General features: G+C 37.8%; 11 protein-coding genes and 3 long non-coding RNA genes across 15 annotated transcripts in view; 9 read left to right on the top strand and 5 right to left on the bottom strand.

The window, feature by feature from the left end:
* Positions 1 to 24235, bottom strand: part of LOC139137906 (uncharacterized) — a 25797-nt gene extending 1562 nt beyond the window's left edge. The window contains exons 1-14 of the mRNA XM_070706161.1: positions 24167 to 24235; positions 21186 to 21368; positions 20463 to 20576; positions 20021 to 20134; positions 19684 to 19800; positions 18919 to 19011; positions 16905 to 17135; positions 16387 to 16599; positions 14663 to 14698; positions 12989 to 13214; positions 12272 to 12464; positions 8890 to 9108; positions 5817 to 6025; positions 567 to 731 (exon numbers count right to left, since the gene is read on the bottom strand). Coding sequence (XP_070562262.1) covers positions 13048 to 13214; positions 14663 to 14698; positions 16387 to 16599; positions 16905 to 17135; positions 18919 to 19011; positions 19684 to 19800; positions 20021 to 20134; positions 20463 to 20478 — 987 coding nt within the window. The 5' untranslated portion in view covers positions 20479 to 20576; positions 21186 to 21368; positions 24167 to 24235 and the 3' untranslated portion in view covers positions 567 to 731; positions 5817 to 6025; positions 8890 to 9108; positions 12272 to 12464; positions 12989 to 13047. The remainder of the gene's footprint in view (positions 1 to 566; positions 732 to 5816; positions 6026 to 8889; positions 9109 to 12271; positions 12465 to 12988; positions 13215 to 14662; positions 14699 to 16386; positions 16600 to 16904; positions 17136 to 18918; positions 19012 to 19683; positions 19801 to 20020; positions 20135 to 20462; positions 20577 to 21185; positions 21369 to 24166) is intronic.
* A 31745-nt stretch (positions 24236 to 55980) lies between these two features.
* Positions 55981 to 65937, top strand: LOC139138734 (uncharacterized). Its single transcript, XM_070707247.1, has 6 exons — positions 55981 to 56128; positions 60719 to 61785; positions 62284 to 62393; positions 63624 to 63977; positions 64404 to 64620; positions 65344 to 65937. The coding sequence occupies exons 1-6, from the start codon at positions 56053 to 56055 to the stop codon at positions 65368 to 65370; spliced, it is 1851 nt and encodes a 616-aa protein (XP_070563348.1). The 5' UTR covers positions 55981 to 56052; the 3' UTR covers positions 65371 to 65937.
* Positions 65938 to 67013: 1076 nt separating this feature from the next.
* LOC139138738 (uncharacterized) lies at positions 67014 to 70904 on the bottom strand. The gene is made up of 3 exons (XR_011553664.1): positions 70737 to 70904; positions 69935 to 70135; positions 67014 to 69596 (listed from the first exon to the last, which is right to left on the bottom strand). It is a non-coding gene; the product is annotated as an uncharacterized lncRNA (long non-coding RNA).
* Positions 70905 to 73050: 2146 nt separating this feature from the next.
* Positions 73051 to 76750, bottom strand: LOC139137905 (uncharacterized). Its single transcript, XR_011553490.1, has 4 exons — positions 76667 to 76750; positions 76359 to 76515; positions 75441 to 75624; positions 73051 to 75191 (listed from the first exon to the last, which is right to left on the bottom strand). It is a non-coding gene; the product is annotated as an uncharacterized lncRNA (long non-coding RNA).
* Positions 76751 to 79346: 2596 nt separating this feature from the next.
* On the bottom strand, positions 79347 to 83104 carry LOC139138726 (uncharacterized). The gene is made up of 3 exons (XM_070707237.1): positions 82910 to 83104; positions 81944 to 82172; positions 79347 to 81659 (listed from the first exon to the last, which is right to left on the bottom strand). Exons 1-3 carry the CDS (start codon positions 83072 to 83074, stop codon positions 81397 to 81399), a joined length of 657 nt encoding a protein of 218 aa, XP_070563338.1. The 5' UTR covers positions 83075 to 83104; the 3' UTR covers positions 79347 to 81396.
* A 3589-nt stretch (positions 83105 to 86693) lies between these two features.
* Positions 86694 to 106585, bottom strand: LOC139138725 (dolichyl pyrophosphate Man9GlcNAc2 alpha-1,3-glucosyltransferase-like). Its single transcript, XM_070707236.1, has 12 exons — positions 106360 to 106585; positions 105312 to 105396; positions 104959 to 105048; positions 104003 to 104091; positions 103303 to 103453; positions 102701 to 102883; positions 100969 to 101104; positions 99964 to 100134; positions 98502 to 98572; positions 96053 to 96121; positions 95023 to 95212; positions 86694 to 87911 (listed from the first exon to the last, which is right to left on the bottom strand). Exons 1-12 carry the CDS (start codon positions 106442 to 106444, stop codon positions 87708 to 87710), a joined length of 1524 nt encoding a protein of 507 aa, XP_070563337.1. The 5' UTR covers positions 106445 to 106585; the 3' UTR covers positions 86694 to 87707.
* A 1507-nt stretch (positions 106586 to 108092) lies between these two features.
* LOC139137992 (NADPH oxidase 5-like) lies at positions 108093 to 119269 on the top strand. Its single transcript, XM_070706212.1, has 16 exons — positions 108093 to 108856; positions 109798 to 109892; positions 110646 to 110769; positions 111109 to 111200; positions 111645 to 111759; positions 112236 to 112444; positions 113002 to 113280; positions 113490 to 113704; positions 114114 to 114302; positions 114843 to 114955; positions 115306 to 115497; positions 115938 to 116070; positions 116612 to 117066; positions 117478 to 117687; positions 118147 to 118413; positions 118737 to 119269. The coding sequence occupies exons 1-16, from the start codon at positions 108635 to 108637 to the stop codon at positions 118866 to 118868; spliced, it is 3042 nt and encodes a 1013-aa protein (XP_070562313.1). The 5' UTR covers positions 108093 to 108634; the 3' UTR covers positions 118869 to 119269.
* A 3975-nt stretch (positions 119270 to 123244) lies between these two features.
* Positions 123245 to 137701, top strand: LOC139138724 (aldo-keto reductase family 1 member A1-like). Of its 2 annotated transcripts, none has more exons than XR_011553662.1 (7): positions 123245 to 123571; positions 124286 to 124437; positions 131545 to 131740; positions 132262 to 133484; positions 135898 to 136185; positions 136604 to 136687; positions 136980 to 137701. XR_011553662.1 is itself a non-coding variant. In XM_070707235.1 (7 exons), exons 1-7 carry the CDS (start codon positions 123368 to 123370, stop codon positions 137046 to 137048), a joined length of 978 nt encoding a protein of 325 aa, XP_070563336.1. In that variant the 5' UTR covers positions 123245 to 123367; the 3' UTR covers positions 137049 to 137701. The 2 variants fall into 2 exon arrangements, 1 of the variants encoding a protein (XP_070563336.1); XM_070707235.1 differs by having other exon boundaries at positions 132262 to 132461; positions 136113 to 136185.
* A 6344-nt stretch (positions 137702 to 144045) lies between these two features.
* LOC139138723 (uncharacterized) lies at positions 144046 to 166299 on the top strand. The gene is made up of 12 exons (XM_070707234.1): positions 144046 to 144208; positions 145572 to 145778; positions 154349 to 154567; positions 156964 to 157194; positions 159349 to 159419; positions 161026 to 161125; positions 161587 to 161912; positions 162813 to 162918; positions 163660 to 163781; positions 164514 to 164754; positions 165587 to 165678; positions 166155 to 166299. Exons 1-12 carry the CDS (start codon positions 144145 to 144147, stop codon positions 166212 to 166214), a joined length of 1839 nt encoding a protein of 612 aa, XP_070563335.1. The 5' UTR covers positions 144046 to 144144; the 3' UTR covers positions 166215 to 166299.
* A 3127-nt stretch (positions 166300 to 169426) lies between these two features.
* Positions 169427 to 190178, top strand: LOC139138732 (uncharacterized). Its single transcript, XM_070707244.1, has 12 exons — positions 169427 to 169979; positions 174909 to 175115; positions 176810 to 177031; positions 178139 to 178369; positions 179911 to 179996; positions 182887 to 182986; positions 183401 to 183720; positions 185236 to 185341; positions 185932 to 186059; positions 186968 to 187205; positions 187500 to 187591; positions 188059 to 190178. The coding sequence occupies exons 1-12, from the start codon at positions 169916 to 169918 to the stop codon at positions 188116 to 188118; spliced, it is 1854 nt and encodes a 617-aa protein (XP_070563345.1). The 5' UTR covers positions 169427 to 169915; the 3' UTR covers positions 188119 to 190178.
* A 6242-nt stretch (positions 190179 to 196420) lies between these two features.
* On the top strand, positions 196421 to 224819 carry LOC139138731 (uncharacterized). Its single transcript, XM_070707243.1, has 12 exons — positions 196421 to 196589; positions 202151 to 202357; positions 203230 to 203451; positions 213420 to 213650; positions 214826 to 214905; positions 218648 to 218747; positions 219176 to 219495; positions 220427 to 220532; positions 221315 to 221442; positions 222131 to 222371; positions 222655 to 222746; positions 223206 to 224819. Exons 1-12 carry the CDS (start codon positions 196523 to 196525, stop codon positions 223263 to 223265), a joined length of 1854 nt encoding a protein of 617 aa, XP_070563344.1. The 5' UTR covers positions 196421 to 196522; the 3' UTR covers positions 223266 to 224819.
* Positions 224820 to 232170: 7351 nt separating this feature from the next.
* On the top strand, positions 232171 to 250554 carry LOC139138722 (uncharacterized). The gene is made up of 12 exons (XM_070707233.1): positions 232171 to 232339; positions 237111 to 237317; positions 237956 to 238177; positions 241288 to 241518; positions 242707 to 242786; positions 244339 to 244438; positions 244857 to 245176; positions 246108 to 246213; positions 247002 to 247129; positions 247869 to 248109; positions 248405 to 248496; positions 248922 to 250554. Exons 1-12 carry the CDS (start codon positions 232273 to 232275, stop codon positions 248979 to 248981), a joined length of 1854 nt encoding a protein of 617 aa, XP_070563334.1. The 5' UTR covers positions 232171 to 232272; the 3' UTR covers positions 248982 to 250554.
* Positions 250555 to 261514: 10960 nt separating this feature from the next.
* Positions 261515 to 268971, top strand: LOC139137904 (uncharacterized). The gene is made up of 3 exons (XR_011553489.1): positions 261515 to 261710; positions 264561 to 264761; positions 268756 to 268971. It is a non-coding gene; the product is annotated as an uncharacterized lncRNA (long non-coding RNA).
* A 9747-nt stretch (positions 268972 to 278718) lies between these two features.
* On the top strand, positions 278719 to 281884 carry LOC139137903 (uncharacterized). The gene is made up of 4 exons (XM_070706160.1): positions 278719 to 278842; positions 279759 to 279996; positions 280255 to 280346; positions 280708 to 281884. The coding sequence occupies exons 2-4, from the start codon at positions 279780 to 279782 to the stop codon at positions 280765 to 280767; spliced, it is 369 nt and encodes a 122-aa protein (XP_070562261.1). The 5' UTR covers positions 278719 to 278842; positions 279759 to 279779; the 3' UTR covers positions 280768 to 281884.
* The last annotated feature ends 6474 nt before the right edge of the window (positions 281885 to 288358 follow it).

The following is a 288358-nucleotide window of genomic DNA, read 5'->3' as shown; positions in this document are numbered from 1 at the left end:
TCGGAGTTTGTTACGAAACAAAAACAGAAAAGGAATACGTTTGCAACGCTTATACCAATTAGCCTAAAAGATAATATCTGTCTTAATTAATTGACGAACTAATAAGATGCTACATACTTTATTTTCATAAAATGTAAATAATTCGCATTGCACTAAAACGCCAAAGACAGCATGTAACCTCCTAAAAAGAAACAACTCAGATGAACGACAAACAATAAATAAGATTAAGAATAAATAAGTAATTTTTAAAAACGTCGGACAGTCCAATTTACGGACAACTTTGCGTTTGAAACATTTCATCTCAATCATTACAATGTGAATAAACGTGAATAAACGTGAATAAGATTATTACCAGAGAATAACAAGTGAATATATTAAACATTTATGATGATGATCCTCGTTGGAATACTTTGGTGCCACTATAAAGGGGAGTAGTAATTCATTTTGACTTTAACACCTTGATAGGTACTATATTATGGTTTCCTGCAACCTGAGGTAGATATCTTTCTTTGTGACTGGCACAATAAACAGATTTGGTAAATTTACACGTGACAGTGAAGACAAACCTGCTTCATCTTCTCTCCTAGACTGCCTGATGAGTCCGACCACGTAGTCATGTTGATCAAGGCTTGTAATTCTGGCCAGATGTCCCCCAACAGATTGTGTCGCACAGTACGCCTGGGCATCTGGCGGAGTTTCAGGCACCATTACCAACTGGTATCTTCCCCTGGCTGATAACAATAAGAGGTTAGTGGTCAATGTTGCATTTTCCTTGTCATGAGGGAAAATGCCAAGAGGATTTGACCGGTTAAGAAGGGCTTGACTACGCAGTTTCTGCGTAGTGAAGTGTCATTACTATTCATGGTGACCCCTGGCCAGCTGTCAATATCTTTGGGGGCTTTGTCTTTTGGCCTGCTTTGCATATGCGTCGTTGGACACGACCTGCCAATCACCCAGGTAGTCAATTAAACTATTAATTGACTGTTTACCGACCCAATTAACACTATCCAGCAGTATCAGTCATATTTTAATCGCGTGGCCAGGGTGGGCACAACGTAGAACGCGTGTATTTCTATGTGTACGTTTACTTGTGGTGTTGTTTGTACCATCGTGCGTTTGAAGTCCTTGTTTCACCTACAGTATTACCTTCAAGGTGACAGGCTTACTATTAAAGTTCAGTATCATTGCACCGAGTTCTGCCCACGGTGAAAACCACTGTTTTGCCTACTAATTAATGCCCGTCGCTGCCCGTCCTGAATGTAGCCTATCTATAGCTACAGTAATCAGTCAATATATAATACCCCGCGCCTTATACTTTTTATATAAACCACAGTCCCTCTATCCACGAGGGACTGTGTATAAACTTATAAAATCATAGTCCGAGCCGTAAAATTGTTGACTTTCGATCCGATATACAGGCTGATCGTTGAATCGCACCGGCGCATCCATGTTTACTTGCCCCATAAGCTTACTACTCTGCAAAGGGTGGGTAGATGGAATTCCTGGGCCAAAAATGAACACCGGGGCGAAACTTTTTGTGAACCCATGTGAAAACATAAATCATTTATCAATTTTGATATATACTCCTAAATTGTAAGTTTGATTGTAAAATCGAGACCACATTCAAGGGCTATGCAGACCGTCCATGTACGCACACAAAGTGACAAGAAGGCGGCAAACACCTACTCACCAAGCACATCGAATCGGCGAAAAGAAGCATAAAAAAGCTAGGCTTATCGCCAAAACAAACGCGCCAAGCGCTAACAAAAACCCATACCAAGCGGCCCTTTTCAGGGCCACCAAATACTCCAAAAAGAGAACTACCAAAAAAAACCATAAAATGACATAGAACACACAAACACTTAAAAGAAATAACAAAAATCGTACACATAACAAACAACTGAAACACAACATCAAATACAAAATAAACAATCACCGTAACGTAACAGAAAAAATGGCCGTGGAAATAAATCAGCTATTTCCAAAGAAAAGCCGACAGCAACATGAAATTCAACAACAACCTATCATCGCTCAAACTATGAAACTCCGTAAAATAGTACTAGGCAAAAGCCTTAAGATTAATTCGGACACCAACAAAACCAAACAGAATAAAAACCACCTCAGGATTTCAACAAATAAAGTAGTAAAATGTGACTACGCTACATCGTGAGACACAAACAATCGCAACAACACCAATTCAAAGAAAAGTCAAATTGGGCTCCACGAACAACAAAAAACAAAAACTTGAAAGCTATCTGAAGCTGCTAAACTCGCACTTCTAGAGATACCCTTTCAAACAAGGAAACAAAACATGTCGCGTGCTAAAAGAATCGCGATAAACCAGCTTGCAAACAATAGACAAATTTCGGAAAAAAAAACCTTCGACAAGGGTCGGGTTTTCGTCATTGTCAACACAAACGATTACGTACTCGAATGCGAAAGGCAATTACGCAACACTCAGTATTATACACAACAAGCCAGAACAAACAGTAAACAAAGTAAACGAACTATTAATCAAAATGTACGAGAACAAGCACATCAACCAGGATACTTGTAAGTATCTTGATCCAATAAACATAAAATCCGTACCCCGCAGTGGTACTTATTGCCTAAAAATTCACAAACCTCCGCAAAAATCTAAAGACACACCAGTTAAAACAAAATTTACGAAGTAAAGAAACATAGAACAAACAAACCGAACCACCAAACGGACTCACAACGTGACCAAAAATTAATATACTTGCCTCGCTAATCGAAAAACAAGAGCACTAAAATGGATTAAAATAAATTTTCACAAACACAAACTAAGGAATGAATCTACACTGCGACGGATGAGAAACCACACTCGGGTTTCGAAACGCGAGCGTCAAAGGGCGACTCTATCAACTTTAGTAACAACATAGGTCCGGCTGCGTCTCGCCATAAGCTTCCCCACACAAACAAAACATTACCGTACACACTAATCCAAACTTCTCTACAAATATCCAAAGCGAAACAAACATTTTTATGAACACACACAATCGGATAAGAATGTAGGAACACATTTTCGAAACGAATGAAACACAAACTCGACACAAAACATTTAGGATAGTTAGGTGGGGAGCCTCTTTCATATTTTTTACATCTCGCTATACTGTCTATGATTCTAAAAATAAAGTCATCTGCCACTTTTTCTGTATACGCGGCTTGGCAAAACCCATCTCTTCAATCGAAAGTCGGGTGATTCCATGGTTCTTTGGGGCACTTAAGTGTACGTCGAGCTTAAGGAATGTGGTTACATTCGCGATATTTATTTCTTCAAGGGCAAATGCATGTAATTCATGTTGTTGGAAATACTGGCCGCTCATAAACAAGACAATAAACTCAATATCTGTGCATCTTTACTTTTATTGTCAAAGTACCACCGACACCCACAAAAAACCAAATGGTTCAGGCCAGGTATTTGCAACTCTGCCGTCAGACTGGTCAACCGGAAATCAACCATAGGTGTCTTTTGGCACGCGTATATGCCAGTCACCTAGGCGACGGTAATCCGCACCACTTATCACCATCGAGAAGGTACTCCTCCCCCTATACCACTGGCGATCCCGCCCTAAAGTCATTACGTCATTTGACCAAGTATTGTTATTGTAATTTCCTGCATAAAATTAAAAGCGAGGTCAACCGGTCAAATCGTCTTGGCATTTCCTGGCATGGTGTCATATCAGCATTCGTGTCACCCGTAATGTGTCAGACACTTTTACGTCAGCCCTGTGATCTGACGAACCTCAATAATTCGGAAGAAGGCGACACCGGGTAAGATCGTTTACTGTACACCCATGCCCGGCATTTGAGTGAAATAAGTACACGACGTCTTTCAATCGTAAAAGTGTAGTAGCATCTTTAAATTTGCGCCCACTGATATAAATTTGAACGGGCGTCATCCATTGATATACATATTCACTGTATTTCATGCAAAATGGTGTCGAAATTCACACAACTAAACTGCCATCAACCACAGGGATTTTCGCAAAGTTTCACTGACCAAAAACAAGTCATCAACATGAATGGCAAGCTAAGTTCACACGTTTTTGAAAAAAAGAACTAAGTGTTTAAATGGGCTTTAAGTGTATTGATCCAAAATTTCCCTATATACATCGTCCCGTCGTTTTCGAATTAGATGGTAACATCTCGTGCAAAGAGCGGTAATCATTCTTCTCTCTCACAGTACATGTCGATAGCGTTACTCAGAAAATGCAAAACAGTGATCACTTTTAATCTGTGCGTATTCCAACGTTGAGAGTAAAATATTTCGGTGATGTTATATGATATGCTTCATCATAACAAAGCATTATGGGTATGTAATAATATTATGCAGATTTCTTTTACTATTTAGGCCAGGAAGAAAAAATAAATTGTTCATCGGAATCGCCGCTTCTACTTTGGCATATTTGGAATTTTTTTTTTTGATCGCGGCAAATTCTTACTTCCGCATTACAAATATTTTAGTACTGCCGCTGGTGGCGCCCTACACTGTGTCGGGTTTTCGCGGGCACGGGATTTTGAATGAGACTTCATACGTGTTCGGACTTAGTTGACCGCCAACACGTTGTTGTGACGTCTGAATTTGGCGAATCACGACGCAAAGTGGGTCGATTTGGCCAGAAATTTGCTCGTTTTGTAAAGGTTAGTACATGTCACATCATGAGTATTAATTTGATCTCGAACATTCGACGTGATGGCCAACAGTTAGTTCCAGAGACGCTATTCAGTGTTTGTCCTGATATTACCGGCGTTCGGCGATTTGTTCAACAAGATCGTGACAGCAGATGGACGGTGCATCCGATTGAATGAAAATTGTATCGAAAGTATAAAAATTTACGGCAATGACAAAACACATGGTTGCGTCGATGTTAAAGTACGATCTGAATGATGACTATATAACTTCACTCGATCACAGTACAGTGTTGTTAGACCATTGTGTAAAATGTGTATATATAGACAGTGGTAAAGAGGCCAAAACATGGAGACAAAGTAAAATGAAAAAACTCAGAGATGCTAGGTCTCGCCGCTCCTGGGACTTGGTCCAAAAATCCGATGAACAAGATTTTTTTTTCTCTGGCCTTAGGATAATTTATCATAATTTATCAATCCCATAAAATTTCCAAATTCATAAAATTTCCAATGACATAAAAATGCCATGACATATCTTTTCATCTGAATTTTGTCTTATTAAGGTAGTATGCGACTTGACCTTGAAGGACTTAAACCTTTGCTCAAACTTTCCTGAAGGAATCTTTCATTAATTTTCTTTCTTTGGGGTCACAGTGCAAATTTGGTACTAGAGAAACGAATTACCCAAGATTTACAGATATCCGAAAGCCAAATGGCCGCAATCCCTATGAGAAAAATAAAATCTTTGATTTTCGAAAAATAAGACGGTCAAAAGTTTTTTATACACCAAAAGCGTTATGATGCACTCCCACAAGTTGTAGATCAGAAAAGAATTTTAAAAGTTTGAGAGTCCGAATGTCTGTCCCCGAGGCGCGATCTACCTTAATAGAGAAATGAGCTCTTCAAGATATAAATTCATTTATTCCATCTGGACTATTTATCGCAGACTTGGTGGCGGAAAACAAAACGTGTAAGTCTCGATACTATCAATTCATAAACATTTATAAACATATAACGTTGCTCATTTTTTGGGCCATCGAAATTGTGTACTTTTGTAAAACTTTCACAGGTAATAGGTACTGCCTACGCCACAACTCATATCAGACACCCTTACTGTTAGTTGAGCAACCTTCATGTGATTACTTTAAGGATTTTCTACTTACCAGGAGCATAACCTTGACTTCACACAGAGATATTGATGCTCGATCTGTTTGTTTGAAGTGAACAAAACGGCCGACCGATCCTTGGTCGCATAAAAAGTCGATGCTACTCTGTCTTGACATCGAGTAGGTGACAGTCGGGCCGCACTGTGCGGCGTCACTCAACGCTACGTTTTTGCTGACAAACACCTTACCACCAACTAAACCTTCGCCTGAAAATGGACATAGGTATGATTATACTTTTCTGCACAGTCATAACGAAATGATGCACAGTCAGCAATATAGCAAGCTAATATCGAATGAGTTGGCGTGGATGAAGTTTGACATAAAAGGTATTGATTCCTCACTGTCTTTTTGTATAAAGTTTAAAAATGATATTCTAATACCATAATTGGTCAAATTTTGCCACTGCAACTCAGCGCATCTTTGTCGATATCGTTCAAAAAATAAATGATGCAGCATTTCGATAGTTTAGACACCGTCCCTCCACCCGGTGGAGGGACGGTGTTTAGATGAGTTTATGTTAGTCACTGGCACATTTGTAAGTATGAATTGGGGAGTTCGGACCGCTTTAAACAAATGAGCCTTCGGCATGCATGGCACATTAAAGACACACTTGTATTGCCTCTTGTGGTTATTATCAATCAGGACGAGGACACGATGAATCTCGGAAGTTTTGCCTCCACTGATTGGGAAATGGCGGTGATACGTCGAATTCCAAGAGTCGCGCTCTTGTTGTTGGCTGTTGGACTCAGAATAAGGCAGTAAAAAAATTTGTATGTTGACTTAATTAAATATCTTAGGTGCAACATAGGTAAATGGTCGGAACCTGGAGTCTTACTTAATTTCATTCCAGATCTTTCTTATGCAAAAGGCAACGGTTATGTTAGTTTTATCAATGTTATAGTGGTCTACATTTTCCTACAGATTCATTTGATGTCGGCTTATTCTACCTCCTCATTAAAGCCCCAATAGCTACGAATTTTATGCATTGTTTTCATGATTCTATTTTCCAAAAGAGTTGATTCGTGTAAATGTGCTAACTGAAAACATTGTGTCGAAGTGTCACTGCTTGCTGATTTGAATCATGGCCACGCGCTTTAACAGGGTAAATAATAAACGGTTGTCGTACTCATCAGCCATTTTCTTTTCGTTTTTTAAATGTCTATAGCCATAACTAAGACATGCCAGGACGAAATTCTTTTAAACTTGGCATAAGGACAACACTCTATAACGTACATGAGCATGTCATATCTTCATGGTACAATCCAATATGGCCGCCATCATGCCATTTTATAATATCCAGAGCCATTACTAAGACTTGCCTTGACAGATTTCCTTTAAATTTTGGCATTAGGACTACACGGTATGACTTACATGTGCACGTCAAATTTCTTCACGATACAATCCCATATGGCCGCCAAGCAGCATTGTTTTTCTGATTTGTATATTCTCACTCTGATTACATAATGGATAAAATGACATATAGTATCTTTCATCATGACAGAACCCAGCTGCTGTTGATTGTGTTTAAATTGAGTATACACATATGTCCTTTGTGCCTTTTCTAATAAATTATTGGTATATTACTTCGCATATATACGGGGTGGAGTTTTGCAAGTGTAGCGCCAAAGGCGCGAGTCGCAGAATACCACAGATATGACCGTAAGTGCCGAGGGCATGGAGGACTGTTATAAGCTGCTACGCCCTCGCCGATAACAGATGAAAAGACTATGTTGTAACCCAACGCACAGGAAATGATTGACAGGTGAAGTGGGTTGTAGGTCAGCCGGTCATGGCACGGCCAGCTTGAAACATTACCAACACAACATGTGCAACAGTAAAGCAGCTTGAGTGCAGTGAAGCTTTGGAGAAACACAGATATTCGCATTGCAACGACTTGATTTCAAAGACAGAAACAATTTAGGGTTGTTTCGCTGGAAATGATGTCTTCAGACAGCGGCTCTAGTACGAGTCAAAACAACTGACGTCAAAGTCAGACAAAATAATTACTATTGCTCACGAGAGGGGTCGAACCTGCGCGATCTTGCATTGTGTTAGTCATGAAAGGTGAGAGGACGTACAACTAAATTCAGAGAGGAACGTTCAAGTTTTTACTGAATTACTCGCAGAAATTTAACAGTCTAACCGCTGCTGCTCTAAAACTAAGACAAGACGACAGACTCATGACCTCACTTGCACTTATGAACTCTATACACAATTCTTCCCCGGCCTCCTCCCTGTTCACGACGTCACATCTCATGAATAATTAATAGCCAGGCAAACCATTCAAAATTATAACAGTCACTTGCGCCAGGCATTGGCTGTGTCCTGTTTTACGGCATGGACGAAAATGGCATAACGACTGCCGACAGTCTAAGATTTTAATGAAACTTAATATTTTTACCTTTACATGCTCTGCATCTCTGCAATATTTACTTATTGTCTCGATTTTTCCAAGAAGATTTTACTGCAGTTCTGTTGCCCTCTACAAAACCCCGGTGCCCTGTACAGGCACATTCTGGTGAACCATATACAGTTCACTTGGAACTTAAAATAAGGCCATCTACTCTTGCAATATCGCATGTGATAGCGCACTCGACGACCACTTGGTTGAAAAAATGTCCACCACTACATACAAGATACTGCCAATGCCTCAATTTCTATCCTAGACTATTTCACTACCACCATCACTGCTGGACTTGGAAAGTGCATCTACAATCACATTTGTGCGCTTACTGTTGCCCATTTGGCGGGTACTGTGTCATTGAAAATGACTTGTTCAATTAAGGAAAAATTCGCCTAAGTGACAAATATTTTAACTCTTAATTTTTTACATTTTTTCAGTTCTACTACTAAGGGGATCATTTGAAAGATTTTTTTGTAAAAAAACTTTCACTGCCTGAGGTTTTTAAATTGAAAAGAATATTTTCCTAATAATGTTAACACAACTATAGCGGCCATTTTGAATCGCAAAAATAGGAAAGTCTGAGCAAAAGTTTAAGTCCTTGAGGCGCATTCCATAGCAGATATCAGTGATTTCATCATACATAGGTGGAAAATGATAACAACCCACCACAACAGTCGGTCCTGGTGAAAATGACGACGCGCTCGATTCGATGAGGTTCAGCTAAGTCAACTCTCCACCACGGATGTGAATCACCCGAACCACTAAGGGTGCATTTTCCTTGCTCGAAATGACCCGAACTGTATCCGTCGACAGCCTTGTCAGCCGGACCATTAGGATGTGAACTTGACTGCCAGGTCAGTCTTCCAAAAGCCACATTTGCTGTCACTGTTGAAGACATTAAAAAAAATTGGAGTGTTGTTTGCAGCAGATATTAAACCGTGACTACAAATTTTAGGTTGGCTCTAAGTCAGCCTAGTTTAAAAAAAAACGTGAACACATTACTTCAGCCCTGGGTGGGCGTTTCTTCGGCCTAATTCATGTTGGGTATTAGCGATGAGTTCAAAACATAGAGAAACATAGATAGAGTGGCAACGGGTATTGTTTAAGGCGTGAAGCGGTTACGTAACCCATCCATGTTCGCCTCGCCTCAGGTTGCTCTCGCCTCTCTTTTTCCGAAGAGTGCCGACCATGAATCCTTCGGTAATTTTCGGATTTTCGCCAATTGTTAAGCGAAAGTATGTTCGGCAAAGTTTGTGTTGTTGTTGTCGTGTGGTGCTGAGCAGAATTGACGTGCTGGCGAAAACGGGAGTGTTTTGAGCTTCAGGAAAATGAGTTTTACCGTTTTAAAAATTCCTCTCATATTTTTATGAATTTATAATGAGTGTGTTTGATCCAAATTTGAAAGTCTTTTATCGATACTGTCTGGTTTTACTCAATGGTTTACGGTCAGTCATACCGTCTTTTACACGTGCGTCAAGGAAGGACATGTTTATGAAACTGCTGGCGTGTTATGTTTTGATTGGCGTGAAGCAGTGTTTCTGGCCTGAGAGCTCACAAAGTAACTATGGTTGCTACGCGACTGGCAGTACGATGCCATCTCGTCGTATTTTGCGCATAATCTCGTGTAATTATCAACTACAAACAAAGCCTCCAAAAAGTTTAACACCTTTGGAGCTCATTTTAATATGAAAAGCCAATAGTCTACCGAGACGACCATGGAACAAAAGGCATGCAAGCGTTGCGACTCTGTCTATGATACTCTGTGGTCAAAATAACTGTGCGGGAGAGCTTAGCTGCGTCATATTGTACAGATGCCAATCCGATGCATGAATCGGTTGAATGGCGAAATGAGAGCGTTCGCTTTCATTTAGCGACTTTTCATGAAAAACCTTACTGACCATAAGTCCAATGTTAAAACAGCGTGCAATTCTCTAGCAATAAATGCTATTTGCCTCGTGTGTACATGTAGAAAGGCTGCCTACAATATTATTAAAAAGTTTTGAAGAGTGAGAAAAGGATTGACATACGACTGTTATCCATGCCAGCTAATTAGAATTCGAGATTCAAATATTTTGTGAACGTGGACAATCTTTTTCAACTGTTATCATGACCTCAGGCCAGGCAAAGAGGCCCCTGTGTTCTATGCAGCTTTATTGAAATTGATGAAACTTGCTATGTATATTGAAGATACCATGATACAACATTCTTGAAACTAATTAAGCATTTTAATTTCAGCCAATTCCTTATTTGCATATTTAATGAACTTTCCTAATTAAGAATATATACCTGAATTAACTTGATCAAGGTTGATGAGATTTGCTATGTACATTGAAGATACTAAGATACAACATTATTGAAAGTCAATTAAGCATTTCAACTTCAGCCAATTCCGTATTTGCATATGTAATGAACTTTCCTAATTAGGGATATATATCTTAATTGACTCTACCAAAGTTGACGAAACTTGCTTCATATATTGAAGATACTTAGATACAACATTACTAAAAGTCGTTAGGCATTTTTGCTTCAGCCAATTCTTAATTTGCATATTTAATGAACCTTCCCAATTTGGAATATTTATCTGAATTGACGAGACCAAAGTTGACGAAACTTGCTATGTACATTAAAGATACTATGATACAAAATTATTGAAAGTCATTAAACATTTTTACTTCAGCCAATTCTTAATTTTGCATATTTAATGAGATCATTTCTGTAAATTCCCTATTTGAATATTTAATGAACTTTCCTCATTAGAGATATACAATGAGATTTACTTTATCAAAAGGGCAAAATATGCCATGTACATTGATGGTTATACCAGGTTAAAACAATATTGAAAGTCATTCGCATTTTCATATCACCTAATTTATAATTTGCATATCTAATGAGCTTTCACAGTTTGGCATATATAGCTTGAAGGACTTGACCAAAGGCAACTATGCTCGCTATATAAAGTGGTGATAAAATGACAGTAGTCAAAGAAATTTAGTATTTTTATTTCAGCTAGTTACATATTTGTATACTTATGACTTTTAGAATTAATCTGTGGTGAATATTGTTCATTATGTTGATCATAACACTTTGAATGAAGTTGCAAACACGTGGCAAAGGTTCAAATTTACACATAACTGCAATATATAATGAAACACTTGAGCATTTTCAGTTCATTTCTGGTGTAAAATGCGTTTGAACTGCACCAACGAAATCCACATAGAACACACACCACAGTGGGTCTGAGCGCTTTCTCTGAGCGCTTTCACCCTCGCGAATACTTTGTGAGAACTCTGAAGTCAATGATTTCTTCAATTTTAGCGATTTTGAGAAAAGTGCAGTGGTCGCCCTGAAGCGGTCGGCAGTTCATTTTATTGACGAAAATGAAACTGAAGTGGTTATATGTGGGCATGACCTGGCATCGGTCTGGTGCACTCTCTGCACTGAAACCGAAGGCATCTGTTGTCTTCCTGTAATCGTCAAATTTGCTTGTCCATGTTTCAAGGCACAAACTAAGGGTTTCACAGATGCACATTTTTTTTGTTAAAAGGACGTTCCCGGATTTGTTGGTATAATAACATGAATAAATGTCTCCACGCTGACAATTCATTACGTCTATAACTGACCTTGGGCGTTGGGAAAGCCAACTTAATGCGCATGGACCGGCTCTATACCTCGCCCGTTATTTTATGCACCTCCCGCCCTTTGTCGTTGAATCATTGAATCGTCAATAGTCCGCGCTTCGCCGATCATTTCTTCGAGATGAGTGTGGCAATAACGCCAAATATTTATTTTAATTGGACAGGAGCGATCACTGAATATGTCATCAATGAGAATAGAAGGTCAATATCATGATTAATGGCGAAACGTTAATCCTTCAGGAATATTCGTAACATCTGAATGTGTAAGAAGGATGTCTGCACCTAATTTCCTTCAGTTCCGAGCCGTAGTTCATGAAATATGAATTTGCTCTGTACTTGATTGAGTAGGTCAATGTCATTGCAACAATATTCCCTTCACTGGTCATCAGTTGGGATAAAAGAAAAACTCTTGCCTGCTTTTTGGCAAATGTATCGAGACGTCTGAATGTAATAATCCAGCGGTCGGTCATTCCAACTTTTGTCTGGGGTGCTTATTACCAATTCTACGCTTTTCTTCACATTACCATTATTTGGTTCGCCAACTTTCCATGGCATGAAACTCACATCGACAGCTGAACCATCAGACCATTTGTAGCCTTCGCCAGGCTGTTAAAAGAAAAACGATCGGCTAAAATATGGAATATTTCCTATAAACTTGTGTTAATAACAAGTCACATTTCTCTACCGAAATCACAGCTGTGTTACTTTCCTATAAATTCATCTTATTAAATGGGTAGTACAAGGTTAAGTCAAACGGTGCTTTCTTAAAGATTCAGTCTCTATGAGCTACCCCATTGTTGCATTCGGCGAATGAATACAATCAGCTTCTCAGGCACATGTGGCTACTAACACAGATGCTAGGGCGGTTAAGTCCGACATTTTCCGGCATTAAACTAATAGTGAGCGGGAAAATTTCGATTTCTATGATGTCAAACTCGTCGTCAGATGACTCTAACAACAACCGCTGATGACATTGGGATAAAAACCATTCTTTTAAAACCCCCACCCCTCTCAAAATATGCAACATGTGGAACAGATGATGCATGATCCATGACTTTTAGATAAGTCACCAATTTTGTTATTATTATTTCCAGTCGTGGTTTTGAGCTTCACAAACCAGAAACACTTACGGTATATACTAAACCGATGAAAGGATGACATATCCATAACGGTGAACATCCGTCTGTATTTAGCTTTGCAACCTCTGACGACAGAAAATCATGGACCTCTCGTGTATCTTTCGCGAGATCCCGCCTTGACTTTGACAATAAACGTCGGCATCGGTCCAGGTCAACTGGTTTGTACCGAAATAGTAACACTTATCGCCAAAAGGTTTCCAGTCTGATGGACACTCAACTATTTCGAGAGTAAACAATATTAAATCACAAAAATGTTCTTATGATGTAAATGCAAGACAAAATAATATTACCATTATTACAGCGTAAGATATATATATATATATATATATTATATATATATATATATATATATATATATATATATATATATATATATATATATATATATATATATATATATATAAAATGTATCGCATGCGCCACAAAATTGCAATACTAAAACTTTTGCTGAAACTTTCTTCATGGAGTGTTGAAACCTCTTCCTTTCGATATAAATCACAAAAATGTTCTTATGATGTAAATGCAAGACAAAATAATATTACCATTATTACAGCGTAATATATATATATATATATATATATATATATATATATATATATTATATAATGTATCGCATGCGCCACAAAATTGCAATACTAAAACTTTCGCTGAAACTTTCTTCATGGAGAGTTGAAACCTCTTCCTTTCGATATCAAAATTAAAGTAATGGATCACCGTGCACTTTTTACAAGAGAAGCAAACTACCATTGGACGCCATTCAATTTCAATGAAAACAGTATGACGGGAAAACCTCATTAATGCCAAGGCCTTCCTAATAAACCCACAAGCGTAAACCAAAAACATAATATAAAAATTTGGAAATTCCAAACATTGGTAATTTGGAAATGTAGATTTTAAGATGCACGAAACTTCAGTAATCGATAGCATTCGAAAGAAACGGTGTTATGCGCATGCGAAAGTATTTTGAAAAAGGCGCGACTTTGTAAATTGCCCTCTGTATTTTGACCCTAGATTTGATACACAGTATTCTGTAACTTATTGAGTTTTCCTTGGATATCTTTATGCATTTTCATGTCTACTTTTAAGAACAAAAATTTGTCATCATCAATCATTATCAATTTTGATCGCAGATACAAACTTTTGGTTTCCTACATAAGAGATTGGTAAATATTGTCGTCTTTTGCCGCAGTAATTAGTAATTCTTTGTCAGTTTTTTTCTGGGTATTTTATAGAACAGATATCGATCTCAGAGAAAATACAGGAATGGATTAAACGACTGTAAACATGAAATAATCTATATGTCTATAACGCTCTGCTGGTTTGGCATCAAACACGTCGATTACCAGCGGAACCAGGTGTACTCATATATATATATATATATATATATATATATATATATCGAAGTATACAGATGTCCTCGAGGGAAATTACAGTGCTCAATGCAAAAAGCAGAGCGTTATAATAAATAAACAGATTACTTCAAGTACAAAGTAATGAAATCATTACTTTGTACTTGAAGTAATCTGTTTATATATATATATATATATATATTATATATAATATATATATATATATATATATATATATATATATATATATATATATATATCCTCAGGGAATATTTAAATTAATATCACATTTATCTTTAAATAATTGATTTCTTACCAGAGTCAGCGACAGGTGGGATTTCATGGAATCCTTCTGTTGATAAAAAATTATTTGAATACAAAAGATTGAAATTTTTGACAGTAGTAATATCCGTATATCATAAGATTCTATTAATCGGGTTAAATGTACTTATGTGTAAAGAATTGTGAAATCTGATCATAAATATCGGCATTCAAAGTTGCAGAGTGGACTCTATGGGGGAAAAATTAAATTTGGGATTTTCGAAAAACTAAGACGGTGAAAGTTTTCCTTTCTCAAAGAGCTTTCAAATAAGCCCCACAAGTTGTAGATAACAAAATAATTGTATAAATTTGAGATTTATAATATCTCTCCCCGAGGTGCGCTCTACCTTGAGAGATTAGATTGCAATTCGACGTTAGTCATTTCCCAGACTCGAAAAATAAATAACTATTAGTTTACTGTCCGATGTGCCTTAAAGTTTGTGTATATCGTGAACACGTTTTGGTTCCCGCCAAATGCATTCCCTTACATTAGACCGGATGAGAGACAGAATTGACCGTGCATATAATGGAACTTCAAGAAATTCATGGAGTGGTTCTTCATCAAATCAAACTTGCAGCACTCCCAAATTTGTCAATTTCGGACCAATCCTGACGGGTGTGGTGGCATGGCAGAAGCTATGCTCACCCACGATTCCGCCCACCCAGTACAGCTATGTTACTGTTATATGGCATACTTAACATCGTAAATAATAATAATATCTCATTGGACAAGTTTTGATGCCATAATCCCAGAAAACCCGGCAATATCGTATAACACTATGCTGAGCTCATCTACTTCAAACTTTTGTATCAGTGAGTTTATATATTAAAACTCAAAAAAGGAATTATATGCGTCTACAGGGAAAATGGTGTCTGCCTCGAGGGTACATAGTTCCTTTTTTGGCCTATAGTTTTTTTATATGCATACCTGAGTCTCTTACATAGTTTTCACTTCAAATTTTGTGGTTGATTTGCAAATGACAGTGGTTGGCTTGAAATGCACGATGGACAAAAATCCGTTAAAATAAAGGATTTCTATCATCATCGAATTGATATATTTAAATCATTATTATTCGGCTCATCTGCTTATTATTCAAAAATTTAAAGCCGGATTTACTATGTAAAACATAGAAGTTCTATAGTTTTAAATCCTGAAGTTGTAATTTGAAAATAGGTCCGGTTCACTTTCGGTCAAATGTGATATTTTATCCCAAACAAGGGACTGTATGCCCGAGAGTAGGTTACCATTTGCTCGACGTCTGGCGGGTGAATGGTCTCCTGCCTCGAGAGTACAAAGCCCCTTGTTTTAGGCCATAATATTTTTATTACATGTCTCTCTTTCATAGTTTTCAGTCCAAATATTCAGGTTTATTGGTAAATGACAATCATATGCATTATTTCCTATTTTAGACGAAAAATCCTTTCAAAATTGGAACGATTCTATCATCGAATGACACGGTGATATTTAAGTCATTGTTATGCGGGTTATTAATTCTGTTATGCATAGAAACCGGATTTCCAATGTAAAAAATGTAATTTGAACATTTTTAATTCTCAAAGTTGTCAAGTCGAAATGTTGTCAAATGACTCTGCGGCGGACCGCGACCTCATCAACGGGTTACCATAGAATCCTATGTAACCCTCTGAACAGTAAACATTGAATCCTATGGGGCGCGCGACGTTAGATGTATCAGGCGTGTAATAATGCAATTTACAAACCTGGTACCATGACTTTGACCTCACACAATGCTAGGCTCTCCCTATCGCCGAGTAGACGGCGTATTTCAAGGTATCGACCAACTGCACCGAGAGCACATTCAATATCGATTAACCAATCTGAGGCCATCGTGTCGTGGACAATGCCACAAACATTCGGATCAGACATATCGTAATGTCTCGAAACCCGTACTTCTGCTTCAGAAATGCTTCCGGCTGGGCAAAAATAATTTAAATAAAACAAACAGTTTCAAGTGTGGATTAACTTGTAATACCTAACTACAATTAAAACAATTACATCCATGCAAAATATCACAATTATACAGTTTGAGTTTGAGGTATTCAATCATCTTCAAAAAGGAATTTTGTAAGCTAAATACATTTTCATGAAAACAATGTTTATTCCTGTAGGGAACCTTTTATTTTTATTTTTAATGAGGTGTGACCTATCAAACCACAAAATCAGGCGAAATCTAAAATGTTCAGCAACATTTCCCTGCTCGGGAACTCGTATATCTTACCACAGCAATCTTGTGGTGTTGATATGGTGACGCGGGAGACACAGTAAACTTGACCAAGGTCAACTTTCCACCAGCCTGCTTCACCCGTTTGATTGCCAGTGATAGCACATGAAAGACCACCCGATGAATCCGGGTTGATAACGTCATCGACGGCTCGGCTTGCATAGTTATCTTGATGGGTGCTAGATTGGATCGCCCACTTATTCCGTGCGATATTCGTTAAAGTTGTCCCTGTTCATAAAAACATTGTTTCTAAATCAATATACTAATGAACTGTAAAAAATTATAATAACTTCTCTCCACATACTTTGAGCTTCAAGGATCGGCAGCATTTTGTCGGTCTATCACTGTTAGAAATGCTTAACGCCAGCTCACGCATTGATTTTCTTGCTTCCCGTATTGTTTGGGCAAATAATCTTAGAGGTCCTAGTTTAAGCTTTACGATAAATTAAATGTTTCGCATGCGATTCGTTCATAGTTTTTTTTGTCGTCGCCAGAGCAAGTTCATGCTTAAATGAAAAGACCCAAAGGTTACACGCGTCTTGATATTTTCCTGGTGGAAACTTTACAATTGCCTTTCATAGTGCAAGGATAAAATCCCGATCGAATCACCGCGAACAGTCTTAGACTTTACCGATTTTTGAAATCCAAAGTTATTCGGCGTTAAGTGCACTATGAAAAATCCAAATCTCGCTTTTCGCAAACACAAGAAAGTTAGAAAGTCGTGCACTGATAAATTTTAGGTTCAGGCTATGCAAGGTTTATAGAATCGGTAAATATTTGAGTCCGAACATCTGTTTCAAAGGTGCATTTACCGCCTTACAATCTACGCTTGAAGGTTACTGGATATAAACCTTCGCAAATGAATGGAAAGGATTTTCCTGGGCCTTCAGCATGATTTATACCTGATCCTAAGCTTGAAGGCTCCCTGGGTTACAAATATTTATTGCGAAATGTCGTTTGTATGCGACAACCATTACTCTTGAAGTCAATCGAATTTTTACTTCACAAACAAAACGAAATATAGAAATTTGAAGAAATAATAATTATTATGAATAGAAATTGAAAGAAAGTTGTACTGAAAAAAGGTAAAATTAAAATTGTTACAACAAAAGCTCCTATAGGAGATGCTCGGTGACACAAAATCAAGGTCGACTGCTTATGGAAACTCAGCCTTAACGATTCTCAAACAAAATTTTTGGCATACGATGAACAGACTGTTTCATATACACCTAGACCATACCTGTATCCGTTGACATATGCTTTCTTTCTTTTCTTTTTCTTTTCTTTTTTTTGAATGTTGCCATGACAAAACTGAAACGCATCGGGAAACGAAGGCTGTACAGCAGTAAGCATGACCATGTCTGGACTGAAACTAGGGCGCCCTCGAGCGACGGATCTTTAGTCTATACCGTCTATACCCAGGTCCAAGTGCGTTTGGAGAGTAAACAGATTGCGCATAATGCAAACGATCGTGACCATTACCAACACACTCGTTATGCAGATCCATGCCCTGAATACACCAGCCCAAATTCAGTGTTAATCCAAAAACCTGGCATTTAAATGCGGGGCTACATCACTACTTTTACAGTATCATTGTGTTTGTGTTGGTCTTCTTGTTTTTTCCTTTCTTTTGTTTTGCCGGCTTCCATCGACAGGGCACAACTCGTAAAACAAATACCCCACCTACCGTTTAGACGATGGCTACAGGGATAGATTAGAACAGGATTATCCGTTGTGTTTTATGGAGCAGTCTGACCAAGGTCAGGCACTGTGGTATTGAATATCAACGAACTAAAGTTTGTTCACAATTCATCGCATATTCGAAAAAAGGGCCAGTTACCACAACCAACGGATGAGTAGCTATACAGGCCGATATGCAATTGTGGTAAAGTAAAGAACTTAGCGGCACAGAGAAGTCGATAATAATTTACCTAGGGTCACTTAGAAGCTTAGAATAAGCGCCAGAAATGGGTTATGTGTGATGATGTGACATTTGGACCCCTTGACTCACCGTTAGCGCCACTGCAGTTGCAGTGAAATCCGTTGACACCGTCAACACATTGACCTCCGAAGCATACATCATCAGTAAGGCAGTCGTCGATATCTGCGAGTTAGAAAATGGAAATACACTATTCAATTCGCCACAGCAGGAACATATCGAGCCAAATTATCTCCTTACGATTCAAGGGTGCCTCTGTCCACGATCAAAAGAAAACATTTACAGAGTGAGTCTCAACGAATGTATTATTTGAAGTTCAATAGAATGTTCTCAGTGAAAGATGACGTTTAATTTGAGTGACATATATGACTATTACAGCAACTTGTCCATAGTACGTATAAATGTTAAAGCGTGTGTGATTTCGCCGTTTTGAAACATCTGTAGTTATCGGACTACCCGTGATCTTGAATTGCAATAAACATGACACTATGACTACGTCTGCTTGAAGGAAGGATCACCTATACTTATTTATTGGCATAAATGTGTCACTGGAAAATATCTAGAAGGTTACTCGTCAATTTAAGTTTCGATACCGTGTACTCGAATCCCTTTACGGGATTGAATTGGTATTAGTGATCATTCTCTGTACTCATTCGTCAACATAGCTTACAAAAACGCTCGCACCCCATCTCTCACAAAGTGTTCTGACTTTACAATAATCAAGAGACCGATCGGTATTTAATAAAACCAGAATGGCGTCCAGAAAGACTCAAACCAAAGTGTATGATAACACCAGGTAGGGAGAGACTCCCTTCCTACCTCAATGATAACACTTACTGATTTCACAAGCCCTGCCGGTAAAGCCACGCACACAACTGCAGGCATGGGTTTCGTCCGCGACGTTGAAAACACACGAGCCACCATTCATGCATGGATTCGGTAAGCAAGTGTTTTCTATGTACATATGGAAAACAATGAACTAAATTTAAGTAATGCTGTTTGGAAAAGTTCTATCAACAGTAGTTATACTGAAATTGAACAAGGCATACAGGTGTAATTTTTCAGCATACATTCACCTGCCCGTCAAATGTGTACAAAATGCGACATATGGACCTGTAAAATTCGCGCAAACATCTGCACTCTAACTAGCAAAACAAGGAGGAAATACCGCTACCTATCTCACAGAGTCTTCCTCCATATGGCACAATGCAGTGACAGACATATCCACCGAGCAAGTCTTCACAGGTTCCGCCATTCAGGCAAGGACCAGACTGACATTCGTCTTTTTCTAATTTCGTAAGGAAAATAAAGGTCAGTTTGCACTGATATAGACCTTCCTCGGTTAGTGTTGACACGAACAAAATATTCTCCCTTCGTGAATGTTTATTTCATAGCAGACATACTCGTGCCTGGACATTTATGTCAAACGGAAGAAAATGCACATCATTAGTGATTCATTTGCAACTCTATATAACGGCACTCGCTTTGTTCTTCGTTTGATAACGAGATTATCTTCAATATCATGAAATTCGGTAGATTGTCGATGAGTCAGGATATACTTCTCTAACTTTTGGAATAAAGAAAAGAAGCAAACGAAGAGGTAAATAGATACTCACCTATTTCACAGTGCATTCCTTGGTACAGAGTGGTACAATGACAGATATAGCCAACTCTTGTGCTTTCACAGGTGCCACCGTGAAGGCAAGGGTCCGACAAGCATTCGTCAATGTCTGCGACAATAATCAGAATAATATGAAGAAGTTCGATTTCGCATCACAATGTTGACAGACACTGCCAGACGGATCTAGTTTACATGTCATTTCTGAGAATGAACTTCAATGCGCAACATACACACCACAAAGTTGATGTAATTCAAGCATAAATATGAAATAAAAGACAGCGTAAAAGATAATGACTAACAGTAACAGCAGCGTTACACAATAGTGGTGAAGATATTATGGTTGACATTATCATCTCTCTTTCAGTCAATGGCACTTGTAATTAATTCACGTGAAATAGCCGTTCGTAGAATAAGCAAACTCGAATAAATACATACACACATACTCTCTCTCTCTCTCTCTCTCTCTCTCTCTCTCTCTCTCTCTCTCTCTCTCTCTCTCTCATACACACATATACAATACATACATACATACATACATACATACATACATACATACATACATACATACATACATACATACATAATATATATATATATATATATATATATATATATATATATATATATTATATATACCATCGTCCTTTTTCATTGTAAATTGTGAGAGTTCTGTGTTTTCAAGAATAGAATAAATGCTGAATAAAGAGTGTGATGGTACCTGATTGAAGTTTGGTTGACTTAAGCAACTCTCCCTGTCGAGCATTTTGAGTGTCGGGGTTATGTTTTGCCGATAAAGCACTGGAAGTCGCAATAACAGCGATTCCACTGATGACTCCTAGTGTACAAGGATCACTATGATCGCTCTTTTTCGCAGCTTGCTGTCTGCTTCCTCGCCGGTATTCTAGACGAACCAGACCAACGCACAGTTAAGCACAGGGAGCTCTTCTTCTTTGTTTATGTGTGTAAGTGTTTGTGTTTGTTTATTTGTTATTTTTATTAAAATAGTGTTTTTGTATTTGTCAATAAAGAGCACTTTCTTTCTTTCTTTCTTTCTTTCTTTCTTTCTTTCTTTATTTCTTTCTTTATTTATTTATATGTATTTTCGATGGTTATGGTAAGGGTTAGGCTTAAGTTAGGGTTAGTGTTAAGGTTAGACGTAAGTCATTACATCTAACCCTAAGCCTAACCCTAATATTATGCTAATCATCGGAAATACATATAAACAACAAATAAATAATAAATAATTAAATAAATAAATAAATAAATAAATAAATAAATAAATAAACTGCTCTTTATTGACAAAAATAAACAAAACAGGTTTTCGCTATTATTTTATTAGAAATAACAAATAAACAAACACAAACACTTACACACAAACAAACAAACACAGACACACATAAACAAGGAAGAAAAGCTCCTTCAGAGTTAAGTACCCTAACTCACCATTATTACTTCCAGACGTTGACACCATGATCATGAAATCAATCTGGGTATGAACGAGCGTGTCGAAAGACGAGGCATAAAATGTTTCCTAATGTATGAATTTGTATAAACAAACCAGAATACAGTGACTTTAATGGGGGGGGGGGATAAATATTAGAAAGAACACTTGAATCTTCCGCTAGCTAACAAAGAATTTGAAGATCCGGGAACTTCATTAAAAGTTGTCAGACGGATGAGTCTTTGAAAGATAATGGTATTTTAGCTTTGATCTTTTTGTTTGTTTATGTCGCAAGTGTAACACAGTTCAGCGTGGGCCTGGCATTGGTCAATCTTCCCTGAGACAACTACCACTTTGTGGCAGCTGTCTGAAGTCTTGCCGAAAAGAAAAAAAACCCAGATAAATTACTTCATTCTCATCTCACCCATGCATCCAGGGAGTAAAATGTCGGCAGGTAGGTTGTTTTGAAATTTGAATCTGTGAAGAATATATCTTCCTTGTAAAAAATGGTGATAGCCCAAAAATGAACACGCGAAGACAGGCCGGGCGAAATTCCATTTGAAGAGAATGCAATTGATGGATATAGGTAAACACACATAGAAATTAACATGTACAGCCCACCGTAAAGCATACCATTTCAAGCTCTAAGGAGAGTCACGATTCAAAATATCCATTGACATAAATACATGTAGATGTTCATGGCTCTTGAGCTTTATCATGTCTCGGAGACACAAATTCTACGCTCAAAGTTCTTGCGATACAAGAGACGTTTAGTAACAATCACCGGTAAGTCAGTGGGCCCACTAGCCATACTTAAACGTTTACATACTTATTTGGCATATGTCCAAACACGTCACTTTGTCATGAGCTTCAAGATTTATCCACGTCTTTATACTCCCCGAACAAATCTATCGAGATGATTACCTTGTCTTTGCGATAGGAAATTTTTTAAATTACCTATATGTTGTTGAGTTGTTTTTTTTTAATTTGGTATATGACAATTGACCTGAAGGGTGAATCCTCGGAAGTGTTACAGATTATTATCTGCAATTTAATTATTTTTTGTGTGTACACAGTGTATTAGAATACATTGCATACTACATTTCAAAAATATCAAAGAGTTTAGAAATACAGATTGTGCATCTAATACTCCGTAAGACTTTCCACTTGGTAATGCTTGGTGAAATATTTAAAAAAGATACTATTCAACAACAAAGCATTTCAAACTGATCGATACTTCATAAAAATTACTTTTTTTCTGCTCGTCATGTCTTGTCATTTCAATCAATCTGTTCATCGCTCTGTCTGCTTATCCCCGGGATTGTTGCTGTGCGTTGATGTGTACCAAAACCTGGTATATGGTTACTTTTAGAATTCCGATCCACTCAAAAATTAAAAGTCTTGCATATAGCAAATACAAACGATTAGTCTGAATTCTTACAAAATACTGCTTGAAAGATTACATCGACAAGAGGGTTTCCCTGTTGTGTCTTTATTTCTTGTACATAACTTTTTTGTGATTCGTTTTGTACATTTTTTGCATGGGTAATATTACTTTAATTATTCTACTGCTCATAAAGTGTAAATAAATAAATAAATAAATAAATAAATAAATAAATAAATAAATAAATAAATAAATAAATAAATAAATAAATATTGGTCAGTCGACCATGGTCAGTCGAGCATACATACCTACTATAGAACCCAAATGCACGATTTAGCCACCCTATCCCCTGACTCTTAAATCGAAGAAGTGACCATTGACAAGATATAAATTTTAACTTCAGCGAAAGGCGGGTCCTTTGGCAAGGAATTTAGGCATTTGAGTCTCATACTAATTTTAACGTAAAGAGCATAATGTTGTAGTCGCCTACTTTGCAGATTGAATGTATCAGAAGTAGCGATGGGTTAGTCTGACTCAAAGTTGAAACTTCAAATGGCTACAAAAGCCAAGGACGGTTACAGAAAAGGAGAGGGAAAAGGCGAAACATCGCCAATTCTACACGTGATTTGAATCAGAATTCGATGATTTAAAATGAGAAATTTCCAAAATTTTCAAGGCAAATGTGTGTCAGCTACACAAGGTGCCGTAGCAATTTTCGATTCCCATGCACGAAGCATAGGAATTTGAACAGCCACGGAAAACAAGGTGTTGATAAACATGCACACGGAAAACATGTCATGTATTGTAGGTTGTCAAGGTAAGCGCGACGTAGCTATTCTAGGCTCGCAAATTTTTGACTAGATGATGCACATACCTCGTCGCCTTCATTAGGTGCCGGTTGAACGGTGGACTTCATGGTAGGCAGCTGTCGAACAAATATCACAGATTGTCGTCGTCTTTCCTTGTAGTTTTTATGGCAGCCAGCTTATTTGCCCATAATACAGTTTTAGTAGAAATTGCCTTTATTGCTGTCAAAAATACAATAATATGTGATAAACCCCATTATATGTTTAGAACCGTGTGTCTGGTGCAAATCTCCTCCACGGCTATCCATCCTTTGTTCTTTTTTCCTTTCGTAAACACACACACACAAGAAACATTGGAGAGATTTTTCCATTGTCAGCTTTAGAGTTCATTGGCAATCTTAAAAAAAGAAGCTTTTTGTCATAGGAAATCGCAACAACGATGTAACCAGAAGCAGAATTGCAGTTATAACCAGATCACTGCAAGATAATGCGATCTTTAATCCTTGCACATTAATCCGTGTCGTATTATCTGCCTCCATACATTCTCTGCAAATGCAATCCTCAATGAATTCTGTTCATACACAGAATGTGACGTCACAGCCATGGGGAGTGACTACAAAGCATTTTAAGCATTTGGTCGATGACTTGAGCTTCGGGTGACCATTTCCATAAAATATTATGTTGCATAATTATCTGTGTATAAATGTTATTAAACTTGGTTCAACTGGGTGAATTATAAAAACAATAATATCATTTGTAACAGCTACTCTTTTGTCTCTCCCATGAACCTATTTGGAATTTTACAGCCCAGGCCAGTTAGGTCTTCTTAGCGATTGGACGCGTTACCTTTGAGTCTGCTCAGTATGAGTTAGTTTCTGTCGGATTCCCCGGTATAGCGTTCACCCCACTCAACGCGTTCACCGCACTCAAGCGCTTCACATGAAAACAGAACACAAATCATCGCGTTCACCCAACTAAAACATTTACAAATCACAGACTTGAACCAATTCTAAAATGTTATGTCCAATGCATTAAAGTGCACTGTTCTATTCAACTATTATTACCGAGGGTGGGTTTCTGTTGCTCTTTGAAAGCTCATACCGCTTAGATTTTCCTGAGGATGAACAGAGGACTAGCACATGAAAACTGCTGCCCCCAAGTTTCTGTATTTTTTATCGTCTTGTTGTTCAGAGCATATTGTCTGCTATTTTGGACATATATGGTATTTGTGGATCAAACGATAAACGTTTGATGTGGAGTACCTCCCTTACTGTAAAATGCCCTCACCCTTAATTTCTCCTCTTTTCTAAAATGAATCTGATTATCCATTGGAATTGAAGCATACTTCAAGTATATGTGACAGATGTTATTCTGAGCTTTATTCACTCTTAACATACGGAGCGTCACACAAGCGCCCCGAGATATGTTTTTTCAACTGCAATGGAAATTGAAGTCTTATGGCTGTATAACCCATACCAGTACTACTGCTTCAGATCTTGAAATTCACCTACCTTGCATTAACCCTGTGAGCGCAAAAGTCAATTTTTGTCACGTTTAAAAATATACCAAGTCAGTTTTTTTCTGAGGTTAAAAGGATGGAGTACCTTCCTTACCGTAAAATGCCCTCACACTTAATTTCTCCTTTTTTCAACCTGAAATGAATCTGATTATCCATTGAAATTGAAGCATACTTCAAGTATATGTGGCAGATGTTATTCTGAGCTTTTCGGAGCGTCACACAGGCGCCCCGAGATATGTTTTTCAACTCCAATGGAAATTGAAGTCTTATGGCTATATAACCCATACCTGCATTACTGCTTCAGATCTGGAAATTCACCTACCTTGCATTAACCCTTTTAGCGCCAAAGTCAATTTTTGTCACTTTAAAAAAAATATACCAAGTCATTTTTTCAGATCTTTGCCAGATTTTGATAGAAACTGCAGCCGATGAAATATGATATCCATTTCAATTTTGGTTCAAAATTATTAAAATAAAGAGGAAGAATTCATCAATATTGGTAAAATATTGCACGTAAATTTTGGTGGGAAAATTACAGCACTAAAGGGTTACTGTACGGCAATTCGAAAGTATTTCCAAATACAGCATCGCTGAGAACAAGACCAAACTAAATTTTTCATCGCATCAGTTTTAGGGACGGGTATAAGTTAAGATTGGGAGTTAGTTAAGATGGAAAACTCAAAGATGATTTTTCGGATTCTGTGGTTAAAAAAATGGAGTACCTTCCTCACTGTAAAATGCCCTCACGTCACTTAATTTCCCTTTTTTTCAAAATGAATCTGGTTATCCATTGAAATTGAAGCATAATTCTAGTATATGTGGCAGATGTTATTCTGAACATGCAGAGTGTCACACAGGCGCCCCAAGACATGTTTTTCAACTGCAATGGCAATTGACGCCTTATGGCTATATAACCTATATCTGCATTACTGCTTCAAATCTGGAAATTCACCTAGCTTGCATTGACCTTTTGAGCGCCAAAGTTAATTTTTGTCGCGTTTAAAAATATACCAAGTCAGTTTTTTCAGATTTTTGCCAGATTTTGATAGAAACTGCAGCCGATGAAATGTGATATCGATTTGGTTCAAAATTATCCAAAAAAGTCAGAAAAATTCATCAATATTGGTAAAATACTGCTCTAAAATCTTTGTGGGAAAGTTACAGTACCGAAGGGTTACTGTACGGCAATTCGAAAGTATTTCCGAATAAAGCATCGTTGACAACAAGACCAAACTCGATTTCCATCGCATCAGTTTTAGGGACGGGTATTCAAGCATTCGAAAGATTTAATCGAGTTAAGCACTTTCGTGGTCAGGCGAGATAAACGGAGAGATAACGAGTCTCAGAGAAGTCTTTGACGGCCCCGCCAACCGTATAGGTGCTTTGCATAGGACATATGTGTCACCAGTCTGCCCTCAAAACTTTCCAAAAATTGTACTGTCATTAACAGACAAACGGCGACAAGTTGATGCATGTTGATTAATTTAGGGCTGCATTAATTGAAACTAGTCCAATGTGAATTTGAAACAAATTTTACGAAAGAGTTCGATGAATATCACCGATATTGTTTGTTCAGTAACGAAGAAACGCACGCAAAGCTGGCCTCTACTTGCGCAATTTACATTGATGACAGAATGCTAAGATTATGTACGAAGGTAAACTCATTATAATTTTATAATCTTATTTTATACCAGGAATTTATTCAATTTTTGTTATTGTTTTTACCGTAAAGTAGTTCGTTTATACATCGTGTAAGAAACACTGGTATACCTGTTTCACGATTATTATTTTTGAAAGTGCGCTGTCCAAATAGATTAGTGACAAGTATTATATTGAAATACTGACGATCAAAGTGTCCGGTTGCTAAAAGAAAGTCGACTATACTATCATAAGCTTACTTAAAACATGATCTACAAGCCTATTTGGGTGTTAAGAAGTCACAGGTAGGAACTCGGAATACTTACATAGTCAAGTGTATTTCATTCAGTCATACAGACAGTTTGGTTAAGCACGTTGGGTCCTTTTACGTACTGTCTTTGAACTCTTTCTGTAACTAATGCATGTGGTGTTATTAGCCGGTGTATGTATGCGATGCTTCTATTGCTTGGTTTCCACATTTTGCTGCCTCTTAGTATCTTACACTAAGTGTTCTTACCAAGGAAACGGTTCTTTATAGCAGTCACCGCACGCCCAGTGTCCAAGAGAGAGATTCGAGAACACTCTTTATGGCCAAGGTCAGTTAGTTTCAACGGAGAGAGAGAGAGAGAGAGAGAGAGAGAGAGAGAGAGAGAGAGAGAGAGAGAGAGAGAGAGGAGAGAGAGAGAGAGAGAGAGAGAGAGAGAGAGTTTGTGTGTAGGGGGGATATGCAGAAAACTGCAGCAAGTGAAAATGAATATATTAAGTAAAATATTTGCCGACCAGCGTGAGATAAAATACTTGTTCAAAGGCAGAGGATAAAAAACTGTAAAAATACTGACCTACCAGCGGGATATAAAACACTTGCAAATTGCAGAGAATAAAAACACACAGACGTTTCTGGTGCAACCCTTCGTCAGTACTTAATCTCGCTGGAAAAAAGTGGAAACACAAATTAAAACAGCCAATCAAACAAGAGAACGATCAAACGCATTAAAATATGCATTCCTTCCGGCTGGTGCCAGAGTGCCAAGTTTAAAAATTGTGGCCTGTTCGAGTTTATGGCGGGTTTAGTCGGTGGTGGAAATAATAGCACGCACACACTGCCATGATGTCAGACCGGTATCTGCTAAAGTGCGGGCTGCGGGTTGCGGGCTGCGGGCTGCGGGTTGCGGGCTACGGGTTTTTAGAATTATGGCTAGATTTCTAATATATGTAATATGGCATTTAGTATATAAGAAATAAAACCTTTAGAAGGTGTCTATTATCAATAATCATGATCAGGTCTATCGTACAGTATCCCTTTTCCTGCGAAGTCCATATTTCACCATCAGGTCAAGATGGTTAAAATTAATGAAACACTACTATATGGTGTATTTTAACGTAATACTGTATATTTGAAGGCTGTTGAAAACATCAATGCTGTAAAGTTGATTTTTTGGACTAAAGATGCTATAACAGACCAAACCAAGTGGGTGAAAATACGTCATGTTTCTGAAAAAAATCAAAATCTGCTAAACTAAAAGCGGCGATTCCGAGGACCAATTTATTTATTCCGAGCTGCCTGGCCATTACAAATAATTAGGGATCTGAAATCACTTTTCTTTCTTGCCATGGATGTGAGTGAGAAATAATACCAGACTGACAAAAAAAATTCGCGCCTCGGAAATGTCGCCACTTATCGCGGAATGAAAATTGTTACATTTCTAGTATCAGGCCATAGGAAGTAAATTCTTTGTAATGCATCTATTCACAATTCGGTTCTAGGGCAACACATACAGAAAATTAAACAATGCCTACTTAAATGCAATGGTAAGGTAAGGAAAGATTTGACTTCAAAAAGCGTAGAAGTGATGTGTATTTAAATGCCGTGTATTTTTCATGAAATCTTTAAAAAGAAAAAGACGTACAACAAAGGACTTAGTTTACTTTGCCGTTTCGGTTCAACCGAGGTCGCGACCTCAGAGAACGACATTCGCTAACATTTTACGCGAGAATTTCAGCTGGGAAAAACACGCCGGTGCGTTGACTTATTTTCAGGAATCGATCTAATAGGAATATTTTTGGATGAGTTTGTGTTCTGCAGCTCTCAATAATGTATCTCCTAATATCATGAACGTATTCTATGACTTGCACCTGCAGTATGATAGTCGCTCCATGCCCTCATGCATTTGATCCAGCGTGACTATGAAAAGTTTCCTAGGACTATAAATCGTGTTCACCACAATAAAATAATTTTAAACGGCATTGAAAACGATTCTGAAAATTGTGCTTTTATCGGCGGTTGAACTAATCTGAAGTGTGAGAAGGGCATGCATGGCATTCTATGAAAAAGTAACAAATTATTCGTGTGTCGAGTTTCAACGAACTGAAGTTCATCTCCCAGTTCATCTGTGCTGTCAACGATCCGAAACTTACTTTTAAACTATCCATCCTAATCATAACATAAAAAGTTAATATAGCGAGTTGTTGTGAAATCTGTCTTGTGTTCATATTATTACTCATCCGTGTTCAGTCATATCATTTCGAAAGCTTCGATCGGCAGTGCGCTGTGCAACGGCGAATGTTGGATGGGAAATGGACTACTCTGACGTTGGTGGCGCTTTACCAGATGTAAGCTAAAATAACGGCATTATTCAAGAAGTTCACGGCTTTTATTCCATAAACAAATACATCTAGATACTATTTTAGCATTTATTCTAACTACTAGCGAAAATGATACCAAAAAACACACATTTTTTCATGCCCGCAACCCGCAGCCCGCAGCCCGCAACCCGCAAAATAGCGCATCCGTGTCAGACCGACCGCGGTGGGATGGTGTACAGAAATGTTTGGCCACCGGGTATGCAAGCTTGTTGTCGTTCACGGTGCCATGATGTTCAGCACAGCTGCAGCGTTTGCATTTGATGCAGTAAATATTATAAGCCGACGTGCATGTGAACATGCTGGAAACATTCATTCTACCACGCTGGCCCTGAATGAAATTGGTAGTATCCGGGCCAAATAATGATGTTCCAGTTGCGTAGTTGTGATCAAGTAACTGGAAGTACGAGCCGATCTTTGATATTCGAGTCACGTCGAAATGCCATGATGGAAAGTGCGGAAAAAATATGCTGTTTTGGGGGAGTTAGTTAAGATGGAAAACTCAAAGATGATTTTGCGGATTCTATAGTTAAAAGAATGGTATGTTAACACAAAAGGAATGCGATCGCATTGAGAACGGGTGGTTGACATTAAAGCCCCTGTAGCTGTAACTCTTCATTTGTCGACCTGAAAAATGCTTTCTATTTTCTCTGGTTTTCTTTAAATTCTATAGATTTAAAGGATATGGTCTTTTACCACTGAAAAATTGGACAATTAAATTTAAATTTTAACAGTTATTTTGATTCCCTGCCTTTTTAAAAATTGGTAATATTACAAAAAAAAAAACATAGCATATGGTGTCCCAGTGGAAAACATTCAGCACTATATATTATAATGGATACTCTGTTGTTTCTGTGAAGATTCCAATGCATTTATTCACTGCGTACCGTGTTTTTACTTTATCTGCATGAGGGCGCCATTTCATGTTTGGACAAACCTTTATTATTTGTCTTGCTCAAAATTGCACATGTAGTCCCATAGGACAGTTTATTCTACCTGTATGCACCCCTCAACGATTACATTCCCGTGAAATTGCAATTGTTTCAGTTTGAAAGTAAAATCACAAAAATAATGCTAAGAGATACAGATACAGGTGAAAAGGTGAAACGAATTCAATAAAATTATTGTCCAATTTAGTGCGTGAACGAGATGCTGCGCCAAAGCAGTCATCTTGTACCGTTTAAAGAGCTCGGGAATGTGACCGATATATGGTGTATTATCTGATGTTCGATATAACCAACTATTTGTTGACATGTACCCACACACGTCTCGCCGATCGCTTTTATTTATTACCGTAAGGGGGTCCCATACGTGTACCCATATGGCAACACAGCACTTGTGTGTAAATTTCACTATTAAAGGTGAAGTAATTTAAAGTCAGCACTAATTCAGCTAAGCGAATTAAAACGTTTTTGGGTGGATCCATACCGTCGCGTCGGTCAAGAAAATATGCGAGTGCCTGGAGGCCATCCTTATGAGGAATGGAAGTATAGAGAGCCTAAACATCAAATGTAAATATATATCTATGATGGATACCTGTATACTCATAGTTGTTGAAGATCTTGACGGCATGAAATCTGTCTTAGACAAAAGTGAGGAGTGTGTTCACGATGCCGGCGAATATATTGTCGAGAAATGTTGAGATGAGCTCGGTAGGTCAGGACTATGCAGAGACAATGGGGGGAGGGGGGGGGCAGAATTACTGGTTTTATAGATTTTGGGTATTAAAAGCGATCGCGAGATGTGTGTGGGTACGAGATGATCAAGGAATTTGCATTGTTGGGCACAAGGTTATCATGAATAGGTCACTGATAGTACGTTTTACGATATCATTGTGTTTATTAGTGATGTCGGTGTCGAGATGTTTATTAGAAGGATGTGCCTGAAAGCTGCCTGTGTGCCTCAGCAATGTACAAATCTTTACGCCATATACTACCACAGCACCTCCTTTATCAGTGGGCTTAATAACTATGTTATCGTTGCGAGATAAATCGCGCAGAGCCTTGTATTCAGCTTTAGAGATATTGTATGTTTTTGATTTATTGGTGTTGTGGATCAAGCGATTAATTCTGTGTTGACAGATGTTAATGTTGAGATCGAGTGTGGGGTTATGTCCTGAAGGGGTAGTCCAAAATGGCTCCCGTTTGATGTTGGTAGAGGATGGGTTGGGTCCATTATTGGAACCATTAACTGCTGAATCATCAGTAGTATCTAATTGACGTTCATGAAAAAAAAAAATCCTTCAAGCGGAAACGGCGAAAGAAAGAATGCACATCGTGACGTGAAATGAATTCGTCGGTTGAGCAACAGACAGGAAAGAATTTCAACCCTTTAGACAGAACACAACGTTCAAGATCAGAAAGGGGCAGGTCGGATGGAATGGTAACAACAGGTGTGATTTGCGATGGATTCGGCGTGGTGTTTTGTCGAGTAACTGTCGGAAATTTGTCAACCAGGTTTTGCATCTTTTTTAACTGTTGAGATGTTAAAAACATGTAAAGGGACTCATTTTCTAGACGTATGTATTGGATGATATTCCTGTTAGAGGTGGATGCTACAAGAGAGGAAAGGGTGCGTTTCTTTTGACAAATATAAGTTGTAAAATGAAACCCGTTAACGCATGTGAATGAGAGTAACTCTAAAATATTGGCAAGGAAATTTATTCGACAGGAATTGGATACGTTGTCGATAGTGAGAATCACCTGGTGTAAAAATGGACGGATGCACGTGAATATTGAAACCAGTGGGCAAGCAACGGTTACGATGGCAGGTAGAAAGAAAAGAGACATGACTACAGAAACGGGTTTTAGCAAATGTGTACACACGAGATGCGTTAATGTCAACCACCCGTTCTCGATGCGATCGCATTCCTCTTGTCATATCATACCATCCTTTTAACCATTGAAGAATCCGCAAAATCATCTTTAAGTTTTCCATCTTAACTAACTCCCCAAACACAGCATATTTTTCCGCACCTCCCATCATGGCATTTAGAGGCGACTCGAATATTAAAGACCGGCTGGTGCGTTCCAGTTTACCGAATCGCAACTGCGCAACTGGAACATCATCATGTGGCTGTCGAGTGTGTAACACCTGCCCGCATACTTTTACCACCAATTATTTCCACCACCGACTCAACCCGCCATAAACCCGAACAGGCCGCAATTTTTAAACCTTGCACTCTGGCACCAGCCGGAATGAATGCATATTTTAATGCGTTTGATCGTTCTCTTGTTTGATTGGCTGTTTTAATTTCTTGTGTTTCCACTTGTCTCCAGCGAGATTTAGTACTGACGAAGGGTTGCACCAGAAACGTCTGTGTTTTATTCTCTGCAATTTGCACGTGTTTTATACCCCGCTGGTAGGTCAGTATTTTACTGGATTTGTTTCAACTTGTTTCATTTTTTACACTATTTGTTTTAACAAGTATTATATCTCAATGCTGAAAGTTTGGAGAGAGCACAATTTCTGTTTCATATATAGGCTGCTATTTCATCGTTTTTAAGGTGACAGTGTGTCTGTGCAGGTTTGTTATGTTTAATAATTGTGGCAGATGGCGGCTGCTATGCTTAGGCGGTTCCACTTTCTCTTTTGACAGTCCTTTTCTCCGAGCACATCCTTAACTACCATGAAATCCTTGTCGCGGCGTAAACAATGTCTACTATACATACTCTATCTAATAGACTAATTGATATTACTACCTTCCGTAGAAGAGCTGCAGACTTTAAGGTGGTGTTCGCAAGCCCTTCCTCTGTGTAACCCCAGAACAAAATATTAGGCAATCCAACGAGGTCACAGTTCAAGAGTTCGGTCTATCAAACACTGGCGGGGGCTGTGTGTAAATGTTGACATTGCCAGCACAAGGTCATAAAGGGGTAAATTTTATCTTTCTGTTGGATATGGTACAAATACATCACGACCATTTTGTCAGGATATGGTCGTTTAGATATTATGTACAATTAAGGGACATTCTGCTATGTCGACAATTAGAATTTTACCGAATTGTGGACAAGAAATAGTGGACTTTCAAGATTTTTAGCATTTGGGCCAAGGATTGTTGAACGTGACAAATCATGCATTATGGCTCATCAATCGTGACACTGTTGTTTCAGTTGATGAAAATACGGCTGAAAATTGGTATCACAAAGGAAGTCTTGGTCTCAGCAGCATAATTGCTTTTGTATGAATTTTAATTTTGATGGACACTAATTTTGTAGATTACATACACTGTAGTAATGTACTCCGGGTCGGACAATCTGAGAGATGTTGATAACCAAACCAATTTTGGTAAGAAACATTTGAAAACAAATAGCACTAGGTTTTTGAAATATTTTTGGTTAAACGCAGTAGTGTTCACATTGACTCAGTCTGCACCCTGCCCACATTCCACTCTTAACAAAGTGCTAACCAATGCACATAACCTTTGATACGAGAGAAATAGAGGTCACTGAAGCTTTTCAAAAGGCGTCTTCCTATGAAATCAAAATGAAAGTTAGCTCTTAAAATGATAGTTTTCTTCTATGCTTACTGAGAGCTGGAAGTACATCATCGAACTGAATGTTACTTTCAAGTTTAAGCAAGACAAAATTAATCGATCTTGTGGATATTTTTCTGGTATGAAAAGAAATCAAAGTTTACATATAAATCCAAACAACTTATATTCCCTAACATACTATTGCTCTGCTAAAGGTTATAATGAAACTAAGCAAAGTTTACATAAAGCAACACCGGCTGCTATAAAACAGGACGAGATATAAACCTATTGAGAGTAAGAGAACCCGTATCTTGAAGGAAAATGGTATATTTCATTCAGGATTAGACTTTTATGTCTATGAGGCTCCCTTGTTGCCTTTCTATCTACTTAAGGAAGAAAATGATTATAATACTGATTTCCAATGTCATCGATTCTCCCAGAGCAATTGGAAAATGCTTACTTTCCTTGAGACTAAATAAGTATAAAGTCTGCACTACTCATTTGATGATATCTCTCTCTCTCTCTCTCTCTCTCTCTCTCTCTCTCTCTCTCTCTCTCTCTCTCTCTCTCTCTCTCTCTTTAGCAGAGCAATAATATGTTAGGGAATATAATTTGTTTTGGATTTATATGTAAACTTGATTTCTTTTCATACCAGAAGAGAGAGAGAGAGAGAGAGAGAGAGAGAGGAGAGAGAGAGAGTGAGAGAGAGAGAGAGAGAGAGAGAGAGAGAGAGAGAGACGCAGTACAGAATAATTGTAGACTATTTGTATGTGTTATTGACCTGCCATCGCTGTTTTTTTAGGACTCACGCGTTAGGGACATGGAATTCTGAGTAAGTCATTGTTTGTATATTATTTTCAGAGCATGTTTGTAAAGACCTGCTTCACTCCTGCTGACCCTATATTTGATTTACAACAAATATTTCAAAATATGCAAACAGATGTAAGTTTTCGGGTTCAGGCACCATTCCCCGACCCATTGGTTTGACCTGGTAAACAAACTCATCAATTACAATTTTAAAGGTAGTATGCGCCTCGAAAGTGAAAGACTTAAACTTTTGCTCAAACTTTTCTCAATGAAACCTTCGACCACTCTCTTTATACCAAATCCAAAATAAAAATCACGGGTCACCCTGCAAAGTTTGCTACTACAAAAACAATTCAAATTTCCTAACATTTACCGATATTTGCAATCGCATAACTAGCAAAGTCTTCAATTTGATGAAGGTGGCTTGGATACGAAGAAGAAGAAAACCAACAATAACAAGAATAATTCAAAATGGGAGCACTTGTGTCGGATTAGCCCTGGTTACCCAGACTGCTTTGCGAGACTCCCTGTCGAAGGGGCAGCCGGATGAAAGCCCCGCAAAGTACTATGCGTAACCGAGACTAATGTCGAATAATTTGTTCTCACGCTCTGAACAGTGGCTTGAACGAAATAGATTTCATGTGACGAATGCTCCTCGGTCACTCCTCGTCACTACTAGTCTTGCATAAACAAATTTTGTTTCTCGCGATGTATGGTCGGAGCTACACCAGCAGGGAGCAGACGATGAACAGACGAGTAAAAAAGTCTGAATAAAAGTCTGAACAGAACATCTGAATATTAACGAATTTGGTTTGTTAATCTCTTCAACACATGCGAGAAAATACAGAAAAATCAGTGTAAACCTGTTTTGCAAAAACCTTCGATGATTGTAAACGAAAGTAAATAAAGCTTCTACGCTCAGCCTGCAAAATACAAAACAAAGAGGTCTTCATTTGATGACATGCTAATATTTTGTTTTTTCTTTGTTTGAGAACGTAAGATTCTGAGTGGAAATAAAGAAATACAAATGAGGATAAACATCGTGCCTTAAACGTTTTTTGGGTGGAATTTCTAACATGGGGCGGTGGATTTCTATCAAGAACTAATCATACGTGATCAAAATCATTCAGTCCATAGCGGTTTGAAACGTTGCATCTAAGCCACTGTGGTATAGAATTCTATGTATTTTGCATCTATCTTACAGTACCTTTTCTAATGAATTCCATTATGCTGATGTTGTTATGACAGAACGGACGGAACTGTAAACGCTGAGCGTTGCTTCTATGTTTTTGCGCGAGTTTTCGTTTCCTTGCTTGTTTTAGGGGGTTTTCGTTTGTGTTGCCTAGTGTATACTTCTGTTTAAAAGCTTATGTACATTAAAGGTGTCACCAGAGGTTAATAATTAGGTAAAAGTAGACACTGCATCGAGAGCAGAAACTCAGCGTAGAGCCACAAACACACACCAAGCGTTTTCTCCTGGAAATATACTTAGAAACTCAACGACATGTGATACGCCCTCCTTTCTTTGTAGGCATAGGTCTATCACAAAGGAACTGCTGACACATTTTACAAGCATCACTTGAGTTTTTACACGTTGATGAATTAGGATCAGAGTTTGAATATTGTCTAAACTCTGTCTAACTCGCCAACTTGAAAAATTATTATACATATATAGTGTGTAATGATATTTGGACTTTCGAAGTTGAACACCATAATTCATGTCTTATTTTGTTCTTGTTTGTTGACCTTAGTGCAGGTTTATCTGTCGTCGACGCCAACGAGACTATGCATGATGTCACTTATCGGCATCGACAAGGCTCCGCATTCATGTATTATTGCGGACTGTATATCTCTTGGTCAATTGCCTATAGGAAAGAAAACACAGATGTGGTGTCATGGGCGAAGGATTAATACCGTCAGGGGCACAATTATGTAAAACCTAATCTCTACAGCAGTTCAACAAGTTCGACTTGTTCGATCGCATAAAATTGGAGAACTCATTTCCCAATGTGTGACAACAGCACAGGCTTGTATTTGGTGTTCAAATTACCCCCGCCCCCAGCCTGATTCCTTGTATGAACATTAATTTTGATGAACTCCGGGTCTGACAATCTTAGTGATGTTGATAACTAAACCCATTTTGGTAAGAAACATGTGAAATCAAATAACACCAGGTTTTTGAAATCTCTTTGGTGTTCACATGGACTCAGCCTGCCTACTCTCCCACTCTCAACAAACTGCTATCAATGATTATAACCTTTGATACGAGAGAAATATAGGTCATTGAAGCTTTCCAAAATTGGCGTCTTCCTATGAAATCAAAACGAAAGTTAGCTCTTAAAATGATAGTGTTGTTCTATTCTTACTGAAAGCTGGGAATACATCAGCGAACTGAATGTTACTTTCAAGATCTAGCAAGACAAAAATTAATCAATCTTCTTGATATTTTTGGTATGACAGGAAATCAAACTTTATATACATATCGAAAACAAATGACATTCTCTAACATATTGTCGTTCTGCTCAAGGTTACAATGAAATTAAGCACAGTTTTCATATAAAATTAAAAAACACCGGCTGCTATAAAAAAGGGGCGAGGTATATATAGACCTGTTGAGAATAAGAGAACACGTATATTGAAGTAAAATGGTATGATATTTAATTCAGGATTAAACCTTCATGTCTATGAGGCTCCCTTGTTGCCTTACACCACAAACTTTAGCAAGAACATGATAAACTGCAGCTAGCTGATTTCCAGTGCAATCGATTCTCCTGTAGAGCAATTGCAAACTGCTTACTTTCCTCGAGGCCAAATTAGTAAAAGCACGCACAATTTATATGATTGAAATCTACATGCGGCACAGTATAGTTGTAGACTATTTGTACGGGTTATTGACCTGCCATCACGCGATAAGGACATAGAATTCTGGGTCAAGTCATTGTTTATCGGCAAATACATGTACATTTGGGATTAACCCCAATGACTCGACCACATGGCAATAGGTCTCCATAACATCTTTACAAGAAGCCCGTGACTATTTCAACATCAATCATTTCACCGGGGTTTCTATTCGGACTTAATCAGAACAGCAGTGTTGTATCAAATGTGACGCGAACCAAATGTTAGCGTTTAAGTGCACCTACCTTTGCCGTAAAATCCCTACTTTTAGTGCTAACAATAACTTGTCCATAAAAATGAAAGTTTTAATTTCAAGGTAAACGTGCACATTGTATTCAAATTGAGTCCAATAATGAAAAAGCATTGCACATTGTGCATATTTATGATTTATTAAACTTAGGTTGGCTGGAGAGAATCACTGTTTGTTTGCACGAACCACGTCGTTGAAATTTTCTTTTTTTTCTTCCCTAGAGTTTCAACTAGAGTTCACGAAACTAATTAGAGCAACAGTGGAGAACTATGAGATTTGGGCCAGGAGGTCTGAAATACGTGGAGATAAATGATAAGTCTATGCTTAGAAGGCGTCGTTATACAATACCCTATCTCTGAGACGTGCCATTTTTTTCAATATCTTTTCATTTTCTAAATGATCAGAATTTACATGTGATACCTTTTCAGTTATCTTCTTACTTTTTTGAAATTGTGGCATATGCACCTGGCTAACCCTTTCAAAAGCAGCAATTAAATATCTGTTCAAAGGACCTCGTGAGCCTAGTTTTTCCATCTCAAATCTCTTGTAAAGTACTTTCGACGTGCAATGGCACTTCCTCAAGTAAGGGAATAAAGGGTAGTATTTTTTAGTTTTTAACACAAGAAAAGTCAATTATAACTAAACATTTGAGTTTCTGAAGGCATCTTCGCTCACATTATATTTAATATGGAAATAGGTAAATAATACATTCATATAACATTTTCAGATGATTTAAGCCTTGCCACAGGAGCAGTACATGTATATTTTACACATTTTGTAATTCTAACAAAAAGTATTTTCCAATTAATACGTCTAAATCATTTCTTCTGGGATGCTCTCTCGTTGATTTTAGCTTTCTTTTTTACTAACTTACAAACATACGGAAATCAAGAAAACGTCACTTACAAGCCGTCGAATTTCACAGGACAAAATACGCAATTGCATACGCATACAAAAAGTTTAAAGCCACTAAATTTTCATGAGCACAAGTGGCCCTCTCTGTCTGTCTGTCTGTCTGTCTGTCTGTCTGTCTGTCTCTCTCTCTCTCTCTCTCTCTCTCTCTCTCTCTCTCTCTCTCTCTCTCTCGCAGAGGCTTCGCTTGTGTACTGTTTTGCCAAAGCTGCTACTAAATCAAGTAGCCGGCATATCAACAAAGAATAACAGAAGATTATCTGTAGAAAATTGACAAGAAAAGTGACCAAAATCACAGTCTTCAAAGAGTCCTTATTGCAAAGCTTATTGACAGTAAGGATTGCTTCAGAAAAATAAAGACCCTAATACTGTAGGCCTATCTCTACATCTAATTACAATGACACCAGGGGTTATATCTGCATCGGATATATCTATTGGACCGTTATCTTCTCTTTCAATACTAGATATCAACTAACCTTTGACAAATCGACATCCGGATAAATATATCCTGGTGAATACAATCTCATAGCTGTTGCCATTTCTTTTTTTCCGAGTGCAGGTTTGTCGTCGAGCACGCTACGGTTTGAACGAATCAATCCATGCCCTTTTACGTCATCCAAATAAGAAATAAGAAATGTACACAATGTTCAAATTTTGCCCTAGAGCTGTAACTGTGATATATCAACAAGGCATAGGAACTTCAAAACATTGATTTGGCGGTATTACATGGACTTGCTCACCATGTCTTATGGTCCTCTAGATCTGTTACTAACCACTTAGTATATATAGTGTTGTATACTGTGATTAGGGAATAAGCAGCGGCTAGTAACTTATGTGTCAGCTACATGGTAAACATCAAACTCCCAGGTAACGTTTGTAGAAGCAAGAGATAGATAACCAATGTGTCGGGTGCAAAAGATAATTTGGTTTATTACTTCTTCATCCCTTCACTCGTACTCCTCTCGTTGCTCTCAAAAATCTTACGATTAAAAGCTTTCATACTCTTGCTTCATTTGTGTCATCTCGTCTCTTTCCGAACATAAAAGATGCTGACGTGTAAGATGCTGATACGCGAAGTATTATAGAAAACTCCAAAATTACAAACAAGTTATCAAATGCCTGTTCGTGTCACTTAGTACTAAGTGGAAATTGTTCGTTCTAGTCGTGACTCATCATAATTGCATGGTTCGATGTAAGGTATTTTAAGGTGCAACACTTGTTAGTATCTGAATGTATATATCTTACCGGCGAAGATGGATTATGTATTTTACGCACGGTAGATACTAAGAAAGGGATGGTTCAAATCTACTATACACGTCAATATCTGTACGAAATATATGTCTATTTAACATAACACGGCTAGTATGTCTGTATGGTATTTGACAATTCACGCCGATCCTCTCATAGGTCCGAAAAGGACCTCATAAAAAAGATCGATATCACAAGCTGTCACAAACATTTGTACTGTCTTATCGGCAAAATATTTATCTTTTTAAGATCATTTTCAGTGCATGTTTGTAAAGACCTGCTTCACTCCTACTGACCCTATATTTGTTTTACAACAAACATTTCAAAATATGCAAATAGCTGCAAGTTTTCGGGTTCTGGCAACATTCCCCGACCCCATTGGTTTGACCTGGTAAACAAACACATCAATTACAATTATAAAGGTAGTATGCGCCTTGAAAGTGAAAAACTTAAACTTTTGCTCAAACTTTCCTCAGTGGAACCTTCGACCACTCTCTTACCAAAACAAGAATACAAATCAGGGGTCACCCTGCGAAGTTTGCTACTGGAGAAACAATTCAAATTTCCTAACATTTACCCATATTTGCAATCGTACAACTAGCAAAGTCTTCAATTTGATGAAGGTGGCTGGGATACGAAGAAGAAGAAAAACAACAACAACAAGAATAATTCAAAATGGCGGTCAACCCTGTGTTGACTCTAGGGGAAAATACAATTTCCGATTTTCGAAAGATAAGACGGTGAAAATTTTTCGTACTCCAAGAGCTTTAAAATGAGCCCGCACAAGCTGTAGATCAGAAAAGAACTAAACGTTTGAGAGGCCGAATATTTGCATTCTACCTTTAATAAATAACAATGAATAGTGTGAAATCTTGCATGTTTTGATTCTTGGTGATAGTTCTGAAGGTTCATATCTTGAGTTTTGGGTTATCGTCTCCCAACCATGCAATACAGCAGTCCAATATTTCTAGAATAGAAATGAATGTTTCCTCACGTCTATGGGAGCACTTGTGTCGGATTAGCCTCGGTTACCCAGACTGCTTTGCGAGACTCCCTTTCGAAGGGACGGCGGATGAGAACCCCGCCAAGCAGTCTGTGTAACCGAGACTAGTGACGGATAATTTGTTCTTCTCTTAACTTTTGCCTGAACGAATTGGATTTCCTGTGACGAATTTCCTTTGTCACTCCCCGTCGCTGCTTAACTTGCACGCGTTTAATAACAAATTTGTATGATCGGAGCTACACCAACAGGGAGCTGTTGATGAACAGATGAGTGAAAAGTCTGAATGAAAGTCTGAGTAGAAAGTCTGAATATCAACGAATTTGGTTTGTTAATCTTTGCAACAAATGCGTGAAATTGCAGAAATAGTCTGTTAAACCTGTTTTGCAAAAACCTTCGATGATTGTAAACAAAAGTAAATATAGCTTCTACGCTCAGCCTGCAAAATACAAAACAAGGAGGTCTTTATTTGATGACATGCTAATATTTTATTTTTTATTTTTTTAAGAACGTAAGATACAGAGAAGAAACGAAGAAATACAAATAGGAAAAACATTTTGCCTAACACCATTTGCTTTGGGTTTGAATTTCTCACATGGGCGGTGGATTTATATCAAGAACTATGTAATCAAAATTATTCAGTTCATAAAGGTTTGAAACGTGGCATCTCAGCCATAATGTCATTGAATTCTATGTAGTTTGCATTTATTTTACAGGGTCATATCCAATGAATTCCAAGATGCTGATGATGTTACGACATGACGGACGAGAACTGTAGACGCTGAGTGTTGCTTCTGTGTTTTTGGTGGGGGTTTTCGTTTGTGTTGTCTGGTGTGTACTTCTGTTTAAAAGCGTCTGTGCATTAAAGTGTCACCAGAGGTTTATAATTAGGTAAAAGTAGACACTGCATCGAGAGCAGAAAGTCAACCTAGACAGAACCATAAAAACACACACAAGCGTTATCTCCTTGAAATGCACCTAGAAACTGAACGACATGCAGTGTTGATACGCTCTCCCTTTCTTCGTGAGCTTGGGTCTGTCACAAGGGAACTTATAACACATTTTACAAGCAACACTTGAGTTTTTACACGTTTGGGGATTAGGATCAGAGTTTGTTGTCCGGTGCCTAAACTTTGTCTTACTCGCCAACTATGAAAACTTATATAATACATATAGTGTGCAATGATATTTGGACTGTCGAAGTTGAACACCATAATTCATGTTTTATTTTGTTCTTGTTTGTCGACTTTACTGCAGGTTTATCTGGCGACGACGCCGACGAGGCTGGGCATGGTGTCGTATATTGGGCATCGACAAGGCTCCGTATTCATGCATTATTGAGGACTATATATCACTTGATCAATAGCCGATATGAAAGATAACGCAGATGTGGTCTCATAGGCGAAGATTAACACCTTCAGAGCCATAATTATGTTAGAATCTATTCTCCACAGCAGTTCAACAAGTTTAACGTCATGTTAAGTTCAACTTGTCCGATCACATCAAACTGGATCACATCAAATTTCCGAACTCATATCCCCGATGTGACAACAACACAGGTTTGTTTTTGTGTTAAAACCACCCCTCATCGCTACGTTGTTACACCTTCTGAGTTCATATGGCTATGTGTGCCTTCGATACATTGCAGTATTGTTTTCTTCTGGTATCGCGGCTGGTTGAAAAGCTTCCCGTCCAGTTCAGATTGAATAACTAGCATAGCCTCACATCATTGGAAAAGATTGTAGAATTGATCTTGTCTTAAATAAACTGACGTAACACAGAGCAAAATGACAGGCAATGTTTTTTCTCATCCCTTTTCCCCTATGCTGTGTCGGCACACATTTCCATCAAGGCAATACGCGGCTCAAAACACAAGTTTCAAATTATTGCCAAAACTTCCCTCATAGACATTGTCACTCTTCCATAATCAAGATCAAAGACCAGGTGTTTTAAATTCGGGTTTAGAAGTCTTTGAGTAGAGAAACAACTTACCTAAAATTGACCGCAATACCTCTGTGTTAAATGTATGTGGAAAACATATGTTTGGTTGTCACAAAAACAAGCCAACGGAAACCTAAATGACGACACAGGTTTCAAAATGAGTCTATATACACACAGTAGATCAGCAAACCACCGTAAAAACTGCCTAGTCCAGTCAAAATAGGGTTAGACCCACCACAAATTGCAACAGAATTTTTTTCTTCAGAATGCATTTCAGAGAGGTACCCAAAACAACATATTAAAAGTTTACTCGAATCCACCTTGGGGAAATATGTCTAATTTGCATAAATCAAATATGGCGGCCAACCGTCCGACAAAATAACATAATTGGCCATATATCACATATTAAACAAGCTATTTCAGTGATTTCAAAGTCTGACACTAGTTATTTGGCTCAGGGAATCATTTTGGAGGTATTACGTTTCATATAGGCACTTCATTAATTTGCATAATTCCAATATGGCGGCCAACATTCCTACAAAATACATTTTCGGTCATATACCACGTATTAAACAAGCTATTTCAGTGGTTTTAAAGTTAAAAGTATTTTTCTTTGGCATGGACAAAAGATTTTCGAGATGCAATGATTTGCATAGGTAATTTGTTAATTTGCATAAATCCAATATGGTGGCCAACATTCCTACAAAGGACATTGTCGGTCATATACCACGCATTAAACAAGCTATTTCAGTGATTTTTAACTTTTAATATTTTTCTTGGGTATGAAGAAACACTAGGAAACTATCAAGAAGAAACTGTTAAGTCCTTGGACATTCATTTTTAAAATTTTGATTTTTCTATATATGACGACTGTTAATGATTGTTAGTCCTATGAATAATATATTCTCTTTCTGAATATAACATTGGATTCATCTGTGTACATCATTTTCGTAATTTGTATGGGTGTTTAACACTGTACAGTGTCAAAACATGTAATCTTTAATGTTTACTGTTAAAAAAGACGTGTTCAAAATCTTTATTTTTTAATTTAGACTGAACCCCCTTCTTATGGATGGGCGCATCTTTATAAGATCCCCTAGATGATAGGCAAGAAGTCATCAAACATTACAGCAAAATTACAATAAACACAACAAAGCTAAAAAACAGAGAAAAATGATATGACCAACATAAAAAATGCCATAATACACACAAATTGAAACTTAGCACTTTTGCAGACAATGTCAGATTCATGGAAACTTTATGGACACACAAACTCAAAAGAATCTGAAAACTGCATGCTTTAGCAAAGGCTTACAATTAATCCAAATACAGAATCAAACTAATACACAATACAAACAAGTACATCTTGAGTCATTTTTCCAGGTGTCATTTTTCCAGATGTACATATTTGTATCGTGTAACAGTTAGATTCTGTTGGGCTGATGACCTGTTTGAATTAATATACGTATTTTAATCCATTCGGAAGTCATATATGTAAGTCTACCAAATTTGTTTTAACATTCTTTTCAAAATACAATATATTTTTGGAGTATTTTAACGTATTCAGGTATGACAGACACCTATTAAAATAAACTTTTATTCGTAAATGGATCGTTTTTGTAAGTAAATGTATAGTAATATTTTCAACATTTTAAAAAATAAATGTTCAAGGACTTAAGATGGAGCTGCACGTTGCCAACACAGTTTTTTTCAAAGGAATATTTCTCATCTAAGATGACAAACAAACCCATAGAAACTATTTTGTGAAATGTAATATTTCACTTGAAACAAGAGTATATCCTCATTCTAAAATGGCATGGGCTGAAAGACTGGCACTCAAAAAAGTGCTTAAAATCATGGTTAGCAAAATAAAAATGCCTCGAATTCAAAATGTAAGAATTTTATTGCAAAACAAAATAGTTGTTTTGTTATATAGCATTTAAAAAACATACTGTGAAAATTTCAGAAAATTTGACACAGCCAGACTAGAGTTATGTTCTTTGGAAATCTTGAAATTGTGATAAAAGGGAAGCAGGAAATCGGGTGATTTGCATACATTTGCATAAATCAATCCTTCTATATCATGCAAACTTACGACTGCTTGCCAAGCTAAAAGGTGAACCTAACCAATTTTTAATCTTGGGTTAACAAATAAATCAAATTGGACGAATATTTGCAAAAACAAAATTTTGAGCAAAATACGCTGTGTTGGGTGCAGTGCCCTCTTAACAGTTTTTTCTTGATATTCCTGTTGCTAAAAACTCTACCAGAACCTTATTTATATTAGAAGTTATTTTGGCATGAATTTGGCAGTCATATTTAATTTCTGAAAATTATCAAAGTGTCTTTTAAAGACATTGAACCGCAAAAGGTGTTTCTTCATGCTCAAGAAATATATTTAAACTTCAAAATGGCTGAAATAGATTGTTCAATTTATTTATTTATTTATTTATTTATTAATCTTTATTTAAACTCGATAACTCCATAGGTGAAACACATGATATATGATAGAAAATATATGATAGAAAATGTCTTTTGTATGTATATTGGCCGCCCTATTGGATTTATGCAAATTAACGCAGTGCCAAGGCAAATCATTGCACCTCAAAAACCATTTGTCCATGCCAAAGAAATATACTTTTAACTTTGAAATCACAGAAATGGCTTGTTTAACCCTTTGACTGCTGTAATTATTTACACAAAAATTTAATGCAATATTTTACCAATTTCTGTGAACATTTCTGTACGTTTTTTTCATAATTTTGGACCAAATGGATATAATTTTTCATCAGCTACATTTTTTTATCAAAATTTTGGCAAAAAGCAGAAAAATTGACTGTGGTACATTATATAAAGTTGACAAAAATAGACTTTGGCGGCCAATGGGTTAATACGTGGTATATGACAAAAAATGTCTTTTGTAGGTATGTTGGCCACCATATTGGATTTATGCAAATTAACAAATTACCTATGCAAATTGTTCCATCTCGAAAATCGTTTGTCCATGTCTAAGAAATATACTTTTTTTACTTTAAAATCACTGAAATAGCTTGTTTAATATGTGGTATATGACCGAAAATGGCTTTTGTAGGAATGTTGGCCGCCATATTGGAATTATGCAAATTAATGAAGTGCCTATATGAAACATTATACCTCCAAAATGATTCCCTGAGCCAAATAACTAGTGTCAGACGTTGAAATCACTGAAATAGCTTGTTTAATATGTGATATATGGCCAATTATGTTATTTTGTCGGATGGCTGGCAGCCATATTTGATTTATGCAAATTAGACATATTTCCCCAAGGTGGATTCGAGTAAACTTTTAATATGTTGTTTTGGGTACCTCACTAAAATGCATTCTGAAGAAAAAAATTATGTTGCAATTTGTGGTGGGTTAGGTGCCAAAATCTCGTAGATTGACTGGACTACCAGTAGGGTACTCTGTTACAGACGTGCATTTAATCATAAATCACACGCGCACACATTCTACGTGAACGTGGCGGGTAGACCATTTTTTGTCAAATTTTCCCAGTCAAAATCGCCTCTCTAGGTATGAGTTTTCTTTCTTGCTACACGCGAGGGCAGCTACAATCTCGCCAAACAAATTAAAATACCGTTTCCATCTCTGAAGCCAACTGTGTTGCTCTTAAAATGCGTTGCCTGACTTGTTTTTAATTATGTTGTTCCTTCAAAATGTTCTGAGACTGATGCCGCTTTGGCGTCGTGACAGATCTTGCCGACAAAAGTAAGCAAATCATCATTTTTTTATTTCTATTATAAACATTTCTGAAGTGGCTCCGAAAAGACTCTTTTATGACATGTTATGATACTTGAAAGCTACTATGATTAGGTGGAGTTTGGTTTGGTTGCAAAACTCGAACGGGTAGGAGCCTTGAGTTGAAACTTATCTAATTGATTCTACGTGCAGTTATAAGGCTACGTAAGAACAGAAAGTAATATGCAATACGTGGAATGGTAAGATTCAACGAATGATTTTCTTTTCCTCACAAAAGACGTCGATCCGATGCGTATTATGTGTCTATTCACCGTAATAATACGAAGTGAGTGTCGTCGTTTCTAGGGACGGACATTTATGATAATGTACGTAAAGTTGTGATAATGTACGTAAATTTGTGATAATGTACGTAAATTTGTGCCTGTCGATACGACATCGTGTTCGTTTGTTTGCTGTCAAGATGAATGTTCCATTCTGCGTATTTGTTCGTCACTGTTTATGTCTTTCCTTGTCTGTCTGTCTGTCTGTCTGTCTGTCTGTCTGTCTGTCTGTCTGTCTCTCCCTCCCTCCCTCCTCTCTCTCTCTCTCTCTCTTCTCCTCTCTCTCTCTCTCTCTCTCTCTCTCTCTCTCTCTCTCTCTCTCTCTCTCTCTCTCTCTCTCTCTCTCTCTCTCTCTCTCTCTTCAGACCTCCGGACGAAAGACCGTTCCAGGGATTCCGAACTGAAATAAAATTTCCCTTGTAAATTCAGCCTCATAAAATGCTTTCTTTGAGGATGAAATAAGAAAAACTTCACGGTTAGTTTTGGTAACATTTTCCATCGAAGAGACACACCACCAGAAGTTTTCACGCAGTAAACTCATATTTCCACGACGATGGAGGGAGCAGAGCGCTTCCCCTCTCTGTTATAGAGTCGTTGAAACAGTTGATTGACTGACTAATCGAGTGCGGGAAACTAATTATCAAATGTAGATTGAAACTATGTGAGTAATAGTTCATTTTCATGTATTGTCAACTTAAGCGGTACTGTGTCAAAGGTCTTGTTAGCAGGTCCATGTTCTCGTGACCAAAGTCCTTATGCAAAATCAATCTGACCTACATACATGTACTAACATTCTGCAGCACACTTGACTGAACATTTTAAGGTCAGCATTTCCGTTTACGATTGCCATAATGATATCAGCCGATTTCAGTGTCATTTTATCACCAGCAGAACACTATGTTAGCCGTTTTTTTCCGTATAGCTCTTGTTCGAAACAGACACGAAAAACACGGTGAGACAGCAAGTCCACAAAATTCTTCATGTTCGATCATCCCAGCTTTGGCGGTACAAATTTTGACGTAGTGGCTATCCGGTTCAGGCCCCGAGAACCGGATAGCCACAGTGACTACTTCCATGAATATTCAATTTGAACGAGGGCGATAAAACTTCAAAGAATGCCATTATAGTGGCTTCACAAAATGTCCGTCCCCAGGGGCAGGGGCGAGGGTAGGGGTGTCATGGGCTCAGTACAGGGCTCTCCTTGCTATGATTTATGATATTTTAATCCGCTTGGCTATGATATGTATTGCTAATAAAGATTACTGCCAACCTTTGGTGTCTTGGTCATATTTAAGCACTGATTTTGGGAAAATTTCTTTTTCGCCTTCCCCGTGTCACGAATTTGTTCTTTGAGTTGGACAATCTTATGCGAAATTTTGTAACTGTGTTGCGTCTATTATCTGATGCGTTTGATCGCGTAATACGCCAAAGTAAGCAAGGGTAAATTACTAATCTGTGGACGCTGTCACCAGATTATCACCGGATTAACCAGGGCTCGAAATTAACTTTTTTCCCTGGTAGTCCAATTGGGCTACCATTTTTAGCTCACGTGTGTAAACACGTGGGCTAATCATAAATGTCATAGCGATGTCTGTCTGTCCGTGTGTGTGTGTGTGTGTGTGTGTGTGTGTGTGTGTGTGTGTGTGTGTGTGTGTGTCTGTCTGTCTGTCTGTCTGTTTACACGATAACTCAAAAACGCCTGAACGGATTCAAGTCAGATTTGGTACACAGGTACCATATGCTACTGGCAAGAACTGATTAGATTTTGGTTAGTGTGGCTTGCATATTAATGAAGTTATGCAATATCGTTTTTTTTCCGTACAATGGTTTCCCTATGGAGACGGTAATGACAGTGTAGACATATATCAAGAAATACTGCACAAAATTTCATGAAACTTTTCACAGATGACAATCTCAGAACATTATGATAATACTGCGAGTGTCATGTCAATTATGTTCTCATTTGCATATTTAATGAACTTTTGTTATTTGTGACATTACTCTGAAATTCCTGCACCAAACTTGATGATACTTGCAACAAATATTGATCTGATATATATCTTATTATACTTAGAAGCATTGGGCAGTGTCAAGTTAATAAATAGCTCATTTGCATATTTTATGAAGTTTTGTAATTAGTCATATAACTCCGATATAACTTTACCAAATGTGATGAAATCTGCTGCAGATACTGATCCGACTGATATCTAACTGTAGTGTAAAGCATTTAGTCTTGTGAAGCTAATTAAGGATTCATTTGCATATTTAATGAACTTTGTAATTAGGTATATAACTCTGAAATTACGGCACCCAAGTCAGTGAAATCGGGTACAGATATTGTTTTGATAAATATCTAATTGTACTGAGAAGCATTTGGCAGTGTCAAGTTAACAAATAGGTCATTTGCATATTTTATGAAGTTTGTAATTAGTGATATAACTCCAAAATAACTGCACCAAATGTGATGAAATCTGCTGCAGATACTGATCCGACAGATATCTAATGGTGGTGTAGAGCATTTAGTGTGTGACGTTAATTAAGGGCTCATTTGCATATTTAATGAACTTTGTAATCAGGTATATAGCTCTGAAATTACGGCACAAAATTTTGTGAAACCTGCTACAGATATTGATTTGATAAATATTTAATTGTGCTATGAATCATTGAACAGTGTCAAGTTAATTTAGGGTTTATTTGCATATTTAATGAATTTTCCAATTAGTGACATTACTCTAAAATTACAGCATTGAATTAAATAAAACGTGCTACAAATGTTGATCTGATGGGTATCTAATTGTCCCATGAAGCATTGAGCAGTGTCAAGTTAATTAAAAGCTCATTTGCATATTAAATAAAGTTTTGTAATTAGTGATTAAATTCTGAGAGTACTGTGCGATGTTGAAAAAACCTGCTACATATAGTCCTAGTGATAACATATATCTATTGTTCTGTGAAGCGTACTACTATTAATGAACCTGTTGTAAAACACGTGAGCACATTCAGTTCATATCTGGTTTGAAGTTTGTAGCCCAGCGACAAGGTCTGGTAGCCCACGCATGAATGAAGAGGTTTTTTTTGTTAAGGATACTTTTAATTAAATGAAAGATTTATTTTTCAAGATTATATTCAGGAAGTGAATTTTCTCGTCTTTTGACATCAATATCTGCAGAAAATAGCCGTAGGTGAACGGTATAGCATGTGTAGTGGACAACGGTGACGCCTCAAAGTTTAACGAACCATTCACACTTACGCGGAGCCTGTATGCAAATTTTGATGTTCGTCATGACAACGACTTTTAACTAAGTACATGTAATCATAACTTGGCAAAAAAAAATAGATTGGCTATGAATTTCAGGATGACAATTTGGTACAGTCATGTTCCTAATACTTTCGTGGCAATTTTGGCTATATTTCACCACCATAGTACACTATCATGGGATGATCTCGTACACTTCGGAAAGCGTGTGGATGGCCCGACAGCTTTTTCTTTGCAGTTTGAATAATTTTGTGTTTAATTGTGATTGATACAATGTGATGAAATAATTATGAAAATTAATTTTCATTGGCCATCATTTCCTGAGCCTGCCAAGTACATCAATTCTGATAATGATATTAGTCATAATCTGGCCTTTCTGTGTCCAGCTGGGTTGACTGTATGAGCGTCGGTCATCTCACATCGATTAACATCATGTCGCCCACTAAGTAACTTCATGTCCCAGGCTTTGGTGGTCCGTGTGGGCTACCATTTCATGGGATTTGGTAGCCCCAGGGAAATGTTGGTAGTCTGTGGACTCGGGACTACCGCTAATTTTGAGACCTGTTAACTTTGACAAAGTCAACGAACGCACCACCTTGCTGGCGCGTTTCTTGTTGACAAGAAATTGTTACAAAACCAGTGCTAACATAAGACCAAGACACCAAAGGTTGGCAGTATTCTTTATATGTCATAGTCAAACGTACAAAATAAAATAAACATTTAATTTTGCAAGAAGAACCCTGTGCTGAGCCCAAGACACCCCTATCCCCGCCCCTGCCCCTGTGGAGGGACATTTTGTGCAGCCCTATATGAGAATGCGCGGATCAGGCTGGCAGGAACGAAAACAAATTATCTCAACTTAGTTCCAAATTCTACACTTGGCTCTTCTAAGTATTTCTCTGCACTCCCACCTGGTCAGTCCTCAACGACTGGATTTTTGGTAGTTTTAGAACGGTGACACCTAACGATGTGTCCATCGTCCATTTAGTTAAAACGGATACTAGCAAACTATCAAAAGTGATTTCGAGTATTTAAACCCCGGCTCGAGAAGGTCCTGGATCGGGGTTAACTGAGGTGTTAAAAAGATTATGAGGCGTTTCTGTCTTTTGTCTCTTTTTGAAATTGTAATCATTATGTTGCTATGGACAAGGGTCCGGCATTCACAGACGCACATTCCGGCCGATGGGGCATAATACTAAAACAAAAAATGACCGACTTTGCCTGTTTGTGAGCGCTAGCGTTTCCGGGGTCAAGTATTCGCTCCGCCCGTACCCCGGCCTGTACCTCGATCCAGGTGTGCACGTGTACGTAGCAGTCGGTTATCAACTGTTTTTTTTTTAATTTTATCTAATGTAGGCCTAGTATATCGATGTTAGATATGTATGTGGTCCAATTTTGATATATTGTACTGTCAGTCTAATTTTGATGTGCTGACTTATTCACTATATTAAATCAAAGACAAACAGAAAAAAATACTCTCATGCCGGTTAGCCCGTATAACGCCAGGAACACACTACGCAACTCACGCCAACTTCAAATACGCCGCGGATTGCGGGTTAGGTCTTTGTAGTGTCCATCAGGGGACACCTACTCCACAACCCTACTAAAACCATTCTCTCTAGGTTTGGTGTCTTTTTCTGGCTTATTTTTGATGTTACTTACTTTTGCTACTTACACAGAAAATTGTAATCGATAAAAAAGCCAGAAACACAAAGTAAGTCACCAGATTTGGCGTTCTCAAAGCCAACACCAACCACAGACCTTGTCAGCAGTGAAATTTTCATGAAACAAAAAAGAACGAGAAACTCGCTACAGCAGCTGATACATCAACAGAAAAAAACATCGAGCAGCAATTGCCATCTATTCAAAGGTGCCTGCACGAAGAACTGGTGCCGGGAAGTATACAGATCAACCTGCGAGCCCAATTACCAGGCCAGAAACCTAGCGAATCATTCACCGATAAGTGGCGAGAGTATGATGAAAGGCACTGCGGTCTAAAATATATTGAACTTATCAACAATTACCTGCCATTACATCAAAAAGAGAACGGAAAAATTGAAGACACGACCCAATCCACCAACGAAACGATTGACAATATCAGTGGCGCTAGTGAGAGGAAGAAAGCTTAACTCCTCTTCAAGTTCACTTTATAAGCTCCTTGAATTCTCAAAAAGAAACGTAAACAAGGCAAATCGCCAACACAAACGCTAAGCGCTAAAAATCCGTACAAACGGCCCTTTCCAGGGCCACCAAATACTCTAAAAAAGAGAACTACCAAAAAACCCAACAGAAAACACACAAACACTCAAAAGACAAAACAGAAAACGTAAACACAACAAACATTTAAAGCACACAAATGAAAACGCTAAAAAAAAAATTAAGAAACACCGTAACAGACATAATGGCCGTAGAAATAAATCAGTCATCATCCAAAGAAAAACCGACAGCAACATTAAATTCATCAAAAATCTATCGTCACACAAACTAGCAAACACCGTAATAATAGCGCTAGGGTTATTCCGACACTAACAAAACCAAACAGAAAACAACTTCTTCATGATTTCAAAAAATACAGTCAGAAAACGAGACTGCGACACATTATGATACACAAACAATTTCAACAACACCCACTCAAAGAAGTTATCTCGAAGCAACTAAACTCGTACTTCTAGAGATACCCTTTCATGTCGCGTGCCCAAAAAATCGGGCTAAATAAACTTGCAAACAATAGACAAATTACCACAAAACCTTTCGACAAGGGTCGTGGCATTGTCATTGTCAACTACAACGCGATCCAAACATCGATATACTTGCTTCACAACTTGAAGAGCAAGAGCACTAAATACACTAAAAAAAATTCACAAACACAAACTGAGGAAAGAATCTACACTGCGACTGATGAGAAACCACATTCGGATTTCGAAACGCAACAAGCGTCAAAGGGCCACTCTATCAACTTTTGTAACACTATAGGTCCAGCTACATCTCGCCATAAGCTTTCCCCACACAAACAAAACATCATCATACACAATAATCTAAACTTCTTACACAAATCCGAAACGAAACAAACACTATTGTAACACAAACAATCGGATAGTAATGTAGGGATCCTATTTCACACATATCCGATCGAAACGAAACCAACACGAACGCAACACAAACTTTTGGATAGTAAGGTGGGGAGCCTCTTTCACACTTTTTATCACAGTTCCAAAAATGGCGTTGAGGATCGGATAAACAAAATGTTATACATAGTGGGGGTGTTCGTGATAAACGGAACAGCGTTTATGAACAATTACTGATTATGCTTTGTTTACGCGCAAATTAAAATTTTTTGTTATCAGTGCATACATATTGACACACACACCCTCTAACTCATTAACCTGGCATAAGCTCTCGCAGAAATTTGTTCGGCAAAAAAAAACTGTCATGATATTCTTTACAGTAATGTCATTTGCAGTTTGTATTCGGATTTTTCGAGTTCATCGCGTATCTCTGCCACAGTCACGGGAGGAAGGAAAGAGAAATTTACATCTTTCAACCTGTCTAGTCTGTCAAAAATTATACGTCAAGGATTCTTGAAAGGCAATTTCATTTATGTTTGCCAGTACGAGGTACCTGCAGTGTGTCTGTTCAGAAGCTATGGCAATACACGAAATGAGCCTAACCGCGGAGAAGGTCATGGTTCGAACCTGTATCAAATGTGTGTTCGGTACTCTATGAGTCGGTAATTGAACCACTGTTTTTAAGGGTGGGGATTTAGCTTAGCGGTTTTGCTGTAGTGTGATGTCTTTGCTATGTGACCGGGTGCCGTACGTTGTAAGTTCGAATCCCACGAAAATTTACTCAATGCCTACAATACATAATGTAAAAGTTTGTGCCCGCACCTTGCCTACAATCGATAGATATCGGTTGTAGTTTTGGTGGTAAAACCATACGCTGTACTTTGACTGAACCATACCACTTCTCCGAATGTCACCTTGCCATGTTTGATTTGTTCACTACATGAATTTGCATTGCAAAGACGATGTCATATTTACCTTTCAAAACCGGATTTTGCACAGCAATCGATGATGGCAAAGACAGTTATGTCCTAAGCTTATATAGTATCGTAAATAATCCTGCAATTTTTTCTGACTTAAATACAAAATGAAACTCACTGCCGGATAGCTTCGTTTTCGCGTTAGCACCACGGCAAGATGTCAGCTGACAAAAGACACAGGCTAGAAGCTTAAGTTCATTTCTCACAGGACAAAAGTTTGATGTCTCTCGCACCAAGTCAAATACGCGGTGTATAACACCCCGTGGCCCAATAATCATCAATTTTCTGCATGTTGCTTTTCACTCGCAGAATTCGATCTAAGCTTTGATTCCAAACTTGTTGGACAGCCTAGATGTTAAGGTGACATGGCTGTCTTTCTGTCGCTGTTCATGTGATTTACCTTCAATCTGAGCATGACGTCATTGGCCACAGAACAGGCGTGATGTGGCCATCGGTGTCCTTGTTAACGACTCATACAGCATTCCCATCAGGAGGATACGAGCCGGGATACGATTCCTCCAGGCGAGATCATCTCCTTACCGAAAGTGCTCCCATTCACTTCCACTAAGAAGCGCAGACTCAAAGGAGAAAGGCGTTGGTCAACCCACGCGGCATGCGGCAGTCGACATCACTGAACGACAAAACTCTTGAGATCGGTGGGGGACCCAAACTTTAATCAGGCAATGAGTTGCTTGCGTTATCTCAACATTGAAAATAAAAAAACACCTAGGTTACCTTAAATCTACAAAAACTGAGACCTGTGGGAAGTTACGAGATAACACGGTGTTAGACACCGAACCTTGATCAAGGAGAACGACGTTCCATTTACAAAATGTTTACTGGTTAGGAAGAGCAGGTCAGCTTATTATACTTCATTATCGTCGTTGATCTTATGAGGCAAAACCGAAAAAAAGGGAGCCAATTTGTAAGAAGTGAGCATAGATTGATTTCAGTGTCGATCAGATGCCACGAGTACTTTCAAATATCCTTCGCAAATTAGAGGAACCCCTTAGAAACAAATAGAATGCCCGAGAGATAAAATGAAAGGTAAAAACGATTCTGATATCTGCCATTTATTATGTCAATGCAGTTTAGCTGATTAGATATCGTATTGTCCAATAAATGGAACTGTTAGACCGCTGCCACGCAACAAGGTCTACTTGTTACAATCTGTTGAACATTTCGTCATTTGACCGACTCCGGTGCCATTCCGTCCTGCCTTCTGTCGACGCTCGCCCGTCCACCAAAAGCCATCCATCGGCACTGGAAAAATGAAGGGGATTTCGAAAAGTGTGTGCGTGTTGGTCTTGTCCTGGCTTATTTCTGGCACTTTCAAGACAGAGGGCTGTAAGTAATCTTTTAAAGCTTGGATGAAATGTCAACACGTGTCAAAAATCTACTGAAGTGAAAGAGAAATACTAAGCCTTTATTCAGAATGATATGCAAATTCGTTTTTAATTGATGAAGTAACAACGAAAAAGTGGTTTTTGCAGTACAATTTTATCCCATTTCGGACAAGGGAACCGATAATTACGAAAAAAGGGATTGTGAGAATTTACTATTAGACGGAGCTGAGACTGCCAGTCTCAATTGCACCTTGAAAACTTTCCGAACTTCGTTTATTCTAAAGTGGACGGTTTATGAGACTATTCGATAACGCACTTCGTCATGTTACAGAGAAAAGCAACAAAAGCTAATGATAGAAAGGCAATTGAAAGAAATAGCCTGCAAATAACATACAGGCGACACCATTCATGCCGCCATTGAAATAACTTGTGTTTGATCGATCTCCATGAGAACGGAATTCAACCCTTATCTTAGTTTTATTCTAAAAGCGGTCGCCATATATGTATCGTATTAAATATTAACTGTAGGGCGTAGCCGGCTTCGCGGAATTTGCAACACTGGTCCTTTTATGTAAGGGTGATGAATCTTTCAGATAACACGTGTTCACATTTCTGACAGCATAATCAGTTAAGGAGCGCATAAAGTGCATAAATAAATACTGCAGTCACAAACAACAAACTGAATATGCCTTTACCTTAAGGTAGTATGCACCTAGAAATTGAAAGTCTCAAACTTTTGCTCCAACTTTCCTCAGGAATGTTTCAACAATTCTCTTTCAAAATCAAAAATAAAAATCGGGGTTCACAGTGCAAATTTTGGTACTATATAAACAAATTATCCATTAAGATTTACCGATATTTGAAATGCAAAATGGCCGCCATCCCTATGTTAACTCTATTGGGAAAATATAATTTATTATCTTTGAAAAACTAAGACTGTAAAAAGTTTTTTTTAAACCAAGAGTTTTGAAATGATCCCCGAAAAGGGGGAGATCAGAAAAGAATTATACAAGTTTTAGAGTCCGAATAGCTGTCCCCCAGGCGCATTCTACCTTAGGCTTGTTAATTTTGTTGCTTCTTTTCAACATTATCATTTACTTGATCTGAAAATATTTCACGTGTGCGTCAAATGATGAACTCTGTAAATACCAGCGTTTCTCCATTGTGCAATCAACACAACTCTCTGACTGGGGAAAGATTTGTTCGGTATGCAAATGAGTTAGTAATTGACATACCATGATCAACCATTGTATACAATGATTACCAGGAGCGACTCACGTCCACCAGGCATTTGTAAATAATGCCACTGTTATTTCGACAGAGAAAATTTCATGGTAAAATTCTCTGACATTGTAATAATTATAAGAGCAAATATCCTGCAAGAATGTCCGTGATCATAAATTAATGTACAGAGTTGAATTATAGCCTTTTCTCGTACTAGTATACGCAAATGAAAATGCCACCAAAAATCAACCAATTTTAACCATTTCGAGGTAAAATCTTTGGCCACATCCCGTGAGAATCGGGTCCATAGACAAACATGCATTTTAAAGACAGACAGAAATACAGACAGACAAGGGGTATAGATGTACTAAGGAGGTTTGCAGGAGAGGGCCTGGAAGAGCGACGATGAGACGATGTCTATAAAACTAGCCGCATTTTCGGTTTTGACATCAACACTCTGCTGCGATGCCAAACACAGTGGTATTTGAAAAGCATGCCATTGACCTCAAGCAGAAATAACACAACAATCGACGCGTAATAAATTGCCTAAAGTAAACACTTTCGATAGCATCGCTACCAACCGGTAGAAGGTTTGAATTTGATGTCCTCATTAAGCCCAGTGCACACACAATAAATCAGTTCGGGGCACATCTTTATAACATGACAGCGATCGATTGAATGTACACAAATGGCACTTCAAAACTTTTCCAATCGATTTCCTCCTCGTTGCAGTATCATCGTTGCAGTATTGACGAACAACCACAAAGCGAATTACACATGGTGTTGTTGTATAATGTGCGCAGGGAACTGAAAAAGGCCCGGCACCAAGATTATATAGTTCTATAAATGTGTTAGATCTTCGATACGTTGACATAGAGTTGCCAAAATAACGCTTTTCGCTGCAAGTGAACTCTGTCTGATTAGGAGGAGGAGAATAAGTAAGTTCGATGTGAGGCATGAGAAAAAGTTAGGTTTCGACGTAGAGCGCAGCTTTGATCTTATTCTACGAAGATGCCTGTCTTCAAGCGTAAAGACATAAGACCAGTGGTGTCTTTGAAAAGTGAACTGAAGAAAGGATGAATGAGAAACATGGTTCGTATCCACTCTTCCCTTATAGTGTATGTATACCAATGTGGGTGAAATACAGGGCAAAAAACCAAGCCAACACATTACTTGTGCGACGTGACAATTGTCGTATGGGTCATGCAGGGGGGCACATTTTTATCGAATGTAAATATTTTATCGAATGTAAATAGTTGGTTCGCAAACACACTTTCAATAAATTTGATACAACCAGTGACATGATCATGAGTTAATAGTATTCAACCATTCTATACAATAATAATCAATATTCACTCTAAAAATCAATATTGAGCTACCGATCAAATATGGCTAAGCGACACCTTAATACCTTGATTTCTTAGGTAAACAGGCGTACGTAAGGGGAAGCGTTATGGCGGAAGAATGGCAAGACGATTGACAAGAGGGTCAATTTTAAACTTTCCGACCATGCCTCATACTACGGTTACGACCAAGAAATTTCTGACAAGTTAAGGCCAATGACGTCGTTTAGTGTAAGGACCGATGTCGGCGCTGACCGGTACACTTCCGCCCCTCAAACCAGAAAGTCCGTCCGGCAAATACATACGCGGCCTGGACATGCTACGTGTGTTGGTTGTGAAGATAAACTTTTAGCCTTGGTTATGATCATTTTTACTTATCAACGCTCGGTAACACATTGAGCTCCCGAAGCCTGCCGTTTAAATTGCGAAATCGGCGGATACGAAAGGGCGTACTAATATCGACATCTCAACAACGTCCTGTGCTAAACATTCATATAGGTCACGGTGACCATAAGCGTGTTTTTGAAAAGTTCTTACGAAACTCTTTTCGACTACCTCCATCATGGACGAATAAAAAACCAGTGAGAATTACAAACTCTCTGTCTGTCTGTCTGTCTGTCTGTCTGTCTGTCTGTCTGTCTGTATGTCTGTCTCTCTGTCAGTCTGTCTGTCTGTCTGTCTGTCTCTCTCTCTCTGACTTGCAAGTCAGGCTAAAACCTCTGAATAAAATTGATACACATCAAGAGTATCTTTGGGCAACCGGAATATCTTAGCCTAAATGTCCAATAATAATTTTGAAAGTGATTCCATGTTTGGACAGATGGACCATACCAATCTGCCCTAATGGATCGAATGTGCCAGAAAGTGAAGTTTAGCAGTCGTCATTGTTATGTAAACGATGTGTAAAACAAACTGTTTGACAGACCGTGGGGCAGCCTTGCCCACTAGCTCCGTGAACGGACCAAGATTTTACGACAAAGATTTAAAAATCACCTTGATTTAGAAATGAGTTGTTCGTTTTGTATCCCATGTTTTGCTTGGCAAATTTCGGACTTAGTGGAAAAGTGGTAAAAGCTCGATTTTTTCAGGTTTGAACCGCAGTAAAATATGTGCCGTCTGTTTAGCAGTAAAATGATGCCATCATCCTTTTGGGTTAGGTTTCTGTAAGTCTTTTGCGACATTGTAAAAAGACCCCTCAGTCACTACAAACAATCACCGATTTCAAGTCACCGGCGAACAACTTAAGCTTATTTTTGAATCTTTCAACGTTGCCCTTGTGATTCAACAAATTAAAAGCAACAAACATAGAAGCAGAACAACATTCGATCGTCTTAGGGCAGGAAACTAGCAGATTACGACTTTTTTGCGTCAAAGTTGGCGATAAATGAACTGGACAATCACGAGCGCGGAGGTAATATATTTATTCATTCCTTCATGATCATAAGGTACACGCATAATTTGTCGATCGCGAGACAGGAAGTTGAACACTTGGAAATGCGCACAAGCGAACGCCCGACACGTCAACAGCAGCAAGCAAGTCCGGATCGGATTTGTCGGAGTACAGTAAAGTTGCAGAGGACGGGCATCGCAGGGTGATCTGCCTTGAGATGCGTCGGCGCCCGGCCGCGCACCATGCTCCCCGCATTAAGTTAGGGAGGGGCAAGAGTAAAAACTTTGCTTTTGCAGAAAGGGGGGGGGGATAACAAAAAATAAGGGTGAGCATGCAGAGTACGGGGATTGCCGAACGCTCTGCCGAAGAGGTGCGTCGGCGTCCTGTCGCGCTTCCTTGGCTTGCTAGGTTATATTGGGGAGAAGTTCAGATATTTTTCATCCTGACATTGTACAATAATATAACCATATTGTAACCGTTAGGCAGTGTATAGTTGATATGCTAGTTTAGTTTGATAAATAGATTAAATCGTGAATTAAACTCTTCGTCTTTATTGAGTAAATGCCATCGAATAATAGTGAAGCTTGGTAGATAAAAAGAAAACACACCTATATGTGGTATTTTTTCTGAATAGATTCCTCGTCATACACTGAAATCAGTACTGAAGGCTTAAGTACCACTGAATTTGTGACCTGGTGGTCGACTTCTATCGACACGACATCCAGATACTTGACCACAGATGTGCCAGAAACAAGTAGTGAGCATTCGACTACGGTCGAACGGAGCACAACACCTGACGTAACGACCGAAGAAATCACAACTGAAGGTGTATCAACCACAGCCGACTGGCCCTCAACAACCACCGAGGAAGACACCACAACTGAAGCTATTATATCAACCACAATCGACTGGCCCTCAACAACCACCAAGGAAGACACCACAACTGAAGCTATATCAACCACAATCGACTGGACCTCAACAGCCACCGAGGAAGATACCACAACTGAAGAAACGTTAACGACAACTGACGTTGTATCAACCACCATCAAGTCAACCGAAAGGTACGAAACCACCACTCTACCGACGTCTACACAAGACGTCACCAGCACCGTCGCTCGACCTGCTACTACATTCTTGAGTACCAGTGAAGTTGCAACCTCAACCCAACCGATGAGCTCAACGCAGTCAACGTCAACGTCAGTACCGACGAGCGTGGGAACATCAAGATCGACGGAAGAACCAACTTCAAGCACTACAAAGGCCCAGACTTCGCTAAGTACAGACAGGACCACCTCCGATGGTCCGTCAACTGGATTTACAACAATGCAGCAGTCAACCCCTACCATTGGAATAAGTCCCAGTCAATCAGCTGAAACATCCAGGCCGCCCTCAACGACAACACGCGTTACTGAGGACACGTCTCGAACGTCTGTAACCGTGAGCGAACCGGCGTCTACGGATACCAGCGAAACTACACAAAGTGAGACACCACACACACCAATCAAGACCGTGACGACAGAAGACGTGAGCACAGTGACTCAAACCACAGATGAAACTCCGAGTGACGGTATCTACACTGGATCAACATCAACTGCTCACATCACCACATCAGTCGCATCCGATATGCCGTCAACAGCGCTGCCGATGGAGGAAATCTCTGAAGGAGGCGTTGTCGCTGAGTTAGCAGTCGCATATGACAAGGTATTATCAAGTGTTCCTAAAAAGTTCCAACAATAACAACAATAACGGTTCTTATTTGCACTTTGTTTGCCGAAAATGTCTCCCATTTGTAACTAATATATTGTAAGCTCCTTGTATCTTGTTGATGGAGCCACGCAGTGAGCACAGCAATAACTTTGTGTTTAATCTTAACTGAAGGTGCGCATGCATGAATATTAAGCTGTTCATTGGCCTTTTTAGTTGAGTATATGCGATCTAAATCAGACTGAAATTCTCGCTGCGTTTCTTGTACGAGCGTAATAAGATGAAGATACTCATCTGTCAACAAGGCGTTTGTCTTCCTATTTTTCATACAACTGAGCAACTGTTATAAGGATTAAGAATACTCGTCTCCTCATGCCGAATCGATACTATTTCGCTTTAGTATTTGGCATACTCTCAAACATCGCAGGCTACTTATTTCGCTGAACTCCGTGTCCAATATCACAACTATATAACAAACTTTTTTCTCGTTGTTAGTGGGATAGAGAGGCGTTCAAAGAAGCTATCGCTGTCTCAGCCAACATTTTTTGTCGCGCAAATACCAGTTATTGCTACATTGACGACGATGGAAGCATGGCAAATATCACGTAAGTTTAAAGGGACAAAGTTGGCCATTTTTCATGAATTTTGCTTGATGCGAGATAATAAGCTTATTGTTTGACATGTCGAAAGATACTGAATGAATGGGTGACCGTGCATATATTCGACCCCGGTTCTAGACACGATACATGAAACCATCGCGAAAATGAATTAATGGTCATGACCATTAATTCATTTCCACGATAGTTTCATTTAATTTGTCTAAAAACGGGGTCGAGTAAATGGTCACCCATTTATTCAGTATCTTTCAACATGTCAAACAATGTAAGTAGTATCTTGCATCAAACAAAATTCATGAAAAATGGCCGACTTAATAGCCAAACTCGGCCAATTGGTCACCAAACACTTTGCGTGTTCGTCCTTCTCTGTTACCTCATGTAAACTTGACCTTCAGTTTCAATCCAACTAAGGCTGTAGAAATCAGATCGTGACGCAAAGATCGACACTTCCTCCTTTTTATCAGTTCAGACTCTGACTTCCTCACTCAAATCACTTTTAAAATAATGCAGCGCTAAGAAAAAAAACAGACGGTCGGCTGACTTTAGCGGAACGAGCCCAGATATCGATAGAGCCGCCGGGAAGAGAAAAATACTACAAGCATTATCATTGACAGCAGATTTTGCTAGTCAGCATAAACCCGACTTCCATGCAGTCTGTCCAGTCAAAAATGAACAAGAGCAAACTTGAAATTTACTATAATGGCGAGTACTCACTGAGTGGGAATTCACACAAAATGCATTCATGCAAATAAAACGGTTTTGCTCTGAACGGTCACGTATGATATCTCCAGCGAAAAGACCCAAAGTACGTGTGCTGATACTGCAATGTATGAACTTTCAGGAAAATTTAGATAACCTGTTTGTATCGATACGTTAATCGCGTCCTCAATGTCATCTTCCGTTTTGATTATCGTGCAATTTCCCAGTCAGAGCAGGGGATTAAGGAGATAGCAGAGGTGTCTGGTTCGCATATTTGCCTTCTTTGGCCTTTGAAGGCAAGTGAAGACACGGAGGGTGAAAGACAGTACATGACTGGAGGCAAAACTTTGCCCCCGAAATATCCTTTTAGATCGTGTCCAAAAATTTGATTCACGAAATAACACTTACTCATGCCTTCGGTACATGAATGTAGTTTGCAGAGACCCTTCAAGCGGTAAATGCATTCACTTCATTTTACGACAGAACTCAGCAGTTCACCTCTTTAAATCTTACTTCCAGCTCCGATGATGTCGTGATCTTCTATGCCGATTCGTGTGCTAACTCTCCATCTGAATACGACTACACATGCAGCAACGTTAATTACACCTTGATAGGATTTTACATAAGTCATCCGACGGGAGAGGGCGTCCTCATGAAGAGCGAGTCACTCATTGTCATGCTTGACGAACACACCGAGGATCTCGAAGAAAGGCTTGGTTACAGTATCGGAGACACAGTCTCGTATGAGGAGCTAACGGACAAAGAAGACACAAGATCTGCATTCCCCGGATGGGCGATATTTTTAATTTGTGTCGGAGTGGTCGGTGCGGGGGCAGCCGCAGGCTTTGGCGTATGGTATTACTTGAAACACAGGTACAGACAGACTTAAGCTTTTAATTATCATCCCGGTACCAAAGTCAGTGATCGTCAAGGTGTTTCACTTTACAGAGGCGAAATGAATACTCTCGTAATATATGTAGAGAATAATTTTAGAACCTTATGCTCAAATAGACTAAAAATCCATCACACAATTGATGAAAGTATGCAGTGCGGTGTATCATAGCACTATTGAATCTTTTGGAGAGATATTACAGTGTTTTCCGTTTCCTCTATAAACGTAGACAGACTTCATTGGCAACTACTGAAAGGGCAAATTGGCGATCATTTATTGCTGTTTCTACTTCAAGTTTTGAATTTGGTTGTTTGTCCTATAATCAATACCATCGCCATCGAGAATTTCATTGCAATCCCTTTACGGTAACTTTTGTTGATATCATATTGATGTCATTCGTCCTGTAGACATACACGGCGGAAGACAGCCCCCAAGCCAGATGAAATCTCTGCACACGACGGCGATGAAGCCGGTTCTCCCGATGCTGAAACCGGAGACAGCCTCCTGATGGAAGAAAAAGCTGCCGCCGTTGAGGACAACCCACAGAACGTTGAAGCCAGTGAGGCCCCGTCTGTTGCAAACGATGAAAACATTGAAGTCGAGGCAGATGTGGCCGTGATAATGGTATGACAACTCCATGTTGACTCAGTCTCTAATCAGTTGACTGAACAATTTGAAAGGGCGGCAGAAGTATCTTAATGTGGGACTTGACGTCATAGCTTTATTAATGAACATCTCAAAAAACTTCAAATGCGATTAAATTGAAAGAAAAACACAGAAAATCAACATATGTAGAACTTTATGGTGACACAGAGTATGCCCTTTTAAATGCCTTTTAGATGATATCGCAATATCTGTTCAATATGAATAGCTTCTGCAGTGTATCCTTACTTGTTACAATTGTCAAGTTATTTTCATTTAGTGTTATTTACGAGCTATGATATATGCTGGTTGTTTCAAAATTCCGCCGATTAATTTTGGAAATGTAGGCATGTAGGTAATGTAGGCGTAATCATTTTAAGACACCGTTGTCCAATCGTTAATTACAGAAGATTCTGTATGTTAGATTATCCGGTCGAGAGATAATTGACAGCTGTTCTTTTTTGACATGCTCGTCAATAATGGAATCAATAAAACGGAAAAATCGAAACTCGAGTAATGATGACGCTGAAATCGGCAAACAGCGTTGGAGACTCCCTCAAGAATTTGTAATTTCCCCGAGGCGGTGTATAGTGCCTGACAGAAAACCAAAAATTGACGTTGTATTTGGAATTTTCCAACCAGTGTACTTTCCAATACTTCTGGCATGGTTCTAATTGACAACTACATTCTTTTCCTCTGCTCTAGGACGAAACAAAACCAGGTTCCGACTAGTTCCTTCGACTCATGCTTTAATAGAATTGGAAAACGCCACAGCAATACACCGGATGAACAAGCAGCAAAAGTTTTCAAGCAGCGCCCTCCACAGTCCGATACATCACACAGTGTGTCATTCTACTTAGAAATTTTCATACACTGGTGCCGGGTCAATGCAAGACTGACTTACTTAAATGTGATCTCAAACCTTTTTCTATGACTATACCTGTACCTTACATAATATATCGTTTACTGTCATATTTTCTGTTCAAAAAAGTTTATAAGATATCATTGAGTACCATCCATTCTAATGACGCAGTAAGTGAACGTTTGAAAAGCAGGCCCGCTCTTCCGCCCAAATGTCTCTTACGGTCATAGGTTGTCATTACACGTATAGAGCATGATGAATTTGAAAACAGAAGTCAATCTAGAATTCCGTCGATTTTTGCCGTTTCTCGCATATCTATATTTACTACACTTTTCCGTCCGTATCATTTTCCTGATGTTGAGTGAGAACTGCGTGTTAAAGATGACATGAGTGACTCTGGTTTATCTCAGGGGATGGTTAGCAAGAGGCAAAGGTATTCGTTTGTAAAACGAGCATGAAATATTCTCAGCCTTGTTGCTTTGTCGGAAAAATTCACGTGATATTAAAGTAACAAAAAAAGGAGTACAGATCTAGAAGCCTTGAACACTGACACGCATGCCCAGTCCGATCCTAGAATAAAACTTTCTGCGGGGACAGAATTTTATCCCTCTTGTGAATCAGTCTGATCTAGTCAATGATCTGCTCTACATTTCAACATTTAACCATTTCAAAAAATAAAATACTATTTCTAGCTCAATTTGTATTCTGTACAAGAAATAGTACACTGGAGAACCACCTGGCCGCGGCGTCGTCATCGTAAATCACTCGATTAGTTGTTATTTTACGAACCTTTTCTTTTCAAAATCTCCATGCACCATTTCTTTTCAAAACTTCCCACACCTGACTTTACAGTCCACCGTCCTTCTTTGTATCCATACATATGCAATGTGAAAAGGCATTTACAGGCTCTGCTGTTCTTAATGTATGCATAAACTATATCAGGTACATGTATTTACATCTTTCAGTCCGCGTAAAAATGGATGAATGAAATGACAAGACATTTTAAACAAAACATTATTTGTATGCAGGTAGTCAATATAATACAAATAATAATTATGTAATGTCTCTTCCACTTTCCTTTTTAGTTGTACCCGTCCATACTTGTCACAAATGTAGTCACAATCTTTCAACTTTAGTGTAAAATTTCACCAGGGAAACACTCCTTGGGACTGGTTAGGTATAACGAGATTTTATTGTTCGGTCGAACTCCAACGCAACTCACGATGCACGAGCTAAAGAGTCGACGTAATAACAGCTTCGGTTTTCACTGCAGAATTGATAGAATTCATACCATTAGCGAGGAGGGAAAGTAATAAGCCTCAATAAAAGTATTTGCATAAAACCGTAATGGCATGCACCGCTGTCTTTGTTTTACAGTTACTGTACGGCTATGTCAAATGTGGTCGTTGAGATTACGTACTACTGAATATATAAAGTCTTTTAATCACCCACTGTAAAGTTTTACTTATTTTCAAATTCTGGTCTACAACTAAATACAATTACCATATGAAGATTAAACCATAGTATCAATCAGTAGATACGATTTATTTTCTATGTGCACCAGTAATTACAATCGTGAATAATAACACGGAGATGTCGATTATGTATGAAGTGAAAGTAAACGGTCATTTTAGAGACTGGACAAAAATTACAGGGGTAGCGTTTTAAAAATGACGCTGAGCGAAAATAGTGACCCTTCAAAAGTGTTTGCAAGAAAAAGAGTGAACCTTACCAATTTTCACGTGCAAAAAACAGTGTCTCTCCCCTGCGTGTCACAGTCCGTATCAATAATATCTTAATTGACATATACTTTCTCATTTGACCTTTGGACTTTCAGAGAATACTTTTTAACCTTCACAAACAATCACTTTTATGCGAGGTTGCAAGTAATTCAATGAAAAAGAGATCACAATTCACAATAATTTTGTCAACTACAGTTGGCTATTCAAAATCAAAACGGACAAAAGCTGTAATGTTTACCTTTATTTATAGTTTGTCTTGTTATTGTACAAAGAGCACTATTATTGTTTTTTCGAGAAACTTATTCAACCTAAACATTAATATTTAACAACATATACATATAAATTCACATATATAGCAAGTTTGCAGCTGGAAAATATTTAATAGTTACCCCCTAGACTACTATGAGAATGAAAGTCAAATATCATATTTTATGTTAACGTCTGCTCTTTCAAACATCCTGTTCTCATCATGTACATTTACATTATTTGTTAATCATTTATAAAAGCACAGATTTAGCTAATTTGATTTCGTAATTCGGGAAAATATTCATAGTTTCTTCATGGACTACAATGCATAGTTAATCGACATTTCGGTGAAATTCAAAAATCAAATTTCTTGCACACACATGCACTTTTAACCACCCTAGTCTAATCAAGTACATTAAAATGAATTATCATACGTCTACAAATATACAGATTTAGCTAGTTTTGTATTGGGAAAAATATTCATAGTTTCCTCATAGACTACAATCTACATTGAATCAACATTTTAGTGAAATTCTCAAATTCAATTTCTTAGACACATGCACTTGTAACCACCTTAGTCTAATCAGGTACATATAATGTATTACCAAACGTCTATACATGCACAGATTCAGCTACTTTCGTACTGGAAAAAACTTATTCCTAGTTTCCTCATAGACTACAATGTATAGTGAATCAACATTTCAGTGAAATTCCAAAATGAAATTTCTTGCACACACATGCACTTTTATCCATTCTAGTCTAATAAAGTACATTACTATCAATTATCAAGCATCTATAAATACACATCTTTAGCTACTTTAGTATTTGGAAAAAAGAGAAATTATTTATAGTTTTCTCATAGACTCCCATGTATATTGAAACATTTTGATGGAATCCAAAATCAAATTACTGGTACACATATGTACTTTTTACCTCCCACTTCAAGCAACATACATTTACATAAATTATCAAACATATATAAATATAAAGATATAGTTTGTTATGTAGGGGAAAATTGTCAATAGTTTGCCTAATAGATTACGATGAATCGATGTTTCAAGTTTGGGTGAAGCACTATATCGGCCACATCTTGCCTTCTTATTCTCCCCAAAGGCATGCTTGAAATTTGATGACCTTTCAAAAATACTTGCGCGAAAAATGGAGACCCATTCCAAAAAACACCAGCCCTTCCCACTGTAATTTCTGTCCAGTCCCTTATAGTAAAATATACTAAAGCTTACATATTGTAAATGCAACATGACAAAAGAGCCGTATAGGTGAAACGTTTACAAGATTCCATCATGCACAAATATTTCTGCTCTATATTTGCCATATCAACTAATCAAGACATCTCCATTATTTAACGTCTACAGTCACCGAAATTAATGGATTGTGCTTCGTCGTCAAATGACGTGCTCCATGCTATGGGAACGTTTTGATTTGTTGATTTCAAAAAAAGTTGAACATTATGGAAGAGTGGGGTGTTCATTGACTGGCGAATTAGAAATAAAAACCGCGAAATTATCTTCCATATTTTTCAATCGCAACCTCTAAGAAATCACCACAGCGATAAAGGTTGAATCTGGGGTATTTAATTGAATTACAGGACAGAATAAAAGTTTTCTGAGAAACAACCAGAAGGCAGGCTAACGCGAGTAAATAATCCAATATGAAATTAAATCAGCTGATTTTAAATCTAATTCATGTGTTTCCGTATTTACATATAATTATTTATAGATTTTCTCCATCATGAAATGTTGACATCTAGCAGATGTATACACGAAATATACACGAATGATTCCGCAATTTCCTCCAGGTATTAGTAAATTATTCTGCCTTAGGACATATCGTTTTCATCACGTAGGCACTACTACACTCTATTGTCCGGTTCAGGTTACCACGGTAACAGTTCTTTCCGTTAGCCAGGGTGATGTCGAAATTTGAACAGGATACCGAGGTGGAGCTTTCGATGTCGCAGTTATTGAGAACGTAATTGTGGCAATTATCACTTTCAGGGTTTGGTCTCCCGTAGAGGGCGACATAGTTATTGAGTCGGTGCTGGCAAAACGTGTAGTGACTTTCGCATACCGCTCTCCTCTCGTCAAGTTCTGCAAGTAGAATGAAAAATTAGAAATAAATATAGGCAGTTCAATTGACATCAGTGGAAGAAACGACACGAACGAAGTACTGTTGTTTCGCTGTGAAACATTTCTGTATGCCACTCATAGCCTTTCCTTTTCACTCACGTGGATTTGAGTCAATATCTGCCGAGTACATCGACCTTTGGAAGGGCATGTAGCTGTGCCCTTTTAATATTATCAGTGCTGAAGGATCATATGTGATGAAGAATCCAACGAACACATTACTCAGAATCGACATGGTGCTATGATGTAAACATCGTCGTTTGGGGGCGCACTGTTCATTGGCCATCGACGGCACAACTTACCTGCAATTTCATTACTCAAGTACAATCCGAACGCGAGACCAGCCACGACGCAGCCTATGAGAAATCCGACGATGAAGAAACAAAGGCTCTATTTTGCCACCTTTCATCGATAGCGGCAGCTGTCTCATCGGAGTGCATCAATTGGTCTTCTTTGGTGGGCGTTTCCTTGTTGTCGTTTTCTCTGTTCAAGCCATTAGATTTCTGTGATAAATTACCAGAGAAAATGTGGCATTTTCTGCCAATGGGCAATAGCCATATTCCACACAGGAATACCCAAACCGAATTACCTAGAACTTTGATATTTTTCTATCAGACATGCTAAGTATACTGACAGTCCAAAATTTCAGACTGTGCTTTTTTTCAACAAAAAATGTTGTATGATCCGAGTTAATCCGACGTACAGTAACTGACGCCGATTCAAGTTGTTTGGGAATCGATGTGTTTACAGATAGCCCATTCATCTCTTTTCAGAGGTGCTATGGCTCATATAATTTCATTTTGCGGATAACGCTTTTCCGTCTCCTCCTTTAGAGTGTTTCGTTGTCAGTCACAAAGCAGAGAATTCAAGTACAAGTAATACACAGTCCAAGCCATCAGTGGCAAACAGGCACGGTATGTTGATTGGTATGTACAATGGGCGTGAATAACTGCCTTAACATATTCAATATCTAAATGAGCATTCATTGTCCATAAATCTCCCTTGCATTTTTCGTTCTTGCCTCGAAAAGCGGCAAGGTTCTGATAGTTCAGATCCGGAATGAAAATGTCTTTTTTATCATATTACACTGGATCTAAAACTTACCTTGATTAGCCATATTTTCTCCTGGATCCTGGTCCGGCGCGTCAGCGCTCATGCTGCTTGCCATTGTAAACTCCACAAAGATGGATTTGCTATGACTCTTCAAAATTAAACACCGAATTTTTATTCCTGTTTTTTGTATGATGAAAAACTTAGTTTGTAGAATAAATATCACAGCCCCGGCAGTGCACAATGCGTAATTGATCAAAACCATCTGTGCATCTCATAATGGCCTTTTCGGTGTTTGTATAACACTGTGGTATTCAATATTTATCATTCATGACAAAAACCAGTATGTGAAATATGACGGTATAAAATACACGTTTATCAATTAGCAAGCAACACGTTGTTATTCATTGTATTTTCTCGTAAAATTTCCGGCGATGAATTCCTTCCGGAGGTGCTCTATATTTTGTTTATGAGATCGATTTGATTTTTTTCCATGTGATCCCCGATGTCTCATATTGGAACGCGGTGTTCATGATATGATGGATAGAGCAGATAGTGTGATTTTGGAAACAACTTGTGCACCTTAATTTAAAATACAAGGCATTGATGATGAGAAGAACCGCAACGAAATCGACGACGGCTAGGACGAGGACGAGGACGAGGACGACGATGATGATGATTAGATGATGATGATGATGATGATGATGATGATCATCATCATCATCATCACCATCATCATCATCATCATTATCGTCGTCATCATCATCATTATCGTCGTCGTCATCATCACGGTGATGACGATTTGAAACTTTTACAAACGCAAGTGCTCTGTAGTAAGGTTTTTACAGAAGTCGATGATGTCACATACGCACCGATCATTTAACCGTTACCGTGACAGTCCGACAAATTATACAAGGCAAGCGTACACCAAAAACTTCATTGAAATTTAATAAAAAATGGTTTCTCTGTGCCTTTTGTTTCATTCTCTTCACATGTTTTGCCGTAGAGGTGAGCACGCCGGCGGTATTGTTGTACATAGTCATGCATCGGTAATAACAAAAGCAGGAACACCAAAGGGGGGGGGGTTACCATAACAATTTTCAAAGAGTACTTTTTTCTTTGATTCTATGTTTAGCTCTCACTTTTTAAGCCTTGTTACAACAATGGTTTGGCCCAGGCCCATTGTTTGCTATTTGCTGAGTCTGAGAAGGAAACTCACAAAACTGACGGACTCGGGAGAAGAAAGCTTCTATATGAGATCACGAAACAACGATTGAGAATAAAATAACTCTTGTCGCTGTGAATACGCTAAAACTTAAAAGTATCATCAGGGTCGGAAGCTGAAGAATGTACGTTAGGAAGATAAACTCACCTTTTTAAATTTTATTTATGGTTCAATTTGATAGTTTAGTTTTTTCACATCTGGTATATGGTTTTCCGGTATTAAACACCGAGCCAAATTGTATTCTGCTTTCCAACAACTAATATTTTGAGTATCTCTTGACTGAAGAATAATTTTGCCCCATCAAACCTTAAACAACCCAGTTAGCACACCCAAAGGCACAGTAACGTGGCTTTCCATGGCAACTAGTCAGCTGATATATCTAATATTTTTGAGTATGTACATAGCAAACAGTGTTTTATCATTGTAAATTTGCATAAAGTACTGTAACAAGTAGGGAGAGTACATAAAATGGTAGATTAAACTAGCATCGCGTGTCAATATGTAAGTAAATAATTCGTGTTTTGTGTGAAGTGTCGTTCAGCAAAGAGGCATGTAGGTCACCCGATGCAAGATGGATTCATTTATCTTAAGCATTTTAGGTAGTACATGCCTCGACATTGAAAAACATAAAAAAATTCTTCTGCTCAAACTTCCCTGAGTATTTTCAAACCATTCTCTCTCGAAACCAAGAGTAAACATTGGAGTTCACGTGCACCGTGAAAATTTAGTACCTGAGATACCGCACAAATAATTCTCACCGTCACCTGAAGTTCATAATTGTTGTCATCCCACTGTTAATTAATGGCGGAAAATAAAATTTTGATTGTCACAAATATAAGTTGGTAAAAACTTTATTTACTTCACGAGCTTCAAAATGAACCTCACAAGTAGAAGACCAAAAACTATTGTACAAGTTTGAGAGTCCGAATGTCTGTCCCCTTGACGCATTATACCTTAGAGTTTATTAATGAGTATTGTCTTAGTATGGAGATCTTAAGCTAATGACTGGATATCAATGTAGACTATTTATGTTGCTCTGATATCTTGATCGTAGGTAGGTCGGATTTTTTCGTCACAGTTTACACTTAAATAATGTCATATTGACACAATGGCGGATGTACTTTCTCATGGTAAGGTACAATAATGCAATGGACACACATCCACTTCTACATGCATGACGTCATTGAAATCACTATCTTGAAGGTTGCTTGAAATCTCGTTGGATTTTCTCACGAGTGATCATAGATTTTCTCATGGTGAAGGAAGCGAAGTTTGAGTACAGTGGTTGTGAAGTAGACAAGGCCGGTTTATTAATACAATTTCTTAACCGCAACTAAATCACAAATCAATAAAGAATATAGGATATAGAGTTATTGGCTGACAAGCTGCGACTCCTTCTAATTCGCATGTTGACCTCGAAATATCTTCTAATTTTCTTCTTAATTCTAACCATCAAGCAACGACTTTACAAGAATATTCATTGTGACTGAATGGGCAAGTTAAATGAACAGTTTTCACTACTTCATTTTAGTCCCGCCACTTTTAAAAGTGTTTATAAAAAGCAACGAAAGCAAAAAAATACCATTTCACAGTGAATTATATTCGTTGTTATTTATTCTATTGACTCCATGTTATTTGTGGGAGGATACCAATGCGTCCAAAAAACATATTCACAATGTTTAGCTCACGTGTTCACACACATGCGCTAATGTCGCAGCGATGACTTGACTTGATTGACTTGTGTAAAGTTGACGAAACTTTTTATGTACATAGAAAATACTATGATCTAACATTTGTAAGTCATTTAACATTTTAATTCAGCTATTTACTAATTTTCATATTTAACGAACTTTCATAATTAAGGATGTATACCTGAATTGACTTAATCAAAATTAATGAAACTTCCTATGTGCGTTGAAGATACTGTGATATAACATTATGAAAGTTGTTAAGCATTTCTACTTTAGCTAAATACTAATTTACAACTTTCACGAATTTTCCTAATGTGGATATATCTTATTGACTTTATCAAAGATAACGGAACTTGCTATATATATTTGAGATATTATTACCTAATATTCATGAAAGTTGTTTAGCATGTTAGATCAGCTGGTCACTCATTTGCATATTGAAGATTTTTTTTGATTAGTGATATATATCTGGATTGAATCAACCAAAATTGACAAAACTTGCTATGTAAATCAAAAATCTAACATTATCAAAGTCATTTAGCATTTTACTTTAGCTAATTACTAATTTGCATATGTAGAGAATTTTCCTATGTAGAGATCTATACCTGGATTGACTTGTTTAAAGTTGACAAAACTGGCTATGCACATTGTAGATACTATGATCTTACACTATTTTAAATCATGAACATTTTTAATTCAGCTATTTACTTATTTGCATATTTAACAAGCTTTCTCAATCAAGGATATATAACTGGACTGACTTGATGAAAGTTGACGAAACTTGCCATATATATACATTTGAGATACCATGGTTTAACATTTCTGAAAGTCATTCTGCATTTCTACTCAAGCGAATTACTGATTTGCATATTTAATGAACTTCCTAACTGAATAATCAAAGTTGATGAAATATATACTGAAACACGGGAGCATTTTCAATTGCATTTTTTCACGGAGGCTGCGGTATTTGAATGGCCCACACGGACATTATTTATCTTGTTCAAAATAACACGTGCTGAGTCTTTAATAATGCATGTCTGAACATTCCTCAGTAAGTAATGTACCTGGATTTGAAGTTAAATCGTGAAAATAGAGTCAAAATGGAGCTTATTAGCCTCCAGCCCTTGGTACCCCACATACTAGCAAATAGGTTTTTACATCTATGGGCATCTTCAGTAGAAAGAAAGGAGTGTTTTAACTTAAAATGCAGTGGTGAAATAGCAATATGAATTACGCAGCTCTTCGGGAAAAATACCACTATCCCTATCGGAATGAAACTCAATTGACGTTATCACGTAGGAATTGGAAAAAATTAGACGCCAAGTCATCATGAACAGTTCGTTGCCATGGTTAACACATCTCCACACGTTATGGTCTCATTATTCGTTCTGACACAGGCTTCGTCTCCATCCATGTGGATATTGAGATCGTGGCATTCTATGGTGGAGTTCTTGACTACTTCGCACTGGTGGTACACGTAATTCTTACATCCGTTCTGAATATCAACGGGACCATACACGTTAGAATATCGGTGTACACTATACCGGCATGCCTGGAAGTCACCTTCGCAGACGGCTAGGCTTTTATGAGCATCTTCAAGAGAAAAAAGCAATTTTGAAATTCAAATGCAGTAATATGATATCAAATTAGTATGTGTGTGTGTGAGAGAGAGAGAGAGAGAGGGCAGATGAAGAAATGCATAAACAACAAAGTAAACAAAACGCAAAGAAAAACAAAAACAAACAAACAACCCTCCATAATGTACATGAAGCCAGAGAGAAAAGAGACTCTGTTATAAAGTGATAATTAAGCTGAGGGGAAGACAAGCATGTGCTCACGTACCGTCTACTTTTTTATTGAAGCTCAGTCTGACAATGATTCCAACGAAGAGACTTCCACAGAGTAACCCAACGATGAACAGGACGAAAGCTATGCAACGCCATTTACACTTGCAAGAGCCGTCAATGTCAGTGTTGGCGTCATCATCATCGGCATCCGATGAAGTCGCGCTGATGTCTTCCAAAGGCTGCAAGATGATGGGACCGTATTATGTACAAAAGAACGATGGCAGCTTTCAAATGATTGTGAAGAGCTGGCGCTCAATCAGAATTTTAATCAATTATAAGCACGTATACTGTACACGACATGGAACCGCGTCAAATTTTGCCATTTTGTACAGCGTCAAAAATCGTTTTCATATCAGAAAACGTCACAATCGAAGCACAAATATGAGTCATGTTTGGCAAAATATAGGAGGACGTAAGCAATGTCGATTTAGAGATAATTTTGAACGAGTTAATATTTGTTTTATTCGGCGAATTCAGCAAGCAGTCTCATGTTTCAAAGTGTAAAGGACAGTGTGGCCTCGATGAAGTAATATTATTTTCTTAAAAAATTAGGCCCTTTATTGGGAGAGAAAAATGACTCTTCTCTCAGTAAGCATACCACAAGAATAATAGTTAACAATGCACTGTACTTACACACATCTGTGGCGGCTATGTGTTACAGTTCTCCCGATGGAAGAATCTAGTCCGTGTCATTCACAAATGATGTAAGTTGAAACGTTCCATGGATTTTCCAAAGAATTTACTAATAGTCTAATTCATCCCTTAAAACAATTCAACGTGGACTTTGCCAATCTGTCATTTGAGGTCCTATCGATAAAAAGAACGTTCTCTCCGATTCATAATACCAGATAAACGAAGACCAACTTGACCGAGCCGACAAAAGCTGATCAAAACTGTTCAAGCTACAACTTACCGTTCCTTCTATCTTTCCTCCTTGTACTTCAGACTGTGACTTCTTTGGTTTTTTGGCACGCCTTTTCTTTGGTTTGCGTTCTGAAGATTCGGTCCGACGGGGTCGCCGAGCGAAATTGGCATTTTGTCAGCCGCAGTGATCCGTGGTAGTTCTCTACCTGCAAGGAGCGAAAGAGAGCGGTCACAGATGGACAGCTTGGGCCAATACCACCATCACAGTAAAGTAAATCGAATTTCCAAATCGTATTTATGTTGTTATCTAACGATACTAAACAATTTGTCCGAAAGGTTACTACTCGTGTTACTTACAGAAACTTCGAAATCTTTCATCCGAATTCCAACCAGTATGTATACAGCCACCGTCAGTTACACACCTGGAAATTCAAAATACCCTTGTCGACAGGGAGGTCCTCTGCATGGGCGCGAAACCCCGGTTTGATTGATTGAAGTCACTTACACATCTGTAAGCTGGTAAACTGATTGCCATAGCTTCTAAGGACCACATGTTTGTATTCGCAATTGATATCACAGCTGTGTGCGCTTATATGTATACGTTTCAAGCGCCTATCGATCACCGGTGAATGTTCAGTTCCACCAGCCTTCATTTATTTATTTATTCATTTATTTATTTATTCATTCATTCATTTATTTATTCATTTATTTATTTATTGGTTGATTGATTGATTGATTGATTGATTGATTGATTGACACTTTTATTGAGCGGCCGAGTTACTATACAGTAATTTTCGTAGGGGCTCGTTCAGAAAAATATCTGAATTACTACAGATCACAGAAATACGTTTACAGGAAGGGAGAAACCACACGATAACATTCCTTCTGATGTAAGCTTAGTCTTTTACGTTACATTTGAAGGTATACAGACTAGTAGTTTGTTTGACATCTGTTGGTTAGGCATTCCACAATTTAGACGGAAGTGAAACCTACGTTGACCAGCTTTTAGAATACATCATAGTGCACAACAATCCTGGCGATACGCAGACCGTGTATGATAATTGCGACTGAGAGTAAGTAAGCTGGATAAATATTGTGGACAAATTCCATTCAAACATTTAAACATTAAAATTGCCGTTAAGTAATATTTAAAGCTAGAAGTAATTTTTTTTACTTCAATGGCTTAAGTATAGAAACTTGCACCTGTTTGTTTGTATTTGAATGGGGTATCTGTTTTGTTATTCTCTTGGTCAAACTTCTGCATGTAGTTCCAGTTCTTGGATAGACACATTCTGCTGTAAGCACACTTACACTTAAACTAACTTTGGCAAAACCATGAAATTAACATAAACAAATTGCAGCGTATGGTATGAGCCTTATGCTCACCTAGTAAGCTCGACCAGCCCAACTGACATATCATGGTAAAACACTGAGCTTATACTCTTGTAAGGAGTTTGATATGATCATGACCTTTCTAACTTCAATGTGTCTTTCTTATTTCAGAAGATGTTTGACATACTTCAAACATCATCTTCAGCATATCAGTGTAGTTATATTATTGGATATTAGAAATGTTTTAGATTAAACTTGAAATCACGTTTTTATCTTCTCCGCCCTTAAACACAATGACTGCGCTTTTTCAAAACCATTGTTACATGATATTTGTACATCCTCCACTGATTATTTGAGAGAGAAATCGATCAAATTTCAAAATAAGAGAGATCTCTTCAGCCACTTTTTGGCACACTTTTCATAAAAAAGTAAAATGATGCAATGAAGTCGTCACATTTATTGTTCCCATCAATTATACAGTGCATAAGAGTGCATTTTTTCAACCAAAATATCTTACAAAATCTTCAGAAAGTTGCTTATGTTTCAAAATCTATTATCCTGGAAAAAAGTCTGGTGAGGTATGTCTTTAATTTCACAAATTTTTGTTGAGTCTAATTTATCTTTCAATGACCAAAATGTAAAAGAAATGTTGGATCAATATGTATTCACTTGATCACCTTTAGAATATCATAATTCTTCTCCATTTTCATCAATACGTTGTAAATGGAGTGGAGTGATAAAATACTTCCATAAGTGATTTGTACTCTGTCACTCTGTATGAAATGATGTATAAACCGAGTGTCTTGAAATTTCTATGATCTGCACACTGCAGGCATCAGAGCCGTCTCAATCCTTAAAATTACAGGAATCAACATTGGCAGCTGGTGTCTATCTGTCTTAGACTTTAACAAACAAACAACGTGACAGCAGGCCACTTTCATACTACATGAACAACTGTCTTTCAGCAAGTTTTAAGTACTCCCGAAGACACATGTCCTGCATCAAAGAAGAGCCAGCTTGCAACGTTGAAGCGATACAAAGAAAATAAACTTTTTTATGTTTACTGATTTCTCTTTTACTGAGCTATATGTATCACATTTCTGGTCCTACTTCAAAGGTTGCAGCACTGCGCACGTTCAGCTTATCACCAAAGATACACTGTAGTGCATATGAGCAGATTATTTATTCAGCACAGTGCTCATACACACTCACAATTTAATCAAATGTATGGTTTTCCAATGCCCTTTGATTCATTCTATATATTTGGCCGTAGGGGTGAGCAGGCCGGTGGTACTGTTGTACACAAGCATGCAACGGTAACAACAAAAGCAGACGCCAAAAGGGGGATTTCACCGTAAAACTTTTCAACGAATACTTTTTCTTGGATTCTGTGTTAGCTCGCACTTTTTAACCCTTGTCACGACAATGGTTAGGCCCAAGCCCATTGTTTGCTATGGTAGAGTTGAACCTTTTTACAGGAAAACGATGGGTGAAAGGGTCGAATGGAACTATATATTCTTCAGGTCCTTGTTGTCTCTGTCAAACTAAGATATGGGTATTGCGATAGCCTGCTTACTCGATGCATTGTGCTTTAGTGTTACAGGTATCAATAAATGTCTTCAAGTCTAATCATGGTAAATTATATAATAGAGGGGGAACTCTTCCCCCTCTATTATATAATTTACCATCCAAATAAAAACCACATTCTTAACCCTAAAAACTACCATACTCACTACTAAGAAGGATCCTAAAAACTGACAGATTCGGAGTAGCAAGCTGTCTGTATGAGAACATGAAACAACGATTGACACTTAAATAACGTTTGTAGCCATAAACAGGCTCTAAAGTATTATCATTGGAGTAGGCAGCTGTAGAATGTACGCTGGAAAGATATACTCACCACTTTTAATTTTATTTATGGTTCAATTTGATAGTTTAGTTTTTGACATCTGGTGTACGGTTTCCAGTATTTAACACAGGCCGGAAGATAATTGAGCCCAACCCAACCTTAAATTCTCCGTTATCAACACATCCACGGGCACCTTGAACGTGGCCTTACCATGACAACTTAAGCTGATATTTCTATTCTCTTAAGTAAATGGCAAACAGCGTTTTGTCATTGTAAATTTGCATTGAGTACTGTCAAAATTGAAATATAGGTACAGTGTTACATATAAGGGTAGAATAAACTGGCATCGTTTGTCAATATGTATACAAAAATTTTTTGTTTCCTGTGAAGCGTCGTTTAGCAAAGAGGCGGGTAGGTCATGCAAATACATGGTGGATTTAGGTAGTACGAGCCTCGAATTGAAAGACATAAACTTCTGCTCAAACTTCCCTGGGTATCTTCAAACCATTCTCTCTCGAAACCAAGAGTAAAAATCGGAGGCCACCGTAAAAGTTTTGTACCAGAGATACCGCACAAATAACCCCTACCGATACCTGTTCAAAATGGCCGCCATCCCAGTGTTAAGTCCATAGGGGGAAAAATTTCGATTGTCACAGAAATGCATTGCTAAAGTCTTTATTTACTTCACGAGCTTCAAAATGAACCCCAAAAGTACAACAAAAGCTATTGTACAATTTTGAGAGTCCGAATGTCTGTCCTCAAGGCGCGCTGCACCTTAGAGGTTAATGAATAGCGTTTTAGTATGCAAATCTGAAGCTAATGGCTGGTTATCAATGTAGACTATTTATGTAGCTCTGATCACGATTGTAAGTCGGTCGGATATTTTCGTCACAGTCACACTCAAAATATTGTCATATATTGATAATGTTTTGCAATTTTCGCAATTGCGAATGTACTTCCTCATGGTAAGGTACAGTTATGCTATGAATACGTATCCACTTCTGCATGTGTGACGTCATTGCAATCACTATCTATTTTTGAACGTTGTTCGAAATTCTCATGGGATTTTCTCGTTACCGAAGAAAGCGAAATTTGAGTGCAACGTTTGTGAGGTAGAGAAAAGGCCGCTTTATTAATACATTTTCTTCACCGTGATGAAATCACAGAACAATAAAGAAGTTATGATATTGAGTTATAGGCTAACAAATAGCGACTCTTTTTAATTCGCATTGTTGACCTTGAAATATCTTCCAATTTTCTTCTTAATGCTAACCATCAAGCAAATGCGTTACAACAGTATTCATTTGTGACTGAATGGGCAAGCTAAATGAACAGTTTTTACTTCCTTTTACAGTCCCCGCCACTTTTAAAACGTGTTTATAAAAAGCAATGAAAGCAAAGAATAAAATTTCACATTGGAAGATATTCGATGTTATTTATTCTAGTGACTCCATATTGTTTGCGGGAGGATTCCAATGTGTGCATACAACATATTCACCATATTTGCATTTTTTTTTAACGGGCGAGGCGGCTGTATTTAAATGGGCCACCCGAACATTATTTATCTTGCTCAAATTCGCACATGCTGAGCCCTAGGTTAATAATGCATGTCCGCACACTCCTCTTTCAGTGAATGTACCGGGATTTGAAAGTGAAATCGTGAAAATAGGGTCTAATGTAAAATAAATACAGCTGATGGGCCTCTAACCCTAGGTACCCAACAGTTTGGCAGACAGTTGTGGGCACCGTCACTACTTAATATAAGGGGTGTTTTAATATAAAATGCGTTGATGAAATAGCAATATGAATTAAGCAACACTTCGGGAAAAAATACCACTGGCCCTATCAGCATAGAAGTCAATCGGCGTTCTCACGTGGGACTTTGGGTAAAATAGACGCCAAGTCATCATGTACAGTTCGTTGCCATGGTAACATCTCCACACGTTATGGTCTCATTATTCGGCCTAACGCAGGGTTCGTCTCCATCCACGTAGATCTTGAGATCGTGGCATTCTATGGTGGAGTTCTTGACGACTTCGCACTGGTCGTACACGTAATTCTTACATCCGTCCTGAATATCCACGGGACCATACACGTTAGAATATCGATGAACTCTATGCCGGCATGCCTGGAGGTGATCTTCGCAGACGGTTAGGCTTTTATGAGCATCTTCAAAAGAAAAAAGCGATGGTTCTTTTTTGAAATTAAAAAGCAGTAATATGATATCAAATCAACGTGTGTGTGTGTGTGTGTGGGTGAGAGAGAGAGAGAGAGAGAGAGAGGGGGGGGAGAAGAAAGGCTCATGCAGAAATGCATAAACATAAAATAAGCAAACTAAAATATAAAAACATACTAACAAACGCCCATAATGTACAGGAGCCAGAGCAGAAAGGTGCCCTGTTATAAAGTGATAACGAAGCGGAGGAGAAAGTTAAGTATATTTTCTCACGTACCGTTTAATTTTTTATCGAAGCTCAGTCTGATAATGATTCCTACTATGAAACTTCCACAGAGTAACCCAACGATGAACAGAACGAAAGCTATGCACCGCCATTTCCGCTTTAATCCGTCTAAAGCTGACGCTTCTCCGTCAGAGACGTCAAGTTTGTCGGGGTCGTCAATGCTAGTACTGGCGTCATCATCGGTGACATCCGATGAAGTCTCGCCGATGTCTTCCAAAGGCTGCAAGATGATGGAACCGTATTATGTACAAAAAAAAAAAAAACGACGGCAGCTTTCAAATGATTGTGAAGAGGTGGCGCTCAGACAGAGTTTTAATCGATTATAAATATGATTTAATTAGCACGTCCTGTTAAACGACTTGAAACCGCGTCAAAAGTGCGATTTTGCACAGCGTTAAAATCTGTTTCATATCAGAAAACGTCATGATAATCAGCGCAAAATATGAATCAGGTTCGGCAAAATGTAGCGACGCCATGATTTCTGTGAATGATAATTTTGAATGAGTTGATACTTTTTATTCGGCGAATCCTGCAAGCATTTAAATGTTTCAAAATGTGAAGGACAGTGTCATCTTATTGACGGAGCATCCTTTTTTTGTAAATTTAGATACAGATTTGGCCAAGAGAAACGACACTTCTCTCAGTAGGCAACCTACAAGAATAATGATCTGTACTTCCACACATCTGTGGCGGTTACAACGTTACCAAGTGTTGCAGTTCTCTAGGTAATGAGGACAGAATCTAGTCCGTGTCGTTCGCAAATGTCGTTCGGATTTTTCCAGGGGTTTAATAGTCTAATACACCCTTTAAAACTATTTGACATGGAACCAACCTGTCACTTTGAGGTCCTATCAATGAAAAGGACCTTCTCGCCGATTCATGATACAAAGTTAACGAAGACGAACTTGACAGAGCATACAAATACTGAACAAAACTGATGATCAAGCTAGAACTTACGGTTTCTTCTAATTTTTCTCCTTCGGTTTCCACGTAACCCTCCTCGGCTTGCTGCCCGCCTTCCTGTACTTCAATCTGTGCCTCCTTTGGTTTTTCTGCACGGCGTTTCTTTGGCTTACGCTCTAAAGCTTTGGTCAGACGTGCTTTGCTCGACGAAATTGGCATTTTGTCAGCCGCGGTGATCGGTGGCACTCCTCTACCTGCACGGCGGAGCAAAAGAGAGGCGGTGAGAACAGATGTTGAGTTTCAGTACATGTACATATTGACTTAAATTTGAAACAACAGTGTAAACCTTTACGTATACACGTTGTTGTGTTCGGGTTTACATTTTGGCATGTTCATATACCCGAATATTTCGCTTTTGAAAATTTCCGATGGCGAACACATTGTCTTTCAAACGCCGTCTGTTCACGTGAAATAGGAATCCGACAACGCTTTCTCTAACCCCAGTACCATGTTCAGGGCAGATGCTCAGTTGTGATTTTAACATGTAGTGCCGAGGATGACTTACAGCGGTGCGCGGTAGATCACATATTTCGACCTTCGATGATATTTTCATTATTTTTGTTCCGTAAAATGAGCCCATTTTCTTCTTCTCCTCGATAAAAATATTTTTGAAATAAAAATTGTATTAACCTTGCAAATACAACTTATTGTTTACAATGTGCAGTGTTATTGCTTCACACTGTCAAATAAATGCTAGTCCGAACAAAATCTAATTTGTAAACGAACACGAGGGACAGCATACATATAAGGTTTTGTTGACAAATTACACACTATCCGTTCAGGCGTGATTTTTGAGAGGAGTTTGAAACAGTTGTGTACAAACAGAACACAAAATCTCGCGTTTCAGCTAATCGAGCGTTCAGAGATTGAAAAGTATACAGGGCCAGGACACTTTGAGCCAATGCAATCACTGAAAAGCAAATTGACTGTACAAATAGTGTTCATGTTGTTATCTACTTTGACGTTACTATAAGACTCGTCTAAAGTGTGATTACTTGTGTTACTTACAGAATCTTCGAAATCTTTTATCTGAGTACCAGCCAATATGTATACCACCGCCGTCATTTATCACACCTGGAAATTCAAAATGCCCGTGTCGACGATCAGGTACCCTGCAGGAGAACAAAGCGCTGGTTTGATTAATTAGAGGTATTTATCACATATTATTTTAACTGATCGCAATGGCTTCCCAGGACCACACGATTATATTCTCGATAGATACAACAGCTGCGCGGACGTATACAAAGCGCGTATCGATCACCGGTGAATGCTCAGTTACACCAGCTTTTTTCACCCATGGTGTGATACCTTTAACTTCAATGGTTTAAGGTAGAATGCGCTAGGGGAAACATTTAAAACTTTTTCTATTATTCTTTTCTGATCTACCACTTATGCAGTTTTCGAAATTTGTGGAAAATATCAACCAGTCACCAGGACTGGTAACTTCAAAAAGTTGCCTGTCCTGCCAAAACCCTTACTAGTCCTGATACTGCGATTACTTTTATGTGCCTAAGTATTTTTGTAAAACGCTGTTGAGTAGGATGAATTTACGGAAAGAAAACTGTCTTGCCATAAATTTAAATGGCAGCCCGGAGAAAATAGCAGACATAGTTTTAAAGAAGACTCCCCACACTAAAGTCAACCTATCCGCCGGACTGGTAACTTTTTTATTTTACAAGTCCTGCAGAAAAACAACCAGTCTCGGACTGCCGGACAGGTGTTATTTCGATCTACCCACTTATGGGGGTTCATTTTAAAGCCCTTGGTGTAAGAAAACTTTTCACAGTCTTAGTTTTCGAAAATCGAAAATTTTATATTTTCTCTATAGAGTTAACACAGGGATGGCGGCCATTTTGAATTTCAAATATCGGTAAATCTTGAGAAATTTGCTTCTCTAGTACCAAAATTTGCACGGCGAACCCCGATTTTTATTCCTGATTTCGAAAGAGAATGGTCGAAATATTCCAAGAGGAAAGTTTGAGCAAAAGCTTAAGGCTTTCACTTTCGAGGCGCATATTACTTGAAGTAAACAAACTTACACCTGTTTCTTGTTTGTCCTCTTGGATTGCGTCAAATTATACAATTTCGCAATGTGTCTGTCATATCATCAACTTCAGGAAGTAGTTTGAAGTCTGGCATTTGCAAATGTACAGTATATCTTCTGATTGTTTCGGATTGACAGACGAGGCAACTGAAGCGCTAAACCCTTTTTATGTTGAAAAATGAGCGGACATGAAGATATTTTGTTAAGTAAACATGAAAAATGTGAAAGGAAGAAATCCTTTCTGTCAGTTTTAGACCCCTGGAACAAGCATCTCTAAAACTTGACGCATTTTTATGGCCGTATGATTCAGTGATTACAGAGCACTGACTAGTTAAATAAATAGACAAACAAGTAATGAAAAAGTAAATCTTCGGATATATCTTTCTTGTTCAAATAATTAATACCATCAATGCGCATATGCGTTATTAACATCAATATTAATTACTTTTGGATCACTTAACGAGCAATGCACAGATTTCCTTCGCTTATATATTAAGACGAGCGCCCACTAGCGGCACATCTTCAAGTTTACCGCGACTCTTACATAGAGTTCCATTATTGCGTTTTCTGGAGTTTATCATGAGCAAATGCCGCAGAATGTTTCTTATTTTTAGAGCTTGTGCTTTTTAAGTCTTCCGGTAAAGATAGAAAAGTCCAAAGAGTATTTACTTCAATGCAAGATTATGCATTCATCAACTCTGTTGCCGGCGCCCTGTACTTTTAAGGTTCCAAGACAAGAAATTGACCTCTTTATTCTAACAATTCAGAACCCCCATACATTATGCATTTTCTGAAAGCCTAGATATAGGGGCAGATTTTGGTAATCACAGTGTCACCATTGTTTACATAACTATCACGTGACAGGTAATTTGCATAACCTTTCAAAAATCCGTTTTCCCTATGTTTTGACTCAATATTTCAAAATATCTGACTCAAACTCGGTGGAATGCAAGCTGTCACAATGCTTTTCAAAAAGGTGTCTCAGATTTTTTATATCTTGCTTAGTTTTTATTTGAGCACAATTTAAAAGAAATCAACTAGGGTTAAATTCACCGCTCTGGAAGTTTTTCTGGCATAAAAATTGTTTAAGAAGGTTTAAAAAGATTCTGAGACACACTTTGAAAGATCTTTAGAACAGCTTGCACTCACACAAATTTCAGCCAAATATCTCATAGCATTGAAACAGAACATAGGGAAAACTGATTTTTAAAAGGTTATGCAAAGCATATCTCATATCGTGATAGTTATGTAAACAATGGTCACACTATGGTAACCAAAATGTTTCCCTATATCTAGGCTTTCCGAAAATATAATTTACGGGGTTTTGAGCTTATTAACCACTAGAAAATTGTCGTCTTAAAGAGGTCAATTTCTTGTCTTTGAACCTTAAGCTGAGTGCTATATTCCTGGCTGTGAAATGCTAATACAGAAGGGGACATGGGAAATACCAGAGACACTAGAACTGTGGACAGGTACACATACACCTCTAGGTGAACTCTTTTGATCCATTGATATGTTTCTGGAAAATTCTCTGAGTCTACACTTATAATCATCATTAATTTGTAAAATTTGTCCCTTGGTGATATTTGTGAGGTTGTGGCTATGTCATGTTGGCAGAAAGGGTTAAGGGCTACCTATATGCATGCATACACCTGTGAAATGTCACTCCTATTGCGAATAGTTTCAACAAACACAAACAAAATACCCTGAAAAGTATGCACATAAACGAAAAGCTACTGTTTTTAGAAGACAAAGTTTATTTAGGTTTATACTTTAAAAGTTTTCATAGATTACCTTTGATAAATCATTTCTATATTTGTTTTTGTTGGTACACTTTGGTAAAAAAATAACTCTTCAATTTAACTTGGTCATTTTGGGTGACTATTTCTTATACAAATAAGTGAATTCAAACGGATGAAAACATACAGTTTCTGTGAAGATTTCACTCTCTTAACCATCGTTTTTGCTTACTGGTAGAATGGGGCATCTGTTTCATATTCTCTTGTTCAAACTTTGGCATGCAGTTCCATAGCTAGTAATATTTGTGTACGCATGCTGCTGTAAGCATATTGACATGAACAAATTTTGGCAAAAATCATGAAAATAACCTTGAAAAATTACAGCACATGATATGCTCACATAGTAAGCATTACTAGCCTAACTGACATATCATGGTAATACTCTTGTGAGGAGTTTGATATGATCATCTACTTTCTCTCTTCAATGTGTCTTTCTTATTTCAGAAGATGCTTGACATAATTCATCAAAAAACCCCCCAAATATACAGAAGCATTTGAGTTCATGTTCTAGTGTATAGTCCCTCCCATGTCTGGAGGGACTGTAGCTAGAGATTAGAGGCATCAATTTAATCAGAGTTACACTGTCATTTACCGGGACTTAATTTCGCACCTCAGTGTAGTCATATCAGGGGACAGTAGAAATGAATGAGAGCAAAATCACATATTTATTTTTTCTAAACTTAAAAAAACATTTTGACTGCACTTTTTCAAAACCACTGTTACATGATTGCACTTATTTGTGACATCCTGCCTAATTTTTGAGAGAACTGCATCAATTTTCAAGATAAAGGAGATCACTTCAGCCACTCATTTTGGCAGAGTGACAAAAGGATTGACTTTTCTACATGAATCAATTTACTTGTCGCAACATATTTTTGTTTCTTTCATCTTGACCTCTGACCTCTTTGAAGATGAAAAGATAAAAAAAATTCGTCAGTGAGAAACTGGTCTAGGCATTTTTCTTTGCTTCGATGGATTTCGGTGGGAAAGAACTGAGGAACTGCTCCAGGTGGAAATAGACAAGGAAGCCAAGGAAATGAACACAGCAGAATGCAGAGATGATCACGGGCCACAGATCAGGAAATCGCGACGGTGGTGCTTTCACAACTGGTAGGAGTGACAACAGGAAAATCTCAGCCATGGAAACATAAAACTGAAATGGATGCACAAAAGTAAATGTGGTTAAAACAAGATATCTGCTGTTTTCTAAAGTAACTTCATTCTTTCATGAATATTGTAGATAACACTTTTAGTTTTAATCTGACTACTCTGTCCTAAAGAGAAACTTCACCAATATGAATGGATATGAATGGACTATTTGATAGAGTGATCAGATCAAAAGAGGCAATTCAGTTCACAGTATTCTTATACTGATTTTCAGTTGTAACAGCCTGGAATGCCACGACAGAACTAAACTTATATGACCTATATAAACAAATAAATAAACAAACAAACATAAATAAATAAATTATTAAATAAATAAACAGACAAACAAAAAACAAACAAACAAACATAAATAAATAAACTATTGCATGTATGGCAAGGGAAAAAGATTTATTACTGGTCTTTGACATTAGGCGAAATGGTGTGTCTTTCTTTTTTATCTTATTTTTTAAACACCTTGATAGGTGATCATTATAGCAATAGTAAATTTTTTCACACACTGAAATAGTCCATGGGCTGGAGGGGCCCACCGTGCACCCCCCCCCCCCACATCCCTACTTCTTGGGTATTTTTTTGTTCTTTAGGACCTGCTGAACAAGAAAAAAGATGTTAACATTGGATATTTTGGGATGCACTACCTATCTGGGCTGGTTTTTGATTTGCATGTACCGCAAAAAATGGCGAAAAATGGGTAGGGGTAAGGGGTACTATATCCTCCCCTACATTGTAAACTAGCATGAAATAGCACAAACTATACATTTTGGAAAGCTGAGATTCTGCTTTTTATGAGAAACACCAACTTTAGCAAAATTAATTTGTGTACATAGAATAGGACGACTTTAAAATGAATTTTTTTGACAATTTTGAAATTTTTTACCCAAAATACCATGTAACAATTGTGATTTACTTGTTATTAAGCAAAATTTTGACAGCTTTTTGTGTTTGAATTATTTATTCCCACATATTAAACAAGAAAAAATTGTTAACATTAGATACTTAACTATACACTACTTCTCGTGAGTCAATTTTGAATTGCGTGTATCTGTATGGGGTGTGCAAAAGCTAGGGGTAGGGGTACAACATTCTTTCCTTGATGAAGTAAACTGGCTTGAAATGCCATATACCTTATAGTTTTAGAAAGCTTAGATACTGGTCTTTCTAAAATGCATAAAGTTTTAGTGAAAAAATATGACGTCATAGAATTGGATAACTTTAAATCGATTTTTTCTGGTAATTCAGTATTTTTAACGGGAAGAAAATACGATAACTATTGTTTCCTCCTTATGAAGCAAATCAAACACATTTATGGATGTTATTTACTAATTGCAATGTGCTGAAGAAGAAAATAAATGTCAAAATTGGGTATTTACCATGCATTATTGTCTCTAGTCACTAAAATAGCAAGTTTGCTACATTGGTATATCGTGAATGGGCATTTTATTGTTATGCAATGAACTAATGCACAGCCTTAAAAAGAAGACTCGAAAACGTGCACACATAGTCACATTACCATTTTCTCCTTCAAGTAAATAGATTATTGACGACTGTCTATTGTTATAATTTAATTTTTAAATATTTTTCCATAAAATAATTTTGTTTAAGGCGTATTTGGAAAATTGTCTATGCCTCCTTGTCTTACTTTATATACAGCAAGCATTACTAACAATCTGTTAGGCCGAGGCTAGAGGGGGCGTCTACGTGCACCTCCCCCCCCCTCACCCCACAGGATAACAAACCTGTAATTTTCAGAAGCCTTGGGATCCCTAGAATAAGAAATGGGATTTTAACAGACAAAATATAGGGACTCAATAGCTGTTACGGTCATGTTTTGAAGGGTACCACAAAATCACGATTTTGTGACGCACGTGGATTTTTGTCGAATCTGTCTTCTTTTACGTGATCTGCTGAGCTTTCTGTCTAACATGACCTAGGTTATGGGGTATCATTAGAAAGCTGATTTATTCTTCTTGAAAATGGTATATAGCAATATGCAATATCTTCTATAGTTTTCATGAAATAGGGCCATAATTTACCCCATACCCCAAAGTTTTATGTCACAAATCACTGTCAAAACTAATCTAAATTCCACCAATTATTTACCTATACATAATACAAAAGGCAATACTGTGTATTAACTTTGTGTTATTTGCTACAGGTACATGTTAGAAACTTGGAATAAACTTTTAACAGAAAAAATATTGGGATCCTGTAGCTGTAACAGTCATATTTTGAAGGGTACCAAAAAATCACAGTATTACTGACTCGCATTCGTTTTTGTTAAACCTGTCTTCTTGTAAGTCTTCTGCTGAGCTTATTTTGAACATAACGAGGCCAATGGGGTACCATTAGAAAGTTAATTTACTCTTCTTTAGAATGATATGTTGCAATATGCAATATCTTCTATAGTTTTCATGAAATAAGATCAAAACTTACCCCATACTCCAACGTTTTATGTCGCAAATTACCATCAAAACTAATCTCAAATTCTACCAATTATTTTCCTAGACACATTACAAAAGGCAGTTCTTTGTATAAAATATATTTTATTTGGTACAGGGACATGTCAAAATATGAGTTAGACTTTAAAGAGTCAAAATATTTGTATTGAATGACTGTTACTGGCATGTTTTGAAGGTACCGTAAAGTCAGAATATTACCGACTCGCACATGTTTTTGTTAAATGTGTCGTCTTGTAAGTTTTCTGCTGAGCTTACTTTTTACCATAGCCTAGATTATGGGCTGCCATTTGAAGGAAAATTTATTTGGCTTTAAAATGACATATTGTAATATGCAATATCTTCTATAGTTTTCATGAAATAGGACCAAACCTTACCCCATACCCCAAAGTTTTTTGTTGTATATTACTGTCAAAACTAGCATTTAATTTCGATAAATTTTATAAAAAAGACAAACTTTGTATGAAACCTATTTTATTTGTTACAGAGACATTTCCAACAATGAAAGATACCATTAACAGGATAATTATTGTGATTTAATGGCTGTTAGCATCATAGTTTGAAGGATAGCAGGATATATGTTGCTGAAACCCGTGAAATTTTATTAAACAAGTTTCCATGAAATTTATCTGCCAACCTTTAGTTTATCCGTAACGCAGATTATAGGGTATCATTACAAAGCTTTTATCACTCTTTATTTTAGCATATGATAAAGTGCATTATCATCTGAAGTTGTAATGAAATGGCAAAAAACTTACCCCAGCCCTTAGTTTTATTTGCAAACTACATCTGTTCGAAAACTTTGCAGTTTGCGAATTTGGGATATGGGGTAAGTCTGGTCCTATTTCATGAAAACTATTAAAGATATTTCATATTACAATATGTCACTTTAAGGCAAAATAAATTTTCTTTCCAACGATAGCCTATAAGATAGGTAAGAGTAAAAAGTAAGCTCAGCAGATGACTTACAAGATGACACATTAACAAAAACACATACGAGTGGGCAAGACTGAGACTTTACAGTACCCTTCAAAACATGACAGCAACAACCATTCATTCCCAATATTTTGTCTGTTAAAAGTCTATCTAATATTTGTAACATGTCTCTGTAGCAAATAAAACAGATTTCATACAAATCATTGCCTTTTGTAGTATGTCTAGGTAAAAGTTTGGTAGAATTTGAGATTAGTAGTGATAGTAATTTGCAATATAAACTTAGGGGTGTTGGGTAAGTTTTGGTCTTATTTCCTGAATACTTAAGAAGATATTATATATTACAATATGTCATATCAAAGAAGAAAAAATTACCTTTCTAACGATACCTCAATGGCCGGGTTATGTTAAAAAATAGGCTCAGCAGATGACTTATAATAAGACAGCTTTAACCAAACGTATGCGAGATGGCAATACTGTGAGTTTGTGGTAGCCTTCAAAATATGACTGTTACAGCTACAGCATCACAATATTTTTTCTGTTAAAAGTTCGTTTCAAGTTTCTAACATGAACCTTAAGCAAAAATACTAAATTTAATACAAATCATTGCCCTTTATATTATGTCCCGGTCAATTGTTGTCAGAATCTGAGATTAGTTTTGACGGTAATTTGGAATATAAAACTTTGGGGTATGGGGTAAGTTGTGGTCCTATTTCATGATAACTATAAAAGATATTGCATATTGCAATATATTATTTTAAAGAAGAGTAAATTACCTTTCTAATGATGCCCAACTTATTATATTATGTTAAAAAGAAAGCTCAGTAGAAGACTTACAAGAAGACAGGTTTAACAAAAATGTATGCGAGTTGGCAGTACTGTGATTTTGCAGTACCATTCAAAATATGACTGTTACAGCCAGAGCATCTGGATATTTTTCTGTTAAAAGTTTATTTCAAGCTACTAACATTTACCTGTATCAAATAAAACAAATTGATACAAAGCATTGCCCTTTGTATAATGTCTAGGTAAACAATTGGTAGAATTTAAGATTAGTTTTGACAGTAATTTGTGACATAAAACTTTGGGGTATGGGGTAAGGTTTGGTCCTATTTCATAAAAACTATAGAAGATATTGCATATTACAATATGTCATTTTAAAGCCAAATAAATTTTCTTTCAAATGGCAGCCCATAATCTAGACTATGGTAAAAAGTAAGCTCAGCAGAAAACTTACAAGACGACACATTTAACAAAAACATGTGCGAGTCGGTAATATTCTGACTTTACGGTACCCTTCAAAACATGCCAGTAACAGTCATTCAATACCAATATTTTGACTCTTTAAAGTCTAACTCATATTTTTGACATGTCCCTGTACCAAATAAAATATATTTTATACAAAGAACTGCCTTTTGTAATGTGTCTAGGAAAATAATTGGTAGAATTTGAGATTAGTTTTGATGGTAATTTGCGACATAAAACGTTGGAGTATGGGGTAAGTTTTGATCTTATTTCATGAAAACTATAGAAGATATTGCATATTGCAACATATCGTTTTAAAGAAGAGTAAATTAACTTTCTAATGGTACCCCATTGGCCTCGTTATGTTCAAAATAAGCTCAGCAGAAGACTTACAAGAAGACAGGTTTAACAAAAACGAATGCGAGTCAGTAATACTGTGATTTTTCGGTACCCTTCAAAATATGACTGTTACAGCTACAGGATCCCAATATTTTTTCTGTTAAAAGTTTATTCCAAGTTTCTAACATGTACCTGTAGCAAATAACACAAAGTTAATACACAGTATTGCCTTTTGTATTATGTATAGGTAAATAATTGGTGGAATTTAGATTAGTTTTGACAGTAATTTGTGACATAAAACTTTGGGGTATGGGGTAAATTATGGCCCTATTTCATGAAAACTATAGAAGATATTGCATATTGCTATATACCATTTTCAAGAAGAATAAATCAGCTTTCTAATGATACCCCATAACCTAGGTCATGTTAGACAGAAAGCTCAGCAGATCACGTAAAAGAAGACAGATTCGACAAAAATCCACGTGGGTCACAAAATCGTGATTTTGTGGTACCCTTCAAAACATGACCGTAACAGCTATTGAGTCCCTATAGTTTGTCTGTTAAAATCCCATTTCTTATTCTAGGGATCCCAAGGCTTCTGAAAATTACAGGTTTGTTATCCTGTGGGGTGAGGGGGGGGGGAGGTGCACGTAGACGCCCCCTCTAGCCTCGGCCTAACAGATTGTTAGTAATGCTTGCTGTATATAAAGTAAGACAAGGAGGCATAGACAATTTTCCAAATACGCCTTAAACAAAATTATTTTATGGAAAAATATTTAAAAATTAAATTATAACAATAGACAGTCGTCAATAATCTATTTACTTGAAGGAGAAAATGGTAATGTGACTATGTGTGCACGTTTTCGAGTCTTCTTTTTAAGGCTGTGCATTAGTTCATTGCATAACAATAAAATGCCCATTCACGATATACCAATGTAGCAAAACTTGCTATTTTAGTGACTAGAGACAATAATGCATGGTAAATACCCAATTTTGACATTTATTTTCCTCTTCAGCACATTGCAATTAGTAAATAACATCCATAAATGTGTTTGATTTGCTTCATAAGGAGGAAACAATAGTTATCGTATTTTCTTCCCGTTAAAAATACTGAATTACCAGAAAAAATCGATTTAAAGTTATCCAATTCTATGACGTCATATTTTTTCACTAAAACTTTATGCATTTTAGAAAGACCAGTATCTAAGCTTTCTAAAACTATAAGGTATATGGCATTTCAAGCCAGTTTACTTCATCAAGGAAAGAATGTTGTACCCCTACCCTAGCTTTTGCACACCCCCATACAGATACACGCAATTCAAAATTGACTCACGAGAAGTAGTGTATAGTTAAGTATCTAATGTTAACACTTTTTTTCTTGTTTAATATTTGGGAATAAATAATTCAAACACAAAAAGCTGTCAAAATTTTGCTTAATAACAAGTAAATCACAATTGTTACATGGTATTTTGGGTAAAAAATTTCAAAATTGTCAAAAAAATTCATTTTAAAGTCGTCCTATTCTATGTACACAAATTAATTTTGCTAAAGTTGGTGTTTCTCATAAAGAGCAGAATCTCAGCTTTCCAAAAATGTATAGTTTGTGCTATTTCATGCTAGTTTACTCAATGTAGGGGAGGATATAGTACCCCTTACCCCTACCCATTTTTCGCCATTTTTTGCGGTACATGCAAATCAAAAACCAGCCCAGATAGGTAGTGCATCCCAAAATATCCAATGTTAACATCTTTTTTCTTGTTCAGCAGGTCCTAAAGAACAAAAAAATACCCAAGAAGTAGGGATGTGGGGGGGGGGGGGGTGCACGGTGGGCCCCTCCAGCCCACGGACTAAAATTACTAGTACTTTCTTTTCCTTCTAGAATCTTATAAGTATGATGGGATGGCAGGGCCACAAAGTGTCTACCGATATTCAGCTGATAGTGTAGGAATGCTGGGGCAAAAAAAAAAAAAAAAAAAAAAAAAAAAAAAAGAATACTGGGGCAAGCATTTTGTTGAACAAACTATGAGCTGCAAAAAGAAAAGATACGACCAAAAACTGTATCGTAATCTGCTTATTAATTTGTCACTTTCAATGGCAACTCAAGAATTCCAAATTGGCAGTGCTTACCCAAGCCTGAAGAAATGCTGCAGTATTGAATGTAAAGATACTATCGCTGTACTTGATGTTAGGTGGCTGCGTGAATAGCTCAAGTTCCCAGGCTTTCCAAGCAAAGGTGTATGTTACAAGCATTAGAAACAATGCCATGGTAACAAGGTACGGTATGAATAAACCATCTTTGATGAGCAGTGGTAACATACTGTGAAAGCACAGAAAGGTTTTATTGTGCATGAAATAATAATTCTGGTTTAACGTTCACTCAAATGATGGCAACATTGAGAAACATTTTTTATTGTATCTACTCCTCAGCTGTTGTATGTACTGTAATTGATGTGTCAGATAAATTAAAATTACAATTTATAGTTCTGGTTGGAGTGCTGCCTCGACTAGACAAATTGGATACCTTTCTGAACAGCGCCCTCTATCAAACCATTTGAAATCACCCAACAACTATAAGTCTGCTTCTCTGCCCCATAATTTCAATTGGCTACTCAACGGTAAAAGATACAGCTCTGTAGCTATGACCGGTATATAAAAATGAATGCCAGTTACTTGATCTGATTTTCAGTAGGCTAATCTGTACATTACAGACTAATACAAGCACAATGTCCTGCTTTTTGGAGATGCAAGATCTCTGGTTATTTATGATTATCCCAAACTTTAAAGCAAAAGGCTTTATTTATGCAATGAAAATGAATAACAGGAAACCATCATTTGCTCTGTATTTGCAACAAGTGAAACGCAACTACCTGCTAGAGTACAAAATTGCTCTGGAAAAGGCAAATTAGAAACACGTTGTCAATGGATTGAAATATCCTACCAACCATAAAATGATAATTGAGATCCGTACTGTTACACCTTTCTGACAAGCACTGTAACCATTCTGCACTGTTACCAATAAAATATCTTCAAATACAGAAAAGCAACATATGTACTGCCTTCAATGATCCCTGGAGGTCTCGTTTCTACCTCCATGGATGATCTATGCTTGAAATGTCTCCGATAGACTATGGCAAGGTCTATGCTTTACAAGACTTACCTGAATGTAGACATCAACAGGAACCATAGACAGAAAAATGGCTTCTCAAGTAATAACAAACACACAGGCCTGTTTAGTTTAAAAGAAAATACAAGAAAACATAAAATTACAATATGTCTTTGTTCAGATAACTAACATGCAAGAAGAAATGATGGAGCGACAAACTGGTGTTTCCTGTGTGTGTAGGCCAGTTTTGCTGTCATGCACAATTCAAGCCCCTATGATACAACAAGGCGATGATCCAAATGCCAGTGTTTACAGTGCTACCATTACAGAACTGCTGATGTCATTTGACCTCGCCAATATGGTGTCAGGCATACAAACACTGTGTGCGATTAAAAACACAAAAAAAAGTCTCATAAAGGAGATATTGCCTCATTAGACATTTACTGCTGAAATCACTGATGTGTTCAAAGCGTCAAAACAAAGGCCCAGCCGCCAGCGCGTCTTACCGCAAGATATTCCCAGCTGTCAATCAACTTGTCAAGTGAAAACATCGACCCGCAAAACTCAAAAGATCGTGGCGCGAAATAGAAAAGTTCTACCCGCCAGAGCAAATCTGTTAAACCACGCCTCCAATTTTGACCTCAAATTTCACGATCAACAACTTTCTCAGACGTTGTTCAGACGTCGTGGTCCTGTCGACTGGCGCGGCCGGCGGACATTTTGTCGTTCATCTTTGGAAAATTGAAAAAATTGTGAGATGATGAACAGGATTTACCCGAACAGAATATCAACACGCCGCAGGAGAAACAACTAGAAGCATGGCTCGTAATCATGGACTATAGGACTTTGTGAAATATGCAAGAACTGGAAATCAAAGAAGTGGATTTTGTTTGAGTGTTGTTCAGAAACAATTCACATATTCATCACTGTTAGCAATATTCTCATCGGTGAATTTCTCATAGGCTACTGGCGTCAGTTTTTTAAAAGTCCATTCCCAAACTGACCATCGGCTTCTCACACATCGTGCGACGGCACTGGTTGAGACATCTTCTGCACTATTGCCATATTCGTCATTTTCTTTTGCTTTGTTTTTCTTTGAGAGATATCTAACACTTGACACGATACAAAGCGTTGCCATTAATTTCGTAACCCACGATCGCTGAAACGGAACTTTTCGCCACCTCTCTGCATGACGAGAAAATCGCCAGTAACTTTATCCCCACAACGCAGTAAGATTTCCATTAGAATCCTGCAACTTGGGCAAGATTGCCTTTCCACTCCTATATCTCCGTTTTAGCCATTAGGGTGTCATAGGACGAAGGTAAATTAACCAGCAGAGAATTGGTTCAAGTCGGTGAATTTTCGAAAAATAAAATGATCTGTAAAAGTTCATCGTGTAAAATTTGGCAGCCCAGGTCAGGTTTACGTAGCGATCAAACGCGTTTTTATTTAGTCTGTGCAGCTACAGTGAGTGCCGGGTGAAACTTCCCTGTATCGCGTTCACCCATAGACCCTCGAAGGTCTATGGTTCACCCCACTCAATGCGTTCATAATCATATCCTACTCACACGTTTTACTTGAAAACAGAACACAAATCATTGCATTCCAAGCGATCACCCAACTCACACGATCACAAATCATGAACTTGAACCAAGTCTAGTAAACCAGTAAGCAAATCAAGAGAAAAGCTGTGCACAAACACGCTTCAAACCACGGTCCCTCCACAAAATTTTGTGGAGGGACCGAGTTCAAACACAGCGTAAGTGTGCGGTGGTCGGCGTTTGGAAGGTGGGCGTGGTTTTATGTTTTTGGTCTGGGCAGTCAAACTTTTCTGTTTCGCGCGTCGATGTTTTGAATGTGGCGGGTTCTTGTTTTTGGTTGGCATGTCTTTCTTTCAGCCGGGAAAAGATGTGGGCAGACGTGCTGGCGGGGGTGTGTTTGTTTTTTACGTTTTGAACACATTAGTGATTTCAGCAGTAAGCTGGTCAACTAGAAGTATGCTTTCCTCAATGAGTGGTTGTATTTGCTTTCTTGGCTTTTAAGCCAAGTAAGTGTGTTACCATTCCCTATTGTCATGTGAAATCAGTATCAGTTTTATTTACATTCATTTACCTGAATATGTACTTTAAATGTATTTCTTGTTCAATGTGATATTGGTAAAATTTATCTGTTATGTGTGTATGCATGCCACTCATTTGAAATGCTTAGTTTCAGTCGTAACATTGGGTGTCTAGTTTTATATCAATAATAACCCCTGTAGGAGCAATTCCTTAATTGTGACGGTCTCACTTTTATGCAAAATTTATGTTCTTTGAGTTAAATAAACACTTCATAGGTTCCAAGCACATCATGTGTGTACCAGATACTGTATCAACAAGGTTTAGCGAAATTGGCTGTAGAGCCAAGCAAGAGAATGGTACTATAATTAAACTTGATAACAATACAAAGAACATTTTGTTTCTTACAAGTAACAGAGTTTGCATTTACGAAGGATACTACTTACAAGGCAGCTATTAGTATACTCTTCTCATGAACTTGATAGGAAAATAGGAAAAATATTAAGGAAGAATTCACCTGGAAGAGAATTAAAGTGTCTTTTGATAGTCTTTGAGAGTTAAAAGTACATCATTTAAGGCCTGTAAGGGCATCACATTGTCTCACAAGGAAATGCACTTAAATTTCAATGGAAAAACAAAAGGCTATGACACTCCATAATCCTCTTACATACCGGAACAAACTTGATCCTGAGGATCAAGTCCCTGGCCTTTAAGCAATGATCTGCTGAGAGTATTTGGTCATGTTTTAATTATTCATGTGTGCCTATGAAACTGAAAAAAAAAGTTAGTTTTAATGAATAAAAATTATTAGCTGAAAATAATCAAATTAAAAAGTCATTTGTGTATTGAACCAGTGATTTTTGCTGTGTTGTAAATGACTATGTCAGGTGCATTTGGTGGCAAATATCTTTCTGAGAAATTACTGAGCCATTGTGTTTAAGTACAAACACATGTGAAGGTATCAACTATGAAATAACTGCTTAATAAGCATTATGATGTTGTGGCATTGTGTATAAGCAAAGACATTGATAGACTGTCTCACAGCCCTCATTGGCCTACATGTATGTTATTTACAGCGCTTACAGGCAAGCCTTGCCACTTCGATGCCTGGTATGCATGTTTTTTTTCAGACACTGAACGTAATAGTGTGCCTGACTTTAATTTAGATGTGTGTGAGTCAATAGCCATCTAGTCGTAAAGACATTAATTTCCACCCAAGACTGGTGATGGTAATCTGTCTCAAGCTTACATGTCCGATATGTGTCGGTTTTCTGTTGTTTATCCTGTACAAACATCCAGTCATTAGGTTCCTTCCTGTTAAATGATATGGAAACGTTTAGTGTGTGTAAAAAAACATGCATACCAGGCATCGAAGTGGCAAGGCTTCTCTGTAAGCGCTGTATTTGCTCTCTCAACGACAGCGCCAAGCAAAGCAAGCATATGATTTGACATAAGCCACAAAGCCACTTGCTCACAAATCTATGTTATAGGGGCAAGAAGGACTGTGAAAGAGTGTAAGGCATCGAAATTACTGCAAAATACTTCTATAACAGTAAGGACAATGGGCATGAAGAATATTTGTATAACACTATATCCAAGGTCCTCATCAGTAAAATTGTATTTATTTAGCTATTCCTACTGCTAATCGATGTAGACATGCATTTACATATGCTTTCTATGTAATTCTGAATCAGTAGCCATATTCTTTGTTTTATCATCAAAATTCTTCTGAATTATATGTCACAGTGTTTGATGGAGTGTGACAGAACCTATCTCTATAGAAGAGTAAGTCTTGAATTACTGTGTTGGTCATACACACACAAATCTCATATCTACCAATACATTTCAGTCACCAAGAAATATTCCAGGGGGGGCACTACTTACAACTGACACCAACTTTGCACTTACCAAGGCAAGCTTGAAATTATTAATCGTTGGTCTGATGAGTAGATGTACTGATGATGGTATCAATGCAGTCAGTGTTGACACCAATGTCATTGCCAGCATTGTATCGGCAGAAAATTTACTTTTTAATTTGATGATGATGGATATTGTGCACCAGAAATTAGAAACTTTATCCTGAAGAGAAAAAAAAAACAGTCAAAGATTGTTTCATCACCAGGAGTTCACTGAAAATCAATAGCATATTTTCATACGACATGTCTCACTTTGCTTTGGAAATTGTAAACATCCCTTTGTAATATAGCAATGATTACTGCCCCTGGATTGGAGACTTTTTAAAATCCTAGTTTCCCTGCACTGAAGAAGTCCATTTTAATATGATCCTCATTACTACTTGTTACATCTCACTACTTTACGGTAATGATAAATTCCAATGGGTGAGGCCTGTGCCCTTTGAAGTTGGGCTGAAACGGGTCAAGGAAACTGGCGCATGATTACAGTACTCAATCTCATTCAGGCATTGGCATTTTATTAAATTCTGACATAAGGGAGAATGTGCCTTGGGGCTAGAGGTCAGAATCTAAAATTTTTACAATACTTATCTGATCTATTGCTTGTGAGGGCTCATTTTGAAGCTCTTGGAGTAAATGTATTTTTGGCAGTGTTATTTTTGTGATCAAAATTTGAATTTTTTCATATACCGGTTACATTAACACTGGAATTGTGGCCATGTTGAATTTCAAATATTCCCCAATCCAAGGTAACTTCTTTGCATACTACCAAACTTTGCATTCCGATTTCTAATCTTGATTTTAGAAAGGATTGTTTACAGTTTTATTGAGGAAAGTTTCAGCAAAAATTTAACTCTGACAATTTTGAGGCCTGTACTACCTTATAGAGCTATCACCATTAGAGCCCCTCCCACTAGGACATTATCTGTCATACCAGACCTCAACACACATTGCTGTTGATGAACACTGAGGGCAGTGTTCAATTCCAACCGTTCAGTACCTCAAACACTCCTCTTGCGACTGGAAAGAGCCTGTTTAAAACTTGCTGTGCTACTTGAACATCCGATACAAATGGCAACCAGCATAATATAAATGTTGCTATGACCACTGTTCCGATCTTGATTAATTTCCACAGCCTACAGAAGAAAAGATAATGTGGTTTCACTCCTGTTTTTGAAAGCAAGGACTGGTTCCACAATTTATACTGGGTTATCCCACAAAAACATGTGCATTTTCATTTACCGGTGGTTAGTACGGTACATCAAAGTCTACTGTTTTAAGATGAAAAAAGAGAAAACATGTAAATTTGGTGATTAATGGAATATACAAAACCACCCTTAAAGGGGCAGGATTTTATCAGCTTTATCTGGGTACAAATTAATTAATTGAACACATCTTTCAAAAGAGGACAAAAGACTAACATCATATAAATAGTCAATATCAGCAAGCATTATGTGGGAACCAGGAATGCAGGAGTTTTGGCTAAAAGCATTTACAAAACCACAGAGCTCTTCATAGACAGTAAATGCGAGACTCTCCTACTGTCCCACAAACTATTTCTAGTACGTTACAGTCAATTCAAGTGAGTGCTGGAAATGACAGCGCAACAGCTAGTTGACAACGGTGTATTTTGTTGGAATGGTGTTGGAACTCTGACAGTGGAAAGCATCCTTGATAATGATGTTAGTCTGCAGACATCATTCACAAGACATTACAGAGAACGCCACATTAAAGGCACATGAGCTGCAACTTTTGACATTATTTTCATGATTTTATTTTTGGATTAAAATTAGTTCATAGAAATGTTCTTACTCAGAGACGTTTACTCAAGTATAATTACCCACTGAGTGGGACTGCATGGAGAGGTTTCAAGAAGATAAATAATAAACGGGTGCCGCACCCAAATATGGTCACCTCCATACAACTACATGATAAACAGCGTAAATGGTGCATGTACACATTTGAATCTTTACAAATACAACATGGTGCAACCCACAGAAAGGACGGGAAAGGGATTCACTCCACTTTGACAGACAATTCCTGTTTTTCACGTAACATGGCAATATTTTAAAAATGTCGGGAAATATAAAATGAACAAAAATGTGTTAACTTTCTTGCTTATTCTGCTACAATCAAACGTTGTTGAGGCATAGTTAATGACTGTATCGTTCAATTTGCAGATTGCAATGAATATCTGGGGAAATTGGAGGTTGGACAAATTTCGCAGAGTTGCAGCTCATGGGCCTTTAACCCGTCAAGCCATATAGCAAAATGCCTTGTAAAACAGAGAGTCATTTGGCCAGATAACAAGTAAATTGGCGGTCAACTTCAGTGGTCTGGTACAGCGATTGAATGCAAAAGTCAGTAGGAAGCCCAACTCAGGCCATAAAATTGATACTGATACTACAGGCTGCGTAAACATCGCACAGTGGTACAAACCATTTCTCTCATGGTGTATCTTAGAAAATAAACTGAATCGAATGAAGAATAATTCACAATTGACACCGATTGAGATTACCCACTGATTTTAGTGTTTGCAATCGCTGTACCCAATCAGTGAAGTTGATCGCCAATTTATTTGTTATCTGGCCAAATGATTCCCTGTCTCACCGGGCATTTTGCTAAATGGCTTGATGGGTTAATGTGGTTTCTCTGTAACATTATTCTTGCATGAATGTACCAGGCTGAGGCAAGTAAGCTGGCTATGAGCCATGCCCATAAATGATACTCACCAGTTCTCTTTCTCTGATCTTAAACACTTGCCGAGGAGGTAGCAGAAGAACGGCAATGCGTGGTAGAGTTCCATTTGTTTGTAGTTCAGCGCCAGCACAAATGCTATAGAACCAAGCAAATCATGGTCAGTCGCTAGTCCTATGACAGCCCACAATGCAAAACCAAGACTCACACAGTTATATCTGGGGATCATTGCATGTAAGAAACATGTTGATGTGTTCAAAGAAGGCAGTAATGAAAACAACAATATGACAATGAAACCTTAAATGCTATGAATGGTATCACTGAATTTGGTTTTGAGGAAAAAGAAGAGAAACAAGCCAATAATAAACCAACAAATTGCAAATATTGGTCCATTCTTTCAACTAGTTTAAACAATACACAGGCAATGCATATTACATGGCTTGGGATTTTATTAAATCCCAATCAGTCATAAACTGTTACTTTTGATTTCCTTGTTCAGTTCCTTGAGACATTGTTTATAGCAAACAAATAGGTAGTTTGAAAAAATGTGTTTTGTCACAGCAAACCTTATTGAATCAAAAGGTGAGAATTGGACAACATAGAGGCACAGAGTAATGCTGCATGACTGAAAGGATACTGGAAATGTCCGTGGTCGATGAGTACAAGTCCTGGATAGACCAACAGAACAGTGGCGGCTAATACTCTGCTGAGTGGGGTTTTGTCTTTCACTGTGATGTAGCAATACACCAATACAGCAGATACGTATACCAATAGGTCTGCCAATAGGACTTGCAGAAAGAAAAAGGAGAGAATGATTAAAATGAATCACTTAGCCATTTCTTAGACTTAATAGGTGACTGAACCAGGCAATATGATATCAAAGTACAAGAACATGTACGTGTTTCACATATTGAAGTGATCTCTGATTTCTTGAAATATATTGAATGTAGGGCTTTGCAAATTAAGCAGTTTGTAGTCTTGGACGGTCATGTGTTTCCACTAATGTGAACTCGTGAATTTGCAATTCTATTGCTCTGCTGAAATACTGAAACAGTGAAACTTGGCTGGTTTGCATAATATGACAGAATTCAGGACACTGTTGTATGATTGTTACATCTATCATTACACCTGGGTTCTGGAGGTTGCCATCAAAACCTAGAGAAAGTTGCTCACACTTTTAAGTATACATGCATAATAGAAGTGAGAAAATTGCATTCAGTATAACTTCACATACTTGGATGTAAAGGTCCGGTTTAAGAGAGTATGATATTTTGAAACGAGTCAATGTTACTGTAGAATTACATGTTTTTGGAATCAATAACATATACTGTTCTTACCAGTGTATCTCATGAACAGTTTATGTTCATATGTTTCAGTGCCTCTTGAATCTTTCAGAGCCACCCATTCTGGGTTGATGAGATGTGCACTGGAATGAACACGGGAAACACTGACTGGCAATGTATACATATAGATATGTGCATGCATAATAATGTGCATTATATGCACACACGTATCTAGGCATGTACGGATATACTGTATGGTATGAATAAGTGTGTGAGTCTGTATGTGTGGATATTTGTAAATCTATAGGTAAAAACTGTTTTATGTCTTAGTGCATAGTGGTGAAGAAGACCTCCATAGTCTATACATGCCATGTATCACTAGTTCATAAGCTGAAGTGTACTTAAATGGGAAACATGGGAATATATGGTTATCTGGGACCAAACATGGCATGTCTTATCAGTAGCATGGCTTTTTAACATTTGCATAGATTTACGATAATCCGACTTTTATAGGGGAAGTACTGTTTAACCCTTTTCCTGCCAAGTCCATATTTCACCACGAGGTCAAGATGGTTAAAATTAACACAACATATTCCATATGGTGTATTTTAATATATGCTGTACATTTGAAAGCTGTTGAAAACACAAATACTGTAAACTTGATTTTTTGGGACTAAAGATGCTATAACAGACCAAGCCAAGCGGGGTGAAAATACATCATGTTTTGGCTCAATACCGCTTTTTACTGAGTGGGCTGATTGGGAAGTGATACGGTCTGGCAGGAAAAGGGTAAATGTGCACTTTTTGTAAGTCCATTGCATGTGACTAGCAATTTGGCAATGAAATTCCAACAACTTTACTCTTGACCACACCATTTGTTCTCAGCATTGATGGATATACAAATGTTTGCCACCATCTGTGAATATGTTATTTGCAAGAGTAATCTATAAACTATATATGTTTCTATGAATTCTGGCAAGTCTTTTTTCCAATTGTCAAAGAGTACTCACATATATCCACATATTTTACTGTGATACGCAGTCAACGGTGGATAGTCCAGGCCCCAGTACATTAAGTCATTACCACTTGTATTGAAGTACCTGTATACACATAAAAGAAAAACACAAGAATGCTGTATCAGCCACTTTTATCATTTGTTACATGCTCAGTGAATGTGATATGTACTGGAAAAACGCTCAGTACAACTACAGCAACACACCGATGAGATCATGCATTTTACAGGATTTGATGAATTATGAACGGTGGTAAATGGATAAATCATTCCAATATCACAGGGAAATTTTCACTACGTACACCATTCACTGAAAGTACATCACACATGATAAATTGGACATTTTCTTACCACTCTTTCAGGGGCAGGTGATGCGTGATCTCCATCCAGTGTCTCTGGGCCTCAAAGTCACCAAACATTGGACCAATACCAGCTCCTTTAACATATAAAATAACAACAAAAATTTAACCTGATCACCCCTAATCCCTTGTCAACAGGTGCAAACTCAACATTGATAACAATGGGTTTGGGCCAAACCATGGTTGTGAGAGGGGTGGGAGGCTTCATTAGATGTAACTTTTGTGGTATTTTCTTTCATTATTGTTCTGTTCAAAATTCATTGTTCTACAAAAAAAATCATTTTAAAATGATTAGTGTTTGACTTTACCACACAGCATGTATGTCTGTATACACTCCTTCCCCAAGTTCAAATATTACTGTTGACAAGTGAGCTCTATTATTGACAAGAATGTGTTGTGATTGCAAGACTATATAGTACTCTGAATTTTGAATTACTTTAAAGAGAATTGACCTTCTTTTATACAGCGAAAATCATGAAAATGTTGTCAAAAGGCACTACTATAGCCCACAAAGGTGAATTTTTCTTGAATTTGCAATAATTTGGCTAAAAAATGACAAATGAGTGTGTAAGTGTACAGTATAGTGCTGACTCTGGGTTTGTCTTTCAAATGGATTTGTCCCTCAGAGTAACTGCAGCCACGCAGGTCTCTTCTCAGTTCCCTGATCGGACCGAGTATTTCAGTAATTTTATACAACTATTTAAATTTACATTCCGTATATGGTATCATTACATTGCGCAGGCACTCTACTCAATGCAAGCAAACCGTCACTGATGCAACCAGTGACGGTTTGCTTGCATTGAGTCGAATGCCTGTGTTACATTACCTACATTACATTACATTGCATTACAGTACGACCACAACTCTGACCCCGTTCTTGCTGAAGTGCTGTAGCTCGCGCTTTTGCCTTGGTATTTGGATCTGGTTTTGCCGTCCGGCCCAAATACCAGGGCAAATCTCGAGCTACAGCACTGAGCTAAGTTTCTCTACTGTCTATGAGCTAACACCACCCTTGAGTTCGTTTCAGACTGAACACTCACCTGAATATGAGTTCAACGAAACGCTCCATCTTACGAATACAGCAAACAACACCGAAATGCACACCGCTATAAGGTTCTGGCTCATTTCTGGGAGAAAAAAATCTCTGTTTTTTTATAAGATTCAATTACAGCTCGGGAGCCTGCTCCTGCAAACTTTTGAACAATTTTGACCCTTTGATCTGAAATCCGAAACGTGGGCTTGAGGTTACCGCGCATGCTCAAATTTGTTGCGGAAATTCATTGGTTGAAATGGTGGAATCCCTCTGACGTCATACTCGGGATTCCCATTCTTTCCTCTACCCACAACAGACTCAGCTGCCATGCACATGATGTGAATTAGCTGTGCCGTCTTTGCTGGATGCAAAATTTACAATCAATAAACGTATTCGTGGGTATATGACCTTGAGAGTCTTTGTATCAGAGCCAGGCAGCATATTCTTGCAACACCAAATATTTTATTCCACATTTGTAGAAAGGAAAACTCCGATACTTGAACGACATTCTGGAAGAGAACAGAATGCATGTGCATCGCGTTCTACGTCTTCCTCCATTGTCTCATCATGACGTAGAAGCGAGACGCTTCTTTTCCATGGTCGCATCACGGAGTTTAAAATAAAAAAGGCGTATCTTTGCTGCACTCTGGGACAAAACGACGTCAGTAGCAATATCGAGAATCATTATCCGTGCTACCAAGGCCCGGGCGCGGCCTTCGCGATGTGAGGGCTAGGACACTCGATATGGTAACGCAAGACCCGGACGTGGCAGTTTCTCATTACCCAAGATTTGATTAAAAAGCATATATTAAAACACGTGATGGCGGGACCGTGACCAAAGAATGTCCATGTGTACAGTAAGAAAGACAAGTAGAAGATGGTGAAGGGACTGTGTCGATGTCAGTCAGGAGCGGCTTAGAGGCTGGATACACATGCAGCCATGGAGGTAAAAGCGAGACCTCCCCACACAGCTACACATGAAGTGGTAAGCGAAGGGAATCACAGTACCACTACTAGTATTTGCAATAGCATGTTAATTTTCGAAGTTACATAGATAACAAAATAATGCTTATACAACAAAATTCCAAAATCAGAACAATTCTTTATTACCAAGAAAACAAATCGGTATTGAAGGTCGCGTCTGTCATGAAAATGACCAATTTTCCAATATGTTTTTATGTAAAGTAGCTCCAAGGTCATGGAATGGCAAATGGAGGCAGCTTTAGTTGCGAGAACTCCCACTACGTCCATACGGGGTACAAACGAGAAAACTTAAGTTCTGGAGTCCCTAGCTTTCACATTGTAAAAAAACATGTAGGTGAAAATGAGACCTTCATGCCCAAACTAAGGAGGTGAAAATGAGACCTTCATGCCCAAACTAAGGGTAGTCCAAGGACCTACGACATTAGTGTGCTTGGTACACGCATAGAGTGTGGAGGGGCTGTGATGCAGACAATCATACCACTCATGGTACTACAGTGTTACAATACACATGGAGGTACAACGGTGAGGTTGTGAAGAGAGTGTGGAAGGAAATGGTCAAGGTGGAGGGAGTTTCACCATAGACAGTAGAGAAACGTTTCTCTACTGTCTTGGCTTACCCACTTGTATAAATTGTTTATGATCAGGTTCGCTGTCTTTTTCACCTTCATGGACAACCCACAAGCGAGTGACAACGGTTATGCTGCTGTTTGGCAATAGAGAAATATTGATGATGTTTCTTGCGGCGTCTTCCTTGACGTGGCTTCCTAGGCAAGCAGGCGCCTGTAATGTTTGCTTAGGTCTTGCGGAACACCTCACTCACCCGACTCGGAGACACACTGGCGCTGAAACTGTGAACGACTCTTTTCATAGTCAGTTTTGGTTTCACGTTGAACCAATAGGGGCGTTCTTTCGTTGCTATCGACCAATTAAGTCCATTGTCTTTGCAGCGCTGCAAAAATATAGTGTGTTGATCGAGGAGGGACCACAAGATACGAGTGACAGTTTACAAACACCACGTGGATGCAGCATCTATATTGGACTACACATATTGAAGCAGTGTAAACGTCTTCAGTTCATCTGACGTTCAACAACGAGAGACCCGTTGAAAGTTGCATTCTTACCATTTTCATAGTAGCGCCAAAGGTTATCCGGTATTGCGCAGAAGCTCATTTAAAGTTCGCTTTTCAACTTCAGGTCTGTTCAGCGCTGTGCAGGCATGCTACTTTCGAGGGAGATATAAATACGTCGCCAAACCTCTAGCCTTCAAAATAATCAAACTTGAATATCATCTGTCAACGATGGAGCAAATTCAGTCGACCATACACCATCCGTCAAATTCCAATGGTGAAGTCATCATTTCGATAGAAGATGACGTTCTCGACGAAGTTTACAGAGAGTGCGACGGAGAAGAGACAGCCCAGAATGCATTCAAGTGGTTTCAAACAAACTTCACCCGCCGAAGTCTCCCCGACAAGATGAAAGTCACCGACTTCATAAGACGCATCAATGAGTTATCTGAGGTATGTTACTATTATTATTATTATTATTACTTTTTTCTAGTGTCTATGGTGATAATTTACCTTTAATAGATCCCAATTCCGTACGCATGCCTCGAAACTCCATGGGAAACTCCATGATTTTAATTCCACTGTCTTCAGGAATTCAATTCGTTCTCAAGCCGACAATCTCCACACTATTAAGGTCCTTGTGTGAAATCAGTGGGGATCATTGGACAGCACCGTTCTTGAAGGAAAATTTTACAAAAGTTTTTGTATCATGAATGCTAGGTGAAATCTTGGACGTGCACGTAATTGTTACGAAATGCTACGTCATCAATGAATCGTAATGAATTCAACACATCGTTCCACGTTAGCAGACCAATCTCGTGGACCATCGAGCTCACCCCACGATCGACTCGACAGCCTCTCAGAGTATATTGCTTCAATTTACTCTGTTTTGATATTTATACATGCCCAGACTTGGGGCAAGTCTAGTATTAGCTCTGCATGGCAGGGCTGTCTGTTACCGGCGTTATACGGCCTGTGGGAGGCCGTATAACGCCGGTAACACACAACCCTGTCATGCAGAGCTAGTCTAGTATTACCTGATCATAGTGAGACAGGGATATATCATTATTTTGTTAAAGATTGTAAACCAACGACCGACCAAGAGAAACCTACCATTAGGTCGGGTATTTGCCTTGCTTCTACTGTCTATGGTATGACAGTCGATATGTCAATAGAGAAACTAAAAAACATGTAGTTTCGACTAAAACTATTGATGCCATAACTTCTCTAGAAACGCATGGACGTAGGAAAAGGAAGTCTCTTCCTACCTCCATGGTTATTGGAAAGAGACCACCATGGTCGAAATTGTTTACAGTAAACAAATAGATATATTCCGATATACACACAGCTCATGTTTACTTTTATCTGATAGTGTACATTTTAATTGTCTCCAGGACTTCTCCGATCAGCTGTTCGTGCTCATCAACGGGAAGCGTGGCGCCAGCATTCATTTGCATGAATTAATCGGGGCTGTTTACAGACTGACAAGGTAAGTGAGGTTCGTCAATGTACAATCACGTGGGTGAGTCTTGATTGAATCATAATGCCTTCCAGGGTCTATGGTTGGCCCTGAAGTACGACATATTCCAGGGTTTATGCATGGAGGTTCCTGCTCCACGGTCTATGGTTCCTATCACAGTTGCGAGTGGTTCGATAGACGGTGGCCGCCGTGGAATGCATTAGACTCACTTTAGAAAGGGCAAGTATTCAGAGAGAGTGGTGGACACACATGCGTGCTTACTCCTCATGGCAAAGGCGGGCTATGGTTTATTCCATATGTCGGAATGTATAAAGTATCGTTTATTGACTATATTTGTAAACAAACAAAAACAAACAAACATCGTTCCTTATCGACAACTATGAACACAAATACAACTCTTCGTATATAGAAATAATTATAACCAAGAAATAAACAAACAGAAAAAAACAGGCATCGTTGTTTATTAACAAATATGAACATAAGTACAACTCTTTATTGGTTCTTTATTGTATATGGAAATAATCATACATAACAAACAAATGAACAAACACACATAAACAAGCAAACAAACAAACAAAGAGCCTGAGCCCCCTGTGGGCTAAGTAGGAAAAAATGACACTACTTTCAGCTGCCAATGCGAAATGGAATTTTAGTTTGTCCAGTGGCAGAGTTCCCCAAAAGACCCGGACATGAATCACTTTTTGCAATTACATTGTAGGTAAGTAAGACGGATACTAAATATTTTTTTTTCATTTTTGACAGTGAACGTTGTCAGAGGAAAGAAGCGTCGGACCTTTTTGACTCGTTTCGGAAACTATGCCCTGGTTGCCAAGAGACACGGCGGGTATCCAAGGAAGACTTCAAGCGAGTCATCCAGAGCAAAAAGGTATGGATGTGACCTTTTATGTCACGCGTATAGCAACAGTAATGTATTGCATTCGAAACTCCTTCACAGTCACTATTGTTTCGTTTTGTTGGCAGAAATTATCAACAAAGTTGGATAAACAACAATATATTACATTCGGAACACCTTCACAGTCACTATTTCGTTTTGTTGGCAGAAATTATCAACAAAGTTGGATGAAGAACAAACAGTCTTTTGGTCAAGGGTAGTGAAATTGTGACGTACTGGAAGTACCGAGTGTGATGTTTGTCTAGACTATAAAAATAAATGTGCACAACAATGCTATCTTCTTATATTTCATGCTGACTTATTGTTTCACAGGGGATGAAAAGGCTTTACAGTGTACTGAAGGATCTAAAAGATGGCCTACTGACTTGTGAGACACTAGAAACGAAATTGCTTGTCCTTTCCAGGTGAGTTAATTTTTTTTTCTGTTTATAATTTCTTGAGGGTTGTTAAATCAGGTGCTGCATGCATCCTTGTGTTGACGAAGAAACCAGTGTGTCGGCTGAAATTAAACATGGGAGCCCACATGATGCACGATGAGTGTTCGAATGCAAATAGAACCCTGTCGAGCTAAATCATGAGCCACCACGTAGACTCTGTAATGTCATAGGCCTGCATGTGCCAAGGCCATAGTCTCTATATAGGCTGACTAACACCAGCTTGGCACTTGCTCAGCTGTTGCGCATACGGTAATTCTAGTATCGCAAGCAACCATGGAGGTAGAAGAGCTACCTTCTTGAAGTGCCTATAATATAGGCGTGCTGTCTATTAACGAACGATTTGAAAGTGACAGGAAGACAAGCATTTACTTTAAATATGCTCATGGCAAATCTGATTATTTTTTCTTGCAGAATGGACAGAGAAAGTAAGTGGCGTTCATGGTTTGAATATCAATATGGCGGCTACGACAACAAAGACAAGAATATTGACTTCACAGAATTCAAAGAAATTTTGCAACTTACGAAGGTGAGACGATCAGGCGACATTACTTGTGCTTCTATGCCGTATCTGTTTATCATATTACTGTACGTCATAGTTTTCCATACTTACTATGATATCACAGTCTCTTCATCATTTGGTTTACTCGTTGTGCTCACGCTTAGATCGAAGAACTCCATGCGTTTCGAGACTGGTGATGGAGGGACTGATCATATGTACCGTGATCGTCAGAAATACAAAATCAGTGTTCTTATAAACTTCAATATGTAGAGAAGGTTTCACTTGTCTTCATGAAATATTGGTGGTCACTTTAATACATCATACTAGGGGAAGTAATTTGAAATAAGTAATCAAATACATTATTATAGTATTTATGATAAACTAAGCCTCATATCGGGGAATGTTGAATAACTTTTATTTTTAGGTGAGTGTTGAATTCAGTGCAGGCCTTGTTTCGTCTTATACTATGACAAATTCACACAATTCATATGATTCTCCACCAGTCCACGTTCTTTGCTGAACGTTTCTTCAAGATCTTGGACAGAAGCAACACTCAGAGAGTAAGCACTCGTCACCTTCTGTACAGCCTGAATCTACTGACCTATGGTAACGACGAAGACAGGGCACGTGTTTTGTTCCAGCTATACGACATTAACGGTAAGCGGACCAACTCATTATTAGCAGGGCCGCGGTCTTGGTGGAGCCATAGACAGTAGAGCCTTGAGGCGGAAGACCCCTCTACTGTGTATGGTAGAGCTTATTGTTACCTTTCAACCTCGATAGCTTCCAGGTTCACACGATTATCCTGTTCAACGGTACAATGCATCTATTGAAACAAAGCCACTGTTTATGCTCCGTTTTAAAACGTACTTCGCATTTGCACTTGCTGATTTGTTTCCTTAGATGCATGATATTGGTAGAGAAGTTGGGGGCAAGCCATTGGCCATTCGAAGCGAAGTAGTTCATTTTTAATCGAGTTCTTTGTATAGTTTCACGAATTCACATTTTCAACGCTTATTATTTTAAGTGTATAACTATTTCATGAGAAATCCACCTTCCACTCCAGGGCAGTGCCATTTTCTTGGTATGCACTTTCAAGACGACGTAGTGGCATTTCAAACTGTAGATCCCTCCTTCCAGTTCTTGTCTATCTCGAAGTAATCATTGCTAAGAGCGAGTTCTTTTAACGAGGAATGCACTGCAAAGAAATCAAATCATGGAATAGCTATGGGATCGTCCCATACACAAAACGAAATAATCTCTAAAAAGGAGTCCACGTGAACAGAACAAGAACATTCTTGGTAAGCGTGTTCTTAGTGTTGTTTCTCTTCTTCTAGACAATGGCTACATTGATAAGTCAGAACTGCACAGTGTGATGAAATCATGTCTCGAAGAGAACAGCATGACTTGCACAGAAACGCAGCTGAACGATCTGACAGAGTTACTTTACCAAGACTTCAGTGTCACGACCGGTCTGGGAATCGACTTCGAAACCTTCCAACGTTACATTCAGGAAAACAAAGACATTCTGAAAAACTTAAAAGCCAGGTAAGCTTTTGCTTTGGCGTTCGTTTATCTCATTGCCTTGGTTTTTGGTCTCTTCAAATTGACCACAAACTTTGCCACTGTGACAGAACTTACTTTGCAGACCAATTCTTCTAAGCGCCATTGAACAGATATCTTTTATTAGATTCTGGCGCTAAATTATGTTTGATTGATGTTTTATTGAACTTAATATTTCCCTGTTTTCTTACCAGTGCTTCTAAGTGGCTGAACGGACCCGAACGCCAACAGAGAAGGTCGAAGCCGCCGTCAGTGTTTCGATATTGCTTCAGCTACCTTCGCAACCATCTCTCTTGCATCGTCTTCATTGTATTCTACATTGTGCTAAACGCTGGTCTCTTCGCGGAAGCCGCATACAGGAATTACAGTGCGCCACCTAACGTGTGGATCATCATTGCCAAGGGATGCGGTAAGTCTATTCTCCGTCTGCCATTATGTCTGTCTGTCTGTCAGTATAATGCTCGATTTCCGAATATTAATTATATACCTGCCTAGGACTGCCATGTTTGTTGTAAAACACTAGCTAAAAAACTAATAATCGTCGCATCTAGTCCGGAATGAATTTTATGTGGTCAATGAATTTTAAATCATTCAATTCTATAAAATCGAAAGCCCGTGATATTAAATCCGTACCGACAAGTTTAATTGACATGTCAGTGTAATATAAAATATACTTCTGACGCGGCATTTCAAAGCCAGAACCTTAACACACACAAGGAAACCGATCTTTTTGATGCAGAATGTAGAACAGTTGGAATATTTTTCCATTACATGTTTCAATGGGGGTGTGATGCATGTGCAATTGTCCTTCTGTACAGGTCGCAGCTTGAATTTCAACAGTGCCTTTATAGTGGCATTTATGTTGAGGAAGTGTCTAACGTGGCTTCGTCCAACCAGACTTGGTCACGCGTTACCGCTGGATCAGCATATTGCTCTCCATAAGATGGTTGGCTGGGTGGTTGTTTCTCTGAGCGTCATTCACACCACAGCTCATCTGATGAACCTGGGTAAGTATAGTCGTGGTTTTTTGTGTTGAAGACGTCGGCTAGACTCGGCGTGGCGACATCCCTGAATTCATGACACTATGAAAACTATGGATATCTTTCACTGCCCCGAAAGACCGAGAATGACTTGGTTCACGTCGGTGATTTAGTAAAATAGAGTCATTTTTCAGTGATATTTTTATGTGAAACTCTCTGAACTGGATAACCGTACCACGACCTTACGCTCTCTTCACCGATCTGTGTAAAAACATGATATCTGCATTAGCGCCTCTTTGAGGTGAACCCGATTAGATTCAGTCCGAATCACAGCAATAACTATACTACATGTACATCACATTCACAAACATATTCACGATAATTCTACTACAATACATATGGCATTCAAATAAGGAGTTTTGTGCACATATAGGGAGGGAATCGAACTAACGATGTGTACGCTGAAGACCGGTCTCCACTTACTTGTACTCTTCCTGTTAGCTTTCTGGTTTTTTTTGACGTCAGAAAGCTAAGATGTCAATTCTGTTTTGTAATCTCTCACTGCAGGATTTCAGTGGTCTGGGAATCTCCCCTTCGTTACTGGTGTCATCTTGGTTTCTGTGTTAGTCATTATGGTCGTCTGCTCTCTACCATTCGTCAGAAGGAGAGGTTATTTTCAGGTAAGGTGTCTCCATCTAACTGACCAAGCGCCACGAAGGTACAACTGTCAGTCATTTACTTCGTACAGATGCCTCTACCCTCATAAATCGATGTGTTTGTTGCATGGTAAAGCGATACTTTTTCCAAGTAAAGTGACCAGTTTGCAAAAGAACATGTTTGTCTGTGTGTTATGCAGACGTTGACGTATATTCTTCATCGAATTGAAGGGGCAGATAAACATTTTCATAAACCTGTAAGTTTACTCTCGAACCCGAAAAAATATTCAAGGGTAGGGACAATAAGAATATGCAACAGAATATGATTAAATGCCAATTACATCTCAATTCTTTTTTAATGACTTCCTCAATAGCTGTTCTACTGGACACATCAGCTCTTTTTCATCTGGTGGATCTGCCTCCTGGTCCATGCAACTACGTTCTGGATTTGGGTTCTGTTTCCCGCCATGTTGTATGCTATGGAAAGAGTTCATCGAACAGAGTGGATTAGAAAACCTCACAATGGAAGAACATACATAGAAAGGGGGACAATCCTTCCCTCTAAGGTAACATGCGACAATATTCTTTACATTTAATATGAGCCTCTGTCAAGAGTCATTTGCCACATTTCCTATTGCATAATACCAAGAAGATTCGAAAACAAAAAAGTCAATATCCATTTTTCGAAAAGACAACTATTTGTCTGGACAATTTTTCACCTGGAACTGACACTATTACTTTCAAAATTCGCCCTAGGCTCTGATTTGTTTGTTCGAGTGGCGGTATATGTTGAAACATTGACAATGCGGTTGGCCATTCGCGTAAATATACATTGGTATGTTACATATAAACAAACTTACCTGCCTACCTACCTACCTACCAAACTATATACATACATACACACATACATACATACACGTCAATAACATCCAAATACTGATCGTCGTTGATATGATAGGCTGTCACAATTCCAATAACATGAACTTACCATTTCTCTTTCAAATAGGTGGTTCATCTGAAAATCCGGCGACCGGCTCATTTCACTTTCAAGGCTGGTGACTACGTCTATGTGAATATTCCGAGTATCGCCAAGCATGAGTGGCATCCCTTCACAATCAGCAGCGCTCCAGAACAGAAAGGTAGGTATTGATGTAGGTTCATCTGTTCACATTGTTTTGGATCTATTTTGCGTTAGATGCTTTAAAAAGAGACGGTATCGTCGATCTGAGCTCTATTATACTAAAATGACTGCAAAAGACCATAATAGTAAGCTTATGCCTCTATAGCCCGAACAATGCTCAGGATGGGGTGCATTATTGCTATTATTTAACAGTTTTGGCGGTGCCAGTGAATTTATACTTGTAAAAACATCTTGGGCCACAATGTTGGATAATCAGATACATTATCAGTAATAATTCTAAATTTCACTGATATTGACAACGCTATAATATAATGGTAGATATACATGTTCTACATGTCCCGTTGGTATAGGAACAAATCCTACTCCTAGGGCTTTATACATAAACGCGAATGCTTGATAAAAACAAAAGTTTTCAAGTCAATGTGGTGTACGATATGGTGGACAATGGTAGTGCCCACGTTTTTCCTAGACTTTTGAAATTTTTTCCGTGTACTTTAGTGTCTGTAACTTTGTATTAATTTCCTTTCTCTTCCGTTCAGATTATTTAGAGTTGCATGTACGAGTGGTCGGTACTTGGACGAGAAAATTGTACGGATATTACAAACGATGCGGTGAACTTTCTAAAGAAGATTCGCCATCGGTAGCCTTTCTCGAAGAAGCAGTGAAGTCTATACCTGATCTTCTTGAAGATTTGGATCTTATTGACGTGGAGATAGAAGAGCTTGATCGGGAGCAAGCTGTCACAAACATGCCTAATATTGTGGTTGTCGGCAACGAACAAGCGACAGTTTACGACAAAGGGGTAAACACTGACAGCGCCCCCAACGACAGTCGACGAAATTTATCGAATCAAGCTTGTGTCGGAGATGTGGACCCACTGAGCCATGAAGTCACAACAATTATACACGGGGCTTTACCTGAACGGGCTTCTACGATACCAACTATATCAGAGTCGATCCATTACAATTTGCAAAACGTTGGAGTAGGTCTAGAGGTAAGTCATACAATGTTTTACCTTCTCCTTATATTTCTATTCGGGTGGGATTGTATGTTTGCTACTTCGTATGTCGTCCATTGCCTTTGTATTGACGCTCGTAGATGCTCAATGAAACACCTAGGAACTGTGTTTGTTAGCTAATGCGACTCACCACTGTAAAGAAAAATTTATGTATCCTAAGATGTAGACTGGAAGATCCGTCGCTCGAGGGCGTTCTCTATGCCCTAGAGGGGAGGGGAGCTTAGGGAGCGGAGCGTCCTCGAGCGACGGATCTTTCAGTGTATGGTTGATTGAAAGAATTCCCACATATCACATAATTATATTCGAAACTATTTCCCGCAATAACACTGATATCCTTGACCTCCATATTTAGTCAATCTTCATCTTTCGATAATTTTTATTCCTCAGATAAATTTTGATGGTCCTTATGGGTCGCCTTCGGAGAGAATATTCGAGTCCCAGCACGCTGTGCTGGTGGGAGCAGGGATCGGAGTGACGCCATTTGCCTCAATTTTGCAAAGCATTCATGAACGATACAAGGCGGCCAAGAGAACGTGCCCGGAGTGTAAATACGCATGGAAAGAAGAAATTCCAGAGAGTGAACTAAAATTGAGAAAGGTGAGACCATCTGTGTTTGATCATAGCTACTGTCTATGATTTGATGTAAGAGATTTCCCATAGGTAATCCCCATTTACAAACGATGACCCATCAGCCTCTTCGTCGCAACAGCTGGACGGTTAATTTTTCACAGTGAAAGAGTAAGGACGCCCTTGCCCTCGGGAGTGCACTTACCTGCGCAAACAATATGCTTACAAGGTGTACGAATACATAGACCGGGGAATTATTTCTATGATAACAAACAACTTTGTCGTAATTCTTTGCGGTCAATAGTTTTCTCTTTCACTGACGATGATCACCACCAAAAGAATTCTGCAAAGGACAGGCACTCTATGAGAAAACAAATTTACATGCTTAATGCAAAGGAGAGTGACATTCATAGTAATTCAAGACCATGATTTATTGCTCCACACAATAATACTGAACATCAATTTCTTTGTGATACTTTCACATCGCAGGTCGATTTTATCTGGATAAATCGAGACCAGAAGTCGTTTGAATGGTTTGTAGATCTGATTGAGCGGCTAGAAAAGGATCTACAAGAGCACGGTCCTTTCGACAATTTCTTAAACTTCCACCTCTACATGACGTCTGCAATCCACATTCAACAATGCGCTGGATTTGGACTCGAGTTGGCGCTCGACCTTCTGCATCGAAGAGACAGGCGTGATCTTCTCACCGGTTTACAAAGTAGAACAAAATCAGGAAGGCCTGACTGGGATAAGGTAAGGCAGAACAAGTAACATGTATGTGCCATCTTTCCGTGTCTGTATCGTTCTTGTCTGATTTTTTCAGCAATCGTAGCGGTATCAATGTCTCTGTTTAGCTTAAAACTCAGAGCTTCAATCTTCAATAGACCTCCCAATGTCTATAAACGACCCTATACCATTGCCGCATTTTTTCATTAGTGCAGTAAGTTGTTATATTAATATTGTGTATATATCTCTCAATCTATCAGTGTGTCTGGAGCTGTCTGTTTACAATTTGATGTCTCTAACGTTTAACAATCCTAACCGATCACATACTGGTTTTTGTTACAATTCCACAGGTACTCGGGAAAATTCGCCAAGAGAAGAAGGGAGAAATCACGATTTTCTACTGCGGTCCACGTCAGTTAGGGCAACAACTCAAAAGAAAATCGTATCAGTTCGGGATGAAATTCAGACAAGAAATTTTCTAAGTTCCATCCATGTAGGTCAACGTATAGACATTCTCTATCATTTCACTGGTCCGTGGCGCGCCTAGGATTTCGTGTTCGCTCGAGAAGTTTGTAAACTGCGATTTGAAATAGAGACGAAGGCAGACTTTGAAAATTTTCTATTCGTCAAGATCAAAATGGAGCTCCCATGGGTCTTTTGCGAATGACGTTTTATATAATTCTGTATTTATTTACACTTTTTAAATATTGCTAAATCTTTGTTAGTCTCATTACAGTGACGCTGGTCGTCCATTGTTGAAAAATTATTATTTATTTTTGGCATCATATATTGGTAAATGGTACGTTTTTCGATTTTGTCTGATAATTGTGTTGAAAATCTTTAAGCTTATTAAAGTAATAAAAACCCCAAAGTGTTGTTCCAATAGAGTCTCTGACAGTGTTCCTTAATTACATGATAAGATCAGGAATTTTCTATCATTTGAGCGTAGACTGTGTTGCTCTGATTTTTACCATCAACATTCACGCCTGTACAGCAAGACAGGTAAAATTGTTTTTCGGTGACTTTATCATCACTTCATTCTCGAGCTGGTAAGGACGATTATAGAGATATGTTGTAGAGAGTTTTCTTCCCAGAATTACGTTTTGGTAAGGTAGGCCAGTGTTTTCATTTGCCATTTTTTTCTCAATTATCGTATTGCAGTTATTCAAAACAGTTTAGCAGTAAATGCCTCCTTCATCAGGCGTTTTCAATAAATAGAGCTTTAAATCATAAAAGCGTATGTGCAAAAATGTCATCAACACTGATTTGACCTAACACAATTCTTCTACAAAATATTGAATTGTTTGTCAATGACCACTGTCCAAGTTTGAGAGAAAGCAATTACACATTGCTCACATTTACTTAGTCTGATCACGTTTGGGTAAATAAGAATGTACACAACGCATTTGCTGTCATTAACTCAGTCTTGTCCTTAGAAGCCGGGTGCCGGGTAAATAACCCGGCTGTTTTGCATTTTTTTCCGTCTACTTTTAACGTATAATTAGATTCGGGATTGCTCTGCCAGCTGTTAGACGGCACACGTACGATTAGCAGTTTCGCGACCCCTTTCCCCGCATGGCACTGCACGAACACAAAACAGTTTCTAAATACTCATTTGTGGCTTTTTGAGCCCCATCTTTTATTTGTTAAATAGTGTGATTGGCTGATGGACGCGCCTATGGTGTTGCCTTTGTTACAAGCAGTGTAATTGGTTTGACTAGTATGAAGGTCATCTTAGGTCATTTTTAACGATGGCGTCAAAAAGAAATGTGGCGTCGGCCACTGGCACCTTGCCGATGGAATATTTTTTCCCGAAGAAAGCCCAACAATAAATTTAGTTTATGTATAAAAAACTTCAATTTAAGAGAGAAAGGCGCCGAAAAGATGTGATTTTGATCGACGGTTCGAAGTTCATGAGACTGGTGAGACTGGCAAGCTAGTTTTCCGCCGCCGCGATGGCTGCCAACGTCACTACGAGTATGATCTTCTCAACAAATCAAGTTATTCTCAGAGCAATACCGACGCATTTTCTAGATTAATTTTTAAAAAATGAGCTAGAACTGATTTTCTTTTAGAACCAACAGTTTATTTGAATGGGTATTTTATTTTCATTGATTATTTTTACGTACTAGAATCCACGGTCACAGGCATGTGTGTTGCCGACCGTTGCCGACCGGCGCATCATCGTCACGGCTCACAGCTTCATCATGGCGCTGATCCCCCGTTGCAATATCGTCGTGGATTCCGGCATGGGTTTAATTTCACTCCGCATCTCAATGTTCTCCATGTTGGGTTGCCCGATAGTGTCTTTCGATGGACCCTCTGAATCATTTTTTTCACGGACTCGTGGAGCAAATTTGAAAGAAAATAGAGTTGTTTCCTTCCGACGCCATACTGCATATCTGCTTTGATCAAATTTGGGAACAGCGAGACGCGACGATCGTGCACGGTTGACATTTATTAGTAATTTGTTGCAACATTTCTGTCAATCACTCACTTTGTGTCATAAGTTTCAGAAACTATGTGGTAATGAAGAATGGGAAATGAGCAATGAAATGAGCAGACTGCAGGTGATTTAGGATTAAATGTTAAAATCTTCACTGCAAATAAAACTATAAGTGTCATAAATAATACAAACAAAACAAAATCACGTTTGTTTGTTTTTTGTATGTGAACCACGTCTAAGACACACAACAAAAGTACTGTTTCAGTCTCAGCTAAATGTCACTTCAGATGCCACCAGAGAACACCATTTCCACTCCAAAATTTCATTTTTCGCCTTGCGAGACCCCCCTCTCGCGCTCTCCCCCCGGCCCCTCGTTCGCTACGCTCACTCGCCACTCGGTCGCTTCGCTCCCTCGCAGTACACCCGTCTACTTTCTTAAATTACCCGGCTACTTTTAAATATAAGGACAACACTGTTAACTCTTTCCTTTCTGAAATTTTTCCCGACGACTACCGAGCATGTATACTGTACTGGAACAACGTCGAAAATTCAAGATTTTGCTGAAATTGCCTTAGACCATTTTTGTTGTAACACAAATCAGCAACTTCTCATATTTTTGAAATAACTTCAAAAATCCTTATTTAGTCTGATAAGATGGTACAATCAATGATGTGTCTTGTCAGCCGAAATGAGAATACAATATTGCAAAATACATTCGGATCTTCCACTTCTTCAATCTATCTGTCATTTCATTATGAAGCCTGTTTTTTTCTTGACAAACGTGTTTTTTCATTCCAGCACCGGAAGTAAAATAATTTACAAATAAATTAAATAGAGTATAGCAAACCAAAAAATACAAATCTCATATCTTGCGTAACAATCACAGTACAGAAATACAAATCCCTTCACCTCAGGGTGCCCTTCATATTGTGTTCGACATTCATACATGTAGGCTTACTACAGTACCGATCAATATGGGTTTACACTCTGCAGCTTTTCGAATCGATTCTGACTTCAATAGTACTCAAAATCCCTTTTAGTGGACGAATACCCAAAAACACATTCTGAAGAGCGCATATTATTGTGAACACCAAAGCAGCACATTGCGATTGTACTTCGGGGATTGTACTTACATGGTGCGCGTGCCAGTTGCACGTACCATCGACGGGTTTTACTGAACGTGCAGGTCATGGGGTCAGTTGTACTATGACCCTGCAAAAACGGGTCGATTCATTTGGCCGTATCAGGAATCGAAGTTAGGAGCGAAATTGGCCGATCGATGTAAGAAGACGGCGTCTTTGCTGCAGTGAAGCCTGTACATGATAGTCAAGCGCAATATAAAGATACAGCCAACGGAGTGTTTTTCTGCCAGTGCTCCAAGCATGATCGCATTCAAGGTAGAACGCGCCTAGGGGACGGATATTCGATCTTTCGAATTTCTACAACTCTCTTCTGATGTACTAATGGATCAATATTTATTGTGGGAGCTCATTTTAAAGTAAAGCTCTTCGAGAAAGAAAAATTTCAGCGTCTTAATATTTTTGAAAAATCAAAATTTAATTTTGCCCTTGCAGTTAACACAGGGATGGCAGCCATTTTGAATTTCAAATATCGCAAAACTTTGGGTTATTTGTTTCTCTAGTTCTAAACTTTGCGAGATGACCCCCCTATTTTTTGTTGATTTGATAAGAAAATGGTTGACAGTTCCGGAAGTTTTGAGCAAGTAAGTCTTCACTTTCGAGGAATGAAATCGAGTACACGTTATGGATATCGTCGGCTACGTCTGTTGTTTGTATCGTGCATGCAGCAGATCTTCCTCACTGAAGTTGCAGGGGATATGTATTTCTCGCCAGAGTCCACATGTTTTTTTGTTTTTGTTTTGTTTTTTAGCTTTTTATTCACTTTCGCGTTTACGTATGGCCTGTAAAGGTTTAGAGTAAAAATTGGGTTGGTCTGGTAGCCGGAACACTAATGATTTTCCTAGGCCCTCGGCCTTAGGAATCCAACTATCTCCTACTTGGCAAAAGTACATGTATTTTATTGTGAAAAAAAAAATTCTGGTGACAGCAGCTGCTCTAATACCCAATTACATTGTTTTCTGATGATTGCGACTGCTGTCTACCAATCAAACGAGAAACGGCTGCAAATGCACCCGCTGGAGCGGCGTGCGGAAAGCAATTGCCTCGTATGCCTGGAATTACGTGACGATGCTATCGAATATTTATTCCTGTTGGTGACCTCTAAATTTAGGAGGGAAGATAAATGACCCATGAAGGTTTTATTCAACTATTCGTCTTTAGCTATAAGCTTTAATTTTTTGAAAATTGTGAGGTCGCCTTATAAATTGCGACCCCGCTGCAACAGGTGGCTGTTTCTTATTAGCAGACTGGCGGGTTTTATCGATTTCGAGGTCAAAGGTTATGTTGGCAACGTGTCGCTGTGCTTGAATTATGTTGTCGTCCGTGGGTATAGCCTTGGAGCGAAAGGCCGTGTTTTAAGGGGATCGCATTTTGTACCTGCAGTACCAGTCTCAGAATGAATTCAGCTCCAACCACTACGACGTTGAATACCGGGGATAAGATGCCGTTAGTTGGACTGGGTTCTTGGAAAAGCGAACCTGAGAGAGTAGGCGACGCAGTGAAAGTAGCTATAGACAACGGTTACAGACAGATCGATTGTGCCGCAGCTTATGGTAATGAAGCTGCCATTGGCGCCGGCCTTGAGGAACGGATAGGATCGGTAAGATAACGGCGTTATTGACACTCGGTCACGATTATATTAGAGCTGGCCAGTTTTCGTATCGCAGTGGCTAAAGCTACATGAAAACGTGACCTTGGAGTTAACGACTAATATTTCATAACAAATTAAAGTAGTATATAAATGATCGCACGACACTGATCAAATAACGCTGACATGTCGTCTGCCCTCTGAATGACCTGATTGTATGATATACACGGAGGCCCAGAGAGTTCAGGAATTTGGTTCTCGAGTTCAAATTTTGTATCGGGCGATGAAATTCGCTTCCAATGACGCATACATATTTCTACATAATATTATACCCAGATTTGTTAGTAGAGCCTCGCCCCTATAAATTTTGTTCATAATAAAAAACACTCAATTCATTTTTCATGTGCCACGTTTTATTTTGAACTTTGACTCGTGCACTCTGCAAAGTTTCAGACAGACCACTCTGAGTTACCTGTCTATTAAGCCCGCGCTGGCTCCGATCTGTGCACACGATAATAGAGGAAGAGCGATCATCGTGACTGTAGTCGCCACAGCACAGTGCTGCAGAAGATCACACGATTTTAAATGAACAGGTAGTCCCAGAATAAATATTTTGTGTAATCCGGCGAATGAAGCGAAATCAATATTACTTATTGTCAATGATACTGATCATTATTTATAAAATTGCTGTATTCCATGTGTTTTCGATTGCCCTCTTTGTCACAGACTGTCAAGCGGGAAGAAATGTTCATATGCTCCAAGTTGTGGAACACAAAGCACGCAGCCAAGGACGTGCGACCTGCATTTGAGCAGTCTTTGAAAGATCTTCATCTGGACTACCTCGACCTGTATCTCATGCACTGGCCGTATTCATTCGCGTAAGTTTTTTTGATTTTTGTTTTGACCGTCTCTTATTGAGGAAAACAATAAGTTTCTATGACATTGCAACCGAAAGTCTATACCAGGGATTGACTTTGGAAAAGTTAACATGTACAACGCAGTGTCATGCCAGCCACATACATGGACCCATGGACGTCTACGTCGTCTTGCAGAACGTCTATACACGGAGGAATAGAGCGGACTGCATCGTTCTTTCACGTGCTACAACGTTGCTATGATGGCAAACACTGTTGATGACATTTACTTTGCTCATAGGACATGTCATGTCAGTAGATTGGGGAGGGGAAGAAAGCTTCCACCACTCTCAGGCACAGGCACCACCCACCGTAGTCGATAACGCTTTCGGTGCATGCCCCTTTCTACTACACTGAAAGCGCTATTATTGACTACGGTGGCGCCTGTGCTTTCAGGGAAAGACACTGACGGTTGCCCGATTGCCCGGGGCCAGTGAAAGTCGCGTTCGAGCAAGTGGATCTCCGATGCAACTTACCCGACGAGACAAGTGAAAAAAATAATTGCCCAGAAATCACGTCCACGACAGTGATTTTCTGGTGAGGGAACGCGGACTTAAACAGCAAATAGTATTCATAATATGCCATTGTGAACATTTGCACAATACAGTCTGAAAGGAGGGTACTTCATTCATGATTTGCATGCATAATTAGGGATTTAGTTCAAATTCGAACAGCGCCCTCTAGCCAGTGAGTGACGGTTATGGCATTTTTCGCCAGAATTTTATCCGCAGATATCTCAGCCTTCGTTTCGCATCCGTCCTGTTTCAAGTTAGCGGCTGAATTGTACTCTTAGTCAGTTTTCGCCGATGAATTTTTGTGGGGTTTTATCGATTCGTATTGCGTTAGCGTTATTTTCATGGTTTTCGAGCGACCGAAAATGCCGTTCACTAAACACTGCCGCAAAAGCATATCCAAAGTCAAATTTCCATGAGAAGTAGGGAGGAGACGTATCTTGAGTAGGTCCATACGATCTGAAAAAATCTCAGTGGCTTAAGCCTCCGTTTTTGAAACACGTCTCGTTGAAGTTGACTATGCAGCGCCGTTCATGTGTTAAATCTAACATGGCGACCAGCGTACAGCGCAGCGTGAGGTGTACACGTAGACTCTCTCAGCTCTTTCTCGGTCCTAACCGGCTAACTTAGCAGATTTTTTCGGTTCTATTTATGTTTTCAATGATTGCACGATTGTGACGAGGAAGCCAGACTGCAAGCTTGTGTTACCTCACTGGCCAACACAATCTGCCTGGCTGGCTTCTCGGTAAAGTCGTGGACAGCGCAAATGGAAAAAAAAAAACACTACGGTGACACCGCGATAGAAGGGCTACGTTTATCACAGGGAACTTAGTAATCTTGTTGTTGTTGTTGTTGTTGTTGTTGTTGTTGTTGTTGTTGTTATTGTTGTTGTTGTTGATGGTGGTGATGATGATGATGATGACGATAATAAAAAATATTAAAAAAACAATGTCTCATTCCTTGCTGTTGTTTGTCGATGTTGTAGATAATTGTAAAAGAAAACTGTAATCGTGATCAAAAAACGACGTAGGTCGCCCAACGTCACTCCCGTCCTATTATACAACCAAGGGTGGAATCGAGATGCCCCTGATCAAGGCTCATCAGCCACCTTCAAGCCCAGAAAAAACACCCCATTCACGAGCGATCGATTGAAATGTGCTATCATAGGCACTGAAATTTATCTCACTGACCTAATTTGGCTTCACTTGAACTACCGACCTGCAAAAGAGTGGAAAAAACGGCGATTTCCAAGTCGTACCCGGTCAAAATCGATCACATTTGAACTTCCCGGTCGATGGTGATGGCTGGGCATTTAAATTGACCAATTGGGGGCCCTGTAAAGGTTGCTTCGGCCAGCTGCCATTACTAATACATGAGGAGGCTTGTCTCAACGCAAAATTTCACTACAGTTTAAACTTCGCCGTCTCAACTTCATTCAATTTCCATTCTTGTAGAATAATACTTATATGGATACCAATGACAAATCAACCCGTCATTTACTGTAAACTATCACCTGGAATACTCATTCACAACGACAATGTACACTCGCTCAAGTACGAGCCCGGATGTTGATTACGCTTGTACCTTGTAACGGGGGAAAGTCAAATACCCGGAAGTGTACGCTCTAACTATCGACAGTATATCCTGACGTAAAATGGCAGATTTCCTGACAAAGAGTTGGAAAGTCTCCGTTTATCTGCATGACTATGAAGGTTTTTCTACTTTTTTGCGTACTTTTGAACGTTACACGTACGCGTACGAGTAGGGAGCATTGAAACATAAACAATCGGCTGGCCGAAGCAGCCTTTACAGTGCCCCCAATTGGTCAATTTAAATGCCCAGCGATGACAGACCCATCACCATCGACCGGGAAGTTCAAATGTGATCGATTTTGACCGGGTACGACTTGGAAATCGCCGTTTTTCCACTCTTTTGCAGGTCGGTAGTTCAAGTGAAGCCCAAATTAGGTCAGTGAGATAAATTTCAGTGCCTATGATAGCACATTTCAATCGATCGCTCGTGAATGGGGTGTTTTTTCTGGGCCTTGAAGGTGGCTGATGAGCCTTGATCAGGGGCATCTCGATTCCACCCTTGGTTGTATAATAGGACGGGAGTGACGTTGGGCGACCTACGTCGTTTTTTGATCACGATTACAGTTTTCTTTTACAATTATCTACAACATCGACAAACAACAGCAAGGAATGAGACATTGTTTTTTAATATTTTTTATTATCGTCATCATCATCATCATCACCACCATCAACAACAACAACAATAACAACAACAACAACAACAACAACAACAACAACAAGATTACTAAGTTCCCTGTGCGTTTATCACTGTATGCGGCCGTACACTTAGTATAGTGAAAGACACCCGTCGTACTGACTAGCAGTGCTGTTTCGTTTATGAGATATTTTTCCGTTTTCGCATTCTAGTAGCTAGCAATCATACAAAAACTGTAGGAAATAACATCGGCCGCAAAAAATCTCCGTGGATAAATACGGCTACCCTGTATCCCGCACACGAGTACGTGAATATTATACAATAGATGCGGCTAGAATGATAGCAGCCGCTAGCCGGTGAACAGCTGCGCGCTGCGGCCGTCCCTGCTAGCATTGCCGGCAACGGTGCGTGCTCGAATTAGACATGGCACATTTTATAACTCATGTAGGCCCTTAGTAGCAAAAAATTTGGTATTTTTTAAAGTATTGATGGTCATAATGTGACATTAATTATATACTTCATTTACATATTACATCAGTGACCCGATTATAGGAGTAAACTTTGAAAAAAATGAAAGATTAATCGTGTAACGCCCGCGCCGTGTGAACGACAAGTGGTTTGGTCGCAGTAAACAGCGTGGAGTGTACGTAGCGTGACGGGTGTTCGTATACTCATAGACCCTCGAGATCTACGTATACAGCGATATGGTAACTGCATGCCAACATTCAACACTGCCGCAAATACATGTCCATGGTCGCATGGTCATGAAAATTTCACCAAATGTTGATAATAGTTAAATGAATATTATCTGAAATTTTCGGCTTGGCCTCTAAGATAATGACCTCTAAGGTCATTATCGAGCTGTTTTACGAAAAAGGTGAAGTTTACTTCCGCATTTGGCGGGTCGACCTCGCCACCCACTTTGTAGCGATTTAAATAAAATCTTCTCAACTTTTGTGAGTTAACCCTAGGAAAACAGATCATTAGTATGTATGCTACAACTGAAAGCAAAAATTATAGTTCTAGCTATTGTACGTTTTGCTTCACGTCGATATTTAAAGCCCGCCCCTTCGCCGCATTTTATCCCTCACTGCAGTGGCGGTCAGCGTAACGAAAACGAGGCTCTACAACACGAACTTTTATGCAAATTTCATAGGCTCCTTTCAGACTGAATATTTTTCATAAAATTGCATGAAGAGTTGATGAAAAGAATTGCAATAACACCGGTTAATTACCGTACGCTGATTTTGCATATGAAAAGCTGCTACTACCTCCATGCACTAACTATTAGGTAACAGTGTCACACGATAAAAAGAGAGACACTGTGATTTTTGTGCTTTGTACGAACGTTTGTAACACTGTAAAAATAGAGTCCGGTAGCGAAAATTAGCACCAAAATGGGACTTTACTTAAAGGTACTCGTCAATGTTATGTTCAGTGACTGCGAGTGGCATTTTGGAAAGACTGCAAGCAATGAAAGTGACGGGCAAGCTTTGGTGTCAATGGGTCCAATCTTTGAATTTTCAATGAACAGTGACTTATCTTTTGGGTCAATAAGCAAAAAATTACTGTCCGTGGCAACCATTTTTTCCATTCTAAAATGACTGTCAAGAAGCAATTAGAGCGAGTTTGACATCGAGAAATTCAGCTTTCAGAACACATTGAAAAATTCGCCGGCGTAGGTTGTTGGTGTAAATTCTACTGAGTCTGCGCATGAGCATTAAAAATACCACCTAGGTCATTAGAAAAACATGGGATACTGGCCCAGTGCAATGGCATTCATCAAAACTTCATAGCGCTGATGTATGATATAAGCACATTATTTTTCAGAAGCTTCAAAAGATTTCTTTATAACTACTATTTTTTCTTTCTGTAATAGTTAAGTTAAAACTTTTAACTGCAAAAATACTTTGAAGGTACGATGGAAATGGCTGTTATTATTTATACATTAAACTCCAAGAAAGTAAACATACAAGCATTTAAAATGTTAGAATTTTTCAATGAATATTAAAGCACCACTAGCTATAACTCTTGAAATTTGTTGACCTAGAAAAGGCTTCCTATTTTCTCTTTTTTTCTTTAAATTCTACCCATTTACAGGATATAGTCTTTTACTGCTTTACAAATCCATTCTTTCGTGAAAAATTGGACAAGTAAATTTTTATTTTGATTTCCCGCCATTTTCAAAAAAAATGGTAATATTTCAGAGAATACAAAGCATATGGTGTCCCAGTTGAAAACATTCAGCACTATGCACTACATTGGACAACTGTTGTTTCTGTGAAAATTCCAATGCATATATGCACGATGTACACTGTTTTTGCTATATTTGCACAGGGGCGCCATTTTACGTTTCGGCACACGTTTATTATTTATCTTGTTGAAAATTGCGCATGCAATCCCACTAGGCAGTCAATAATACTTGTATACAAACCCGTCAATGAGTTCATTACCACAAACTTGTTTTAGTAAACAAAAAACTCGCACAGGCGCAGATCCGACGACTCTTTCCCTTTAAATGTGTGATCCCGAATTAATCATTTCACAAGTTGAAATGCTCAGACGTTCGTCTGGCCCTCATATCCACATATTAGTATGTTCAAAAATTGCTGTTTCATAGAGCTAAAAGAATCTATAATATAGCTTGACGTCGATAATCCACACCGAATTTAAAGGCAAACCTCTGTAAACTCGGTCCAAGTCTGAGAATAAAAAATAAACTGATTTAGTGAATGCGATATAGTTGCGCAATATCGCGACTGCTTACACTTCTGAACGCGATGTAGTGTACATGTTTGAGTCATGGCGATATACGGGGAGAAATAATTCAACGCAAGCGCATATCCACTACCGAGAAAGTTCACTTTGTAGCAGTGTACAATCTGATTAAAATCAGATGTAGAGTACGGCGACGTCTTCTTATGCGACAGCGAGAGAATACAGCGTACGCATAAGAAGACGTCGCCGTACTCTACATCTGATTTTAATCAGATTGTAGCAGTGTATTAACTTGAAGAGTGAAGACCGCGAAGGACCGTATTCAGTAATCTCAGTCAAAACATTTCAAATACCAATTAACATCAATGCGTCAAAACTATGCTGAAATGACTTTCTTTTACACAATCACTCTATTGAACCAAACTGTAAATCATCTGCTGCACCGTTTCAAATCTCATTAAACGCGTTGCGTGATTTCTGAGAACGGACTATGCGTCGTTTCCGTACACAACTAAACATGTGTACAATTTTGTACATTAATGAGTTACTGAGTATTTGTGTTAGCACTGAAAAGGGACTGCGGGCCGACAATTAATGGATGATTGATTGCCAACACATGTACAGTGGAACCTACCAATACTCACTTCGAACGGTGATGGCGCTGCAAAGCGTAAAATAGTCTGCTGGCTGCACTGTGAACGAAAATAGGGAAAGGTATGGGCTATTGAAAGCATGGCTATCATTGGTCAATAATATACGAGACTCAGTGCAGTGATTGCGTTGAATTTATTACCAACTTGGAGCTACCTTCGAATTTAGATGTCGTATGCCCATGGAATAATTTTACCTCCATAGTTTCCGAACTATGCATCCTATGTCAACATTGAATGAAAAATAAAAAAATCTTTTAACTTTGAGTAATTGCCGCACATGATGCTGAAGGTCACCATGGTCACCAGGTCAAGTCTGAAAAAAACATCATAATCGCCATTTCACCACTCAATACCATCATAGAAGAACATAGTCGGAGACTTAAAAGTGAAGCTGTGCAAACAACTTCAACATTCGATGTTTCGTCATGTCATTTCCGAGCTTGCAAATGTACAGATGTGATCACATGATCTTGTCAGGTGACTCATTAATATGCAGTCAAAATTCTGACTGAAACATCAACCCATACCTGATCCTATTTTCGTAGGAAGCGCAGCCAGCGGTAGTAATTGATCAGGGGACCAGGCTAAGCTTACAACACTAATGTAATTCAAACTGTGGCACGAGTATTTACAGTGTTTCTGTGATAAATTGAAAAAAAGACCCGTGAGGTACGATAATTTAGCGCTCAAAATTCTTCGCTTGCAATCAACAGGCGGTTGAGTTTTCCACGCCAAATGATAAGAAAAAATAACAACAGTATTTAAGGCACGACGAATAAAAAATATATTTTCTTTACTTCAACCCAAAAACGGTTGAAAATTAGTGTAGTAACATCGTGTCTATTTGTTTGTATGTTTGTTTGTTTGGTTTTTCTTGACCTGAGGGACAAGGTCGAAGACGGCAAACAAAGAATTTAATTGAAGGATCCTAATGTCTGTTTTTTTCTATTTATTTACTCCAGTGACGTTGGTCCAATAGTCCCGCGTTACGACGATGGTACAGTTATGTACACCGATGTGCATTACATGGAAACGTGGGCAGAAATGGAAAAACTTGTTGACGAAGGACTCTGCAAAGCCATCGGCCTTTCTAATTTTAACAGTAAACAAATATCTGACGTCATGAGAAGAGGAAAGATAGCACCTGCCAATTTACAGGTAAAAGCGATAAACTTGGAGGGGAAAAAACCGGGATCGCCAGGCCTGATCATCTGTCAAACGTAACGGGGTGGTTCCGCTGTTTTTTTCCTAGGTACATACCGCTGTTTGAAATTGCTGCCATTATGTTTTTTTCACCAACTCCAGAATGATTAAGTCCCCCCCCCTCCCCTCCCCATTTTGTCAAAATTTATGTGTTAACAAGAAAAGGAAGCCGCGGCTTCATAAATAATTTTTGTATTTTTACCGAAAACAAATAGTGAATCATTGACTTTGCTCGGGAACTCTACGGCTAGGATTTTTGTGAACACACGAATTTTTTTCTGGAAAAGATGAGACAACACACAGATCTCTGTGTGGTGCAGGCGCCAGGCGACGCACTCAACGAGGTGACAGAAAGATTCAGCCGTGTGGTGGCGCTCCTTCGCTCACGCGCATAAACTGGTGCTCTGAAAAGGGAAAAATGGTTTCACCGTATGGTGGATGAAAAAGAATAATGGTTTCTTATACCATGTTTACAGGTAGAGTGTCACCCATATCTGAATCAGAAGAATCTGATTCAATTTTGCAAGGAAAGGAAAATTGCAGTCACTGCACACAGCTGTCTCGGATCCAGGCACCGGACCTGGCACCGCCCTGGTGACCCAGATATGCTGTCTGAAGAGAAAGTTCTCAAAATAGCAGAAAAGCATGGCAGGACACCAGCACAAGTGATGATAAGGTGGAGTATAATGGGAAAGTGTAGGCATATTAAAGGGAGAAACGCTACCGATCTATCATTCATGTCATTGTCTGTCTCTCCGTCCATACATCTATCTTAGTTTATCCACATTCTCAAGTTTTAAAACCACTTATAAAACGTCTTTATCCTGTCTACTCGTGCCTGTATGTGTGGCAAACTTCAACCTCCGCGAGCGTAAAACACACACTTGTAGTTGCAGCAGGATGTTCGTAACTTTCCGTTTAATGCTTATAAAGTGGAGATCGTCAATAGAACGATTTAATTATTCTAGCTCCATTCCGGATGAAAAAGTAATGTAGTGTGCAGTTCTGCATTTACATTGGAGCACGGTAGTATAATAAATAATTTTGTTTTTATAGCGACAAATACCATACATCCTAATGTAGAACTCTTGTAATAATCTCAGGAATTCGAACATAGATAATCAACGTTTGAATATAAGCATCGCAAAATTACGTCATCTTTTAATTTTATAACATTTAAATTATATGATATTATTTTAATTACATATTTCCTCATCATCATTATACACATTTATAAACATTACATTTCTTCTTTACATATTGAATTCAGTTGTATTCAGTTTGAACAAACAATATTTGAAATATTTGCCTTTTTTGTGTATCTTTGGTCGGTTGATGTATCGTTTTGCATAATGTTGCACATGTAAAGCTGGGAAACACGTAAAAGTAGTGACGGCGACACTTACTGTGTATTTAGGTATACCCTGTTCCTGAAACACTAATACTGCATTGCCTAGAGAATGTATCAGTGCGCACAAATGTTTCCCTCTGCTTACCCGGTATACTAGTCTACGCACTGTACTATGTAAACCCTTTGAGGGCCTCAGTCAGTTATTGTCACCATTATAAAATATACGTATACCCCAGTCAATTTTTTTCAGATTTTTGCCAAAATTTTGCTAAAAAACTGTAGCTAATATAATTTGATGTCCATTTGGTCCAGAATTATCAATAAAATTACAACAAAATGAAAAAAATGGTAAAATGTTGCAATTCAATTCAATTCAATTCAATAGAACTTTATTTATCCCAAACACGGGCAATTAAAAGCGTGGCTCAAATACAACATCAAAAATATATAATACAAATTTACAAAATGGAGGAGACGCAGGACTATACAAAAACAGTTTAGGAATCATTTAAAAGCCGCACAGCGGTTGGAATGAATGACAACTTGCGCCGGTTTGACCTGCAAGCCGGGTATCTAAAACGCCGACCAGAGGGAAGTGTGTCGAACTCTGCTGATAAAATATGATCACTAGACAAAAGAATTGAGCGGGCTTTCCTGAGTACTTGCTGATTATAAAACGTAGAAAGACTTCTCTGGGGTATACCAATTAGTTTTGAGCTAAGTGAAACAATTCTATCAAGTGAAGTTTTGTTTTTAACAGACAGATTTTGATACCAACAAATGAATGAAAATGAGATAACGCTTTCAATGTAAGATTTATAAAAAAGAGATAAAATTTGTCTATCAACCATGAATGAACGCAGTTTCCTTAAAAAGTACAATCTTTGCTGCCCCTTCTTCAGTATAGCATCGGTGTTATGATCCCATTTCATTTGTTGTCAAATATTGAACCAAGGTAAGTATACTTCGAAACAATCTCGACTTCTTGATCGTGAACAATGGACGTAGAGGGTTGCGTTCTTGCCTCCTAAAATCAATTATCATTTCCTTAGTTTTCTTAACATTTAAGTTTAGATACGAATTATCACACCACTCAACAAACTCACTAAGAGCGGGACCATGATGACATTCTGATCCCTGTAGAAGTGTAAGCAGAGCACTATCGTCAGCAAACTTAACAAGATGGCTACCTTCATGTGTACTTCTACAATCGTCAGTATAAAGGATGTACAACAGAGGAGACAGAACGCAACCCTGAGGAGAACCTGTATTTGTTTGAATGATACTTGACAAAATACCATTGACAAACACCCTTTGTGATCTATTTGTAAGAAAGTCAATAATCCAAAGTACAAGTTGATTGCTAAAATTAAATTTTAAGAGTTTTTCTGCAAGGATGTGGGGTTGGATTGTGTTGTAAGCACTGGAGATATCTGCGAAAAGGATTCTTGCATGAGCACCTGTTTTTCTAAGTGTTTGTACAGTGTATTGAGAATGAAAAGCTTAGCATCTTCAACACCTTTTCCCGGTCGAGATGCAAATTGTAGGGGGTCTAGTTTGTTGCCAACTTTTGTCAGAATAATGGACTTAATTATTTTCTCAAATGTTTTCATTACCAGGGAAGTAAGAGCAACAGGTCGAAAATCATTGGGTTCTTTAGGGTTAGCTTTCTTTGGGACTGGTACTACTATAGAATTTTTCCATATGGCAGGAATACTAACTGTATCAAGAGAAACTTGGAAAAGGTGTTGTAAGACTACACTAAGCTGATCAGCACAGAACTTCAGGGTGCGACCACAAATACAATCAGGACCTGGACTTTTGTACACATTTAATGATTTTAAAGTTTTAGCTACTTTCTCTGTCTCAATAGACATCCCTAACTCAGGAGATAATGACTGTTTTAGATTGAGATTTGAGATGAAAAATCCTCTGTTTCAAAACGAGTGAAAAATGTGTTCAGGACCTTTGGCAGCGCCGCTGAGTCTAAGTTATTTAGTGTAACTTTTGACTCTGAAGGAGTAACCTTATTTACTGCTGCCATATGCTTGATACCTTGCCAAGTAGAACGAAAGTTACCAGAAAGAAACTTTGATTGAATTTTATTTTTATAATCTAACTTTGCCTGCCTAATCGCTCTCTTGACCTCTTTGTTTATCAACTGCTTCTCGCCTGATGTACCCTGAAAAAAGATTCTCTTCTTCTGGTTGAGAATAGACTTTAATTTTTTGGTCACCCATGGCTTGTTATTGGGGAAAATTTTAACATTTTTCGTAGGAATAACAGAATCCGCACAAAATGAAATATAGGAAGAAATGACATCGACAAGTTGATTAAAATCGATACAAGAATGATAAAACATCTCCCAGTCAGTACATTCGAAACACGCCTGTAAGCTAGAAATACTGTCTACTGACCAGTTCTTCACAGTTTTGTTACTCTACGAATCCGCTTAATGACTGGTTTATAGATAGGGGCAAGCATTACAACATTGTGATCTGAAGATCCAAGAGAGGGCAACGCAAAAGATTTGTATGCGTCAGGAACTGTACCATAACATCTATCAAGTATTTTATCAAAACGAGTAGGACACGAAACATATTGGTGGATATTTTTTGCACTCTTCTAAAGTCACAATGATTGAAGTCACCAAGTACAAACTTCGGAGCATCCGGGGCAAGTGATTCCAATTTCTGTAAATTATTTGATATGTGTTCAGCTGCTGTAGAAACATTCGCTCGTGGGTGTACGTAGACTAAAGTGAAAAATGTTGCAATAAAATTTTGGTTGGAAAAAATTACAGCACTCAAAGGGTCAAATTACAGCACTTTAAGGGTCATCACGACCTTGCCGAGTGATTCGTCATCTTTGTGTTACAGTCAATAATCTACACAACTACCCCATGATTTCCCCGTAAGCACTTAGTAGAATCGTTGTTTCGCCAGAGCAGTTACTATAGAAGTTTTATTATGTTAGGTTCCAAACTCAGAGAGGGGTTGCTGCCATTCCAAAGAGCGTCACTCCAAGCAGGATAATCGAAAATATCAAGGTAAGTAGTGACGAAATGGTCAAAGAATACAAAACATATCAAGTCATTTACAGCAGCAGAGAAGATTACAGCATAGGGTGTCCGCCAACAAAATCATGTGCCTGGAATAGATTTATCATCAGCGGGCAGGGAAATTTTATTATTTATAAGTTGTTTTTTGTGCTCAGAGGGTACCATGAAAAACTGACGCAGTGTTCAGGTAATAAGTCGAGGATTCAGTCGTTTGTTTGAATAGGATTTGACAATAGCGAGAAAAAAGTCATCCGAAATTTGTATATTACCATGCACCCTTTCATGTTTCCATCGTTGTAAGCAGAATACCATGGCGACGATTAAATTTCACTCCGCCTTAACTGCAGTATTTTTCTGCCAATTAACTCATCTTCATGTATTTCACTTTGCATACTTTAATTTGTAGGTCTTTGATTTTGACCTCGATCAAAGCGACATCGATATTCTTGAATCGTACCCTGAAAGGAGAATGCATGAGCCCTTTAAAAGAGTGAGTAGACGGAAAATATGTTTGAAAACGTTTACCCTGCTTATACTAACTCTAAGAGGTTACTTAACTCATGTTTACATTTTGAGTGTACATGTAATAGCAAAAGTAATGCGACTGTATTCACGTCCAATAGCCGTGTTCAAAATAAGACTTTACATCCGACGAGATGTTAATTACAGATCAGTGTTTGTCCTTTGTCTTGCTATCAGTGCGCACTATGTGTTCCTCGATAAGCTTAAAATCATGAAAATTAACAAAATCGTGTACTTGTTTTTGTTTTGTTTTTCTCTAGGATTCCGAGGACAACATTGTGGTACGTGATAATCACGTGGCACTCTATCCCTTCAACGAACCTTTCTGATCGAAAGAAACCAAGCATTCTTTCGAAGTTCCACATACCGATGTCCTACCCCCCAAAACCATGTCAGACTGCATGTTTTGTGTTCAACCTGTCTACATAGCATGAGTACTATGATATTCCATCGTCGTCGTTAGCGACTACACTCGGACTAGAATATATCCATGACATCGCATATTGTAGATTATGTGTTATGTTTGCAAGGCTAAAATGCGATCGCATAGTTTCAGATCTAGAGAAGAAGAAGAAGAATAACGAAAGCATCGTCAAAAGTTACAGTTAGTTTCTCTGTTTAACAACAACTCCGGCAAAGTGTGAATCATGGTAGTGGCAAGTGTTAGACAAATCGGCATTATTCAAGGTCATTGTCAAATCTAGTGTATATATGTCTTATTTTCATGTTATTTCCCAAACAGCCAACTTTGTCATACTTATTTAATCAATGATGGGTACTTGTTGTCTTGTGGAGGTATAGACATTACACATATCATGGAGAGTTATTTGTATTATAACTATTACTATAATATTATATCATTATTATTGCATCATAATTATTGTTATAATTATTATTCGTTATTATATTCGGTATGGTTCAGTTATACCAAGACATTTTATGGCGCTTTTTTAAGAATATTAATACAATTGGTTACTTACTCTTTGCTGTGATGTCGTGTTTATTGTTCAGAGAGAGAGAGAGAGAGAGAGAGAGAGAGAGAGAGAGAGAGAGAGAGAGAGAGAGAGAGAGAGAGAGAGAGAGCGTTGATAGTAAAAAAACCTATAAAATGGTCAGTAATACTGATATGCAAATTAAAAGGCTGGAAATGCGTCCAGTGAAGTCCTTCTCGGTAACTTACTACCATAAACATGGGTTTGTGGCACTGATTTGTGCACCGAAATAATGTTTACATGGCAGATTGAGAACTGCTTTTGTATAGTGACAATGAAAACTTGCTAAACTGGCAAACTAAAACCCTTGGCACATTATGACAGATCGTGGCTGTTGATATTATCGTTACCCCTGGCTACTTTGACATCTAAAACGCGATAGAAGAGTACGTAACTTGCACAGCCTGGCGACAAAAAGTGACAAATGTGGGTAAAACATCGCTGTCAAAAATAACTGATGAACACAACCATGATCAGTTGCAGTTATCGGATTGGGTAAAAAATTGAGTCAGTTTTATTGTTTAAGAGATTTACTTTCTTCTAATATCTGACAGAAATATTGATATTGATGCACTTGATAACCGATGAGAATAAATTCGCCTTTATTACATGCCTTACATTTCGAACGTGGCGCGCCCCATATGATTGCATGCCTCGTGCATCGAACGTCCATTCTCCATAGGGTTCAATGTAAAGGTTTAGTTGAATCAAATCCACTTATTTTCTTTGATATAGTCGCTCTTGAGGTTTAAAGAAATCTTTGTGAAGGTGTCAAATAAAAAGTGGATATGAGACTACAACATTCTGTTCATGTCAGCAAATCATTGCAAGTACTTCTTGTACTGGTGGAAATTATGCGAATTTTTCTGATATCAAAGGTGTCTGCTAATTTACAATGACACTTCACACTGGGTTGCGTGTCTAAATTTACGATAAACATCAAGAAAATATAAAAAAGTTACGAAGCGTAATTACAAGCATGTGTAGAAAGTTGTTTGACGTTCCGAATGTCTGTGATACACGTATGCGACGCGTAGTAATCACGTTAGGGCCGGACCATTAGATCTTGGGAGGGGGGGTGGTCAAAAACAGAAAAAAAAAAAATTTCAGAGCAGAAAGTTAGGAAAAAAAAAATCTTCAAACTAGTTTGCAAAATAAAAAAAAAAAATAAGAAGACAAAGGCGTAAAAAAAAAATCTGCAAAAGTCTTTTAAATTTTGAATACTTTTTAGATTTTACCGACAGTAAGCAACTTTCTGTATTTTTAATACATCCTCCCGGCACATTTTTGATTTTAATTTATACATTTAGAGTGACTGTATCCCTTATACTGGAAGTTGTGATTATCTTATCTTTTCAGGACTTTTGTATTCTGATCACTTGAAAATTATGAAATTATAGAGCCTGTTTTCTACTTGTTTCCTGCGTACAAACCAAGCAGGTACACTAGGTAAAACATTGAAACTATGGTATGGTTGTCAAGACAGAAAGTTGTATTTGCCTTTTAAGATCAAGGTAAACAGATGCAGGCCACATCAGTTTCATTTTTTTCACAGCATTTTATTACAATGATGAATGCAAGAATGGGTGAACAAGTAGAAACACGGCAATGATAAAACAACATATCAAGTCATTATGTATTATTTTGCTTTTAAAAAAGGCATTTTCAATTCTTTTTTTCTCAAAAAACAGCCTCAAATAACAACAGCAACACATGTTTTAACATACAACAATACACTACGTAGAATGCCATCTATCCAACAAATCCCAACACAAAACACATAAAAGGGTTGAACTTTGAAAGTTTCTCGATAGCAAATACTGAATAAATCTGCATGGTTAATCGTTTTTGTGTAGCAAATTTCAAAGAAATTGGACAAGCCCTTTCAGAGAATACAGATTTTTGACCATGAATGGCATAAATTGCCCAAAAAGACAAATATTGAAATTTCAACACATCTATACACATCCAATCAATTTGGACATGCTGCTACAGAGAAATAGATGTTTTGATCAAAAAAGGGCAACAATTGCTCTAAAAACACAAATATGCAAATTTAACTATATTATTTAGCTTATTTTAGCTTCTCAGCTTGTCAAAATCAATTGTAAATCATGAGATATGCATGATGTTGGTGGGGTGAATGTAGGCATTTCACCACGCAGTAGAAAGGGAAGCCAGGAAACCAAAATAGTCAATTTTCAAAACTATACAAAGCTACTCAGGAGCAAGAAGACCATGTTTCAGAGGAAGATGTGTAATCCGAAAAAAATGCTCCCAAAGTGCCACCAAATAACACCATTTTTATCTCTATTTTTCAAAAGCTCCAACAGCAGGAGAGAGGACACCCCCCTCCTGACCTCCCCCCGCAAAAATACTCCCCAAGTGCCACCAAATAACACCATTTTAATCTTTATTTTTCAAAAGCTCCAACGGCAGGAGGGGGAACACCCCCTCCTGACCACCCCCTGCAAAATTACTGCCCAAGTGCCACCAAATAACACCATTTTAATCTCTATTTTTTCAAAAGCTCCAACGGCAGGAGGGGGGCACCCCGGGCACCCCCTCCTGACCTCCCCCGGCAAAAATACTCCCCAAGTGCCACCAAATAACGCCATTTAATCTCTATTTTTCAAAAGCTCCAACGGCAGGAGGGGGACACCCCCTCCTGACCACCCCCCGCAAAAATACTCCCCAAGTGCCACCAAATAACACCATTTTAATCTCTATTTTTCAAAAGCTCCAACGGCAGGAGGGGGACACCCCCTCCTGACCTCCCCCCGCAAAAATACTCCCCAAGTACCACCAAATAACACCATTTTAATCTCTATTTTTCAAAAGCTCCTACAGCAGCAGGGGGACACCCCTCTCCTGACCTCTTCCCAGTGACCGCTTGCGTGGCCGCTTGTGGTGCTTGGCACCACATGTTTGCCCTCTTTATCTTCAGACAGCGACGAACAAAAAAAAATTATAAATCTGAAAATTTACTCTGAAAAAAAAAATTTGCACAGCTAATCTCAATTGGAAAAAAAAATTTTCAGAAATTTACATTAGTAAAAAAAAAATTTTCACAATTTCATTGTGACCACCCCCCTCCCAAGGTCTAATGGTCCATCCCTTACATCAAGGTGTGCGTATTGATGGAACGTAATTATGTATAACTGAACGTCTTTCTTATGGTAACTCGTTAATGACGTTATTGGCCACAAAGTCATCATTTGACAGAAAATGAACCGCCTCTATTGTCAGCTTGACAACTTTTGGATTAAAAAATATTCCATTACATGTCTTACATAGGAAATTTAGTTTTTAGAAAACTATGAGGTATACGAAACTGATAAACAACACAAACAGTGATTTAAATATACCCATGTACCATTCAATGATGAAGATCGTGCCATTTTTAACGGATTTTCTTCTAAAATGGAAATAAAGCACATGATCGTCATTTGCCAATAAATCTAAACATTACAGCCCAAACAACGAACTATCATACATGTATGCAGTCTGCAGGCAGGAGACCTTTTGCGCTCCTTAACTCCGGTAAATGTTCAGCTATCCTTAGGCACAAAGTCCCATGTGTGGGCTATTATATGTAAAATTTTATGGTAACTTGATGACGTAGCGGACCGCATAGTCATAAATGACTGACTGGAACACTTACTATTTTCAACTTGATAGCCTGATTTAAAATTGATATCGGGCTTTAAAATTGATAACATAGCATGTTTTACATAGGAAAGTCAGTTTCTAGAAAAATATACTCAAAAATATAGTTATGGCCTCTTTGCCAATCAGTTCGCTAAGATTTGTACACCTATGAATGTCTATCGTAAAAGGTATATAGTAATACCCTCTCCCCTTGTTCACAACTTGAAGATAGGTACAGGTACTTTGTTCATGGAACTGCACCGACGACACTGGTAATGTGTAATACATGTATTCCCATTGCAACTCATATATGTGTATCTATCTATCACTGCTTGTGACCATTTTTGAATACACTAAAACAAAATAAGAAATGATGAATATAAAACAAGATTACATCGTATTTAATTTGCCCGATTTGTCGCGGGATATATACAGTGTGCAAGTACAAACCTCATCGAAGAACTTTCAGATCTCTCACAGGTGTTCACGTGCAATAAAATGGCTTCTGTCCCGCGACTAGATCACATTTTGCTCTTGTTCACAAGTAGTATTTTTCTAGCTTGATTGTACTTTGCGTCCATATGAAGAAAATTGCTCACAGATATAGATAGAGACATACTCATGGACAAAGAGTAATGCACTCCTACTGGCAGACAGCACCACTCTCTCTCTCTCTCTCTCTCTCTCTCTCTCTCTCTCCTCTCTCTCTCTCCCTCTCTCACACACACACACAAGAGGAGGAAAGTCGAGTAGCAAGCGGAAAATTCTTTTCTTCAAGTAATTAAGTAATTATAAATATAATTCGTCGTTAACTTCCTGATAACATTAAGTCACTCGTACTCCGTATTTGAAGCATAGAGACAACTTCATAACACTGCTACAGCGTCGTTGAATTTTAATTTATGTCCTGCTGGTGTGATAAAACGGAGGCCGACGTGCCTTTCAGGGTTGTTTGCAGCGACTTTTTTTGAAAAGCGACGGCAGCTTAATGGCTGATCAGTCATATTAAATTGCTTTTACGACGAAAATTAATGAAATGACCTTTCGTTGAACTCTCAAAGTCACTGACCAAGGACAAAGAGGTGTTTGTAAAAAGCAAAATGGGCAAAGGAGGTTGTCATGGTTAAAACTTGTCTAATATGTGTTTGGGGACTAAATAGTGTGATTAGTAAACGGGAATAATTAAGCCAGGCACATCATAGACGAATAGAAATATTATGGGCAACGTGTTAGATAGAGAAAACGCTGTTTATAACAAACACGCCAAAACTAGTAGCAATATATATGTGTTTGTGTGTGTGTGTGTGTGTGTGTGTGTGTGATCGAATAGGCAAAGTGTAATGCCCTGCAACGCCATGTTGGAAATAAACGGGCAAACTTTTTAGAAATTTATTAAGATAAACTAAAAGACTGTAATTTCACCTTGACAGATGACATAACATTTGTTTTACACGGTTGAAACGGTGCCACGTATGGACTTCGTTTGAGGGTGACCAGACTACAGTTTAGCCTAGAGTTTTAACCATCGAATGGTGCGTCATCGACCAATAACTGTGCCTCTGAGGTTTTTTTGATATTTTAATAAAACATTGCACCATTTTGGTCAATAAATGTCTAAATACACATTAATGATTGTTATCTTAACTCTACATTTTGCGCTCAGATTGCCTCTCCTGACGAACAAGCTTGTAATTAGCATGTTCTTAAATCCCTATATTTTATCTAAATTTGTTTAAAATGTAATGGTAACGGTTACGTAACCACGATTGTTAATAGCCTAACTGTAAGATATGCAGTTTTCTTTGATAGCGCGTCCCAATTCCTTGTGGAGGCACTACAATAATGGCTCAGGTGGTATCCAGGCTCGTTCCGCAATATTTCAAGATACCACTTTTTCCGGGACTTTTCGACAATAAGCCTCGACTTTGCGAAATATGGGACAGGAAGATATATACGACAAAGTACGATAGCATTTTATTGTAAAGTTGTCATTTAGAGCTTGATGCATATCGGATGCCCTGTACTAGTCTGAATCAACTCTGAAAACAGGAGACTCAAATATTTCATTTTCGTTCGTTTGCAGTGTGCATTAGGCATGCCAATCCTTTCAGTCATGTCAGTGGCTAGGAGTTTAGAAAAAGTGCTCTTTTTTATCGTCTTGACGAACCATAATGATAACAAACATAAATGATTCTGGGAACGCGCTTGGATGCTCATTTTCCTCGAGAGTACCACCGCCAGGTACGCAAAAAAATCAGCATGGTGTAATTTACGAGAAACGATTTCTCATTCGACAACTTTTGTCACCAACAAGGTCAATAATACATGAACATGCGATGTACTCATCGGGAGTACAATTGCTGTCGACCTGCTTAAAGATGTCTTCAGTTAGATTTCACATTGTCAGGGAAAGCGTTTTAATTCTCTCAGGGTTGATTATACTGAGCAATGTATTATATGTGAAGCCCTTTGTACTGCTCTACTATTTGTCCTCTGGAATGATAACAATGGACTTTCGAGTTCTAATCATACTGGAATAACTAGTACTTCAACCATCTCAGGGTAATTATCCAGAAATGACCCCTAAATCAACCCTTTCTGTCGTCAACAAGGTGATTACTTATATGAATATATATAAGGAAAATGAAAGTCATAAAAACTAATGTCAACAGAAAACAATCGCTGCGTTGCGCTAGCCGATAACATCTGCTGTGGTCAGGCTTCGCACTGTCAGGGGTACCATTTTGACTGTCATTTAAGAAAAGGCCCGTCATACAGCAACATGAATGTAGACACCTTGTTACTCCTCTGTTTCCTTAATAGGGTACAGAAGACTGCGGCATTAGGTGAGTAGATAATGAAGATACTATATGTACAGGATACAAATGGTATACACAAACTGTATGAAAGACTTGATCATGTCAAAAGTGCGATCAATTTCAAGCGATTGCTTGGTTACGTAGTCTGACATCAATTAAGATATTTTGGAAAACATTTTTTATAGGAAAGATACATCATTTTTAATCTCTTACTGCTTTTAAACTTTTTTGTTTGTTTGTGTCTTTTTATGCTCTTTGTTGCAAGCTATCTTTGGACGTGAGCTCCCGTTTGCTTGTTTAACTCCCTGGTGTACATTTTCAATTTCCTTTGATGGGAGACCTGATGCTGGGCACACGTCTTATGTGAATTGTAGTTTTGTTTCATGGCCTTGAAAAATTCCATTTATTTTGAAAGAGAGAGAGGTTTCATTTTGACTTTACGTGGTACGGTGTCCAATAGACGGAATTCGAGTTGCCTGGTAATGACTTTCATTGTATTTTAGTGTCGACCACATTTTCTCTACACACTTGCTGTTTTGTGTTGTGGATTATTTCTGAATTTGTGATCTCCTTATAGTTTTTGTATATCAGAAAATATTATTTATATAAGGTCCTACGATTTTACGAGGAACCAACACGCCACGTCCATTTTCAGTGAACACCATGGACAATTCCGACTCAATGGCGGTGGATACCTCATTGATGAATACTTGAATGCTAAACTACAAATAGCAATGGGATATGTAATTTTATTGTCACTTACACTGATAGAAATACTTTTTCTATCGCATAGGTATTTCGTGTTCAAAATTATGAGGGACGCCAAATTCAATTGGATCAAAGTGAATAAGCCGGTCTCATTGAACAGATATTTCGTCCCATCATCTTGTGAGACATCACCGGATATATTAACATACTTATAAAGGAATCAGACGATTAATTATACCTAAACAGCCAATGTTTAGGTCAAGTACAACGCTGCAGCTATCTCGTAGTCATTTCAAGGTTGATAAGGGTACTGTTTGGAAAGTACGTTTGTTCATTTTATTATGACTCTTCCATCAACAAGGGTGGATAAAGTTTGCATTATTACTTACACTAGCTGATTGTACTATTCGCACTATTCGATTTTACAAAGTTGTAATTGTACTTTTATAAATTATTATTCTAGTACGGGTTTGGAAAGAGACAGGAATTTTAACTTTTTACATGATTCATTACCGGAAAGATAAGTAGCGTGATCATTGACATGGTGACGGTGTGAGGAGCGACTTCAGAAAACGCAAGGGCAAGACTTCATCATCAAATGTCTAACGTTTTCAGCACAAATTAGCTATTCACAACTGTAAACTAAACACACATGGGAATATAATGACGTCCATTCTTTCAGAAAATGTTGCCCTGAACAAAAGCGTTGATGGGATGGAGATCATGGGAAATGCAAGAACCTATCCATATTTGACTGATGGTGTTCGACACACTTGCGCTGAAACTACCCAGGAAATGCACGAGCCAACATTTGTTATCGACTTGGGAGGCTATTACAGAGTGTCCAGTATTATCTTAGATAACGAGCTAAATGCCTGTAACCGTGGACGTAAGTAGACATTTGTTAAGCATTAGCACGATTAACAAAAGTCAGCCTATCAATAGCTTAGACGAGCTTGTCACAATTAAACAACAGCAGACCGACCGTGTCTCACCTCCAATGGCTGAAGAAAAGGCGTGCATTGCACGCATTGATATCAAGATTTGGCAACTTGTTTTCTTTTTTTCACTAGTTAAAGCCATGCTCTTTACAAATCAACAAATAATTAGAACGTCGTGATTGCTCGGTACTCAGAGTTGTTGTCAATATTAACATACCCTTTGATCTATAAACATTATATTCTTGCTACGGACTCTGCGCTGTAAAATATGATGTTAGATGGCCCTTGATTATTTTTTTTACTGCTTTACAACTTCATTGACTTCGTGTCCTTTGTCTCAAATCTATCACTTTGCCTTCTTCTTGCTTGCACTTCTGACCAAATGAAAGTAGTTGTTGGATTTGCTGTGGTAATGCATTAGTATTTGAATGAATGAATGAATGAATGAATGAATGAATGAATATATATATATATATATATATATATATATATATATATATATATATATATATATATATATATACTTGTTTAGTTCAAGATCAGCTGGAGTAGAGTGCTCAATACTAGAGTAGAAGCTAAATACACAACTGAGTTGATCAGCATAATCTAAATATTACATTTCCACTACAAATTTGTTTCGTATAGGCTGCAGAGCCGCCTACACTCATCGGGTGGCTGTGATCGACTGAAACTTTAGGCGGGAAACGATTTCTTTTGTTTTGCTTTTACCTGTTTGTTGCAAAAGGTTGAATAATTAGTGACTGCACAAGAGAAATTTGTGCAGTCACTAATTATTCAACCTTTTGCAACAAACAGGTAAAAACAAAACAAAAGAAATCGTTTCCCGCCTAAAGTTTCAGTCGATCACAGCCACCCGATGAGTGTAGGCGGCTCTGCAGCCTATACGAAACAAATTTGTAGTGGAAATGTAATATTTTAGATTATCCTGATTAACTCAGTTGTGTGTGTATATATATATATATATATATATATATATATATATATATATATATATATATATATATATATATATATATATATATATTATTATAATAATTATTTTTATTCACACCTTAGGCCACCGGCCCTTTGTGTCATAATGGTAACAAGCATATACATTTAGATCAAATGTACAGGAGTTACAGATAAAAAAAATATTACAACTGCATTAAACGGTCGTTTCTTCTTTTAAATGCATGAAATACAAATTTACAAAGATTTCGAATGATGGAATGGTCATCAATCTGCATTAATTGAATAAATTTATCAAAACTAGGAAAATTGTAATAATAGAAAGGTAAGTATACATTTCTCAGATCAGAGTAAATCGGGCAAACCAGCAAAAAGTGAAATTCATCTTCTACAGAAAAATTATCACAGTTACAAACACGTTGATCTCTTGGTATTTTTACGTGTCTGCCATGTTCAATATTTAATGGATGTGAGGAGATACGAAAAGAGGTGAATGTGACTTTAAAATGGGTTTCATCTTGACATTCAAATAGTTTTCAAATGAAGGTGAACTTTTGAAAAGAACATACGTGGCTAATCTATTATAGTTGTGGACTTGTTCATGCCAGTGTTGTAGGTCAATGTCAATACAGCGTTGTCTGAACAGTGATAAAAACATTCTTTCATTTACAACACCTTGATTATACCAGCTTTCAGCAAAACCGTATGAGAACAGAATGTTTTTTAATTTTAGTGCCCAGCAATTTTTACCACTTTCTGCCATACCATGTTGTATTTGATAAGCATGATAAATGTACCGCTCATGCCCAAGTCTTAAAAGTTTCAGCCAATACTTAACAATTCTATAAAGTCTCATTGCTCGTAAAGTAAACCTTCCAAGTTCTGCTCTTGCTGCTGCATTTGAAACATGTTTCTTTTGTTTTAATATTTGTTTACAGAATTTATTATGAACCTTTTCAATGTCGTAACCTTCTACATAGCCCCACACTTCACACCCATAATTCAAGATGGGCAGTATTTTTGTGTCAAATATTTTCAGGCAAATATGAATAGCTTCATTACTGATAAAGTACAATTTTGAATTCAATGAGAAAAGTGCTTTTGATGCTTGGGATGCAAAACTTCCGGGCTTTACACCACAAACCACTACAAGAAAATACTACACCCAAATATTTAAAATATGAAACGACTCGTACACGTTTCCCTGGTAAAACAACGCTCATAGTTTCTTAGGGGGCCACCATTTCTGAATACAATGATATTGGTTTTACTAAGATTAACAGTAAGTTTGTATTTTCTACAGTAAACTTCCATTTGGTTGAGAAGTCTTTGCAATTTAATTGCACTCTCTGCCAACAGTACTAAATCATCAGCAAATAAAATATAGAAAAGTTCGACCATACCAAGTGAGCAACCACCTACCATGGGTCGTTTTTAAACTCATCATAAATATCATTAATAAAGAAAGAAAACAAGAATGGTGACAGAATACATCCTTGTCGAACGCCATATGGGCAATCAAAAACTTCTGTTAAACCCTCATTACCAAGAACACATGCTTTAACTTGATTGTAAATTGCCATGAGTGAGTTAAACATTCTTCCACACAGTCCTGCTTTACCCAATTTATAAAATAGAATCGTCCTATTGACACGGTCGAAAGCCTTCTCAAAATCTATAAATGCACAATAAAACCTACCCCCTCGAACGCCAATGTATTTTTGAATGAGGGTGTGCAAAATGAAAATGTTGTCAATTGTGCTATATCCCTTTCTAAAGCCAGCTTGTTCTTCTCTAAGTATATTGACATTATCTTCCAAAATTGAAGTCTATTATAAAGTACACGTGTATAAATTTTACTTATTATAGGTAATAATGTAATACCCCTATAATTACTAGCATTTGATTTGTCACCTTTTTTGAAAATCGGATAAATAATGCCTGTACACCATGACTCTGGAAATGTACCACTTGTGAAAATCTTGTTGAAAAGTTTACATAAGAGGGGTGTAACTTCATTAATGCACTCTTTAAAAATTCTGCAGGAATTCCGTCTATGCCAGGTGATTTATTATTTTGCAAGTGACTTATGCTTTGTCTTATTTCTTCTTCACTTATTGGCTGCTCAAGTACATCATCAATTGTACCCTGCGATTGTATGCTTCAGTATTAATCCCATCACTAATATCATGTACAAAGCTTTCCATTTCAGCCCATAGCTCACTAAATTCACCAACCTCAGCATCATCATCTGGATTGAAAAGCGACTTGAAATATTCAAACCAATCATAGTTTGATATTGATGTAGGAGGAGCTGTGCAATAATTCTTAAAAAAGGACCAAAATTTTGAAGGGTCGTTTGACTGTAAGAGAAGCTGTAAGTTAGTAATTTTCTTGGAGTTATACAATTCTCTTTTCTGATTCAACAGCTTTTTATAATCCCGTCTTACTTTCTTATAAGTCAATGCTATGCATTCTTCTGTACAAATTCAACTGTGCATATACCTTACTTCTCCCTGTATAACACTCTTTATCAAACCAGCCTGTAAAGTTATGAGATATCTTGTTACTGTTACAAATTGGTCTTGAGACTTTATGAAACAGCTGGTTAAATTTATCAATGGCATTGTCAGCTGAGTCCTCCTGGTCGACATTTTCTAGCAATGCTGTCACAATGGACTGCATTTCCGTCGTAGGAAATGCTTCTGCAAACTTTTTGGCATCAAAACTATATTTTGTAAACTTAGTTCCAGATATGGAATTTTCTGGAACAGTATAATTATCAACCTTGGCTATAAAATTCGAAGTAAATGTAACGCATAAAGGAAAATGGTCAGAATCCACTCTATTGCCAACTGTAAACTTTGAAATACTTGAAAGCAGTGACGTGGATGTTACAGCATAGTCCACAATACTTTGACCATTCTCTGACATATATGTGTATTCACCTGTTTTATCACCTTCAGTTCTGCCATTTACTATGCATAATGAAGCGGATTTACATAAGTCAATCAAATGCTTGCCATAAGCATTACATTCTTTATCACAACTGTTTCTATTTGTTGTCACACCTTCATTTGCATACGTATGCGCTTCAATAGGTAAGTGATCGATTGTATCAAAAATAATTCGATCATCAAGACCACCTGTTCTGGCGTTGAAATCACCAGCTAAAAGAAATTGACAATTTTTAAACTGATTTCTGAAAAACACCATATCGTTTTCAATGTGTATAAAAATATCATCATTAGCGTAATGTGAAGAACCCTGTGGTGTAACATAAATTGTGCCAAATATGATAGCATTGTGACCCTGATCAATTTTTAACCATACAACATCATTTAAATCTGAGACACTCTTGAGCTGTTGAACTTTTACATAATTTTGTCTCACAAAACAAATTACACCACCACTCGGTCTTCCTCTACGTTTCGAAGGTTGACGAATTGATTCATAGCAATTATACCCATGTAATGAGAATAAACCAATTTCTGTAGCCCATGTTTCAGTTAGACTAATAATGTCATACATCTTAATATACGAAATAAAGTTATCGTCTCGCCATTTATATTTAAGTCCTCTCACATTCCAAATGAGGTGAAAAATTGACTTGCCGTGACTGCAATCTTTGAAAATTGGTGAAGAGTTGACGAATTCTGAAGCTGTCGGTGAAGGGCCTCGGCCGGTTTCCTATGGACGCGACTGGTGGGCTTGTGGCGGTTGATAATTTCTCTGCTTTAGTTCGGTGATTTTTGCAGCCGCTTCATCGTAGACGTAGACTTGGCGACCTTTAGCTGGAGATGTCACGATCAGTTTGTCGTAATTAACTCTTGCTGATGCCGTTTTGTCTTCCTCCAGTATTTCCCGTCTAAACGCAAACAACTTTCTCCGGACAGCTCGTGTACGCGGTGCGAAGTCTTCATCAATGGACACATTTGTCCCTTTCAATTTTGCTGCTTTGCCGAGAACTAGTTGTTTGTCTTTAAAGAAACTAAACATTGCGATGATGGGTCGGAAACCACGCACTAATGGCCCATTGCTGATGCGATGCACTCGTTCAAAACTAATGTTATCTTTGATATTCAGTTGATTTTTGACAATGTCTTTGATTTTGGATTCGGAAGTCTCCCAGTCTTCATTTTGTTGTTCTTGTTCTACACCATGAAAGACTAGATTGCAGCGTCGTGTTCTGTTACTCAGGTCGTCATTTTCTTTACGCTGTTGCTGTAGCTCCCTTCGTGTACTTTGTAACTCTTCTCTTACGTTTTGTAGTTCAATGTTCTCTATCGAGCGTTCAAGTTTGTTGATTCTGCTAGAATTTTCATTACCTTTTTCTTCCAAGCTCTGCAACACATCTTCTATGTTGTTCATTCGCGTTTCCAGTAGCGAAAACTTTGCCTTGATTTCTTTAGAGTCATTTGATATTTTGTCCAGTTTGTCTAAAATGTTATCGACATCTTCTCTTGTAATCGCAGCGTCCGCGGCTGGAGATTTTGCACGAGCAGCTCTGGGACCTGGATTGGTTTCGATGTTGCCGATAGCAAGCAGTGTGAATGTACATATGCATATGGCAAGGCTCAGCTTGAAGCTGTCACATACCTTTGTACCTTCGTTTGCATATATTTTGGCGCCCTTTCCTTGTGTGCCGCTGTGCCTCCCGCCACCAAAAAGTCCTATTTTCTGCCTATATTGGTCGATGCAGATACCCATAGTTGCACAGAATTGGTCTCTAACACAAGATAAACGTTTCAGATAGCCATCGGACAGGGAATTATCTTTGGGTGTCGCAGAGAAAGAAGACAAGATTTGGACCGTCCTGGCGCTACATGTTCACTTGTTCCTGACCTTTGACCTCTCCCATATATATATATATACATATATATATATATATATATATATATATATATATATATATATATATATATATATATATATATATATATATATAATACAGGCATGGGTAAATTTTTAAATTAAACTGCACTGTCTCATCATTGTCGCCGTGTGCAGGAGTGATGATCCTGAAATTGACCGTCTGAGTTAATAGTTTTACCATCTCAATAAAATGTTAATCTTGGGGGACAGATTGGGTCAAGCTAAAACACATAATATATCCGAATAACTGGTAGACCTGCCTCCATGTATGGGAAGAAAGAGGAGACGTTCGTACATCCTGAGCTGATCTGTTAAACCCTGTCAATCGGCTGATACGCGACTTCTGCAGTCAATTCTGCCACAGAGATTATAGACATGGAACTTGTGTTGTAAAACGAGTATCCATACCCTGTACAGAGTGGGCGGCCGAGAAACGCTGTACGGCGATTTCCCTCATGAGGTGCTCTAATACAAAACTAGTGAAACCACGTTTCGCGTACTATTAATAATCAACCGATATCAGATAGATTGAACAAAACATGTGCAAAAGCAAATTAAGGCCTTCTCGATTCGTCCTGTTACGTTGAATCGGCAATTATGTTCGTAAATTTTCATAATTCCTAAATATGATAAACTTAATTAACACATACATACATACATACATACATACATACATACATACATACATACATACATACATACATACATACATACATACATACATACATACATACATACATACATACATACATACATACATACATACATACATACATACATACATACATACATGCATGCATGCATGCATGCATGCATGCATACATACATACATACATAGGTAAATACATACTGTTTTACGTTCCCCAGACAAATTTGTTTTGTCCGGTCAGCGGAGCTGGGAACGCACATCGAATGGTTTTTAATTTTTGTTTGAAACCTTGACACTTGTCCGAATTCTAAAGGAATGTTGAATATTATCGGTAGCGAAAACCTTGTTTATAGCTGTTGTTTTTGTGTTTGCAGGTGGAAACTAACTCATTTCTATTGTTGAAAAAGCCTCTTGCTCGACAGCGAATGAGTTGAATTTCTCTTGTAAGCACAGGTTAATCTTTCAGGAACGTTTGAGTATAGTTTGCTTTTGATTCATTGATGATTTTCCAACAACGTAACAACGGTATATTGTACTCTTGTACTCTTGAGTCACAGCATATTTGCGCCATTTCTGTACCGTTTCTTTATTATTTATTTATTTATTTATTTATTTATTTATTTATTATCTATTTATTACTATTGCGATGAGAAAATACATCAAAAGTAAATTAATGAAATCTTAGTTTGATTACACATGAGCTATTCACATCGGAGTCAATCACACTTGGCAAAAGGGAGCTTGTGATGATCATCAACTGCGAGTTGTTTGTTTACAGTCAAGTGGATTGTACGGAAACACAATCCCTCCTGTGACAGAAATAATAATTGTATTTTTCATATTTACAGTAGTTTAGACCATTATGTTTTCAAACACAAAGAGATGGAAACTTTTAATAAATTGAGAGCCCCATAATCCTGCAAAATTAGACTCGTTTGGCATAGCCGGCACTTCAGTGTCATTGCGCTGCATGCTGCGGTTTAGAGCACTGTAGCAAAATATGTGACATGGATACCCCAATTTGTGAGAACGCGTGCATATGTGTGTGTAGGACGCGTGAACAAGTACAGTTTTCTGGGAGTGTCACGTCAGAGTTAAGATGTAGGATCTTAATATTATTAAACGGATGATCTCTTTTTGGAGGATGTGGTGGCCCTGAAGAGGGCCGTTTGGTTTTTGATCATCTGGTGATCGGATCTGTAATGCTTCAGTATCAGGCCATGGCCGGCGAAGTATCCCGCGGATGACATTGATGTCCTAGTTCAGGCAGTCAAGAGGTTCCTGCATCCGCGAACGCAGTACTCCTTAGCCTCCGTGGCCGGAAACGAGATTGGAATACTTCGGCCATGTCGATCCTCAGCCGGCGTCGCTGGTAGTAAAGATTTTCCAGCATTACCTAGAGTACCTCGATTGCTTCAACGCGCTCGCCTACGGGCGTCGTAGCGTCGACGCCATAGTGAATGGTATTCTGATCGTACGTCTCGCATGTGTACGGAGTCATTTACAGAGATGTGCGCTTTTTATTTTTAAAGCTGGTCTTTCATATTATTGAATCAATAGAAAAGAATGAAATATTGAGAATTTTAGGCCATAATACCGTTGTACTCTGGCTCTAAGTCTTTGAGGTTTGAATAGTCTGCACCGTTTTCGCTGTCACTGAGCGACATTCTGTTTGACTCATTTGACGTAACTAGACGCCCCCTGATGGCGAATTGAGAAATCCATAACAAAACTGATTCTTGGTCAGTCTTGCAGATCGAGTTTTGGGCGAAACGAAAAGATGGTTTTTAGACGTTTTCTTTGCATTTTTTGTCTCTAATCTTCTTGTACATACTTAATACGTGGAACAGGGTAACGTTTTGGCTAATTTTTTCTTTTCATTTCACCTTTAAATATGTAAATTTAAGTAATTATCTTTAATATGTAAATTTAAGCAATTGTTTATTATAAGCGTCTAAATGGTGTGTGTCCTACATCTAATGTGCGACCATAAGTAATTCAAGCCTTATTATATTTTTCCAGGCGCCTTAAACTCATTTGAAATAACAATAGGGGCCTCTAACAATAGAACTGAAAATACAATATGCGTTAAAGCAAGTAATTCGAAACAATACATTCGGCTTTCATTTGACTGTACTGAGCCAATCATCGGAAGATACGCAACACTGACCAAGACTATGAAAAAAGGAAGCGGAAGGATGTTGTGTACGTGCGAAATGGAAGTATTTGGAGAGTTCGTCGGTAAGTACAAAGGATAGGGTCGAAAGGGACCTTTACCCTTTTCATAGGTCTAGCGCCCTCCTGTGGCCACTGTGAATTTGAAGTCAAAGCGAGGCCACTGGGGAAAACCCTGGGCAGGAGCTGGAGGGTTTTCCCTAGTGGCCTCGCTTTGACTTCAAATTCACAGTGGCCACAGGAGGGCGCTAGACTTTGTACCAGTCTGTCTCTCTTGTCTAAGTTTATCTGTTGGTTTCACCTACATCACCAAAATAGTAATTGTAAACATGACATGGCACGCCATCGACTTGGCCACACCTCTAATACCGTCATATTTCTTAAAAGTAGGGGGTTCGATCCCAGGGATTTTTTCCTAGTCTATAAGAGGACTTTGAAGGTGTCATAGGCTTTTTGTTTTCCATTGAAATTGTAATCTAGTAAGTCAATTTCCTGGCAAGACAATCTGACGCCTGAACCATGCCTTTAAACAAACCCGCCGCTGTACGTCGAAGTACATGTTCCCTCCATATAATTACATACCTGCTCGGGCTAGGAAAGTTTGGGAAAGCTGTTGGTCAAACGACTTCTTTTGAAAATTTAAACGCATGTGAGAAAATTATCCAAGAAATTTAACCAAATTAAGTATATATGGACAGAAAACAATGGTTGGGCACTATGCAGTGCACTAATTGGTTCAACAAAGTCAGGATTAATGCCGATTGTTGATTTTTTGCTATGTAACTATATTCTAAAACAAATATCTAAACATTGAATGCATCCGGTATAATAGGAAGTTACGATGCTGTCGTATTGTTTTCCTGTGGATCAATATCAGATTATCTCCACACAGTGCATAGTCTTGTGACTCGCACGTTGTTTACAAATCGAAGTTACTCTCACTCGTTTTGAGAATACGGTACAAGTATTGGTTTAGCGACGGATTCTCTACAAATTACTTAGCTCGTGACCCCATTTATTATATATTTTCTAAATGCCTAAATACTGACAAATGCTGTGATTTGGATTCCTTGACCTTGATCCCGTGACAATCAATTTGAACAACTTCTAAAAATCGGTTTTTCCTTTCCCTCCTGCAAACCCAACGGTGTTTCCGGTCCAAATTAGCACCAAGTGTATCTCAGATTTTTTTTGTCTGCCCTAGTTTTTTTGTTACATACTCTTAAATATGCAAAACCATGGATCAATTACCAGCTGGAAAATTTTGCCTTCAAGAAAACAATCTACAGCCTAAAGAATAATCGCAGTCGTAGTTTGTAAAATTGATAAAACAATATTTGATCACGTAAATTTCAACCGGAAACGCCACAACGTTTGTACAAGGGAAGTAAAATAAGTTTCGAGAGGTTTTTTAAATTTGTTGTCATGTGATTCCCTTGTAAATACAAATTGTTAACAGCATTCACCTATACCTAGGATTTCAGAAAGTTCGGATTTGAGTTCATTTTTTGCGGAGGATTTATTGTCCAGAAGGTCACAACAATTGTTCCGTACATCAATTCATAAATTCTATAGCAAAATCAGTCCTAATATTGGTTTATCAGCAAAACTTAGACACTTAGTTTCAAAACACATCCTTATTATGCTCTATAGTGTTTTATTCTTCCTCATATTTCATACTGTCTGGAGATATAGAGAATTACATACTATGCCACTTTACTCACTATCTACAAACTTTTGGAAAAGATAGTTAGAATTGTTACCTTTAAGTCACCTACAACTCCCAGTGAACAGATCTTCAAGGAATTAAATATTTTGAACATATACAATCAGTTTGAAAATCAGATTGGGATTTTCATTCATGATCTTTTGTCAAGTAATCTAACCCATAGCGTCATAGACTATTTTTCCTTTCCTACTCACAAATATACCACTAGATCAGTTACCAAATGCAACCTTCGCCTTGGTCAATACTTTTTCAGTTATCACGGCGCTGAAATATGCAATAGGCTTCCCATTAGAAACATTTCATATCGAAAGCAGTTCAAGCATGCCCTCAATTTTTTACATCATCAATAAATCTTGATTTCTATGTGTTAGTTTTGGCCTGTATACTTTTTTCATTTGCATTCAAGACTAAGTTATTGTTCTTTCGGGAGCCAGGTTTACATTAGCTTCACATAAGCTATTTCTAGCTCCCCGTCCCATCTCTGATTTGTGAGCATGTAAAGCATGGTTACAAACCTTATCTTTTTCGTTGTGGTAAGTTTATGTACTTATGTAAGTCGAGAATTGTATTATTGTTTCATTAGATAAAAAATGACATCAACAACAATGTTGTAGAGACAATGGAACTTTAAATGTGACGAATAAATAGATACATGTGAAATACATACTTATTTCTATGATCCGGTCTACTGAAAGAAGTGCACAGACGACTAAAGCAGCAATTCATTTCACAGACCCAGTCATTTCCTGTCCGGAGGACATCAAAGCTTATGCACTACCAGACAAAAAGACCGAAAATATGACTTGGAGTGTTCCACTTGTCTCCAACTTTTCGAGCAGTCTGACCGTTTCTGGAAGTCATGATCGCGGAAGTGAATTTGTCCTGGGAAACACAGTTGTGACGTATACGGCCGTTGACACCTGGAACAATTCAGTGTCGTGCCGGTTTACTGTCACATTGCGAGGTATACTTGGAAACTCATATGACCACTTTGAGCTGTACCACAAATTTCAGTGTCTGTCTATGTGAGTGTGTGTGCGCATGTTTATCTGTCTCTCTGGTGGCATGGTGTCATGTTTCAAAACGATTTGATAAAACTAGAATTAGATCTGCTTCACACGTACTGTTAAGCAATGGTGACAAATAATTTTTGGGTGAAATTCTAATATAACATTTGTTGAACAAAATGCAATATATTTTTATAACCACATTATACTAAGTTGAGTACGTACAAGAATTGTCAAGCATGTGTAGAATACACAGATTTAGCTAATTTCTTATGGGGGAAATAGGCATTTTTTGATTAAATTCAAAAAATATTTTGCACCCATGTGATTTACTAATATCACTGTCTCTGTCTGTCTGTCTGTCTGTCTGTCTGTCTGTCTGTCTCTCTGTCCGTATCTCTTTCAGTCTCTATGTCTCTCTGTCTGTGTCTCTGTCTGTGTCTCTGTCTGTGTCTCTCTGTCTCTCTCTGTCTCTCTCTCTCTGTCTCTGTCTCTCTGTCTCTGTCTCTCTGAAGAGAGAGAGAGAGAGAGAGAGAGAGAGAGAGAGAGAGAGAGAGAGAGAGAGAGAGAGAGAGAGAGAGAGAGAGAGAGAGAGAGAGAGAGGTATAAACACGCAATATCAGTGTGTTCTGTGCCATTTATAGTAATTGCACATAAGTATCAAACTTAGGAGCTGCAATATATTAACTGTGGGACAGCTATTACAATTTTTATAGGATTATTTCGAAAAGTTCCTTTTAATACTGTTAGCAAAATAATGGAAATATGTATTCGTTATAAAATTGGCAAATATATAAAATGACCCTTCCTTAGGGTACTAGTACGAAAAATCTTTGGCGGTGCCGTTTATCACCAGCGGACTTTCGAACAAACTTCAAAAGAACCCCATCCAAATCGTTCTTTTGCCAGTCAAAGCAGTTTGTGTTGGACGTTGCATGTATGGGAGGCTACAAAGAACCGCTACGGCAACCTAAATATATTCGCTTTAGTTGTGAGTGATTGCGAAAAGTTTAAGAATGACAGACGCTTGATAAAGTTGTGAAGGAAACTACCTGAAAAACCACTGTGTAAAAGGAAAAATCATCAAACTAGTAAATTTTCAATATTCCGCCCAGTTACAGTATACAGATTTTCAGCATTTTCAAATCACGCTAATAGTAGGGCAGGGGCTTGTACGGTCGTTAATGTTCTGACGAATACTCTACTTAAAGAGAGCAAATCTCACATGATTCATGATAATTGTTATAATAGAAATAACGGGCGACGGGCTGACCATTAACGTTTATTTATGGGCAAGGGCGAGAGAAAAGCCAAAAATTAACGGGCGAGGCTTGCCCAGCCCGTTAATTTTGGCTTTCCTCGAGCCCACGCCCATAAACAAATGTTAATGGTCAGGGCGGAGTCTGTCATTTCCATTATATTATCAACGAACCCAAGAAAACCGTCAAAATTTACGAAAATTCCCACGCGAACAACAATGGGGCCCCAGAATTTGTCAGTGAGTAGTGCGCGCGCTGTAAAAATTTTGCAAATCCGGAGATTTTTTCAAAAAAAGTGTCTAAACTTGGCCCACAAGTATTCCATTTTATTTTGTGTTTGATCATGTGTGTTTTATTTTGTGTTTGATCATTTGTACAAATTACGATTTTCGTTTTGGCTGAAAAGTTACTATGTTTACGATATTATTCATATTCACGGGCACATAAACGAATCATTGTTGCATATTTGTGGTCGGTCACATGGTTCAGGTCGACCAATTAAAATGCAACGAACAGGGCATGGTAATATAATTACATATATGCAATCAAACTAACATGAGTAAATTATTATTTCATCTGTCCTACCGTGTGCATAACAACACTATTGAATCCGAAGGAAAAGAAGAAGATGAAGGAAATTTTAGCCGTTACATATAACTGAAAAATTAAGGAATAAAAAGTGGAAAAATAAATTCCGACCTCTCTACCCACTGTTTGAAACGCTATCAGAACCACTTCATTTTTTGCCCAAGCAAAAGCCTTGGCACTACGATAACTTGATCGAGCAACTTTTAGCGTATAACAAAGTTATCTCCATGATATGATAAAATATCTGCATTTTGCATTGAATAGAATCTTTATTGGATGGAATCCTTGCAAACCTATCAAATATAGGGAAGATGAATGGAGAATCGACGGCTGAGGTAATGAGACAAATGTTGTTCATTAATTCAAAATAAGTTCAAACACATGCTTGATTTTCCTGTACATTAACCAACTCATCGAGTTCCCTAAGTCTCGGCTGTATAAATTCTTAGCTGGCAAGGTCTAATTAATACGATAGGGACTAATTTGGGATAATTGGATGGTGAAGTAATGCCAATTTAATCTGCAGATGTACTCTCATCTGCTTTTCTTTTAAAGTTACACACTTGTTTTTTGAGTAATTTGTGATATTGCCACATTCAGCTACAGGGGACCTAACACTTTTGAGAAATTTGAAGAATATGAAGATCCAGTTATCCCAAATTTGTTCCAATCGACGGTGTTTGTTGAATTCCTTTGCAGAATAGCCCAAAATTCGTATGATCACCGAGAAGGACCATTACTTTCAAGTAAACGGAGTATTACGGATTAGCCCTATATTGAATTTAATTAATCATGCGAACCAAAAATGTTTGAGATAAACTGAAGGTGTTCTGAATAATCACTAAGTATTGGAAACTTAAACAGGCTAAAACTTAGAGAGTCCGAGGAAGAGCCAGTAATTCTGCCTTTTTGCTTTTGAAATGGCAAGAAGCTCGAAGGGAATTTATACTATCTAAATTCATGTTTGACAGGCATAGCATACCTGGTCAATGGCTTATTCCTGAGATTGGTCCTGTTCTATGTATTTTCGATACATAGCCTCTTTAAGTGTTTCCACCAGATACTGCTTTATGAGCATGCACGTTGCGCGATATATTACGGACACAAGTAATTATATCACTTGTGAAATACGACTGTTTTAGTCTTCGTTTTCGGTCTATATGAACTTTCAATTGAAAACACGTATCTTGTCACATAGTCAAAGCTAATTTTACCACAAATTGCATGCTGTCGTCACTTAAAAACACATTGGTGTAGGCCTAATATGCGCAGGAACATGGCCCAATCTATAATACGGTATCAGGAGATTAACGCGAGATACTCGCGTACTGCTGTAGAGTATTTATGCTAAAATTAGAGGAAAACTGTTGGTAGAAAATGCGTCTTTTCTTGAAAATATGATGTACTGGTGAAAATAAAGAACTCAAATTTCACAAGTACGACCCCTACTCGCCCTTGTAAACATACTTTCCCGTTCATTTTAGAATATGGATACGTTTTGGTGAACACATTCTTCAAAAATGACTGAATTTTACACATGTTTGGTGAATATATCCTGTTTTCTGCTGACGGCGCAAATTTGCCGTTATTCCTACATTCATTTAAAGTATTTTTCATGTTCCATTTTTTCAAAACCGCAAAGTGCCTATTTAAAGATGTAGCCAAAGATCGAAATTGTGGTGTCCGATTCTACTGTAAACTAAAAACTGTAATAATCCGAAAACACACAATTGATTCCCTTATATGCTGCTCTCAGTGAGGGAGAATGGAATACTGATAAATCCAACAAGTTGCAACACAAAAAATCTTGGAAACAGTTTCGTTCACCATTGAAATATACCTATCCAGGCACAGAAAAAGCATTATAAGCAGTTTAAAGATAATGTTTGCATCATGACACAAAAGTATGCCAAAAGAAAACGTTTTCTCATTTTAACTCAGACCCTAAGACTCATGGAAAGGCTATCAGACGTTGCTTTTTCACTGCCCATAATTTACCCAGGGACACTGAAGATAGAAAAGACCGTGGATATAGCTAATGGTAAGTTTGAAAAACCAGAAAGGAAGGATGGGTGAGAGGAACGGTAAGAGAGACTCTCAGACTTGTAAAGAGACACAGAAAGGCTCATTAGTCACAGACTGAGACAGTGTGTCTGGACCCTGAAACATAAGCTTATTAACACACAGAAATATAGAAACAAAGCGAAGGTGAAAACATCGTACAAGAGAACAGAGAAACTGAAATAGACAGAGATAAGGTTACATTCAGACAAAAAAGGCAACGTATGGTGCACAAAGTTTGAGAAAATATACACTTGCTATTGGGAAGACGTGGGATTTGAGAAAGAAGTGTCGAGGGTTATTATCTCCATGGAGTTCTGTAAATCTAATATTTATGGGAAGTACTATCGTGAGGCAAAAACGAACATTTGGCTGTTCCGTATTGACCTGGGTTCAGCTTTCAATAATGATAATTGATCGAATTTTTATGCATATTTACAGCAATTCTGGAACTACTGGACACGCTTCTCACTCTTTTGAGATCCTATGACGATATCAATGCCACAATCAAGTTGGAAGAGTATATAAATCATCTAATCAGTGTTGCCATCGATACAGTTGACAACTGTTCAAAGTTTGTTCTCGATAGCGCCCTACCCGGCAATGGCCCCATCATCTTTGAAACTCCATCTGTAATTGTACATTTGGAAAAAGACGCCCCGGAGGAAATTTGCGACAAGTTCGTATCACTTGGAGTTCGCAATGGTTTCCAGATTCCCCCGCATACGAAGCTACGTTTGACTACTGGTGTGGCCATCAACCTTGTTGTAAGCGTACAATCTATTTCTCCTTGATTCCTTTTGACAATGACAATGATTCGATTAATGAAGCTAAACATACATATACTCCAAAAAAGTATATCGTATATTGAATTTTGGCACGGTGTTAAACAGAAGTACTGTTGGAAAATCAATAATTGAAATGTTTTAAAAAGCATTCAATGCGAATAATCACTTTTGTCTCCACATAAGGGTAAAACTCATATTGTTTCCAGCAAAATGTCCCCTGTATGGTTATTTTGATATCTTTATGAAATTAATTAGGATAACTCAATTAACATTTCAAGTTCTCGCTTTACTTTGGCATAATCGATATTTAGGATAGTGACCTCCGACATTGCATCTGTTTCAACACAAAATATACATTACAACCGGATATCGCAGGTTCTTACACATGGGGAATGAACGGCGATAAAACGTCAAAAGGCAAAAATCGAGAATCGACATCGAGATTTTGTGACAAAGAATTAAATAAAAATACTTGATCGCCATCACCGTGCGAAGTATTCTATTTAAGTCTGTGTAAATGTTAAAATCCATTTTAGTTTCTCTTTAAGTTTGTTTCTTTTCGGAGTTTAAAGTTTCGGAGTTTAAATTCTCATAATATCCACTACATGAAACAAAGTTTGAGAAGTCTGCATTTTTCTGAAGCAAGCAATTGTGAAATTCGATAATAAATACATCTTTGCTAATTCAAACGTTTTTCATTCCAATAAGATTGATATCCACGGTATTCCTGATTAAATGAAAACTCATAAGCATCAGTTAAACATACTTACCTTTAATTCAAATGATATATATAATAGTTTTTCCTTGTCTAAAAGTATTCGGCTTCATTATCATGATGCTACCATATATTGTTTTACATTTTCAAACGTTGATTGACAGGCAATTTGCTTGAGAAGGACATCGTTGCCTACAATGGAGGACAAAAGTGGTTTGACAGATGTGCTAAGTTTGTCCTTTACTGACAAGAATGGTTCCACAATTGATAGTAATTATACCTTACCTTTTGCTTCACTCGACATGATTCTGTGTGTAACGGTATAGAATTTAAGACCATTACTGCACACTTTGTACCCTATTGTGGCGATAAGCAGTGATGTGATTATGCAATTGCTTACAAAGTAATTAATTTATTTCTGTACGACAATGATGGTTTGATGTTGATACTTTCTCACTGATGTATGTATTCTTTTTAAGAGAATGATACTTTCCCTTTCCATCTAGTGAAATTATTCAGTACGTCATACACCGACTGGTTAAATATCACAAATGTTATAATATTATCGAGATCAATGTGAAAACATTGAGCCAAGAACGACATTTGGATTTTATTACGCAGCATTATATAATATATAATGTCAGTACAAAGTTATAGACCCAGTATGCTATAAAACAGCATACTAGGTCGTCAATAGAAAATTAGAGAAATGTGAGTCGCATGCCAACATTTCAATACTGCGGCGCTGATAGTGTCATTTCATTTTGTAATTTTTGATACCGAGTAATTTGTCTCGCAGGCTTTTCTTAAGCGTTCAAAATGCAAATGAGCGTCCTTAGTGTTTTGTGCGACCAGATACCAGAAATAGCCTTACTGTATGTATGTCCCAGTTAAAGCCGATATAAAAATAAGTCATTCAAAGTGCAAACATTATTCAGGAGAAATACGTGTTTCATGTAAGAGAAAAATCGGTATATGCGCAACTAACGACTTTCTGTACATGAATTTCAGTTCCCGACGCAGAGGAGGATATAGGCATTTTGTATGGTCTTAATAGATCGGACTCAGGCAATTATACATCAGGTGTTTATGCCGAAGGAGATGACGAAACATATTTCGGATGGACTTTTCAGGTACGTCGATAAAGGAGTTATTAAAACGTATTTTTTCGATCCAAGGTTCTAATTAATCTAGCTCTAACAGTGAGAAATTATATTCCTTGCCAATTATTTAGTACACTGAGAAAGATAGCGAAAGCATAGATATTAATCACTTGTACCTTTGTTTGTCCTGTTAGATTATCGAAAGCAATTGTAACGCATCAACAGTTAGCACGCCCCGTCATTTTTACAGGGGAAACATTTCTACTGACTCGGAGTTGAAATGTTCAACAGTGACTTATCAATCCACATATTCATAGTATTGTGTATTGAGGCATGTATTTAGTACTGAAAATCTAGTTTTACAAACACTATATTGTCAATGGACACCCTAGAAATAGTAATGGACAAAGAAGACCAACTATATTGATAATTTGTAGGCAAGGAAATTCATTGTATTATCATTTAACTGACATATTTAATGGAGTTCAGAGGTTGCATGCAGCTGCTTCTAAACGTCACCTTTCTATTCTTCGATAAAAGTAACTTGATAAAGCTTTGTTTTGAAAATGTAGAAAATTACAAGAGTTTCTCTGCAAAAGTGAAGAATAAAGTCAAACTTTAGCTTATGGTGACTTTGCAATGTTGAAATATTTGCCTTGTCCTGTTGTGCAAATGAAAAGAAAAAGAAAATTCATTGTTTGTAGTACATTTAAAAGACATCTCTTCTGTACGACATAAGTAATGACCTTTTTGCGTGTGCAGATTTCGAAGCAGACTGACGCGATGAGCATCGTTGTAATTAGAAGCTCTGAAGTCATTCGGTTAAATGCCACCGTACATGTACAGTTCTTCAATGAAGACGTCCTGCGTCAAGCTGACGATATCCGTAGTCACGACTTCTCCAGGGATATCCGGTTTTCCAAGAGAGAAGTCAGTTTCATCATTCCAAACCAAGAGTCTCTGACAAGGGGAAAATGTTACTTGAACGTCACTATTCCACACAGTAAATGGCGATAAAAATATATCTTTAACAAACTGAACTTTCACTTTTGAGCAAACCTAACATATCTAGTACGTTGTGAGTTCGAACCCGATCGGAAACACCGTATTTCTACCCTGGGTTGATAGCTTGACTGGTGGACAGAACTGTTCCCGAGGCTGTTTTTCGCCCAGTTTAAGCCATGTATTCATTGCTTCGATAAAGTTTGTGTGCAATGTTTGATAGTGAGTGTAGGAGCGTGAGTGCTTCACGAACTCTACAGCCTGTGGAGGGGTCGCAGTCAGAAAAATTGTGACAACTACAAGCTCGATTATTTAATCTTTATTGAGATTGGGGATTTGGCCGAGGGGTTTTGTCTGTGGCTTCTCCGCTAGGTGACTTAGTGCCATACGTTGTAAGTTCGAACCCGATTGAAAATACCGTATATTACGTCATACATGTCTACGTTGACATTGACAGACATAGAAAACCGGTCGATTGTTTGCGATAAAAGATTTCTAATATAAAAAAGTTTTACAGGTCCATATTGTTGGTAGACTTGCACTATTTCCAGTATACTTGATTCCACTGTTTGCGATTGACACTTCAGTTATTTACCCAAGCTCGATGCAGAGCACTTAGTTATAGAGAAATAATAATGACGACAGAAAACGCTGCATACTGTTTTTATCATGTGGTATTGATGTAGCGCTGCAGTCGACTGTGATTCAAGGTATAAATTGAAACTGGCCATCATCGTCCGAGTTAACTGTTTGTGATGGGTATATCATTCATTTATTTTTGCCTGACATACATTAGCTTAATCACCCTGTGTTTTTATGTTGTCGTCATTTAGGGCAAACAGTAAAACTCTCATTGCTTTTGAGGCAACAGATGTGTCAATACTTCAATAAACAAACAGCAAGATGGAACACTGAAGGCTGTATGGTACGTATGATAGACGAATGTGCCTGAAGGCCATATGACTTGAGTAAAAAAAAAATCTAAATCATTTCACAGGTCTGAATACTTTAGTTTATGTTGTTCTTTTGAAATTGTCAATGGGATAATTATTATTTCTTGCGTGTTGACAAAAGTTACAGCAATCGCTTCACTATAAATTACCAAAAGGAATGACTGTAATTTTATAACGAGTAACATTATGGTATATCATGAGCTATCTGCACCCCATGATTCATATTCATTTTTATCATAAATACACTTTGAAGATACAGACGGCGTTGGAATCTAGTAAAGACAAATTTGCTTTATCCATTGAACTTCACGTAATCATAACAAGCATAGGATTATAGTGTTCATATCAGTGATAGAGTCCCTACAGTGAGTGTTTTAATCATAATACAGTTCGGGGATATCATAGCTATCAGGGTTACAATAATTCTATCCCGTTCTCTCTCATTAAGGCATCATATACATCCTTGAACAATACCATTTTGTGTCTGTGCAAAGGTCTGCCTACTTAGACGCCTAAATGGGATGGAGCCGGACCTGCAAGCTACAGCAATTGGTATTAACCGCCATTTGCCTGATGATGCCGCGTCACCTTTACCCGTTAATATATGTATATATATATATATATATATATATATATATATATATATATATATATATATATATATATATATATATATATATATACATAAAGATGAATGCGATTTTTACTTTTATGCTGTATCCATATGTGCTTCTAAGAATACTGAATACTATGATATGGGAGAGAGAGAGAGAGAGAGAGAGAGAGAGAGAGAGAGAGAGAGAGAGAGAGAGAGAGAGAGAGAGAGAGAGAGAGAGAGAGAGAGAGAGAGAGAGAGAGAGAGTAAAGCAGCTAGGGCTCTTTAATTTTCCTATGTCATTGAGCAATTTCTTTTCGTATTTTCGTTGTTGTTTTTTATTCGTTTCCTTTTAGTTTAACGTAGTGGTTTTACTCAATTTCCGTTAAATAGATTTTTTGACAGGGCTAGGGACATGATTTCCTAGTTTGGTACACGACTAAAATGTTCAGTCTGTGATTTTGTACGAAATATGTGGCACATACTTCAAGGGTTAACGCTTATATTTATTTGTAGATAAGTAGTTGTTTCTTTCTGGGTGTAATTACTGCATTTGACTGTATTCAACAGATTACTATAACTATTGTACACATTGGCCGGAGGCCATAAGTACTGAATTGAATTGAATGGAATGGAATTGAATTGAATTGAATTGAATTGAATTGAATTGCTTGGTCGACACATAAACATGCCTGCACATATAGCCGTTTCTTTTAGCAAATTTTGCAATAAGATAGTTCGAAATTAAATACAACTTTTAAAAAATGCTTTGCAAAGTGTGACCACACAAGTTATTTCAAACATCGAATAAATACAAAAAGGGTACAGTCACTTGAGCTTTAACTTACCGTCATGATTTTACTTTTAATGTTTAATGTTGTAGGTCTTTGATTGTGATCTAGATTAAAGTGATATCTATATTGTGAATACACCATAAGGAGAACACATGTGCCGTTTTAGTGTGAGTAGAAGGAATACTGCAACGTTTAAAGTTTTCATATTTGCCAAGGTCTGGGTTGTTTCAATATTTCGGCAAGCCTTGCCCGTTAATTTTTGGCTTTCCTCTCGCCCTTGCCCATAAATAAACGGTAATGGCTAGGGTGTCGCCCATTATTTCTATAGTATTCGGCGGATTTGTCGGCAAGTACAAAGCACACAGGCCTGAAAGGAACCAATTAAAGTATTTTATTATTTTTTTATACTGGTCTGTGTACTCTCTCTCATATTAAGTTTTTCTGTTGGTTTCACTTACAAGACACACACTGTATTTTCTACCTTAGGTTTTGACTTGTAGAAGTTCTAAACTGGTTTAAACTTCCTTTGTGTTCCCACATGTATCTCGTTTGATCCTCTGATGTTCATCAACTAACCTGTTAGGCTACCGTTGCACAAAAACAGTATTTGTATGCTTGACCCCGCATGCCACCCATTGGCCACTAGTCGAAACCGTTCTAATACAGTCATATGTGTTGAGCAAACCTACAGCCTACAGGGTTAAAATGTAATCTCTGTAAGCCGAAGTACTCTCCATATAATTACCCGAGTGCTTATGCTAGGAAAAGCTGTTGATCAAAAGAAATTTTTTGAAATAATCAAACACATGTGAAAAAGGTACTCCTGAACAGTATGGCAGCTGTTGCCACAGCCAAGGCCCTTCAGCGGCAAAATTAATGACATCATCACGGTTAAACTCTGACGACAAGATTAGAATTATTAAAATGTCCTCAAAATATAGCCTTCCATAGTGGGGCACTATGATATAAATAAATTAATTATACAACTCATGATGTTTGTGCTTGTTCTTTTTTGTGACTTTTATTTCTCAAAAGTATCATAACATTTAATGCGTAAGAGAATAACAAGAAATATTTCAATGTGTTCAAATTGTTCATCTGTCATCTATATCAATAAGGTCGAAATAATGGTTTTTTAGTTCCTGCATGCATAGGTTTCTGGAGGTTTTAATCGAAACAGTACATTTAATATGATGTTAGTACGTAGCTTTTATATATACAAACAATTGTTTGCAAATTTTGTAAAATATATGCATGCGCATACATGTATGAATGAACGTTACATTGTTGGATAAATAATGAAGGTGAAAAAGAAAGTTTCAGATTTGATAGTATAAATATGTTCGTTGCATAATGCAACGGAAATTCAACTGTGACCTATGGTTGCTTTATTCATGAAAAAGAGCCAGAGGACATAGATTTTCCTGGAAATTATATATACCTTATATTATACCTTTACCCATGTTTGCAAAATCCAGAGTTGAGGAAGATTCAACAGATGAACTGGTATAACGCTGCGAAATTAAAAAAAAGTACGCAGTAGCACTAGGCGCCGATGTTTATAGTTTCCATATCTTATCCCATTTTACAAGGAAATTTATGTTTATTAGGAGCGCTATGGATAATTTGTTCAAACTTTCTTAGCAATTTGTTAGCAGTGAACTTGAATGTGGTTTCGGACACCCTAGCTTCGCCTATGTGTTTTCTCTTTGTGTCCTGGCAGTCAAAATTGACTTAATAATGATCATTTCTTTTGTGAATGGCGAGTAATTATTTCACCCATAAATAAGTAATGTCGAAGGAAATTTGCTACCAACTTTTTACGCCAAACATAACAAATTAATTATCGAGAAACGATAGCTCAATTACCTCTTTTGTCGATGTAAAGGTCTTTTTCACTGATAGATGGTTAATTGAAAAACATTGCTGTTGTTCAGCACACACGTGACATCTGCCAAAAACTTTAGAGAGGTTAAACGTTAATCTGTCAGAGAAACCCTTCAAATTTCCATTCACGATATGGCACAAACGTGATATCTGCCGATAACTTTAGAGAAGTTAAACGGCTAGCTGTCAGAGAAACCCTAGCTTCGCCATTGTGTTTTGTCTTTGTGTCCTGCCAGTCTAAATGCAATCGTGATAATTGCTTTTGTGAAAGGCGAGTAATTATTTTACCCATAAATGAGTAATGTCGACAGAAATTTGCAATCAACCTGATGAGCCAAACATAACAAGTTAATTATCGAGAAACGATAGCTCAATTACCTCTTTTGTCGATGTAAGGGTCTTTTTCAGTGACAGGTGGAATTGACAAACATTGCTGTCGTTCAGCACACACGTGACATCTGCCAAAAACTTTAGAGAGGTTAAACGTTAATCTGTCAGAGAAACCCTTCAAATTTCAATTCACGATATGGCACAAACGTGATATCTGCCGATAACTTTAGAGAAGTTAAACGTCGAGCTGTCAGAGAAAGCCTAGCTTCGCCCATGTATTTTGTCTTTGTGCCCTGCCAGTCTAAATGGAATCGTTGATAATTACTTTTGTAAAAGGCGAGTAATTTTTTTACCAATAAATAAGTAATGTTGACAGAAATTAGCTATGGACTTCGTATGCCAAACATCACAAGTTAATTATCGAGAAACAATAGCCCATTTACATCTTTTGTCGATGTAAATGTCTCCTTCACTGTTAGATGGAACTTAAAAACATTGCAGTCGTTCAGCACACACGTGACATCTGCCAAAAACTTTAGAGAGGTTAACGCCAACGTCCAACGTCGAAATTCACATTCACGATATGACTGATCATACGGAACAATGCATGTGAACGCTTTCCTACTGGTTTATTTTATTCACTGGATGCACGAGACTAGGGCATTAGGTAAGTAGAATATGATCATTTCATGAGTGTAAGATGAAAATGAGTACATTCACATAGTGATCACGTTGAAGATGGGATAATTTTCAAGCATTTGTTAAATGCCTGTATTTTGACATCTGTAAACGTTTAAAAGATTTGTATGAGTATTTGATTCTTTTTCATCCCTTGCTGATGTTCAATCTTTTCTTTTATCATATTTTATGTGTTTCGCTGTATTGCTCCATTTGTTTATAAGCATTCCTTTTGTATTTTAAATTATTTGCTCGCCTGATTAAATTCTGCGTGTTTTTTCGAATAGGTTGGTGCTGAACATATTTTTTGTGTATATGGTAGTTTTATTCCATGGCCGTGTAGAGCTTAGTTTGGTTAAGGTTGTGGTGGAGAGAGGGCGACTTTACGGTGTCCTTTTGTGACCGAATAAACATGAATAATTAGCGCAAGAGATACTACTTCATCGCCACAAGCGTTTAACAGATGCATATTTGAGTCGCTTGTCGACAGTTTCCTTTATTTAGGTGTCGCATAATGTTTTCATCAAGTTAATCAACATACAAGCTGTGCTTTAGTAACGGGGTAATCCATGTCAGAAAATCTGCTTTATTCATTCATTCAAGCAATCAGATTCAGGGAGTTTGAGAATTTGAAAACTCCTCATGGCTTCTTAAAATGCATCTTCGTAGTAAAGTTTGATATGGAAGGTCCCATGATGCTAACGAGAGATACACCCTGTCAATTTACAGTGAACGTCAAGAAAAAGCACTAATGTCAAGTGCACGGGAAACCACAAAATAAACACAACTTTACGAGTTGCGCTGTTATTGTCATCTTTACTTTCAAATAATTAGAGTTTATTTCCCAATATCGCCTGTTCCTGTGCCGTATCAGCATATTAAGTATCATTTGTGCTGGGTCAGACACGAGACGAAGTCAAGCGTCTGATGACGCAGCACAAAAGACAGGAATGCTGATATGACGCAAAGAACTCAGGCGATACCTGGTATTAACTTATTTATCATTATGGCCACTTTAGTGTTGATCAAGCCTGTCTGGTGCAAGCAGAAATCCTGTCTGCAGAAGGGTGATAAAAAGGTTACTTTACCCTGTATCAGTGGTGATAATGATCCTACTATCGGTACCCATGGACACGCCGATTAGCCTGAAATTACGGAGTGATTATAAAATACACTGTGTGTTGTTGACCACAGCATTTGCCTATCAGTATTTAGTTTCAGGTAAAACTCATGTGTTTCAAATGCAGTCAGTGTTACAGAACATCACACATTTTGTGCCGATTTCAATATTGCAGTGAATGAATACCAACGATACTATAGCGTGTATCGTAAGTGTCGTGTTCAGACTTTGTTCAGACGCGGGAATTGAGAAAATGTCACTTTGAAAATGTTAGCAATTAAATTACAGACATCGCCCATCTTGACTGCAAAACTTTCGAAATAAACATTCACTTGCACTAAGCCATGTTTCTTTCCTACAAACGTGAATAAACTTACTCCAATTTCACTTGGTACGGAAAGGTAAGAGTAAAGTACAGTCGGGGTAGCATTTTACATGTACATGTATTCACATGTGTGTAACCATGAACGACACTTTTCTCATCCCGGTTGAAGGGAACCTGACCTGATACATGTGTATCTCTTCAAACTTTTCTGGCTCCCTCCACGCTTATCTTAAAACGGTCGCTTGCTTGTTTTTTGTAACTCCTCGTGGTGCCTCGCTAGATGCCAAATTGCCACCACAATGTCTTATATTTTGAACAATCAAGTTGCCCACGTCCTTACTGAAGGATTTTCCCGTATCATATTCGCGTCCAGCTTGTCTACAGTGCAGTGTTGTGATCGATTTGAATTGGGCAAGCGAGACCTTTTAGTAGAACGTTATCTCAATCCTAACAGTGGGGTGCCGATAGTGAACCTTACATTTATTACACCGACCACCACTTTGTTTCGTTTATACAAACAGAATTTTTGCTTGCACCAGACATGCTTAATCAACACTAAAGTGGCCACGGGTATCATATACCCATACCCAGATGTTTTCAAATGATAGGAAAACCTTTAATTTTAGGATTTACTTTCATTCCGCCTTGCGTATAAATATAAACTATTTGTGTAAACAGGCTTCATTCCTAAACTATAGGCCTACGACCAGGTTTTCGCAGAAGTCAACACCTTGCGCGACAAAGCCGGATATCTAAATGAACATTATAAGAAAAAACACGTCGGCTCTCAAAAATAGGCAATTGAGTAGAACCTTTTATTAAGCTATATGTTATTACAATCGCTACCGATCGAAAACTTTTCCCTGCTTTCCCGATTTCGATAGCATTCGATCGTCGTATGGAGCGGAGAGAGGCGGCCATTTTTTTGTTAACCTGAGTTTTGCCATGTCAACAGGTGTCGCGCGCGACATTGCTGTTACTCGCGCACCACCTGTTTGGAGGTCACAGACCGTGCCGTTAGAACGATACAGTGTTTGCTTGGGCTTGTCTGAAAAATTGCAGGAGCTTTGATATAATGACCACATGATAACTTGACAAGATTCAACATATTAGTCCGGTAATTCGCTACCCGAAATATCGTCCTGAAAGCCCTTCAAATTTTATTTCGACAAAATCGCATCGTAGGCGGAGAGCGGCAGCCATTTTGTTTGTTTACTTTGTTAACGATAAAAGTGCAGGTGTGGTTCGGGAACACTCTTAAACTGAGGAGATTTATCGTACATATATCGACGTTTACCGTAGGATATCACGGCTGATATTTTACGGCAAATGTCACAAGGATTGCGTGATGTGGGCATATGACGATCAGGTGATTGGCGCTTGATTAGTAAAATTATGAAGGAAAATAGATTATTGGCTTGCCTTTAGTAGGGCGATATGTACTTACAAGTCTTTACCAGAATAATAGTGTGCAACCCGGCGGCAGAGTGACCAAAAGTATCCGACAATATCAGAGGCACGTCACTCTGAGACTCGTTGAACGAATTGGCACATTGAAGCGACATTTGTAATGTGCACTGTGAAACGATGTAGACAACCAGAAATGAGCTCAGAACCAAATTGATTATCTTTGTAGCAATGGAGATCTTGATGGCACAGACATTAGATTTACACATATCAAATTGAGTTCAGCCAATTGCTGTTCCGTTTTCAAAAGCGATCATGATGGTTTTAAGTCACCAGTTGACGGAGTAATAATTTGTGACCTTGCCACTTTTTACATGAAAACATCGACTTTCCTTTTATTTTGTGGAGCATAATATACAAAAATTTGAAAACCTGACCGAGAGCAGGTTGTCACCAGCTCTCGGGTACCTAAACCCATGTATTCAGGCAATAATATGTAATATGTACTATTCTGAAGAAAGCTTTGCCCGTCTGTAACGCTCATGTCCTCATTTACAACGTTTTGAATCGAAACGGAGTCTGCGAGCTTTAGTGTCTATTGAGTTTCCTAATGCCAGTATTTCAAATGTGTTGCCCGGCCTGTTTCGATTTGCCATACTGTAAGTAAAATATATACAACGCATTCGCACTGAAGTAAGAATTATAAGCGCTGAATATTGATATCTGAGAGTACACTCCATTATCATATACTCTGCCGAAATCGCTCGATCTTGATGACATTTACCATAAAATACCAGCCTTGATGTTTTACGATCAATGTTGAACTGTGCACGAGAAACGTCAGCAGTTTTAAAGTTTCCCGAAATACACTAATTCTTGCAGTTTGGAAGTTTGAGTTGCGTGAATACTAACTTCTTCTCTCATATTTGTATGTGTGTCCATGGCGCTAGCGCGAGTCGCAAATTTTCTTTCTTTTCTTTGTTTGTTCAACATTTCATTTTACATTCATGTGCCGGAAGGAATAAAGTTAAAACCCCACGAAAAAGATTCAAATGCAACCAAGGATGTTGCTAGGTATGCTTAGAATATTTTTTGGAAGAAAGTGGTGCTATTGTTATCGCTGTGCTGACATCGCTAATGTCAGGGGAATCACAATATGATGCGACACAGAAGGCCTGCAACTGCCGAAAGAATGAAAACTGTCTCCTAGATGGAAACTGCCGAGTGACATCTGTCATATAGAAAGTGAAAGAGTGAAAGGAGAAAATGAAGACACTAAATGCTGCTACGGACTAACAGAATCAATTTTCAAAAGCCGTTTCACCAACCACAGGTACTCATAAGAAACACGCAAATAGCGCCGAACTTGCAAAACACACATGGAAACTAAACAAGGAGGGCTGCCATTCACCATCAACTGGTTCATCGTCACTAGGGCAACAGCATACACCAACGAAACAGAAGGCTTCGACTTGTGCCTCGCAGAAAAAAAACTACATAATCAACAAAATCAGTCTATTCAACCAAAGGTCAGAACTTGTCTCTAAATATCGCCACGTACACAAATTTTACTTGATGAATTATACCTGCGATCCCACCAAGAAAATGGAACAGTCCACCACATACCAATACCTTCGCCACCTGGGTGCCAAAGAACATTTTATTTATACCGGGAGCAAGAATTCCTGAGTTGTCCGATGACCGCAGGGCCTTAGTATTCAAGAGAAGCTCGTTGAATTTCTCAAGTATACAATCCGCACAAGGCAACCTATTTTATTGTAGTAGTCAAACATTTCACTTTTGCTTTGTTGTAATTATAAAAGCAATGCCGAGAAGAGATAAGAATTTTACCTTTCCATATGATGAGTTGCGTGAATACTAACTTCTTCTCACACACTTGTATGTGTGTCCATGGCGCTAGCGCGAGTCGCAACTTCATACAACCAAAGAGTATAACTTTGTCATGAAATGGTTCAAATTCTTGGATTATCTCTACAAACATGTAGGAACTTTGTTTTTTCGCCTCTGAACTTCAAATACATGGAATATAATGTCCGTTCTTTCAGAAAATGTTGCCCTCCACAAAGTAGTGGACGTGGTCCCCATCAGCGGGAATGCAACCAGCTTGCCTTATTTGAGTGATGGTGACCAAGGCACGTGTGCTGCAACTACAAAGAAAGTATACAAGCCTACTTTTGTTATCGACTTAGGAGGTTATTACAGCGTGACAAACGTTATCATGGACACAGTGCATGCTAACTGTAAAGGCGGAGGTCAGTATAACATAGTATTGACATATGACAAAGACAGACCACGGTACCAGTTAATTAGACAAACTATGTCAAAATGAACAACAATAGACTGGCAATGTCATAAGCCAAATGGCTGTAGAAAAAGCCTGCACCACATGAAAGATTCTGCGTTTAGAAGACCTAATATAGGCGCGTGGCAATATGTTTCCCTCCCGTCTGGTCAAGTTTTTCATTTATCCAGAACCAAGAGATAGCTAGGGTCTCGTTTTGCTCAGAACTTTAAGCTTTCGTTTATACAAAATTTAACACTCTTCAAGAAATGCACATAATACATGTATCTTTGCAACGACAGTCACAGTAAAATGACATGTGTACCTTATAAAATGAATGTAAATGGTGAAAGCACAGAATTACAATACTGTTGTACTTTTGCTTGTTTTTATCTCAAATATTATCGTTTTGCCTCTTTGCCCTCGCCTGCATTTCTATGATTACACTGCGATAGGTATGACTTCAAAAGTGTGCCATGACAGTCTATAGGCACTATGAACTTGTAAGTTGAAATAATATGCAGCAGCAACAGATAGAATGACTTTACAATAGTCCTAATGACTTGTAATATCCCTAATAGTCTGCTACCATAACCTTCCATTACCTTAATACAAATATTTATTTGTAATGGCAATAAGAACAAACTACAATGGTTACAAAATACAATTGAAGCTACAAGTTCCCATGACGAGGCCGAAGTACTCTCGCACAGGGCCTGCAAAGTTAATGTGCCCTGTTTTTTGCCATAAGCCCTACTATCACTACGAAATTTGATTCACTGATGTTGAACAGTTCGAAACTTTAATCGCCTAAGGTTTTCGTAAGAAAAATATTGTATTGTAATATATATCGAGGTTATTTTTTCAGTTAAAAAAGCAAGAATTCAAATTGTCTGGCCCTGTAGTTTACGTAGACATAAAATATCTGATTTATATTTGATTTACCTCGTGATCAGAGCCAGTTTATTTCTTTTCAAGAAAGTATTTTTTTCGCTAATTTATAATTGACTAACCCTCTCGACCACGCAGAAAAGATATAGGTTTGTACAGTATTTACCATTAAAGCTTTGCAAAGTGAATTTTCACTTGTTCGATTAACAGGAGGTGGCTTAATATTAAACCAACCTGAATATTTATGTAAATAAGATTAAAATCCAATGATGACTTGACGGCCATTCATTCGTATATATATATATATATATATATATATATATATATATATATATATATATATATATATATATATATATATATATATATATATATATGCCAATAAGCCTTCAGAAAAGCTTATTGTCTGTACAACTATATGCCCACTGTTTGCCAGCCTATTAAAAAGGAGGGCGTGCAGGGGTAAGCCGACAATTAGCCGATATTGACGAGATAACATAATCACTTTAGTGACAAATAAGCCAGCCATAGGATTTCGCTTTCAAGGGTGCTAGAGCCTGTTATATCGAGGTATTAACTTTGTTGAAATCCAAACTTGTCATACAAAGGTTATATTAAAACGGACTACGGATAACAAAATGCAGAGCACAAAGTACTTACAACAAGGGATCCATAGAGTTTCAAACGCATATACCAGTTGTTTTTGGAACGTCCATTTGGTTTGTATCCCATGCAACCATGTTTAGCTCATGTCTACTATGTTCTATTTTGCAGCATCTCATAAAAGCATCAAAATAACGATAGGTAACTCTTACGATATTACTGAAAATGAAAGATGTTTTCAAGGAGATATTGCAGATAAGTTTGTTCGACGTTCAGTTCACTGTTCCGAGCCTATCATTGGAAGATACGCCACACTGACCAAATTAAAACAATCTTCAATCTTAGAGAGGACCATGTGTATGTGCGAAATGGAAGTATGGGGGCAGTTTGTTGGTAAGTACACACCAATGGGACTTGAAAAGGCCCCTTAAGATATTTTACAAACCTCATTGATTCTGTACGATATCTGTTTCCCATATTCAATTTGTCTGTTCGGTTTATCTTGGTAAAGATTTTGCTCGTTTCCTTAAATTCCCTCTTATTTTACTTTAAGACTTTTGAGAGGGTTTATTCTTCCATTGCTTTCTCATAAAAACCACTTTAGGTGATTATTGATAAATGTTCATCAATCCAACTATCTCAACGACTGCGCCACGTAATCATACCCTGCATCACATCGCGCTATCCGTTGGTAATTCCTGGAAAACCCTCTAATACAGCCATATTTGTAAAACATATCTATATTTGAGAAGGTGAAGTGTACGCGGGGTATCATTACCAATTACATATGCTAGGGAGTTAGGAAACGACGTTGGTCAAGCAAAATAAGCAAAGAAAACGAAGTCATACGCGGTATTAAAGCTATCTACTTTATTGACCCTTTCTTCATCTTCTCGACCAGCATTCATGTCAGGAAAGCCCAAGACGATTTGACCGGTTGACCTCGCTGTTAATTTTATGCAGGAAATTACAATAACAATGCTTGGTCGAATGACGCAGTGCCTTGAGGGTGGGATCGCCAGTGGTATAGGGGAGGAGTACCTTCCCGATGGTGATAAGTGGTGCAGATTACCGTAGCCTAAGTGACTGGCGTATACGCGTGCCAAAAGACACCTATGGTTGATTTCCTGTTGACCAGTCGGATGGCAGAGTTGCAAATACCTGGACTGAACCATTTGGTTTTTTGTGGGTGTCGGTGGTACTTTGACAATAAAAGTAAAGATGCACATATATTGAGTTTATTGTCTTGTTTATGAGCGGCCAGTATTTCCAACAGCATAAATTATTTGAGAATTAAATTTTTTGAGAACGATGTCTGAAGCTCAAAACTTCCCAGTCTGTCTTAATGACTATTTATAGCATGTCTTGAAATAAATACGTCTGAAAATCTGTTTATTATTTTTTAATTATTGATACAGGGAGACAGCCAAGTTGCAAACTGAATGTTGTTCGGTCCATGAAAAAAGTGAACACAGTACCTTGACAATTATCTTTTCACAGAGCCCGTCATTTCATGTCCGGATGACATAGAAGCCTCTGCACTGCCGCAAGAGATGACAGCAACTGTGACTTGGGATTTTCCAACGGTCTTTAATTATTCGAGAAATCTGAAAGTCTCTGGAAGCCATGATCGCGGAAGTGAATTTCATATTGGAAACACGGTCGTGACATATACGGCCGTGGATGCTTGGAACAACTCATTGTCATGCCAATTTACTGTTACATTGCGAGGTAAAATTGTCAGCTGATGTTTCATCGGGAGGGGGGGGGGTTACTCCCATAGAAAAGATGTCTACGGGTATGTACCGCACTAATGGGTCACTTTTTCACGAAAAAATCCCGTAAACATGGGTCGACTTTTCATCCGAAAAACCCTAAACTTGGGTCGATAACAAAGCAAATGTCCCAAGCTTTAGGAAAACCTTAACATACAACAGAATAAAGGTGAAAATTCCCCGAAGTTTGCAGAGTAAATCCCTAAAAATGGGTCATAATTTTGGAATGTACATGGGTAGATGTTTTCAACTTTAGGTTCACACCTCCGCATGAAAATATCAAGAGTACCCCGCCGGATGTTTCACACTTGTGAGCTATTTACTTACGGATGTCGGTCTGTTTGTGACTCAGTGTGTGTGTGTGGGGGTGTGTAGTGTGCTTATATGTTGGCATGGTGTTATACTTCAAAGATGTAAAATCTGGTACATAGATTCTCGCCAGGGATGGCTAAGAACTCATCAGTGCGTTATAGCTGTGTCTTATAGAAGGAATTAACAGAAGTTGATGAAATGTTATAAATATATCCATATCGCAAATATGCTGCATGACTGAAGTAAAGAATACGAAACTAAAAAAAAACCCCAACATTTATCAGTTTCATGTCAGGTAGTTGAAAATTTGTAAATTTAATGGTACTTAACTTAAACCATTGATAAACATATCATTCAAACTCAAGGACAAATGGATAGAATGAACGATATATTGCAAGGTAATGTGTTGAATTTGCTGGCAATTTGCTTATATCACAAACTTTCACACCCGGCGGTACATATCTGAAATACATTTAACGGTCTTTTAAAATCGCAAACTTGTGGAAAACAAAGGAATCTAAGAGAAACGAATGTATAAATTTAAAGACAACTGCACATACCTCACGATTTGAAGTTCTTGAACGGTTGTTTCCTCAGCTACTTATTGACGCTCTGAACTTGGTGCAAAAAAATGGAACCATTGACAAACATAACAACTGTTGCCCCGTGTCATTGAAGTAACAACCATAGTCAAGTTCAGTTATACGTAACTTCATAACTGACAATAGAGGCGCTTTAAGAGAGGATAATGTCTCGTCTTCAGATGACTTAATATCATGGCGATTTTAAGGCATCAAACAGTTGCTTTGAATTGCCATGATTGATGTTCCTACATGAGAGTAAATTGAAAGTGAAACTAAGGGGTCTTGCTAGAAATCAGTCGAGTAGGCAGACACATATGAAGGAAGAAATATCAGTGGAAGAACCTATTGACCGAATTATCAGTCTCAGCATTGAGGGGTTCGAAACGCTAAAAATGTGTAGCACCAAATTCAACACCCTCTTGCACTTTCAAATGTGGGCATCTTTTCTTTTCTGTACTTTTGAAATTGTTAACTTTTCAGAGATAAGTGAAAGTTCAATAACATAAATTAATCGTTCTAATCTAGCACTTTTAATATATCAGAAGGGTATTTTACTGACGTTATTCTCAAAGGTATCTTATTTTTACATTGACTTTAATAGAATCTTTATTGGATGAAATTATGAGAAACCTATCAAGTCTGGGAAAGGGGAATGAAGTGTCGGACAACGTCGTCGACGTGGCTGAGGTAATATGACGATTTTGTAAAGTATCAGTAGAAACATAGTTGCCAACTTACCAGCGTTCACTACTAAATTCATTAGACAACATGTTTTATCTGCCTTTTCTCTAGACTAGCGTCAAATTCCTTGATTGCTTTCCGAAATACGATACTTGTACTATTTCAATTCTTTTGTCAACTAACCGCAAATATATATTTTTAAATTTTTTTTGCTGTTAACGAGACTTCGTCGAGACCTTCCGAAGTACATATTCGAAATTATGGACAGTGGTCCTTCAACGTCACTGTCGACGATTTTACCGCCACTTTTGATGCGAATACGCAATGTATAATCAACAAAAGTAGGTGACTCAGAGGCAAATAAGCAGTGAGAATTTGTACCTTCGGATCGATGAGATTTGAAACCAGGATAACTATACTTTGCACGTTACTCTTCTTTTGTCGACCTCGCAGCATGAGACAATTTGCCCTCCTGGCGTCGGGCAAATTGTCACCTGCCCTCGGGCACTGACATAATTCCGTGTATACCGGCAATAATGTTTATTTTATTGGAAGAATTTTGGTCTAAAATAAAGTATACAGCATTGCCATTTCCCCTGTGACATTGATACTCGTCTTTGTAGATGTAATTGCCCGCTCATATTTAGACGTTATAAACGGTGCGCTCGGTTATTTGTTAGCGGATATAAGACCTCTGGGGTGAAAATTAACATATTTGGCGGGACATTATCACCTGGCTTCGCTCGATGATTTTTTACCCAAATATACTAATTTTCACCCCAGGTCTCATACCAGCAACCAAATACCCGAGCGCACCGTTTATAGCCCAATTATAATATGCTAACGTTAAAAACAAGAGGACAATGTCGTTATTTACGGCCGAAGTTGGAACGAGAGTTCAGGAGCGCCCAGCCTCATACCAACTCTAAAAAAGAACGTTTCAGAACGCGCGTGCGTGCATAGCTGAATTCATAAAATACGGTGTGCGGCTCCACGAAAAACACGAGTGTACGATGACGTCAAAAAGAGAAAAATTCCGTGGGATTATATATTTATCACATGAAAAGTCTTCTTATTTTTCTTTGATGTGGATGGATCAAAATTATAGTACCGAATTGCGTGATTGTTGTCGCGATTTTGTGTTTTGTTTACGCGGATTTAATGAGTAAAGCGGCCCGTAATCCAGGAGACGTGCAAATGTTAACAGGTATACTTTCATTTATAAATTCGATCAAGCTGAAATTTTGATACATCGAATGGTATCTCCACAAATCAGACATACGGATTCGGTCACGTGCGCGTGCCAATCATTGTCTCGCGCTGGACCGATGCCAAGGCTTGTCGGCCATCGGCGGACATAGCTTTCACCGCGCTAGCGACGGATAGCCATAGTATTTTGATTTATTTAGGCAATTTACGATTATATTTATGAAGTTAATGCAACGACATGATCGAAACAGTAGTTATCATTCTTAGAGATGCCGTGGCTTGTAAAATATCTCAAGTTTACTACCTAGGCGAGCCCGAACGATTCCGATCGATGACACACAGATTGTACGCTTGTAGTGGGCGCAGTCTCACTGCCGTCACCGGTCTCCATCGGTGGCAATCTCGGTCGTCAATGTTTTCGTCTTACGGACTTTGATGTTTGCCCGTGACACATATATCGCCCGTAGGTGCATTCCAATTTTGTTACTTCACGGGAACTCTGTTCTGTTGTGAGTGTTGTCCTAGTCAACTTTCGAAATAAATCGGATTCTACAGCGCTGCACTGCAGAGTTAAGGCTACATCTCGACAACTTAAAGGCCACAGCATTACGGGTTTGATTACGATCAAGAAACAACGGAATAATTTGTGTGATGAAGGAAATTCATCATTGTTCGTCAAATGACTTTATGCTTATGCCTTCTATGTCGCTTTCCAGAAGATTATACGATACTCATTTATTAAGTTGAACTTAAGTTGAGGTGTATCTTTCGGGTTTATCGCCAACCGGGATCGCCAGGTACGACGTCGCTTGGCGATCCCTAGGTTCGACGACGTCCACATTGAGCCTTTCGACTGGAGCCGTGACGTTACTGAGCCATTAAAACGATCGACGGTATCCTCATTCGATTCTTGATTCGATTCGATTCTCGCTAAAGCTTTAGCGATTCGAAATTTTGTTGGACATGCCTTCTATGGTTCCATATCTGGATTTATGGGGTTACCTTTTTGTAAAAATGTCATGAAAGCGCGGCCTTGATCACGACAAATCGGTTTGTGTCGCGGTGTGCATGTATGAGCGGCACCATTGCAGGAAAAAAAGTTCCGGTTGATGACGTACAACAGGGGTAATATGGATTTCTTATCTGTGCTGCTGTATGTCACACAGGTGGAGATAAGGGCCAGTTTATGTGATAAATAGTATATCGAAATTCTGGCGTTGAAACGGACAGATTTTTTCCAAGCTGGGAGCTCACGCGTGTCCAAACCGTGTTGTATTGCAAATTTGGAACAGATATGAGATATTTTCTCGTCTCAATCAAGCAGATCGCTGTATTTTCGACAGCAATATACTTGTATGATATATGTGTATCGAAATCGAGGAATATATATATATATATATATATATATATATATATATATATATATATATATATATATATATATCGTGGAAATTTCCATTTCTACAGCTGACTTTTAACATTTTCTACTGCAAACGCACTTTGATTCGATTTCTTTTATAGTTTGTTAGTACGTGAGAAATATATGTTTATAAAGTCATTAAATAACTCTCACAAATACAAATGCAGGTGAAATAAATAAGGAGAATTTCAATTTTTACATCACGCAGAGCCTAACATATAATATATACTAGTATATCTTTTCATTTGTTAAATGTTAAACTCGCAGACCATAGCAAACATGGAAATGCTATCAGATGTTACTTTTTCACTATCTAAAATTAACGAAGGAACACTGGAAACAGGAAGAACCATGGACATAGCTGATGGTAAGTTCCGAAAGTTAGATAGGCTTTAAGGAAGCGGGGTGAGACAGTCAAACATATGATTTTACAATGTAGACCTGCAGAGAGACACAGAAAGACAATTCAGATAAGCGCTCTCAGACGGATACATCGAGACATACCGACCGACAGACAGACATAAACAGTGAGATAGAAGCGTAAATGGAGAAGGAAAGAAACTAATACACTTTCAGAGATATGGCCAGACAGGCGACAGAGACAGAGAGGATGTGGAGGCTTTAAATAAAAGGTGTCACAAAATACTATTTCCATGAATACGCCGAAGTAAATTTTAGAGACGCGTTTTAACGAATTTCTTAAGAAGATTTGCGTTGTAAGAAGAATTTTTGATATTCCATTTTTAAAATATGTTTCATCGAACTCTGTGCATATTGACAGCAATTTTGTCGGCACTTGACACTGGGCTCACCATTTTGAGAACCTACAATAGAGTCAATAGCACAACTCTGGAGCCGGAAGATCATTTAATAGGCGTTGTCATCGACACAGTGGAGCGTCTTTCGAAGTTTGTTCTCACCAGTGTCACACCTGGCAGCGGTCCCATTATCTTCGAAACCCCGTCTATCGTGTTACATGCGGAAACAGACACTACGGAGGAAATTTCCGACACTTTTGTATCCCTAGGAGATGGTAATGGTTTTCGTATTCCCCCAAGTGCAACGCTGCACCTGACTTCCGGTTTGACTATCAATCTTGTTGTAAGTATGGCATATACTGCTTCATGAATCTCGTTTTGAAAACAAAGTAAAGAATGCAAATTAAAATGAAATCGGCTGTCATTCAGGTATTACGTATTAAAACTGAAAGATGTAAACTTTTGCCGTGAAGAACTGTCCGGCCCAAAACTTTTTAACCCGTGAAAACTACGTGTTGAAAGTTCATTTCACATGCATATATGCATATATGCAAATCGTATACCGCATCAACTTTATTTGATGTATGTACAGTTATGGAGACTCTGAGATTGAATGGTTAAATACTTTTGCGTAGTCAACCACCTTAAGGTAGAACGCACCTCGGGGACAGACATTCGGACTCTCAAACTTTTACAATTCTCTTCTGATATACCACATGTGGGGGTTCATTTTAAAGCTCTTGGTAAAAGAAAACTTTTCACCGGCTCAGTTTTTCAAAATTCGATAATTTTTATTTTTCTCCATAGGGTTAACACAGGGATGGTGGCCATTTTGAATTTCTAATATCGGTAAATTCTGGGTAATTTGTTTCTCTAGGACCGAAATTTGCACGGTGACCCCCTACTTTTATTCTTGATTTTGAAAGAGAATGATTGAAAGATTCCTTGAGGAAAGTTAGAGCAAAAGTTTAAGTCTTTCACTTTCGAGGTGCATACTACCTTAAGAGAACTTCACATACTCAAGCAAAATTTATGCGTGATATTGTGTAAAACGGAGGCTGTTTCGGACATTGGCGAAACGTTAACTTTCCATTTAGACGATTAATACCAAATGATAACGTGTGTCTCCCTATGACGTTACACGTTTATCCATTCCAGATGAGCGTTTCTCTATGAGTTACATGATTAAGAGCATTCCTCTGTGGGCTTTGTTACCTGTGAAAAAAATTATAAGTCAACTTGCAGATTTTGAGAGCACTGCTATAATATATGGCATCGAGATACTTGAGCCTCATCCGCTCTGGATCGAAATACACAACTGGATATGGCAGATTGTTACAGGTGGAGGATTCGCGCCATAATAATCGTCAAAATTGTGAACTCGAGAATCGACATTGATGAATTGAACTGAGCAATGACATTCAAACAAAAGGTCGCCATCATTTTCTACGTGATTCAAGTACTTTATGTCTATGTAAACTTCAAAATTCACGTTTTAATGATTTCTTTTTACAATTAAATACACACTGTTCTTAACCTTTTTTCTCGTTTCAAAATAACTGTGCAATCCTTATTAAAAAGACGAAAGCCATCACCATGGAACCGATATTTCTTCAAAGCAGACCAGCTGACAATGCGATGAACCACCCCTCTCTGTAAAAATACGTTCTCCGTCTGACGCAAATCAGCTTGAGAAACATGAAACAGTATTCCTAATTACAACAGTAAAAAACTGTCTGTGAGCATAATTGATATTTACCTGTGATCCCAGTGAGATTGCATTTCCAATCTTTCGTCTCAGAATATGCGTTTCCTTTGTGTCACCATGTTTTATTTTGATGTTGACACATAAATGTAGGCCATTCGCTTGAAAAGGACATCACTGCTAATGATGGAAGATGGAAGTGGTTTGACAGATGTGCTTAGTTTGTCGTTTACCGAAAGGAATGGTACAAGGATTGAAGGTGATTGTATTTCATTTCTTTCCTCGCTCCAAGTTCAATGGCAAAGAATTAAAGACGACCAGAAAATGTTTTGTAAAACTGTTTGGTGATAAGTAGTCACATACTATAAAATAAATCTTAGTTTGTCGATTGTGCATCGACCTTTTCAATGTTTTATGGCAATAATAGTTAGATATCGATAAAACTTATGCTGTGCCATATGACTATTCTCTTAATGTAATCTCAAATACTGTTCACCTTGTGTAATTTATAGTAGTGAGCCAAAACAAGCTTTATGACATCGTTAAAATGTGTCAAGTATGATACCACGTTTTATGAGAATGATCGAGATCGAGATGGGCATTGTTTATTGCTTCCCTGGTCGGACTCAAGCTTACTCATAGTTGCATGGCGTACATTGCCCGCCATTTCGGCAAGACTCAACACAACACAATTTCAACGTCACTATAGCCAGAAGTTTTCGCTGCACTTTCCCTGTACAACCCATACATGGACTGTGAGAGAAAGATTATCATTATTCATAAATAGAAAATGACTGGACATATGCAACAGTGACATATGTCTGATTTCTTTTGGTCTTACACTTTCAGTTGCAAATGCAGATGAGGATATAGGTATTCTGTATGGCATTAATCGATCAGACTCGAGCTCGGGGAGTTATGCGTCAGGTGTTTATTTTAAAGCAGATGATGTAACATATTTCGGATGGAATTTTGAGGTATGTCTGGAAGTTAAAGACTTTTTTCAATTTGAGGTCCTTATTGTCTTAACGACAGTATAAAGCCTAGATAGTATACATGACCGAGTAAAGCACCTCCATTAAAGTTACACTCTCACCAGTTGAAGAGCACAGAAATGAGGAATTCAAAGTTACACGTTCACAGGAGAGCCAGAAAGTCACGCCGGCTAACAAATAATTTCAAAAATGTAATCAAAGTCTAACTGATTCATTGTGCTGCTAAATTTCATAGCTTAAACATCAGTTCTGGAAAATTACGACATTACAAGTGCCTATAAGCGTAATGTTACATTTTAGGAAAATTGCACTTGTCTTGTAAATTATGGTGAACAAGTTCTTGTTATGGATGACATTATTGTCTGAAAGTTTCCACTTGACCGATCAACGAGGCAAAATTGCTCGTCACTGTCACTCTATGCAACCTCAATATTAAATTAGTATAATAAAAAAAAATTAGAATATTGTTGCACGCTTCTTGTAAACCCTGATGAAGAATAAGTAGATATTATATGTCTTTCTATAAGCAAAAATGTTGTAGCATAAGGTCAGAACTATGGCTGTCGGTAACTATAGAAATCGAAGTACTTTCAATTTCATGTCATGCAAAGGATAAGAAAAGTGAACTTATGTTGGGCAATTTGGGTAAGTGAGCTCTGTTTTGAGCGTGTTAACATCGTTTGGATTAATAATTTCCACTTTGTAACTGTATTTCCTACGGTGAACATTGTTTACAAACAAAACGAAAATTATTGCCAACCTAGCAGATTCAACGAGTTGTGTAACAGTTGCATAAAGATCCTGTCAAATGTTACACAATTCAAGATGATTGTAACATTTAGAAACATATACTCTATTCTATATCGATAGTGTTATTTTCGTGTGTGTAGATTTCGCAGCAAACTCACGGAATGAACATCGCTGTAATTAGAAGCTCAGAAATCCTGCAGTTGAACGCCACAGTACATGTACAGTTCCTCAGTGAAGTCCAGCATCAGGATGATAATATTCGTGGTCAGAACTTCTCGAGAATTATCAGGTTTTCTGGGAGAGAAGCCAGTATTATCATTCCAAGACAGAACCCGCTGGAAAGTGGACAATGTTATATGAACGTCACAATTCCACACAGTAAATGGTTATATTAATTTTTCTTTTCCGGTACTTTCGTCACTTCGGAGAAATAGTAATAACAGAAGATACCCGTGCATATCACGTATTCTCCTGCAGCACTGATGTAGTAAACCAGTTGATTGTGAGTGATTCAAGAACCTAATAGAAAAGAGAAAACAATTATGTAACCAATTCTTGACCGTAGATGTGCACTGGCAGTAGAGCATTTATATTTTGGACCGATGCAATCATCCGTTTTTAATTTGCCTGATAAAGAGCAATTATTTATCAAGTATTTTTTCATTCGCATAGGGCAAAGAGTAAAACTCTCACTGCTTTTGATGCAACAGACGTGCCAATACTTCAACAGACAAACAACAAGCTGGGACACTAAAGGCTGCAGGGTATGTACTAGACTTAAGAGTTGTACTGAAGATCATAAAACAAATAAACAACAGAAGCGCTAAAAGGTTTCATATCATTTAGTGGAATACCAGTTTTTTGTATGTAGCCCTGGTCAAATCGGCAATCCAATAAACCATTTATTTTTACATTTGAAAAAGTTATGTGAATCAATTTCCGCTAAATTACTAAAAAAACTTTGCGGCCATTTTTTACTTAATCGTACATGATTGGCGTATTACGACCTATATTTCCTACCCGTGGTCCATATTATCGTAAAAGCTCCTGTCGGGTAGTACACATGGCGTTGGAATTTAGTATACATAATCTGCCAAGTCCATGTCTACTTACCTACATAAGAGCATAATATACATTTCTGCGGTAGGAATGTTGAGAACATACAGAGTTCAAAGTATTCAAACTCTCACAGTTACACTAATATTCAATTTATCACATTTTTCCCGTTTAGGCTTCAGAGGCAACATCGAACGATTCCATCTTGTGTCTATGTAAAGACCTGCCTACCTAAATGCCGAAATGGTACCGTACACGAAGATGCCAATTATCTTTATTATTAAGTATAATGTCAAATTCTATTTTTGTCATCAACCTTGTAAACAATTTAAGACGTAAAATTTGTTTCCTGTGCATATTGTTTGCTTATTATGATTGACAGATAGTAAAGCAATGGAATTGAAATTCTTAATTGGTTTTCGTTTTCGCTATTCCTGGCATTAGAAAAGACGTAGTGATTGTACTCAATTACGGATAAATTGATTTACAGATACACATCATACGGCACAGCACAAATTGTTTATCTATTTGTTTTTACTCGACCTTTCCTTCGAAATGCCTTGCACTCAATTCTATGACGCAAAAAATTCAGAAAAGTGCCTACATACGAACACAACGTCTTGTGTATAGTCTACAGCATATTGCATCGTGCGTTGTATTTAGTAATGGAGAATACTACGATCAATCGGTAGCTAGCTGCCACGGGCGTTCGTTAGCTGGACACTGTCCGTGGATAGGGATATGTCCAACAGTCTATTAATTGGTACCGGCGTACCATATTTGACGGGCCACAATTCACGTTCTGCAGAACAGATACAGGCTGAGTTTCACTTTAATTTACTTTATCGATTCATCTATACTGATACCCAATAACGGCTTCAACGGCGCCCTCTATATGCATGAAATGGTGACCTTTCATGTATGTGTTTACGAATTCTGCATGTAGGGACCTAGGTTATAACTGTAAAACTAAATGATGGAATCCTAGCCCAGCCAAGGAGCCTTGTGAGCCATGTCAATAATTTCAACCTCCTGTCAATTCGATGTTTGAAAAGCAATGGTTAGGGTATCGGTCTCACTAACAGAGGATGGTGAGTTTGAGACCTGGTAAGTCCACAGTCATGCAGAGACTCACTGATGGTGAGTTTGTGACTCACTCTTCTCCTCATTGCTCCATTGGGTAGCGGGTTATGGGTACCTCATCCTGTAATTAGGCATTTGCCTTTTGGATGGTGGATTAAATCAATCAATCATAAATCAATAAAAGCGAACAGACTCGGATGCTGCGAATGGCCAATTCATGGTTTCACATCGTACTAGTATTTCCTGTGATCTCCCTTCTTGTCATATTTTATGCATGACCTAGATACTCTTTCAAGTTGAAATTCGTCCCAAGCTGACCCAAGCTGTTAGCCTGCTCGCCGGTTTTATGTCAAGCCGACAGTTGGCAAAAGCATGTCTCTGGGAGGCCGCGCTGAACATTGTCCTTATGCAGTCGCCGGTAAGGAAACATCAGCTTACGGCTAAACTTATTTTAGCTCTGTGCATTATTAATATCATTGACGTATAGGATCTAAAGGTAAATTGAAGTGAATATGAATCTATATCTACCCTAAGCTGCAGAACGCGAATCGAGGCTCGCAAAATTTAGCACGCCGGCAGGCGGCACTTGTGCACGGGGCTCTTGAATTAGCCCAACCCACGTAGTTCTTGACGTTGTTCAACTAACGAATGCCTATGGTATACGTAAGAGAACGTTCACAAATCCTGTTTTTTGCGTTTCGAAATAAAAGAAACTTAGTATGACTTGTAAACGTGGCACGGTCCGGTTTTTATGCTGACGTTGTATTTGTGTGGATTCTGAAAAGGACGATATTTCCACAGCAACTGGGATGCCGTTCAGCACAGGACTGACATACATCAGCTTGACTGTAATCGTGACTCGAGTGCACATCGGCTCAGTAACATATGGCCTGGCTATAGTAATTAGGGTCTTCATGATGTTTTGTTAAAGCTTTGATCGGCGATTCAAAGGTTTTCGCGAGACAGAATTTAGGTGACGCGTGGGTGAAGATCATTAAAGATGGCGAAACATCACATTAATGATGAGTTTGATCATACTAAATTGGGTGGGGTGGGGTTAAGCCTAATTCAAGCGCCACGTGGCACGATTAAAGATTCACGTTCTGCAGTTTAAGCTAGAAACGATGCATTTTCATTCAAATTAACTTTATCGGTAAAGTACACTGATAAATCATTATTAGGACTTCAATGGCGCTTTTAAATGCATGAAGTTGTGGCCCGCGATACGTGTGTAGTACGAATTCTCACGTAGAGGCCGAGGTTATTACGGTAAGGACTGAACAGAAATTATTCAAAAGGAGGGCCAGTGTTTTTCGGAAAATAGTGGCCCTTCAAAATGTTTGCAAGAAAAAGTGACTCTACCTAACTTTCTTGAGCTACAAACAGTGACCCTCTCCCTATGTGTCGAAATCCACTTCAATAATATTTCAACCCTTTCTCTTGCGGCGATCTCGGATTTTAACTTCAAAATTGACCTCCTTCGCACTAAAATTGATCAATCAAATTTCTTAACAAATTCTTTGTAATCCATAGGGCCAGGTTCTTATGTGCCGAGTCTCAAATTCACGGGCGTGTCACTTTTTAGAAGATTTTTAAAAGATTGCTTTTCAGAATTTTCTATGAGGGTCTGAGGGTCACTTTTTTAAAAACACTCTTGAAGAGTCACTATTTTACGCGCTGTGTCATTTTGACAAACACTGGCCCTCCCTCTCTATAATTTCTATCAAGTCCCTTACTGTAATGCCCCTACGCGTAGAATTCGTAAACACACATATCGTAGTATCATTGTACATGAATCGATAGAGTAAATTTGAGTGAAAATGCATCTTCTTCTAGCTTAAACCTCAGAACGTGAATCGCGAATTTTGACAAGTGGCGCTTAAGTAGGCTTACGCCTAATGGGGACAAACAATTGAAATATTTCACACAAAACTATCGGAACTGTTTCGGAAGGATATATATATTGTAGTAATGTTGGTTTAATCAGCAAATTTAAGCTCATCTACTTTTCATTTTTTTGCAATTCACTTGATTTGTATTGCAGCACTCAGGTATAGGGCACCGAACACTTTTGAAAAACATGATCATTTAAAAGAACCAATGGTGTTGAATTGCAAATCCTCTACAAATAAGTGACGACAGTTTTAAACTAATTACACGGCTATTTACTTGAGGAAACGTTATTTTAGATTGGTTTGTGCGTCGTAAAAGTAGTATACCGTGAAATTAATAATTTTTGATGCCGTCACAACAGGGCGGGAGAGTAGAAACACAATGAGCTCTGGGACTCATGGCTATTCAAACATACTGGCATTTCATTTTAGTTGTGATGGAAGGAATTCATTTCATATACGGACAATAAACAGCAATTTTAATTAGACAGGGACACAAAGGTCCATTACTCATATATAGGTTCACTCATCGGCGACAACAGATGTCGCTGGAGCTATTTTCGATGCTTGATAAACAGATAAATTTGTAGCCCAATTGCTTGATTGTCACACAAACGAGTAGTACTACAATAATTTTTATTTTATCATTAGCCAATTGACAGCACTGCTTACGTGTTCAGAAAGCACGGTTAATCGTTTGTCACAGCAGTATCACTCCCAACTCCTTCCCAGCACAAGCTGTACATTAATGCTTTGCGCTCTACTTATTATGCATAACCAGGAATACAAGGCAAAAACACATGCTAAGGTACAGCAAATGACTCTATACGAGATCTCAACCTAAAAGTAGTGATTACAGAAAACAAAACATGACGATAATATTAACAAGATAAAAATGAATCAAGAATTAGCACAACAACACAAATAAAAATGTAAATTAAAGGGAGAGTAGCTGTGACGTTTGGTGTTGCAATTTTTATTTTGTATGTATATTGCCATTTCTCGTTCTTCTCTCCAGAAGCACTTTGAAACACCCCCAATTTAGCAAGTTGCCGGTGCCGTACCTGTACTTGTGAAACTCACTGTTATTGTTTATATTTAAGTTCTAGTCTGGTCCTAAATTCACTGGTCAACAATAACAATGCAGACTACAAATGTACAGGCTGAGTTGACGCGCTGAATACTATGGACCTCAACATGCTTTAAGGAGTAGAACAAGAAACTTTTGATGATATTGAAAAAACGGAGAAAAAATCATCAAGTTCCAGCTTCTGTAAATCAGAGGAGTAATTATAAATCTTGTTATTAATGTGGCTGATAAGCAATAGCATATTCAATAGCATATTTATACTGTTGCAGAAAAACAGACACATTCATGAAATCGAGTAAGGTTTGACCGAAAAAGAATTTTTTACAGAACCTGAAAAGACCAACCCCCACCTACTTTTATCTTAATCTTATCCCGTCGAAGATGGGATTACGATCAGATGGATACAGTGAATATTACAGTTCATGAGGAAAGATGAACAGGGATGGCTAGATTTTCTCTGCAGAGGGTTTAATGTTGCACCTTGTACATGACAAAGAGTGGTAATAACTTGATAGTATTGAACAACGGCTAGACCCTAACATGTGAAAATGTGCACAGATTAAAATAGATAAGCTTAGATGGTTGTACAGAGAGTGTTTACTGTTGCACATTTGCTAAATATCAGTGTCATTGAAATCTTTTCAGCTAACTTGGCCGTTAAAAAATATCTGCAAATACATTTCCTAAGTCTTTTAAACTTGATTCTGTGTCATCTTGGCAATGAGCATTTAAATTTAAGGTAGAATGCGCCTCCGGACACTAAGCATTTTCACAATTCTTTTCTTATCAACCACATATGGGGCTCGTATTAAAGCTCTTGGAGTCAGAACAAATTTCGCTGTCCTAATTTTTTGAAAATCGAGAACTTTACATTGAACCCATAGAGCTAAAGCAGGGATGACTACCATTTTGAATTTCAAATATGAGTAAAAGTAAATTTAATAGTTTAGGTAATTTGTTTCTTTCACACCAAACTTTTCACAGTGACTTCTGATTTCTATTCTCGATTTGGAAAGAGAATTGTTAAAAGTTTCATTAAGGAAAGTCGGTGCAAATGTTTAAGTCTTTCGCCTTTGAGGTGCATACTACCTTAACACTTTCTCTTGGCTGAAATATTCACGGCTCTTTACTCTATTTCATCAAAATATCAACAATAAAATGTGCTAAACTTGGCTAGATATCGAAATGATGTGATCTTATTTTTATAAAATGCAAGGTTTTTCTTAAAGATCTCTGGAAGACTTTCCAAACAACATCCCATAAAATAATCTCAAAGAGACTGCAGACTTGCCATAATTATGTACCAGTGACATGGTGATAGCTTTCTGGGCTGCTCATCAGCCAGTAGGACTTAAATGCTCACAAATCTAATTCCAAACTAACTTGGGTATACAGAGGCTTTCATTTGCCGGTGCAATAGATGATTTCATTGCAAAAAAATGGTAGAACTCTATAATAGAGGAACAGCGCTCATGGGAGAATTTTCAAAGATCTACAAATACATTCAAAATTTATATTAGTATCACATAATGACAATAGGTATGGTAACATTGCAGCATAACTAAAGCTCCATAACAAGTACCCAATACTATTCACATTAATACATAATATACTGGACAGATAGCTCTGTGCACCTTTTGTGAGAATAATTTTATGTTAAATTTTTAATAGTCAAAGATGTGTAAATGTTGAATAGTCAATGACACTTCAGACCTTGAGTTTGTTTGACTCATAATATTAACCCTTACATTCGCAAGCTGATATAACATATTGACAAAATTTTTACTGGGAATTCTCTAATCTCTGAAGTGATTTCACACTGTATTGGTTGGGTTAAGGGAGGGTGTGCCTTGACGACATATTAAGACTCTCAAATGTACACCATAATTTTCTGGGCTACCAATGGTGTGGCTAATTAGAGTATAAAAAGAAATTCACTGTCTTATTTTAGTGAAAATAAAAATTTAATTTTCACCGCACGGGAATGGCAGCCAATATAAAATATCAATAAATTTAATGCCCAAGCACATTCTACCTTGACAGAGATGATAATACATTCACTGCAAAGAAAATATCAACTTTGAAGTAAACTGTTATTGTGAAAGTTTCAGTCTCGCTTGTATTTTATAAGTTTGAAAGCTAATTTCATCGAAAATCAGTAAAATGACGGTCAGTCTGCTCTTGTTTTCAAAAACACTGGCATCAAATCCATTACTTAAAATAAATACTACATACCTGAGATATGCTCTATAACATGGACAACAAAACCGCATTTTTGAAAAGTCAAAACTGTTGAAAACTATAGAATTAGTAGGACTGAGTTCTCAAAAATTGAAATCATAGCACAAAGACATATGTTTTAAAATAATTCTGTCGATAGTCAAAATAATGCAAAATTATCATTTTGGTTCATTAACTGCCTTTTTTTCTACACCCTGAGGATTTTCACTTTAACCTTGAAATTAGAAGTTGCAGAAACACCCAATAATGTCAATCGTAACCTTGGCAGTTGTGACAACACACTTAAGTGTATCCAAACAGCAGTTTCGGGAGTGATTTCAAGATTATGTGCAACACTCAAGGAAAGAATTGCATCGGACATTAGGACAAGATGATTTGTTGATAAAAGTTTATGTTGCAGCCTAGGTATTGACACATAGTTTATAAGGATAATTCCTGGTTTTCACATAGCATCAATTCTGACTAATCTATCATGGCAATGACTGGAACTTCAGATCTGTAACTTTCCTATACACAATACTGGTAGTAAAAAGTTTCACGGTAACGTGACATATACTTGACTGTTGAAGTATGACCTTCAAGGAAATATGGGATTGTTGGAGTTGAACTTTGACCTCAGAGAAGATTGCACAGTCCGAAACAGACACTCTGCGGGTAAGATGGGAAGTTAATTTTCCTCTTGATACTGTCAATCCAGAATCTATAGGCTTTGTCCTCCTATGTCCAGTGAATTTTAGTCAAAGACACAACGTGTATTCAGTGTTTCTGAAGACGAGAGAGAGAGAGAGAGAGAGAGAGAGAGAGCCAGAGCCAGAGAGAGCCAGAGAGAGCGCCAGAGAGTATAATGAAGGAGCATTGTTACGGAAGGAAATTGAAGGACAAGTACATGTATGTGTTTTTACTGTTGAAAGTGCACAGCTATGACAGGTTTGTTTCAGTATCCTGATAAGTGTCCAATTATAATGTGATGTACACTGGTGCATTGTACAATATACACATCTGAAAATCTGCCATAGAATACCTGACAATATATCAACAATCTTAGATGAATACCTCCCTATTTAGGGTACCAGTAGCTCAGTATGTAGCCCTCGTAATGAAGGCTGCGGTTGTTCCTTTTGTTAGGAAATTTGACTGTACGTGCTCATGACCTAACACCGAGGTCGAGTTATAGGTTGGCAGATATCTTGCATTGCATAGCTATTGCAATTGTACCTATTCAAATCCTCTGCTACGAATTAACCCATAGAATGAATAAGAGAAAATATGAACATATCCAATACCAATATTCTTTATAAATCTCACCTTAGGCACTAATAACATAGCTGTATCACCAGAGTCATTTGCATTCTTTATATTTATTAGACCATCTTGTGCCATCCCTATTTGTGGTCATTGAAACAATTTCAAAATAAACACGATTGGAACTAATTTTGGATAATTATATCTTCATATTTTTCAAATTTCTCAAAAATGTTAGGTGCCCTATAGCTTATTATTGCATAATATAAATTACTCATAAAATCAAATCTATAACTTAAGAAAGAAAAGCTGATAAGCTTACTTTTGCAGATTAAACCGACATTACTTCACTATCCAATAATCCCAAATTAGTTCCAATCGTGTTAATATCAAACATATAAGACTTGGCAGGGAACATGACAAAAACCATGCATTAATTACCTGGAACATCTATCTTACTTTGTTTCTGATTGTCATCCACTTATTTCGTGATATTTGTTGATTGGCTGCGACAGGCTCTTTGGATTTATTTTTAACTCTGGTGACAGAGGTGCAGTAACAATGAATGACAACCACGACATGACAGCTAGACAAGTAAACAAGCTGAAAAATAAAATGTACATACACACTTGCATTATAGTATCATTTACATAAACAAAAATAACTGATCATTCTTTATCAATATGTTAGAACTGAACTCGAAATGGTTTCTGACTCCCCAGCTTCGCCTAGGTGTTTTCTCTCTCTGTCCTGGCAGTCTAAATGGAAATGTTGATAATTTCTTTTGTGAAAGGAGAGTAATTATTTTACCCATAAATAAGTAATGTCGATAGAAATTCACAATGCGAGTTTTAATTTTGCTCAGACGACTTTTTCCGCCAAATATATTTCAAGTTAATTATCGAGAAACGATAGTTCAATTACCTCTTTTGTCGATGTAAAGGTCTTTTTTAGTGTTAGATGGAATTGAAAAAATTGCTTTCGTTCAGCACAAACATGACAGCTGCCGATATATTTAAAGAGGTTAAACGTCAAGGTATCAGAGAAACCCTTCAAATTCTCATTCACGATATGGCTTATCATAAGGAACAATGCATGTGAACACTTTTCTTCGGCTTTACTTTTTTATTCACTGGGTGCAAGAGACTACGGCATTAGGTAAGTAGAATATGAACATTTTAGACGTATAAGACGAAGATGAAATAGATTGGTATCTTGTATAGTTAACACCTGATCACGTTGGAGATGGGGTAACTTTAAAGCCAGCATTTTGACATTTGTAAAGGTTTATAAGATTTATATGAGCATTAGATTCTTTTTCGTCCCTTGCTGTTGTTCAGTCTTTTCTTTTATCATATGGTACGCGTTTTGTTGTACTGCTCCATTTGCTTATAAGCTTTACTTTTATATTTTAAATTTGCTGATCGCCTGCTCCAATTCTGCATGTTTTTTTCGATCGGGATGGTGCGGAACACATTTATTGTGTAAATAATTGTTTTACCTAATGACCTTGTAGAGCTCAGTTTGGTTAACGTTTTGGAGGAGAGAAGGCTACCTTATGGTGTCTTATTGTGACCAAATGAATAATTAGAGCAAAAGATACTAATTCATCGCCACAAGCGTTTAACAGATGTATATTTTAGTTGCTTGTCGATTATTTCCTTTCTTTAGCTGTCGCATAATGTTTTCATCAGCTTGATCAACATACAAGCTGTGCTTTAGCAACCGTGTAATCCATTTTAGAAATGTGCACTATTCATTCAAGCAACCAGATTCAGGGAGTTTAGAATGTGAAAACTCCTCATAGCTTCTTAAAATGCATCTTCGTTATAAGTTTGATATGGAAGGTCCCATGATGCTTACGAGAGATGCACCCTGTTAATTTACAGTGAACGTCAAAGACAAGTACTACATGTACTCTCAAGTGCACGGGAAATCAATCACAAAGTAAACACAACTTTATGAGGTCTACTGTTATTTTCATCTTCACTTTCAAATAATTAGAGTTTGTTTCCCAATATCGCCTGTTCCTTTGCCGTATCAGCATGAGTCCCATTTATGCTGCGTCTGACACGAGACGAAGTCAAGTGTGTGATGACGCAGCTCAAATGACACGAATGCTGATACCGCGCAAGGAACTGGCGTTACCTTGTAATAAGCAATTTATCATTTTCCCATGCCCAGGTTTTCTAATTATAGGGAAACCTTTAATTTTAGGCTTTACTTTTATCCCGCCTTGCGCATAACTATGTAATTGTGTAAACAGGCTTCATCCTTAAACTGTAGTCCTACGACCTGGTTCAGAAGTCAACACCTTGCGCGACAAATCCTCCATATATCAATGAACATAATAAGAAAATAAGACATTTGGTCTAAATATAGTTGAATGAGTACAACTTTTTATTAAGTTATATGTTATTACAATCGCTACCGATCGAAAACTTTCCCCTGCTTTCCCGATTTCGATAGCGTTCGGTCGGTCAAATGGAGCGGTGAGAGGCGGCCATTTTGTTTGTTTACCTGAAAGTTGCTATGTCAACAGGTATCGCGCGCGATATCGCTGTAACGCTGCGCGCCCACCGCCTGTTCGGACGTAGACCGTGCCATTAGAACGATACAGTGTTTGCTAGAGCTTGTCTGAAAAATTACAGGAACTTTGATGTAATGACCACTTGATAACTTTACAAGATTCAACATATTATTCCCGTATTTCACGACCTGAAATATCCTTCGTCCTCAAAGCCCTTCAAATTTTCATGTCGGTAACATCTGCATCGTAGGCGGAGGGCGGCAGCCATTTTGTTTGTTTACTTTGTTTACGATGAATGTGCAAATGCGGTTCGGGAACACCCCAAAACTGATGAAGTTCATCGTACATATCTCGACGTTTATCCTAAAATATCACGACTGATATTTTACTGTAAACGTCACCAGAATGTGGGCATATGACAAACAGAAGGTATATCATAGCCAATGGATGTGTAAAAATATGAAAGGAAATAGATTATTGGCTTCACTATAGCAGAGCAATATGCACTTATAAGTCTCTGACCAGAATTTAATAGTTCGCAAACCGGCGGCAGGGCAACGAAAGCTATCCGACAATATCAGAGGTATGTCACTCCGGGACAAAGTGAACTATATCCAAGCGATTTTTGCAATGTGTGAAACAATGTAGACAACAGAAGTGAGTTCAGAAATACAATTGATGATCCTGGTAGCAATGGAGATTAAGACGGAGTAATACTTTTTGACCTTGCGACAACGTACTTGAAAACACCGACTTTCGTTTCATCTTGTGGATCAGCGTAAAAAAAAAAATTATTCATGCATGTATTCAGGCAATAATGTATGATGTGTATAGTGCTCTGAAGAAAGCCTCGCCCGTCCTAACGCTTATGTCCTCATTTTCAACGTTTTGAATCAAAACGGAGTCTGCGAGCTTTAATGCTTATTGAGTTTCTTAATACCAGTATTTCAATATGTTGCCCAGTCCATTTACGATTTGCCATATTATAAGTAAAATATATGCGACGCACTGAATATGGATATCGAAGAGTACAGTCTATTATCATTTACCCTGCCCAAATCGCTCAATCCTGATGACATTCACCTTAAAATACCAGCCTTGATATTTGACGATCAACTTTGAGCTGTGCACGATAAACGTCAACAGGTGTTGAGTTTTCCGAAAAACACTAATTCTTGCAGTTTTAAAGTAAACAAAATGAAAAACAAAGTGACTGCTGCTCTCCGCAATCGTTGACATGGCTACCGTAAGTGTAAACAAACGAAATTTTTGCGATTCTCACCTCCGTACGACAATCAAAATCGCGAGATATTTAAAGAAGACGAACTGTTTTGATCGATAACGATTGTAATAACAAATTGCCCAATGAAACCAGTGTTAGTCCGGTGTTACCAGAAACCCATCGCTATTCCCCGAGGCCGGAGGCCGAGGGGAATAGCGATTTGTTTCTTGTAACGTACGACCCCTTACGGTAATAAACGGCACATTAGCCTAAGTACCAGGTAATAAGTGCTTTCTATATATATATATATATATATATATATATATATATATATATATATATATAATATTATATATATATATTATATATTATATTATATATTATATATTATATATATAAATATATATATATATATATATATATATATATATATATATATATATATATATATATATATATATATATATATATATATATAAACATATTAATTGAACAAGAACAACGTCAAAAATAGCTATCGCTGCATGGCAAACATGTCTGCGATCATCAACGACCACAGCAGGAGAATCGCTACAATCCAGTATGATGCTACACAGAAGGCATGCAACTGCCAAAAGAATGAAAACTGTCCCGTAGATGGAAACTGCCAAATTACATATGTAATGTTTAAAGCCACAGTGAAAGCAGAAAATGAAGACCCAAATGCTACTACGGACTAACAGAATCAACATTCAAAAGCCGTTACACCAACCACAGGTACTACAAATAGCGCCGAACTTGCAAAACACACATGGAATCTAAACACGGAGGACTACCATTCACCATCAGCTAGTCCATCGTCACCATGGCAACAGCATACACCAACGAAACAAAACGCTGAAATTTGTGCCTCGTAGGAAAACTCTGCATAATCAACGCCGACAAGAACAGTCTATTCAACAAAAGGTCAGAGCTTGTGCCTGAATATCGTCATGTAATCAAATTGTACTTGGTGAATTATACCTGATATCCCACCTAGAAAATGAAACGATTCACCACATATCAACATCTTCACCTCAAGGGTGCCACCGAACATTTTATGTATTCCAGGTCTAAGTATTCAGGAAAGGCTTGTTGAATGTCACACATATGCAATACACACAAGGCAACCTATTTTATTGTAGTAATCAACCATTTTACTTTTGCTTTGTTACAGTTATAAAAGCGTTGTTGCGAGGAGATAAGAATTTTACCCTTCCATATGATGCGTTGCATGAATATAACATTCTTCTCACACACTTTAATATATGTCCATGGCGCCAGCGTGAGTTGGAACTTCATAAAAAGAACGGGTATGACTTTGTCACGGAAGAGTTGACAATCTGGGATTATTCTATATACATGTAGGAGCTTTATTCTTTTTTCAAGTTTCGATTTTTCCACATTGCATACCACAATACCACATGATAAATTGAAAGAACGCTTGAAAAACATCATCAACCAAGCATTTTTTCTACAAAAAATGGTTCACGTCGTTACAAATATGTGGTATTAGGGTATAATTCTACATATTTTGAAAAACATACTACTAGCGCTAAAGTTTTTTTTTTACCGAGAAAGACATTATCAGTATGCTTGATTTCCTCATCAACAACATATTTGTTGAATTTGGAGGACACATTTTCCAACAGTGTATAAAAATTCCTATGGGTACCAACTGTGCTCCCTTGCTTGCCGACTTATTTCTGTACTCTTATGAGGCAGAATTTATCCAGAATTTAATCAAACAGAGAAAGGTCTCTGTAGCTAGAACTTTCAACTTTACATTTAGATACATAGACGATGTTATTTCAATGAAGAACTTCAAATTCAGTGACTATATCGCTATGATTTATCCTTCAGCATTGGAGGTTAAGGTAATATGCACCTCTAAAGTAAAAGACTTAAACTTTTGCTCAAACTTTAATCAAGGAATCTTTCAATCCTTCTCTTTCAAAATCAAGAATAAAAATAGGGGGTCACCGTGCAAATTTTGGTACTAGAGAAACAAATTACCCAAGATTTACCGATATTCGAAATTCAAAATGGCCGCCATCCCTGTGTTAACTCTATGGAGAAAAATAAAAATTTTCGAAATTCGAAAAACTAATCCGATGAAAAGCTTTCTTTCACCAAGAGCTTTAAAATGAACCCCCACAAGTGGTATATCAGAAAAGAATTGTAAAAGTTTGAGGGTCCGAATGTCCGTCTCCGAGGTGCGTTCTACCTTAAAGAAACTACAGAAACGGCCTCTTCTGCTTCATATCTGGATATTTTCCTTGAATTCGACCCTACTGGTCACCTTTCTACTAGGTTATCTGACAAGCGAGATTATTTCAACTTTAGTATTATCAATTTTCCACACCTAATCAGTAATATTCCGCTCTCACCAGCTTATGGGGTATATATTTCCCAGCTTATTCGATATGCAAGAGCATGCAGTTCATATGGTGATTTTGTAGAGAGACATGTCTATCTCTCTTACAAACTGTTAAATCAAGATTACACCAGAGAAAGACTTGTCTCTACATTCAAACACTTTTTGGCAGGTATCGCAAGCTGGTAGATAAATACAGCATCTCTCGTCGACAAATGATCGCTGATGGCATCAGTGACACTGGACCTTAGTTGGTGACCACTACCTATTTGACTTACAGATTGATATATGGCGGGTGCCACATGTGGGGCAGGATGCGCTTACTATTTTCGAAAGACCTGACATCACTTCTTGGCCTTTTGCCCAGAGGTCTATATATCTTTCTTTCATGAATTTGACTTTGTTGTGCGTACCGGTGCTTTACAGTCTGTTCTGTGCTGTTTTGTGTCTATATTTATAATTAGTGTATTACGAATTTTGACCTAGAGTTATGGATTACGGATAGGTATGATTGCGATTATATTTTGCCTCTGAACTTCAAATACATGGAAATATAATGTCCGTTCTTTCAGAAAATGTTGCACTCCACAAAGTAGTGGACGTGGTCCCCAACAGCGGGAATACAACCAGCTTGCCTTATTTGAGTGATGGTGACCAAGGCACGTGTGCTGTAACTACAAAGAAAGTAAACGAGCCTACTTTTGTTATCGACTTAGGAGGTTATTACAGCGTGACAAACGTTATCATGGACCAAGTACATGCTAACTGTGAATCTGGAGGTAAGTATAAAAATTGTATGTATTGACATATGGCAAAGCCAGACCACGGTATCAGTTAATGAGACAAGCTATGTCAAAATCAACAATGTCAAAAGCCAAGTGGCTAGAAAAAAGAGCCTTGTTTCATTTGAAGAAACTGATTTTTTTTGTTAATTTATAGATGACTGACGCTCTCGACAACGTAGAAGAGATTTAGCTTTGTACATTGTTCACCAGTAAACCTTTGCAACGTAAACTTATACTTGTTCGATTAACGGGAGGTGGCTTTGTATTAAACCAATTTGAATATGTATGTGAATAAGGTAAAATACAAATCACCTATTGACCCACGATAACTTGTTGACATATATATATATATATATATATATATATATATATATATATATATATATATATATGCCAATAAGCCTCGAGAAAATTATATATATATATATATATATATATATATATATATATATATTATATATATATATGCCAATAAGCCTCGAGAAAAATGGGTTGCCATAACTATATGTAAGCATGCCAGCCTATTAAAAGGGAGGCTGTGCAGGTAAGCTGACAATTAGCCGTTATTTGCGAGAGATTAAAGAATTGCATAAGTTACAAATAAGCCAGATATAGGATTTCGCTTTCGAGGATGCTAGAGGCTGTTATATCTAGGCATTAACTTTATTGAAATGCAAAATTTTCATACCAAGGCGTTTTAAATCGAACCACCGATAACAAAGTACTGGGCACAAAGTATTTACATCAAGGGAATCATAGATTTTCCAAGGCATATACCACTTGCTTTAAATACGACCATATAGATTTTATCCTCACTACAACATGGAACCATGTTTACCTCACATCTACTTTGTTTTACTTTGCAGCATCTTATAAAAGCATCAAAATAACGATAGGTAGCTCTTACGATATTGCTGAAAATGAAAGATGTTTTCGAGGAGATATTGAGAATACATATTCTCGGCGTTCAGTTCAATGTTCTGAGCCTATCATTGGAAGATACGCCACACTGACAAAATTAAAACAACCATCATTCCCAAAGAGGAACATGTGTTTGTGCGAAATGGAAGTATGGGGACGATTTGTTGGTAAGTACACATCAATGGGACTTGAAAAAAAAACCGTCGAGATATTTACGGCGCGCCAAATGTTTCATAAATATTTATCGATTCAGTGCAAAAATAAACTGTCTTTCTCGATTGAAATAAAAATTCGGTGTCATTAAGGAAGGAAATAAGTAAGAAAAGTATAATTAAAAAACAAAAGATAGAAATGTCATTTAATACTTCATTTTAACTTGAGAATGTTCTTTAAAGCGTAATTAGGAAATAAACAATTGTCAACGATTTGAAAAAGTCATACATCAATACTTATCGACATACATACACGTATAATAGTTCCCGTAAAAGGTGCAATGAGTGCTGATTTTACAAAACAAAAAAGTAAAATATGTTATACAGTGGTACGTATACAAAAATCACAAGAAAATCACTAAAAACCACTACTACCACTCGGAAAAAATATTACAAAAAATTGAAATGTGAACCACATACAGAAAATCATTATAAAAGAATCAGACAAAAAAACCATGCATACATAAAATTATTTATGTACTTAAGAAAATTAAAAAGCAGTACGTCTCATAAAAAACGTATTATAGAAAATCAAAAATATAATATGAGCCACCAGCCGCTTTGACAGTAAAGAGAGAAAATCAGAAAAAAAATTCGGAAGTGATGGCTCTAGACAAAAGTGGACATCATCTACTAAAAAAAATAAAAAAAAATAAAAAAAAAAAAAATGCCATGGACAGAGCAAATACAAAAAACGTGTGGGCCTGTGAAAAGAAAAAAACAAATGAGCACTCGCCACAGCAAAAAAAAGAAAAGAAAAAGAAAAAAAAAGAAAAAAAAACGAGCACTCGCCACAGAAAAAACCCAAACGCGCGAAATTACTATTAATTTATTCAAAACACTCATTGTTCACGTTTCCTTCGATCGATGAATCCCCAACAGCTGGGAATCCGATCACCACGTACTCCAACATTGGACGAAATATTAATTGAGCATTTCAGTGATAACTCTGACATCTTGAATCCTAGCCCTGCGTACGATGCTGTGTGTCCCTGCGTACGATGCTGTGTGTTCCGCTACAGCTAATCGCCGCGCTCGGCGATTAGCTGTAGCGGAACACACAGCATCGTACGCAGGGCTACTTGAATCCTAGCTCTGTTTGGCTGGGCCCTGCCACACAGAGCTACTTGAAACCGTACTTGATGAAGTGAAGTGGGCAATATCACCTAAAGAACGTCCAGGTTAACAGCGAATAGTTCCAGAGAGTCAAGTTAACTGAGCCAATTTCAGACAGTCCACAGTTCAGATCACGAGCGAGACGTACAACCGCAAAACATGACCCTTCATAGCAACACTGCGAACACATGGATGCCTTAGGTGCGGTATGGCATGGAGCGAACTGCAGGCCTTCCACCGCTCTGTCATCACCGTTTATATGATTTCTTCACGGTTACGTGTGGTTCGATACATAGCGGCCGCCGCATGGTATGCATACTCGCGGCGGCCTCTATGTATCGAACCACATGTATTACCGTGGATTCTACAATGGAATGAATTCATATACGATGATAATAAACCACCTCGTTGTTTGGTAATTCCTCGTTCATGTCGTCTATCCTCAAAGATCACCCAAAGCATTAAAAATAAATAGTTTTGAAGAAATCTGCCGCGTGTTGAGAGAACATCCATTGTTTTCCGTGTTCGACAAGACGAGCGACGCAACTTTAACATGCACTATGATGCAACCGCGATCCCGCAGGACCTCAGTGCACAAGCCTTACGAGTATGGCGAGAGTGTCCGGCCTTCGCAACGCCAGGCACTCTCACTATACTCGCAGGGCTAGACCGCGTCGACCGGCACATACAAAACATGTCGATCCCCATTGCAGAAAGCTTCATTTCATCTCCACACCGTCCAATATATGGAGCTACGATATTTGTGCAGTAGCCTATACATTGCTCTGGGTGGCAGGGCTGTGGAGTTACCGGCGTTATACGGCCTGGCCGTGTAACGCCGGTAACTTACAGCTCTGCCACCCAGAGTTACAGTATACAGAGAAATAGCGTCAGCTTGATCAGTGTTTGTCAAGTCGGGCGCGTTCGCGTTTTACATGTAGGTCCTACTAGTGAAAACGTTGCCTCGAATCTAAACGGAGTGTTTTAGCCTGAGTATTTTTGCCTTTGCCACACTCCGTTCAGAGGCTAAACCCACGGTTACGTGTGGTTCGATACATAGTGGCCGCTGCGTGGTAGCAATTTTACTATGCATACACACGGCGGCCGCTATGTATCGAACCACACATAACCGTGGGCTGGCGGCTAGCCATCGTATTGTTCGGGTAGGACTCCATGGTTTGGGCACATACTATACTGTCTATGGTTTTGGAGAGGAGGGCCTACACTGTACAGCGAGGGATCGCTGGTCGCCGGTGTGTACTGTACCAGCGATAGGACCGCCGGCCGCTGGCTAACAACCTCGAGTGTACATTGAGGCACGCCATGAGCGAGGGGACCTGGCGCTTGCAGCCGACGAACCACCACGAGTGTTTTGTCCACTTGTAACTGTTTAATATAGAATGGGACGTAACTTGGACGTCCATGAGATGATATTGAAGACTAGAAGCTCAGAGTTATCGCTGAAATACCCCAAATATCTTGTCCAACATCCGAGTGTGATGATCCAAACCCCTCTGGCATTTAAACTGTAACAATCATGCCGTTGAGAATATATTCAATTTACACGTCGGGCTTTTTCTGCGGGGTGTCCCACTCTTGTTTTCTTTTCTCGAACGGGCCTCTTTTTTTCTACTTGTTTTTTTTTTTTTTGTTAACCTCGTTTTTTTTTTTGGTAACCTCGTTTTGGGGATTTTTTCAAGCTGACCTCGTTTTGGTTTCTTTTCAGCCTCAACGCCATGCCAGCGCGATCTCGGTCGACTTTTCAATTGTGATTCTCTTTCTTTTTTTAGTCAGACCTGATGGTGGTTCGTTTTATTTTTTGTAGTAGTGAAAGTACTATTTTTGGTTTTGTTTTTAATCATTTCAATATTTTTTGTGTGTGTGCTTGATTTTTTTTGCTTTTTCCCTTATAATCAGCGTTCATTGCACCTTTATATCAAATACACGTGTATGTACGTCAATAAGTATGGGAGTGTGGTATTTCCAATTTTTTGCAAACAGTTTATCTTCTCATTACAGTTTAAAGAGTATTTTACAATTATGTATTACATAACATTCTGCTCTTTTTGCAGTTATACTTTTCTCGTTTATTTTCTTAATTCCGTAATGCCATCGAATTTTTATTTCAACAAGAAAGGCGGTTGCACGTCATCTTTATCTGTACAGACTACGGCGCGCCAAATGTTTCAAAAATATTTATCGATTCAGTGCAAAAATAAACTGTCTTTCTCAATTGAAATAAAAATTCGGTCTCATTAGGAAGGAAATAAGTAAGAAAAGTATAATTAAAAAACAAAAGACAGAAATGTCATTTAATACTTTATTTTAACTTGAGAAAAAATCTTTTAAGCGTAATTAGGAAATAAACAATTTTCAACGATTTGAAAAAGTCATACATCCATACTTATCGACATACATACACGTATAATAGTATAATGATTTTACAAAAGAAAGAAAAATATGTTATACAGTGGTACGTCCACAAAATTCACAAGAAAATCACTAAAAATCACTACTACCACTCGGAAAAAATAGTACAAAAAATAAAAATGTGAACTACATATAGAAAATCATTATAAAAGAATCAGACAAAAAACGCCATGCATATTAAAAATATTTATGTACTTAAGAAAATTAAAAAGCACTACGTCTCATAATAAACGTATTATAGATAATCAAAATATAATATGAACCACCAGCCGCTTTGACAGTAAAGAGAGAAAATCGGAGAAAAAATTCGGCAGTGATGGCTCTAGACAAAAGTGGATCTCATCTACAAAAAAATAAAATAAAATAAAATAAAAACGAAAAAAATAAAAAATGCCATGAACAGAGATACAAAAAAAACGCGTGGGCCTGTGGAAAGAAAAACAAATGAGGACTCGCCACAGCAAAAACAAAACAAAAAAAAAAAAAAAAAAAAAAAAAAACGAGCACTCGCCACAGAAAAAAAAAAAACAAGCCCGAAATTACAATTATTTTATTAAAAAAACTCATGGTTCACGTTTCCTTCGATCGATGAATCCCCAACAGCGGGGAATCCGATCACCACATACTCCAATGTTTGACGAAATATTAATTGAGCATTTCAGTGATAACGTGACAATAAACCTAGCTCTGTTTGGCTGGGCCCTGCTCTACTTGAAACCATACTTGATGAAATGAAGTGGGCAATATCACCTAAAGAACGTCCAAGTTAACACTGTTAACAGTGAATAGTTCCAGAGAGTCAAGTTAACTGAGCAGTCCACAGGTCAGATCACGAGCGAGACGTACAACCCATGATCCTTCATAGCAACACTGCGAACATATCGATGCCTTAGGCGCGGTATGGCAGGGAGCCCACTGCAGGCCTTCCACCGAGCCGCACTGTCATCGCCGTTTGGCCTAAGTGATTTCTACACAGTTTTATACGTGTGGTTCGATACATCGGGTTCAAATACCATGATAATATACCACCTCGTTGTTTGGTAATTCCTCGTCTATCCTCAAAGATCACCCAAATCATGATAAAATGAACAGTTTTGAAGAAATCTGCCGCGTGTTGAGAGAACGTCCGTCGTTTTCCGTGTTCGACATGACGAGCGACGCAACTGTACAAGCATGAAGCCTTACCACTACGAGTAGGACTATGGCGAGAGTGTCCGGCCTTCGCAACGCCATATACTCTCACTATACTCGCAGAGCTAGACCGGCACATACACGACATATCGATCCCCATTGCAGAAATCTTTATATCCACAGAGTCCAATATATGGAGCTACGATATTTGTGCAGTAGCCTATACATAGCTCTGGGTGGCAGGTCTGTGAGTTACCGGCGTTATATGGCCCGGCCGTGTAACGCCGGTACCTCACACCCTGGACCTCACAGCCGTTCGCGTTCTACATGTACTAGTGAAGACGTTGCCTTGAATTTAAACCGGGAGTTTCAGCCCGAGTATTTTTGCCTTTGCCACACTCCGTTTAGAGGCTAAACCCACGGGATACGTGTGTGGTTCGATACATAGCGGCCGCTGCTAGCTCTGCATGGCAGGGCTGTGTGTTACCGGCGTTATACGGGAGGCCGTGTCACGCCGGTAACACACAGCCCTGCCATGCAGAACTGGGCCGCTGTGCGCTGCGTGGTATGCAATTTTGCTATGCATACCCACACGGCGGCCGCTGTGTATCGAACCACACGTAACCGTGGGCTAGCGGCTAGCCATCGTTTTGTTCGGGTTTGGGCACAGACTGTCTATGGTTTGGGAGAGGCGGCCCTACACTTTACAGCGAGGGGATCGCTGGTTGCCGGCGTGTAGGCCTACTGTACTAGCGACGGGACCGCCGGCCGCTGGCTTACCACCTCGAGTGTACATTGGAGCGAGGGGACCGCTGGCAGCCGACGAACCACCACGAGTGTTTTGTCCACTTTTAACCAAAACTGGTAACTGTTTAATATAGAATGGGACGTGTCGGTAACTTGGACGTCCATGAGATGATATTGAAAACTAGAAGTTGAGAGTTATTGCTGAAATACCCCAAATATCTTGTACAACATCCGAGTGTGATGATCCAAAACCCTCTGGCATTGAACTGTAACAATCAATTATTCAATTTTCATGTTGGGCTTTTTCTGCGGGGTGTCCCACTCTGTTTTCTTTTCTCGAACGGGCCTCTTTTTTTTTATTGATTTTTTTTTTTTTTTTTTTTTTTGGTAACCTCTTTTTTTTTTTTTTTTTGGTAACCTCGCTTTGGTTTTTTTTTTCCAAAGCTGACCTCGTTTTGGTTTCTTTACAGCCTCAACGCCGGCGCGATCTAGGTCGACTTTTCAATTGTGATTCTCTTTCTTTTTTAGTCAGACCTGATGGTGATTCATTTTGTTTTTTGGTAATAGTGCAAGTACTATTTGTGGTTTTGTTTTTAATCATTTCAATATTTTTTGTGTGTGTGCTTGATTTTTTTTTTCTTTTTTCCCTTTTAATCAGCATTCATTGCACCTTTATATCAAATACACGTGTATGTACGTCAATAAGTATTGGATTGTGGTATTTTCAAATTTTTGCAAACAGTTTATCTTCTCATTACGGTTTAAAGGGTATTTTACAATTAAGTATTGCATAACACTCTCCCCTTTTTTGCAATAATACTTGTCTCGTTTATTTTCTTCCGTAATTCCATCGAATTTTTATTTCAATCGAGAACGACGGTTGCACGTCATCTTTATCTGTACAGACACATTCAAATATTTGATGACACATATTTTCAAACGAATGTTATTTTTGCGAAAAGTACATTATTAAAATACAATATGGACGAAAGAAATTTTTTCTTTATTATTCATACACGTTTAATACTTTATTTAGAAAGAAAATTTGACAGTTTATTTTTACTCTATGACGATAAATATTTTTGAAACATTTGGCGCGCCGTATACAGACACATTCAAATATTTAATGACACATATTTTCAAATGAATGCTATTTTAATTTTACGAAAAGGTACATTAATAAAATGCAAGACGAAAGAAATTTTTTTTATTATTCATACACGTTTAAGACTTTATTTTGATTTGACAGTTTATTTTTACTCTATGACGATAAATATTTTTGAAACATTTGGCGCGCCGTAGATATTTGACAAATCCTAGTCAGTAAGGTATCTCTTTCTCATATTCGATTCCTCTGTTGGCTCTATCTTGGCAAACATGTTGCTCGTTAAATTCCCACTTATTTTACCTGCAGAAGTTTGAGAGGGTTTATTCCTCCTTTGCTTCTCATACAAACAACTTTAGGTGCCTATTGATAAATGTTCATTAACCCAATTTTCTCAACGACTGCGCCACAAAAACGTAATTATACCCTGCAACACATCGCGCTACCCGTTGGCAACTGTTGAAGAATCCTCTAATACAGCCATATTTGTAAAACATATATTTGAGATGGTGAAGTATACACGGGGTATAATTACCAAGATGCATGTGCTTGGGATTTAGGAAACGACGTTGGTCAAGCAAAATATGCAGAGAAATCACATACTTATATAACAGAAAAAGAAGTCATGAGCGTTATTAAAGCATAGCTACTTTATTGACCCTTTCTTGGTCTTCTAGACCAGCATTTGTTTTCCGGAAAAATCAAAATGAAATGTTCAACTTGTAAAACAAACTGAAATTGTACATGCGCAGTAAAACTGCGTTGAAAATATGCCTTTTATTTTCAAATGACATTGAAGAATTACCCACTTAAATGTACATAGGGCAGGTGAACTATTGTGCTTTGAGATACAAATTTATAGCAAATATTTCGTCAGACAAGTCTACATTCTGAGGTACTTGCTAATTCAGAGGTACTGTTTATCAGGTCAGAAAATAGGCGGAGACAACACACTACATCCGATTCACTGACAGTCGGTTAGAAGTTAAGCGTACTAAGCACGTGTAGACATTCCTAGACAAACCCTACGCCTCTCGGACAATACCTCTGCTGCACGATGTACTCGAACATAAATCCCGGTATTATGTGAATAACCTTTTTATTGTACACCTTTTTAGTCCTACTTTACCTGAAAAAAGTCGAAACTTAGGCGTTTTTCTTTGATGCTTATCGCGCACTGCAATGAGCGATCGTGAGCAGACTGGGAACGCGTTCAGCGCGTCAGCTAAGCGCGCAGAAGGAAATTTCAACCCGCGCTGCGCAGTGCACATTGTAGAAATTCTACGTAAGCACACAGTCCCTAGATAGAGGGACTGTGGTCAGCAGCATAATTTCACTCGAATTCACAGGTTTTGGACCGACCACGATTTGATTTGGGAATAAATGAATGCTAAGAAGTATATATTTTTGTAAAAAATGTAAAATATTCTCTTCTTTTCCTCGTGTTGACGTAAAAGTGTTTTGAGGTCAAAGGTCAAATAGAGTCCAATAACACCTAAAGTTATGGTACTCTGCGTCAAAGTTATTGGACTCCATGTCACCTGATACTGAAACTTACTGTACGACGAAACTCCATAGGCTACAGACACAGGTGTATAATAATCATACAGTATTATCTGTCTGAATAAGTTTAGGGTTAAACTCCAAAGACATGCTGTCAAACATTTTATGTTCTATTCTATCCAACTAGTTGGATGATAGTTATGACGTCATCAACGCAACAATCTTTCTCTAAGAGAAAAAATCCAAGTAATATATATCGACAAATAATTTTTAAGAGCATTATGACATGGCGTCGGAATGTCGATCTAAATTCGTTGAATTTACCAGTCAAACGTTTAGTCATCCTTAAATTATAGAGGATAACGTATAAACACTGCTTCAGTGCCGTGCCTGTCTAGGAATGTGGTCGGAGTTTTTCTCGGTCTTTTAGTGCGATATTTTTAACCATTGACACAACGTCATTTTTCATTGTTGTAACAATTGCCACTCCTTGCGCTTTATCAGTAGAAGTTCTTGCGCACCGTGACCGGTTAACCTCAAACTCAAATGGTAATAAATATGCAAATGTTGTAAATATTGAGGCATAAAAGTATGTAAAATCTATTCCAGACAATTCATGCCCAGTGCCGATTTGTTGCTTCCTTATTTTTTCGGGTCAATTTATGTTTCTTTTCAATTGCCAATCATTTAATACACAAACACAGATCATGAGGAATGAATATAGTATTTTCATTTATACTAAGCTTGTATCACAATTTTCCTGTTGTTCAGAGAGTACTGATGTGGTCCCATTTTTTCTACACATTTCAAGATCCAAGGTGCCAACATCGCTACATATGTTCTCATTTCGCATACAATAATACTGATAGTTTTCAATCGGGTTCGAACCCACAACATACGGCATCAGTAGCCTAGCAGAGAGGCCACAGAGAGAACCGATCGGCTAAATCTCCATTCCCAAAAAAGAGTGGTTCAATAGCCGGCTAAGTTGTTACATTTTTCTGACTGAGACCGCTCCACACGTTGTAGAGTTCGTGAAGCACTCACGCACGCATGCTCACTATCACTCATCCACATACAAACTTTATCGAAGCGAAGAAACGAACATAAAAGAACTTCCAACATCGCCTCTTGAATTAGATGTTTTTTTTGAGGTATTAATATTTGAATCAAATTATTTTCACTGTAGCAGTAACTACTTATAGCTAAGCGTACACGTTGGTGTGTCCATATAAAGTCATAAAACAGCTAAGCGAACAAAATTTATGACACTCAAAAACGTCACTGTCCTGTACCACGTTTTCATGTCACTCTCCTCTGGTCGACAGTAAATGATGACAAGACCTCCATACAGCAAGTTTCCTGTTGGCGAGTTTTGATATCTAGGTTGTAAATATTTTGAGTATAGCCACTAATGAACCACTGAAATACAAGAGAGAGAAGATGCACATATCATTAAGTTCTCGATTCGTACAGTGACTAAGAGAGATCATTATCATGTTCCCTGTAAATTTCGGTCACTCCATGAAATTATAACTTTCTTGTCGGTCGTTTTCACAAGGTTAGTATTACAATGTTGATTTGTTGCTGCACGTCAAACTCGAACACACCGCTCGAATACGACACGATTTCGATCAAACGTCGTGCAATATCCCCAAAGCACAGTCAGCAATATGTTATGTCGACTTGATGTTACTCAATTTACATTATTTTTGAGAACGACGTCTCAAGCTCAAAATGAGTATTTACAGCATGGTTTGAGATAAATACGTCTGAAAATCTGTTTGTTATTTTGTGATTATTGATACAGAGAGACGTTCATCTTGCAAACTAAATGTTATCTGGTTTATTAAAAAGTGAACACAGTACCCTGGCAATTATCTTTTCACAGAGCCCATAATTTCATGTCCGGATGACATAGAAGCCTCTGCACTACCGAAAGAGATGACAGCAACTGTGACTTGGGATTTTCCAACGGTCACTAATTATTCGAGAAATCTTAGAGTTTCCGGAAGTCATGATCGTGGAGGTGAATTTCATCTTGGAAACACGGTTGTGACGTATACGGCCGTGGATGCTTGGGACAACTCAGTGTCATGCCAATTTACTGTTACATTGCGAGGTAAAATTGTCAGCTGATGTTTCATCGGGGGGGGGGGGTATTCTCATAGAAAAGATGTATACGGGTATGTACCGCACGAATGGGACACTTTTTCACGAAAAAATCCCTGGTGTGATATTTCAAGTATGTTAAATTCTGGTACATAGATTCTCGCCAGGGATGGCAAGAACTTATCAGTTTCTTATAGCTGTGTCTTACAGAAGGAATTAACAGATGTTGATGAAATGTTATAAATATATAAATATCGAAAATATAATGTAAGAATAAAGAATACAAAACTGAAAAAACATTTGTCATTTTCATGTCAGCTAGTTAAAAATTTGCATATTTAATGATACTTAACTGAAACCATTGACAATCATATCATTCAAACATAAGAACATAAAAATGAAATGCACGATATGTTGCTGGGTAATGTCGTACAGGTTGCCGGTAATTTGCTTATATAACAAACCTTAACACCTGGCTATACATTTCTGAAATACACTGAACGGTCTTTTAAAATCCAAAACTTGTGGAAAACAAGCAATTTATTAAAAACGAATGTATAAATATACACAACAACACATAACCCACTATTTGAAGTTCTTAAACGGTTGTTTCCTCAGCTACTTATTTACGCTTGGAACTTGGTGCAAAATAATGGAACCATTGACAAACTTAACAACGCTGTGCCCCATGTCATTGATGTAACCACCATAGTCAATTTCAGTTATCTACGTAACTTCACAACTGTTGGCTTTACGAGAGGATAATGTTTCGTGTTAAGATGACTTAATATCATGGCGATTTTAAGGCATCAAACAGTTGCTTTGAATTGCCATGATTGATGTTCCTACATGAGACTTAACTGAAAGTGAAATTTAAAGGTCTTGCTTACGCTTTTGATGGAAGGAACATCAGTGGAATGATTGAGTTGGCCTGATTATCAGTCTTAGCATTGAGGCGTTCGAAAAGTCAACAAATGGGACGCTGAAAAATGTATAGAACTTCATGACCGTCAACACTCTCGACCAATTTTAAATTCTGCATCTTTCCTTCTATACTTTTGAGATTGTCAACTTTTCACAGATAAGAGAAAGTTCATACCAGAAATTACTCTTTCTTAATTTAATCTATCAGAAAGCTATTTTACTGGCTTTATTCTCAAAGGTGTCTTATTTTTACATTAATAGAATCTTTACTGGATGAAATTATGAGAAACCTATCAAGTATGGGAAAGGGGAATGAAGTGTTTGACAAGGCCGTCGCTGAGGTAATATGACGATTTTGTAAAGTAGCGGTAGAAACATAATTACCAACTCACCAGCGTTCACCACAAAATATGTTAGACCTCATGTTTTATCTGCCTTGTCTCTAGACTGGCGTCAAATTAATTGATTGGTACTCGAACTCCTATATTCTTTTGACAACTAGCTCCAAATATGTGCGTTTGGTCTTATTGAAGGACAGCAATCTTCATGTAAATTGAGTATTAAATCGATCTTGTGATGATTCAGTTCATCTCTACGAACTTTTAGTGCTGTTCATTAGACTTCGTCGAGACCTACCAAAGTACATATTCTAAATTATAGACAGAGTGCCTTCAGCGGCACTGTCGACGATTTAACCGCCAGTTTTGATTCGAATAATGCGGTGAATAATCAACAAAAGTAGGTGACTCAGAGGCAACTAAGCAGTGAGAATTTATACCTTCTAACCGATGAGATTTGAAACTTCAGGATAACCTACTATGCACGTTACTCTATCTTTGTCAACCTCGCAGCCCGAGACAATTTGCCCTCCTGGCATTGTCACCTGCTCTCGGGCACATAAACATGTGTAGTCCGGCAATAATGTATGATCTTTTATTGGAAGGATCTTGGTCTAAAATAAAGTATACAGCATAACCATTTCCCCTGTGACACCCACACTCGTCTTTTAGATAAAACTACCCGCTCATATTAAAAAGAAGAGAAGTGTAATGGAGTCAGCATGCAGGTCTGTAAGACCGACAAGAATTTACAGCCTGTATAGGATATATATCTTTTTGTTGTCCTGACCAAGCAAGTGTGTCGTTATCAATACATTCGTGGCAACTATTGTAACATTAATGTTTCATTTTTTTAAAAACTTTGATGTAAGCTTTCTTCAAAGTCAGCAAGTAGGTGTAATTCAGTAAAAAACACACTCAACGACGGCATATCACGAGATTTTGACTAGTTCGTGACATATAAGCACCATCTATAATATAATACATTTATGAAGTAAACCACATATGCTTAGGTGTTTTATTGCTTTTATATCATAATAGTATATTGGAATTCTGCCGTTAAAATGGATTCCTTCCAGCTTGCTAGTTCAAACCGTGCTGTATTGCGAATATAGAACAGATATACGCTGTATTTGCGACATCAATATACTGGTATGATATGTGTGTGTATCGAAATCGAAGAATTATATATATATATATATATATATATATATATATATATATATATATATATATATATATATATATATATATATATATATATATATATATATATATATATATATATATATATATATATATATCGAAGTATACAGATGTCCTCGTGGGAAATTACAGTGCTCAATGCAAAAAGCAGAGCGTTATAAATTAACAGATAACTTCAAGTTCAATGTAATGAAATCTATTACTTAAGTTTCATGCATCTTTCAATCCTCAGATAGAGTGAAAGGATTACTAGCTCGACACTCTTATATATATGATTGGGACGAACCATTCTATTTGTAGGTAGTGTTAAAATTCGATAAATAATATTTCTACAAGGTTAGTGCTGATTGTTATCAGAAGATGTTACGTGACAACATAACAAAGTCATACAAGTTAAAGCGAACAACAGCGTTTACAACGAAATTAATAGTGAAGCGAAGGAAATAGCAAGTGAACTCAATATTGCAGAAAGAATGGACACACTCGCTAAGCACGAGGCCTTCATTACATTAAAAGACCACAAAGACAACTTCATGAACAATCCAACATGTAGACTTATTAACCCGACCAAAAGCGAGATGGGCAAAGTAAGTAAACAATTACTTGACACAATCAACAATGATATACGTACGTGTGTGAACCAATGGAGGAATTCATCAGCTGTCATTGACTGGTTCAAGGGGATACGAGGTAAATCAAAATGTAGATTCATTACATTTGACATTGTCAACTTCTATCCATCTATCTCAGAAGATCTCTTGCGTAAATCACTTGATTTTGCGAGAGAATATACTTCGATTTCTGATGAAGTGGTTGATATCGTAATGCACTCGCGAAAGACCCTCCTTTTTGACGACATAACACCCTTGATTAAAAGAGAGAATAAGGATTTATTCGATGTGGCGATGGCAGCTTCGATGGTGCTAAAATATGCGAGCTGGTGGGTCTGTATATACTTAACATACTCGCCAAAAAGTATGATAAGAATCATATCGGCTTATACCGGGATGACGGGTTTGGTGTACTCAAGAATATCACGGCCAGCAAGGCTGATAAGATCAGAAAGGAAATCATAAAGATATTTCGTGAAATTGGCCTGAAAATCACGATCGAGACAAACCAGAAGATTACAAACTTCTTGGATCTGACATTTAATCTGAACGACGGCAAGTTCTACCCGTATCGTAAACCGAACGACCAAACAATGTATGTCCTTAAGCAGTCTAATCATCCGCCAACCATTATTAATCACATACCTGACGCAATAAGCAAACGCATCTCAACAATATCTAGTGATAAGGGCATCTTTGATAAATATAAAGGGCGATACAATACAGCGCTAAAGGCAAGCGGCTACACCGAACAAATTGAATTCACCAAGACCAACCAACCAGCGAGGAGAAGCAATAACAGGAAGCGTCATATCACGTGATTCAACCCCCCTTTCAGCAAGAACGTGGAAACAAACATCGGCAGGAAATTTCTCCAACTTGTCGATAAATATTTTCCAAAGGGGTCTAAACTTCACAAGATCTTCAAAAGAAACACAATTAAAGTGAGTTATAGCTGTATGAGGAATATGGCAATATAATCAAATCGCACAATAAGAGGGTAATCTCCGGAGAACAGCGTAAGGACCAACCAGCTGATTGCAATTGCAGGGTTAAGTCGGCATGCCCCTTGAAGGGTAACTGTCAAGTCAAAGGCGTGGTGTACAAGGCCAACGTATCAACGGAGGACAACGGAGAGAGAGTTTATATCGGCCTTACTGATAACACCTTCAAGACGCGCTACACTAATCACATGAAGTCGTTCCGCAACGAGAGATACAAAAACGACACCGAGTTATCAAAATATGTATGGAACTTAAGAAATAAGGGACAAGACTTTGACATTTCATGGTCAATCATTGATAAAGCATTGAGTTACTCTAACATGAACAAGCGATGTAATCTTTGTATATCAGAAAAGCTGCACATTATCAATGCTGACAAATCTACACTGTTAAACAAACGCTGTGAGTTGGTTTCAAAATGTCGCCACCAAAACAAATATTATTTATCGAATTTTAACACTACCTAAAAATAGAATGGTTCGTCCCAATCATATATGTAAGAGTGTCGAGCTAGTAAACCTTTCACTCTATCTGAGGATTGCAAGATGCATGAAACTTAAGTAATAGATTTCATTACTTTGTACTTGAAGTAATCTGTTAATATATATATATATATATATATATATATATATATATATATATATATATATATATATATATATATATATATATATATATATAAAGTTCCGTATCTACAGCCGACGTTAACATTTTCCTCCGAAATCGCACGATGATTCGGCTTTTATTGTTTTGTTAGTACGGGAGAATAATATATTTATGAAGTCAATAAATAATTTTCAAAGATACGCATACTCATACGCATGCAGACGAAATAAATAATGAGCATTTCAATTTTGCGTCACGTAGAGCCTAGCATAAAATATATACTAGTAAATCTGTTCATTTCTTGAATGTTAAACTCAGACTATAGCAAACATGGAGATGCTATCAGATGTTACTTTTTCGCTATCTAAAATCTACGAACGAACACCGGAAATCGAAAGTGCCATGGACATAGCTCATGGTAAGTTCCGAAAGTTAGATTGGCGTGGAGGAAGCAGGGGTGGGACAGTCAAACATATGATTATACAATGTAGACCTGCAGAAAGATACAGAAAGACAATGCAGATAAGCAGTCTCAGACGGATACATCGAGGCGTACCGACAGACGGACATAAACAATGAGATAGAAGCTTAAATGGAGAAGAAAAGAAGCTAATAAACTTTCAGAGATATGGCCAGACAGGATAGAGACAGAGAGGATGTTGAGGCTTTAAGTAAAAGGTGTCATGAAGTATTACTTCCTCGAATTCGCCGATGTAAATTTTATGGACAAGTTTTAACGAATTTCTTAAGAAAATTGGCTCTGTAAGAAGAATGTTGAATATTCCATTTTTAAATGGGTTTAGCTTTAAATAATAATGTTTCATCGAATTCTGTGCATATTGACAGCAATTTTGTCGGCACTGGACAATGGACTCACCATTTTGAGAACCTACAATAGAGTCAATAGCACAACTCTAGAGCTGGAAGAGCATTTAATAGGCGTTGTCATTGACACAGTGGAGCGTCTTTCGAAGTTTGTTCTCACCAGTGTCACACCCGGCAGCGGTTCCATTATCTTCGAAACCCCGTCTATCGTGTTACATGCGGAAACAGACACTACGGAGAAAATTTCCGACACTCTTGTATCCCTTGGAGATGGTAACGGTTTTCGGATTCCCCCGAGTGCCGCGCTGCACCTGACGTCTGGTTTGACTATTAATCTTGTTGTAAGTATGGCATCTACAGCTTAATGAATGCCGTTTTAAAAATAAAGTTAAATAAACAAATTAGGCTGAAATCGGCTCTCATTCAGACATTACGTTTTCAAACTGAAAGATGTAAACTTTTTCCGTGAAGAACTGTCCGGCCAAAAACTTTTTTAACCCGTGAAAACGACGTGTTAAAAGTTCATTTCACATGCATATATGCAAATCGTATGCCGCATCAGCTTCACTTTGATGCATGTACAGTTATGAAGACTCTGAGATAGAAAGGTTATACTTTTGCGTAGTCAACCCCCTTAAGAGAACTTAACACACTCAAGCAAAATTTATGCATGATATTGTTTAAAACAGGGGCATCGAGATACTTGAGCCTCATCCGCCTAGATGCACAACTGGATATGGTAGATTGTTACAGGTGGAGGATTCGCGCCATAATAATCGTCAAACTTATAAACTCGAGAATCGGCATTGATGAATTGTACCGAGCAATGAAATTAAATAACAGTTCAGCATCATCTTCTACATGATTCAAGTACTTTTCATCTGTGTAAACTTCAAAGTTCACGTTTTAATGATTTCTTTTTACAATTAAATACACACTGTTCTTTACTTTTTTTCTGGATTCAAAAAAACTGCGCAATCCTTATTACAGAAACGAAAGCCGGGAGCAAAGAACCGATATGCCTTCAAAACAGACCAACTGACAATGCGATGAACCATCCCCTCTCTGTAAAAATAAGTTCATCGTCTTATACGCAAGTGTGCTTGAGAAACATGGTGCAGTATTCCTAAGTAAAACGGTCTAAAATTCTTTGTGGGCATAATTGATATTTACCTGTAATCCCAGTGAGATCGCATTTCGCATCTTTCGTCTCAGCATATGCGTTTGCTTTGTGTCACCATGTTTTATTTTGATGTTGATACATAAATGTAGGCCATTCGCTTGAAAAGGACATCACTGCTAACGATAGAAGATGGAATTGGTTTGACAGATGTGCTAAGTTTGTCATTTGCTGAAAGGAATGGTACAAGGCTTGAAGGTGATTGTATTCCAAGTTGAATAGTAAAGAATTAAAGACTATCAGAAAAGTTTTTGTAAAACTGTTTGGTGATAAGAAGTGACATGTTATAATTTAGCACGTTACTTTGTCAAAAGTGCATCAAGGTTTTCAATGTTTTACGGCAATAATAATTAGATATCGCTATGCGGTGCCATATGACTGTTCTCGTAATGTAATCTCTAATTCTGTGCACCTTGTGTAAATTATAGTAGTGAGCCAAAACAAGCTTTAATGACTTCGTTAAAATGTGTCAAGTATGATATCACGTTTTATGAGAATGATCGAGATCATGGCGACAGTGTTACAGATATGAATTTGTACACACATCGTATGTGAGTACAATTTATTAGTGCTTTATTTTGCGCCTCACAAAAAAACTCTGTCGTCAAAATAGCTTTAGCATTCAATGTAATATTTCGTTTAACAACAGCTGATGTTATTGGAAATAGCTTCACTCATGGTAGAAATAACTGACCGAGTCAGCGCCGAGCTAACAGTGCACATGGGCATTGTTTATTGCTTCCCTGGTCGGACTCAAGCTTACTCATAGTTCCATGGCGTACATTTCCCGCCATTTCGGCAAGACTCAGCACGACGTACGCAATTTCAACGTTACTATAGCCACAAGATTTCGCTACACTTTCCCTGTGCAACCCATATATGGACTGTGAGAGAAAGATTATCATTATTCATAGGCAGAAAATGCCTGGACATATGCAACAGTGGTTTATGTCTGATTTCTTTTGGTCTTACACTTTCAGTTGCAAATGCAGATGAGGATATAGGCATTCTGTATAGCATTAATCGATCAGACTCGAGCTCTGGCAGTTATGCACCAGGTCTTTATTTTCAAGCAGATGATGTAACATATTTCGGATGGATTTTTGAGGTATGTCTTGAAGTTAACAAATAATTTTAGACTGTAATCAAAGTCTAAGTGACTCATTGTGCTGCTAAATTTCATAGCTTAAATACCAGTTCTGGAAAATTATGACATTACAACTGCATTATGAGCATTATGTTACACTTTCGGAAAGTTTCACTTGCCTTGTAAATTAAAGTGAACAAAGTTCTTGTTATGGATGACATTATTGTCTCAAAGTTCCCGCTTTACCAATCAACGAGGCAAAATTGTTCCTCACCATCACATTATGTAACCTCAATATTAAAGTAGTATATATAATCAACGCAATTTAGCATATTGTTGCATGCCTTTTGTAAACCCTGGTGAAGAATAAGTACATATTACATGTCTTTCTATAAGCAAAAATGTTTGTAGCATAAGGTCAGAACTGTGGCTGTATGTAACTATAGAAATCGAAGTACTTTCAATTTCATGCCATGCAAAGGATAAGAAAAATGAACTGATGTTGGGCAATTTGGGTAAGTGAGCTCTGTTGTTGAGCGTGCTAACATCCGTTGGATTAATAATTTCAACTTTGTAATGTATTTCCAACGGTGACCATTGGTAGCAATTGCATAATGACCCTGTCAAATGTTACACAATTCATGATGATTGTAATATTTAGAAACATATACTCTATTCTATATCGATAGTGTTATTTTCGTGTATGTAGATTTCGAAGAAAACTCACGGAATGAACATCGCTGTAATTAGAAGCTCCGAAATCCTGCAGTTGAACGCCACCGTACATGTACAGTTCCTTAATGAAGTCCAGCATCCGGATGATGATGATATTCGTGGTCAGAACTTCTCGAGGATTATCAGGTTTTCTGGGAGAGAAGCCAGTATTATCATTCCAAGACAGGACCCGCTGGAAAGTGGACAATGTTATATGAACGTCACAATTCCACACAGTAAATGTTTATATTAATTTTTCTTTTCCGGTACTTTCGTCACTTCGGAGAAATAGTAATAACAGAAGATACCCGTGCATATCATGTATTCTCCTGCAGCACTGATGTAGTAAACCAGTTGATTGTGAATGATTCAATAACCTAATAGAAAAGAGAAAACAATGATGTAACCAATTCTTGACCGTAGATTTGCACTGGCAGTAGAGCATTTATATTTGGGACCGATGCAATCGTCCGTTTTTAATTGGCCTGATAAAGAGCAATTATTTTTTCTTTCGCATAGGGCAAAGAGTAAAACTCTCACTGCTTTTGATGCAACAGACGTGCCAATACTTCAATAGACAAACAACAAGCTGGGACACTAAAGGCTGCAGGGTATGTACTAGACTTAAGAGTTGTACTGAAGATCATAACACAAATAAACAACAGAAGCGCAAAAAGGTCTTATATCATTTAGTGGAATACCAGTTTGTGTATGTAGCCCTGGTCAAATAGGCAATTCAATAAACTATTTATTCTCACATTTGAAAAAGTTATGAGAATCAATTTCCGCTAAATTACTTTAAAAACTTTGCAGCCATTTTTACTTAATCGTACATGATTGGCGTATTATGAGCTATATCTGCTACCCGTTGTCCATATTATCATAAACGTTCCTGTCGGGTAGTAAACATGGCGTTGGAATTTTGTATACGTAATCTGCCATGTGTACTTACCTACATAAGAGCATAATATACATTCCTGCGGTAGGAATGTTGAGAACATACAGAGTTCAGAGTATTCAAACTCTCACAGTTACCCTAATATTCAATTTATCACATTTTTCCCGTTTAGGCTTCAGAGACAACATCGAAGGATTCCATCTTGTGTCTATGTAAAGACCTGCCTACTTAAATGCCTAAATGGTACCGTACACGAAGATGCCAATTATCTTTATTATTAAGTATAATGTCAAATTCTATTTTTTCCATCGACGTTGTAAACAATTTAAGACGTAAAAATTGTTTTCTGTGCATACTGCTTGCTTATTATGATTGATAGATAGTAAAGCAATGGAACTGAAATTATTAAATCATTTGGTTTTCGTTTTCGCTATTCCTGGCATTAGAAAAGACGTAGTGATTGTACTCGATTACGGATAAATGGATTTACAGACACACATTATACGGCACAGCACAAATCGTTTATAGTTACTCGACCTTTCCTATGGAATGCCCTATAATTCTATGACGCGAACAATTCAGAAAAGTGCCTACATACGAGCACAACGTCCTGTGTATAGTCTTCAGCACATTGCATCGTGCGTTGTATTTAGTAATGAATAATACTGCGATTAATCGGTAGCTAGCTGCCATGGGCGTTCGTTAGTTGGACACTGTCCGTGGATAGGGATATGTCCAACAGGCTATTAACGGGTGCCGGCGTACCATATATGACGGGCCACAATTCCCATTCTGCAGGACAGTTTCACTTTAATTTACTTTATCGATTCATCTATACTGATACCCATTACGGCTTCAACGGCGCCTTCTATATGCTTAAAATGGTGACCTTCTATGTATGTGTTTACGAATTCTGTATGTAGGGACCTAGGTTATTACTGTAAAACTAAATGATGGAATCCTGGCTTAGCCAAGGAGCCTTCTGAGCCATATCATATTTCAACTTTCTGTCAATTCGATGTGTGAAAAGCATTGGTTAGGGTATCGGTCTCACTTACAGAGGATGGTGAGTTTGAGACCTGGTAAGTCCACAGTCATGCAGAGACTCACTGATGGTGCGTTTGAGACTCACTGTTCTCCTCATTGCTCCATTGGGTAACGGGTTATAGGTACCTCATCCTGTAATTAGGCATTTGCCTTTTGGATGGTGGATTAAATCAATTAATCATAAATCAATAAAAGCGAACAGACTCGGATGCTGCGAATGGCCAATTCATGGTTTCACATTGTACTAGCATTTCCTGTGATCTCCCTTCTTGTCATATTTTATGCATGACCTAGATACTCTTTTAAGTTGAAATTCGTCCCAAGCTGACCCAAGCTGTTAGCCTGCTCGCCGGTTTTATGTCAAGCCGACAGTTGCCAAAAGTATGTCTCTGGGAGGCCGCGCTGAACATTGTCCGTATGCAGTCGCCGGTAAGGGAACATCAGCTTTCGGCTAAACTTATTTTAGCTCTGTGCATTATTAATATCATAGAGGTACAGGATCTAAACGTAAATTGAAGTGAATACGAATCTATTTCTACCCTAAGCTGCAGAACGTGAATCGAGGCTCGTAAAATTTAGCGCCCCGCTAGGCGGCACTTTTGCACGGGGCTTTTGAATTAGCCCTACCCACGTAGTCCTTGACGTTGTTCAACTAACGAATGCCTGTGGTATACGTAAGAGAACGTTCACAAATCCTGTTTTTTGCGTTTCGAAATAAAAGAAACTTAGTATGACTTGTAAACGTAGCACGGTCCGGTTTTATGCTGACGTTGTATTTGTGTGGATTCTGAAAAGGACGATATTTGCACAGCAACTGAGATGCCGTTCAGCACAGGACACGACAGTGAACTGACGTACATCAGCTTGACTGTAATCGTGACTCGAGTGCACATCGGCTCAGTAACATTTGGCCTGGCTATAGTAATTTGGGTCTTCATGATTTTTTTAAAAGCTTTGATCCGCGATTCAAAGGTTTTCGCGGGACAAAATTTAGGTGACGCGTGGGTGAAGATCATTAAAGACGGCGAAACATCACATTAATGATGAGTTTAATCATACTAAATTGAGTGGGGTGGGGTTAAAGGCGCCCTTCTCAATCCCTGGTTCTCGCATTAGCAAATGTGTGAACAGCCCATTAACAGTTTGTCATTCTTTTGTTTTCCATTGAATATTTTATCAAGGAAATAATATTTATATTAGATAAATCTGATAATTGAGTGGGGGCTTTTTAAGCCTAATTCAAGCGCCACGTGGCACGATTCAAGATTCACATTCTGCCTTTAAGCTAGAAACGTATGCGTTTTCATTCAAATTAACTTTATCGATCAAGTACACTGATAAATCATTATTAGGACTTCAATAGCGTCTTTGAATGCATGAAGTTGTGGCCTGCGATACGTGTGTAGTACGAATTCTCACGTAGAGGCCGAGGTTATTACGGTAAGGACTGAACAGAAATTATTGAAAAGGAGGGCCAGTGTTTTTCGGAAAATAGTGGCCCTTCAAAATGTTTGCAAGAAAAAGTGACTCTACCTAACTTTCTTGAGCAACAAACAGTGACCCTCTCCCTATGTGTCGAAATCCACTTCAATAATATTTCAACCCTTTCTCTTGCGGCGATCTCGGATTTTAACTTCAAAATTGACCTCCTTCGCATCAAAATTGATCAATCAAATTTCTTTACAAATTCTTTGTAATCCATAGGGCCAGATTCTTATGTGCCGAGTCTCAAGTTCACGGGCCTGTCACTTTTTAGAAGATTTTTAAAGGATTGCTTTTCAGAATTTTCTATGAACTTTGACCTACCCTACACCTCTGCAAGCGAAGCTATGGCTTTATTTATCTCATATAACAGTGCAAGAGGGCTACTGTGTATTAAAGAATGACGGGTATGGAACCAAATTTAACACCCAAATTCTGGGGTCCTTTGATCCTTACATCATCCTGTACCTCATTAATTATGCACATATCTAATTATAGGTTGGCCAATAGAGCAAGAAGTTTGATTTTCGGTGGACAGGGATATGTATTTAAGAACAGAATTTTGACAATGTCACGTGGTCAGAGTGACCTTTGACCTCGATTTTACTACTGGGCCTTTTAATCAGTTACCAGTTTAGTTCAGTTGCGCATGGAAATTGATGAGGGTCACTTTTTTTAAAAACACTCTTGAAGAGTCACTATTTTACGCACTTTGTCATTTTGAAAAACATTGGCCCTCCCTCCCTCTAATTTCTATCAAGTCCCTTACTGTAATGCCCCTACGCGTAGAATTCGTAAACACACATATCGTAGTATCATTGTACATGAATCGATAAAGTAAATTAGAGTGAAAATGCATCTGCTTCTAGCTTAAACTTCAGAACGTGAATCGCGAATTTTGACAAGTGGTGCTTAAGTAGGCTTACGCCTAATTTGGACAAACAATTGAAATATTTCACACAAAACTATCGGAACTGTTTCGGAAGGATATATATATTGTAGTAATGTTGGTTTAATCAGCAAATTTAAGCTCATCTACTTTTCATTTTTTTGCAATTCACTTGATTTGTATTGCAGCACTCAGGTATAGGGCACCGAACACTTTTGAAAAACATGATCATTTAAAAGAACCAATGGTGTTGAATTGCAAATCCTCTACAAATAAGTGACGACAGTTTTAAACTAATTACACGGCTATTTACTTGAGGAAACGTTATTTTAGATTGGTTTGTGCGTCGTAAAAGTAGTATACCGTGAAATTAATAATTTTTGATGCCGTCACAACAGGGCGGGAGAGTAGAAACACAATGAGCTCTGGGACTCATGGCTATTCAAACATACTGGCATTTCATTTTAGTTGTGATGGAAGGAATTCATTTCATATACGGACAATAAACAGCAATTTTTAATTAGACAGGGACACACAGGTCCATTACTCATATAGGTTCACTCATCGGCGACAACAGATGTCGCTGGAGATATTTTCAATGCTTGATAAACAGATAAATTTGTAGCCAAATTGCTTGATTGTCACACAAACGAGTAGTACTACAATAATTTTTATTTTATCATTAGCCAATTGACAGCACTGCTTACCGTGTTCAGAAAGCACGGTTAATCGTTTGTCACAGCAGTATCACTCCCAACTCCTTCCCAGCACAAGCTGTACATTAATGCTTTGCGCTCTACTTATTATGCATACCCAGGAATACAAGGCAAAAACACATGCTAAGGTACAGCAAATGACTCTATACGAGATCTCCACCTAAAAGTAGTGATTACAGAAAACAAAACATGGCGATAATATTCACTAGATAAAAATGAATCAAGAATTAGCACAGCAACACAAATAAAAATGTAAATTAAAGGGAGAGTAGCTGTGACGTTTGGTGTTGCATTTTTTGTTTTGTATGTATATTGCCATTTCTCGTTCTTCTTTCCAGAAGCACTTTGAAACACCCACAATTTAGCAAGTTGCCGGTGCCGTACCTGTACTTGTGAAACTCACTGTTATTGTTTATATTTGAATTCTAGTCTGGTCCTAAATTCACTGGTCAACAATAACAATGCAGACTACACATGTAGAGGCTGAGTTGACGCGCTGAATACTATGGACCTCAACATGCTTTAAGGAGTAGAACAAGAAACTTTTGATGATATTGAAAAAACGGAGAAAAAATCATCAAGTTCCAGCTTCTGTAAATCAGAGGAGTAATTATAAATCTGGTTATTACATTGGCTGATAAGCAATAGCATATTCAATAGCATATTTATACTGTTGCAGAAAAACAGACACATTCATGAAGTCGAGTAAGGTTTGACCGAAAAAGAATTTTTTACAGAACCTGAAAAGACTAACCCCCACCTACTTTTATCTTAATCTTATCCCGTCGAAGATGGTATTACGATCAGATGGATACGGTGAATATTACAATTCATGAGGAAAGATGAACAGGGATGGCTAGATTTTCTCTGCAGAGGGTTTAATGTTGCACCTTGTACATGACAAAGAGTGGTAATACCTTGATAGTATTGAACAACGGCTAGACCCTAACATGTGAAAATGTGCACAGATTAAAATAGATAAGCTTAGATGGTTGTACAGAGAGTGTTTACTGTTGCACATTTGCTAAATATCAGTGTCATTGAAATCTTTTCAGCTAACTTGGCCGTTAAAAAATATCTGCAAATACATTTCCTTAATCTTTTAAACTTGATTCTGTGTCATCTTGGCAATGAGCATTTAAATTTAAGGTAGAATGCGCCTCCGGACACTAAGCATTTTCACAATTCTTTTCTGATCAACCACATATGAGGGCTCGTATTAAAGCTCTTGGAGTCAGAAAAAATTTCGCTGTCCTAATTTTTTGAAAATCGAGAACTTTGCATTGAACCCATAAAGTTAAAGCAGGGATGACGACCATTTTGAATTTCAAATATGAGTAAAAGTAAATTTAATAATTTAGGTAATTTGTTTCTTTCACACCAAACTTTTCACAGTGACTTCTGATTTCTATTCTCGATTTGGAAAGAGAATTGTTAAAAGTTTCATTAAGGAAAGTCGGAGCAAATGTTTAAGTCTTTCGCCTTTGAGGTGCATACTACCTTAACACTTTCTCTTGGCTGAAATATTCATGGCTCTTTCCTCTTTTTCATCAAAATATCAACAATAAAATGTGCTAAACTTGGCGAGAATACAATATCGAAATGATGTGATCTTATTTTTATAAAATGCAAGGTTTTTCTTAAAGAGCTCTGGAAGACTTTCCAAACAACATCCCGAAAACAACAAAATAAAATAATCTCAAAGAGACTGTGGACTTGCCATAAATATGTACCAGTGACATGGCTATAGCTTTCCGGGCTGCTCATCAGCCAGTAGGAGTTAAATGCTCACAAATCGAATTCCAAACAAACTTGGGTATACAGAGGCTTTCATTTGCCGATGCAATAGATGATTTCATGGCAAGAAAATGGTAGGACTCTATAATAGAGGAACAGCTTTCATGGGAGAATTTTCAAAGATCTACAAATACATTCAAAATTTATAGTCGTATCACATAATAAAAATAGGTATGGTAACATTCCAGCATAACTAAAGCTACATACAAGTACCCAATACTATTCACGTTAATACATAATATACTGGACAGATAGCTCTGTGCACCTTTTGTGAGAATAATTTTATGTTAAATTTTTAATAGTCAAAGAGGTGTAAATGTTGAATAGTCAATGAAATACATTCAGACCTTGAGTTTGTTTGACTCATAATATTAACCCTTACATTCGCAAGCTGATATAACATATTGACAAAATTTTCACTAGGAATTCTCTAATATCTGAAGTGATTTCACACTGTAATGTTTGTGTTAAGGGAGGATGTGCCTTGACGACATATTCAGATTCTCAAATGTACACCATAATTTTAGGGGCTACCACTGGTGTGGCTAATTAGAGTATAAAAAATTTCACTGTCTTATTTTAGTGAAAATAAAAATTTAATTTTTCACCGCACGGGAATGGCAGCCAATATAAAATATTGATAAATTTAATGTCCAGGCACATTCTACCTTGACAGAGATGAAAATACATTCACTGCAAAGAAACATATCAACTATGAAGTATATTGCTATTGTGAAAGTTTCAACCTTGCTTGTATTTTATAAGTGTGAAAGCTAATTTCATCGAAAATAAGTACAATGACGGTCAGTTTGCTCTTTTTTTTTTCAAAAACATTGACATTAAATTCATTATTTGAAATAAATACTGCGTACTTGAGATATGCTCTATAACATGGACAACAAAATCAACCGCATTTTTGAAAAGTTAAAGCTGTTGAAAACTGTAGAATTACTAGGACTGAGTTCTAAAAAATTGAAATCATAGCACACAGACACATGTTTTAAAATAATTCCGTAGATAGTCAAAATAATGCAAAATTATCATTATGGTTCGTGAACTGCCTTTTTTTCTACACCCTGAGGATTTTCACTTTGACCGTGAAATTAGAAGTTGCAGAAAAACCCAATAATGTCAAAAGTAACCTTGGCAGTTGTGACAGCACACTTATGTGATTCAATACAGCAGTTTTCACAGGAGTTATTTGAAGATTATGTTCAACACTAAAGGAAAGAATTGCATCTGCCGCTAGGACAAGATGATTTGATTGCAGTATCGATGATAAAAGTTTATGTTGCATCCTATAGGTATTCACAGAGTTAATAAGGATAATTCCTGGTTTTAACATAGCATTAATTCTGAATAATCTATCATGGCAATGACTGGAACTTCAGATCTGTAACTTTCCTTTACACAGTACTGGCAGTAAAAAAGTTTCAAGGTAACGTGACATATACTTGACTGTTGAAGTATGACCTTCAAGGAAATATGGGATTGTCGGAGTTGAACTTTGACGTCAGAGAAAATTGCACAGTCCGAAACAGACATTCTGCGGGTAAGATGGGAAGTTAATTTTCCTCTTTATACCGTTAATCCAGAATCTATAAGGTTTGTCCTCCTGTGTCCAGTGAATTTTAGTCAAAGACACAACGTGTATTCAGTGTTTCTGAAGACGAGAGAGAGAGAGAGAGAGAGAGAGAGAGAGAGAGAGAGAAGAGAGAGAGAGAGAGAGAGAGAGAGAGAGAGACAGACAGACAGACAGACAGACAGACAGACAGACGGACAGAGACAGAGAGAACCAGAAAGAGAGCGAGAGAGTATAATGAAGGAGCATTGCTACGGAAGGAAATTGAAGGACAAGTACATGTATGTGTTTTTACTATTGAAAGTGCACAGCTAATACAGGTTTGTTTCAGTATCCTGATAAGTGTCGAATTATAATGTGATATACACTGGTGCATTGTACAATATACACATCTGAAAATATGCCATAGAATACCTGACAATATATCAACAATCTTAGATGAATACCTCCCTATTTAGGGTACCAGTAGCTCAGTATTTAGCCCTCGTAATGAAGGCTGCGGTTGATCCTTTTGTTAGTAAATGTGACTGTACGTGCTCATGACCTAACACCGAGGTCGAGTTACGGGTTGGCAGATATCTTGCATTGCATAGCTATTGCAATTGTAACTATTCAAATCCTCTGCTAAGAATTAACCCATATGAATGAATAAGTGAAAATATGAACATATCCAATACCAATATTCTTTATAAATCTCACCTTAGGCACTAATAACATAGCTGTATCACAAGAGTCATTTGCATTCTTTATATTTATTAGACCATCTTGTGCCAGCCCTATTTGTGGTCATTGAAACAATTTCAAAATAAACACGATTGGAACTAATTTGTGATAATTAGATCTTCATATTTTTCAAATTTCTCAAAAATGTTAGATGCCCTATAGCTTAATATAGCATAATATAAATTACTCATAAAATCACGCCTATAACTTAAAAAAGAAAAGCTGATAAGCTTACTTTTGCAGATTAAACCGACATTACTTCACTATCCAATAATCCCAAATTAGTTCCAATCGTGTTAATATCAAACATGTAACACTTGGCAGGGAACATGACACAAACCATGCATTAATTACCTGGAACATCTATCTTACTTTGTTTCTGATTGTCATCCACTTATTTCGTGATATTTGTTGATTGGCTGCGACAGGCTCTTTGGATTTATTTTTAACTCTGGTGACAGAGGTGCAGTAACAATGAATGACAACCACGACATGACAGCTAGACAAGTAAACAAGCTGAAAAATAAAATGTACATACACACTTGCATTATAGTATCATTTACATAAACAAAAATAACTGATCATTCTCTATCAATATGTTAGAACTGAACTCGAGTATGGTTTCTGACTCCTCAGCTTCGCCTAGGTGTTTTCTCTCTCTGTCCTGGCAGTCTAAATGGAAATGTTGATAATTTCTTTTGTGAAAGGAGAGTAATTATTTTACCCATAAATAAGTAATGTCGATAGAAATTCACGATGCGAGTTTTAATTTTGCTCAGACGGCTTTTTACGCCAAATATTTCAAGTTAATTATCGAGAAACGATAGTTCCACTACCTCTTTTGTCGATGTAAAGGTCTTTTTTAGTGTTAGGTGAATTGAAAAAAATTGCTTTCGTTCAGCACAAACATGACATCTGATGATATATTTAAAGAGGTTAAACGTCAAGGTATCAGAGAAACCCTTCAAATTCTCATTCACGATATGGCTTATCATAAGGAACAATGCATGTGAACACTTTTCTTCGGCTTTATTTTTTTATTCACTGGGTGCAAGAGACTACGGCATTAGGTAAGTAGAATATGAACATTTTAGACGTATAAGACGAAGATGAAATACATTGGCATCTTGTATAGCTCACACCTGATCACGTTGGAGATGGGGTAACTTTAAAGCCAGCATTTTGACATTTGTAAAGGTTTATAAGATTTATATGAGCGTTAGATTCTTTTTCATCCCTTGCTGTTGTTCAGTATTTTCTTTTATCATATGGTATGCGTTTTGTTGTACTGCTCCATTTGCTTATAAGCTTTACTTTTATATTTTAAAATTCTGATCGCCTGCTCCAATTCTGCGTGTTTTTTTCGATCGGGATGGTGCGGAACACATTTATTGTGTAAATAATTGTTTTACCTAATGACCTTGTAGAGCTCAGTTTGATTAACGTTTTGGAGGAGAGAAGGCTACCTTATGGTGTCTTTTTGTGACCAAATGAATAATTAGAGCGAGAGATACTAATTTATCGCCACAAGCGTTTAACAGATGTATATTTGAGTCGCTTGTCGATGATTTCCTTTATTTAGTCGTCCCATAATGTTTTCATCAGCTTGATCAACATAGAAGCTGTGCTTTAGCAACCGTGTAATCCATTTTAGAAATCTGCACTATGCATTCAAGCAACCAGATTCAGAGAGTTTAGAATGTGCAAACTCCTCATAGCTTCTTAAAATGCATCTTCGTTATAAGTTTGATATGGAAGGTCCCATGATGCTTATGAGAGATGCACCCTGTTAATTTACAGTGAACGTCATGGACAAGTACTACATGTACTCTCAAGTGCACGAAAATCACAAAGTAAACACAACTTTACGAGGTCTACTGTTATTTTCATCTTCACTTTCAAATAATTAGAGTCCATTTCCCAATATCGCCTGTTCCTTTGCCGTATCAGCATGAGTCCCATTTATGCTGCGTCAGACACGAGACGAAGTCAAGTGTCTGATGACGCAGCACAAATGACACGAATGCTGATACCACGCAAGGAACTGGCGTTACCTTGTAATAGCCTGTTTATCATTTTGCCATGCCCAGGTTTTTTAATTATAGGGAAACCTTTAATTTTAGGCTTTAATTTATCCTGCCTTGCGCATAACTATGAAATTGTGTAAACAGGCTTCATCCTTAAACTGCAGTCCTACGACCTGGTTCAGAAGTCAACCCCTGGCGCGACAAATCCTCCATATATCAATGAACATAATAAGAAAAAAAGACATTTGGTCTAAATATAGTTGAATTAGTAAAACTTTTTTTAGTAAGTTATATGTTATTACAATCGCTACCGATCGAAGACTTCCCCCTGCTTTCCTGATTTCGATAGCGTTCAGTCGGTCAAATGGAGCGGAGAGAGGCGGCCATTTTGTTTGCTTACCTGAGAGTTGCTATGTCAACAGGCATCGCGCGCGATATCGCTGTAACGCTGCGCGCCCACCACCTTTTCGGACGTAGACCGTGCCATTAGAACGATACAGTGTTTGCTAGAGCTTATCTGAAAAATTACAGAAACTTTGATGTAATGACCACTTGATAACTTTACAAGATTCAACATATTATTCCCGTATTTCACTACCTGAAACATCCTTCGTCCTCAAAGCCCTTCAAATTTTCATGTCGCTAACATAGCATCGTAGGAGAGGGCGGCAGCCATTTTGTTTGTTTACTTTGTTTACGATGAATGTGCAAATGCGGTTCGGGAACACCCCAAAACTGATGAAGTTCATCGTACATATCTCGACGTTTGCCCTAAAATATCACGACTGATATTTTACTGTAAACGTCACCAGGATGTGGGCATATGACAAACAGATGGTATATCATAGCCATTGGATGTGTAAAAATATGAAGGGAAATAGACTATTGGCTTAACTATAGCAGGGCAATATGCACTTATAAGTCTCTGACCAGCATTTTATGGTTCGCTACCCGGCGGCAGGGCAACGAAAGCTATCCGACAATATAAGAGGTATGTCACTCCGGGACTAAGTGAACTTTATCCAAGCAATTTTTGCAATGTGTGAAACAATGTAGACAACAGAAGTGAGTTCAGAAATACAATTGATGATCCTGGTAGCAATGGAGATTAAGACGTTGTAATACTTTTTGACCTTGCCACAACGTACGTGAAAACACCGACTTTCGTTTCCTCTTGTGGATCAGTGTAAAAAAAATTGTATACATGCATGTATTCAGGCAATAATGTATAATGTGTATAGTGCTCTGAAGAAAGCCTTGCCCGTCCTAACGTATATGTCCTCATTTTCAACGTTTTGAATCAAAACGGAGTTTGCGAGCCTTAATGCTTATTGAGTTTCTTAATACCAGTATTTCAATATGTTGCCCAGTCCATTAACGATTTGCCATACTATAAGTAACATATATGTGACGCATTCGCTCTGAAGTAAGAATCATAAGCACTGAATATGGATATCTACGAGTACAGTCTATTTACTATTATCATTTACCCTGCTCAAATCGCTCAATCCTGATGACATTTACCTTAAAATACCAGCCTTGATATTTGACGATCAATGTTGAGCTGTGCACGATAAACGTCAACAGGTGTGGAGTTTTCCGAAATACACTAATTCTTGCAGTTTGAAAGTAAACAAAATGAAAAAACTAAGTGGCTACTGCTCTCCGCAATTGTTGACATGGCTACTCTCAGTGTAAACAAAGAAAATTTCCGCCATTCTCCCCTCCGTACGACGATCAAAATCGCGAGATATTTAAAAAAGAAGAAATGTTTTGATCGATAACGATTGTAATAACAAATTGCCCAATGAAACCAGTGTTAGTCCAGTGTTACAAGAAACACATCGCTATTCCCCTCGGCCTCCGGCCTAGGGAATAGCGATTTGTTTCTTGTAACCTACGACCCCTCGCGGTAATAAACGGCACATTAGCCCTAAGTACCAGGTAATAAGTGCTTTATATCTATCTATCTATCTATCTATCTATCTATCTATCTATCTATCTATCTATCTATCTATCTATCTATCTATATATATATATATATATATATATATATATATATCTATATATATATATATATATATATATATATATATATATATATATATATATATATATATGCCCACACCCAATACCCAATATATATATAAATACCCACACTTTAACCATTCGACTTCTGGGTTCGAAGGAAAGCGGGGCAGTTTCCTGCTCGCCTTTTTTTATTGTTTTAACCTTGATAAAGTGGGATTACTCCCACGAAACGTCGGTGTAACAGCTACCGCTGCATGGAAAACATGTCTCCGATCATCAACGACCACAGCAGGAGAATCGCTACAATCCAGTATGATGCTACACAGAAGGCATGCAACTGCCAAAAGAATGAAAACTGTCCCGTAAATAGAAACTGCCAAGTGACATTTGTATTATACAAAGCCAAACTGAAAGCAGAAAATGAATACCAAAATGCTACTACAGACAAACAGAATCAACATTCAAAAGCCGTTACACCAACCACAGGTACTACAAATAGCGCCGAACTTGCAAAACACACATGGAATCTCAACACGGAGGACTACCATTCACCATCAGCTAGTCCATCGTCACCATGGCAACAGCATACACCAACGAAACAAACGCTGCAATTTGTGCCTCGTAGGAAAACTGCATAATCAACGCCGACATGAACAGTCTATTCAACAAAAGGTCAGAGCTTGTGCCCGAATGTCGTCATGTAATCAAATTATACTTGGTGAATTATAACTGATATCCCACCTCATGGGTGCCACCTAACTTTATATGTATTCCAGGTCTAAGTAATCAGGAGAGCCTTATTGAATTTCTCACGTATGCAATACGCACAAGGCAACCCATTTTACTGTAGTAGTCAAACATTTTACTTTTGCTTTGTTACAGTTATAAAAGCATTGTTGCGAGGAGATAAGAATTTTACCATTCCATATGATGCGTTGAAAGACATTATTAGTATGCTTGATTTCCTCATCGACAACATATTTGTTGAAGCTGGAGGACACATTTTCCAACAGTGTATAAGAACAAATATGGGTACTAACCGTGCTCCCTTGCTTGCGAACTTATTTCTTTACTCTTTCGAGGCAGAATTTATTCAGAATTTAACCAAACAGATAAAGGTCTCTGTAGCTGGAACTTTCAACTTTACATTTAGATACATAGACGATGCTATTTCAATGAATTAAGTGACTATATCGCCATGATTTATCCTCCAGAATTGGAGATTAAAGGACCTACAGAAACGGCCTCTTCTGCTTCATATCTGGATATTTTCCTTGAATTTTACTCTAATGGTCACCTTTCTACTAGGTTATATGACAAGCGAGATGATTTCAACTTCAGTATTATCAATTTCCCGCACATCATCAGTAATATTCCGCTCTCACCAGCTTATGGGGTATATATTTCCCAGCTTATTCGATATGCAAGAGCATGCAGTTCATATGGTGATTTTGTAGAGAGACATGTCTATCTCTCTTACAAACTATAAAATCAAAGTTACACCGGAGAAAGACTTGTCTCTACATTCAAACGCTTTTTTGGCAGGTATCGCAAGCTGGTAGATGAATACAGCATCTCTCGTCGACAAATATCTTTCTTTCATGAATTTGACTTTTTGCGTACCGTAGCTTTACTGTCTGTTCTGTGCTGTTTTGTGTCTATAGTTATAAGTAGTGCATTACGAATTTTGACCTAGTGTTATGGGTTACGGATAGGTATGATTGCGATTATATTTCGCCTCTGAACTTCAAATACATGGAAATATATATGTCCGTTCTTTCAGAAAATGTTGCACTCCACAAAGTAGTGGACGTGGTCCCCAACAGCGGGAATACAACCAGCTTGCCTTATTTGAGTGATGGTGACCAAGGCACATGTGCTGTAACTACAAAGAAAGTAAACGAGCCTACTTTTGTTATCGACTTAGGAGGTTATTACAGCGTGATAAACGTTATCATGGACCAAGTACATGCTAACTGTAAATCTGGAGGTAAGTATAAAAATTGTATGTATTGACATATGGCGAAGCCAGACCACGGTATCAGTTAATGAGACAAGCTATGTCAAAATCAACAATGTCAAAAGCCAAGTGGCTAGAAAAAAGAGCCTTGTTTATTTTGAAGAAACTTATTTTTTCGTTAATTTATAACTGACTGACGCTCTCAAGAACGTAGAAGAAATTTTGCGTTTTACATTGTTCACCAGTAAACCTTTGCAACGTAAACGTTTACTTGTTCGATTAACGGGAGGTGGATTTCCATAACTATATGTAAGCATGCCAGCCTATTAAAAGGGAGGCTGTGCAGGTAAGCCGACAATTAGCCGTTATTTGCGAGAGATTAAAGAATCGCATAAGTTACAAATAAGCCAGATATAGGATTTAGCTTTCAAGGATGCTAGAGGCTGTTATATCTATGCATTAATTTTATTGAAATGCAAAGTTGTCACACCAAGTTGTTTAAAAACGAACCACCTATAACAAAGTACGGAGCACAAAGTACTTACAACAAGGGAATCATAGATTTTCAAAGGCATATACCACTTGCTTCAGGAACGTCCATATAGATTTTATCCTCTCTACAACATGGAACCATGTTTACCTCACATCTACTTTGTTTTACTTTGCAGTATCTTATAAAAACATCAAAATAACGATAGGTAGCTCTTACGATATTACTGAAAATGAAAGATGTTTTCGAGGAGATATTGAGAATACATATTCTCGGCATTCAGTTGAATGTTCTGAGCCTATCATTGGAAGATACGCCACACTGACAAAATTAAAACAATCATCATTGCCAAAGAGGAACATGTGTTTGTGCGAAATGGAAGTATTGGGGCGATTTGTTGGTAAGTACACATCAATGGGACTTGAAAACACCTCTTCGAGATATTGAAAAATCCCAGTCAGTAAGGTATCTCTTTCTCATATTCGATTCCTCTGTTGGCTTTACCTTGGCACAGATTTTGCTCAATAAATTCCCGCTTATTTTACTTGCAGACGTTTGAGAGGGTTTATTCTTCCTTTGCTTTCTCATACAAACCACTTTAGGTGCCTATTGATAAATGTCCATTAACCCAATTATCTCAACGACTGCGCCACAAAAACGTAATTATACCCTGCAACACATCGCGCTACCCGTTGGCAACTGCTGAAGAATCCTGTAATATAGCCACATTTGTAAAACGTATCTATATTTGAGATGGTGAAGTATACACGGGGTATAATTACCAAGATGCATTTCCTTGGGATTTAGGAAAAGGCGTTGGTCAAGCAAAATATGCAGAGAAATAACGTACTTATATAACAGAAAAAGAAGTCATGAGCGTTATTAAGCATAGCTACTGTATTGACCATTTCTTGGTCTTCTAGACCGGCATTGTTTTCTGGAAAAATCAAAATGAAATGTTAAACTTGTAAAAAAACTTAATGTACATGCGCAGTGAAACTGCTTTGAAAATATGCCTTTTACTGTCCAATGACAATGAAAAATTACACACTCAAATGTACATAGGGCAGGTGACCTATTGTGCTTTGAAATAGCAAATATTTAATCAGACAAGTCTTATGATACATGCCGAGGTACTTGCTAATTCAGAGTTGCTGTTTATCAGGTCAGAAAATAGGCGGAGACAACACACTTCATCCGATTCACTGACAGTCGGTTAGAACTTAGGCGTACTGAGCACGTATAGACATTCCTAGACAAACCCTACGCGTCTCGGACAATACCTCCGGTGCACGATGTACTCGGACATAAATCCCGGTATTTTGTGAATAACCTTACTATTGTACACCTTTTTAGTCCTACTTTACCTGAAAAAAAAAGTCGAAATTTAGGCGTTTTTTGGATGCTTCTCGCGTACTGCACTGAGTGATCGCGAGCAGACTGGGAACGCGTTCAGCGCTTCCGCTAAGCGCGCAGAAGAAAATTTCAACCCGCGCTGCGCAGAGCACATTGTAGAATTTCTACGTCAGCACACAGTCCCTAGATAGAGGGACTGTGGTCAGCAGCATAATTTCACTCGAATTCACAGGTTTTGGACCGACCACGATTTGATTTGGGAAGTAATGAATGCTAAGAAGTATATATTTTTGTAAAAAATGTAAAATATTCTCTTCTTTTTCTCGTGTTGACGTAAAGGTGTTATGAAGTCAAAGGTCAAATAGAGTCCAATAACACCTAATTTATTGTACTCCGCGTCAAAGTTATTGGACTCCACGTCACCTGATGCCGAAACTTACTATACGACGAAACTCCATAGGTTACAGACACAGGTGTATAATAATCATACAGTATCGTCTGAATAAGTTTAAGGTTAAACTCCAAAGACATGCTATCAAACATTTTATGTTCTATTCTATCCAACTGGTGGGATGGTAATTATGACGATATCAACGCAACAATCTTTCTCTAAGAGACAAAATCCAAGTAATAAATATATCGACAAATAATTCTTAAGAGCAATATGACATGGCGTCGGAATGTCGATCTAAATTCGTTGAATTTACCAGTCAAACGTTTGGTCATCCTTAAATTATAGATGATAAAGTATAAACACTGCTTCAATGCCGTGCCTGTCTAAGAATGTCGTCAGAGTTTTTCTCGGTCTTTTAGTGCGATTATTTTAACCATTGACTCAACGTCATTTTTCATTGTTTTAACAATTGCAACTCCTTGCGCTTTATCAGTAGAAGTTCTTGCGCACCGTGACCAGTTAAATCAAACTCATCAGATGGTAATAAAAATGCAAATGTTGTAAATATTGAGGCATAAAAGTATGTAAAATCTATTCCAGACAATTCATGCCCAGTGCCGATTGGTTGCTTCTTTAATTTTTCGGGTCAATTTATGTTTCTGTTTAATTTCCAATCATTTAATACACAAACACAGATCATGAGGAATGAATATAGTATTTTTTCATATATGCTAAGCTTGTATCACAATTATCCTGTTGTTCAGAGAGTACTGATGTGGTCCCATTTTTTCTACACATTGTAAGATCCGAGGTGCCAACATCGCTACATATGTTCTCATTTCGCATATACCTTCAAACATCGCTTCTTGAATTAGATGTTTTTTTTCAGGTATTAATATATTAATCAAATTATTTTCACTGTAGCAGTAACTACTTACAGCTAAGCGTACGCGTTGGTGTGTCCATATAGAGTCATAAAACAGCTAAGTTAACAGAATTTATGACACTCCAAAACGTCATTCTGTAATGTTGTTTGCTTTAAGAATTTGGACATTACACTAAACTACAAGCACAGTTTTACCAAAAATCCCAAATAACGTACAAATTGACATTCGTATGGATTGCAACTGACACCATTCAACGTTCACTGTCCTGTACCACGTTTTTCATGTCACTCTCCTCTGCTGAAGAGTACGAGTCTGGTCGACAATACATCTTGACATGACCGCTATACAGCAAGTTTCCTGTTGGCGAGTTTTGATATCATGGTTGTAAATATTTTGAGCATAGCCACAAATGAGCCACTGAAATACAAGAGAGAGAGGATGCACATATCATTAAGTTTCCGATTCGTACAGTGACTAAGAGAGATCATTATCATGTTCCCTGTAAATTTCGGTCACTCCATAAAAGTATAACCTTTTTGTAGGTCGTTTTCAAAAGGTTAGTATTACAATGTTGATTTGTTGCTGCACGTCAAACTCGAACACACAGGTCGAATACGACACGATTTCGATGAAACGTCGTGCAATATCCACATAGCACAGTCAGCAATATGTTATTTCGGCTTGATGTTACTCATATTACATTAATTTTGAGAACGGCGTCTCAAGCTCAAAATGAGTATTACAGCATGTTTTGAGATAAATACGTCTGAAAATCTGTTTGTTATTTTGTGATTATCGATACAGAGAGACGTTCATCTTGCAAACTAAATGTTATCTGGTGAATACAGTACCCTGGCAATTATCTTTTCACAGAGCCCATCATTTCATGTCCGGATGACATCGAAGCCTCTGCACTACCGAAAGAGATGACAGCAACTGTGACTTGGGATTTTCCAACTGTCACTAATTATTCTAGAAATCTTAGAGTTTCCGGAAGTCATGATCGTGGAAGTGAATTTCATCTTGGACACACGGTCGTGACGTATACGGCCGTGGATGCTTGGGACAACTCAGTGTCATGCCAATTTACTGTTACATTGCGAGGTAAAATTGTCAGCTGAAGTTTCATCGGGGGGGGGGGTGGTTACTCGCATAGAAAATATGTATACGGGTATGTACCGCACGAATGGGTAACTTTTTCACGAAAAAATTCCTGGTGTGATATTTCAAGTATGTTAAAATCTGGTACATAGATTCTCGCCAGGGATGGCAAGAACGTATCAGTTTCTTATAGCTGTGTCTTACAGAAGGAATTAACAGAACTTGATGAAATGTTATAAATATATCCATATCGAACATATACTGTAAGACTAAAGAATACAAAACTGAAAAACATTTGTCAGTTGCATGTCAGCTAGTTGAAAATTTGCATATTTAATGCACTTAACTGAAACAACTGACAAACATATCATTCAAAACATAAGAACATATAAATGATTTGAACGATATGTTGCAGGGTAATGTCGTACAGGTTGCCGGTAATTTGCTTATATTACAAACTTTAACACCTGGCTGTACATTTCTGAAATACATTTAACGGTCTTTTAAAATCCAAAACTTGTGGAAAACAAGCAATTTATTAGAAACGAATGTATAAATATACACAACTACACATAACCCACGATTTGAAGTTCTTAAACGGTTGTTTCCTCAGCTACTTATTTACGCTCAGAACTTGGTGCAAAATAATGGAACCATTGACAAATTTAACAACGCTGTGCCCCATGTCATTGATGTAACCACCATAGTCAATTTCAGTTATCTACGTAACGTCACAACTGTTGGCTTTACGAGAGGATAATGTTTTGTGTTAAGATGACTTATTAACATGGCGATTTTAAGGCATCAAACAGTCGTTTTGAATTGCCATGATTGATGTTCCTACATGAGACTTAACTGAAAGTGAAATTTAAAGGTCTTGCCTTCGCTTTTGATGGAAGGAACGTCAGTGGAAGAATTGAGTTGGCCCGATTATCAGTCTTAGCATTGAGGGGTTCGAAAAGTCAACAAATGGGACGCTGAAAAATGTATAGAACTTCATGACCGTCAACACTCTCATCCAATTTTAAATGACTGCATCTTTCCTTCTTTCTATACTTTTGAGATTGTTAACATTTCACAGATAAGTGAAAGTTCATACCATAAATTACTCTTTCTGAATTTCGTCTATCAGAAGGCTATTTTACGGGCTTTATTCTCAAAGGTATCTTATTTTTACATTGACTTTAATAGAATCGTTACTGGACGAAATTATGAGAAACCTATCAAGTATGGGAAAGGGGAATGAAGTGTCGGACAACGTCGTCGCTGAGGTAATATGACGATTTTGTAACGCAGCGGTAGAAACATAATTACCAACTCACCAGCGTTCACCACAAAATATGTTAGACCTCATGTTTTATCTGCCTTGTCTCTAGACTGGCGTCAAATTAATTGATTGGTACTCGAACTCCTATACTCGTACTATTTCAATTCTTTTGACAACTAGCTCCAAATATGTGCGTTTGGTCACATTGAAGGACAGCAATCTTCATGTAAACTGAGTATTAAATCGATCTTGTGGTGATTCAGTTCATCTCTACGAACTTTTAGTGCGTTCACAAGACTTCGTCGAGACCTACCAAAGTACATAATCTAAATTATGGACAGAGTTCCTTCAGCGGCACTGTCGACGATTTAACCGCCAATTTTGATTCGAATAATGCGGTTTATAATCAACAAAAGTAGGTGACTCAGAGGCAACTAAGCAGTGAGAATTTATACCTTCTAATCGATGAGATTTGAAACTTCAGGATAACCATACTATGCATGTTACTCTATCTTTATCAACCTCGCAGCCCGAGACAATTTGCCCTTCTGGCATTGTCACCTGCTCTCGGGCACATAAACATGTGTAGTCCGGCAATAATGTATGATCTTTAATTGGAAGGATCTTGCTCTAAAACAAAGTATACAGCATAACCATTTCCCCTGTGACACCCACACTCGTCTTTGTAGATAAAACTACCCGCTCATATTAAAAAGAAGAGAATTGTATTGGAGTCAGCATGCAGGTCTGCAAGACCGACAAGAATTCACAGTCTGTATAGGAGATATATCTTTTTTTGTCCTGACCAAGCAAGTGTGTCGTTATCAATACATTCGTGGCAACTATTGTAACATTAATGTTTCATTTTTTTAAAATTTGATGTAAGCTTTCTTCAAAGTCAGCAATTAGGTATAACTCAGTAAAAAAACACACTCTACGACGGTATATCACGAGATTTTGACAAGTTCGTGACATATAAGCACCATCTATAACATAATACATTCATGGAGTAAACCATATATGCTTAGGTGTTTTATTGCTATTATATCATAATAGAATATTGGAATTCTGCCCTTAAAATGGATTCCTTCTAGCTTGCGTGTTCAAACCGTGCTGTATCGCAAATATAGAACAGATATTACATATTTTCTCATCTCAATCAATCAGATCGCTGTATTTGCGACATCAATATACTGGTATGATATGTGTGTGTATCGAAATCGAAGAATTATATATAATATAATATATATATATATATATATATATATATATATATATATATATATATATATATATATATATATATATAGTGTAGTGTTGTAGTGGATTCGCACCATCGAGCACTCTGCCAGCAATACTTGCAATGAACTTTCATATTATATTATATATATATATATATATATATATAGTCAATAAATAATTTTCAAAGATACGCATACGCGTACGCATACGCATGCAGACGAAATAAATAATGAGCATTTCAATTTTGCGTCACGTAGAGCCTAGCATAAAATATATACTAGTAAATCTGTTCATTTGTTGAATGTTAAACTCAGACTATAGCAAACATGGAGATGCTATCAGATGTTACTTTTTCGCTATCTAAAATCTACGAACGAACACCGGAAACCGAAAGTGCCATGGACATAGCTTATGGTAAGTTCCGAAAGTTAGATTGGCGTGGAGGAAGCAGGGGTGGGACAGTCAAACATATGATTATACAATGTACACCTGCAGAGAGACACTGAAAGACAATGCAGATAAGCGGTCTCAGACGGATACATCGAGACATACCGACAGACGGACATAATAGAAGCTTAAATGGAGAAGAAAAGAAGCTGATAAACTTTCAGAGATATGGCAAGACAGGACAGAGACAGAGAGGATGTGGAAGCTTTAAGTAAAAGGTGTCATGAAGTATTATTTCCTCGAATTCGCTGATGTAAATTTTATGGACAAGTTTTAACGAATTTCTTAAGAAAATTGGCACTGTAAGAAGAATTTGAATATTCCATTTTTAAATGGGTTTAGCTTTAAATAATAATGTTTCATCGAATTCTGTGCATATTGACAGAAATTTTGTCGGCACTGGACAATGGACTCACCATTTTGAGAACCCACGATAGAGTCAATAGCACAACTCTAGAGCCGGAAGAGCATTTAATAGGCGTGGTCATTGACACAGTGGAGCGTCTTTCGAAGTTTGTTCTCACCAGTGTCACACCTGGCAGCGGTTCCATTATCTTCGAAACCCCATCGATCGTGTTACATGCAGAAACAGACACTACGGAGGAAATTTCCGACACTCTCGTGTCCCTTGGAGATGGTAACAGTTTTCGGATTCCCCCGAGTGCCACGCTGCACCTGACGTCTGGTTTGACTATTAATCTTGTTGTAAGTATGGCATCTACAGCTTCATGAATGCCGTTTTTTCAAAGAAAGTTAAGAAAACAAATTAAGCTGAAATCGGCTCTCATTCAGACATTACGTCTTAAAACTGAAAGATGTAAACTTTTTCCGTGAAGAACTGTCCGGCCAAAAACTTTTTTAACCCGTGAAAACGACGTGTTGAAAGTTCATTTCACATGCATATATGCAAATCGTATGCCGCATCAGCTTCACTTGGATGCATGTACAGTTATGAAGACTCTGAGATAGAAAGGTTATACTTTTGCGTAGTCAACCACCTTAAGAGAACTTAACACACTCAAGCAAAATTTATGCATGATATTGTGGAAAACAGGGGCATCGAGATACTTGAGCCTCATCCGACTGGATGCGCAACTGGATATGGTAGATTGGTATAGGTGGAGGATTCGCGCCATAATAATCGTCAAACTTATAAACTCGAGAATCGACATTGATGAATTGTACCGAGCAATGAAATTAAATAAGAGTTCAACATCATCTTCTATATGATTCAAGTACTTTTCATCTGTGTAAACTTCAAAGTTCACGTTTTAATGATTTCTTTTTACAATTAAATACACACTGTTCTTTACTTTTTTCTGGTTTCAAAAAAACTGCGCAATCCTTATTACAGAAACGAAAGCCGGCAGCAAAGAACCGATATTTCCTCAAAACAGACCAACTGACAATGCGATGATCCATCCCCTCTCTGTAAAAATAAGTTCATCGTCTTATACGCAAGTGTGCTTGAGAAACATGGTGCAGTATTCCTAAGTAAAACGGTCTAAAATTCTTTGTGAGCATAATTGATATTTACCTGTAATCCCAGTGAGATTGCATTTCGCATCTTTCGTCTCAGGATATGCGTTTGCTTTGTGTCACCATGTTTTATTTTGATGTTGATACATAAATGTAGGCCATTCGCTTGAAAAGGACATCACTGCTAAAGATGGAAGATGGAATTGGTTTGACAGATGTGCTAAGTTTGTCATTTGCTGAAAGGAATGGTACAAGGATTGAAGGTGATTGTATTCCAAATTGAATGGTAAAGAATTAAAGACGATCAGAAAAGTTTTTGTAAAACTGTTTGGTGATAAGAAGTGACATGCTATAATTTGGCACGTTACTTTGTCAATAGTGCATCAAGGTTTTCAATGTTTTACGGCAATAATAATTAGATATCGCTATGCGGTGCCATATGACTGTTCTCTTAATGTAATCTCTAATTATTCTGTGCACCTTGGGTAAATTATAGTAGTGAGCCAAAACAAACTTTAATGACATCGTTAAAATGTGTCAAGTATAATATCACGTTTTATGAGAATGATCGAGATCATGGCGACAGCGTTACAGATCAATGAATTTGTACACACATCGTATGTGAGTACAATTTATTAGTGCTTTATTTTGCGCCTCACAAAAAAAAGTCTGTCGTCAAAATAGCTTTAGCATTCAATGTAATGTTTCGTTTAACAACAGTTGATGTTATTGCAAATAGTTCCACTAATGGTAGAAATAACTGACCGAGTCAGCGCCGAGCTAACAGTGCACATGGGCATTGTTTATTGCTTCCCTGGTCGGACTCAAGCTTACTCATAGTTGCATGGCGTACATTTCCCGCCATTTCGGCAAGACTCAGCACGACGTACACAATTTCAACGTCACTATAGCCACAAGATTTCGCTACACTTTCCCTGTGCAACCCATATATGGACTGTTAGAGAAAGATTGTAATTATTCATAAGCAGAAAATGCCGGGACATATGCAACAGTGAAATATGTCTGATTTCGTTTGGTCTTACACTTTCAGTTGCAAATGCAGATGAGGATATTGGTATTCTGTATGGCATTAATCGATCACACTCGAGCTCTGGCAGTTATGCATCAGGTGTTTATTTTAAAGCAGATGATGTAACATATTTCGGATGGACTTTTGAGGTATGTCTGAAAGTTAACAAATAATTTTAGACTGTAAACAAAGTCTAACTGACTGATTGTGCTGCTAAGTTTCATAGCTTAAATATCAGTTCTGGAAAATTATGACACTACAACTGCACTATGAGCATTATGTTACATTTTCGGAAAGTTTCACTTGCCTTGTAAATTATAGTGAACAAAGTTCTTGTTATGGATGACATTATTTTCTCAAAGTTCCCGCTTGACCAATCAACGAGGCAAAATTGCTCCTCACCATCACATTATGTAACCTCAATATTTAAGTAGTATATGTAATCAATGCAATTTAGCATATTGTTGCATGCCTTTTGTAAACCCTGGTGAAGAATAAGTAGATATTACATGTCTTTCTATAAGCAAAAATGTTTGTAGCATAAGGTCAGAACTATGGCTGTCGGTAACTATAGAAATCTAAGTACTTTCAATTTCATGTCATGCAAAGGATAAGAAAAAGGAACTGATGTTGGGCAATTTGGATAAGTGAGCTCTGTTGTTGAGCGTGCTAACATCCTTTGGATTAATAATTTCCACTTTGTAATGTATTTCCAACGGTGACCAATGTTTACAAAAAAAACGAAAATTATTGCCAACCTACCAGATTCAACGAGTTGTGTAGCAATTGCGTAATGACCCTGTCAAACGCTACACAGTGCATGATGATTGTAATATTTAGAAACATATACTCTATTCTATATCGATAGTGTTATTTTCGTGTGTGTAGATTTCGAAGCAAACTCACGGAATGAACATCGCTGTAATTAGAAGCTCCGAAATCCTGCAGTTGAACGCCACCGTACATGTACAGTTCCTTAATGAAGTCCAGCATCCGGATGATGATGATATTCGTGGTCAGAACTTCTCGAGAATTATCAGGTTTTCTGGGAGAGAAGCCAGTATTATTATTCCAAGACAGGACCCGCTGGAAAGTGGACAATGTTATATGAACGTCACAGTTCCACACAGTAAATGGTTATATTAATTTTTCTTTTCCGGTACTTTCGTCACTTCGGAGAAATAGTAATAACAGAAGATACCCGTGCATATCATGTATTGTCCTGCAGCACTTATGTAGTAAACCAGTTGATTGTGGATGATTCAAGAATCTAATAGAAAAGAGAAAACAATGATGTAACCAATTCTTGACCGTAGATTTGCACTGGCAGTAGAGCATTATATTTTGGGACTGTTGCAATCGTCCGTTTTTTAATGGCCTGATAAAAAGCAGTTATTTATCAAGTATTTTTTTCTTTCGCATAGGGCAAAGAGTAAAACTCTCACTGCTTTTGATGCAACAGACGTGCCAATACTTCAATAGACAAACAACAAGCTGGGACACTAAAGGCTGCAGGGTATGTACTAGACTTAAGAGTTGTACTGAAGATCATAACACAAATAAACAACAGAAGCGCAAAAAAGTATCATATCAGTTAGTGGAATGCCAGTTTGTGTATGTAGTCCTGGTCAATCGGCAATTCAATAAACCATTTATTCTCACATTTGAAAAGGTTATGTTAATCAATTTCCGCTAAATTACTTTAAAAACTTTGCAGCCATTTTAACTTAATCGTACATGATTGGCGTATTATGAGCTATATCTCCTACCCGTGGTCCATATTATCACAAACGTTCCTGTCGGGTGGTACACATGGCGTTGGAATTTAGTATACATAGTCTGCCATGTCTACTTACCTACATGAGAGCATAATATACATTCCTGCAGTAGGAACTCTCACAGTTACACTAATATTCAATTTATCACATTTTTCCCGTTTAGGCTTCAGAGACAACATCGAACGATTCCATCTTGTGTCTATGTAAAGACCTGCCTACTTAAATGTTTAAATGGTACCGTATCCGAAGATGCCAATTATCTTTATTATTAAGTAAAATGTAGAATTCTATTTTTGCCATCAACGTTGTAAACAATTTAAGACGTAAAATTTCTTTTCTGTCCATACTGCTTGCTTATTATGATTGACAGATAGTAAAGCAATGGAATTCAAATTTTTAAATCATTTGGTTTTCGTTTTCGCTATTCCTGGCATTAGAAAAGACGTACAGTGATTGTACTCAATTACGGATAAATGGATTTACAGATACACATCGTACGGCACTGCACAAATTGTTTATAGTTACTCAACCTTTCCTGTGGAATGCCTTTCACTCAATTCTATGATGCGAACAATTCAGAAAAGTGCCTACATACGAGCAGAACGTCTTGTGTATAGTCTTCAGCATATTGCATCATGCGTTGTATTTAGTAATGAAGAATACTACGATCAATCGGTAGCTAGCTGCCATGGGCGTTCGTTAGCTGGACACTGTCCGTGGATAGAGATATGTCCAACAGGCTATTAATGGGTGCTGGCGTACTATTTATGACGGGCCACAATTCACGTTCTGCAGAACAGATACAGTTTCACTTTAATTTACGTTATCGATTCATCTACACTGATATCCCATTACGGCTTCAACGGCGCCTTCTATATGCATGAAATGGTGACCTTCTATGTATGTGTTTACGAATTCTGTATGTAGGGACCTAGGTTATTACTGTAAAACTAAATGATGGAATCCTGGCCCAGCCAAGGAGCCTTGTGAGCCACATCATATTTTAACTTTCTGTCAATTCGATGTTTGAAAAGCAATGGTTAGGGTATCGGTCTCACTAACAGAGGATGGTGAGTTTGAGACCTGGTAAGTCAACAGTCATGCAGAGACTCACTGATGGTGCGTTTGAGACTCACTATTCTCCCCATTGCTCCAATGGGTAGTGGGTTATGGGTAACTCATCCTGTAATTAGGCATTTACCTTTTGGATGGTGGATTAAATCAATGAATCATAAATCAATAAAAGCGAACAGACTCGGATTCTGCGAATGGCCAATTTATGGTTCCACATCGTACTAGCATTTACTGTGATCTCCCTTCTTGTCATATTTTATGCATGACCTAGATACTCTTTCAAGTTGAAATTCGTCCCAAGCTGATCCAAGCTGTTAGCCTGCTCGTCGGTTTTATGTCAAGCCGACAGTTGGCTAAAGCATGTCTCTGGGCGGCCACGCTAAACATTGTCCTTATGCAGTCGCCGGTAAGGAAACATAAGCTTTCGGCTAAACTTCTTTCGCTCTGTGCATTATTAATATCATCGAGGTATAGGACCTAAACGTAAATTGAAGTGAATACGATCTATTTCTACCCTAAGCTGCAGAACGTGAATCGAGGCCTGTAAAATTTAGCACGCTTGCAGGCGGCACTTGTGCACGGGGCTCTTGTATTAGGCCTACCCACGTAGTCCTTGACGTTGTTCAACTAACGAATGCCTGTGGTAGCTTTTTATACATAAGAGAACGTTCACAAATCCGGTTTTTGCTGATCGAAATAAAAGAAACTTAGTATGACTTGTAAACGTAGCACGGTCTGGTTTTTATGCTTACGTTGTTTTAGTGTGATTTCTGACCAGGACAATATGTCGTTCAGCACATGACATAATAGTGAACTGACAGCTTGACTGTAATCGTGACTCGAGTGCACATCGGCTCAGTATCATATGGCCTGGCTATAGTAGGGTCTTCATGAAGTTTTTTAAAAGGTTTGATCGGCGATTCAAAGGATTTTGCGTGGCAGAATTTAGGTGACGCGTGGGTGAAGATCATTGAAGATGGCGAAACGTCTCTGTGACATTATTGATGAGTTTAATCATACTACACTGGGGGGGTGTAATCCTAATGCAAGCGCCACGTGGCATGGTTCACGATTCATGTTTTATGATTCACGATTCACGTTCTGCAGTTTAAGCTAAGAACATATGCATTTTCATTCAAATTAACTTTATCGATTTAGTACACTGATAAATCATCATTAAGATTTCGATAGCGTCTTTGAATGCATGAAGTAGTGGCCTGCGATACGTGTGTAGTACGAATTCTCACGTAGAGGCTGAGGTTATTACAGTGAGGACCCGGCAGAAATTATAGAAAAAGGAGGGCCAGTGCTTTTCAAAATAGTGGCCCTACAAAATGTTTGCAGGAAAGTGTGACCCTACCTAATTTTCATGAGCAACAAACAGTGACCCTCTCCGGGCCTATGTGTCGAAATCCACTTCAATAATATTTAGACCCTTTCTCTTGAGGCGATCTCGAATTTTAACTTCAAAATTGACCTCATTCGCATCAAAATTTATCAATCAAATTTCTTTACAAACTTTTTGTAAATCATAGGGCAAGGTTACTATGTGCCAAGTTTCAAGTTCGCAGGCCCTGTAAATTTAAAGAAGATGTTTTAGTATAGCTTTTAAGAGTTTTCTATGACCTTTGACCTGCCCTACTCCTTTGCAGCTAAGCTATCGCTTTATTTATCCTTCCATCATCCTGTACCTCATTAATTATGCTGTACTTCATTAATTATGCACATATCTAATTCTAGGTTGGCCAATAGAACAAGAAGTCTGATTTTCAGTGGACAGGAATAAGTATTGGAGAAAATATTTCTGACAATGAAACGTGACCAGAGTGACCTTTGACCTCGATTTTACTACTGGGCCTATAAATTAGTAACCGGTTTCAGTTGTGCATGAATTGGTCAGGGTCACCCTTTTCTTGAAAACACACTTGAAAAGTCACTATTTTACGCAGCGCGTCACTCTGAAAAACATTGGCTCTCCCTCCCTGCAATTTTTATCTAGTCCCTTACTGTAATGCCCCTACGCGTAGAATTGGTAAACACACATATCACAGTATCATTGTACATGAATCGATAAACTAAATTTGAGTGAAAATGCATCTGCTTCTAGCTTAAACTGCAGAGCGTGATCGCGAATCGTGAAACGTTTTACTTTAATTGGGCTAACCCCTAATTGAGACAAACAATTAATACATTTCATACAACACAATTGAAACTGATTCGGAAGGATACTATGTTGTAGTAATGCTGGTGTTAACAGCAAATTTAAGCTCATAGACTTTTCTTTTTTTGTAATTCACTTGATTTGTATTGCATCATTCAGCTATAGGGCACCAAACACTTTTGATAAACATGAACCATTAAAAGAACCTATTCTCAAATATAAGTTCCAATGGTGCTACATTTTAAATCCTCTACAAATAAGTGACGACAGTTTTGAACTAATTACACGGCTATTTACTTGAGGAAACGTTATTTTAGATTGGCATTTGTGCATCGCAAAGGCAGTATACCGTGAAATTAATAATTTTTAAGTCGTCACAAAAGGGCGAGACAATAGAAACACAATGAGTTCTGGGACTCATGGCTATTCAAATATACTGACATTTCATATTAGTTTAGATGAAGGGGATTCCTTTCATAAGCGGACAATGTGCATTAATTTTAATTAGACAGGGACACGCACCATAACTCCTTGGTTCACTCATCGGCGACAACAGATGTTGCGGGAACTATTTTCAATGCTTGTATAAACAGGTCAATTTGTAGCCTGATTCCTTGATTGTCACTCAAACGACTAGTACAAAAACAATTATTAGGCCAAGAAAAATAAAAAGTTTTCTTCTCATCCTAGACATATTTCAAAAATGATGAGGTGACGCGATTTTTTTTCTCAGTATTTGTTTAGTCTTCAATCAACAAGAACGCGGAAAAATATGAAAACACACAGGAATGCACACAGAGATAAATGTACAGCAGTGTTGCTTTGTTTTTTTGGTATAGCAACAGTTCTGTGGGCTAACTTCTAGACCAGGAATGCAGAGATTTGACTTCGTAAGATAACAGTGAAATATGTGTACAGTTCTGAATGGGATGTTAGTGTCAATTATTTTGTTTACAGTTCTGTTTTATAGAGCACTGTGTTATTCCTTATTGTTAGGTATTTATGCGTTTATTTTTTTGTATTTTATTTCCTCATGAGCAGAAAAAAAGGTTGACGCGGCTGGTCTGAATTGACGCGCGTGAGGATGAGAAACAAAATTGTTTTTATTGTGTTTGGTCTTATTATATTATTAGTCAATTGACAGCACTGTTTACCGTTTTCACAGCAGTATCACCCCAACTCCTTCCCAATACGAGCTGTACATTATGGCCCTCTACTCAACTCATTATGCATATCCAGACATACAAGGCAAAACACCTGCTACGATACAACAAATGATTGCATGCGAGAACTCACACAAAAAGTGGTGATTACAGAAAACAAAACAATAAAATAAAAGACAAAAGATAAAAATGAAGCAAGCATTAGCACAAAAACACACACATAAAAAAATTATGATCTAAAGGGACAGTTGCTGTGACCTTTGATGCTGCAATATTTGTTTTGTATGTCAATTGCCATTTCTCGTTCTTCTTTCAAGAAACACTTTGAAACACTGCACAATTAAGCAAGTTGTCAATACAGCACCTGTACTTACAAAACGCACTGTTTTTGTTTATATTTGAATTCTATTCTGGACCAGAATTAACTAATCAACAATAACAATGCACTCAACACATGTTCAAATGAGTAGAATAGTTGAATACTGTGTATCTCAACATGCTTTAAGGAGTAGAAAAAGAAACTTTTGTTGATAATAAAAAATAGATAAAAAATCATCAAGTTACAGCTTCTATCCCTAAATCCGAGGAGTGATTATGAATCCGTTTATCATGCTGGCTGAGAAGCAATAACATTTTCAACTCTATTTATTCTGTTGCAGGAAAACAGACAGATTAATGAAGTCAAGTTATGTTTGACCAAAAAGGAAGTTTTTTATAGAACCTGAAAAGAAAACCCCTATCCCTATCTTTTCTCGTCGAAGGAAATATTACAATTGTACGGATACGGTAAACGTTACAATTGATTAGGAAAAATGAACAGGGATTGCCAGATTTCACTGCAGAGGATTTAATTTTACACTGCACCTTGTACATGACACTGAGTGGTAATACCTTGATAGTATTTAACAAAGGCTACACCCTAACATGTGAAAATGTCAAATAGTAAAATATAGACGCCTAAGTGGCTTTACATAGAGTGTGAACTGTTGTACATTTGCTGTATATCAGTGTCATTGAAATCTTATCAGCTAACTTGTCCATTTAAAACATATCTGCAAATATATGTCCTAAATCTTTTAACCTTGATTCTTTATCATCTTTGCAATGAGCTATCGAAATTTAACTTAGAATTCACTATTCTTTCACCGTATGGGAATCACTATTCTTTTCTGATGAACCACATATGGGGACTCGTATTAAGGCTCTTGGAGTCACATTCATGGCTCTTCCCTCTTTTTTTCCATCAAAATGTCAACAATACAATGTGCTAAACTTGGCTTGCATACAAAATCAAAATGACGTATATATGTGATCTTATTTTATAAAATGCAAGGTTTTTCGTAAAGAGCTCTGGAAGACTTTCTAAACAACATCCTGAAAACAACAAAATAAAATTATCTGAACGAGACTGCGGACTTGCCATAAATATGTACTAGTGACATGGCTATAGCTTTCCGGACTGCTGATCAGCCAGTAGGAGTTCCATGTTCACAAATCTAATTCCAAAGAAACTTGGATACACAGAGGATTTCATTTGCCGATACAATAGATGATTTCATGGCAAGAAAATGGTAGGACTCTATAATAGAGGAACAGCTTTCATGGGAGAATTTTCAAAGATCTACAAAAAAACATTCAAAATTTATGGTAGTATCACATAATAACAATAGGTATGGTAACATTCAAGTATAACTAAAGCGACATATAAGTACCCAATACTATTCTCGTTAATACATAATATACTGGGCAGATAGCTCTGTGCACCTTTTGTTAGAATAATTTTATGTTAAATTTTTAATAGTCAAAGAAGTCTCAATGTTGCATAACCAATGAAAGAATACATTCAGACCTTGAGTTTAATTGACTCGTAATATTAACCCTTACATTCGCAAGCTGATAAAACATATTGACAAAATTTTCACTGGGAATTCTCTAACCTCTGAAGTGATTTCACACTGTATTTGTTGTATTAAGGGAGGATGCGCCTTGACGACTTATTCAGACTCTCAAATGTTCACCATAATTTTCTGATCTACCACTTGTGTGGCTCATTTCAAAGCTGTTGAAGTGCATAAAGTTTTCACTGCCTTATTTTAGTGAAAATAAAAAAATTAATTTTTCAGCCCACGGGTATGGCAGCCAATATAAAATATCAATAAATTTAATGTCCAGGCACATTATTCCTTGACAGAGATTGTAATACATGCACTGCAAAGAAAATATCAACTTTGAAGTAAACTATTATTGTGAAAGTTTCAGCCTCGCTTGTTTTTTATAAGTGTGAAAGCTAACTTCATCGAAAATTAATACAATGGCGGCCAGTCTGCTCTTGTTTTCAGAAATATTGACATTAAAATACTACTTTCTTGAGATATGCTCTATAATATGGACAACAAAATCAACCGCAGTTTCGAAAAATTATTAACTGTTGAAAACTGTAGAATTACCAAAACTGAGTTCTGAAAAATTGAAATCATAGCACACAGACATATGTTTTAAAATAATTCTGTAGAAGTCAAAATAATGCAAAATTACCATTATGGTTCATTAAGTGTCTTTTTTTCTACATCCTGAGGATGGTCACTTTGACCATGAAATTAGAAGTTGCAGAAACACCCAATAATGTCAAAAGTAACCTTGGCAGTTGTGACAGCTGTTACGTGCAGGGGAAACGAACATAAGGGTGAACTCAGCGGTTAACGTTTAAACAAAATTTATTACGAAAATAAAACTAATTGCTAAGTCAGGGATAGAGTACAAGCTTTAAAGGTGTACAGACTACTTATCTCAGCTGGGACGGCAAAGCTCCAGTCTCAGAGTTGTAACAGTCAGTCGGATGAATGAACAGTTCTTTGGCTTGCAGGCTTGAAGTTGCACAAAGTCCACAGTGTAAATCCAGCGTTGGCAGTGAAGGTCTTGAAAAGTCTTGAGAATGACTACTGCTGGAGTTTAGTAACAGTAACACACAAGAGACATGATCCCAAAAGTCTGACTGGAAGCTGTGCACGTCCCTTTTATACACATGTGCTTACATAAGAGCATATAAGAACAGTCTAGAACTTTTATTGACATGCTAATTACTGTTCTAAAATTATCTCTCTTACACATCTAACTAAATTTCCAGAACATTCCAAACATGACTAATTGAATTCAAGGTTGTGAGGTCATTAAGGGCAGTGACCTTGAGAATGTTCTAGACTAATTGGACTCAGGTCATGATGAGTGTGTGAGAATGACCTACATAACACAGCACACTTTGGTGTATCCATACAGCAGTTTCCAAAGGATTTATTTCAAGATTATGTGCAACAATCAAGGAAAGAATTTCACCTGCCGTTAGGACAAGATGATTTGATTACAATATCGATAATAAAAGTTTACGTTACAGGTTTGGTATTGACGCAGAGTATAAAAGCATAATTCACATAGCATCAATTCTGACTAATCTACCATGGCGATGACTGGAACTTAAAATCTGTAAATTTCCTTTACACAATACTGGCAGTAAAAAAGTTCCACGGTAACGTAGCATATACTTGACTGCTGAAGTATGACCTCCAAGGAAATATGGGATTATGGGGGTTGAGCTTTGACCTCAGAGAAGATTGCACAGTCCGAAAGATACATTCTGCGGGTAAGATGGGAAGTTGATTTTCCTCTTGATACCGTCAATCAAGACAACCTGTATGCTTTGTCCTCCTATGTCCAGTGAATTTTAGTCAAAGACAACCTGTATGCAGTGTTTCTGAAGACAGGGGAGAGAGAGAGAGAGAGAGAGAGAGAGAGAGAGAGAGAGAGAGAGAGAGAGTACAATGAAGGAGACATTGTTAGAGAGGGAAAGTGAAGGACAAGTAAATGTATGTGTTTCACTTTTGATATTGCACAGCTATGACAGGTTTTTTTCATTATCCTGCACAGAGTCGAATTATAATGTAATGTACATTGGTGCATTCTACAACATACAGATCTGAAAATCTGCCATAGATGAATATCTCCCTATTTCGGGTACCAGTAGCTCAGTGTATAGCCCTCGTAATGAAGGCTTCGGTTGGTCCTTTTGTTTGTAAATGTGACTGTACGTGCTCATGACCTAACACCGAGGTCGAGGTATGGTTGGCAGATATCTTGCATTGCATAGGTATTGCGAGTGTGCCTATTCAAATCCTCTGCTAAGAAGTGTCCCACTTGAATGAATAAGAGAAAATATGAACATATCCTATACCTATATTCTTTATAAATGTCATCTCAAGCATTAATAACATAGCTGTATTCCCAGAGTCATTTACATTCTTTATATTTATTAGACCATCTTGTTGCACCCCTATTTGTGGTCATTGAAACAATTTCAAAATATCAAACATGTAACACTTGGCAGGGAACATTACGAAAACCATGCATTAATTATCTGTAACATATTTCTTACGTTGTTTCTGATTGTCATCCACTTATTTCGTGATATTTGCTGATTGGCTGCACAGGCTCTTTGGATGTATTTTCAACTCTGGTGTCAGAGGTGCAGTAACAATGAAAGGCAACCATGACATGACAGCTAGACAACTAAACAAGCTAAGAAATACAATGTACATACACACTTGCATTATAGTATCATTTACATAAACAAAAATAACTGATCATGAGACATTTTCCTTTGTTCCATATGGAAATTACAAAGTTACCCGTACTAATAACTATCAAATGTCTCAGGGGTTCAGTACAAAAGTTTTTTAGATTGATTTACTCATTCATTACAGCATAAGTTTGAAATCACGGTACATAATCGTCTCATCGTAGAACAATGACATCCAAAATTTTCACTCCTATATCTTGAGCCAGGCATTGCTTGGGCATGTCCGTCTTGTCACTTTCCACAAAGTAATCCCTGGTAATCTGACGACTGTCAGCACATGGACACATAAAAGTCAAGGATAAAGATAAAACTATTGCCCTTATGCAATGACGAATCTTGATGTGACATAAAATGGCTGATAGATTCCAAGAAGCCTTTCAAACAACTAGAAAAAGAACCCAGACAATATGTTTTTATTGTAATGACCCTAAATTGACCTGAAATCTCTGAGGTTGGGCACCTATAGTATTTTTACGTCAATCTGTCTGACCAACCTTACATTAGTGCTGCAATAACTTAGTAAACCTGATTACGTATTCTTTCCAACATGGATGTTATTAATCTATCCTGAACTAGCATGGCATGGGAATTAACAATTGAATAGATGCTTATTACATATGCAAGACCGTTAACGATATATCCCGGTACTTATGAATAAATTGGTTTAAGCGTAAATTGTGTAGGCTGCTCGTTACTCTAGATATAACTCCAAAAATGAACAGAACCATTCAAGGTCACAATAATGGTGCTTCACTTTGAAAAGCACTTGTATAAGGCCACACAATTGATGCTCCGAGCATTTTTCTGCACACGAATTAATTGTTCAACCTATGCAATTCTAAATACCGGTAATCATATATGAAAGCTGAAATATGATGTTGAGTTAGTAACTTGACCAACCATAGATAATGAGCTGGTTTCCATTTAACTCTGGAAAAAACTCCCAGGGGTGGTGCATTTTCAAAATCTTGTTTGTCAAATACCAACCGTATATATTTTGGTTTCACTTAAGGCAATTATGCCAGTTCAAAGTTTCATTGGAAATCATATATGTTTTCGAATACAATTGTTCCTTATTCCCTCTATTTGGAGGTAAAGTAATTAGAAAACCAGCTTAACAAAATGTAGCGTAAAACACCTGCTTTACATGGACTTGTCTCCATCACTCTCCAGATATAATGTAAATTTGTACCAGACATTCATGCGTACGTCAGTGTTGTTCATTAACAAAGGCTTGAATTACACAAATATACAAAAATTCTCTCTCCCTCTGTCTTCCACCCTGCACTCTTTCCTACACACCCTGCACTCTTTCCTACACAACTGAACTCTTTTGAACACATTTTCCGACCGCATTTATAGTGACTTCATCTCCATAGAACTAAATATCACTACTCACAACCTCAAAAATACTACTTTGGTACATCTCAATATTTCCTTGCCATTCGACATTGTGTCTCAGTGCTTCCACCACAGGTAAAATACCCCGACTTAGGAAAGCATACAAAAATACTATGATATTATAGTTTCATCAACAAGTGGAGTCCCCATTGCATGGACAAAGTTACTCTGGTGTTTAGACGTTGAACGTTAGTAAAAAATGCCAAACATGGAATTTACTCTGCAAGCACACAGCCGCTAAGTTGCTTTATGTTATAGGCCTGAATATAATTGCTTTATGTTTAGGGCTTACAAAATTCCAATTTCATTTACTCCTTGATTCGACAATGCTGTTTTATTTTGTGTAATGACTAACATTTTTGTGCACATAACTTTTTGGAATCTTCCAGACTAGTATTGATGTATCAAAGGACAGAGTATTGTACGAAAATCCACAATCATAATTTTGCTGCTGTTGTCAGCAATAATGTAGGATTATGTGATTCTCGTAGCATTTTCCACAGATATATAGAATGCCCACTGTAAATGACCTTCCAACAAAGGGCAACAGTCATAACAGTTTGGACCCTTCATGGCAATTACTGATTGAAAGAAGAGGGACTGATCAAATTCCATTCAGTGATTAGACTTCAATATTAGTTCATGTTCATGACTGAAGTTGCTCCAAAGTTATGTTTAATCAGTACAGGAAGGTATTGATGAACCATGGGTGGCGGTAAAAAGTTTTCTAATCGGATGCAAATCAGCATTACAAGTTAGCAGTAATAACGTTTACCAAAATTTGTAGTTTATTAAAACTGTATCACATCAAAGTGCATTCAAACACATCAATATGCTGACATTAATGTACACTTTGGCACACTTGACTTTCAAAAAGAAATTCCTAGTTTGTTATCGTGAGGGCAATATACATGGAAAAAGAAAATTATTTTGCCCCATAAATAGGACCGGTCCTTGAATTGTGGCTGCCAACATAAACTTTCAACTGTCAAGAGAAAACATAGACAGGTGATGTCTTCCCTATCGTCTGTCTTTGGCTAACCCTAACCCTAACCCTAACCAACCCTATCGCACCACCTGCATAGGCACAACCAAAATGTTTAAAGTTGTATCAACTGTCGTTCCCAAGAAATTCCGGATCTTTGTAAATATAAGCCCTTAATTTGCGAAAGTTTGGAAAGCGGGCTAGATAATACGGTAAGAACCATTTCAACGCTAGTAGAGCAATTTCAGTATTAACACATAACAATTCGTTAAGGGCTTGGCACATATTAAATGTCTGGGTTCTGCTAAATCTGAAAATAGGAGATTCAGACATTTCATTTTTGTTACTTTTGAGTTTACATTAAGAATTATAATACCTTGAGCGTCTGGAACATTGACGATTGTCCCTTTTAATGCATTGGCAGACTATAATGATAAATACGTCGATCTCCCCTGAACACAGTTGGATGCCAATTTTCTGAGAATGCCACCATTAGAAGGGCAAAAGACAATAGTCGACAGCTTGAGTCGCCGAAAAAATCAATTTGTATTGATATTGGACATATAGGCAGAACATTTGATGTCGAATTGCTCAAAAAGATTGCAACTGCTGCAGCCAGAGCTCACAATGCCAGGGAAACCGTTTTAATTATCATCCAATATACGGTTAATTATACGAAACAATGTAAGTGAACACGGTTCTACTGCTCCATTTATCTACTGCGGAGATAATAATGGACTTCCAGGCTCTAACTATAATCGAATAACATAGTATTTCAATCATCTCAGGGTAATATCCAGCACTGGTCGCCAAATCAAGCCATTCTGTCGTCGACATGGTTACCTATACGAATATTTAATGTACAGGGAAAACATAAATCTCGCTCACGGTGCTGGGGGGGGGGTCTGCTGTTGAATTGGTATAAACGCAGCAAACTTAACGAAACAGTACGCGGTATCACTAGGCGCCGATGTTTATAATTTCCATATCTTGTCCCATTTTTCAAGGAATTATGTGTGCGTTTATTAGGAGCGCTAAGAATAACTTGTTCAAAATTTCTTTATCAATTTGTTAGTCATGAACTTTATTGTGGCTTCTGACACCCTAGCTTCGCCTATATGTCTTCTCTCTCTGTCATGGCTGTCTGCATGGAAACGTTGATAATTGCTTTTGTGAAAGGCGAGTAATTATTTTACCCATAAATAAGTAATGTGGACAGAAATTAGCTATGAGAATTCTTATTATACTCAGACAACTTGGTACGCCAAACATCAAAAGATAATTATCGAGAAACGATATCCGAATTACCTCTATTGCCGATGTAGAGATCTTTTTCAGTGTTAAGATGGAATCGAAAAAAAATGCTGTCGTTTAGCACAAATGCAACATCTGTCAATAACTTTACAGAGGTTAAACATCAAGCTGCCAGAGAAACCCTCCAAATTCTCATTGAGGATATGACTGATCATACGGAACAATGTATGTGAATACTTTGCTACGGCTTTATTTTATTCACTTGATGCACAAGACTACGGCAGTAGGTAAGTAGAAAATGAACATTTTATACGTATAAGATGAAAATGAATACATTCACATCTTGTACAGCTCACAACTGATCACATTGGAGATGGGATAACTTTCAAGCATTTGTTAAATACCCATATTTAGACATCTGTAAAGCTTTAAAAGATTTCTATGAGTATTAGATTTTCTTTCATTCATTGCTGTTGTTCAATCTTTTCTGTTTTCATATTTTATCTTTTGTTGTAGTGCTGCACTTGGTTATAAGCTTTCCTTTTTATCGCATGTTTAAAGTCTGCGTGTTGTTTTTCGAAGGGGGTGGTGCTGATCACATTTCTTGTGTAAATGGTAGTTTTATGTCATGGCCTTGTAGAGCTCAGTTTGGTTAAGGTTTTGGAGGAGAAAGAGCGACTTTATGTTGTTTTCATGTGACCAAATGGAAGTCAAGAGATACTATTGGCTCACCACAAGTGTTTAACTGATGTATATTTAGCTGTTGCATGTTTTCATCAAGTTCATCGACTTATACAAGCTGTGCTTTAGTAACGGAGTAATGAATGTCAAAATCTGCACTATTAAAGGTATACAGTCACCTGTAATTTAAATATGCCCATATATGGTCAAAGGGGCGTTCCTTGGTATTCAAAATGCCCAAGTGAGGGCGCTGTTTCTAAAAAGCGGCCACCCGCTTAAAATCTGTGATTGGTTAGATTTTCTCTTTCCATGGTAACTGCGGCAAAATTGGAACAGGTGACAGTATACCTTTAATACAAGTACTCATATTCGGGAGTTTAGAATTTGAAAATCCCTACAGTTTCTTAAAATGCACCATTTGTGAAATTCACAGCATGAGTAACTGACACATCGGTTATTACCTATGGTTGCCTTTTCCTGTGCGTATCAGCATTTGTGTGATTTATACTGCGTCAGACACTCGACTTCGTCTCGTGCCTAACCGATCTCTTACACCAGTCGCTTGATTTTGCCAGGGAATACACGTCGATTCCTAATGAAGTGATTAAAGAGGCATTCCCATTTGGTAACATTTTTAAAACACACCTTTTTAATGCCAACGGTCGATATTTGACGTGGCGACTGCGCGCGGATCGCGAGATATCGATGAAAACATGTCATTTCCCGAGCGCATTTTTCACATCCCGAAGTTTTACGATCGTTTCTGATTATGACGCGAAATCCCCCGAAGGTTTGTTGTTGTACTGATTGACGATATTCTAGGGAGTCCATTATAAGTTCGAACGACGCAATTTTACCTCCCACTGCGAAGACTTTATATACAGCATTATGCCTTTACCACTGGTCAGTTTTTGAAAACTTTTTGTCAGCTTTTGTCGTTTTCATTATTCTAAATCAGTTGTATTATATTTTTAACCAATACCCCATAAACATCAGTTTTTACGTGTTAAATATTAGCCGCCTCCGATGACTACATTTTGTCGTTTGCCACACAGTACGTGTGGTTCGCCGCGCGCGTGGTATGCGTCAATGCATACCACGCGGTGGCCGCTATGTATCAACCGCACGTAACTGGGCTAGTCACCAAGGCGAATTCTGGTGGAATCAGCAAAAATTGTTTTTCGTTTTATCACCAAGTCAGTAAGACTCCACTTTCTCCCACGGGGCATGACCGATCACCGAGGCGAGTGGCACTGTGGCGTACAGCAGCGTCAGTGTAGACTCGTACTCCATAGCTTAGTTGACAATGGCCCTAGTGCCGAACGTTCTATGTTCGGAAGCTGAATTCAGGTGGGCCACCGGAATTCAAACTTTAACTTTTTTGAGGACACGTTTTTATCGATATCTCACGATCCGCGCGAAGTCGCCACGTCAAACATCGACCGTTGGCACTAAAAAATGTGTTTTAAAAATGTTGCCAAGTGGGAGTGCCACTTTATTATTATAATGCACTCTAGAAAGACTCTTCTCTGAACTATCAAAGGTTATTTGGAGCACGGGCCTAGTCGTGGGCGTGTCATGGTCAATTATTGACAAAGCATCGAGTTACTCTAACATACAGTAAGCAAGCGATATGATCTTTGTATGTCAGGAAAGCTAAACATTATCAATGCTGGCAAATCTAGACTATTAAACAAACGATCTCAATTGGTTTTAAAATATCAACACCAAAACAAATATTATTTTGATTATTTATCAAATTTCAACGCTCACTAGAAAAACAACACAGGATTCCTAGCCCGACACTCTTATTTATATGATTGGGACATACCATTCTATTTCTAGGTGATGTCAAAATTTCATAAACAATATTTGTTTTTGTGGCGACATTTTTAAACCAACTCGGAGCGTTTGTCTAACAGCGTAGATTTGTCAGCATTGATAATGTGCAGCTTTTCTGATATACAAAGATTACATCCTTGTTTATGTTATAGTAGCTCGATGCTTTGTCAATAATTGACCACGAAATGTCAAAGACTTAAAAAATATATATTAAATATTCTCAGTGACCATTATCATAGGTGTGAATTTTTATAATGCAAGGTCTAAATATTCAGGAGAATCTTGTCGAAATACTCACATATGCAATACAAACTAGGCAACCCATTTTTTTGGATTAGTCGAACACTTTTACCTTTGCTTTTTTGTAATTATAAAAGCAGTGCTAGAAGAACATAAAAATTTTACCTTTCCATGTGATTCGTTGCTTAAATATTGAATTCTTTACACATACTTGTATCTCGGTCCATGGCGCTAGAGACAGTTGCAACTTCATAAACGGAAAGGGTATGACTTTGTCATGGAAGAGTACAAAATCTTTGATTATCTGTACATAGGAACTTTATTTTTAGCCTCTGAACTTTAAATGCACGGAATTATGATGTCCATTCTTTCAGAAAATGTTGCCCTCCACAAAATAGTGGACGTTGTTCACATCACCGGGGATACAACCAGCTTACCTTATTTGAATGATGGTGACCAAGACACGTGTGCTGTTTCTACAGAGGCAGTAAAAAATCCTACTTTCGTTATTGACTTAGGAGGTTACTACAACGTGACAAACGTAATCATGGACACAATGATCTGTAAAACTTCAGGTCAGTATTAAAATTGTATATATTGACATATGACAAAGACAGACCACGGTATCAGACAAACTATGTCAAAATAAACAACAATAGACTTGCAATGTCATAAGCCAAGTGGCTGTAAAAAAGGCCTGCGCTGCAGGAGAGATACTGCGTCCAGACGACCTCAAATCGACGCGTGGCAACACGTTTCTATCCTCTCTAGTGTAGTTTTTCATCAATTCAGAACCAAGAGATAACCATAGCCTTGTTTTGCTCAGAACTTTCAACTTTCGTTAATACGATATTTGATACTCTTTAACAAGTCATTGACAATGACATAGTCCCCACTTGTAATAGGAGTATTAGTCTTGATGGCGCAGGGAAATTTGGTCATTAAGAAGTATCACTGGAGTGTATATGCTGAGATCTATGGGCACATAGGTCTATGTCGTTGTTCCCAATTTGAAACACATCAGGCATGTCTAAGTTATGGTTCTAAATCGGGAAAAAAGATCAGACCTCTAGCTGTATTGGCCAGCCAATAAACATATATGCGCATAATAAATGAGGTACTAGATGTGACATCTTAAGGGCTAATATCCTATCCAAAATTGGAGGGTATAGAACTTGTGGCTACTGAGTTATGCATATATATGTATAATCAAGGTCAAAGGTCATCGAAGTCACCTGATATTTTGAAAAAAAATTGTATTGCTAATTAATCCTATGTACCAAAAATCAGACCTCTAGCTCTATTCGCTTGCCAAGAATTAGATATGTGCATAATTAATAAGGTAAAGCGTGTGTTGTCATAAGGTCTTCCATCCTACTAAATATAAAGGACATAGCACTTGTGGTTACTTATTTATTGACATAAATGTATATTTTAGGTAAAAGGTCATCGAGGTCAGATGACATTTGGTCAAATAATTACTATCCTATAGTTATCCCTATATACCAAAAATCAGTCATCTAGCTCTATTGGCTTGCTCAGAACTATATATGCGCATAATTAATGAGGTACAGTATGTGCCGTCATAAGGTTTTCCATCATACCAAATGTAAAGGGTGTACCACTTATGGGTACTGAGTTATCGACAAATATGTATATTTGAGGTCAAAGGTCACCAAGGTCACGTGACATTTTGTCAAAAAAATTGTATTGCTAAGTTATCCCTATATACCAAAAAATCAGACCTCCAGCTCTATTGGCTCGCTCAAAATTAGATATGCGCACAATTAATGAGGTACAATATGTGGCGTCATAAGGTGTCCCATCATACCATATATGAAGGGTGAAGCACTTGTGGTTACTGAGTTATGAACAAATATGTATATTTTAGGTGAAAGGTCACCAAGGTCACGTGATATTTTGTCAAAAAATTGTATTGCTAAGTTATCCCTATGTACCAAAAATCAGACCTCTAGCTCTATTGGCTCGCTCAAAATTAGATATGCGCATAATGAGGTACAATATGTAGCGTCATAAGGTGGCCCATCATACCATATATGAAGGGTGAAGCACTTGTGGTTACTGAGTTATGGACAAATATGTATACTTGAGGTCAAAGGTCACCAAGGTCACATGACATTTTGTCAAAATATCTGAGATATCTGCGTGAACGGAGGGACATGACCCAATCTATAAGCCCCCTGGACTTCATTCGTGGGGCTAAAAACTGTGTCACTGCATCCTTTTTGCAATATGAATACGATGAGAAACTAAATTTTTATATTACTTGGCCTTATACATGGGATTCTATGCAGAACTGACTTATACATGGGAGTCTATGGAGGTGTAAACTAAAAAGTCCTCTAACACGGCCAAATTTGATCGCATTGTGAAACAAATCGACGTGCATCTGTATGGAGTAGGGTACTGTCCTTGTGCAAAGTTTGAAAGAAATTGACTAGGGCATGTCTGAGATATCTCCGTGAACGGACGGACAGACGGACGCACGGACGCACGGACGGACATGAACCAATCTATAAAAGTCCCCCCGGACTTCGTCTGTGGGGACTAATAAAGGCACATATTATCTTTGCTGCGACAGTCACAGTAAAATTACATGTGATCCTTATAAGTGTAAATAGTGAGAGTACAGAACTAAAACACTATTGTCTTTTGGGTCGTTTTCATTTTAAAAACAATCGTTTTCCTTTTGGTCCCCGCCTGCGTTTCTGACCAGATTGAACCGGTTCATCATTTGCTATGATAACAGCGAATAATTATGACATCAAAATTGTGCCTTGACAGTCTTTAATTCATAGTCTACTGACAGTTTCGACCAAGCAGAAGAGGTTAAGTTTTGCACCTCGTTTGCAAGTGAACCTGGAGACCATAAATATTTACTTGTTCGCTTAATAGCAGGTGGCTGTATATAAAGTAAGTTGAAATACAAGCAACCAACTGTCCAATGATGAGTTGTCGGTCATTCATTTGGTCTTAATGAATATATATATATATATATATATATATATATATATATATATATATATATATATATATTCATTAAGAACAGACAGAAGTGAAATAATTCTTAGCTCGACAGTCTTATATATGTATGATCGGGACGTATCATTCTATTTGTCTGTGGTCGTGATCATACATATATAAGACTGTCGAGCTGAGAACTATTTCACTTCTTCTGTCTGATGATTGAAGGATGCATGAAGCTTAAGTAACAGATATCATTACTTTGTACTTGAAGTAATTTTGTGTTATTACGCTCTGCTTTAGCATCGAGCACTGTAATTTCCCAAGAGGACATTTGTATACTCATATATATATATATATATATATATATATATATATATATATATATATATATATATATATATATATATATATATATATATATATATATAAAATGGCATGTCAATAAGCCTCAAGAAAAGTGAAGTGCCTGAACAACAATATCCCCAGTGTTGTCTGTAAGCATGCCAGCCTATTAAAAAGGAGGGCGCACAGCTAAGATGACAATTATATGTTATCGGTGAGGTTAAAATATCATAGTAAACACCTATTGCCTAGTCATTAGGGCTATAGCGCCCGTCTATTACCCCGAGGGGCAGTGTGTTACCAGAAACACATCGCTATTCCCCGAGGCCATAGGCCGAGGGGTATAGCGATGTGTTTCTGGTAACACACGGCCACGAGGGGTAATAGATGAGCGCTATAGCCCGAATAAAGACCAGGCGATAGGTGTTTTATAACACACCACATGCTCATGTTGTATTGTTATATAGGTTTTAATGTGTTTTGATATTTTTCACCACAACAATCCATTGTAACAAGTTTACTGGGCGATGTTTCCACAGCGGTTTCAGTTGTACGTGGTAGTACCACTTTCTTTCAAAAAATATTCTAAGCATACCTAGCGACATCCTTAGTTGCACTTCAATCTTTTCCGTCGATGAGCTGTTCAAGTTCCTACGCTGTTGGAATGTTCGATGATGTTGGAAAATCTATTTTAGAGAAAGTGTCGTCACGTATCCCGGACGCACATCACGTTCCAGTCACCCGCCATTGTTGCAAAGCTGCAGACGACACTACGGTCACGTGACCAGACACTTTTTCAAATTTGGTCAGGACTATTTCCCTAGGGAAATAGCTATTCAAAAAATACCCTCTGACGTCACTTTTGTCGATCCGATGGGGACTAGACGTATCTATTTTCTCGTCACGTGACGTATTCTAGCGAATCGCGACAGGGAATGAGCATGTGGCGTGTTATAATAGCAAATGAGCCAGCTAGGATTTCACTTGCCAGAATGCTAGAGCCTGTTAATCTAGGTTTAATCTAGGTTTTCAACTTTTTTGAAATGCAAACTTGTAATACCAAGGTGTATATTAAAACTGACTACAGATAGCAAAGTACAGAGCACAAAGTACTTACAACAAGGGAATCATAGAGTTTCAAAAGCATAAATAAGTTATTTTAGGAATGTTCATATGGTTTTTCCCCCTGTACAACACCAAACCATGTTAACCTCACTCCTACAATGTTTTATTTTGCAGTAAATCATAATAACGTTGAAATAACCGTAGGAAGCTCCTACGATATTACTGAAAATGAAAGATGCTTCCGAGGAGATTTTGCGAATAAGAATGTTCGGCGTTCACGTAAATGTTCCAAGCCTATCATCGGAAGATACGCCACGCTGACCAAATTTAAAATTCCATCATACTCACAGAGGAAGATGTGTATGTGCGAAATGGAAGTATGGGGGCAGTTTCTTGGTAAGTACACACCAATGGGACTTCAAAAGGCCAATATTTGACTGACCTTATTCTGTAATGTATGTATTTCTCATATTTCTTTTTCTCTGTTCGGCTTATCTCGTTATAGATGTTGTACCTTTCTTTAAATTTCTCACTTTTTTACTTGAACACTTTTGAGAGGGTTCATTCTTCCTCTGCTATCTCATACAAACCATTGTTGATGTTCGTTGACAGATGTTCATTAACTCACCGTACCTGTCTCAACGACTGAACACAAAAAAGACTCCAAAGACATACTATCAAACATTTTATGTTATATTCTAGCCAACTAGTTACGACGTCACCATCGCAAAAATCGTTTTCTGGCGGAAAAAATGCAAATAATAATGACAAATAACTTAAAAATGGCATTATGAGGCGTCGGAGTGTTGATCTAATATTACCAGTCAAACGTTATGTCATCATTAGTCAGATTATAGCAGATAACGTAAATACTGCTTCAGCGCTGTGCTTTTCTCAGAATGTGGTCGGAGTTTTTCTAGGACTTTTCGTGCAATTTCGTAACTATTGACGCAACGGCAGTTTTCATTGCTGTAACAATTGCTACTGTCTTGCAACTTCATAGCATAATGTCCTTTATCAGCAGTTCTTGCGCACCGGTTAACTGAGACTCAGATTATCATGCGGGTTACAAACGGCATTTCTCCTCTATCTTAGAGTGAAATTTCAAACAGTAGTCTAAAGAGAAATTTCAAACAGTAGAGAGAAATTTCCAACAGCGCGGAGAGATTTAAACAGTAGAGATAAATTTCAAACAGTAGAAAGATTTTTCAAACAGTAGAGAGAAATTTTAAAAAAGTGCGGAAAATTGTCGTATTCGTCCACGGTACAATGTCGATTTGTTGTTTCCTTATTTTGTCGAGGATTTTTGTTTATTTCCAATTACAAAGATTTAATACACAAATACTGACATGAGGGATGAATATAAAGTATATCCACATGTATCGCCTGTATCACCATTCTCCTATTGTTTAGAGAGTAATGATATGACCCTGTATTTTCTAAACTCTGCAAGATCAGAGTTGCGAATTTCGAGTAGACAAGAAGACAGAATCTTACATTGTTGGAATTGCACTAAACTATTGTTGTTCAGTCCATTAGAAAAGTGAGCACAGTACCTTGACAATTATCTTTTCACAGAGCCCGTTACATGTTTTGCAAGTATTAAAAATGAATCAAATTTCACACTAACAGAAACTACTCAGAGCTACGCGTACGCGTTGCGTTGGTCGGTCCATATAGAGTCGTAAAAGAGCTGAGCGAACAGAACTTATGACACCCAAAAACGTTTTTTTTAATAATCATTGTCGAAACTTTGTTGTTTGCTTTCAGTTTTTTGAATTGCACTGAACTACAAGCACAGTTATACAAAAAATAACCCAAAAAAAATCCATTGAAAATTTGTATGGCTTGCGATCAACATCATTCATCGTTCACGTTTCTGTACCGCGTTTTCATGTCACTCTCCTCTGCTGAAGCGAACGGTCCAGGTCAACAGTGCTTAGTGACAAGAACCGCCTTACGGCAAATTTCCTGTGGGGAGTTTTAATATCTAGGTTGTAAATATACCGAGTATAGCCACAAATAAGCCACAAAAATCAGACTACACCACTAAAAATACAAGAGAGAGAAGATGCACATGTCATTAAGTTCCCGATGATCGTGTTCAGTGTAAATTTCGGATACAAAGTCTAAGATACTCCAGAGAAAGTAAAAGTTTCTTGTAGGTCGTTTGCACAAGGTTAGTGTTATTATTTTGATTCGTTGCTGCGCGTCATACTCGAACACATTCGCTGGAATACGATCTCGATCAAATTCCGTGCAATTACCCCTAAGTACAGTAAGCAAATATATGTTTTATCGACTTGATGTTACTCAATTTACATTAATTTATAGAACGACGTCTCAAGCTCAAAATTCTCACTTTGTGTAAATGGCTATTTATAGCATGTCTTGAAATAAATACGTCTGAAAATCTGTTTATTATTTTTAATTATTGATACAGTGAGACTGCCAAGTTGCAAACTAAATTTTGTTCGGTCCATGAAAATAGTGAACACAGTACCTTAACAATTATCGTTTCACAGAGCCCGTCATTGCATGTCCGGATGACATCGAAGCCTCTGCACTGCCGAAAGAGATGACAGCAACTGTAACTTGGGATTTTCCAACGGTCACTAATTATTCGAGAAATCTTAGAGTTTCCGGAAGCCATGATCAGGGAAGTGAATTTCATCTTGGAAACACGGTCGTGACGTATACGGCCGTGGATGCTTGGAACAACGCAGTGTCATGCCAATTTACTGTTACCTTGAAAGGTAAAATTGTCAGCTGATTTTTCATTCAGGGGGATACTCCCGTAGAAAAAGGTGTAAGTACGGCACAAATGAGTCACTTTTTTACGAAAAAATGCCTAGACTTGGGTAAAATTTTTATCCAAAAAAACCTAAACATGGGTCGATAACAAATCAAATGTTCCGTGCTTTACTGAAAGCTTCACATGGGGCAGAATAAAGGTGAAAAGTCCCCACATTTGTAAAACAAATTGGTCATAATTTTGGAGTATACATGGGTAGATGTTTTCAACTTTGGCGGCAAATCCCGCATGAAAATATCAGGAGTATCCCCGGGAATGTTTCACACATTGTCATGTGAGCTGTTTTCGTATAGATTTCGGCCTGCCTGTCTGTGTGACTGTGTGTGTGTGTGCGCGCGTGCGTGTGTATGTGTTTATATGTTGACCAGGTGTGATATTTCTAGGATGGTAAAATCTGGAACATAGATTCCCGTCCGGGATGGCAAGAACTTATCAGTGTTTTACCGCTGGTTTTTACAGAATTCACGCTAAAATGCATAATAATTTGTTCAGCAGTGAGATATTTTATTGATGACACTGTTTAAGATCTGCCAAACTTTTGCGGATGTTTCATACAAAGATACGACAGTTTCCAAGGTCATCCAGCAAGTGTCTTATCAATGGAGCCACTCATTTGCATATTAAGCAAACCAAGGAAAATGTACATCTTGAAAAAATTGGCAGAAGTCGATAAAATGTTTTAAATATATCGATATCGCTAATATGTGACGGTAGAAAAGAATACGAAAGTTCTTAAATACATTACTTTTATCGATTTCATGTCAGCTAATTGCAAATTTGCATATTTGATAGTACTTAACAGAAACCATTAACAAACACACTAACGAAACAAAACACCAAATCCGATGAAACGTGGCATATATCACTCATAAGAGCATATGAATGAAATGAACGATAAATTGCACGGTAATGTCATAGAAGTTGCTGGTAATTTGCTTATTTTACAAACTTTCACCCCCGGCGGCACATATTTGAAAAGGACATCACAACATTTTCTGGAACTTGCTAATATATCGACGATACAAAGATATGGCACCAATTGAATTTTTTTTTATGTCAGAGGATGGCTTATTTGAGTATTTTAATCAATGACGCTTGTAATTAAAGTGATATAATTTATTCATGACGAACGCACCCAGCGTAATGAACTAAAGCACAACTATTGCATGTAAAAGTGCGTGAGTGAATCATACGACAGTTTCTTATAAAACAAATGGTCAATGGCATATTAAATTTACATTTTAAAATGTGTCATTTTCCTCTTGAATGTCTTAACCATACTATTAAAATTTGGAAGGAGATGTTCCCTATAGGGATATTAAATGACATTTTGCAGTTCAAAATCAGATAGTCGTTAAATACATGTAACGATCTTTCAAAATGACAACATAGCAAGCTTGTGGAAAACAAAAGAATCTAAGCAAAACGAATGTATAAATTTAAAGACAACTACAATCATATACCTCACGATTTGAAGTACTTGAATTGACAGTTATTTCTTCAGCTACTTATTTACGCTGTATACTTGGTGTAAAATAATGGAACTGTTGACACACAGAGCAACTGTTGGCCCGTATGTAACCACCATAGTCAATTTCAAACCAATATCTACGTCATAACTGACAATATAGCTACTTTACGATAGGATAATGTTACGTGTTAAGATGACATGGCGATTTTAAGGCATCAAACAGTTGCTTTGAATTGCCATGATTGATGTCCCCACATGAGAGTAAACTTAAAGTGAACTTTACAGGTCTTGCCTACACTTCTGAAGGGAGCGGAACATCAGTGGAAGAATTGATTTGATCCGATTATCAGTCTTAGCATTATAGGGTCCACAGAATCAGCAAATGGGACGCTGAAAATTGTTTAGAACTTCATGACCGTCAACAATCCCTTCAAATTTTAAATGTGGGCATCTTTCCTTTCTATGCTTTTGAAGTTGTTAACTTTTTAGAGATAAGGGAAAGTATAACACCATAAATTACTCGTTCTAATTTAGCAATTTAATCTATCAGAAAGTTATCTTACTGACGTTATTCTCAAAGGTATTTTATTTTCACATTGACTTCATAGAATCTTTACTGAATGAAATTATGAGAAACCTATCAAGTATTGGAAAGGGGAATGAAGTGTCGGACAGCGTCGTCGCTGAGGTAATATGACGATTTTGTAAAGAAACAGTAGAAACATGGTTACCAAGTCACAAGCATTCACCACAAAATATGTTAGACCTTATGTTCCATCTGCCTTGTCTCTAGACTGGCGTCAAATTTATTGATTGGTTCTCGAACAGCTATATTCATACTATTTCAATTCTTTTGATAAGTAGCTCCAAATATATAGGTTTGGTCACATTGAATGACAACGATCTTCTAGTATATTGAGTATTATAAATCGATCTTGTGGTGAGTCAGTTCATTCTACGATATTTCAGTGTTGCTCACTTGTCATCGTCGTCGTGTAGGGATCGACCAAAGTACTTATATTCGAAATTATTGAGGGTGTTCCTTTGGCGTCATTGTCGACGATTTTACTGCCAGTTGAGATTCGAATAAAACAGATTTTGCAGCATATAATTAACAAAAATAGTGACTCACAGGTGACCAAGCAGTGTGTGTGCATATGCGTGTTTGTATAAATTTGTGTGTATACATGTGTTTGTTTATTTTATTTCTTTGTATGTTTGTTTATCTATTCAATGTTCAATTATATTATATATTTGTTTGCTTATTTATTTCTCTGTATGTAGGTTATTATTTATGTATTTGCATACTTGTTTGTATGTTTGTTGAATTTTCATGGTTTTTATTTATTTATTTCCTTGTTTGTTTTTAAATTTTTTTTGTTTTTTCTTGCTCCCCGTGACGTTACAAATAAACAAACACACATAAACATACAAGCACCATTCTTTATTGACAAATATTGACAAAAATACAACTCCTTATTGGTCCTTTATTATATGGAAATAATCGTACGTAACCAATAAGCAAACATGCATAAACAAACGAGCATACATATTGAGGTAGTTTATTGCTATTATATCAAAATAGTATATAGGAATTCGGCCGTCAAAAACAGATTATTTTATACCTTGGAGCCTGCGTGTATTCAAACCGTATTGTATGGCGAATATAGAACAGATATTTTCTTGTCGCTGTATTTGCGATAATATATAAATTATATATATATATATATATATATATATATATATATATATTACTCTGCCCTGCCCGTCACATTTTGATAAGACGACCTGAACTACGTGACTGACCAAAAATGCACAGTAATGGACTTAGCATAAAATGTGTATGAGTAAACCTTTTCATTTGTTGATGTTAAACTCAGACCATAGCAAACATGGAAATGCTATCGGATGTTACTTTTTCACTATCGAAAATCTTCGACCGAACACTAGAAACAGGAAGAACCATGGACATAGCTGATGGTAAGTTCAGATAGCTTGATCGGCGTAAAGGAAGCTAGAGGGACAGTCGGATCTAGACATTCTGACACATGTAGACTTGCAGAGAGACACAGAAAGACTGCAGGTAAGCGGTCTCAGACAGATACATACCGACAGACAGACATAAGCAGTACGATAGAAAAAAGCGTGGATGGAAAAGTAAAGAAACTAATAAACTTCCAGAGATATGGCCAGACAGGTGGCAGAGACAGAGAGGATATGGAGGCTTTAAGTAAAAGTGCCATGATAAATATTATTTCCTCGAATACGCCCATGTAAATTTTATAGAAAGAATTTAACGAATTTCTTCTTTATGAAAGGAACATTTGCGCAGTAAGAAGAATGTTGGATATTCTATTTTAAATAGGTTCAGCTTTGAATAATGATTTTTGATCGAATTCTGTGCATATTGACAGAAATTTTGTCGGCTCTGGACACTGGACTCACCATTTTGAGAACCTACAATAGAGTCAACAGCACAACTCCTGAGCGGGAAGATCATTTGATAGGCGTTGTCATCGACACAGTGGAGCGTCTTTCGAAGTTTGTTCTCACCAGTGTCACACCTGGCAGCGGTTCCATTATCTTCGAAACCCAGTCTATCGTGTTACATGCAGAAACAGATACTACGGAGGAAATTTGCGACAGTCTTGTATCCCTCGGAGATGGTAACGATTTTCGGATTCCCCCGAGTGCGACGCTGCATCTGACTTCTGGTTTGACTATCAATCTTGTTGTAAGTATGGCATCTACTTCTTCATACATTCCGTATTGAAAAGAAAGTAAAGATGATGTAAACGTTTGCCGTGAAGAACTGTCCGGCCGAAAACCTTTTCAATCCGTGAAAACGACGTGGTGAAAGCTTATTTCACATGCATATATGCAAATTGTGCCGTAGCAGCTTCACTTGGATGCATGTAAAGTTATGAAGACAATTGTTGTACTTATACTCTTGCGCAGTTAACTAATTTAGCATGCTCAAGGTAAAATTGATGCGGAATATTGTGTAAAACGGACTGCTGTTTCGGATATTGGGGAAATGTTAACTCTCCAATAAATTTGCAATATTGGTCAAAATTGTCGATTCTTTTCGTAAAACTAAGGCAAATAGACCGTACTATGCGTTGAAGTACTCTTTTTAGCTAAGCCTCTCACCAGTCCCGGCACACAAACACATTCATTTGATACATTATTGCCGCCTAGAAAAGCTGCTTTGTAAACAAACTTTAAAAACTAAATCATCCGCGTTTTCTGCTGTGCATGTTACGAATACCAACAAGATTGACGACGTCTCAACGGAACTTGACATATATAATGAATAATTCATGGTAAAGTTTGCATTTGCCTTACTTTGGTAGCGTTATAATGTTTCGGAAATAAACGTTCATCGATATAATAAAGTACATCTCCACAAATGATTGTGTGATCGATTTTTCTCACCGATACGGCCCGGTTCACATCACACGTCCTGTCCGCATGGTGTTGTAGGGTCGGTGTTGCATATTAAAGTCTATGTTCCGAGAGACTAGGGTCCTTTCCCGAGGAAACACCATTGGCGAGCGAAGTTGATCATCAAACGGAACTACCGTTATATACGCCACTTTGAATTACGTCTACACTCGCCATATACCAAGTTCGAGTTCGCCTGCTAATTCCGATCAGAAATGGACTTACAGCTTTTGATTGAGTAGTCATCAAAATCAAATTGAACGCCCTAAATGCTTGCTCAGGAAATCAATGAGACTACACTGAGACGAGTTAATATCACTCACTGTCAGCCATGCTGACATTATTGACACTGCACTGACAGATTCAACAGACCTTCGTTGTCTCGAAGGTCTATGATTCAACTTTTTGCCAGTACCAATCGATTAAAAACCTCGCTTGGCCAAGTATCAGCGCAGACTGCCGGCAGCCACTTCAGCCATTGTCAGTGTATCTAAAAACATTTGCCTCGTGCTTTCGCTCTCGCCCTCGAGCATTCTACTAGTGGCTAGGCTGAGGGGGAAAGCATAATACGTCATTGGTGTTTTCGCGAGAAACTGTAGACACAATCTAACTCGACGTGGTGCAACAGTAGCTTGTCACTCTTTTTCTGGTTCCGTCTTTCAATCTGACCAAACAATGTTTACTTGCTGACATTTGTCGGCTGATTTCTTGCGTGTTTAGGCTGAATCAGTCAGCAGAGACCTTCCTGACCGCCTACCCCTGGCAAAGACAAATAGAGAAACAGACTAGCAACGCGGCATGCCTTTTGTTCCATGGTCGTCTAGGTTGACTATGGCCTTTTCATATTAAAATGATATTCAAAGGTGTTAAACTTTTGGGGGACTTTGTTTGTAATTGATAATTGCACGAGATTATGCGAAAAATACGAGGAGATGGCATCGTGCTGCCAGTCGCGTAGCAACCATAGTTACTTTGTGAGCTGTCGGGGCAGAAACACTGCTTCACGCTAATCAAAACATAACACGCCAGCAGTTTCATTAACATTTTCTTCCTTGAAGAACATGTAAAAGACGGTATGACTGATCGTAAACCATTGAGTAAAACCAGACAGTATCGATAAAAGACTTTCAAATTTGGTTCAAACACACTCATTATATATTCATAAAAATATGAGAGGAATTTTTAGAATAGTAAAACTTTTCTGAAGCTCAAAACACTCCCGTTTTCGCCACAACGCCAATTCCGCTCAGCACCAGACGACGACAACAACACAAACTTTGCCGGACATACTTTCAATTAACAATTGGCGAAAGTCCGAAAGTTTCCGAAGGATGCACGGTCTGCACTCTTCGGGAAAGAGAGGCGAGAGCCACCTGAGGCGAGGCGGACATGGATGGGTTACGTAACCGCTTCACGCCTTGAATGATACCCGTTGCTAGTCTGTTTCTCAATTTGTCTGTGTAGTAGGGTCGGTGTTGTCACTAAGTTTTAATTTAATGTTAACACATACACGTAGGCCATCCGCTTGAAAAGGACGTCACTGCTAACAATGGACGATAGAAGTGGTTTGACAGATGTGCTAAGTTTGTCGTTTACTGAAACGAATGGTACCAGGATTGAAGGTGATTTTATTTCGTTTGTTTTGTCACTCCAATTCAATGGTAAAGATTAAAGACGATCAGATAATTTTTGAAAAATTGTTTGGTGATACGAAGTGACATACTATAATTTAGCACTTTACTTTGTCAATTGTCAATGTTTTACGGCAATAATAGTACGATATCGCTAAAACTTATGCGGTGCCATATGACTGTTCTCTTGATGAAATCTACAATTATACTCTTTGCTTTATGTAATTAATAATAGTGAGCCAAAACTAGCTTGTTCAATGACACCGTTAAAATGTGTCAAATATAACGGTTTATGAGAATGATCGAGATCACTGTGACAGCGTTACCGACTAATGAATTTACGTACAATTTACAATTTATTTGTACTTTATTTTGCGCCTCATAAAAACTCTGTCGTCAAAACAACTTTAGCATTCAATGTAATATTTCGTTTAAAACAGTTGATGTTAGGGCAAATGGCAACACTCTCGGTAGAAATAACTGACCGAGTCAGCACCGAGCTAACAGTGTACAGCATTGTTTATTGCTTCCCTGTTCGGACACAAGCTTACTCATATTCGCACGGCCTACATATCCTGCCATTTCGGCAAGACCAAGCACGACGTACACAACTTCAACGTCACTAAAGCCAGAAGTTTTCGCTACACTTTCCTGGTAAAACCCTTATATCGACTGCCAGCGAAATATAATCATTATTCATGAACAGAAAATGCCTGGATATATGCAACAGTGACATATGTCTGTTTTTCTTATGGTCTTACACTTTTAGTTGCACATGCAGATGAGGATATAGGCATTCTGTATGGCATTAATCGATCAGACACGAGCTCTGGCAGTTATGCATCAGGTGTTTATTTTGAAGCAGATGAAGTAACATATTTCGGATGGACTTTTGAGGTATGTCTGGAAGTTAAAGGCCTTTTCTTCGATTTGAGGTCCTGGATTGTCCCAGCGACAGTGTAAAGCCTATATAGTATACATAACTGAGTAAAACACCTGCATTAAAGTTACACTCTCAACAGTCGAAGAGCACAGAAGACTTAGTGAGGAATTCAAAGTTACACGTTCACAGAGAGAGCCAGAAAGTCACGCCGGCTAACAAATAATTTTGAGAATGTAAATAAAGTCTAACTGACTCATTGTGCTGCTAAGTTTCATAGCTTGAACATCAGTTATGGAAAGTTATGACGTTACAACTGCATTATAAGCAAAATGTTACATTTTCGGAAAGTTGCACTTGTCTTGTAAATTATAGTGAATAAACTACTTGTTATGGATGACGTTATTGTCTGAAAGTTCCCACTTGACCGATCAACGAGGCAAAATTGCTCCTTACCATCACACTAATATGTAACCTCAATATTAAAGTAGTTTAATCAACGCAATTTAGCATATTGTTGCATGCCTTTTGTAAACCCTGGTGAAGAATAAGTAGATATTACATGTCTTTCTATAAGAAAAAATGTTTTTTTTAGCATAAGGTCAGAACTATGACCGTCGATAACTATAGAAATCGAAGTACTTTCAATTTCATGTCATGCACAGGATAAGAAAAATGAACTGATGTTGCCCAATATGAGTAAGTCACCTCTGTGGTTTAGCGTGCTATAACATTTTTTGGATTAAAAATTTCCACTTTGTAAATTATTTCCTACGTTGACCTTTGTAGGAAAATTATTGCCCACCCGGCAGATTCAACGAGTTGTGTAGCAAATATAATGGGCCTGTCAAATGTTATGCAATTCATGATGATTGTAATATTTAGAAACATATACTCTATTCCATATCGATAGCGTTGTTTTTGTGTGTGTAGATTTCGAAGCAAACTCACGGAATGAACATCGCTGTAATTAGAAGCTCCGAAATCCTGCAGTTGAACGCCACCGTACATGTACAGTTCCTTAATGAAGTCCAGCATCCGGATGATAATATTCGTGGTCAGAACTTCTCGAGAATTATCAGGTTTTCTGGTAGAGAAGGCAGTGTTATCATTCCAAGGCAGGAGCCGCTGCAAAACGGAGAATGTTACATGAACGTCATAATTCCACACAGTAAATGGTGATATTAATTTTTCTTTTCCAGTATCTTCATTTCGGAGAAACGTTAGTAATGGCAGATACCCGCGTATATTATGTATTTTCCTGTCGCATTGATGTAGAAAACCAGTTGATTGTAAGTGATTCAAGAACCTAATAGAAAAGAGACTTGCACTGGGTGTAGAGCATTTCCGTTTATGACCGATGCAATCGTTTATTTTTAATTGCCTGATAAAGAGCATAGTCATCAAGTATTTTTTCTCCATCGCATAGGGCAAAGAGTAAAACTCTCACTACTTTTGAAGCAACAGACGTGTCAATACTTCAACAAAAGAACAAAAAGCTGGGATACTAAAGGATGCAGGGTATGTACTATACTTCAAATCGGAAATTCAGGAAACTATGATTCTCGCATTTAAAAATAATCATACAATATGATTGCCATAAATATTAAAAAAAAAAATTGGATTAATTTATAAGTAATCATACATGATTGGCTTATTATGAACGATATCTGCTTCGCGTGATCCATTTTGCTTTTTATTATAAACGTTCCTTTCGGGTAAACATGGCGTTGGAATCTAGTATACATAAATCTGTCTACTTAGCTGCATAAAAGCTCAACATGCATCCCTGCGTTAGGAATACTGAAACATACAGAGTTCGGAAGTATTAAATCTCACAGTTTTACTAATATACAATTTTATCATATTTTTTCCGGTTTAGGCATCACAGACAACATCGAACGATTCCATCTTGTGTCTATGTAAAGATCTGCCGACATAAATGCCTAAATGGTGCGGTGTCAAGCATGTATACATGCGACAGTTCGCAGTTCATACTGAACACGAACATACCAATTTATTGTACCATTACGTATAATGTCAAATTACATTTTGACTATCTACGCTGTAAACAATTTAACACGTAAAATTTGTTTTGTGTGCATAGTGTTGGCTATATTATGATTGACAGATAGTAAAGCAATGGAATTCAAATTTGTAAATCTCATTCGATTTAATTTTCGTTTTCGCTGTTCTTGGCAACAGAATGACGTAGTCATTTCCTCAATTACGGATAAAGGGATTGACAGATAGACATCACACAAAACAGTGCAAATTGTTTAGAGTTACTCGACCATTTGCTATAAATACCTTACATTCAATTGTAGGGCGCCAGCAACATAGAAACGTGCCTACATATGTACACAACTTCTTGTGTGTAGTCTACAGCATATTGCATTGTGCGTTGTATTTAGTTTGGAGAATAGTACGATCGATCGGTAGCTGCCACAGCCGTTCGTTAACTGGACACTGTCCGTAAATAGGACTATGTCCGACGGGTTAATTCAAATAAATAAATAGATAAATAAGTAATAAATAAATAAATAAATAAATAAATAAATAAATAAATAAATAAATAAATAAATAAAAAGCGATTAGACTCGGACGCTGCGAATGACCTATCCATGGTTTCACATCGTCTTTCCTGTCATCTCCCTGAATCGTCATTTTACTGCATGACCTTAATATTTTTTTCTAGTTCAAAGTTGTCCCAAGCTGACCAAAGCTGTCAGCCTGCTCGTAGATTTTATCTCAAGTCAACAGGTGGTTATAGCGTGTGTGTGGGAGGCAAAGCTGAATTTATATATGCAGTCGCCGGTAACGGAACACCAGCTTTCAGCTATTAGCTTATTTCACCCTGTGTATTATCATAGAGGTGTATTGCCTCATCGTAAATTGAAGTGACCACGAATCGTAAAATTTGGCACGCAAGCAGGTGGCATAAGGGCACGCGGTTCTTGAATTAGGCTAACCAACATAGTCCTGGAATTGTCCAATTAACGAACGCTTATGGTGGCTGCTTATACGTAACAGAACGTTCGCAAACTTTTTTTTCGCTTATCAAAATAAAAGAAACTTAGTATGACTTGTAAATGTAGCACGACCCGGTTTTTTATTCTTTCGTTGTTTTAGTTGGGATTCTGAACAGGACACGTTTTTCACAGCAACTGCCGATGCCGTTCAGTATATGACAAGATAGTGAAGTGCAATCTTGAGTCGAGTGCACATTGGCTCACATATGGCATGGCTCTCCATGGCTTTTTTGTTGGAGAACTTTAACTGGCGATTCAAAGGTTGTGGCAAAACGTCTTTTCGTGTGACAGAATTTAGGTGACGTGCGGGAGAAGATTATTAAAGATGGCGAAAAAATACATTAATGATGAGTTTAAATTGAGTCAGACATTACACTCAACACATTTGGAACTAATTTGAGAGGACAGGATGTTGTAGTAATGTTGGTTTAATCAGAAAATTTAAGCTCATCTACCTTTCTGTTTTTCCAATTCATTTATTTTATTGGTAATTTGTAATATCGCAGCATTCAGCTACAGGGCGCCAAACACTTTTGACAAATTTAAACAATTAAAAGATCATATTCTCCCAAATTTATTCCAATCGTGTGATATCTACATCCTCTATAATTAAGTCACGACAATTTTGAATTAATTACATGGCTATTCATTTGAGGAAACATTATTTCAGATTGGTCTTTCCGCGTCACAAAGGTAGCAGACCGTGAGATTCATAATTTAACGCCTTAGGGACCGTCTCAGATTGTCGCAGAAGTTCAAAAAGCGAAATTTATTCGTTTAGGGGGGGGGGAGGGGGTTTGACCTCCATTCAGTTAGTGAACTCACTTTCGCACTTTTATTTTGTGATCACAAGTTTTCGTGTGTTTATTTTAAATTAAAGAAAAACTGCACACTCGTGCCAACAAATTTGTCACTGTTTCCATCTCGTTTGTGCCCCAAACACAATTTACCGATAGGAACATTGTATCCTAAACATTTCATTCATCAAATTATACAAAGACAAAAAGTATCATTTTTCTTTTAAATGTGCTATTTATAAGCGTCTGCTCTAACCACTAGATGTCTTTATTCTCACTTGTTATGCACCTGGTCATAGTCGTTTTGAATATGATTGAACATGCCTGGGCCCCCTTGTCAAAGTTTCTCGCTTATTTACCGCCCCTACCAAGTACAAATTGCGTGTTCACAAAGACAAAGAACAGCACAAGAGATGCAAAAAGGGAAAGTAAAATAAAATGAAATTTTTATGCGGTAAAATGCCCTGTTAGTACTCAAATCTTATCGATTACTTTAATTGTAATGTGGCAAGGGATATACGTCTTTAGTAGCTATAGCAAAATGCAACATTGTACTCTCAGGCAGACATGAACATTTCGCACTTTTGAAGTTTCGTTTAGGGGGAGGGGGGAGGGGGTTTTGATCTAAACGAAGAAATTTCGTTTCTTGAACTTCTGCGACAATCTGAGACGGTCCCTTATCACGGACAAAGCGGGAGCATAGCGACAAAATGAGTTCTGGAACCCATGGCTATTCAAACTTACTGACTTTTCATCATTTTAGTTGAAATGAAGGGAATCAATTTCATATATGGATAATCAACACATGATTAGACAGAGATAAGCAGGTCCCTTACTCTTAGGTTAACTCATCGACCATAAAAATGTCGCGAGACATATTTTCAATTTTGATGAACAGGTAAATTTGCCCCTGTCATTTCGTGACACGTACAAGTTCATATCATGTGAGATAAAAACAACTTTAAGACAATGTAAGCATGGCTTGTGATTGTATAATTTTCATCATTTTAGCTCGAGAAAACAGGTCTTGCCGACGCTACCCATTATGTATGCGACACTACCCATTATGTATATGGCATGTTACGGTTGACAAGTGAATTCTTGTCCGGACTAAAACTCCATTGTCAACAATAGCACTGGACGTAACACATATAGAGGCTGTGTTGAAAACTTCAGACATGACACTTCGTCATAATTTTTGGGTGTAGAACATGAAACTATAGTTTAAAAGAAGAATGGTTGACAGTTCAGTCTAGTTTCTTGATTTTAACGCAAACGAATGGTATGATTCAGACAATAATTCAGAGCTTCCGCTAGGATTTTCAAACCTGCGTAAGGCTGTACTCAAATGTTTTTTCTTTTATTTGCGTAAAATGTATCAAAAACGCGTACAACTACATGTATGTAAATATTGTCAGTATAAATTCTCTGTCCACGGTATTCATTTATTTACATTCCTGTCTGCTACTTCCGACTATGTTTTTGCTTCTTGAACTCCTATCATCGCTGCTCTGAAGTCAAATTCACCAAATGTTGGCCCTTCCATTGTTATCACCATCAGATCATTTATGACATCTTCACTCAGACAATTTCGTTTCGATGTTTCAATCCCTTTTTGGGTACTGAACCCATGTTCACATTGGACAGATAAGACTGGAATAACGTCTGCAATTATGGCCAATTTTGTCGCGATGGAAACATGGAAACTCACTGCTGTTCGATGGCTGGCTACTGTCGATGGTTTACTTGCTTGACATGCATCTTTTCTACTTCCACTTATTTTGATGGTGCAAAGAAACTGTCGATGGTCTTACGTTTTGACATACTTTGGAAGTACTGACTAAACCGTACACAGTAATTGGAAAAAAAACTACCGGAACACTCTGATCAAAAGTGTACATTTGTACGCATTTGGCGCAATGGAAAAAAAACATTTTTTGAAATAATGACGAACTTTTTGAACAGCCTTAAAGGAAACAATTGACGCGACGTAATTGACACGATGTAGGACAAAATGTTGCAAAACCATGAACATTTTTTTATTAACAAACATTTCATTTTTAGTCCTGGATAAACAACGCATTGAAGGGAAACCACGTTTGCTCGTGTCTTTGTTACGGAGACTGCGTTATTTTCAATGCGTATCGGATTATGCAGACGTCCATTTACTTTGCGTACTTCAAAGTAATTATGCGTGAAATACGCAGGAGTTTGCGTTAACGGAAGCTCTGTAATATGAGATTATTATTAGTCAATCGACAGCGCTTTTTACCATGTTCAGAAAGTAAGGTTTACCATTTGTCACAGCGGTATCGCTCCCAACTCCTTCGCAGCATAAGCTGTGCATTATGGCCCCGCATTCTATTTATTATGCATACCCAGGTATACAAGGCAAAAACACCTGCAAAGGTACAGCAATGACTCTATACGAGAACTCACACAAATAGTAGTGATTACAGAAAACAAAAAAGGAAAATAACAAACAAAAGATAAGAAGAACTACAATACAAACAAAAATGTGTACACTCAAGGGACAGTCGCTATGACCTTTGATGTTCTTTTGCGAGTTTTTGTATGTAAATTGCCATTACGATCGGACAGAAACGGAAAATGTTACAATGGATGAAAGACGAAAGATGAACAGGGATTGCTAGATTTTCTCTGCAGAGGGTCTAATGTCACACTGTACCTTATACATGGCACTGAGTGGTAATACCTTGATAGTATTGAACGAAGGCTACACCCTAACATGTGAAAATGTGCACCGAGTAAAATAAAGAAGCTAAGATGATTGTACAGAAGGTGTGAACTGTTCTACATTTACTGAATATCAGTGTCATTGAAATCTCACCAGCTAACGCATGGGCCTTTAAAATATATCCGCAAATATATTTGATTGGGACATCTTTTAACCTTGATGCTCTGTCATCTTGGTGAAGAGCTATTAACCCTTTAAGGTAGAATGCGCTTTGGACTCTCAAATTTTATAATTTTATATTATTCTCTTGTGATCTACCACTTGTTGGGGAAGGGCTCATTTTAAGGCTGTTGGAGTAAGAAAATATTTTGCTGTCTTAGTTTAATTGAATATCGAGAATTTTATTTTAACCTTTAAAGGATGGCAGCCATTTTGAAGAGAAAGATTGAGCAAATGTTTAAGTCTTTCACTTTCGATGCGCATACTTCCTTAACAGATTCTCTGTTTGCCTGAAATATTCACGGCTCTTTCTTGTTTTTCATCAAAATTTTCAACAAATCAATGTGCTAAAATTGACTGGTGGCATACAATATCGAAGTGATGTGATCTAATTTATGTCCCGATATCGATGACAAAATTTTATGCTACAGGATAGATAGTTGCACAGAGTATATAAGAATGATTTCAGGTTTTCACGTAGTATAAATTCTCATTAATCTATCATGGAGACATGTTGAACTTCAGATCAGTAACTTTCCTTTACGAAATACTGGCAGTAAAAAATTCCAAGGTAACATGGCATACACTTGACTGTTGAAGTATGACCTTCAAGGGAATATTGGATAATCAACTTTATCCTCCCGTGTCCAGTGATTTCAGTCAAAGGCACAACCTGTGTGGAGCGTTGAGAGAGAGAGAGAGAGAGAGAGAGAGAGAGAGAGAGAGAGAGAGAGAGAGAGAGAGAGAGAACAAATGGCAAGAGTCATAAGCTTAATACTTTTGGCCCTTCATAACAATTACGGATTGAGAAAAAATTTGAGAAAGAGGGAATGATCAAATTCCATTCAGTGACCAAATTTAAATGTAAGTTCATATTCAGGCCTGAAGTTGCTCCAAAAGTATGTTTAATCAGTACAGTAGCGTATCACTGAACCGCAAGTTTGGGTAAAAAAGTTTGCTAATCTATTGCAAATCTCTATTACAAGTTAACAGTAACACCTTTTTCCTAAAGTTGTAGTTTATTTAAGCTGTATAATATCAAAATGCATCCAAACACTTCAAAATGCAGAATTTAATGTATACTTTGCCACACTTGACTTTCCAAAAGAAATTCCGTGTTTATACTCATGAGGGCACTATGTATGGAAAAAAGGAAAATTTTGTTGTTTCACATAAATAGTACCGTACTTGGTTTTGACTGCCAACTTAAAACTCTCATCTATCAAGATAAAACATAGAAAGATGAGGTCTTCTCCATATTCTGTCTATTGATAACCATAAGCCTAACTCTAACCAACCCTATCGTACCGCCGGCTGAGGCACAACCAAAATGGCTAAAGTTGTATCAACTCTTGTTTCAAAAACAGTCCGGATCTTTCTAACTACTAAGCTCCTAATTTACGAAATTTAGGAAAGGTAGAGATAACGACACATTACCACAAGAATCATTTTAATGCTAAATAAAGCAATTTCAGTATAGACACATAACGATAGTATATTATTGTAAAGTTGTTGTTAAGAGCTTGGCAGATTTCAAATGTTCGGTTTGGACCAAATAGAAAGTTCAAACATTTCATTTTTAGTTTGGAGTGCGCGTTGAGATTTATAATCCTTTAAGTGGCTAGGATATTGGAAAAACTCTCCGTTTTTAATGCATCGGCAGACTATCACGATAAAAACATCAACCCCCATTTCATAAAATCGGGAACACAGCCGGGCCTGAGCTGGACGTAAATTGAACTCCCTCATTGTTCTGCTGAGGTTCGATGCCGGACATATGTCTTGTGATAATTGTACTTTTTGTGTCATGGCCCTGGAAATTCTCTTGATTTACGTTCTGTGAAATATGTGGCTCATTACTGGAGTTTTCCGGCAGATCTAAACAAGTGTGTCAAAGTCAGTATTTGAGTTGCTTGTCAACAACTTTCATTGTATTTTGCTGTTAACCCAATTTTCAAAACATTCTTGCTGTACTTTCTTCAAGAAGTGACACAACTTAGGAAAACTACAGCATTCAACAAGGCCATCGAACTTTTTGGGAACAGTTCCGAATCTGTAAGCGCCTCATTACTTCTGAAATGTATCACAAGATGTTATCTAAAAAAGGTCCTATTGTTTTAAAGATCAGAGCATTGTGCGTTGGTGACCCGGTAAGTCCAGTGTAACGGACTCACTGTCGATGGAATGGGAGATCGAGACATTAGTAAGGTGTTGTGCCTTAGAGCAGGGCACTTTAGTCCCCATCGCTCCATTGGTTAATGGTTAGGGGCCATGGATAAAATAAAGCACGCGCACGGTAAACACAACTTATTGCTTTTGGCCTCAACCCCACCTTCTAAATGAAAGTTTGGAAGAGCGAAAATCCAACCAAGCATCATTCTGTATCATACCTACAATCGGTAATTACGTCACTATCAAGCATACTCTCCCACAAGCCCCGACAAATCCCCTATAAATTAATATGTGTTCATCGCCAACTCGACAGTGACGCAGCCAATACAATGAAATTTATTGAAACACTGTATCCAAAATGATTGTAACGTATTTTACATATGCACTGAACCACATGTATGTCAATGGAATGGTGTAGCGCCGATGCCGCAATGGCCTGGTACACGCCAAACAGTATGGCGATATTTTGCGATATAATACAAACACGAAGCGAGATGTCTCGATATAAAAACATGTAGTGCGATTTGCGCACGGTAATCGAAATACAGCCAAACCCCCTCCCCTCCTTAACGCGGAAGTTGCGTTTGACGTGCGAGTGTTTTAAATATCCACGGC

This window comes from Ptychodera flava, chromosome 8 (assembly GCF_041260155.1).
Source record: "Ptychodera flava strain L36383 chromosome 8, AS_Pfla_20210202, whole genome shotgun sequence".
Taxonomy (NCBI): Eukaryota; Metazoa; Hemichordata; class Enteropneusta; family Ptychoderidae; genus Ptychodera; species Ptychodera flava.
Note: the sequence above shows the minus strand (reverse complement) of the source record. Positions and strands in the feature narration are given on the sequence as shown.

What these genes read in the sequence shown, in the direction of transcription:
- LOC139138734 (XM_070707247.1), top strand. Translation starts at nt 56,053, where the DNA reads ATGAAGGGGATTTCGAAAAGTGTGTGCGTGTTGGTCTTGTCCTGGCTT. An exon ending in CACTTTCAAGACAGAGGGCT is followed by an intron (nt 56,129 to 60,718) that starts GTAAGTAATCTT and finishes TTTTCTGAATAG; the next exon opens with ATTCCTCGTCATACACTGAA. An exon ending in TGGTATTACTTGAAACACAG is followed by an intron (nt 63,978 to 64,403) that starts GTACAGACAGAC and finishes TTCGTCCTGTAG; the next exon opens with ACATACACGGCGGAAGACAG.
- LOC139138726 (XM_070707237.1), bottom strand. Translation starts at nt 83,074, where the DNA reads ATGCCAATTTCGTCGAGCAAAGCACGTCTGACCAAAGCTTTAGAGCGT. An exon ending in GAGAAAAATTAGAAGAAACC is followed by an intron (nt 82,173 to 82,909) that starts GTAAGTTCTAGC and finishes ATCATCTTGCAG; the next exon opens with CCTTTGGAAGACATCGGCGA. An exon ending in CTTCGATAAAAAATTAAACG is followed by an intron (nt 81,660 to 81,943) that starts GTACGTGAGAAA and finishes TTTCTTTTGAAG; the next exon opens with ATGCTCATAAAAGCCTAACC.
- LOC139138725 (XM_070707236.1), bottom strand. Translation starts at nt 106,444, where the DNA reads ATGAGCCAGAACCTTATAGCGGTGTGCATTTCGGTGTTGTTTGCTGTA. An exon ending in TTCGTTGAACTCATATTCAG is followed by an intron (nt 105,397 to 106,359) that starts GTGAGTGTTCAG and finishes TATATGTTAAAG; the next exon opens with GAGCTGGTATTGGTCCAATG. An exon ending in ATAATTTCAAGCTTGCCTTG is followed by an intron (nt 98,573 to 99,963) that starts GTAAGTGCAAAG and finishes ATTCTCTTCCAG; the next exon opens with GTGAATTCTTCCTTAATATT.
- LOC139137992 (XM_070706212.1), top strand. Translation starts at nt 108,635, where the DNA reads ATGGAGCAAATTCAGTCGACCATACACCATCCGTCAAATTCCAATGGT. An exon ending in CTGAAAAACTTAAAAGCCAG is followed by an intron (nt 113,281 to 113,489) that starts GTAAGCTTTTGC and finishes TTTTCTTACCAG; the next exon opens with TGCTTCTAAGTGGCTGAACG. An exon ending in GTGAACTAAAATTGAGAAAG is followed by an intron (nt 117,688 to 118,146) that starts GTGAGACCATCT and finishes TTCACATCGCAG; the next exon opens with GTCGATTTTATCTGGATAAA.
- LOC139138724 (XM_070707235.1), top strand. Translation starts at nt 123,368, where the DNA reads ATGAATTCAGCTCCAACCACTACGACGTTGAATACCGGGGATAAGATG. An exon ending in CACTGGCCGTATTCATTCGC is followed by an intron (nt 124,438 to 131,544) that starts GTAAGTTTTTTT and finishes TATTTACTCCAG; the next exon opens with TGACGTTGGTCCAATAGTCC. An exon ending in TAGCACCTGCCAATTTACAG is followed by an intron (nt 131,741 to 132,261) that starts GTAAAAGCGATA and finishes CCATGTTTACAG; the next exon opens with GTAGAGTGTCACCCATATCT.
- LOC139138723 (XM_070707234.1), top strand. Translation starts at nt 144,145, where the DNA reads ATGAATGTAGACACCTTGTTACTCCTCTGTTTCCTTAATAGGGTACAG. An exon ending in AGTATTTGGAGAGTTCGTCG is followed by an intron (nt 154,568 to 156,963) that starts GTAAGTACAAAG and finishes TTCATTTCACAG; the next exon opens with ACCCAGTCATTTCCTGTCCG. An exon ending in GAACGTCACTATTCCACACA is followed by an intron (nt 164,755 to 165,586) that starts GTAAATGGCGAT and finishes GTCGTCATTTAG; the next exon opens with GGCAAACAGTAAAACTCTCA.
- LOC139138732 (XM_070707244.1), top strand. Translation starts at nt 169,916, where the DNA reads ATGCATGTGAACGCTTTCCTACTGGTTTATTTTATTCACTGGATGCAC. An exon ending in GCACGAGACTAGGGCATTAG is followed by an intron (nt 169,980 to 174,908) that starts GTAAGTAGAATA and finishes CCGTTCTTTCAG; the next exon opens with AAAATGTTGCCCTCCACAAA. An exon ending in GTTTGACTATCAATCTTGTT is followed by an intron (nt 183,721 to 185,235) that starts GTAAGTATGGCA and finishes ACATAAATGTAG; the next exon opens with GCCATTCGCTTGAAAAGGAC.
- LOC139138731 (XM_070707243.1), top strand. Translation starts at nt 196,523, where the DNA reads ATGCATGTGAACACTTTTCTTCGGCTTTACTTTTTTATTCACTGGGTG. An exon ending in GCAAGAGACTACGGCATTAG is followed by an intron (nt 196,590 to 202,150) that starts GTAAGTAGAATA and finishes CCGTTCTTTCAG; the next exon opens with AAAATGTTGCACTCCACAAA. An exon ending in TGCCATGGACATAGCTCATG is followed by an intron (nt 218,748 to 219,175) that starts GTAAGTTCCGAA and finishes GCATATTGACAG; the next exon opens with CAATTTTGTCGGCACTGGAC.
- LOC139138722 (XM_070707233.1), top strand. Translation starts at nt 232,273, where the DNA reads ATGCATGTGAACACTTTTCTTCGGCTTTATTTTTTTATTCACTGGGTG. An exon ending in TGCTAACTGTAAATCTGGAG is followed by an intron (nt 237,318 to 237,955) that starts GTAAGTATAAAA and finishes TTTACTTTGCAG; the next exon opens with TATCTTATAAAAACATCAAA. An exon ending in GAACGTCACAGTTCCACACA is followed by an intron (nt 248,110 to 248,404) that starts GTAAATGGTTAT and finishes TCTTTCGCATAG; the next exon opens with GGCAAAGAGTAAAACTCTCA.
- LOC139137903 (XM_070706160.1), top strand. Translation starts at nt 279,780, where the DNA reads ATGAACATCGCTGTAATTAGAAGCTCCGAAATCCTGCAGTTGAACGCC. An exon ending in GAACGTCATAATTCCACACA is followed by an intron (nt 279,997 to 280,254) that starts GTAAATGGTGAT and finishes TCCATCGCATAG; the next exon opens with GGCAAAGAGTAAAACTCTCA. An exon ending in GGGATACTAAAGGATGCAGG is followed by an intron (nt 280,347 to 280,707) that starts GTATGTACTATA and finishes TTTCCGGTTTAG; the next exon opens with GCATCACAGACAACATCGAA.